The 269,482-nt window shown below is 40.9% G+C and overlaps 4 protein-coding genes across 5 annotated transcripts; all 4 read left to right on the plus strand.

The window, feature by feature from the left end:
• The first annotated feature begins 115,363 nt into the window (after positions 1-115,363).
• On the plus strand, positions 115,364-209,677 carry Rgs17 (regulator of G protein signaling 17). Its single transcript, XM_052750931.1, has 5 exons — positions 115,364-115,542; positions 179,599-179,742; positions 195,130-195,219; positions 199,922-200,156; positions 202,257-209,677. Exons 2-5 carry the CDS (start codon positions 179,624-179,626, stop codon positions 202,443-202,445), a joined length of 633 nt encoding a protein of 210 aa, XP_052606891.1. The 5' UTR covers positions 115,364-115,542; positions 179,599-179,623; the 3' UTR covers positions 202,446-209,677.
• Positions 196,614-199,912, plus strand: LOC128118372 (FMR1-interacting protein NUFIP1-like). The gene has a single exon (XM_052750930.1). It carries the CDS (start codon positions 197,192-197,194, stop codon positions 197,969-197,971), a length of 780 nt encoding a protein of 259 aa, XP_052606890.1. The 5' UTR covers positions 196,614-197,191; the 3' UTR covers positions 197,972-199,912.
• Positions 209,678-211,983: 2,306 nt separating the features above from the next.
• Mtrf1l (mitochondrial translation release factor 1 like) lies at positions 211,984-222,041 on the plus strand. Of its 2 annotated transcripts, XM_052750928.1 has the most exons (7): positions 211,984-212,348; positions 215,109-215,188; positions 216,912-217,095; positions 218,301-218,464; positions 219,790-219,907; positions 220,920-221,056; positions 221,693-222,041. In XM_052750928.1, the coding sequence occupies exons 1-7, from the start codon at positions 212,111-212,113 to the stop codon at positions 221,891-221,893; spliced, it is 1,122 nt and encodes a 373-aa protein (XP_052606888.1). In that variant the 5' UTR covers positions 211,984-212,110; the 3' UTR covers positions 221,894-222,041. The 2 variants fall into 2 exon arrangements, with proteins under 2 accessions (XP_052606888.1, XP_052606889.1); XM_052750929.1 differs by lacking the exon at positions 211,984-212,348 and having other exon boundaries at positions 215,109-215,193.
• Positions 222,042-227,065: 5,024 nt separating this feature from the next.
• On the plus strand, positions 227,066-234,548 carry Fbxo5 (F-box protein 5). Its single transcript, XM_052750927.1, has 5 exons — positions 227,066-227,376; positions 230,501-231,170; positions 231,736-231,826; positions 233,117-233,299; positions 233,754-234,548. Exons 1-5 carry the CDS (start codon positions 227,298-227,300, stop codon positions 234,009-234,011), a joined length of 1,281 nt encoding a protein of 426 aa, XP_052606887.1. The 5' UTR covers positions 227,066-227,297; the 3' UTR covers positions 234,012-234,548.
• Positions 234,549-269,482: the final 34,934 nt, after the last annotated feature.

The following is a 269,482-nucleotide window of genomic DNA, read 5'->3' on the forward strand; positions in this document are numbered from 1 at the left end:
ACCAAGGCTGTGCAAAATGTCTCGCCATAGGCACTAGGTTCCAAAAAGCCAGCTCATGCACTAGGGGCAGACCCCAGTCCCACTGCCTGGGGGCCCCCTATACAGTTCAAGCTCAACAACTGTCTCGCTTATCCAGAGGGCCTAGCCCAGTACCATGGGGGCTCCTCAGCTATTGGTCCACAGTTCATGCGTTTCCACTAGTTTGGCTAGTTGTCTCTGTCCTTTTTCCAGTCATGGTCTTGATATCCCTTGCTCATGGAATCCCTCCTCTCTCTCCTCAATTGGACTCCCGGGTACTTTTGAAAACAACAGGACAAACCAAAAAGAAGATAATAGGATTACTTTCGGCTGTACACCAATGGCTGAAAGCCACTACAGAAAGAAGCATTACACTTCACAGTAAAGAAAATAAAGCTGAAATGTACATACAATTATATTTTAATAAATACAACTGGAGATCTCTCTGTCTTGTCTCTCTGTCTGTCTCTGTTTCTCTCTCTCTCCATCTCTCTCTTTCTCTGTCTCTCTGTCTTTATCTCTCTGTCTATCTCTGTCTCTGTCTTTCTCTGTCTCGGTCTCTCTCTGTCTCTGTCTCTCTGTCTCTGTCTCTCTGCCCTCTCTCATCTTTTTTCAGGTTACTTCTGCTTTACTTCATCTAGGAAAAGGAAATGAAAGTCAGCCGCTATGCAGCCGTGATCACTTCAGTCTATTGAACAATTTCAAAGGTTTTAAAAAGAACTGTTATCATCTGTCTTCCTTCACTGCTTCAGGAAATAAATGCAAATTGCAGTGGTGTTCTTCTGTGCCCAGCACATGACAAATACTCTGTGCACATACATCAGAGAATACTTAATTCTCTGGCATTCCTGAACTGTGAAGTTAGCCATGAGTTAAATGTAGTTTATGTAAATATTTTTCAATAATCAAGTAAGCCTACTTTGATTTGTTTTTGTTTACTTTTCCAAACTTACTGATAGATCCAAATGACTTTTCTTAATTAACACAAGAAATTCTGCAACACAGATTTTGGCTTGAACTTTGTTGTGTGATTTTTTTTAAGTTGAAAAATTTATAATTTAGATACAGAATTGTATAGTGAATTTTTGTATATCTAACACAAAAGTTGAATAAGCATCAATCCCTGGATAATCATGTGTCAAACACAACACAGCTGGTACTTATTACTATTTGCAGGCAAATACAGAATGTTAAAACATTTATTCATAGACAGGACTTACTTAGAAAAATCAAATTATGTAATACTAATTAAAATACAAATAATAACTTGAATGAGATACCGTGGAACTTGCCTATAATCTAGCTCTTGGGAGATTGAGGGCAGGAGAATTGCAATTTCAAGGCCAGGTTGGAATATGAAGTGAGACTCTGTTTCAAAATAAAAACAAAGTAACAAACAAACCAAAATGAAAAAACCTGCCATGTCCCTTTTTAGACAGCAGCTGACATTGAAGGTCAAGATGTATTCATTCTTTGATTAAGTTATAATTCCATCATTTATTTTATGTGTATTATTTAAATTATTTTTTACAAAAGGTTTTTTATTTTGGTACTATTTGATTACCCCACTCTAAAGTTTCTCTTTTTAAAAAATAGTTGGTACAAGTATTGGATTGTTTACTCTATTCAGAACCCACAGTAAGAGTACTTTGAGAATTTCTCTCACTTTTTTTTTCCTTTTCTTTCTTCCATTCCTTTCTTTCTTTCTTTCTTTCTTTCTTTCTTTCTTTCTTTCTTTCTTCCTTTCTTTCTTCTATTTGATCAGCCATGGAGCTGAGAGATGTTTCAGTGGGTAACAGTATAACGTGTTCTTCCATAATGAGTTTGGTTCAGCAACCACAGCTCACAAAGGACTATACCTCCAGCTCCAGGGGATCTGACACCCTCTTCTGGTCTACACAGGTGACTGTTCTCAGACGCACATACATGAAGACATGCATATCATTAAAAATAATATAAAACTTTTCAAAAATTAGTGCAAATAATTGATCATTTCTATTCAATTGACAATGTCCAGTGTTCAATGATAATGAATTAATGGTCAGCGTGTAGTGATGACCAACTCTATTTTATCATTATGAATTCAAAGATTTAAATACATTTAATATGTTTGTACTTGTTTACACATCCCTCCTTTTAAGGTTTAAGTAGCAGAAGCATCGTTGAATTTAATCTCAAGATTGTCTCATATTAGCCAAGAAATGTTTATCTTTCTTTGTGTCTTTTATGTGATTTTTTAAAAAATTATTACTTTGGACATTAGTCATTAAACAAAAACACACAGCTCTCTTTAACATGAGAAGGAGTCAAAGTATGGGTACTACACCAGACCTTGATATTTGTCAGTTATCTTTCCTAATCATTTCAATGTGGAGAGATACTTAGTGTTTCTATTGTGTTTATAAGGTGCTATTTTATTTTTACTTACGTGTATTATGTGATGTGCACATGTGTGCGGGTGACCACAAGGCCAGAAGAGGACTTTGTGTGTCCTGGAGGTAAAGTCACAAGCAGTGATAAGCTCCCCTACATGGACGCTGTAAACAAAACTCAAGTCCTCTGCAAGAGCAGTGCACACTCTTAATGGCTAAGTCATCTCTCCAACCCAGATGTTTGTCATGTAAATACAGTACCCATGTGAAATTCTCAAAACAACTAAAAATTACATTTAAAAAAAAGAAATTTAATGCATTTCTACCCTGAGTCCTTTCTAGATCTGAGGCAAAGCAGAAGATCCTGGCAGATGGAAGGCAGCAACAGAGACTGCCAGAGGCAGAGGAAAAGCCAGCCTATGCTATCAGGCTCCCTCAGTCTACACAAGGTGCTGTCCCAACTCAGTATGAGTCTCCCTATGAGGGTAATCGTCTCTGGAAAGCTCCCATAGACACACTCACAAGTGTTCTTCTCTGCTAAGTGCCAAACCAAGCAGATGACCCAAATGAATAATCACAACCGCTAACCTACTCACTTATAACCATCAAGCATCATGTCCTGGACAGGATTATATGCCACGGATGTTTACATTATTGACACCTTGGAATTTCTTTTCCTCAACAAAATCTTTACTAAAACATCTATAACAAACAATACTATACATATACACCTCTATAATGTATAAATTAAAATATATTAAAAACTACTACTATATACATACATAAAACAGACTTGCTTGTCAATACATTTTTTATTACTAGAAATGATAATGAGTGGGGAATGGAGCTAACAAGGCAATTGCAAAAAGCATAATGTGAAAAACTTGGTACTGTCTTTGGCATTTATAAACACAATCAGCCAGAACTGACTTTTCTAACAACACCTTGAAACATTATATTTTGCTGAGTCAACTGATTGTGTATGTGCGTGTGCAGTGTCTATGTGTCTGTCTTAGTATACATGTTTGTGTTTATGTGTATGTATGTGTGTGTGTGTGTGTGTGTGAAGTATGTCTGTGTTAGTATACATGTTTGTGTTTATGTGTATGTATGTGTGTGTGTGTGAAGTATGTCTGTGTTAGTATACATGTTTGTGTTTATGTGTGTATATGGGTGTGTGTGTGTGTATGTGTGTATGAAGTGTGTCTGTCTTAGTATGTTTGTGTTTGTGTGTGTGTGTGTGTGTGTGTGTGTGTGTGTGTGTACTGAGGGTCACTGAACCATGGCCTCCCATGTATAAAGCTCTCACAGTCATTGAGCTACATCTTTTTCTAGTAAACAAAACTAACCTGTGCCTTCCCTGCTTAATCCCCAGAGGCAGGGGAGATCTAAGGAGGAGAGGGCTTGCTCCTGGCAGCACTGTTGCTGATAATCCTCCCTCTCCTGCTGTTTGCTAACAGATCACATGCCTCTTTTCCTTGCTCAGGGACAGCCTCCCCAAGATTGAACAATGACAACTAATCCTCTCTGTCATCCACTGAGATGACGGAGCAATGTGCTCACAAAACAGAAATATTTTCGCTTTAAAAAATGAAGAAACTAAAATCAAACATTACAGCACTTTTTTTCAAGGGTTCCCAAGACAGACATATTCTCTGTGAATCCCAGGGAGACTGAGCAGCAAGAGGAGTAGAGCTCTGGAAGGTGCGGGGAGTCCCATCTCAGGCGGGAGAGGAGTGGGTGTGAAGTCTCACCCCCAGACCCCTTCACTCCATGGATGGGTTCTCTGGCACTGGCACCGAGACACTCTGAATTTCCTGAGTTCATGTTTCTCAGAGGTCCAAGAGATAGGAGGGCGAAACAACATAATAAAAGTGAGAGCTCTCCCAGAGTACAAGATGGTCTTTACAGGGCAGGAGGTTATTTTATCTTTGTGCGGCAAGCAGAGTAGCCAAGCCAAACACACTGCCATAAGAATAAATGACCTTGGAGTCAGGTAGGAGGAACCACTATACTTAAGCCACATGCTTACTCTCTAACACATTTCAGGGCCCAATGTGTTTTGTTTTATCTTTGGTTTTTAAAATAGTCATGAGGCTGTCCAAGACACCCCTCTGCTAAGTGTCCACGGCAGCAAGGTAAGAAAAGCAGAGTGTGGATGAATCCAGGTGGCTGAAATTGCTACAAAGCTTTAGAAATCAAAAACGTTGGTCCCCGTCATACAGACCACAGATCACTAACAACATGCTTATGTATGGGTCTGAGAGAGACAGGAAGAAAGAAGACAATCCATCCTGGTTCTTCTTACACAGCCTGGCTTTGCAAAGGAGATGCCAAAGGGCAGAGACTCCAATAGACCTCATCACATGTTTTATAGGATATGCACCTGACCTCCCAGGTGTTTTATGGTACCCAGCTGGACAAACAACTTCACAGGCCATCTGGCTAACTTCCTGTGCAAATAAAAGAGAGGCACCTCCCTCTTTGTACCATTCCGGTTTCACAGTCTTTATAAATATGCGAACGGTCCCTGAAGGATTCGGTATGAATATTTATGTTAGGCACAAACAGATGGGTAAAGGCTTGTGAGATTTACGACATGTTGCCGTGACCATATACAGAAAATCGAAGGCCATCAGCACAGTATGACAGCATTCATGAAATAAAATCTAACTTCTAGAAATATTGAGTAGGCAACAAAAGCAAGGGTATTAAATAACAAAGTACTAATATTCTAACTAGATGTACCTATGCACCAATAGGTAGAGGCAATGGCTTGAAGTTTATTTAATGAACTATAATGACTAACTCAGCCTTCAGTGAGAAAACAAGGAATGTATCTCACTATTCTGGATGTGTATACAAATAATAGGAGTAAATGGAATAACAACTTTAAAAGAGTGGAGACGTTTGCTTAGAAAATAGTACATTCTGTGGATCTGTTGATTTAGTAGTATCAAGTGAGTACATTTCTCTAGCATGCTGCATCACATGGTTCCCAGCCAGGACAAACTCATTTGAGCCTCCCACCTGCCACCATTGCTGAGAAGGCACTGTGATAATACACGAAATAATCTGACTATAAGGTACAGTGGTTAATTTCAGCATATGGTTGTATAGTCTCAGTCCACGGTCACTTGGTGCCATTGCTATGAGATTTAGTGGCAGGAACATCGCTGTAGGAATGAGCAGCAAAGGAAACATCTTCACCTCGTGGTCACGAGGTTGGAAAATACATATAATATAAATTTAACATGTATATTATATATCATATATATATATATATATATATATATATATTCCTAAATACAACCTTCTCAGTTTGTGTAATGTTGCTTGTAGCTATACATCTTCAGAGCTGAGCATTTGTTAAAGAACTACATGCTACTAAGGGTTGCTGAGAGCAGGGTAAACAGTCTTCCCTAGGGAAGAGCACTACCATAATTTATAAACTGCCACCAGTTGTAGCAAGAGAGAACCAGGAAGCTGGCTACGAGCACTGAGCAGAAAATAGAGGTGACAGATTTGAAATAACTCCTTGAATTCACATGCCATGGGTTGTCCAAGCACATAGCTTAGGGGGATTTCTAGAGACCACCAGCCTAAGTTCAAATCCCTTCATCTCTTTTTCATTGAACTACGTCAAGTTCCTCAGACTTTCCATCGTCATAAGAGACACATAAGATCACCTTAGCACAAGGTCGTGTGTGATGATCCAATTAAGAATGTGTCTACGCCAACTGCACAGTGTCTGGACTTGGTGAGTGCTTACAGCTGGTGGCTCTTGCTTGGTGTCTGTTATCAAACACCCAACATGGCTCCCAGATGTGTTTGCTGAGAGAAATACCTGATTATCAGAAAGCTGGTACCACTGCCTGGACAAAAGTTTGAGTGTCAACACAGTACAAGTCTCCACTAACTGTCTACAGAGGGGTAGGAAATAAACTAAGCAACTACTCCTTGAGAATAAGAATATAAGATTTAAACAAATAAGAAAGACAGTTTATTATTAATTCAATCAAAACTCAGCATACAGGCCAGGGAGCTGGCTCAATGGGAAAGCATTTATAGTGTAAGTGTGAGGGGCAGAATTCAGATCTTCAGCCCCTACATAAATTCTGGGCAGGTATAAGCCTGCCTGTGATCCTAGTGTTCAGGAGACAGTCAGGATATCCCTAAAGCAAGCTGACTTGTCATACTAACTAAATTGCTGTGCTCCGTGTTCACATGAGAGACCCTGCCTCAATACGTAAGACAGAGCATGACAAAAGAAGACATTCCAAATCAACCTCTGGCTTTTACATGCACATGTATACATGTGTGCCCACACATATATATGTGGACACACACACATGCACACAACACACACATGCAAAAACAAAACATTAGCAGAGCAAACTATTATCGTCAAAGTCTCAAAAAGGAAAAAAGAATTATTTCCTTATATGTTCACAAAAAGACTGCAAATAAAACTCAAAATGTGGAAATGTTGAAGAAAGTAAGATTTACTTTCTTTTCATAGAGGAGTCTAGAAATGAGCTAGGTCATCAGTGAAAGACCTTGATTAGTAAGGTACAAAAGAGAATGAGATAATAATCTAATCTAACTATTTATCTTGAAATTTACTGCAGATAATGGTAAGAAAACTCATTATAAAGCTGTCTTCGGAGCAAAGTCTGAAGTGAAATAATTGCTCTGAATGCTGGCAAGGAGACATCTCCAAAACTTAATTCAAATAATTAGAAAGCCAGCCCATTAGTGAGAAAGTCTTAAAAAGGCAATCAGCAATGAAAATGCAGAATTAGAAAATTGGTCCTTGACTTATGCATAAGCAAGGATCCAAAAATACTTGGATCAGTGCATCCGAACCCTGTAAGTACAACAGGAGTGAGCTCAGAGGGCAAAGCTGGTCCCTTCTGATTTCAGGTCTTTGAGACTTTGCTGAGTCCTAAGGATTGTTCTCTCTCCCCTGTTAATCAGACCATTCAGCAAGAAGCCTCAGCCTTCAGCAAGCTTGCCCTTCTGACTTCTGCCTTGAGAAGATGCAACAGGACACCCTCTCCCTGGGTATGTGGTTCAGATCTGCAATGTGCCCAAATGCTTAGTTATCAGTCTAGCACACTGAGGAGACACGGAAGGTTTAGAAGGTGGGGCCTGGTAGGATAGCCTAGACTATTGGAAGTGTGCCCTTGGAGAAAACTGTGGTAGGATGGCCTAGACTAATGGAAGTGTGCCCTTGGAGAAGACTGAGGAAGCATGCTGCTTTAGCTTTGTTCCATTGCACATCTCTGCTCTGGTGCCACAAGAAACTGAAGAAAGTCAATGTTGCTGTTCATTGTGAACCGACACTTGCAAACATGTGAAAGTCATTCTCTCCCTTGGTAATTTGATGACCTCGGGTATGTTTGTTATAGTAACAGCAAGCTGACTAACTCATCAAATGAAATACCAATGCCTTCATCTTCGGCTTCCCAGCTCCTCTAAGAATAAAACATAAATTTCTTTTCCCTACAAATTATTCCACCTGTAGTATTCTGTTACCAAAATTCAAATGGAATAGTCGGAAATGCTGAGAGAACAAAGGATAGATAGATAGATAGATAGATAGATAGATAGATAGATAGATAGATAGATAGATAGATAGATAGATATAGATAGATATATCATGTATATTTCTTATAGAAAATATTGACAAATATATTTTTGCATGGAAATTGAAGATTTAACACCATTACAGATGTCTAATTTATTTAGTTTTCTAATAACGGACAAGTTACTATCCATTATTCTTTAGCTTAGGTTGCTATCTAACTTTTTACATTTTGAATTTAAAAAAACACCCTAGAGCTGGGTGTGGTGGTACACATCTTTAATGGCAGCACTTGGGAGGCAGAGGCAGGCAGATCTCTTGAGTTCAAAGCCAGCCTGGTCTACAAAGTGAGTTCCAGACAGCTAGAGATACATAGTCAGACCCCAGCTAAAAAAAAAAAGACCTCTAAAGTAGAAAAGTAAGATTAAAAATCAGGAATTAAAGACCTCTTGTTATTATTTAGCGTTTTCATAAGTTGAACTGAATGAGGCACCCGTGGGCAGCATCCCTGACATGGCTGGGCAATGGCCTTGATCTTAACTCACTAATGATGTTTGGGGGAAGTGACCTAAACTCTATTATCAATTTATGTAAACATGTGCATAGGGTTCCAAGAACTTAAAGCCCCGAGTTCCAGGTTTCACTCATCTCTTGATGAAAGAGAGATCCCAAACATTTGGGTGTGGCCAGAAGGTAGTAATCATGGGAGTTAAATTAGCCCTGAGTGGGAAATAATATTGACTTCAAAAAACAGGCTTTTGGAAAGTTGGTCCCAGCCCTCCTTACATGGCCAGTGTTTTTTCCCCAGTCTTGATCTAACTACCAGCTCCTAAAGGCACCTTCACATTAATTCCAAGAACACTGTCACTCCATCTGTACCAAGTAGACCTAATGCATGCTTCTCCCTGACCCTGATGGGAACCAGAACCACACATCAAGTCCACAGGAGGGCCATCAAAGAGATTCATAGTCCAGAAAAGCCCGCTCTCCTGTGAGTCACTAAGACATGACCGCATGCTCCATCTCCAGGGGCAATGGGAATGTGCATTTGAGCCTTCTTTAGAAATGACGCTACATTACAGCTCTAACAGGGTGCACAGTCTGAACCTGGCTCTTTATCCTGAAGCATCTAAATCTTCAAGAAATGCTCATCATGGGCATGATTCAAATTCTTAAAATCCTAGGTAGAATTGAGCCAGGGACACATCACACTTTTATTGTTAAAGCATTCTGCAGAAAGAAGTGTCAAATATGGATTAATATGATAATACCAATCTGGAAGCATAAAAGTAAAAAAAAAAATAAAAATGAGTAAAATTAAAACAAATGTTTGAAAAACATTTAATTTTTTTTCATTTGTGTTTATTTCTTTATTGTCATTTTTAGGCTCATAGGCGGTATTAAAATTAGTTGAAAAATATACAGAGGGGGGGATTATGTAGGCCTATAAATGAAATGATATAAAGAAATAAACCAAAATGGGAGCCATGTGTGGAAAATGAATCAAGAACTGAGTCTAGTAATTTTTCATTTTCCTCAGAAGGGAGACAATACAGTCATCTACAGGAGGTATAATAAATAAAGAAGTGATTGTAACAAGAACTGAGACCTTGGCACAACTGACGCCATGCTAGAGGCACCATTCTGACCTTAGACACTGGCATATAGGCCTCAACACCTGTCAAAATAGCTACAAAGGCATAATCCATCAAAGACCTAGTCCCACAGGTCCAGGAAAGCCCCTAAATGCACTAACCTTGCTTTCTGGCTTCTGTAGTTTTGTTTCTTGCTAACTGTTCAAGTGTGTCAACCAGGGTATGAGTTTTGTGCACAAAGAGCAAAGAACAGTGAAGCTCGGAGCTGCATGGTTTGGGCAAGTTCATTCTGCAGCCCCCGGCCAGCAATACGGACTTTCTATTTGGCTATGAGTGCCTGTGTGCTCTCTGGTGGAACTGCCTTGCAACATCATGTGTGTTAAATAAAGCCCTAAAGACAACCACTGGGAGACTGAAATCAATATAAGTACCTTCAAAATTACCACAGGAAAACCATTCATCTGATTAAAAATGCCACCAAATTTCTAACTCTGTATACTTAACTCCATTCCAAATTCTATTAGTCACAAGGACATAACTATCACTGAGGCATTTATTGATTTGCAGATCTCACCACCTCCACATCCATAACACATATAAGTAGAAATTGATGGTCTACACTAAATTTGTCAATCATGTTCACATACACTTAGAGTTTATTATATACCTACCTGAGCAACAAAAAAAAAAAAAAAAGGAATCAAATATTTCAAGTGATTTACCATGTTATTTTCAGTTTTCAATTTCTTTTGTCTTTTTTAATTATCCTTCTTGGGATTGGAGAGATTGTTCAGTGGTTAAAGGAGATTGTTGCTCTTAGAGGATCACAGCTTGGTTCCCAGCACCCACATCAGACAGCTCACAATAGCCTGTAACTCCAGCTCTAGGGGATACATTATCTCTTCTAGCCTCAGCAAACACTTGCGCTCATGTGCACATACTCACACACATACTCATAAATGCTGACTAACAAAAAAACGAACTCCATGGGGTTCTTGTGGAGGCAGTGGGGGGGGGGGGTTTACTTCTCCTTATTTTGTTTTAGCGTTTTTGTCTTACTGGTTTCTTGTTTGTTTTGGTTTTGTTGTTGTTGTTGTTGTTGAGAGAGAGAGAGAGAGAGAGAGAGAGAGAGAGAGAGAGAGAGAGAGAGAGAGAGAACATGAAGTTAGGTGGGTAGGGAGGTTGGAGGTGGATCTGTGAGGTGTTAGGAAAGGGAAAAACTATGTTGCTTGAAAAATTTTTGAATAAACTTGTGATTAAAAATAAATCTTTTTAAAAAGAACAAAATAAAACTACCCTTCTCTCCATCAGAAATAAAAGGGTTATATAGTCACCAAAGATGGGAGATTAAACATATTTCCTTCCTAAAGTGGCTTCTGAGAGAGGCAGGAGCTGTGAAACAGATTGTGGTTGGTTAGAATGTAGAAGATGAAAGGTATCTGAGAAACACAAAGCAGTGTTTGCTCTAGATACAGAAGTAGTGCAGCCAGGAAGAGCTGCTCAAACACTAAACTACAAAACAAAACCAAGGATGGAGAGAAGAGCACTTTGCAGAACTTTAGAGTTCAAGAGTCAATAGTGGACATGACTAGGAATGGTTCTGTGCCAAGAGAACATGCCCAATTAGAATAAAAACGTCTAGCTTAATATTTTCATTAATCAAGTATAACTATATTCATCATTCAACTAAAATCCATAAACTATTTTAATGGAGTTTAATGGTGTTTAATGGAGATCAACTTTCCCCTAAAAACTCTCACTAACAGTCCATGAAGAAAGGTAGCATTGAAGAAGTTGATGATATAAAGCCTTGCATACACTGGAAAGTTTACCAATAAAAAAAAATCATTGAATTATGAAGTCTGTGTTTAATGTGTTAGAGATATTTTTAATCACCTCAGAAGCAATGTCTCTGAGTCACAGAAAGCTTACTGTTATCTAAAATGAAGGAATGAGCTGTCCAAAACACATGCCTTCTCTCAGTCCAGAAATAGTATAAAAGTAAACATAATGAAAGCCAAAACTAATCATAGTCTTCTGATGGTCCAGGAAAGAGATAGTTTTGGCCCAGAGACAAGAGCAACCTGGCCCAGCTGGCAGGTTTTACTGTGGGAGATGATGTATTAGGCATTCTTGACCACAAAATACTAAAATTTTATGAATTCACCTCATTCATGTGGCTCCAGAATTCTCCAATTTCATTTCTATTTGTGACATTGAATCTCATCTATCTTTTCAGAGAAATAATCTATTGGTCAGAAAACATAACTGCATATTTTCCTTGGTTTTTATAGTTCCTAGGAAATCAAAATGAACTTGGTTTGTACACCACACTTTGAAATTACTCAAGTGACGGATCTGTTCCTGGTGACCTTAAAACACCAGAATTATGGTACTCTGAGATAAGAGTAGGGAGGTGTAACAACTGGGTGTCTAGGGAAAGAGAATGGTGCTGGATCAAACAAAGAAGGGTCCATGCCATGGAAGCGCCTTGGAGTCTGCAGTCCTCCAGGCCCACTGGTCTCAAGACCCCAGTCCATGTATCTCCTTCAGCATAGAAAGTCTGTACAGTTAAACTCAAGAAGCACAACAGTATGTCACAGCCCAGAATAATATCCAAGTTCTGTGTCTCAAAGCACAAGTGGTATGATAATTGAAGATAAGAATAAAACCATTTTTAATATTTATTAAGTATATATACAGTGTTCTGCCTACATACATCCCTGCAGGCCAGAAGAGGGCACCAGATCATTACAGGTGGTTGTGAGCCACCATGTGGTTGCTGGGAATTGAACTCAGGACCTCTGGTAGAACAGTCAATGCTCTTAACAACTGACCCATCTCTCCAGCCACCTTTGGTGCATGAGCAGGCTTTTTGGAGCCCAGTGCCTAAGGTGGGACACCTTGTGCAGCTTTGGTGCAGAGGGGAGTGAGTGGCTTGGGCCTGCCTCAACTGAATGTACCAGGCTCTGCTGACTCCCTGAGCGAGGCCTTGCCTTGGAGGAGGTGGGAATGGGGGGTGGGGGTGGGTTGGGAGAGAAGGCTAGGGGGTGGGAGAAGGGAAGAAAGGGGGATCTGTGGTTGGAATAGAAAATAGATAGAAAATTTCCTAACAATAAAAAAAGGAATAAAGCTATATTACAGGAGTCAGGGGGAAGGTAGTGAGACACATAACGGAAACCTGAACTCAAGGACTAGGCAATATGAGACCCTAAAGAAAGATAAATGAGGAAAAGTTGCTCCAAGTAAAGAATCTGTCTGGAAACAAACATCTCAAGGTAAAAGCAACAAATATGTGACAAAAATATAGTTTCCAGAAGGTCACTGTCTTGTGATGGAATAAAAAATACGCATCATTTTAGCTTTTAAAAATGTCTACATCAGCAGCACTGTACTCAACAACGAAGGATCAACTCATGCCATCTTTTAGTAAACGCAGTTCTTTTCATGTATCCTATGAGATGATGATCAGGTTTATAAACCTATTTCTGTACATTTGCCCTACTATATAACAATCACAAAGGATACCATAGTCACAACAATATCTAAGGAATTCCACAAGTTGGTTTATTACAAGAATATTTCCAACCTAAGGGGAAAGAGTGGTTCAGGATTTACCAAAGTTAAATTTAAAACTATGCTAAGATTTTTTTAAAGGGTTTCAGCATTCATATAATGATGAGTGCAGATGTGCCCATTCCAGGGTATGCTGGGCTTGCTGGATTTGCAAATAGTGTCCTCTGCAAACAGTCAGTCACCTTGAAGAAGCTACTATTAAGGAGACAGACATCAAGAGAAAGCATGCTCAGAGGCTGCAGATGCCTTCTCAGGGAGGTAGATACCTTCCCTCCCACCACCTGATAACAGGGAACCTTAAGTGGTGGGGACTCAACAAACTGGGAGTAACGGCTCCCTGACAGTGACTTTCCTGGGAGCCTTCCTTCACATCCTCTAGCTATGACAGGAGGCAGCAGCTGAAGTGTCTGTCCTTTCTCTTTACCCCTCTCAAGAGTCCAGCATATCATCTGGGTCAGGGAGACTGTCTTCAAGGTCACTGAAGTCATGCACTCTTTTTCCCTATGAATTTCTCCTGGTTTTACTTTGGCTAGTGCTGTCCTTAGCAGGGCATCCTGGACAACAGCAATGCCGGTAAGTCAGTAAAGGGTGTGGAGAGAAACCCCTCTGGAGCAGGTTTCACGGAACAGTCTCTGCTTTACTGCATGTGAGCAACCACTTATATAGTGGAAGCCTAGGGATGTGATTGGTTAGCACTTTACCTCAGAGTGGACAGTGCTCACATAGCTCACACCACCAGGGTCTCTATGTGGAAGAAGCTCATTAAAGGAGATGTGGAGTGTGCAGACTCATCCACAGGCCAGCTACCAGCCACTGAAGTGACTTCAGAATTTATTCTGACTTCTGGGGCATGGTGTGCTATGCTTCTTATTCAGAAGTACACTGGGCCAAGTAGGCTGGCTGCAGGGTCATGCCTGCATTTTCTGCTACAGGCTAGTCCCACTGTTAGGTATTGTAGCCCAGTAGTTTTCGGCTTTGCAGCCTTTCATTTTCTAAGGATCTTATTTTCCAGACAGTTAAGGTACTATATTTCTATTTTGTACTTACCTAAAAATACTAATTCAGCTGTTTACCATATATTCCATCTCTCATCTCCTCTATTCAAGTTTTCTTTTAAAATTCTGAACATGTTTATAATACCTATTTTTTTAAAAAAGATTTTGTTTTACTTGGTGCTCCTCTTTATATGGCTTCTGGGATACTACATGAGTTTTTTAAATATGTACTTCTTTGAGAATTTCATAAATGTGCTTTTACCATATTCGCCTCCACTCTTCCCTCTAACTTCTCCCAGATCCACCTGTCCATCCTCTCCTTCACATTCTTTTATTTTACTTTTAATAACTCACCCAGTTCAGTTTGTGTTCTCCACGGTCATGGTATGGAGCCAGCCACTGAAGCACTGTTAATCTGCTGTGTTTGCTGGTGTCTTTCCAGCTCTAACCACTCTGGTAGGGACATGGTATTGAAGCACAGCTTGAGAAGACACATTTGCAAACCTCCTGTCTTAGCTAGGGGTTCTATTGCTGCAATGAAACACCATGACCAAAAAAAGCAGGTTGCGGAGGAAAGGGTTTATTTGGCTTACACCCCCACATTGCTGTTCATCACCAAGGGAAGACAGGACAGGAACTCAAGCAGGGCAGGACCCTGGAGACAGGAGCTGATGCAGAGGCCACAGAGGAGTGCTGTTGAAACGTCTGCTTTCTTACAGAACCCAGGACCCACTAGTCCAGTATAACACTACCCACAATGGACTGAGCCCTCCTCCGTTCATCACTAATTGAGAAAATGCCTTACAGCTGGATGCCCTGGAGGCATTTCCTCAACTGAGGCTCCCTCCTCTCTGACAGTCTAGCTTGTGTCAAGTTGACACAAAACCAGCCAGTACACCTCCCAAACTGTATCCCTTCTGTAGATATATCTCCCGAAATCCAGACTCATAGACCCACTGCCTCAGTCAAGTCCTCTCATGAATGTGTAACGTTCTCTCGGTCTTGCTCAAACTCAACACTTGGTCTCTTTCAAAATGTTTGCACCAGCAATGTTCATGGCTCTCTTGATAACTTGGGATTAAATTACCATAGAGACTGGCACGGATAACTGTCTCCACTTCAGGTCTTTGTTCAGTGGCATGTTTTTGGTGAGTTTTTCCATAGCCATCTAATCTAAAATTTTCACATCCAGCACCCTCACCTACCTTACACTATTTTATTTTTCTAGAATCTTTACTATTTCCCAAAATTTGTTTAATTTTACTTGTTTATTGCATTTATTGTTTTAAACCGCACAGCCCACAAAAAAATGTAATATTAATAAGATAAAGAGTTCAAAGATTCTGTTAAGTGGTTCACCTCAAACACACCCACAATTGATATCCAACACGTGTTATTTATGTGAATTAGATATAGTAATTACTTCTACCCCATTTTTATATCAAAGTTGTCTTAATTCTTCAAGTGTAAAATTAGTACTTTGTAATTTTATTTTTTTAATTATGTGTATGTGGAGACAGGGGTGGACATATTCATGTGAGTACAGATGCCCTGAGAAGCCAGAGGCACTGGATCCCCTGGAGCTGGAGTTGTAGGCTGCTGTGAGCCACCTGACATGGCTGCTGGGAACCGAACTCAGGTCCTTTGGGAAAGCAGTGCACACTCTTCCTTACTGAGCCATCTCTCCAGCCCTTGTTCTACTTTTAGTCCTTCTACAGTCCTTTCTATTCACACAGTACAAAGTTTAAGGTAAAAGCTAATTTAAAATGCTGATTATATTTCCTCCTGAAGAGCCAGTTTCTAATATTGGCTATTTTAATAACTCAGTGAGCTAGGAAGGAAAAAAAAAAGCAAATATTCAAGACTCAGGAGGAAAATAAAATCCCATCAGTTTATTCCAAATCGCTTTAGCTTTGTGAGTTCATCGCCCTTCTCATGTCTACTGTTTCTGGTTTCCTCTTACTTCCAACCCTTAGCCTCCCATGCCCTGCCCTCGCCCTTGTGCTTCTTTGCATAAATAAATCCATTTTTTGTGTTCTTATAACCTGTGCTGTTGTTCTGGCATGATAGTTTTTATCTTATGTACATTACCCTGCTCTCACCTCTCCGACTCTATTTTCCTCACACTGTGTTTCTCAAGTCTGTTTGCTGGGCACTGTTGCATGAATCCTAATTGGTCTTATAGTTAAAAACCCAGAGCCAGATATTGGGGTCAATGCTGAGAGATCAGAGGAAACAAGCCACAGCTGCTTCTCACCTCCCCAACTCCTCAGCCAAAAGGGGGAGATTCTGTCTCCAGGAATCCTCAGACTGAATGCCTCTGAGTCCTCAGCTGAAAGGGCTGAGTTCCTGTCTCCTCCAGCCTTATATTTCTTACTCTGCCCAGCCAAGTGCTGGGATTAATAGTGTGTGACTCCCAAGTACTGGGAGCAAAGGCATGAGATCCCAAGTGCTGTGTGTGCCACCACTGCCTGGTTTTGAACTCACAGAGATCCAGAGAGATCTGTCTCCAGAGTGCTAGGATTAAAGGCGAGTGCCACCACTGCCTGGTCTCTGTTTAATTTAGTGGCTGGTTCTGTCCTCTGATATTCAGGAAAATTTTATTTGTTGGAGTACAAACAAAATATCACCACAGGGCACACACACACAGCTAGACTGTCTTGGAACCCTGTGTCTCTCCTGACTGGTTTGTTCTTCATCTGATGCAGGTGGATAATGATAATTCTCACACTTATTTTTCTGGGTGACGATGTTCCAATATGAATATGTTTGACATGCATCGTGGGGCTCTCTGCACTTACATGGCAGCAGTAGTGAGCAGACCACCTTAGCAATGGTGACAAAGGTTTAATGGGTGAGCTGCAGAAGGCAGCCTGCGGGACATCAGCTCATGCAGGAGCTTTTGAGTTTGGGTGATTAAGGAAGTTATGTGGGGCTGGCCACGTCGTGGAGGCTGACACCACCAGATGATAAACCATGTTTTTGATGTGCTTACTGAACTGTGCTCATAACAAGAACACTCTCTGCCGTCCTTAATACCCCATGTGAGCTAACAGAGTGATAATTAGCTGGTGATTGAATTATGCGGCAGACTGGCCATGCATGCTTTACCAAAAAGAAAATGAGCTGTTCATGACTCTTTTTGTGATCTCTGCCACTATTGTTCAGTCTTCTTTTGACATGGGGTGCTATGCATATATGATACATCATTTTTCTTGGAATTTTGTAGAAAATATTTGCCCTGGAGCATTGTTACTCCTTAATACCACGTGCTCCCATAGAATTTCTGTCTTTAAACAATGAGATGACTTTCATACAAAGAAGGCTGGAACACCGAGCAGGGGTATGATTTGTCTAGAAGTGGTTATGTGTACTGACATGAAGATTAGGAAACCATTCTTGCACGTACCACAGAGGCCCCAGAGACCCCACTCCTATTCTGTCACCAGAGTCTTCTCCCATAATGCTCAGGCTTTGATGCCATGGAGAAAATGTAATGATGTCTGTCTCTCCATTTTCCCTCATTACCCTGTCTTGTTTCTCTGACTCTTCATCCCTTTCTATATGATGCATATGGAGAAAAAAAATTGACATGAAAAGTCTGCCTTATTCCTTTTACTATGATGGTCTCTAGTTCCATCCGGTTTGACCAGAACCATTTGTTAAAGATGTTTTCTTTTTTCAAGTGTGTATTTCTGGTTTTGGATTTATGTCTGGGTCTTTAATTCTATTCTTTTGATCAATATGTCTGTTTTTGTGCCAATACCAATCAGTTTTTATTAACCCAACCTACAGCATAATTATTTCCTCATTCCATTTCTCCCCTTTCTGTTTTACTAGATATGTATTTACAAGATTCTATTATGCAACACATTTTTTTTTTAAAGATTTATTTATTATGTATACACTGTTCTATCTGCACATATCTCTGCAGCCCAGAAGAGGGCACCAGATCTCGTTAGAGATGGTTGTGAGCCATCATGTGGTTGCTGGGAATTGAACTCAGGACCTCTGGAAGGGAAAGCAATGCTCTTAACCTCTGAGCCATCTCTCCAGCCCTATGCAACACATTTTAATGGAATTATGCTGTATATAGGGCTGGTGGGATGGCTCACTGGGCAAGGCACTTCCACATAAGCCTAACCATTTGAGTTCGAGCCCCAGAATCCACATAAAGGTGGGACATATGCATACCATATTACCTGAGCACCATACATATGCCACAGACACACACAGTAATAACAAAATCATTAGTAACAATCTTTAAGAATTACTCTATGAACAGCTTGTGAAATGGGGGCTTTTCCCCTTTCACTGTGGAGTGTAAAGGCATCAGTGCTGACACACTGCTACAGTTTGCTTTCCTTCCTCTGTCTGCAGTATCCAGCTGTAAAATAAACCGTAATTGCATGTATTCTACTGATGAAGGAGGAAGCTTTGCTGTCTCTCCATACAATAGGAATGAGTCTCCCAGTACCTCAGACAAGAGTCTCTAGGTTGCATTCCTGGGCTTTGAATTCTAGGACAGAGGATATGTGCACCATTCACTTGACTAGAAATTGCTGGTCCATTTTTCAAATGGGATTCCAATCCCACAAGCAATGTTTGAGAACCCCTTTCAGTGAACAGCTTTGCTGGCTGTGCATGTCAGGTGCCATCAGCCCACCATCACTGTATCTTCTTCCCATAAAATCCTGGCTTCAGCTCTGATTCTCTCAGACTCCAGGGTTGATACTTCACCTTTCCATGCATTGGATCCCTGTGTTGTCTCCTAAGGTAGTTCTCCAAGAGTCATTTCTACCTACTGACCGACTTATGCTAATGTCACTAGCAAGGAACCATGTTCCAACACATAAAGCAGACAATTAAATGGCATGTAGGCATTGAGGAAATTGTATTTATTCATAATTTTAAAACTTTCAATGGGATTTTTTTCTAGGTTCAGTTGGCTGTATTGGAGACGTTTTACCAAAGTTTTAAAAATAATGAAGACCAATTTTACATAATCTTTTCCAATATGCACATGACCTGCACCAGAAAAAGACATGGAAGTAGGAGACAGACTGTCGGGAACAGGTGACCAGTAGGGATGATAGAAGAATTAGAAGGTAGCGGGGGCAAACATGAACACTATACATTCTGTGATGCAAGTGATTGTCAGAATGAATATGGAAAAGAAAGAGACAAGTCTTCCTTGAAAAATATGCATTCATATCCTATGATATTGCTGTGGTCTCAATGCAGGCCCTGGCATATAGAAAACTAACAAATGTATTTTTAGTTAATGAATCATTGTGACAAAACCACAATTCATTGCCCAGAGAAAAATCAAATAAACATTTGTTGAATTAAAAAAGAACTAGAAGAGGAGAAAATACTTAACTCTACTTATAAAACTTGGCACCAAAGCCAGGCAAAAGATATATATTAAGTGCAAGGGAGGACGGGAAGAAAGAACAAATAAAGGAAAATGTCATACTAGCCCACTATGAACACAGAGGAAAAAGGCTTTTGGGAACATTTTAAAATTAATTTCACCAAAATATTCAAAGAAGTATACACTATGATCCAGAGAAGTTTATTCCAGGCATCTGTGCTGATTTGTTGATTAACTTTGAGAATCAATGCACTCTACCACAGTGATGGATAAAGAAGAAAGAAACGTAATCACATAAGTGAGTGGAAAAGAATAGAAGACAAAATTCCACATCTTGTATAACAAAAACTCAGAAATGACAGAAAAAATGAGCATTTTCAGTTTGATAAAGAACATTGACATAAATCTGTACCCAACAGTACAAAAGAAAAACTTTACACAAAGTAAGTTTAGTGGGGTTTCTTGAGCAAGGAAGGATTCGTGAATTGGGCAATGCTCAGAATAGGGTGAGGTTCAGACAGCTCCAGCAGGAGGCTGCCAAAGCGATGCCCAACTAACCTGCCCAACTAGGCATCTGTATCATTTGAGTACAATCAGATGGGAACTTCCTGCTTAGACAGCCAATTCGCTGAGCACCCACTTCTGATTACCTCTCTCGGTTTCTTTTAGGGAAATCAATGTGTTTTACAAAAGACTCCAGCTACAGAACCAGCCTATAGGACTGCACTGTAAAGGAAGATAATGGCTTCCTCCTTGTGTCGTTGACACACCTCATTCTTTCCTAAGGCAGGAACAAGAGAGAAATGACCTGTTTACCACTTACTCACAAAATGCTGGAAGTTCTGCTGAGGGCAATGAGGTGAGAAAAGGAAATAAAAGACAAACTCATCAGAAAGAACAAAAAATGGATTTTGTTCTTATTTACTAATGATATTGTGTTTAGAAAAATCCCAAGAAGTCCAAAACCTTCTTACAGAAATAAGTGAGCTCAACCAGTTGCAAGAAACAAGATAAATATTTAATAATGAATTGTAGTTTCCTAGTCAGTAATGATACATAAAGGCCAACATTACAAATATAAAACCAATGGCTTATTAAAAATTCAAAATTGGGAGGCTAGGAAATTAGCTTAGTCTGTAATACATTCCCTTGCAAGCATGGGACATACAATCCACAGAACCCACATAAAACAACTGGGTGCAGAAGTCATGTTGTAATCCCAGTGCTGGAAAAGCGAAAACAGAGAGATCCCTGGGGCTTCCTAGCCACTTACTATAGCCAAATCAACACGCTACAGATTCAGTGAGAGACCCTTTCTCAAAATAAATAAATAAGGTGAAAAGTGAGTGAACAACAAAAATACTAATATGGGCCTCTGGCTTCTAAATTCATGAATACCATGAATACACACATATACCTCACACAAAGGTGAATACACAAATTCACACACACACACACACACACACAAAAAATTAAATTCTAGGACATAAATACTATCAAATGTCTTAGTTACTTTTCTATTACTACTTTTAAAAGAAAACATGTATTAGGCTCACAGTTCTAGAGACTTAGAGTCCAGCCAGGCAGGCACAGTTCTAGAAATCTGAGAGCTTACAACCTGATCCATAGGCACCAGGCAAAGAAAGCTAATTGGGAATAACATTGGACTTTGAAATCTCAAAACCTACCCCCCCCCCAGTGACACACCTCCTTTTACAAGGCCATACCTCCTAATCCTTCTCAAGCAGTTACAGCAACTAGGGAGCACTCATTCTAATATATGAGCCTACAGGAGCCAATCTCACTCAAACCACCACACAGAACACATGCCTGACCACATGCTCAAAACTCCAAAATGCCAATGAAGGAAATTAAGGTCTAAGTAAATAAAAAGACACACCATGTTTGTAAATTAGGAAGCACAACAAAATAAAGACATCAACTATCCCTAAATAATATGCGAGTTCCATCATAACTTATGTGAAAATCTCAACATAAATTCTTGTAAGGACAAAATTCTAAAATTTATGTATAAATGCACAGAAACTAGAACAACTAAAGTAATTCTATTTAACAGATGTTTTCAATGTCCACTGGGTACCTGCCACTACACTACGTGCCGAGAAAATAACTTCACAGCATACAGAAAATAAATGGAGGTTACACTTAAGAGAGGTAATTAATAAAACATACATATATGAAAGATGGCATTAAGTTGGAGATGGTAGTTAGGTTCCATGAAAATGAAATAGAGATGGTGACAGAGAAGGGAAGTAGCCTATATGGGATGTCCGGGGACATAGCTAAAAAGGCCATTTAATCAGTTTTAATGATTTTAAGGATCAGGTGCGTGAATATCTAGAGAAACTATGTCTGTCTTAAGGGATGCTTCTAGGCAAAGCATTTCCTAGGCATGGAAGACCAGCCAAGTGATGACTGTAGATGGAGGAATGAGGGGGAGGAGAGCAGCAGGTGCTAAGAGAGCATGCTCAGAGTCTTCACTACACTCTGCTAGAGACTGAAGACCCTGTATTCTACTATTGGTGAAATTATTAAGGCAACTCCACGTAGGTAAAAGGGAGGTTTATTTTGTGGGGTAACTTACAAGTGAAGGAATAGGTAACAGGGTCTGGGAAAGGTGTAGCACAGTCCGGCGGTGTTCTCTGGAGAACTCTGCTCAGTCTACCTCCAGCGTCCAGGGCCCAGGAACCAAGAGAGCCGGCACATCCGGATCTCGGGTCTTCAGGGTCCTCTCTCGGCCCAGCCTTGTAGGCGTGACAGTTACCGAAGCCTCAATGGGGGTTGGAACTTCCAGATCAAAGCTGGGATGGCTACCCACTACATTCTATTCTAGATAAAATGGAAACCAATTGAGGGCTTCCTGCTGAGGAGCCAGAGTGAGATTTCAAGGAACTCTTGGCAAATACAGGAAAATTCCAAAGACATAGAATAAACCCCATAATAAAGAGATTTCAAATCAACTTCAGTTTGCAAATGAATTATGTAGGGATCATGTCCAAAGACAGAACAAATCAGAAGACATTGTTGATTGACCCAGTCTCTAAGGATTAATCATTTCAAGTGTGGGGCTGGAAAAATGGCTCAGAGATTAAGAGCACTGGCTGTTCTTTCAGAAGACTCAGGTATGATTCCCAGCACTCATACAGCAACCCACAGCCATGTGTAACTTCTATTTCAGGTATCTTATGTGCTTTTTTGACCTCCATAGGGACTAGGCATACACATAGAGAGCAGACATACGTGCAGGCAAAACACTCATACAATAAAAATAAATAAGATATGAAATGTTAATAAAGAATCATTTCAAATGTTATATGGCAATCAAAGATACAGTTGGAATCTGTTTAAAGGGTTTAAGTTAAAATACAATGTGGTAAACTTTGCAAAAAGAGATACATAAATACCTATTGACAAAGTTAAGTAAAAATATAAAATACAATTTAATATCAGCATAATGTGGAACTTGTATAAATTATGGAAATCTTACTTTTTGTATGTGTTAATTTTATAATTTCAGTTGTGTAAAGACCTAGGAGAAATCTTCATGGGCTAAAATATATGCAATATCTATCCTAGATTCATGCCATTGTATGCCTTGGTGATATTTCTTTCTTTCTTTTTCTTTTTTTTGCCCTTGCTGCCCTAGAACTTGCTTTGTAGACCAGACTGGCCTCAAACACACAGAGATCCACCTGTCTCTGCCTCCCCTGAGTGCTGGGATTAAAGGTGTGCACCACCACCACCCAGTTCATGACAGGAAGATTATGAGTTCAAGGCAATACTCAGGAACATAGTGAGAATCTGTCCATAAAAAGCAAAGTGATGAGAACGTTCAAGAATATGACTTTGCTCCCCAGAACTGAAGAAGAGCTGTTTATAGATGATTGATAGATAGATAGATAGATAGATAGATAGATAGATAGGTAGATAGGTAGATAGATAGATAGAATTTAGTTCTCTAAATTCTAGACTCATTATAGACTGATCTAGCCTGGTCTATGGAGTACACTTTGGTAACTGATAATGAGGAGGAAGAAGGAGGAGGAGGAGGAGGAGGAGGAGGAGGAGGAGGAGGAGGAGGAAGAAGAAGAAGAAGAAGAAGAAGAAGAAGAAGAAGAAGAAGAAGAAGAAGAAGAAGAAGAAGAAGAAGAAGAAGAAAAATGATAGTAATGATGATGGTGATGAGGAGAAAAATGGTATGGTGATGATTATGATGGAGATGATAACAGTGATGGTGAAGATGATAGTGATGATGATGAGGAGGAGGACAAGGATGACACAAAATATCAACAACAGTGTTGAAAGTCATGGGGTATTTCAATTATGTGTCACTTTTAGTTCTAAGATTTGGACTGTGGGTAAGCTACACTAAATGTAGTTAGACTGGGCTAACAGGCAGCATCCTCATCCATCCTTCTGAGAGGCTGGAGATATGGGGACATTTGAGCTTTGTTTTTGCAAGCCTTTCATCAATGTGTGTATTTACTTCAGACCTGTTACTGAAGACTGGATCTCAGAATAAAGGACTCCCAGTCATCTGGGAGGCAAACTGCTGAGCAGTTCATCTCAAATGCTCCTTCCTCCTGAGTCACAACATTCAGTCTCTCTCAAGCACACCTCTGTATACAGTCAACCCTCATCCATGTAGCATATGTCCTTTCCTCAAATCAGAGTCCTAAGGACAGATGTGTAAGACCCCGAGACTCGCTCGCTTTCTCCTTGAACATCTTTTTCAGTTTCTCTTTTCACAAACCATATTGAAAAAGATTTTGTTTTCCATTGTCATGATTTTCTCGCAATTCACAACCTTCTTGAGGTTCTGATAATCAAATAACTCAAATATTTATCAATAACTTCCTTGTTTTAGTATCAAAAATTCAGGATAAATAAGTATAGAATCTTTATACATTTATATTCCGATAGAGGTATAAATTAACTAGATATTTCAAATCACAGAACTATTGTGTGAAACAGTAGCAAGAAATACAGTTTAACAAGTGTATCTCTGGGTATCTCTCCACGGCCCTGAAGTTCAGTCACAACTTCAGAAAGTAGCTCCATTATCTCTGCCTTCATGGATCGACTGTCTAATACAGCATAAAGGGGTAGCTGATTCAAACTATTGCAACCAAGTTCATTTAATTCATTGATTAAAGTAAATTGTTTTCAGCTTTCTGTTTTCATTTGAAAGAATAATCATAAATTGATGAGCATAAACCTGATTTAGTTACTTTGAGTTTTTCAAACTCTTTCATAAAACAAACAAACAAAAAAAACATAAAGTCCCCAAATTGCAGGCTAACAAAAAACAAAATAAGAATGTTGTTTTCTTGTTTTCAGTAAAAATTATTTTAAGTTTCATTGCTTCATTGAACATTATTGCTTAAAATCTGTCAATGAGTTATGTCTTTATAAAGTTTTCACCTTAAAGGTAACAATGTGGGAAATAGATTTGAAAATTTCTCCTTATCAAGTAGCAATGGCATCATTTTAATCTGTAACAAGCCCTACCAGCCTCACTCTCTATCCCCATCACTTTCAAAATTTAAACAAGTATGTGCATTTAGAAATTTTTTTTTATCCCCACTTAGCTCACCATATTTCCTGTCACACACTTTGTAGACACAAAGGGAGATGAACTAATTTTTGGATCATTGGTGATAAATACGAATAAATTCATAGACAGTAGATTTATTAGCAATAAGTATGAGAAACTTCTTCAAGGGTAGCCCAAACACTTCATCTCTGATATATAAATTTCTATTGAAAAATATTGACTTATATCTCTTAATGGCAAGTCACTTCAATAACTGCTTATGTTTTACGTCACAAATCCATGCCTTTGGATTGTCTCTTATTTTGTCTGATGAACAGAAAAGATAGTGACACATTTCTCTGTATGCTTAGCTTATCTTTGAGACACAGCCCTGCTAGCTAGCCCATGCTGGCTTGAAACTCACTATGTTACCCAAATTGGCCTCAAATTCAGAATCTACCTGTCTCAGCCTCCAAAATGCTGGTATTTCACACATGAACCACAGTACTTGGCCAATAATACATTATATTTTGTCAAAATTTTTGTTGTTCTTCAAAAAGATTTTCTGGGACAGAATCTTTCACACCATTTACAAGACAAATACACTTTGCTTTTGTTGTTTTCCTCAATGTGATGAAAGACAACATTTTACATCAATCAATCTGATGAAATGTGAGTAATTATGGAAATTAAGCCTATTGGTTATTTTTCCCCACTGGACATTTTCTATATTGACCACAGTAGTGGCCTGGCATTTCACGTTCTGAGAAGGGGCCTGATACCAGAATATTTACTTTTTCTAAAATAAATAAATAAATGGAAGCAAACTTTATAATTATTATGATCATGTGATCTCACACTCTTCTATTTTCAACATTTTCAAAGGAAATAAAGTTGCCTCTTCATCACACTCCTAGCTACTTCCGGTTCTTTTTTTTTTTTTTCAGGAATTGATATTAGTAATGTTTACTTTTTTTTTTCCTTTTTTTTTTTATTTTGCAATACAATTCAGTTCTACATATCAGCCACGGATTCCCTTGTTCTCCCCCCTCCCGTCCCCCTCACCTTCCCCCCAGCCCCCCCCCCCCATTCCCATCTCCTCCAGGGCAAAGCCTTCCCCACAGACTGAGATCAACCTGGTAGACTCAGTCCAGGTAGGTCCAGTCCCCTCCTCCCAGGCTGAGCCAAGCAATCCTGCATAGGCCCCAGGTTTCAAACAGCCAACTCATGCAATGAGCACAGGACCCGGTCCCACTGCCTGGATGCCTCCCAAACAGATCAAGCTAATCAACTGTCTCACCCATTCAGAGGGCCTGATCCAGTGGGGACCCCTCAGCCATTGGTTCATAGTTCATGTGTTTCCATTCATTTGGCTATTTGTCCCTGTGCTTTATCCAACCTTGGTCTCAACAATTCTCGCTCATATAAACCCTCCTCATTTTCGCTAATTGGACTCCCAGAGATCCACCCAGGGCCTAGTCATGGATCTCTGCATCCAGATCCCTCAGTAGTTGGATGAGGTTTCTAGCACGACAATTAGGGTGTTTGGCCATCCCATCACCAGAGTAGGTCAGTTCGGGCTGTCTCTCCACCATTGCCAGCAGTCTGTTGTGTGGGTGTCTTTGTGGATTTCTGTGGGCCTCTCTAGCACTTTGCTTCTTCCTATTCTCATGTGGTCTTCATTTACCATGGTCTCCTATTCCTTGTTCTCCCTCTCTGTTGTTGTGGAATACTACTCAGCAGAGAAAAACAATGACATCATGAGGTTTGCAGACAAATGGATGGATCTAGAAAAAATCATCCTGAGTGAGGTAACCCAGACTCAGAAAGACAAACATGGTATGTACTCACTCATAGCAGGATACTAGATATGGAACAAGGCTGACTTGTCTGCTACTCACATCACCAGGGAGGCTACCTGGAAAACAGGACCCCAAGAAAGACAGGGGATCGCCCAATGACAGAGAAATGGAATGAGATCTACATGAACAGCCTGGACATGAGTGGGGGTAGTGAAAGGCGAGGGTCGAGGGAAAGAGAGCTTGGGGGAGCGGGAGATCCCTGCTGGATCTACTTCCGGTTCTTAATAATTTCTCCTCCACAGCTGGAAGTCCCTCACCTTCTTAAAATATTCATGGCCAGGGACCAATCCAAGCAAATGCAAGCCGTTGTTCCCACCCCTCCCTTCCAGGCACCGGCCACTAATTCTTGCCATGAAGAACAAGAAGAAACGCATCCTTCAGCTCGCCTCATGAAGATCCCTCCCAGATACAGAAAGAAACTGAATTACGCCCTTAGTAAACGTCATCTAAAATGGACCGTGGCTGCAGTTTGCCCATCACTGCCAGGCCCTGAGTTGAAGAGCAGGTGCAGAGCAGACTGAGCTCAGAGCAGGCTGGGAACACCTGGGCTGGCAGGAGGACAACGAACTGCGGTGCACTAGCGCCTCCTGGTGCTGCTGCCTAGAAGCGCGGCCGCAAAATTCACACCCCTCCTTTGCAAAAGATTTTATGTTGCCGCAAACAAACACTCGCATAGCACAAAAGCCCGTTAATTTTTTTTCGAAAGAAGCTAAAATCTTAATAAAAGCTTTTGAAACCCTACCTCATTTTATGTCTAGTCAGTGTTCTTAGCACATCTTTGAGGAAAGGATTTTCAGCATTGTGTATAAAATGCTTTAATAATGCAGTCCGTGAATAAATGCAGAGATCATGCCCAATTTATTAGAGGATTATTTCACGTTTTGGTTTTGTTACAAACATCACCCCCCACCCCTCCACCCCCCTCACACCCCCCCCACACACGCCATGAAGAACTTGAAGTGACTATAATCACTTTGTTCCATTTTAAATCATTTGTTTGCATAGACTAACTCAAAGTTCACAGATAACAAATAACCTCAAAAAATCAGCTTTAAAAATAAAATACTGAAAATAAAAATAGCTTGGTTTGCCTTTCTAGAGAATCATTAAGTACCTGGGTTGATGCTTTATATGCCGTGGGAAAACATCAGGAGAAATGCCTTAATTTGAGGTACTGCTCGGACAAAACAGGCTGAACTCACAGAGAAGAATGTGAGGATCTGCCTCACAAAGAGGTCTTTCCAGTGAGTGCAGCCATGGCCTTATTAAAGCCCTAGAAAGCAACCATTTGTCTATCAAGCATGGTTCCTTGGGACCATTGTGCTGTCAAAATTAAAGGGAGATGCACGCAAATTGTAAGCAAGTCAATTTCTTCTGGAAGACATTTTAGAGCATTTTAAATGTTCCATAATGTAAAAATGGCCAAAGCCAGCATCTCACAGGAAAAAAAAATAAAACAAAACAAAACAAAACAAAAAACTTAAAGCCAGCTGTTCTGTCTAGAAATGGGTCATTAACAAGTTTCAGAAATATGGACTATGTTAATATCCATAGGTTTTATTCCCCATTTTACAGATGTGATGGGTTCTCATTCACATATAAGACAGATGTGATAAGATCTTATCCTCACACTGTTCTAAGGATATTTAAGGATCTTCCTTAAATATCTCTAATATGAAATTCCTAAGTGTACTGTGGGAAGGGTCCGAGAGTGAACACAGGCAGTGTTGGGGATGGGACCCAGGGCCTCCTGCATGCAAGACAAGTGAACTTAATCCAAGTCCCTTTTATGTGCAGTTTAAATTTAAAGTGAATTTTAAAATGCTTTAAATTCAATTTGAAAGCAAGCTTTTAAAGGGCTTGCATGATGGCTTGGAAAGGCAGAGACCAGAGGGTTGCTGTGGTACACTGCACGCCAGGCTGGACTGCAAAGGGAGACCCTGCTTCAAAATAACAGAGGATAGCAAACAAAGGTTTCTTGGTTTGGAGCTTAAAATTCTACACGAGTTTAGCTTTTAATCAAGTAGCAGTCAAAAAGACGATTACCATGTCCTTACTTAAAATAACATGAGTCCTAGTGGTCACAAAGAGGCAACTGTGTTCGCGTTGGTAAAATAGTTGTGCTTTAACTAATATGTGCCTTCAAGATGGCACCTGGACACACAGGCTGCAGAGAGTGCACGAGCGCGCACACGCACACACACACACACACACACACGCACGTGCACAGGCACACAGGCGCACATAGTCTTCTTTCTTTGTCATTGGTTCCATACCTGGCAATCGTTCTTGAAGGTGACAGTTCTTACAATAGTAGGCTACTAGAATCCTCTTTCTGAGTCAGGTCCCCATGACTTGGCAAGCTCCAGAGTACGCACCCAAGCCTGCCCTGAGAGAGCTGTAGCGCGCATTGCTCTCCTCCGACATCCATCCACAGCTGACTCAGCCATGGGGGTGGGGGTGGGGAAGCTCTTCTGTCTCATCTTTTGCTTTTGCCTTGCTGTAAGTCTAAGAAAACAAAGTAAGGTCCACAGGACTGTTAACACGACACAATCCAAAGTGCTTTGTAGCTATCTGGTCCTACAGCACGTCTGGAAGGATTTTAACACAGGAAGCAAACCCAGGTGTTTTTCTTGAGAACCTGACTTGGTCCACTCAAGGCCAACCCCTAATTCTTAACCAAACCACAGGGCAATGGGAAAGTCTCGGCAGGGTAGAAAGATTCTGCTCCTGTTAGCAAGATTGTATTGTTCAGTTTAGTGCAGTGGTTCTCATCCTTCCTGATGCTGCGACCCCTTAACACAGTTCCTCATGTTGTGGTGACCCCCAACCATAATATTATTTCATTGTTACTTCAGGACTGTAATTTTGCTACTGTTATGAATCGTAATGTAAATATCTGATATGAGAACCTGCCAGAGGGGTCGCGACCCACAGGTTGAGAGCCACTGGTTTAGAGACAGAACCCACACTCTTCTTATGCAAATTCCTCTTCCACCTACTTCCAGATACAACCTGAGCAAAGTTGTGATTTTACGGCCATCTTAATATTTTACTTTCCTAGTGTTCTGTGATCATCTTTGGCATTTGTCTCATTAAGCTGAAATCCATACATTTGGGTTGTTGTTTTTAGTTCATGGCGCCATTTTTGGTTTTGTATGATATAACCTGGAAATTTCAAAATAATTTGATAAATAAGTTTTTAAAAGCAAATGCCAATTGCACATGCTTAACCAGTTATGATTCGATATTTGTAAAATAATTAAAACTGTGTTATTAAAATGCCCAGCTCTAAATACCTCTTTGTGGGATAAGGAAGATATTAATTATTACTTAAAGTTTTAAAATGTTTTATTGCATAAATTTATGCCATTAGACTCAACACTGATGCAATGAAAGTAACATGTTTTGTTGCATTTTCCCACATATTTTGCTTTTGAATCAGAAAAATAAAAAAAAAGAAGCTAGTATAAAATCTGAGGTTTTATTTTTTCTTTCAATTTAAGATTATACTACAGCTGTATTTAAAGTCACATTTTTATAGCTTCTTAAAGTTTTCCTGAATATGCTATGGGTATCAATAAAATGTCATGGAAATTTCTGACATATTAAAAATCAATGCTGTGCCCTCGAAGGAGTTAGGAACATTCTCTCGATAAGGCATTCAAAAATAAAATTCAGTAGATGCCAATAAAGGATTTAAATTACTCCTATTGTGTTTATTATCTGAAAAAGGAATGCAGTCAGCTTGCATTTAAAAGAACTGTTCAATTTTTTTCCAAACTAATTTTTCCCTTAAATGGATTTGAATGCCATATACAAATAACTGTGCTTTTGATGCATTTCTATATAGAATTCACAAGCTTCTTGGTGCTTTGGATTAATATTATGTTTTGTTTAGGTGTTTCTTCTGTTAATATCATTTAACAATTACAAATTACATTCGACTGAAAAAAAAACACATTCAAGAATGGAGAGAATACATCATCAACCTCTTCAAGTGATCTTGTACTTACTTAGGAGTCTCCAAACTTCCCCCACTGATGAAACACTTAAGTAATTGAATACTGCTTAACAATCATGCTTAAGTTATCCGGCAAGCATACTTACACAATAATATCGCCTGTCTCCTTCTTGCTCACTCTGGCACCTCAGGACCAGACTGGACAGCTCCAGGCTCCCTTCTTGCTCCATGTTAATTTTCACACGGAATATGCTTTTCTTTGATCAATGCACTCGCCAGGAACCCAGTTTCACAATGATATGATGTCATCAAAAGGAGTGAAGTACTAAAATCCAAATCATGAACTATCTTGAGCAAAACTCACAGCTCCTAAAGCATGGCCAGTGTCCCTGTATCTCCCTTGGAGTGTAAAATACCTCTACTGTGCCCTGAGAGTTTGACCTGGTGCCCTGAGGCATCCAACACACACTTGGGAACCAGAGTTTAAAAGATTCTTTAATCTTGGACCTGCTCAATATCATGGGACTAAAGAAAGTTGTTAGTCTTGTAATTAAATATATTTTCTTATAAGGAGCCCTTTTATGAGTAATCTTTGCAGTTTCATCATTTAAACAATGTAATTTACATTTGTAAATATTGTTTAGATACTATTTTTGGTGTCATTTTCTTGTAAAAAGATATACTCAGAATCTCTGTGTCCCAAAGTTTGCATCTTCCACTTTCCTTCCTCAGATCTTTCTCGTGTTCTGAAGGAGGTTCCCAGGTACTCCTCCACCGCCTGCTTCCCAACCGCTGTGGTCCCAGCTCTGAGCACTGACTCAGTGTGTTTTACTCTCTAGAGCTGCCCTGACTGGGGCCTAGACAAAGGCTCATTTTCTTTCTCACAGGTCTGGAGGCTACATTTGAATGTCCAGGTGTCTACAGGCTAGTTTCCGGTGAGGCCTTTTCCTGGTTTGCAGCTGGCACTTTCGCACTGTGTCCTCACATTCCAGATGTTTATTTGCCTTCATGAAAGAGCATCAGCCTTAGGGCTTAGAGGCCATTTTTCTGTTGCTCATCATCCTCATCACGGTCCTGTTTGAGGTTAGGGACTCATATATGGACTTCTGTACCCATGCATACAGGGATATTTTGGGAGGATAGGACTGTCTCTTCTTCATTGTGCTTACATTTTTCTTTCTAACAGTTCACGTACTTCCAAGTTCCTTTTTCTGTCCTTTTATCATGTATTCCTCTGTACCTTATTGATTGCAGCCCATATTTTATTGAATCTAGTTGATATTTTTAAAAGATAACTTATAAATCATACTCCTGAAACTTTGTCTAAGAAATGTCCATCTCTTCTAAAGGACTCTCTAGGACATTCACTCGGTTCTACCTCTGCTTCATGGTAACCCATTGACTAGCTTCTGGTGGACAGAAAACAGTGAAATACCCACCTTCAAAACTGCTTACAACAAAACTATGGCTTGCCCATGGTTCCCTTCACCACAAATCTTCAGAATCCTTTTCCCTGGATGCTGGGTGCCAAACCATCACCCCTGTAGCACAGTCCTTTGCCATTTTTGCTGAGTGTGATGAGGAACTGGGAAGTATTCCAGTGGTTTCTACTACTTTCCCATTATTATTTTTCATCTGCTTCTGATCATTGATGTTCACCCTGAGAAATAGTCCATTTTCCCTGAAAGCATTATGTGTTACAGAAGAAGAATTTACCTTTTCTGTGAATTTCCCAGACCTATTTTTTCATCCACTGCTTTCACATCTGGTGTAAAGTACTATAACTACTGTCAACATTTACAACGTTGTCTCTGGCTCTTGTGTATAAAAGTGTAGTGTCTGTAGAAACAACCAGCAGCAGCTGTGGGTGATTTCGGGGACCACAGACTCTGCTGGTGGCCTCAAAGCTACAAGCATTCATGCCAATTAAATACAATTATGAAAGAAATTTTAAAAGAAAGCAAGATAAATGTGCATCTGTCTCTGTGTCAAGGTGAAATAGATGAACTCAGCCAACAGCGGTGCTGCCCAATTGTAATCCCAGCACTTGAAAGATGGAAATAGGAAGATTGGGAGTGCGGGGCTATCCTTAGCCACCTAGGAAGGCCAGCCCGGTCTACATGAGACCTTGTTCTTAAAAATTAGTTTATAAATACTTCCAATCTTCTCTTCTAATTTCAACAATGGACTCTGTTTTGTTCCATTTTGATCTCTTTGCTGCTCCGCATGCTCTTTGGAGGAGCCTTTCTCAGGAGGCCAGGAATTTTTGTGCTTTTGTGAAACAGTAAGAGAAGACACGGAGGAGACTCTGAGGTTCACCCAGGAGAAGAATGCAGAATCCCTCTGACATGGCGCATCATGAGCCTTGGTGTGAGTATAGTGGATGGAAAAGGACACAGAGGACATTGGAGACAGGGCTGGGGACTAAGTGTTCCCTTTAGTGCGTGATTGTGAAATTGCTCTTGCTTTCCAGGACATTTTCCTTTCAACAGTGGGGTTGGTTCACCTAAGTCAGTACTTTAAAATGTTGTATTTGATGCTGGTGGTGGGAGTAAAATGAGGATTTGAAGCCTAGGGGTCAAACCCAGTTGGATTTCAGGCTAAAAGCACCACCCTCCATCCGAGCAGCAGGTGAATTCAGCATGGTTTCCTAAATTCTGAGGAGAGGAACAAAGAGAAAACCTGGGCCCAGCATGAACAGGGAGGGTTTTGGAACACTAGCAGAAACTAAGAGGGATATTGTGGAGACCACACTGAGATTGGAATTTCAATTTGAGGGAAATGCACGGCTGGGTACTGGATGTTCCAGGCAGAAAACCAGATCTGTGCAATATTATGCTGGCTAACTAAACTGGGAAAATGTTTTGAATTTCCCAGTAAATATTAAACAGTAATTCAGCTTTTAAGTAGACACCACATGTTTTACAAAGATATCATACCCGCCAAGTCTACTGCAAAGACTCCACCTGAAATAGACATGCTCTTATGGAAGCTACTTTGGCTGGGAATTGCCTAATCTGAACCCCTTGACAAGAGCTAATTAGAGAAAAACAAAATAGAAGTAATCATATAAAATGGTTGCTGGAGAAAGGATGTTGGCACCAGGATAAAGCCTATCAGGGAAACAATAAATGGATGAAAAGTTATGAGTAATCATATGAGAGTCTACTAAACACATTTAAAAAGTAAGGGTTCTCCCTAAAGTTGTTGCCACAGAGAAAGCTGTTTTCTCAGCTATGGAGTCAGCCACGAAAATGTGAACAACATAATACTTTTAAATAATGTAATAGTAGACCAAGATACAATTGGATTTCTCATGTAAGAGAACACTCTAAAATTAGGCAATGTGGACTAGTGGTGGCTGTCCCTCTGTTCCAGTGAGTAGCATAGAAAGCAACAGATCTTTCATCTATCTCCCACTGGGCTAGACCTTCATCCAAAAATCCTAACTGCAAAGAAAAGAAAGAAAAGCCAGAATTGTAATCTGCTATTGGTACACTTTTATTTGGTTGCTGGAGCAAGAAAGATCACTTGAGTATAAACAGTAGGGATGCTGTCTCGGGACTGTTGGAGTGGGAGTATCTACTCTAAAGTAGCTAAGCTATCAAATCACACAAATGGTCTTTATGTGTAGAGGAGAAGAGAAGTCACTCTAGTGACTATGTGAGGGGAGAAAAGGCAAGGGTCTCTACACGCCCTTGGGCTGTAGACCCCTCAGTTGCCCAGGAATAGTAAATGCCATACCTTTCTCTGCACACACACACCCACACACACACACACACACACATAAAGAGAGAGAGAGACAGACAGACAGACAGAGACAGAGACAGAAAAAGAGAGAGAGGTCTCATTTCGCTCTGATAAGAACCATAGAGTCAACATGCTGCTTTGCTATTTACATTTCTCCTTTAGCAGTGATCATTCAACACTGTAAATGATACTCAGCCTTACACAAAGAACTACAGATAACTCAGGAATACTGAGAGTAAAAGAAATAGTCTTCTCCAGGGAAGAGCACCCAGCTGGTTATCTAATACCAAATAATGGCCCTGAAAATGGATATACAAATAGCATTATACAAACTGAACAGGTTGTATTTAGGAATATATATATATGTGTGTGTGTAAAAACAATTAATGAATGTTTATTTATATTTAGGAATGTATATATGCTTGTAACAGTTCATGAAAAAGAAGCTATGAGCTTGAAAGAGCAAGGAGGGGCACATGAGACTGTTTGGAGGGAGGGAACAGAAGAGGGAAATGATGAAACCATACTGTAATTTTGAACAAACAAAAGAAATAATACTTTAAAAGATATAGATTCAAACCTATTTTAACTATCCATAATATTTAAGGAAATGATGCCAATACCTCACTCGACTGTGGGTAAATATCTAGGATGTAATCAGGTTTTCGTTACTAGGTTTCCGTTGTCCTAAAATTACACTCTTAGGCATTATCACTGTTGTTGTTCTGTTACTTGGTGTTCTTAAGACAGTGTCACCTCATACTCACAGCAGTCCTCTTGCCTCAGCTTCCCATGTGTTGGGATCAGAGGCCTGGGGACCATGACTTGGTTGCTTTAATTTCTGTAGCACAGACTGTTAAGGATGGGGTTGTTGCAAAGAAGAGAAAAGCTGAAGAAGAAGCCAACGAAGTAGCCTGTCACAACGCTGCAAATGACAGTGCATAACAAGAGACTCATGAGTAAGAGACCATGGGTTGGGCTCTAGATATGGCTCCGTGGATAAAGTGCTCTTCTCAAAAGCGTAAGGACTGAGCTCAGATCCCCAGTACTCATGTAGACGCTGAGCGGTCATGGAGTCCTGACTAATGCCAGTATCCACAGGATCCTGTGGGCAAGCTGCCTGGCTAGACCAGCTGTAGTTCTTCAGCCTCTGGGTTCAGCAAGAGACCAGGCCTCAGCCAATAAAGGGGACAGCCACTGAAGAAAGCATCTGACATCACTTCTAACCTATACACCCATGCACCCACAGGCACACTTGTAGTCGTGTATACACACACACACACACACACACACACACACACACACACACACACACACACGCTGCATACATACATCGATGAAAAGAGGAGACAGCGTGTTCTGTGACTGACACAGCACAGCCATGCTGTCTGCATCTACCCCAGCTCCCCCTCTCGCCATGCTCACAGATAGAAAGAGCTCTGTGCACCCACAGGGAGCATGCAATAGCAGGAGCCTGCAAATATCCCTTCTGGTGGCTTCAGTGTGTGTAGGAGGCAGGGTGCCATGTTGCTCCCTGCAGCTCTCCACAAGAAAAAAAGCAAACATCCTTGGAAAGGGAGTTTGGAGCAAATGGTTCCGTTCCCTACTTTGAAAGGTACAGAAATATGAGATACAAATGGAAAATTGTCTCCACGGAAAGGCGTGTGCTTGTCTTTGAGTAGCTCTTGCCAGTGAGAACCGAGTCCTGAAATACTTGCAGAAGCAAGTTTCCCATGGCACTCTGACCTTCATGCACAGACCTGAGTTTTAATAATAAGTTAATTTTGCTTTTTTTGACTCAAGTATATTTTCATAATTTGAGGGAAATAGTTGTAATTTTTTCTGAGGAAGAGGAGGTATATGGTTAGAGTCTAGCTGAGGCTTTCTGAGGAATGGCCAGTTGCTCATACTATCTATTCCATAATCCATCATTTTGCAACGCAATCAAGATCCCAAGCTTGTCATATTTTTATCTCTTAAATACATTTGTAGTTACTATTTTATACTATATAGATGATATATATATAGCTAATTGTTAATTTGTTATGAATGTGCTATTGTTTCCATTATAATATAACACAGAGTAAGACACCCCACAGAAAAAGCTCACCAATATCACACTGATTAACAAGTGTTTTCAAAGACTTGACTGATAGCATTGGCTTAGTTCCAGGATGTAAATATGTATGCTGTATCTGGTCTAGACATAGTGTTCTCACTACAACCAGATATGTGAAATAACACGTGTTGGTCACCTTGTCTCAGCCACCCACAGTCTGTGCATGTTTTCAAACAGCATGTGTACCATACATGGCATTTCTATTTGTCACTTAAAATGATGATAACAAAGAAAATGGATGTCAGAGGCAATGTGACAGATCATTTGTCTAGTGTTGCAAGCTTTTAATCCCAGCACTCAGGAGACAGAGGCAGGTGGATCTCTGTACATTTGAGGTCAGTCTTACCTATATACCCAACTGTAGGTCAGCCAGGGCTGCATAGTAAGATCCTGTTGGGAAAAAAGAAAAAAAAAAGCCATGTCTACAGCTACTGGTGTGATATCATCTTCTCAACCTATAAATTAGCAACTGAAGATTTTTAAGCTCACCATTATCTCTTCCTTGAAAATTATCTGTAACATTGTCTCTGTCCTCTTTGTTATCATTTTAATTGACAAATAGAAATTACATAATGTATGATACTAATGCTGTTTGAAAACATGCACAACCTGTGGGATGGCTGAGTCAAGGTGACCAACACATGTCATTTATTTCACGTATCTGGTTGCAGTGAGAACAGTTATAATCTAGTTTCTCACAATTCGCCACATGTGGTACATTATTGTAAACTGTGTCTCTTGAGTTCTTCCCCGGCTCATCCAGTTGGAATCCCCCATTGTTTGACCTACATCTCTTGCTTTGCTTCCACAAAGGCCCTGGTAACCACCGTTCTACTTTCTGTCTCTGAATTTCGGTTTGCCATTGCACATAGAAGAAGAAACGGGCTGGGCGGTGGTGGCGCACGCCTTTAATCCCAGCACTCGGGAGGCAGAGCCAGGCGGATCTCTGTGAGTTTGAGGCCAGCCTGGACTACCAAGTGAGTTCCAGGAAAGGCGCAAAGCTACACAGAGAAACCCTGTCTTGAAAAACCAAAAAAAAAAAAAAAAAAAAAAAAAAGAAGAAGAAACGGAGTAGTCGTCTTCACATTTGACATATATCCCTTAACCTAGTGCCACCTGAATTCATTCACATTTTCACAAGTTACCCAAACGTCATCCTTTTAATGGTTGGACAGCATTCTATTATATATATTGGCCACATTTCTTCACCCATTGCTCATGGGTGAACACTTGAATTGGAACTGTATGCCACTGTAGGTAAAGCTGCAATGGAAACATAAGAGAATGTGTCCTTCCTGTCTCCTTGGATTATGCTACCATGTGATCTGACAGTTGCTTCACTGGGTATGTATTAAAAGGAAACCAAAGAGACACACTTCACCGTATGTGTCCAGTTGAGCAGATCATCTGTGTATGCAAAGATTTAGCCATTAATACCCTTCCTTGGTGGTACAAGGTTCTTCACGGTTCCCTTTCCTCCTGATAGATTTCCTAGTACTGTTTTTAGTAATACATGCCTTATATTCTTAACTTCTAGCCAATAAAAGTGGTATTATGTTTATATATATATTTATAGTCCTTAAAAATTCCTTGAAAATGTATTTCTGACTTTTTGTGTTATCTTGCCAAAACTGTGTCAACTTTATTTTTATTTAAAATTCTTGCTTTCTCTGATGCTTTCAGGGAAAATGTTATCTCTTGCCATATACTATCTATTTTTAATAATTTTTTCCAAAATAAGCACTTAAGTCTATACATTTTCTCTAAATTCTGTATGAGTAATACTCATGATTTTTGAGATATACATATTTTGTGTATATATACATATGTGTATCTGTGTGCCATCTGTGTGTATGTATCTATATATAACATATATATCATATAACATATATGTTATCTTGGGTAAAGTATTTTCTAAATTCTGAAATCACTTTTGGTTCATAATTAGTTTTGTCACCTGCAAAGCACATCTTGTTCAAAATAATTTGAAGGAACTAAAGAGATGCTCACTGGCTAAGACCATGGACTTCTCTTACAGATAACCCGTTTGGCTCCCAGCACCCACATAAGGTGACTCACAATCACCTGTAATGCCGGCTTCAGGGTTCCAACACTCTCTCTGGCCTCCACAGTACCTGGGCTCATGTGTGTACACATACACACACACACACACACACACACACACACACACACACACACACACTATTAAAATAATGACATTAATAACTTTTGTTAATGATTTCTGAGTGTATCTCAGCCTACAGACTTCTCCAGGGCTTCTCTGTCCTACACAGTTGCCAGATGAGAGCCATGAATATACCAGGTGTCCCCCAGGACTTGTCCCAGACCCCTGGCTTGGCTGTGCACCCCATACCATGTTAGTACCAGAGTCCTCTTTTCTCAACTAGATATCTTTTATGAAGAGTTCCTCAAAGACCGATCCTTCTCGTCACTCACTTGCTCTTTAGCTAAAGCAGCCTGCTCTCTCTGAGTGAGGAAAGAGGTCAGCATACAACAGAGTATAGAGTATCCACCCTTCAGCACGGTGTGGACGAACCAAGTCTGGAAATGCTCACACTCTGCGGGGGACGCATTTAAAGGAGACGATGCTGGCAAAGCGACAGAACTAAATGAATGCAATTATGTTGACAAGCACAAGAGGGAAAAAACTGACAGTCATTTTACCTGTAGGGCAATCAACAGTTCACAGAGAAGGTTGGAGGGGAGGAGAATGAAGTTGATTTTCCTGTCAGCTAGAAAACTAGGAACATCCTAGCAAAGCAAATCACAGGATGAGAGTCCTTTTTACATTTGTAATGTTGGCTAAGTCCTCAGTACAGGGAACAAGAGATAAGAACTCTGCATTCCAAAACGGAGTGACCCAGAAACTGCCAGACATCTCTCCAGGGATTTCCTGGAATTGGACTGGTTGTGTCTCTTGCTCATCTCTTATCAGCAGAACACAGGATTGATTGAGGATGAATCTGTGAGGGTACTTGGAGTAGCTGGTGGGCATCTCCCAGATAACTATAGGAGGAACAGTGCTGCCCCTTCCTCCCACTGATCTACAAAGGGGTGGCATGTTCTGAAGTAGACTGGCATTCCTCTTGCCACCTGAGGCTCGCCCAGCTGCCGAGACACTTTGCCTCCCAGCAGAGCACCACAACCAAATGGTAAGAGGTCATAGTTGTGGGTCCTGGAATTTGGAAACATCGACCAAGGAGAAAGCAAACTCAGAAGGACCTGAGTGATGGGAAAGTAGAGGCGAAAACCAGAGAATGGGAAGAACAAAGGCTTCCCGGAACCTCCGTGGTAAAGCCTAAGCTGGGAAGAAAGAGAAGTTTTGAACTTGACTGGAATCCTTTGCTGTCTGAAAGTGGATGAGTCTTGCAGGGATACTAAGGCCCAAGGAAGGTAGATGTGGCAATTATATATTTGTATATGTTGAGCACAACAAAGAAATGTTTGCTACTCATACCCCTTTAAGCTTACTTAGTCTATTTAATCAAAAGCAAAGCAAGCATGAAAATAGATTTGCACAACTTAACGTAATAAGAGTATGGATCACTACAAATAGATATATATTTAATAAATCTTTATATGTATCTCTGGGTTTTTTACTTTGACTATTAATAGGAATTACACAAATTGGTTTCCTAACATTGTTCTACCCATCAGATCTATAACTGATGCATTAGTGTTTGATATTTTCCTGCATATTGACATACTATTTTCTAGTATTCATCACTCTTCCATTAAGGTGTAATTATGTTGGAATATAGTTTTTTAGGTTTTGATGTTCCATCTTAGCTAAAGCTGTAAAGATAATTTAAATTTTTCATTATTTCTCTCATTTACATTAAAACCATACTATCATTGTTTTTATTGTTTCTCTAAAATGTTTCCTTCTGTAAAAATAATTTTCTTTCCACTTTACTTTCTGTGGTCCAGGTAGTTATTTGCATTACCAAAATGCAGTGCTAATTTAAAAATCCATCAACATATGAGTTTGTAACATAGTTCTTAATGATTGACAAGTCAATCAAACCTTGAAACACTACAGGTTTGCATATCCCTGTTGCCAGTGTTTTTAAATTTCCAACACTGAGCTTACACATGTTTACCAGGGACAGTTCTTGTGCGGTAAGGGAGGTTTTCCACTTATAATGTCCTGTTATCCAACAGAAAGCATTCAAGAGTAGTGTCTTTTCCCTCACTGAAGAGCAGTGCTCTCCCTCTCACTACCAGAGAGCTCTCTGTGAGCTGACAAAAACGTCCCACATAAGAACAGCTGGCAAGAGCGGCAGCCTAAATGCAGCTATCCAAACGCCAGAAACCTGCACCATTTTCCTCTAATACTCAGAGCCTTCCAAGTCTCTAAGACTGATGAAATGCAAATGGACTTGGGATGGGGAAACAGGAAGCCTACAATATACACACACCCTCTTAATAACAGTGCCTTTCCTCTCAGTGGCGATTTAAGACCACTTCCTCCGTCTTGGACCCTGGCAGTCCCACTCCCTCTATAGTCATATCTTCACTCCAGACAACAGTGTTTCATTGAGACTCTTTTAGATAACCTCGTGCTGTCTTCCACTCAGAGGACACATCTGGTCTCCAAACACTTATATCTTTGCTGTTATTTTCAGACAACCAAGTATCCCCCAATGTAGTGTGCCCCTCCTTATGACTCTCAAGCCAAGACAGGATCAGATCATGTTCTGCTTTTCTCTCAACAATCCTCAGTCTCAAACCCTTAAGCTTCATACATAGAGAGAATAAATGTCTAGTCTGCAAGAATGATCTTTTTTAATGAGCACAATCTTGGAACATGGAACGTATCTTAGAAAAATACGACAAAAGGAATAAGAGGAAGACTGACTCTAACCCTCGCATTTATACAATGACAGTATTACAGTCAGATAGCCCTAACCTTACTCCAAATCATGCATCAGGAGGATTGGGCTATCACTATCAATATCACAGAGGGTGACCAGGAGTGCCCAGGAAGACAACTGGTATATTTCCACTCTCTTCTTATCCCCTAGAGAAACATGCATGGGCTGGGCACTGCTAAACTCTATTATGAACATGCTACAGCCAGGCCTTCACTGTCCAGCAGTGGCCATTCCCTCAGCAGTAATGTGAATGTTGTCTGGCCAGAGGAGTCTCACAACCTTGCTAGAAAGCACTGAAAACCTGACAAAAGTTGAAATCACACACTAACCCTCCTTGTCATGAACAAGAGAAACCATATCACTTAAGTGGTATGCAGTCTAGTAATTCAGATGACGCAACCAGCGGAACAGGAGACAACCATCTCAGACTTACAAGCAAAGGACCCAAGCAGATGTGAGGACTCACTAAATAATAAAGGTGGAATCTCAAACAAAAGAAAGCAATCAAACTTAACAGTGAGACTAGGATCACCTAGAAAAAAAATGTCAAAACCAAACATGCTTTCACATATATGTGAAATTCCAAACACGTCAAAGATTCCACTTAAGTTGTAAAATGGTAGCAAAGTAATTGAATATATACTTGTGTATGTTATCCTATTTTTAAAATATAAATGGGAACATACTAGGTACACTGTCCTGAATCCCATGTTGTCACTCAATAATAAGAGCATGTACATAGACACACACACACATATACATGTATAATATGCATTATACATAGCCAAGTAACTAACCATATGTGTGCAGGTGTTTTTGTGTATATATACAACATGTGCACATATATATACAAACACCTATACACACATATTAAGCCACATGTATATTTTATTTATATATGCATACATGGATATATACTATAACATTGAATGCTGGGTTTAATTGAATTTTGAAGCTCAACATTATAGCAACAACTGGAAATGAACATTTTTCTTTCCTATAAACTTTCTCCTAACTCACATGGATTTTAACATCATGTTCTGGTTATTTTTTTTTTCTTCCTCATACAAATGCTGAGTGATACGTGTTAATGATCCTCCATTACTTGGAAAAACAGATCCAGGCATAATAAGACAGTCTCTTCAGGTCTTTCACAAAATTAATTGGTAATCTCCTGCTTCTCAAGGAAAAATACTTTCATTAATTATCTTCAGAATTGTTCCATGAAGTAGCAATTAACCTTCATTTTCACCTCACTTATTAATCCCAAAGTGGGAGCCAGCAGCTCACTGCTGAAGTTCTTGCACCCTGCTAAGCATCCAGGCTCCTCAACATCTCGGCACAGAGGCAAGGAAATATAGAGGATTTCAACACCGAGCGTGTACAGCGTAGGCATAGGAGGGGAGCAGATACCTGGAGTGAGCCCACAGGAAGAAAAAAAATGTGTAAGTTGGTGTTCAGAACACTTCAGTTCTTTTTTATTCCCCACCCTCAGCATTACATCCACAATGGTGATTTCACAATGAACACTCAAAATGGCCAGAGAATGGATGTGATCAGTCACTCAGTCACTTAGATTGGGGAATTCAGACTTGCCGCTAGTTAACAGCAGCATGCTTTGAGAAGTCATACTGGGACTACATAGTCCCTTTGATTCTTCTGTCCTAGGTGGGATGTCCCTGCAGAATGCTTTCCTCTTCCAGACTGGAGGGTCTCAGAAGCAGCTGCACTCTGTGTGGAACATGAGATTCATCCTGTCTTTTCCTCACTCTAAATTTGCAAAATACTAAGAATGTTTCCAAGTCATTTTGGATATGATCATTCAAGGGATGTCAGCAATGAAAGAATGAAGTGTTCTTGCTGCAACTTGGAGCTCCCTTCCCTTGGGGCAGGGAGAGGAAGCAGTGAGGCACCCAGAGTTGAGATGTTTGTGACATTGGGGTTGGTCCTTAAGCGATGAGGGGAGGGAAGCATAATCCTCTAGGAGCTGGCAGTCTTGATAGATCATCAGCTCCATGTGTGAACAATAGACCAAGAGGACCAAGACAGCAGCAGAGGGGGATAACATTCCAGAAGCACTGGCAACTTTTCGTGGCATGGGAGGGGACAGCTCATCAGCAGAGATGCAGAGATCACCCCAAGTAGCATTGACTGGTTTCCTTCTGAACTTTCAACAGATCCTGGCAGAGTCTGCAACCTCCAGCAACTAGTCCTCTCCCTCACTGTGCCCGAGAACAAGGGTAAAGGCTTTGTGTCCAGCCTGCCTGTCTCTCACCTGAGGTTATGACATGTGGGTAAAATGACAAGGACAAACTTGAGATACTGAAATGCCAAGTTTGATCCCCAGGATATATTGATTGCACATCAACAACAGATGTTTTAAATTTTTAACATGAATGAAAACATTACCTCTATTATTTTGTGATATATATATATATACATATATTTTTATTTATTTATTTAATACCTAAATAATGACCAGTAATACATACACGGCCTGAGCCCAGGTCACTTTCTGCATGCACTTTGATTGTCTTGGTTGTTACGAAGGGACCCTTTCTCCTATGTGGCCCTGAGTCGGTTAAAAAGTACCAAAAAAACTGACAATATTACAAAAATAAGAATAAAAAGGACAGCATTACTATGGCTCATCTAGAGGATCCAACAATAATGTCCACTCGCCATCTGTATCGATCTTAAATCCAGTTAAAGTCAAACAAAAGAGGAAATTCTGTTCCTTGGTCACAGCCACCACTCTTGTGGCGACTGGCAGCCAGTGGCTGTCACCCTGGGTATCTGGCTGTGTGAACAGTGCTCTCTTAACTGCACACGGCCGATCCAAAGGCAAGTGAAGGGTGCTGCAGAGTGTCACTTGGTTAGCGTTCTCCATGTAGTGTCTTGAATTTTCCCTCGATGAAAGATAAAGTTACTCGAGATTTCAGTCTGTTATTTCCTTGGTGTAATGGCACCTGTAAGCAGCACGTGATGATTGGTTTCTATAAACAGTCCCTAGTTTGTAAGATGTGGTGATATAGTGTGTATCCTAATAAACTGGCCTAAGGATCAGAGGACAGAGCCAGCCACTAGATTAGAAACACAGCCAGGCAGTAGTGGTGCACACCTCTAATCCCAGCACTTGAGATCTCATGCCTTTGTTTGGGAAGCACACACGCCTTCAATCCCAGGAAGTAATATGACAGGGCAGAGAAAGGTATATAAGGCGTGAGGAAAGAGGAACTCACTTGCTTTAGGCTGAGGATTTCGTAGAGGTAAGAACTAATGGCTGATGCCTCTGCTTCTCTGATCTTTCAGCTTTCACCCTGATATCTGGCTCTGGGTTTTTTATTAAAAGACCATCTAAGATTCAAACAATAGTAAAAACATATTTTTTTAAGGTACCAGTGAATTCTTGGGGGAAAAAAAAGAAAGAAAAGAGAAGGTCACAGTGTTGGAGGATGCTGTGGGATGTTCTGTATGTCAAATGTGTTGCTGATTAGTCAATAATTAAAACACTGATTGGCCATTGGCTAGGCAGGAAGTGTAGGCGGGACAAGGAGGAGAATAAAGCTGGGAAGTGGAAGGCTGAGTTAGAGAGACACTGCCAGCCACCACGACGAGAAACAGCATGTGAAGATGCCGGTAAGCCACGAGCCATGTGGCAAGGTATAGATTTATAAAAATGGATTAATTTAAGCTGAAAGAACAGTTAGCAAGAAGCCTGCCATGGCCATACAGTTTGAAACCAATACAAGTCTCTGTGTTTACTTGGTTGGGTCTGAGCGACTGTGGGACTGGCAGGTGATAGAGATTTGTCCTGACTGTGGGCCAGGCAGGAAAACTTAAGCTACAAATGGCGTCCAACGTGGTGGCAAGAGTTTCCACCTAAAAACTGAAAAAAAAAAAGATTCTAAAATGGAGCTAAAAACAGTTCCTAATTGTCTCTCTCAAATGAGCAGCAGCTGCTGGTTTGAGCTACTTGTGGGTTCCTGGTGTGCATGCTCGACATGCTGTATGGCAGGAATGAGGCTTCTGCAAGTGGCACATTAAGCTGCATGGTGGATTTAGACTTTGCTAATACAAAACAAAACAAAAAAAAAAAAAAAAAAAAGGTTTCTGGGCTACACGCTGCTTGGATAAAAGCATAGAGACCCACGATAGCTCCCAGAGCTGGTGGAAAATGCCATGTTGGGAAGCTAAGGTGGGTGGAGCCAGCAGCTACAGCTGCTGCAGTTTAAGGCAATAGATTCACAATAAGACAGATTCAGATGTAATAGTTTACAATGTGTGTAAAATATACGTAGGCTTAAAAGAGACAAAAAAGGTGATATATAGAGTTATAGAAACAAATACATAGTTTTAAAAAATAAAGTCTTTAAAGAGACAGTAAAGGTAGTATAAAAAATAAGCCACGTAAAAATGGATATTACACAGAGAATCTGCATTGTCTTGTCTTTGGGACTTTTAACTGCAGAAAAACATTTCATTGTAAAAGCTGTTGAGTTACGCCAAAATGTATATCTTAAAGGTATCTTGACTTCAAAATTTGAATATAAGGATATGTTACTTTGGAAAGGAGACTCTGCTTTTGTTTCCACAGAAATCCAGAGGCTATGGATTTGTTCCAGATTAAGATACATCAGGTTTGACCAGCCAAGACCCCCTGAAAAGTCTCCGATGACACCATGGCCCAGATGATCCAACATCCAGAATGGTTTGAAGGCAACTGGCTCAGACGATACACCCTCATGGACTTTTCCATAATCCTAAAATTTCCTTTGTATCCCCATAAGATACAGTGCCCCCCTCCAGCAGGAAGTAGTAAGAGAAGCTACGCCCAAATTCCCAAATTATATGTAATTTTACTTTGTTAAGGTTAAAACCTTCCTTTTTTAAAAAAAAAAAAAAAGGGGGGGAAGTGCTGTGGGATGTTCTGTATGTCAAATGTGTTGCTGATTAGTCAATAATTAAAACACTGATTGGCCATTGGCTAGGCAGGAAGTGTAGGCGGGACAAGGAGGAGAATAAAGCTGGGAAGTGGAAGGCTGAGTTAGAGAGACACTGCCAGCCACCACGACGAGAAACAGCATGTGAAGATGCCGGTAAGCCACGAGCCATGTGGCAAGGTATAGATTTATAAAAATGGATTAATTTAAGCTGAAAGAACAGTTAGCAAGAAGCCTGCCATGGCCATACAGTTTGAAACCAATACAAGTCTCTGTGTTTACTTGGTCGGGTCTGAGCGACTGTGGGACTGGCAGGTGATAGAGATTTGTCCTGACTGTGGGCCAGGCAGGAAAACTTAAGCTACAGGAGGAAGTGGAGGAAGAGGAAACCTGATGGGCACACAATCCTTCTACTACACAAATGAAGAGGACACTAGAAAGAGAATGGAGAAGATTCTCTTGGTAGAATTCTTCTTGACAATGCCCACGCTAAAACTACATTCCTCTGGAGAGCGCAAGCTTCTTGCTAAACTGGAGGTGCCCCACTCACTCCTTCGCAGGCACACTGAAGTGTCCAGAATCACATTCATTTTTGAATAGTAGTCAACAGGAGAGAAAATCAACCCATATTAGCTATTGACACTTTCGAGTGATGAAAACTAACTGACATCATTGATTCACAATTTGTCATTACAGGGAACCTGAAGGCACCAGACTTGAGAAATCACTTCATTAACTGTGTTTCTGTCTTCAGCAGCCTTTTGGGAAGGAGAAGGAGTAGTGGTCTTCTCTTTAAAAACATTCATATTACCAATCACCTTAAATCGCTTGTTTCTGTGTTGTGCTGCATGGTCGTCATTTTTCCCTTCCGTTCTAACTTGCTGGCTCTGACTTTTCTTCACCTAGAAATTAAAGTCCTTCAGGGAAGCCAAGCTCAAAGCAGAGCAGCTGTTCAGAGCTGAGGCAGGCACAGGAAGTCGTGAAGTGGTTTCCTTAGCAATGGGAATTACTTGAATGCTCTAGCTCTCAGGATCCAGTCTCTTGGCTTCTCTCTGCTTGCTACCATCCCTCACGACTTCATTCACAAATTTATTTTTCTCCTGCCCTTAAATACATCTTTGATATTTACCTTAGGAGATAGTCTAACTTGACTTACTGTTTTTGTCAAAGGTACCATATTTATGATCATGAGCATCATTTACCATCTTGTGACAGTATTTCTTGCCACCATTGGACAGACTGGCTAGATGGTGGCCCAAAAGGTTTTATTTCCTGGACTATGTAAACAGTGTTACCTTGTTTGAAAATCTGGACTTTGTAGGTGTGATTAAGTTAAAGACACTGGCCTGGAAAGCCGGCCTGGACTTAACCTATCAGCTCCCTAAATGTCATCCTACACTGCGTGTTTGTTGTTCTGTTCTGTTGGTTGGTTGATTGGTCGTTTTTTTAGATCGGTCTCAATGAAGCTCTGGCTGGCCTTGAACCCACTATGCAGCAAAGAATGAGTTGGAACTATTCATTCTCATGTCTCCACCCTGCAAGTGTGCCACCACGGTCAGTTTTATACAGTGTTGAGGATTTAACTCAAGACTCCTGGCAAGCTAGGCAGGCATTCTACCAATTAAACCACATCCCTAGTCCTATTGTACATCTCTTATAAAGCACACGCACACACACACACACACACACACACACACACACACACACACACACACACACACAATGAAAAGATGGAAGTGGATTTGAGCAAAGCAACTAGAAGTCAGGAAGTGCCAGCAGCCCACAAAATGGCAGAGACAGGCAAACATCCCTCATTTGAGCATCTAGAAGGAGCACAGCCCTATGCACACCTGGAATTCAGGCTTCTGGACTCCAAAACGATGACACTTTCACTGTCGTAAAGCCATCATATCTGTAGCTATGTTTTCTGACAGCCACAGGAAAAATGCTATATCAACAATAATTTAAAAGTATCATTAACTTTACTTTCCAAATGAGAATTAAGAAGGAATGTGGTCACACAGATATGAAGGCAAGCCCAAGAGTGGACTCTTTTAGGGGTGAGCACTTTCATGACCATAATAAAATATGGCTAATTCTCAACACTAGAAATCATCCCACACCTCTGCTCCATGACCACCCCTCCCACCTTGTTCCTGGACACTGAGCTATTCCCTCTGGACTAACTCCTGGAACTAGTAACTTTTTCCAGAGCCGAAACTGAAGAATATTGGCTCTCATCATCTCTCGATAGAATCCCTTCTTTGTCTCAGAAGGAGTGGAGTCACTCCATCCCTGGTCTTTGGTCTGTAGACCCACAGTACTATCTAGGACAAACAAACATAGACACCACCCTCTCTAGCTCTGCACCCGACAGAGGAGAAGGCTCTCTGTCCTGGGCCAGCTGGGTGGGCTGCCACACACAGAGAGAACAGCTGTGCAGGAAGAGAAGGAGGAGAGGTTTCCAGCTGCCAACTGACAACATGCAACGATGTGCAGGCATCTCATAGACTCCCTAGTCCTCAAGTGTTCACTAAGCATGTGGGATTTGGTATAAATGAGTTTGCATAAAGGGAAAGGAAAAAAAATACAGGTTATTTTTGGAGCTCTACCCCGTGCTGGTTTAGATATAGATCTGCTGTAAGTAAGACCATGACGATCTGAGGAAATGTTCAATAGAACTTCCTCCCCTGGTACAGGCTCCAAGGTTGTTCTACTCAAGCACACATGGAACGGGACTCCCGGTGCTTCCTGGAGTGTCAAGAGTCCTTCCTGCCCCACCAACTGAAGGACTGGGACAAACACCTCAGGGCCACAGACTGTGTCACTTGGGGGAAGAGATAGAACAGTCAAGGTTGGGAGCAAAGAAATGAGAAAAGGCTTAGAAATGTTTCCAATCCCCTGGAGCGGGGGATCCTGATGGCATCCCATGGGGCTCTAACTCTCACCTCTGGGGATACTCAGAAGGAGGAAAGTGACACCATGATAGGTTCCTTATTCTGTGACCAGCACTGTCCTGAGCACTCTGTGTCTGGTGTTTCATGAATACAGATAGTATAATCCTCCTTGTGATAGTCAGTCTCCCAGAAGACGAGCCTTTGTCAATGCCTTGAGTGATTATCTAGGATCAGTGAGGGGAGGAGACCCACTTTACCTATGGGTATCATTCTGCAGGGCTGAGTTCCTGAACTGAATAGAAAGGATAAAGTGAGGTGAGTGCTAGCTGAAGATGCTTTCTGCTCCTTGACCATGGATGCAATGCGACCAGGAGCCTAATGTCCCCAGGATGCAATGTGACTAGCAGCCTAATGTCCCCGTCGTCACGTCTTCCCACACATGATGGACTGCACCTTGAAACTGTAAACCAAATAAAATGCTTCCTTCCTTAAGTTGTTTTTCTTGGGTATTTTATTACATCAATGAGACAAGGGGCTAAGATACTCCTGCAACTGATAGCTCCCCATTTCTACAAACAAAAAATAAACCATGTAGGCAGAAAATGGGGAAATTAGATTTTGACCCCCTTCTGTATGACTCCAAAGTCTAGCTCCATTATGGCACCTTGCCAAGGTTCCTGCCATTAGACAAAAATCTAAAAAGCCCTTCAAATAAATGATGCTTCTATTTCTTTGTGATCAGTGAAGGAAGTAAATCAATGGTGGGCAGAACTGATGATGTAAAGAACAGGATTTTTTGTTTGTTTGTTCAGGCTTTTTTTTTTTGAGACTATGAAAGCACATTTAATGTTACAGAGTGGTCAGATTTATTTACATTTAGGACAATATAAACTAAAAATTCTCCAATCTCACCTTTCCTTGCCAGCCTTAGCCTCATCTTTACATATGTATCATTCTATCAGGACAGAAATATGTGGTTCAGGCAACTGTCCTTTTTGAAGTTCTGTCTTCACTCGTCAAGGTAGTATGCTTTTGCGATGAAAATTAGTCTGGAAAAAGTGAATATTTACATAGTAAAGCCAACATCATCACCTTTGCAGGAAAGCCATAAAGAATATGCACATATTACATATACCAGATCCAGTAGTATGTGAAATAAAATTGAACAAGGTATTACTAAAATATGTTTGCCCTTGTGAATTCTAGCAAAGAGCACTGTAACAGAAGAGCTGGGAATGAAAAGCCTGAGGTGAGCCAGCATAGGAAATAGTTCAGGAACCTAGATCTCTGCCTGGTTTGGGTTTTCTAGCAATGCATTTGGCAGGGCAGTCTTGAACCCGTATCTTCTTATACTATGCATACACACTCCTCTCTGTGCAGTGAACCCAGCAACTTCAGACCCCCATATGCTTCCGGGTACACGTACAACCCTCTCTGAACAATGGACTTGGTTCCCCAACCATGATCAAATTTTGACGACTTCTATTCAAATATAACTCAGTTTACTAGGTGTGAAGAATAGAAATCCTGATCTGGACTAAAACGGGTTGGCATGCCTACGCAGCAAACGGTTCTCAAACGTTTAGGGAGACTCAACCATTTAACATCTTATGCCTAGAGCATGTGATTAAAATGAGACGCACAATAGAAAGGGGCATATGCAGGAAGGAAATGATTCTATTATAACCTAATCTGTCAATCAAAGTAGAAGTCAGACCCCTCAGCAACCAATCTCCTACTTGTTTTGAACCACATAAAGGGAACCCCAACATATAATCCGGGCCCTTGAACACCCTCGTGCATGTGGCCCACTGTCAAACTTGACAGTGCATTCCTTCCTAATCTGTACTATCACCTCGCCCCAAATAAAGACATCTTTCTATGTTTGCATATCTGTGTGAGTCGTATTTAAAGTATTTGTATAAGGGGCCAAGAACCTGGAAATATTCTACTCCAACCAAGACCACAATTACCATGTTTGACTGCCACCCAGGTGGTGAGGAAACACACTCTTCTACCTTCAAGTTCCATTTCATTCTGATGTCAGTAGCCAGCTAAACTAGCCAGTTTGGGGAGGGGGGTGCCAGCTGCAGCCTCTCTCTTCTTCCTTTGCCTGGCTCAGGAAGGATAGATGGTGGTAGACAGGGTGCCAAGATTCATGCCCTGAAGAGAAGTGGGTGGCTGCCGCTGGACACCCCTTGCCAGCTGCTCTACCTCAGAGAGAGACATGAAAGATGGCTGATCACAGGTGTCTCTGCCTAACCAAGATTGGGATAAGATCCTCTGCAATCACCTGCCTCTCCTCAGAGTTATTGGTGCTCTCCAGAAGGGAACCTGACTCTGATCTTTTGATTTTAAAACTTTTTCTCCTTTTCCTTTTATTCCCGCTTTCTCTTTAATTTCACGTGTGTCTGTACGATAAAATGTCTGCTTTTGAAATGTAAACATGACTTATTCCGATATTGTAGCTTTACTTGGCTAGTTTGTATGAGGCAAGCAGGTGACTAGCACCGGCGGTGGGGTGGGGCAGGGAATTAAAGATCTCTACGTGCAGTGACTACATAAGACAGTTATAAACTACTACGTTTCTGGCTACACTAAACCTTTGGAAGGTGAGGGGGAAGCATCTCTGCCTCTGGCTCTATGGATAGGGAAAGCCAAGCCACTCCTCCCATGCCATGACTGCTCTCCCACCTTCCAGCCTCTCTATCGGGAGTAAGCCCATGAGCAACGATTCTTTCCCTCCAGTAGCTTTGCTCGGCTACTCCTTTCATCTTTAAATTTTCTCTTGTCTCCCATCAACCCGCCGGCTTGAGTTCGACAATTAAAAGCCATTAAGGTGTCTGCCACTAAAAGGCTCCCATGACAGAATTAATGAAATCATGGAACTGGGCAATCCAGGTCCTTCTCAGAGCAAGACAATCCACCCATATATAGGGTCCAATCTTTGCATGATAAATACGAATAGTTTTACCTTCCTTTCCGTGGTTTGACTTTATGTAGCTTTTTAAAAATATCTCATCACTAAACTCTGGGGACCTTCTGAGATTAATGCAATATTTAGACTCCAGGGTCTGACAATCCCCCTTCTGTAATGTAAATTGACATAACTTCAATCAAAGAATCTCCTTTTAACTAGACAAATGTAAAGACCATCTTATGGATTCCCCCTGTCGTTTCACAAAATGAGAAGAAATAGATACTATTAGACAACGGCTCTTCCTTGAACTCCTTGATTGGGCACAGGGCCTCCTGGAACCCCGTTCTTGTAGTGATTATAATAAGCCGTTACTCCTAACTACAAATACAATTTCTCCCCCCAACTTCCTACTCAGGTGATAAGGCATGAGTCATCTCAAAAGGCTCATTAGAAGAAAATCACATTCCCCATCCCGAGAGTAGCCAAAAGCTACTTACTGCTTGTCCCCAGAGGCACCACAGCTCTAAAGATGACAGAGGTTACAGAGGAACTCAGATCTGAAGTTAAGGAAACAAAAATGGCATTACATGGTATCCATTCACACAGAAGGTGGAGATGTTCAATATCCAAAGGAGGAATTCCACAGATGATGCCCAGAATCCACTCATTCACCCTGCTCTTTACTCTCTGAGATGTCTTTAGGGGTGGTGGGTCAGGCCAGGGTTTTTTCCATTTTCTCCCCTTCTGGTCCACTGGAATTCTCCTCGGGTCTATCTTTTAAACACTAGGGTAAGTTTGACTCAGAAAAACCTAAAGAAAAGTCGTATTATATCTTTTCAGGGTTTATCGTGTGTGTGTGTGTGTGTGTGTGTGTGTGTGTGTGTGTGTGTGTGTGTGTGTGTGCGCGCTAATTGAATCTAGAAGAGGGTGTTGGATCCCCCAGAGCTGGAGTTATAGATAGTTGTGAGCCACCCAACATAGGTGCTGAAAACCAAAATCAGGTCCCTTACAAGAGCAGCAAGTCCACTGAACCATTTGCCCATTTCTCCAGCCCCTATCATATTTTATTGTGTGGCTCAATTATGAACTGGTGAACAAGAGATAGTCCCAAAATGGCATCCTTAACTATAATACAATATAATCGATTCTATCATTTCTGTGAAAGACAAGAGAAGTGGTCTGAGATCCCATACATGCAGACATTCAAGGCCCTCTATCTACCAAGACACCTCCATCTCCCAAGGAACCAGGGAAGCCCCAGAAGATTTTAACACCCAACAACCACCAGTAACAAAACAAAAGAAGAGAAGCCTTTTAGAGATTTTTTTTTTTTATGCTTTACAACTACAACGCTTAATCTTCATTGTCAACCTGACTGGATTTAAAATCACCATGGCAACATACCTCAGGGTTTAACCAAAGAGGGAAGACTCACAATAAATGTTGTGAGTAACACCGTCCTCAGGGCTTGAGTCTCAGGCCATAAAAAGAAGACAGGAAGCTGAGCATTGAAGTCCACCATGTGACTCTCTGCCTCAAGTTCCTGCTGCCATGCTTCCCCTGCCATGATGTACTGTGTTCCCTCAAACTGTGGGCCAAAGCAAAGGCTTTCATCCAAGCACTACTACTTTAACTTTCAAGAAAAGAGAATGCAATTGACTCTCGGTTCCAGTATCTGAAAAAGGTTAATCACAGGAAGACCTGTTGATATCTGCTTCTCTAGCAGTAGAAGACTGCCATGTTGATATCATGTCACGGAAGGCAATTCAAATGAAGAATAGCAGGACAGTGCCAGGTATGGTGCAAAGTAAAGTCTAGGAAGAAATTGATGAAGGAAAATGGCAGAGGCAAGTCTCTATTTCTCTGGAGAGGTGACCACAGGCTCTTGGGTTCAGCAGCAGATAGATGGCTGATTTGGTAGGGGGAAGTAGAGAATATCTCCTCTGGTTGTCTCCGTTTTCTGTCAGCTGGCAGCTGAAAATGAAGAATTCGGTGATGTTGACCTGAAAGATTATGCCTTGTACAGATCAAAAATTAAGCTAAATCAGATATAAAGGAATTTAAATGACAGCTTGAGTTCTCCACCGTGATTACCTGAGTAATCGCTTAGAACTCTCAGAAAGGGACACAAGAATCACACAGAGAAAGTACAGAAGATCTAAGCAATACCATGGATAATACCAACTCATTAGTTACTGATCCTCCAATATTACTGCTGTGGAACAAATCACAGTGCTCTAGACCATCTGCATATTAGGCTTGTGATAGCTCAGTGCAGCCCAAATACATTATTATCAGATCCACTCCAGAAATAATAGAATAACCTAGTCCTATAAAAATTTAATTGAATAAAATCTCACTTTCAAATAAGTTGTGGGTCAAATAGAAAATATAATATAAAATGTGTATGACTGAATAATTATTATCACAAAACAGCATTTATCAAAAAATAAAGATAGGACAAGAGTGAGATGAATCACTAAACAGAAATAAGCTGACTCCTAATTTCATCATCCAGAAAAAAAATCAGTTAATACTTGCATAACCTCTTAGGCTCTGTTTACTAATAAGATGAATTTTCCTCCATTCTCAGCACCTAAATTCCCAGGAACAACATTCAGGCTTAGAGTCTAAATTACTTAAATAGAGCAGCCCCCTAGATGGGGAAAGTGGTTATTCCTGCGAAATGTGTAGAGTTGAAGATTTGTCATTTTATTATTTAATCAAATACAATAGTTGTGATTAAACTAGTAACTAAAAGATCATGCGACAACGGCAGCTTTCTACTTTCTACTTTCACTATTTCTACTCATCACAAATGCTGTATGATTTAAGATGTGCACATTTCTAATGCAGGTGGTTCATCCCTTAATTTTCAAAATTTTCAGCTAGTTATCCCTCACATATTTAGAGAACCATCTTAAAAATTTACCCTTCCTAAGTCTTCTATGGTTAAATTAATTTTTAATATATACAAAATGAAAAAAAAAAACCCAACTCCAAATGCAGTGAGCTAAAAACCCCAAACATTTATTAGGGCTCAAGAGTCTACAGGTCAGTTGAACCACTTTCAGGTCATGGGTGAGCTCAATCCTACATCATCTAATCAGCCTCAAAGTGGGATGAGCGTCTTGAACTTGGCTGACTTTTTGTGTAGGTGGGGACCTAGGAACAGGCAGCTGTAGAGCCATTTAGACTGGGCTGTGTCCACTGAGTTCATTTCCAATGGTCTCTTACATACAATTTTGTTTTGTTTTTACATAATGATGTCAAGAGAAGCCCCAAGTGAATCTAGCTCTATTGCCAGTAAGAATTTGGATTCAAGTAGTATTCCTTTTCATTACTTATGGGTATTTTCCTACAGTCTCTTATTAGTTAAGATCCTTAATATATACTTTCTCTACCTAAAATACATTTTTCTGCTCAGCACCTTTGCCCAAGCTGATACTTTCTGATCTTTCAGGGCTCAGCTTAGACACCACAGCTGCCAGCTCAGGCTTCATCTCCTGGTTTGTGTTGCAGTACTTTGATTATCCTCTGATGTTATCAGTGGCTGGTATTTTATATGTACTGAAGTGATATTCTTTTATACAGGTATTTTATCTTTGATTCTCTTTCATTGTTTTGTCATGGACACTTGGAACAGCGTTACATGCATAATAAGTATCTGTGACAGCTAAACTTTGTTGTTACATGGACTGGATTTAGAACCATCATGGAAACATACCTCTTGGAGTACCTATAAGTGACTTCTCAGAAAGGTACAACTGAATAGAAAAGACCTACCCCGAATATGAGCAGCCTCATCCAATGGACTGGAGTCCTGAACTAAAGAAAAAGAAGGAATCCAGGTGAGTGCCAACATTCCTCTGCTCCTTGACTTTAGAGAAATTGTGAGCAATGACCTCACACTCCTGCTCTCATCATTTCACACCATGATGGGTTGTATTGTTCTTCAACCATGAGCCAGAGTAAACCCTCCATCCCTAAGTGGCATTTGTCAGATATTTTACCACACCAACTAGAAAAGTAACACAGACAATAACATCTTTACCAGTGTTTTCAACTGATTTAAAAGTCTCCTAACCAGGTAAAGAGAAAATAAAGTATGTAAAGAATGCATGTAGACTTCCTTAATTTAACTATTCCTTGATTCAAAACATCATGGTGCCCATTATGAATGTACGCAAACTTTTGTTAAGTAAATAGCTGATTGATGTTCTTATTCTCTAAGCTATGAGTTCAATAAGGCAAGAGAGCCTAGGTCTTGTCACTGTTAGATTCTCAACACCACACCCAGTTCTGGCAGAGAGGGACTCAGTACACATCTGCTAAATAAAGGAACAATGAGAAATCTCAGCAGAGGGAGTTCAATTTAAGCCAAGGAAGCTGGTGAAAGGTCATGCACAGACCTCAAGTAGACACAGGGTGTGGTCAACAACACTGACTCATTGGCCTTGTGACATAGACAGGAATGCTAGGGTAAGGTAAGGGAAGAGAAGAGATGACAGTCAGCTTGACCATACTTCAAATGTATGTGCTTTCAGATGTCTCTGAAGGATGAAGGTTTGGATGCAGAGGCAGGAACCTTTCTCCCATCTCATTCCACAGGAAAGGAATAAATATTAGTGGTTGCTGGCACAGAGCACAAGATTTTCAATGTCCATGTATAAACAACACAGATATTTTGATATGACTTTTGGCTTAATATATCTAAAGAAAGGGGTACTGAGAAGAGACTTACCATTCTTGGTAATACTCTACTTAATTTTTATCTTAAGTCCATTGATTATGATTATTCAGTCAATAGAACTGAATAAAGTTCTAATCTTTAAGTTCTCCTATGTGGCAAAAATAAACCTACATTTTACTGTGATTTGCTTTTGTTAACTGAAATAAACCCAGGATTTAATAACTATAGACCAGTGAAGAACAAATCTTTACTGAGCAACACAATTGCTGCCAGCCACACTCTGATCAACTGAACTTAAGTAGTTACCCTTAATTTAATCATCCCTGGCCCAGGGGGCAGAGAGATGGATCATCAAACCAGCTATTAAGAGACACACTGGGATCTTGTGTGTAAGAGAAGCCAGTCCTCATAGGAGAGGCAAAATAGGTAAGTGTCTGGAGTGATTTCCACTGAGTTACAGCCATTCTGGACATTCGACTGCACTCCCTTGCAAAAGATCATCAAGCTGGGCCTGTTTATTTTTACACCCTCATTATAGGGGCAGAGAGGGGGATTAGATCCTCATGTGCAATCTGGCGGCTCCCAACCACCTGCTGTGCACAGCTCTGTCTTGTCTGTTTCTTGTCTGTGGTACAGTGCTAATGCAAATTTAGAGTTATTCTTGCTTGATAATTGTTTTGTTATTTGTAATTTTACTATGTTAAAGTTAAAACCTTCCTTATTAAAAAAAGAAGAAGAAGAAGAAAGAAAAGAGGAAGGCTGAGTCAGGAGATGCTGCCAGCTGCCACCACCATGAGAAGTAAGATGTAAAATACCAGTAAGCCACAAGCCACATGACAACTTATGGATTAATAAAAATGGGTTAATTAAAGATATAAGAACTAGATAGCAAGAAGCCTGCCACGGCCATACAGTTTATAAATAATGTAAGTCTCTGTGTATTTACTTGGGTCTGAGTGGCTGCGGGCCCCGGAGGGACTGGAGAAATCTCCAGCAACATCTATTGCAAAGGCCTGGGTGAGGAGGCAAGAGTATGTATCATATATCCAGCAAGGGAAGACAAGAGCATAGACCTCATCAGTAGGGCAAAGCCCTCATCCTTGCTGGGTAAAGGCTTTTCAGATCTGCTCTGTTGGGGAGAGGTGCAAACACACCCTTTAAGTAACCCTTCACCTATGCTCTGTAAGAAAGCCCAGTGAACACAATGGTTTCCCAGAGTGAACTTTGGTAAAATCCTGCTTCGGTTTGTCATTGGACCCTTGGGAGAAGGGATAGACATTTATGTCTCCCTCTAGGAAGGAATTTTAGCCACCATGATTACTTTCTAAAGGAGCTAGTCCTCCTCCTTCAGTGTGTTACTTTCTGACATCTTAAGCATCACTTCTTCTTGAGAGACCAAATTATGGCAGGAATACCCACAACAGCTTTCAGTGAACCCACCAAGATATTAGAGGGGCTTCCCCAAGAGAACTAACTACCACACTATGATGTTCTTGAAATATTTACTTGTCTGGCTTATGTCATTCTTCCTCAACTAAGTTTAGAACTAATTTTTCCTTATACTGAAACCCTGAAGATTTGGGTGAAGGGTCCTACTCTGATGTCTAAAAATCACACATGTCATCTCTCAGTAAAATCCTACTAAATACCCCAGATACAGAGATTAATGCTACAGCAGTTGGACTTCACACTTAAATTTGCAGTAGTCTTTCTTACTTTGCATCCGGACAACTCTTCCTGTAATCAGAGAACATCATGTAGAACAAAAATTCATATTAGACAGCATAGAAATACAGGATATGGATAATGAAAAGTAAATGTCTACATTGGCCATGCCTCACATGTCACTTTGGAACAATTCCACAAGTCAATTTTTTTCTAGAAATATTACAGAACAGAGATAGAAGTGCCTAGACACTCATTGTCACTTAACATCACCTACCTAGTACAATCTTGAACTACAGATACTCCTTTCCTTTCTTATGTGACCCAGTTTGGCCACACAGAAGCAGTTTTAGAACAAGCATCATCAATACACAAGTACTCACATATGTATGTTTGTATAAATGCTTGATTTTAAAAACATAAAATAATAACAAAAGCAACCCTGTCCTGATATCCCAAATACACTGAAAACCTAGGCAACTATACATCTCCATGGTTCAATCAGTTATCCCAAACATCAGAATTGCTGTACCCAAATTCACAATCAGACAGAACTTCATTTCCCTTCTGCCCTTCCCATTGACATTGATTAAAATGAATTCCAGAAAATATTGGATTACTTTCAAGTACAGTGTTTAAAAAACTAGAAAACTGGATTTTGTACAAATGTATCACTTACTAAAATAGCTTTAATTACTTTAAATCAAAAGTATTTTGTCACAAAATTAACTCAGAGCCACTGTTAAAAAAATTAAAAATACAGTTTTTTTCTTTTGCCTAGAGATAGTGACTGCTATCAGATTTGAAGATACATGCTTATATTTTCTATTTATAAAAGTTCATGTTTTATTTTTATAAAGTAAGATTATGCTCATTTTGTAACTTAATGTCTTGTTTGGGAGTACATAAGGAATATACATACACTCCATAAAGTGTTAATGGCTAATATATTAGGATACGTAAGTATCATGAGTTAAAGTACATACAAAAGGGTATATTAACGTCTTAAGCATGACTATGTCAGGATGTGATCTGACCTGTAAATCAGGATGTCACAGATGTAATTAGTTACAATAAACTCGAGCTAAGCTAGGATGTTCATTCTGAACAACTTTGTTATTGGTATATAAGAAAACTTCTCCTTTTTCTGTATTGATTTTGCATCCAGATACATTGCTGAAAGTGTTTATGAGATCTAAAGGGAGCTGAGTGGAAGTCTGTGGGACTCTTAAGTACAGACTCATATCTGCAGATGATGGCAATTTTATTTCTCCCTTTCCTCTTTGAATCATTGTGATTTCTCATGCTTTATTTCTCTAGCTAGGAATTCAAGTGCTACACAGGGTAAAATTGGAGAGAGATGAACCATGGTCTTATTCCTTATTTTATATGGAATTCATTCAACTTTTCCCCCACTTGATACAATATTGACTCTAAATTTGCCCCATGTAACCTTTATACACTGAGGTATCTTTCTTGTGTTTCTAGTACCTACAGGGCTTTTATCATGAAGGTATATTGAACTTTATCAAGGACCAAGGACCTTTTCACAGCTAATGTGAGATCATAATTTATGTTGTAACAAAGGTCTCACCCAGTGAAGATGATTGCCACTGACATGAAACAGCTTGATGAACCAGTCTGCCACCATGCCTCCTTCTGGTCCCCCACCCTCCAGGAATTAGTGCCTCTCTGGGATCCTGTAAGGAGGCTGGATAATGTGAACCAAACAAGAGCAAAATCATCCCTTTTTAAAGGATGCCCAATGTAGAGACTCCACAGACAGCATTCATCCCTGCCTGCTATCCTCATAGATCATTGAAATAAGCATGGAGGGACTTAAAGAGAAGTTTCTATCCACCTACTCATCATTTAACTCCTCCTGTCAAGCTGTCCAACCTTTGGACATCGCAACATGATGCTATCATCTACAAAGTTCATGCTTGAAAAGCACTCAACCTAATCTAATCGAACACCCCCCATTGCGAAAATAAATCTTTTTCACCCCTCATCAAAAAAAAAAATTCTCTTTGTAACACATGGAGGCAATCACAGAAAGTTTCATAATATTTCATGTTTCCAATTTTGTTTTGGACAATTTTATAGTTATCTTCACCTACATGCAACTGTATGTGGCCAATAGTTAGAAGGCTAGACATGACAGAATTTCAATGAAGATGACATTTACCAAACTCTGGAAATGCAGAATGCCCGCTTGACCTCATCTCTGCGATGCTACCCTTAGCAACACTTTCAATACATTTGTGTATATTTTTTGTCTTTTCAAACATTCCATTATTCATGTAAAGATTATTTAGTTATACACAAATAGAGAAGTAAAAATAGCTGTTTTTAAAAAGAATCACTTTATTATTGACATCCACCTTAAAATTAGATTTCTCCATTATGGAAAAACATAAAGACTGTGACATGTTCTTTGTTACATTATTAGGCATTTCCTGTGATTGTAACAGTTAAGGAAGTGAATATACACGCACATACATATTTATATATTATATATATATATATATATATATATATATATATATATATATATATAAAGAGAGTACATTTATAAATGGCTAAATAGACAGAGACTATATCTAAAGTTATTCACTATATCTAAGGACCTATTCACACATACCACTCTCTTCACTTTTACCCCTAGCTCAACTTCCTACCTAGTTTTCAAGATCTGTAATCTAACTGACTAGCTACCAGTTTTAGAACCATTTCTTTAAGCTTTGAAACACCTTTAATACATTATTGAATGAATAAATACTTTCTTCCTCTAAAATAAATTCCCAGAACTAAAATTACTGAATCAATAGGAAATGAATATTTTAGGGCATTAAAATATAAAGTACAACATGCTTCCAAAAATTTGATAGTTTTTATGGCTGTCAACAATGTTTTGAGTTTGCAAGTGGGTTCAGACTGAAAAATGCCCACTCTTTCAATATAGTCATTAAAAACCTTTTGTTGGGCATTGCTGTGGTCCTGAATTGTGGTAAACTTCATCATCACCTGCTTCTTCCATTCCCCGGTTTTGCTTGGATCTTTGATCATTTCTACACAGAGTAACCCAATTATATTCTGTATTGATTAACAATTTGGTAAATTATTAAACTCTATTAAAAATCTATGCATTTGACTGTCACAACTTTGCAAACATTTGTCACGTTTGTCATTCACCTTTGATTCTATTATTTATTTCATTCACTTAATAAATCTTGAAGTTTCAAAAGGCGAGGACCATTCAACCTCACTAAACCTTCCAAGTTTTTGTCTCCGTGATACGCGTAGGGAAGCCTGTACACTGCAAGGTCGTGTTAACAGTTGGTTACAATTTTATCTTATTACTCGGTACTCCTTGTCTCCATTTATTTTATATTTTTCTGCATCTGTATGTCCGCGTCTGTGTGAGGCTATGCCATGTGACTGCAGCGCCCACAGAGGTCAGTGAAGGGCACCAGACCTCCCGGAGCTGGAGATAGAGGCGGCTGTGAACCACCAGTATCAACACTAAGACCCAAACTGTGGTGCTCTGCAAGAGCAGCAAGCGCGCCAAACCACTGAGCCGACTTTCCAGGCCCAAGGTAGGTGTCCTTGTTCACCAGAACGACTTTCTTCTCAAATGGAAAAAGCAAATACTTTTATTTTTTTTTTTCTCAGCGAAATTTTGGCGCGTGTTTGGTCTACTCCACAATTATTTGCTTTAAATTCATGTTGCTTCTTTTGTTTTCTTCACTACATGGATTTTCAAACGTTTCCTTTTACATATGTGACCTGCAATGTTTTGGAAGACACGCAATCTTATCTTACTAGTGCTAACCTTTAAGTTTTGGGACCGGGGGTGGGGGGTGGGGGTGGGGGTGGATTTAAGTTTCTCGTATCCTTGCTGGTTTTGTTGAATAGAAGCCTGGGTTTTATATAGCAAACGCTGTCATGAGATTTCAGCATTATGTGTTCAAATGTTTTCATTTTCATTTTTTTACATCAATTATTTTGGCTGTATTCCATTCTTATAGTCTCATCCTTTCTGGCGAATCGCGATATCACAGTTCATGAGCACTTTATTTTTTGTTCTCTCAGTTAACTACTTCTGATTTCCCTTCACTTTTCCTGATTTGTGTCATTCAGCGACTTTTAAACAGGTTAGCACACAGGTGGCATTGAAGGAACTAGTTCGATAAACAAGCATGCTTTTACATCTCTTTAAAATGGAAGGACAAATTGGCTGGCTACATTTCCCAACCATCTTCCGGCTTTCCAGACATGATGCACATCTTTGTCATTTAGGATGGCATAAAATGCTTTAGTCATGGTCTCCTTTTCCCTGCAGGCAAACTGGAAGGAGTTACTCATTTGATTTCCATATTATTATCTCTTTCAGGCTCTAACCATGTCACAGTGAGAGTCTGTACCCATCGTCCTTGCACCTCTCAGTTACCACATGCAAAGAGGTTTAATTGGTTACGGCTTTGATTATTGTTGTCGGTTTTTATACTCGGCAATAAAATTTGTTCATCCACTCCCGTTTCTGTCCTTTGCTTCTGCATTCTCAAAGAACTTCAGAGCCCATGCTGCCAAATCACTCACCCATTCTCCACTTTCTGGTTCTGATGTTTGACCGATCCAGGGTGGGCTCCTGTTCTGCTATTTCACTTTTAGATGTCCTCCTATGCAAGTCATCTCAGATATCTTTCTTCACTCATCCTGTGGTTTAAACACAGTTGCCTAGTGTTCCTTTAGGGCTTTCTGATTCTTTCTCATTGCCATTATTTTTTCTTACATTCTATATGGTTTTTGCAATGGCCTCATGGTAATGTTTGCAGTTTCTCTCCTCTCTCTTTACAATAACATTCCTTTCCCTGCGCCATCAGTTTCCCACCTGAGTTTCATTTCTCTTCTTGTCCTTGAATAAAGCAGAATAGAGAGGTATGAAGCACTGCCCGAGGGAATCCATTCAGTGGCTTGCCCATGATGCTGTTAGTCTTGTGAGTGATTGTCATACGGATCATGGAGAGCATATTATTATGAAGAAACCCAGTGATGTCAGTTAGTGTTCTCAACTTGATAAAAATCCAGAATCATCTGGGGGAGGAACATCTGGGCATTCTCGTGTGGGATTACATTGCTCACATTAATTGATGGGGAAGACATACCTTAACTACGGATGGGACCGTTTCCTAGCCAGGAGGTGCGGGAGTGTATAAAGAGGAGAGGGGTGTGAGTAGCAGTTATCACTCTGGTCCTGATGGGATAGGTGCAATGTGACCAATTGCCTCAGGCTCCTGTTACCTTGGTTTTCTAGCCATCGTGAATATACCCTTGAAGTGTGAGCATGACTAATCCCTTTCTCCCTTAAGTTTCTTCCATTAGGATATTTTAACACAGCAACAGAAAAAGAAACTGACATAAGTGATAATTAGTCTGGTTGAGGGTCATGCCAGATGTTAATCTACCTATTGTTTCGTGTCCCTGAGTGGAAGAACTCTATCCCCAGAGCCCATGGTTGCCAGCATTCTTCCCTCCCCTACTGAATCTTCTTTCTAATTTATATATTACCATGTATTTTGTCCATTCTTACATAACTGAGTGCTCATATTTTTACATTATCTAGGGTGCTGAGAAATTGAAGTGTGCAGCTTAGAGCTGCTGAGTAGTGGGTAGTTAAAATTTATGTGTGAATTCCCAAACTCTCATATCTAATAAAGTTATTTGGAGTTTCTAGTACTTCGTAGCTATGTATAATACAATCTCATCATCTCCATGACAAGCGTCTGGCTGCCTGGATTGTCAGTCTCTTTGCTGGCTAGTTTTATGTCAATTTGGCACAAGCTAACGTCATCTGAGAGGAGGGGAGCCTCAGTACAGAAGATGCCTCCATAAAATCAGGCTGCAGGCAAGCCTATAGTGCATTTTCTCAATTAGTGATTGAATGGGGAGGGCTCAGACCCGGAGTGTTGGTCCTGGGTTCTATAAGGAAGCAGACTGAGCAAGCTGTGGGGACAAGCCAGTAAGCAGCTCCCCTCCATGGCCTCTGCATCAGCTCCTGACTCCATGCTTCTGCCCTGCTTGAGATCCTGCCCTGACTTCTCTCAATGACAGACTGTTACCTAAAGGTGAAAGCTGAAATAAACACCGCCCCCAACCAGGTTGCTTTTTTCATGGTGTTTCATCACAGCAGTAGAAACCCTAAGACAGACTCTCTATGAGGTTTTGTTGTCCCATAAACAATAATACCTCGATGACACACGTGGGTCTGCACTCAACTTTATTTATTTTTTTAAATTTATTTTGCAATACAATTCAGTTCTACATATCAGCCACAGATTCCCTTGTTCTCCCCCCTCCCATCCCCCTCACCTTTCCCCCAAACTCCCCCCCCCATTCCCATCTCCTCCAAGGCAAAGCCTTCCCCACAGACTGAGGTCAACCTGGTAGACTCAGTCCAGGTAGGTCTAGTCCCCTCCTCCCAGGCCGAGCCAAACAATCCTGCATAGGCCCCAGGTTTCAAACAGCCAACTCATGCAATGAGCACAAGATCTGGTCCCACTGCCTGGATGCCTCCCAAACAGATCAAGCCAATCAACTGTCTCACCCATTTGGAGGGCCTGATCCAGTGGGGACCCCTCAGCCATTGGTTCATAGTTCATGTGTTTCCATTCATTTGGCTATTTGTCCCTGTGCTTTATCCAACCTTGGTCTCAACAATTCTCGCTCATATAAACCCTCCTCATTCTCGCTAATTGGACTCCCAGAGATCCACCCGGGGCCTAGTCATGGATCTCTGCATCCAGATCCCTCAGTAGTTGGATGAGGTTTCTAGCACAACAATTAGGGTGTTTGGCCATCCCATCACCAGAGTAGGTCAGTTCGGGCTGTCTCTCGACCATTGCCTGCAGTCTGTTGTGTGGGTATCTTTGTGGATTTCTGTGGGCCTCTCTAGCACTTTGCTTCTTCCTATTCTCATGTGGTCTTCATTTACCATGATCTCCTATTCCTTGTTCTCCCTCTCTGTTGTTGATCCAGCTGGGATCTCCCGCTCCCCCAAGCTCTCTTTCCCTCAACCCTCGCCTTTCATTACCCCCACTCATGTCCAGGCTGTTCATGTAGATCTCATTCCATTTCTCTGTCATTGGGCGATCCCTGTGTCTTTCTTGGGGTCCTGTTTTCCAGGTAGCCTCCCTGGTGATGTGAGTAGCAGACAAGTCATCCTTGTTTCATGTCTAGTATCCTGCTATGAGTGAGTACATACCATGTTTGTCTTTCTGAGTCTGGGTTACCTCACTCAGGATGATTTTTTTCTAGATCCATCCATTTGTCTGCAAACCTCATGATGCCATTGTTTTTCTCTGCTGAGTAGTATTCCATTATGTATATGTACCACATTTTGTTTATCCATTCTTCAGTTGAAGGGCATCTGGGTTGTTTCCATGTTCTGGCTATTACAAACAATGCTGATATGAACATAGCTGAACAAGTGCTCTTATGGTGTGGTTGAACATTTCTTGGGTATATGCCCAAGAGTGGTATAGCTGGATCTTGGGGGAGATTGATTCCCAATTTTCTAAGAAAGCACCATATTGATTTCCAAAGTGGTTGTACAAGCTTGCATTCCCACCAGCAGTGGAGGAGAGTTCCCCTAGCTCCACATCCTCTCCAGCATAAGGTGTCTTCAGTGTTTTTGATCTTAGCCATTCTGACAGGCATAAGGTGGTATCTCAGAGTTGTTTTGATTTGCATTTCCCTGATGATTAGGGATGTTGAGCAATTCCTTAAATGTCTTTTGGCCATTTGAGTTTTCTCTGTTGAGAATTCTCTGTTTAGTTCTATAGCCCATTTCTTAATTGGACTGTTGGGCATTTTGATGTCTAATTTCTTGAATTCCTTATATATTCTGGATATCAGTCCTCTGTCAGATGTGGGGTTGGTGAAGATCTTTTCCCATTCTGTAGGCTGTCGCTTTGCCTTGTTGACCGTATCCTTTGCTCTACAAAAGCTTCTCAGTTTCAAGAGGTCCCATTGATTGATTGTTTCTCTCAGAGTCTGTGCTACTGGTGTTCTATTTAGGAAGTAGTCTCCTATGCCAATGCGTTCAAGACTACTTCCTACTTTCTCTTCTAGCAGGTTCAGAGTAGCTGGATTTATGTTGAGGTCCTTGATCCACTTGGACTTAAGTTTTGTGCACGGTGATAGATATGGATCTATTTGCAGCCTTCTACATGTTGATATCCAGTTTTGCCAGCACCATTTGTTGAAGATGCTTTCTTTTTTCCATTGTGCACTTTTGGCTTCTTTGTCAAAAATTATATGTTCATAGGTGTGCAGATTAATGTCAGGGTCTTCAATTCGATTCCATTGGTCCACATGTCGGTTTTTATGCCAGTACCAAGCTGTTTTTATTACTGTAGCTCTATAGTAGAGCTTGAAGTCAGGGATCGTGATGCCTCCAGAAGTTGTGTTATTGTACAGGATTCCTTTGGCTATCCTGGGTTTTTTGTTTTTCCATATGAAGTTGAGTATTATTCTTTCCAGGTCTGTGAAGAATTGTGTTGGTATTTTGATGGGGATTGCATTGAATCTGTAGATTGCTTTTGGTAAGATTGCCATTTTTACTATGTTAGTCCTGCCTATCCATGAGCATGGGAGATCTTTCCATTTTCTGACATCTTCTTCAATTTCTTTTTTCAGGGACTTAAAATTCTTGTCATATAGGTCCTTCACTTGCTTGGCTAGTGTTACCCCAAGGTATTTTATGTCATTTGTGGCTATAGTAAAGGATGATGGCCGGGCGGTGGTGGCGCATGCCTTTAATCCCAGCACTTGGGAGGCAGAGGCAGGCGGATCTTTGTGAGTTCGAGGCCAGCCTGGTCTAGAGAGCGAGATCCAGGAAAGGCGCAAAGCTGCACAGAGAAACCCTGTCTCGAAAAACCTAAAAAAAAAAAAAAAAAAAAAAGGATGATGTATCTCTGATTTCCTTCTCCGCTTCTTTGTCCATTGTATATAGGAGGGCTACTGATTTTTTTGAGTTGATCTTGTATCCTGCTATGTTGCTGAAGGTGTTTATAAGCTGTATCAGTTCCTTGGTGGAATCTTTGGGGTCACTCAAGTATACTATCATGTCATCTGCAAATAGGGAAAGCTTGACTTCTTCCTTTCCAATTTGTATCCCCTTAATCTCCTTATGTTGTCTTATTGCTCTGGCTAGAACTTCAAGTACTATATTGAATAAGTATGGGGAGAGTGGACAGCCTTGCCTCGTTCCTGATTTTAGTGGAATTGCTTTGAGTTTCTCTCCATTTAATTTGATGTTGGCTGTTGGCTTGCTGTAAATTGCCTTTATTATGTTTAGGTATGTTCCCTGTATTCCTGATCGCTCCAATACCTTTATCATGAAGGGGTGTTGGATTTTGTCAAATGCCTTTTCTGCATCCAGTGAGATGATCATATGGTTTTTTTCTTTGAGTTTGTTTATATGGTGTATTACATTGACGGACTTTCGTATGTTGAACCACCCTTGCATCCCTGGAATGAATCCTACTTGATCATGGTGGATAATTGTTTTGATGTGTTCTTGGAGTCTGTTTGCCAGTATTTTATTGAGTATTTTTGCATCAATGTTCATGAGGGAGATCGGTCTGTAGTTCTCTTTCTTTGTTAGGAATTAGGGTAATTGTAGCCTCGTAGAAGGAGTTTGGTAATGTTCCTTCTGTTTCTATTGTGTGGAACAATTTAGAGAGTATTGGTATTAACTCTTCTTTGAAGATCTGGTAGAATTCTGCGCTGAAACCATCTGGTCCTGGGCTTTTTTTGGTTGGGAGACTTTTAATGACTGTTTCTATTTCGTTAGGGATTATTGGACTATTTAAATAGTTTATCTGGTCTTGATTTAACTTAGGTATGTGGTACCTATGCAGAAAGTTATCCATTTCTTTTAGGTTTTCCAGTTTTGTCGAATAGAGGTTTTGAAGTATGAAATGAAAAGGGGGACATAACAACAGACATTGAGGAAATCCAGAGAATCAACTTTATTTTATTTGCATTATTTCAACCCTAAAATCTCTATGAGTGAGCTTATCTAGACCATATAAATTCTCTGCCATAGGACCACAAGACAAGACTGGAGCGTGATCCTAATTAGTCTTAACAATAAAAGACCAGAGTCAGACATAGAAGGTGAAAGCTGAAGGATCGGAGAAGCAGAGCAGAGAGTCACTAGAGACTTCTTACCTCTACGAAATCTCAGACCGAATTGGGGGAAGGGGGGATCCTGTCTCTAAGAATCCTCAGGCTGAACGGGGTAACAAGATTCTGTCTCAACCCACCTTATATTCCTGTCTCCACCTCCCTCAATGCTGGGATTAAAGGCATGTACCACCACCTCCTGGCTCCATTTCTCTTTTAGACTGGTTCAATCTCATGTAACTCAGGGTGGCCTTGAACTCCTGATCTTTCTGTTTCCTCCTTTACTCCTCCTAAATGTTGGGATCAAAGGTGTGTGCCACCACCACCTGGCCTCTATGTTTAACTAGTGGCTAGCTCCACCCCCTGATCTGCAGGCAAACTTTATTTGTCAGAACACAAACAAAATATCAGACAACACAAGATTATATGCAGGAATGATATAAATCATGCAAATTCATTTTCTCAGTGTACCTCAACCTATGACAACTTCAGTTGGTAACATTTAATTGTTCCTCTCTAAGACTTCTGTCCTGAATAAAGCAATCATGATTCCTGTCCAGAATTTTACAGGATGACCAAAAAAATTTAAGGAACTAACATCAAACACTGGCTAAGTACTGAATCCAGTGGCCCAAGACATAATAGAGCAGATTATTAGTTTTATTATCTCTAAATAAAATCTGCCAAACTTGGTCAAGTACAGATGTTGTTATGTACTAGAATATTAATTTATAGTGGTTTCTATATAATATTTTTAAAGATCTGTTTGATTAGCTTACATGATTGTGTATGTGAACATGTGCACCTTTGTGCTGGTGTCCATGGAGGCTGAAGGAGGACATCAGATTCCCCTGGAGTTAGAGTCACAGGAAGTTATAAACTGCCTGATATGGGTGCTGGGAACTGAAGTGTGTGTTCTTAACCACTGAACCACGTCTCCACCCCTCAAAGCCTGTAACTTGTCTTCAGAATTTCTGATGGGAAAAACTGTAAACATTGTGGATCCTTGGTGAGTTATCATTTCATTAGTAACACAGGAACATTCTAAAGACTTAACTCCAGAGCCTCCGTTAGAATTCTATTCTGATGCAATCTCCCCATTTACTAGAAACAAATGCACAAGTTACCATACATTTATTGAGTGTCTGATTGAGAAACAATTCAATGTGTTTTAGAGTCCCTGCTACCTTTGGCTCCTTGCCCAGATTCAATCAAAGCAACATTTTTATTACCAAGCAGTCCCTCTCTGTCCCTTTGGGTATATACCTCTAGCTTGTTAAATGCACACTGGGGCTACTTCTTTCCATCAAACTTTTTCTCAGCTTGATTCCTAAAGTAGACAGTATTTTAGAGCCTCCTCTAACCCTTCCATTTACCTTGTCAAGTCTAATTTCAAGCAGACATTCAGTTAAGGAGCAGGGCAGATAGGGAACAGCAAGTTTTGACCAAAAATTGAACACATCCCCTCTGAAGTCTAACAAGAGTGAACCAGTTTTTATATCTACTTTCCCAGGTGGAAATAACCCAGAGTATATGTGCTCATCAAACCCTTTAGTGTCATTACATTCTTCAGGAAACTGGTGGTGCTCTCTCTTTACAAAGTTTGGAAGCCCACATAATCTATACATAAGTATTGGTGAGAATATGATTCAGAGGTGGCTTTCAAAGACTACTTAAGGTTTCCCACAGTCTGATTAATGTATTTACCTCACTAACATCAGTATTTATATTTTAATCGATCTAATATTGAATTGCCCAACTACAATTGGCATCCAAAAATATATCTGTTCTGCAGATCTGCAGACTTACCTGATGTGCTCTGCCTCCAGCTGTTTATCTTAGGAAAGAATATTGTTTATTAAATTGTTGAGATATATATATTGATGTTAATCTATGAGTAGAAAAAAAAGGAAACAAATTCTGTATTTTCCCCAACAGATCCTCAGATTTCTCATAGTAAATCAAATATGCCCAACAAGTATTTGTGGAGTCAATAGATGATTAAATAACTTAATGAAAAAATGACTCGGGCTATGCTTTTGAGTCCTTTAACTCAAATATTCTTTGAGTGTGAAAACATGAAATGTGTAGTTCAATAATTCTATTGTTCTTCCTTTTCTTAGATTTTTCTTTTTAATTACGTCTCTAGGGGGTATGTAATTGCATTTGTCAGTGCAGGTACCCATGGAGACCAGAAGAGGTCATTGTCTCCCATGGACCAAGAGTTATAGGTGGGTACTGGGAACTTAGTCCTCAGCAAGAACAAAATGCACTCCACCACTGATCCACCTGTCCAGCACCCAATAATTCTGTTCTTCTGAGCAATTGACTGGGTTTGCACTGCAATCCTTTCTTACCTTTTATTTGTCAGAACTCTTTGGTCTTGTGTTTATTTGGATCTTTTTCTTACTAAGTCCTGTCTCTTTCATCCTCACCTTGTAAAATGAAATGGCAACCTTAACTTTGTTCTCAGTTTATGGACATCTGACTCCCTTGAGCATGCTGGAACTTCAAAGTCGGACGATCGCGAAATGACTCAAGGTGGGTCTAAAACTTTTCACATGGAGAATGTCTTTCACATTTTTCTCAATTGTTTATTTCTCTCATCACAGTTTAAATCTGTAACAGAAATTTAAAAAATGGCTTTGCATCATGAGAAATATCAGAATTCGTTGTAGAGTTTGCACATAGATCATACTCTGTCTTCTAGGAAATGTTTCAGGGACTCATCTGACAGAGAAACTGATGCCTCTATTATATCAGATTGGGATGTAGCTCTGTGTCCTTGATGAATAACATTAAAGATGTAAGTAGCTTCATGCATATTTCAAGGCATTATAAATTTAGCAACTTAATTTCTTTTTTTCCACCCTGTGAAGAAGGTTTACTGGATCTTTCCATAAAGATTCCAAAACGTCCTTGTTAATTTTTGGATGAAGTCTGATCAAGCCCTGAGCAGGTATCCTTGAGAATTAGGACTTAAAGTGTTTATCTACATCCCTTCCAACATTTCCCCACCAAACACACACACACACACACACACACACACACACACACACACACACACACACACACACTAGATCAGAGAGAGAGTATGGTCAAACCAAAGATAAGAGATCTTTAAACAGATTCATAAAAGATAGGTACAAGGTGAAACTCTGTCAGGGGATTGAAAGCAGCACAGAGCAGGAGGATAGCAAAGAGAGAGGGCATCTGTCCAGGAAGACTTCAGAAAGATTATAGCCTCAGAGCATCCAGTGCAAAGGCAGAGAAATGAAAGCATAAAGTATGATTCGAAACTTCCTTCAAGATCCATGCCTTCCATATAAGACTGCCTTTATGTCCCATTCCCAAGGCAACCAAGTTGTTCCCTATCAACACCTGATTAATTGATCCAATAAGACCAATAGGATTGTTTCAGACATACAGAAAAAAAGCCCTGCTCTTCCAGTCAGAGGCCCCAGCCAAATCCAGCTCATTCTTGTACCTCTTCAAGTGAAACTTAAGAGGTGCCCCAGAGCCATGGTCCTGGGCAACTCAAATTCTTAGCCTTCATGACTTTCGGAAAGGTTTTCAGTGACTTACCTCCACTCCAAATTTATCATATAAATATTGTTCTCTAGTACTGGTTGTATCTCAGTAAATTATCTATATCGTAGTTCAATTCTATCAATGAAATGACTATTGTAAGAGTGAGATTTATACTTCATCACTTCATTGTTATTGTCCAGATAACATTTCTTAAGATTCCTTCTGCATTGAATGTTGTACATACAGTAGGAAACCCTCCAGACGAACAAGGGGCCAAGACATTAAGATGGTAATAATCTCAGACAGAGCATTTGCCGAGGACAGTGCTTCAAAATAAAATCTCATTAATAGCTCTATAGTCCTGCTTTATGAGTCTCAAAATAAAACAAAACCTGGATATTCTTTTTAATAAAAAATTAACCCGTATAGCCATGTATTTAGCATATTATTGATATTGTCATAGGAGGTCTAATTACACATAGTGTTTTTAAAGTTCTTTCCAAGAACTTACTATCATAAATAGAGTGCCTGGATGTTGGTGTAAGAACATCCTGTGTTGTGGCAGGAGAGATGGCTAAGCGGTTTAGAACACTGGCTACTCTTCCAGAGGATCTGAGTTTGATTCCCAAAACCCACATCATACAGCTCATGACTATGTGTATCTCCAGTTCCAGGGGAATCTGATGCCCTCTTCTTGTCTTCAAGGGCAACTATACACACCTGGTGTGCATACATATACTTAAGCATGAAGATATAAAATAATAAACCCTTTTTCAAAAAGGCTGAGTCCGTACTGAAGTCCTTCTGGACAATTCATGGGCTTTTATCAAGGCCTTCAATAAGATGCATGATTCTTCTGAATTGCTTTTACTGAAACATCCAAATGGGGATTGCTACTTGGAGTTTCTACTCACAAACAACAGATCATCTTGAGCTAATCCAAACAGAAAAGGAATTTAATAGAAGGCTGTGAATAGCTGAGGCATCAGCTTAGATGTCATGTATATATGTATGCATATATGTATATACACACACATTCATACATACACAGGTTAGGAAACCCAGAACTGAGATGTTAAGTAATGTCGTGCCAATATTGCTGAGCATCAGGTTAGGTGCAAACCCTCTCTCTACTAAGTGGTGTGACTTCTGCAGCAATAAACACACCAACCACTCTGATCAGCATCTGCTCCATAGTCATATAAGGATGTGAGCTACTCCTCACAGCTTCAGGGATCAAGTATAATTGACTAAGAGATATTTCTAAACTATTTATATTTCAGAAATGCATTTCTGTATTATCAATGAGTAAGATGTCTCTTTTGAACAAGAAAACTCATTGGCATCTACAGATTCAAATTCCAGAGATAATCTGGAAACAACAGGAAAACAAAGGAACTTTAGATAATGCTTCCCATCCATTTTATATCATGACATTCAGAAAAAAAGCATTATTCTTACAGAAAAATAGAGAAACCTTCCAGGAAGTCCTAATTTTCCAGGAAATAAGTACCTCGAGCCAACTACAAACCATTCAAAGCAAATCAGTGTGAATGCCGAGCACTACCCGTCTCCCTTAGAGAGAATGCCTCTTTAACAAACCACCAAAAGATGGGTCAATTCTTCAGGCCTTCAATGTATTCCACATGGATGCATTTCCAGATTCTTAGAAGTGACACTTTCAAATCATGTTATATAGCAGGCCTCACCTACTACTAGGGAGAACAGCTTGCTCAGGACTGACCCATTAGGATGATGTTCAGCAAGCATGGGGCTTACTCTCCTCCTCTCTTGAGACGGCTCTACACTCCTGGAGGAGAGTGTAGGAAATGTTGATTTACAGAAATCAGGCTTTTTCCTGCCTCCCTTATCTCTGCACCCAACTATACCAACTGCCCCAAACTGTCTTCATCACTGGCTTTTGCTGTATAGCAATAGGACCTTGTTTATACACAGGAAATCGGCATTTGAGTCACAAGGGCAATGATGTCAGTTCCTCAGCAATTACATCTTTGCTTGGCTTCCTGCACTCCCAAAGCTGGGGAAGTATGGCTCCTAAAAACCTAAACTCATTGGGATTTCTCCACACAGCACCCTGATAGACAATTGGGGATCTGTGTAACAGAGAAGACTTTCCTATGACTGAATAAAATGGAAGCCAGGAAAATCAAGCCATGAGATAAAATTAATCTCAAGAGAATAAACTACTATTAGTGACACTATTATATACAAAAATTAAATTATTCTGCTAATTCATAAAGGCAAAAGGAATTTTGATGGTTTAGAAATAACTCTCTTCCATTACAGTTGAGTATTTAGATAAAATATTTAATTGACCTCTTTAAGAAGTTTCTCTTCATGTAAAAAAAACAAACAAACAGAAAAACCTGATGTAAATAACTATTTTCTAATCCTGAATGCTTTGTAACTCTAGGAAGGAGGGAGGAAAGACAGATTTATAATGAAGTCAATTTTGTCCTTTAATTTCGAATTAAAGTGCACACATAGTCCTAAGCAAAAAATACTGCTTTAATAGAACCTCAAATTCTGTTTAAATTACAATGAGATATCTCTTTCTCAAAGTGAGAAATAATTATTGATCATATATCAAGAAACAGCCCTCTGGGCAGCTCATGTTGGCAAGGCTAAGTTCCCATTACATGTCCTGCAGCATCTGAGATTGATATTTCACACATCTTTGTATCTCCCAGAGTAGCATACATTTAGCACCTCAAGAGAACATGTGCAGAGTCTCACAGCTGCTGTCATAGATGGCTCACTAGTGGAAAGTGGGCATGTGGTCATTATCATTCATTACAACACCAACACCTTTTCTTTTATCTTTAATAGTGATTTTTTTAATAAGCATCTTAGGAGGGAAATATTTACCAATAATAACAGAACCATTCTCAGGTCTTGATGTCCCATCAAAATCTCTAACTTCCACTCCAATTCAGGATCACCAATATTGATCAGAATGTCAACTACTGCAGCCACAGGCTATTTCTCTCTCTCCACCCCCAATGCTGTGGGCTGTCTTTATTTTGCATGGTCCTGTGTACCTAAACATCTTCATCCTGACGTTATGAAGACACGTGACTGCTCCTGCCAGATCCTCTATTCTGAGGTGGGTGTCCTGTCTGTCCCACAAACAGTTATACAGTTTAGCACACATAGTCCATGGGCCCAGCAGATGCTACGCAGTTCTTTTGGTATAGAAATACTACTTAAATGATTCACACTAAAGCAGTGGTTCTCAATCTGTGAGTCCCAACCATCGGAAAATGAATTTCCAACAGTCTTAGGAAGTAAGATGCCGCTCACTAGCAAAATTACAGTTATGAAGTAGCAATGAAAATCAATTTATGGTTGAGGGTTCCTATGACCATCAGAAATATGTGTTTTATGATGGTCATGACCTACAGGTTGAGAACCGCTGCACTAAAGGAACTGCGTGGTATCTCCTGGGCCCATGGAGTCCTTATACATCTGCTGAAGCAGATGTTGGAATTCAGACAATATCTGCAAATGGATATTTTTTCCAGTTCTTTTTTTTTTAATTCCCCCAAAATAGTCACCAATGTACATAAACAAGTCTATCAGAAAAAAAAAATGTGCAGGTGAGAAGTGGTGGGAAGTGGACGAAACCACTTTAGTAACAGACAGAGGCCTTGAGGCGCAATGGAACAGACCCACACACGTGGTCCATGAAAACAGCACTACAAGGCCCTCCCCTCGGAGCTGTCTGTCAAAGAAGATGACATCATCACCAGCGGAAGAAAGGACGTCTGAGCCCTCCTCCCTTAGTCTCTTCTTGCTGTCCTAAGCATACTCAGCAAGGAGGCTTTAACTGAGGAGAGACGGTGGTGAGAGGGCGGGGCGCCCTGTCCTTACAGAAGGTTTTTAAGCAGCATGGCAGAGGAGAAGGACAGGAAGAGAGAAGACACATCTGAATACAAGCATGAAATTAACACTGTCAATAGGCCCAGTTTGCCCACGCTGATTGACTGAGGAGGATACAGTACGGATCCACCTAGTTATCACTAAGGGAAAGGGAAACCTGGCCCAATGAGGTTGATTAGAAAGTCGAAAAGGAAAAAAAAAAAGGAAATGAAAATGTTCCCTTTCAAGTTAACGCTTAATAAATGTCAGCCATTGAATAAACTAGCTGTATAAACTACCATCCTTCAATTAGGCCACCACATTGAATTATTACAGTTCTTCTGACATGTGCATCCCTTTTCCACCTCAAATTAAAATTTTCCATCTTAAGACGCAATGTTTTAAACACCAAGACTAAATACTTGAACTGGAGCTCAGAAGGCTGACACTGTGCTAATGTAACCTAAGACCCTGGCATCATCATGCATGCCCAGTTTCCTTTGGAGCTGTGGACCCTGGTCTTTGTTTAGACCTCCCTACTTGTCAAGAGGCTCATCTTTCTGGACTATATCTCTCACTTTTTAAAGAATGGGTGGTACACTTTGTCATTAGAATTCAGAGATCATAGTAAATGGGCTTAATTTATTTTGTATTTCGATCTGGACAGGACTGAATTTTACAAATGTACAACAGCCAACCTGCCTAGCACTAAACAACACACAGAAAACTGTTCCAGCTTCCCCCGAATTTCTGATTAATAGAGGGATGTTGTTCTGGTTCAGCAGTATTTTCCTGTGGATATGTTCTGTATACTGTGAATGTGTTGCTCTGATTGGTTGATAAATAAAGTGCTAATTGGCCAATAGCCAGGCAGGAAGTATAGGCAGGACAAGGAGAGAGGAGAATTCTGGAAGGCTGAATCAGCATACGCTGCCAGCCACCACCATGAGAAGCAAGGTGTAAAGTACTGGTAAGCCACGAGCCACATGACAACTTATAAATTAATAGAAATGGGTTAATTTAAGATATAAGAACTAGATAGCAAGAAGCCTGAGCCATAGATCAAACAATTTAAATAATATAAGTGTCTGTGTGTTTACTTGGGTCCCAGCGGCTGCAGGACTGGAAAGTGAGAGAAATTTGTCCTGACCACCAGCAGGCTGCAACACAGGAAAACTTCAACAACAGTATTTTGTGCCTCTGAGCCTGAAGCAAGGTAGGTGCTAGATGAAGCCATTCTTCCTGTGAAACCAGATGTTCAACTCAGAATACCATCTGAAAAATTGCCTAATATTATTTTATTATTGTGATTAAGTAATTTCCAGATGGCTGCTCCAGGATGGAAACTCCTTTCTCTCTCTCTCTCTCTCTCTCTCTCTCTCTCTCTCTCTCTCTCTCTCTCTCTCTCTCTCTCTCTCTTCTTCCTTCCATCCCTCCATCCCTCCCCCTTCCTCCCTCTCTCCTTCTAGAAAGAAATTCACCATTTGCAAAATGCCAGAGTGTCATCCTCAATATATAGCATAGATCATCTACTAAAAACACTAACAGAGACTCCAAACATTATCTGTACAGCAGTGGCAAGGCCTGCACTAAATGATAACAAGCCTCAGAAAGAAAAAGAAAAAATATTAAAAAGCGTGTGCTCTTTGCCATACAAGCATTCTAGTCCCTGACCAGATATTACTTGATTTAAAGCTGTGATTTAAAGCCTGTGGCACAGAAGTAACACAGCATTGAAACCATATTTAAGCAAGAGTTTCTGAAAGACAGATTTATGCAATCTTCAATCTTACTCAATCCAAAAGGAGTGTGTTTACATATTTCATATTCTTATTGAAACATTAGCCACTATCATGGGAAAATGACTTTGATTTAACAGTGACAACATTTTTATCAATTTTATTAATAGTTTTATTAATTTTTATTGAGAACAATAAGGTTAATAATAAGGATTTAATTATTTAGTTTCTGTTTAAATAAAAATGGCTAATCGCCTTCCAGGTTGTTTATTTTTTTTTCGTCTTGGATTCTAGCATAAGCAGCCATCTAAACAGTAACTGACATATTTATTATTCATGAGTCTTACAGTTCATGACTTTATTGATATCATTTAGAAAAAAACTCATGTTTTGTGATTGTTACTACATGAAGCCATTAAGCAATGCTCACAAAAAAATTATGTTAAAATGCAGTGCTATTTTTTTATTTATTGATGATATTTGACCACTGAAGCCTGCAATTCTATCGGAATACCATGGAGAGGCTAGGATGCAAGGGTGGACACATAGTGAGACCACGACCCTTTGCCTAAGAATATGGTCCTTGTGACTCATTGTCAGGAAGCCATGATTCTTCAGCTTCAATAATGGTAATGACTTTGTCCTGAGTCATCCGCAGCTTTGCCCAGATGTGTCTATGACTAAGCATTTCATTTTCACCAAGAACATTTCAGCAAAACAAAACTTATATCATGAGATATCTAGATTAATTTATACATGTTTATGGGAACATAAATTACCAAATGATGATAGCTTCTAAACCATGCCCTTATAAACATGTGTAGATTCACTGTACAAAGTGACAAAAGCTGTCAGTGTGTTTTTAGCACTAGTGACTAAAGACTTCCTCTATCTGACTGGTAGTAGGCGTGGGAGGGACTACCAGTCATCAGAAGCTTAAAGGGACAGCTCTATTATACCAGTCACTGGGGTCATTTTACTGCTATTTCCAACTAATTCCTCACCATATAGATTTCCTTCCCTTCATTCTATAAGACAGGAAATACAAGGTTGTTTCCACCTGGCTGCATGCTTAGCAAGGCTGTAGGCTGTCACTCTTGGCTGCCTGGTGTCCTCTCCAAAGCAGCTTGTTCAGGGACTGGGTGAGGATGGTGAATATAATTCTTACAAGTCAGTAGTGCTGTAATCAGTAGGGCTTGGAGATAATGCATTCTTCTTAAATGAATTTAGAAGTTATAATTCCTGACTACATAAATGTTGTGTATTCCTCACGCTTTTGTATTGAATCATCTTTCCGGCAGGTGAGGCCGTTTGGGAAGTGATAGAAGCTTCAGAAGCATGAACTAAAACCACTGAAATTGGGAGGCAAAATAAACATTCCTCCTTGAAGTTGGTCCCTCCAGTATTTCAGTCACAGCCACACAAAGCAGTTAACACAGTAAGGCATGAATACATTCGCAAATACAAGTCTTATCATGAAAACGTTGCCTGAGAGCAAAGATCAGCTCTACGCCTTTAGTATGGTGCAGAAAGAGTATAAGCTAGAACAAATGCACTCACTTTGGAAGACTGTGGCTTAAAATTGACAAAATAGCCAGCACTGGATGTTTACTGGAATCTGGATTACTAGGCAAGGATAGGCTGCATGAATTCTTGAGGATTACTACAGTCCAAACAGGGATGTTTGTTTGCAGAATACTAATAGTGGAGAAATTTTAGCCCCAGCCGGTCCCTCTACAGAGTTTGCAATTGACTATGAGATTCACAAAAACTCCTGAAGGAAAACAATAGCCATGCAAACCCAAGGGGAACGTTACTTAAGCTTACTCATTGCTTTCATGGTGCTTTTCAAGAAAGCTGTTGGAATGCAAGTGCTGTTGTTTACTTGATGTTTATTAGCATCTCGTTTTGAGAGTTATAGGAAGGAGTCTTCATAAAGTGCAAGATTTTCTTCTTTTTGCCCCGCATTGCTTATATTTGATTGATGGAGATTATATAGGACCTAAGTCCTTAGCATGCTTCATGCTGTAGTGGTAATGGATTTGAGGCTTCACGTCTACCTTGTTATTCAACATAATACCTTAGAACTAGGAATCTTAATTTTCAAGAGAATGTAGCTCTGTCTCTGTCTAGAATGTCAAACACATCACAAGTAGGCGATTCCTATCCCTCCATTATTTATTCACTACACTAAATAGAATACATAAACATGAAGAAAACAGAGCTTTTTATTGATTTGCAATAGCATTCTAGACAGAAGGCATTGCCATGTATGCATTCTAAAAAGAGTCCTTTTGAACGGCAATAGAATAGATTCAGATCTGTAGAGCATGAGATTAACTGGACTGAAACAAATAAGAAGCTAAGCATGACCGAAGTATCCCTTTCATCTTTCCCCTACCCCACTACTACCCATCACTCTTAGTAAAAATTTCAGGGAGAGTTGAACAAACCATCCATGAAGCTTAGGAATTCACCCAAAGAGCCTGGCTAGGGTCAAAACTCATGAACAAAGTAATGTGATGGCTACAAGATAATCAACCCCAAAGAACATTCTGGAAAGTGTTAAGAGTTCTAGGTCCAAGTGCTGGAATGTAACAACATGTGCTTATATGGATTCTGACATAAGCTGTTGGTGATTGAGTCAAGGAATTAAGAAGCCACTTGGAAAGCAGTGGTACAGGCATGCAGCAGGCTGGGGGAATTGCTGCAGGTGGAGAGAAGGACTGAAAGTGTGAGGGAGTGATGGTGTTCACTGTCACGATAATCTTGTGTGTAGGAATGGGGGGTTGTTGGGGGAGGGGAGCTGAGCATCTTTTTCCAAAGATCAATTTCACTTAAAAGTCTGAATAAGGCCAGCCAACCTACCCATATTCACAGGGAAATTTCAAACTACAGCTAAAATTACCATAACAGTTTTTGATATTATTATGTTGCAGAAGTATCTGTTTAATTATCTGCTTTGGCTATGCAGATAATTTGAAGTTGCCTAAACCTCTTTCTTCTTTTTAAAATCTTTCTTTTTTTTATTCTTTAAGATTATAATATAATGACAGTGTTTCATTCTTCCCTTTTTCCTCCTCTCCCCCGAAGCTCTCCCATATAGTTTTGGCTCTCTTCAGAATTCATGGCCTCTTTGTTTTCATCTTTTATTAATTTTAAGAACTACCCCCAATGATTGCACGTTTGGGATTTCATTATTCTAACCTTTATTTTTAAAGTTATTGAAACTAGTCTCAGTGGATATCAATTATAGCAATTTCTTCCATTTTTCAGAATCCTTTGAAGTGAGTGGAAATTGTAATTGCTTTGGACACGGATTTAGAGGTGCACTCAAGTTTCATAAAAGGATTAAAATTCATATAGAAACCACAAACAATTCACAAGGGTCTGCCATATGAAGGCATTTCATTTCATGAAAGTCAGACTCACATAGACATTAAACTCCAACTGGAACAGCCCTGAACTTCATTTCTGCCCTTCCATTTGTTGCTTCATTGTGATAATATGCAGCATATTTTTCATTTGAATCATTTTAAGATATCTAACTGATAGGTAAAAGTAGAAGTTAGACATACTAGCAGCACACTATCTGACATTTCAATATACTGTATACTCTTTAACTCAGGCTAGCCAACTACTTCCTCACATGTTTATCCTGTCTATATGATGAAAACATCCAAGATCTTTTCTTCGACTTAAAATAAACAACACTTAAAAAACATATCCAACATTTTTCTTCTATTTAAAATAAATAAGAATTTTTAACCTATAATTACCCTAGTATGCAATAGCACACTGGAACTTCGTTACTCCTGTCTATCTGCACATTTCCACCTGCTCACCTTCCTGTGCTCCCTCCCCTCTGGTCTCTAGCCGCTGGTCAACAACATTCTACTCTCAGCTTCTAGGATCAACTTTAAGATCCTGCATGTGAGTGAGACAATGTTCTTGTCCTCCTGTGCCTGGTTCATTTCATATGTGTAATGAATTCTGGTGCTACCCATGTTGTTACAGGTGACAAAGTTTCATCATATACATACATACATGCACACATATACATATAAACACACACACACACATATAAAATATGGTATGTATGTATGCATTGCCCGCCATGCTGTCTGCATCTAGTGCTGGGGTCTGAACTCTCCTTGAAAACCCCACAGGCTCTGGTCTGTCAGTCTATCTACCCATGTGTTAATAACTCCTCTAATAAATCCTTATTCCACGGTCATCCATCTCAATGATGTCTTGAACCACTCTGTCGCCATCCTAAACCTAATAGGTACTATTTAACTTTGGTTTTTTCTGTTTTGATTTTTCATATGCCCATTACTAAAAGTGAGCTATCAGTGTCCCCCTCTATGTATGTATTGGGGTATATCTGCCCTATTACATTTATTAACATTTGTTTTATGTATCTGGGTATGCTGGCAATGAGTGTACATATAGTTAGAATTGGTATTTCCCCTTTCTGCATTGATCCCTTCATTCCATAATAACATTCATAGTCTCTTTTTATTGCTTTGGATTTAGACTCAATTTTGTCTGAAAACAACATGGCTACTCCTGGTTTTGTTTGGAATCCATTGCATGGAGCATCGTATTCCATCTCTTTGCTTTCTGTCTGTATATTCTCAGAGGTGAGGTGATTTTCTTATTACAGCACATACTTGGTCTTTTTTTCACTCAATATGTCACTTGTTTTATTTAGAGAACCCAATCCCTTTGTGTTCACTATCATCATCACTACGTAAGATCTTACAAAACATGGCTTCCAATTTTATTATTGTAGATGTAACCAACCATCTTTTTAAATAAGAAACACAGAACCAACGCAAAGAAGAAAGCCAAGAGGTCAGAGCTAAGAGCTAAAACCTTACCTTTCCTCCTGCAGTGGTCCTACCTCTCCGAACCAGAGCTACTTTCTGTGTTAAAGTCTTTATATATAGTTTCTGTTCTGCCTTCTCATTGGTTGTAAACCCAACCACATGACCACCTCATCACAGTCTGTCTGTAAAGGCCTCCAGATTTTCTGTGATTGGTATTGAGATTAAAGGCATGTGTATCCAATACTGGCTGTATCCCTGAACACACAGAGACTTACCTAGCTCTGCCTGCTAAGTGCTGGGATTACAAGCGTACGCCACCACTGCCCTGCTTTCCTATGGCTTACTAATAGCTCTGACCCTGGGCAACTTTATTTACTAACATACAAATAACATTTTAGTACAAATAAAATATCACCATATATTATAGTTCCTTTCTGTGGGAAAACTGATTTGCTTTAGTAAGACATTTTGAGTCCTTGCTTAGTATTCTTTGTTTATTTAGTATAGGTTTTCACTGTGTGTGAGTAACTGCATGTTCTACTCATACAAAACATGGTAGATTATAATAAGCTATTCTGAAATGATTGCAATTTAAAGCAATAATAAAAAATATGAAAATCAAGTAGCAAAAGCACAACAAAATTTTCTATATTGGCAATTAACATTACATGCACTCAATGGATTATATTTATATGCATATACAAATAGATTGTATATGTATATACAAGTAGACTGTATGTATATGTATATACAAATGCATAATATCCATACAATAACAACTGCTGAAAAAAAAGAGGCCATGAATTTGAAGGGGAGAGGGGAAGGATATATGGGAAGGGTTGGAGGGAAGAAAGGGAAGAAAGGAATATTGCAATTAAAATACAATCTCAAAAATAAGTAAAATAAACAAAATAATCTTTGGTGGTGGGGGTAGGAAGCAGCATTTGCTCCAAGCATAAATAATAACAACAAAAGTAAACTTGCCTTTATATTTCCTTTACACTTAAATTTTTAATGTCACTTTATAGCTTAATATTTTGGCTCTATCTTGGCCCACAAGTGTAGTTATTTTTAGTTTCTTTGATTATAATCCTCATACTAAATCTATTAATTGTTTGTGTGTCCATCTTACGTTATTCTGAGCTCCTGTGTATGATTTCTCTTGCTGTAAATTTATATGCTGTTGTGCTTTCTTCTCACTAACAGGTTTTTGGATTTTTTTGTTCGTTTTGTTCAGAGCTGAGGATCAAACCCAGGGCCAAACCCAAGGCCTTGTGCTTCCTAGGCAAGTGCTCTACCACTGAGCTGAATCCCCAAGCCCCTTACTAACACTTTTTAAGTGGTATTGGCTATATTTTGTTACACCATCATGGTTGGTATCACAGGAGTCTTTTGTCACCCCAGCTCTACCCTCTACCGTTCAACAGTAAGTCCTCACTGCTGGATTAAGGACCCGCCCCTTAAAGACACACTGGCTTTAAGAGACAGGGCACCATGGGAGGGAGTGATCTAGCTACACTTCTCTGAAGCCCTGGTCCCCATCCTTCTGCAGGTACAGTGACAATAGGCCGACAAATGCTTCTCCCATCTCTGCGACTAAGGCAAGTGTGGCCTGATACCCAGGCCAAACTGGTCTCTTTCTTATCTAGTGCCTCCAAGTCATGCATTCCTCACAGTAAGACTGTTTATTAGAGCACCCACTCCTCTGAGAAATCTCTAAACATGAGGAAATTCCCTTTGTTCCAGACTCTTCCTTCTCTACCCTGGGACACTTCTTTGGTAGGATCTGGAATGAAGTCCTCACTATGGTGGCAGGCATTCTTAAAAAGGACCCTGCTTACCTGAAATAAATCTCAGCACCTGCTTTACAGAACCAGCTCACAGGTGTGCCATGACCTCACACTCACGACCCTTCCCACCACCTGCCTCTCACAACCTGTAGTTTACATTACTGTGACAGAATTTCTTAAGGGGGATCATGAGATCAATATCAATTTTTACCTTGTTTTCCTTAGCATAATCTTTCTAAGGCCCGTGCATACTGTAGTGTGTATCAAAATTCCATTCCTTCTCTTAGACAAACAATATCTCTTTATATGAAATCCTTTGTTCACCCACTCACCTACTTGTTCCTTTTTTTAGCTGCAGTAAGTAACACTTCGAGGAACACTGTCAAACAAATGCCAATGTGAGTCCTTTTTTCCCTTCTCCAAGTATAATGACCACAAGTGCAATGACTGGTCCTAGTGGAACTCTGGGATTGGTTTTCTGAGGGGTCCCCAGGTGTTGTGAAGACGCATCATTTCACATCCTTCGCAGGTGTTCCAGCTTCTCTCCACCCTCACCAGCACCTGCTTTCCTCTTTCTCTTTCTTTGCTCTAGCCTTCCAGATAGCTATAAAGCGGGCATCATGATTTGATTTCCACCTCCCTGATCACAATACTAATTCCACTCTGTTTGTAAAATCCGTGTTCAGTAAGACATGTTCCTCAATGTTCACTTCTGGTATTCTGTTAAGTGGGCTTTATGTTCTTGCATCAATATTTTTAAACGTGCTTGATAGGCAAGAATAACCTCGTTGACATTTTTTTTCCAGTGTATTCTAAACCCAAGGGTCGGCAGCATCTTAACATAAATATACAGTTGTAACTTTTAATAGAAAGCAAACATGTACCTGGCATATAAAAACTGACAGTAACAAAAGACATCTAATGCCAAGGTCATGTCAGAGTTCCTCAGAAACTTTCTTATTCACCTGTTTAAAACGTATGTAACATGTTTCTAATTCTCTCAGAGGTTTTAGACAACTCTACTGAGACTTTTTTTCTTATATTCTTGTTTTTACTAAAAGACGCATCACCTTGTCTTTTAAATGTAATTTTATTTTAAAGTTGCTTAACGGTGTTATGATGGTCTGTACTGATTGTTGATTTGGCAGCTTGGTCCTCACCTAGGAGACAGGTCACTTGGCACACCTGTGAGGGCTTATCATGATGAAGTTAATTGACTTTGGAAGACCCATTGTAAAGAAGGGATCACTGTTCTATAGACTTGGGTGCTGGACTGCATAAAAAAGAAGCAGTAGGTTGAGCAGGGGCGGTCATCTCTCTCAGCTTCCTGACTGTGGATGCGATGTGACTGGCTGCCTCGCGCTTCCGTGCCATGACTTCACCTTCCTTCTTCCAGCTGCTTTTGTCAGAGGATTTTGTCACAACAGGGAGAAAGGTAACTGTCTTAGTTAGGGTTGCGGTCACTCTGAAGAGACATCATGATCACAGCAACTCTTATAAAGGAAAATATTTAATTGGGGTGGCTTACATCTTCCATTATCATCATTGTGCAACATGGTGGCATTCAGGCAGACAAGGTGCTGGAGAAGTAGCCAAGTGTCCTACAACTTGGCTTTCAGGCAACAGAAAGTGGTCTGCCTCCTTGGATGTGGTTTGAGCATATAGGAGACATCATAGCCCACCTCCACAGTGACACACTTCCTCCAACAAGGCCACACCTCCTAATAGTGCCCCTCACTTTGGGGCCATTTTCTTTCAAACCACCACAGTAGCTAATACAGATGTTATCTACCTGTGAATTTGTAAGACACAAATAAAAATATTTGTCTAGCAGCTGGCGCTATGGCTCAGTAGTTAGGAACACTGACTACTGTTGCAGAAGACTTGGATTCTGTTTCTCATAACCCACACAACAGCTCACAACCATCTGTAACTCCAGTTCCAGGGGATCTGATGACTTTTCTGACCTCTGCAGGCACCAGGAACACAGACATACATGCAGGCAAAGCACCCATACACTTGAAATCATAACTTTAAAAATATTTCTCTATTTCCAAGCTTCTCCATGTAGGTTTTTGTATTGTTATTTTATTATGCTCAAAGTATAAAAATTAGACTTTATAATGCATGACAACAGAAGAATTTATGATCGTCCTGAAACATAAGCAACATGATTCTGAAGATATGATATGCAGATCACCTATAGTTTATGCATCCAATAATTAAACACATTAAACTCTGTACTCATAACAGAGACATGTGGCTGATGTGTTTCTAGTAGTTAATATAAAGCTCACTGAAAGAATTTTTGTTTGTATAAATTACTTCCCATTAAAAGATACATTCCCTTGGTATTTCATTATTTCCTCATTTATCTGAGCATAGAGAATAAAATGAGTAGCATTGTGACAAAGTTATTTTCAGTAGTCCCATGGCTATGCAGCACTGATTTCTCATTTTGTGACCACATTCCATTAAAACTTGTCTGGCTCGGGAGCAATGGGTGCATTCCTGGTTTGAAAACCAGAGCCATTAAGGCTCAGAATTGCCAGCTTATCGTCGAGGGTTTGCCCTTATGTGTTCCTTCGCTCAGAAGCACTAACTCGGAGCTGCTAGGAACCCAGCAAGATCATTATCAGGGAGGGGAGGCAGGAATAACTACCTCACTTCCAGCTTTAGACAGATACCAATCCTACAAAATGCAGACAGAGGATGCTTGCTCAAGCATTCCTCACAGGCAGGTTTGTGTGGCAAGTGATGAGCAGTGACCAAGGAGGGAGATTCCTTAACAACCCTAAGTTTGGAAAACAGGGGGCAGGGTTTCCTTTCTTGTTAAGATGATGAGGGAAACCACAAATGCTCCTTGCTGAGTTAAAAACCTCTAGTGTGGTAACATGTAAGAACACCCTTCACTATTCTCCAAGAATTATTATCAACCTTTACTTCCATTTTTTACAAAGTGGAAATTGATAGAATGTCACCCAAAAGACAGAAGGTAGGCAGAAATAACTAGCCAAAAACTAAAATTTGGTCCATATTTTTACTCTAGTCTAAACTACTACTTCTGCTAATGAGAAAATAGATCTGGAAAGTGTGTAAGTACCATGATGCCATGGCAGCATGTGTACTCATATTCAAACAACAGCAAAACAAATAAACATGGTCAACAAAAGTTATACTTCGAGTGGCCTCTGCCTTCGCTCCTGTAAGACAGATGAGTCGTGTCTGACTATAAAGCACCTAACCCACAAAATGGGATGAACGAACTGACATGCCTTGTCATGATGCTTCCAGGACATACCATTACATGTCCTACAGACCAGTGACATCTAATTGCCCCCTGTGACCCATGGAGAAGGATGCATCATTCAGGGAGGCCCATCTGCAACTTTTTTCTCTTAGAAATAAATTGATCTTCACTTCAAGACTGGGAAAAAAAAAAAAAAGCCAAGCGATGCACACGAGAGTCCTCCACTATTTTCTTGCCTCTTAATTGCAAAGACAAGCATTTCAATGACCCGAGGGGTTCTGCTCTTAGCTAAGTGTGGAGGTTCCAGAGGAATCTGAGATCGTTCAGACACACTCGCAGATACACGCTAATAAAAGCAAATTGGGGCAAGTGGTGAGATAAGGAAACAGCTCACTATGGAATACCTAAGCAGTGCTCTGGAAAGAGCAAAGGACAGACTATTTAACCATAGCACACGGTATAAATTTCTCATTGTCGAAAAATCAAAATACAACAAAATAAATTTTAAAGATCAAAACTTGAGGGTCCTAAGCATTTGTTTCATGCACAGTCTACCATCTTGTCTTGGTAAATGGCATGGATTCTGCTAACAGAATGATACTCATGTGATTTGGCTGCTTTACAGTTTGTAGCACATATAGTAATGACTATGGTAAGGACATCTTTCACTATAGCCTACTTCACGTTTTGTTTCATATATACTGCTAGAATGAACGCTGAAAGAAAAAAAAAGTAGATAAGCCCCGTTTTAATACAGAAATAAAAACTTGGAAGTCACTTCACACATGAACAGGAAACTTGAGATTCTTACCAGGAACCTACTGCTTACTAAATTAAAGGACTACCTTGGGTGTATCTGTGTGATCAGTTTTCACACACAATGATTAATCATAGCTCCCGAGCTGTGGGACATCTTTCTGTATGCTGTGAATATATGTTGCTTTCATTGTCTAATAAGCTATTTTGGCCTATGGTAAGGCAGCTTAGAGGCAGGTGGGAAATCCAAGCAGAGAGACAGAGAGAAGGGCAGAGTCAGGCAGAAGCTACAAGCCACCACTAGGAGAAGCAAGATGTGAGAAAACAGGTAATACCATGAAGCCACATGGCAAAACATAGATTAATAGAAAGTTTGAATTAAGTTATAAGAGCTAGTTAATAATGAGCCTGAGCCATAGGCCATATAGTTTATAATTAAAATAAGTCTCTGTGAGTTTACTTTATAAGTAGCTGCAGGACCTCGGGTGGGAGAGATTCATCCTGAGAAACCTCCAGCAACATATCACAGAAATAGAAATAAATGCAATATATGGTAAAAATCATAGGCCTTTACTCCTGGGGTAACTGAGGCTTTTTTGCTGTTATGTTTTATATATATATATATATTGGTTTTTAAAGACAGGGTTTCTCTGTGTAGCTTTGTGCCTTTCCTGGATCTCGCTCTGTAGACCAGGCTGGCCTCGAACTCACAAAGATCTGCCTGCCTCTGCCTCCCGAGTGCTGGGATTAAAGGTATGCGCCACCACCGCCTGGCCTGTTTTTGGTATATAAACATCAAGGCTAGATACCATTTCTGAAAAGGTAGCTTTTAGCATTATAAAATGAATTTTAATTGCTTTTTTTCAGTATTTATTGGTGTCATTTACCTGTAGATTTTGGTTGATACTTTATGTATTAAGTATTATCATTATACATTAATTTTTTATGTATTATCTATTGCTTTGGTTATCTTGTTCACTCTTAGGTTTTAAATTTTATCCTAAATACCTTTTCATTGGTATAATAAAGAATTTAGTTTTGTGGACTTACTAATCAAGTTTCTTATTGCTGTGACAAGATATCCTACTTAAGCAACTTAATAAATAACAACTTAATAAATAAGGGCAACTTAATAAATAAGGACATGTCTTGGCTCATGGCTTAAGAAGGAATGCAGCCCATCACAGACCATTTCATCTGCAATCAGTTCAGTTTGGGGTACTACCACACTGATAATGTTACCCATACTCGGGTAACTTTTCCCTTTTATTAAACCTTCCTGGAAACAGACTTATAAATATACTTACATATATGTTTTCACAGTGATTTCAAATCCAGTCATATTAATAATGAAGACCATCACACCTCCACCCTTTTCAACCTGACACCTAAACACTCTACTTTAAACCATAACATTCCATCTTATCCCCTAAAGTCTTATTTTCACCTCATAATGTAAAATGTATTTTGCTTATCTTTAAACATCTCAAACCATAATCTTTTGCAGTTGGACATTTTTGTCAGGACTGCTGGCTCCCCAGTAATGGCACAGAGACTTATTATTTGTTATAAAAGTTCAGCCATAGCTTAGGCTTGTTACTAACTAGCTCTTAGAACTTAAATTAACCCGTAGTTTTATTAATCTATGTTCTACCACGTGGCTTTTATCTCTATCCCATTGTGTGTCTCACTCGTTCAGTGTCTGACTGGCTTCTCTGCCTTTCTTCTTCCCAGCATCTTCTCTATCCCAAAATTCCTGCCTAGCTATTGCCATTCAGCCTTTTATTAAACCAATCTGAGTGACAAATCTTTACAGTGTACGAAGAGATTGTTCCACGACAGTCTTTCACAGTCCCAACACTGTTCAAAAGACCCAAATCCTAAATCTCTTCTGAGACCCAAGGTAATCTCTTAATTGTTAGCCCCACTAAAATTAAAAAAAAAAAACCAAAACAAGAAGTACTTCTAATATAAGTGGCCTAGTAAGGAACATAAGGATGACAAGGAAAGATTGGATCAAAACTGAAACACAGTAGGGGAAACATCAGATCCTACAGCTCTATATCCAGCACCTGGGCTCCTGATGGACTCACCTGGGCTCTAGCAGCCTTGGGAAGCCCTATCCCTCTGGATCTGTCAACTACAGTCCATGTGGCTTCTCTCTTAGCTTGGTTCTTCTCTTTTTCTGCTTTCCTTTTGTTGGCAGATATTAGATGGCCCAGGCATTTCCAGAATCCCAAGGTCTCCAATTCAAATTAGGCTTTACCTTCTAAGATCTATATAATGCCCCTCAGGGCCTACTTGCCGGGAATCTGACCTGATCACACATCGCCTAGCCTTAGTGTTTCTGTGAGACCTGTGTGCAAGCTCACATGACCACGTCCCCCAACTTTTACATCTTCCATTTCTGCAAAATCAGTACCACATTGAGGATGCTGCCAGCTCTGCTGCCAGCACTAAATATAGGCTGGCTATGCTTGGACCACAGTGCCTTGGACCACTCAGTGCCACATTGAGTGCCTTCTCCTGATGGGGGGTGGAAGTGTTCATCCCCTAAAGTAGACTCTTTAGTTTAGACTCTTTCCTTTCAAACGAATTTACGTTTTCTCTATTCTTCGCAGGGACAATCAGAAAGGAGCTCTAAGAGATCCACAGTGAGTCTATATCCAGTTAGGCTGACAATAAAGCCTGACCATCATGGTGCTGTTAGTAATCTGAGTGTTTTTACCTGGATTACAGTTGAACAATGATTAGTGTTTCCAGTTTAAGCTTATCATATTATTTATAGCATATATTCTGTATTGAATATTTCCAGTGAAATTCCTTTGGTTGTGTATTTTTCATTTTGTATCTTTTCTGTTAGTATCCTTTGATGTTTAGGAAGCTTTGACATTTAGATCTAATAATGTATGCCACCTTAACAATACTTTTAGTTGCTTAGTTCTTTAGATGCTACCTGTTAGCTTCCTATCACAGATTAGTCTCTATGGTGTTTTAGTGTTAATCCTTAAATCATAAATTACTTATATTTCTATTCATTTATTAGTCTAAAATATACTCTTGAGTCTTAGACAAACTTCATGCCTTAAACTTCAACTTCTTTATTTTTTGGCTTCAAGTAATATTACTGTACTTCCTATTTATTTACATGTGAAAAGTTTATCTTGATCATTATTCACCTTGTATTTTTTCATTAATATCAATGACTGAAAAAATAAAATTTATCTATTATTTTTGTTGCTATTCCCATCTTTTAACATTTCTATTAAGTTAAACATTGGTTAAAATGTCTACAAAATTGTAAGCATGGAGCCCATTCTTTTGTAGATTTGCCAGAAAATGATCACAGGGATTATTGTCTTTGAAGACTTGCATATTTATAGCTCTCTGTGTTTTTCAGTTTGCAAAACTTTTGGTTGAATGTAACATTTCGCTTCACATTTTCCTCCTATCAACATCTTTTAAAGTAGTGCTTCATTTGGTGTCTAATCCATATGACTTTGGGTTTGATTACTGTGATAGGAGACTTAGATTAACTATTCAGGTATTATTTTTCATTTTAAAAAAGTGTATATGTGCTATGTCTGCCTGCATTTGTTTGTGTACCATATACATGCAGAGGACAGGAGAAGGCTCCTAGTCACTGAGCCATCTCTCCAGCCCCTCACAACAAACAATTTAAAGGAGGAAATATTTGCTTAGGCTCATGGTTTTGAAAGGATTACCCTGTGGTCCCTTTGCCCCAGGTGCTTGGACAGAATACTGTGGAGATGGCAATGTGTAGAGACTGCTCATTACTTCCTGGCAGATAAGAATTAAGGGGAAAGGAGTACAGGAAGTGGCTAGGGCATAAGGGAAAGGAATACAGGAAGTGGTGAGGGCAGGACAGATGTCTCTATTGGCCTACTTTCTTCAGCTGGGCCTGCCTCTAGCATCTTGAGACTGATTGCATTCCATGGCTCATGGCATTGCTCCGCAGGCTTGACCTCTGCATCTGTTGTCTTACATCCTAGGACACTTAAGTACCCCCATCGAGTACCCTTCCTGTACTCACATCTCTAAAGTCCCTGTGCTTTGCAAGGCAACATGTTCGCATGTTCTAGAGATTAGGGTGGGGGCATCATTGGGGGTCACTGCTCTGCCCACCACACAGAATTCTCCAATCCTACTTCTGCTCCGTTTTTCTTCTGTTGATTTTCTTCTTTCCTGTTCTAGTTTCCTTCCTGTGACCTCTATAGTCTCTCCTAGTTCTTTCACTGTTCTCATTTAAACTTTTAAAAATTATTGTTTCCTACATTTTGCTACCTTTTTACAGCTATCTATTGATTTGTTCTGAATTTTTTCATTTCTTTTTCATTCTCTTTTAATGAAAACTAAAACTGATGTCTAATACTTAAGGTTGTTTTGCCGTTTTCATCTGATCCATGACCTGGTTTTTCTCACAAATTCTCATTGTTTGTCTTAATGCCATTAAGGCTTCATATATGAGTTCCTTGTAATAACTTCCTAAGGTGTTAGAAAACATTTCTTCGTTCCCTTTGTTAGAATGAGGAACACAATAAAATGAGATTTCTCGGGTTATTTTGAGACTGGCAAGCCATGATGGCTTCTCTGTAACAATGCATAGTTTAATAATGTCTAGTTTTTGACGCTACCAAGAAGGATTCCAGACCTGGCCTGTCTCTCCTAGCCACATGTGCTTCTCTCAGCCCTTTTGGCTTAGAAGAGCTTTTTATCGCTATTATTTTCTGGTCAGCTTGACAGTATAACTTGAAAATAATGACGGATTTTCTGTTTTGTTTTATATTTATATCTTATCACATTCTTGTTTTTCTATAATACCAAGAGTGCAAGAATGCACATGTATTTCAGTATGTGATGTGATTATTTTTGCTTCTGTGACTGTTAAATTCTGTCATTGGGTGGTTCCTGCTGGCCAAGAGTTTTGAATTAATTATGACTACAGATTGGTTTTTTGCAGCATGACACTTTTACATCTATTGTAGCAAAATTTTTACTACATTAAAGGACTTAAGTCATAGTTCTTGTTGGCTATCTTTTTAAAATCAACCATGAGTATCAACTGATTTTTATAGGATGATAGTGTTTGCATGAGTTGGAGTGACGTGGAATTTTTAGTCAGTCAATGTGCTTTGGGATGTTGAATTCAAGTGTGAGATACTGGGGTTTATATGGAGTCAATCAGTGTACAGAGTTGCTGGTAATATATCCTTTCCCTTGTCAACAATAACCTCCTGTTTCTCTTCCAATAATTAAAGTTCCAGGTAGAGTCGCAGAGCCTCAGTGTTAGTGTTGTATGTAACATGTTCACTGTAGTACAATGAAAAAAAATATGGAACATTATAACCCTCATCCATACAGCAACTCAAGGTCATATTTAACCAATAATCATTTTGTACTCAACTGTTAATTGCATGCTTCTTTTGCTTTTAGATCATACCTTTCTTACAGGTGACTGATTTGAAATTCTTTTGGTAAGAAGTTTGCAGCTTTGATGGCCCTGCCTTATTAAATTGCTGAATTATTACTTTCATTTATACAACTGTACATGGTGTATCAGGATGGTCCAGGGACAACTCCCCAAGTAACAGATGTACTCTCCTTGTCTCTATTCATGTACCAGCAACCTTATGCAGCCCAACAGAAGTATTGACTGTAGACATCCAGGAATGAACAGGCACATCAAATTCTTCCCAATGGGAGGAATTCCTATTTCTGTTGTCCCTCAGGACCGTTCTACATGTAAAAAGCAGAGGACTGGATGTTTTGACTAACACCAGGATGTCATCAACAAGCCCACATGTTATTTTGGAGGGCTTTCTCAGAGGTCATTCTGAATGAGGCCCAAATGTTCTCTGAGGGCTGACAAGCATGTAATAGAGGCATCCTGACCATGTGAAGCTTCAGGACTTGTCTAAGTTATTAAAGTTCGCCTCTCCCACTTGGATACAGAAGCTTGATAACAAGCCTGCCCTCCAAGGTGTGTAACGAATTATGCATACTTGGTAACTTTTGACTTGAGTCTAGCAGTTGAGTCTCTGAGAGAATTTAAGAACACACCAAGAGCTCTCTCTCCAAACTATAAGGATGCCTGCTGAGGGAAGTGTAGCTTTCCCCACAGCTTGTGGTCTGATTTTGAAATGAAACTCTCTAATGGGATTGTTAGAGAGATCTAGGCAAGACACAGATAATATAAACACAGTTGGGGTCCACTGACTATCACGGCTGATCATAGCTGCATATTCTTCCTTACATTTATTGACAAGTATTATAATTGCCTCCACTTGACTCTAGGCTGGTTTATTAACTTGATTGGCTAGAAAGAGTGAACAACCAATTCTGAAGCATTATGAAAGAACGGCAGATGCCACTTTTCTTGCTTAGAGCTGGGAGCATCCCTGTGAGAAAATCAGTTACTTCAAAGTTGCCATGCTATGGAGAAGCTAGAGCTGCAGAGTAGAGCATATGCAAAAGTCAAGTTATCTCAATTGAGGCCAAGGCACAGCAGAAGAGGAGAGATGAATCTTCACTATTGAGCCCTGCAAATGTTTCAGAGTTTAGGTAAATGCATGAATGATGGGTTTTATATAGTCATAACTTGGGATGGGTGGTTACACCACAAGTTTATCCAACATTTCACAAGAGCTGCTTAGCATAAATTATACCAATGCCTGCCTGAACTGAGCCCAGCTTAGGGTCTTGCCTTGAACCTGTATGATGCAAAGCTGTCAGCTGTAATTTAACTGTGTACTGAGGAATTTGGAAAGCTTTTATGCTGACCTGAGGTGTCATTATCATAGATAGCTGGTAAATAAAGGCTTTCAAAACCTGGAGCTACTGTAGGATATCTTTCTGTAAGCTGTGAATATGTATGGCTCCCATTGGATAATAAATAAAGCTGTATTGGCCTATGGCAGGGCGGGATGGAGCCAGGTAGGAAAGTCCAAAATAGATAGGGAGAGAAGAAGGGCAAAGTCGGGAGAGACACCAGCCTGCCACCAAAGGAGCAACAAGATGCCAGCAGACTGGTAATGCCACGGCCACATAGCAACATACAGATTAATAGGAATGGGTTGATTTAAGATGAAAGAGCTAGCTAGCAAGAAGCTGAAGCCATAGGCCATACAGTTTGTAATTAATACAAGCCTCTGAATGATTATTTTATAAGTGGCTGTGGGACCACAGGCAAGGAGAGACCAAGACACGTCCAGCTACAGTGATAAACACCGTAACTAGAAGTAACTCAGGAAGAAAAAGACTTATTGTTTTTTTTCACACTTCCAGGGAACAGTCCATCATTGAGGGGCATCAGGGCAGGACTCTGGAGGCAGGAGTTGATGCAGAGGCCATGGAAGGGTGCTGCTTACTGGCTTGCTCCTCATGGCTTGCTCAGCCTGGTTTCTTATAGAAGCCAGGACCACCAGGTCAGGGATGGCACCATACACCCTACCCCCATTGGATGAACATACCCATATCAATCAGTAATCAATAAAATGACTTCAGACATGACTACAAGCCAATTTGTTGAGGGCACTTTCTCAGTTAAGGTTCCCTCTTCTCAGATACCTCTAGCTTGTGTTAAGTTGGCAAGACAAAACACAAACAAACCAGAACACAAAAAAAGGGGGTATTGTGCTAAATCAAATTTTCTCTTTCTTAAATTTGAAGTGAATAAAATCACTTTTGAAACTGGCATGTTTCTCTCAATATAATGTTTTCATATTTACAAGTGTTGTATGCATTGATATCAAGTAAATTTTATATTATAGATACTAATTAACCTATTTCAACTATTACATTTTTAATATAAAGTAAAAGGGCAGTCTTGGCTTTGTGTGCTTTTTCCCCAATATGAATATGTAGCAGTATACATTAAAAGGATTTTTTTCCCTTCATTAACTCACTTGAGTCACTCTGTTGAAATTTAAGTATAACATTATGGGTCTATTTCTAGATCGACAAGTCTGTACCATGGATGGTTGACTTCTCTTGACAAATAGAATATCTGAGATACTGTATCTTTTCTTGTAAATTTTAAATTAGATGTTATAAATCTTCCTCCAAATGTTCTTCCTTTCCCAGACTGGTCCTCCTATTCTAGGTCCTTTACATTTACAGGTGAAATTTACTACAAGTTTAACTAGTGTTATGTGTTTGAGTCTGTTATTCTCCCCATGAATTCTTGCTTACATTTGCTCCCCGGATGGCAAGAATGGGGCTGTGGGGGGAGGCAGTTGGAAAGACTGCAGAACCTTTAGAAGGCGGGTCCTGACAGAGCTGTGTAGGTCTCTGGAGATCAAGCCATTTGATGTGATTCCTGAATGCCTCCTTTCTTGCCTTTTCTCTGCACCCTCTCTGCCAAAGTGAGAGGACCCAACACCAAGGATACAGCTGTTCTGCCTGTGTGCCCCCCCCGCACCCTGACCCTGTGATGAACTGTGTCCTGTGAAACCTGAGTCAAAATAAACCTCTCTCCCTACAAGCTGTTTTTGGCCCCACCCACAAGATAAGAAACTGACACAGTTAGAAATCTGAAGCCATGTCCTTATAGCTTACTGTCATGTCCTTATATCTTGCTAAGTACATTTATTGATTGTAGTTTGGTAGAGGGTGAGTCCTCAAATTTTGCTGTTTACAATTATGTCACCTGAAATAACACATTATTCTTTCTTAGTTTCATCCCAATCTTCGTGTCTGTAATTTTTTCACCACTTAATACACTGAGTAGAGCTTTTAATGGAATGTTGAGTAGCCTTGATAGAGCTGACTTTCTTTACGTTGTTCCCCATCTTAGCAAGAAAATATTTATTATTTTGCCATTAACTCTACATTGTAAGTTTATCAAATGTCTTGATAAACTCGATGCTTTCTTCTTAGAGTTTTGTTGTTGTTTTGTTTTGTTTTTGTTGTTGTTGTTGTTGTTGTTTTTTTTTTTTTTTTTTTTTTTGGTTTTTCGAGACAGGGTTTCTCTGTGTAGCTTTGTGCCTTTCCTGGAACTCACTCTGTAGACCAGGCTGGCCTCGAACTCATAGAGATCCTCCTGCCTCTGCCCTCTTCTTAGAGTTTTTATCATGATGGATTTTTGTTGAACATATTTCCTAATTCATTTAGAAGAATGTCCTGTGATGAAGATGCATAAAGATCAGCTTCGCAATGATCACCTTGCATCCTGGGACAAACACATTTTTTTATGAAACATGACTTTGGAGTATTCATTGACTAATTAGAGAATGTCAAGAATTTTTATCTCAATTTAAATTAGCAGTATTAGCACATCATTTCTTTGTTAATAAAAGTACCTTTTGGGAGCCAGAAGTGATGTCATTGAAACTTAATGAAATGAGCTAACAAGTTTGAAATTAGGTCCTCAAATGTTTATAAATTCTGATAATTATGTTTCTTTTTGCTTTTATTTTTGTTTTTCCATTGAAGACTTAAAAGAACTTTATCAGTATTAACCATTTTTAAATGGGGTTTTGCTTTGGTGGTGTTTTTTGTACTATTTTGTCTCTCTCAGATTTCTTTCTAAACTTTGTTAGTCCTTTCCTTTTCTTCTTAAATTTGGATGGTTTTATTCTTTCTAGCTTTTTTTTTTTTTTTTTGGTTTTTCGAGACAGGGTTTCTCTGTGTAGCTTTGTGCCTTTTCCTGGAACTCACTTGGTAGCCCAGGCTGGCCTCGAACTCACAGAGATCCACCTGGCTCTGCCTCCCGAGTGCTGGGATTAAAGACGTGCGCCACCACCGCCCGGCTCTTTCTAGCTTTTTTAAAAAAAAATAAATCATCTTATTTCACTGCCTTCTGTATTATTTTTATTTTCTAAACTACTCTCCTGGGCTGGTGATTCTTCTGCATCAGGACCGCTAAGTTTACAGAGGAAAGTGAAGGGACTAACACAACATAAAGAATGCTTGCAACTGAGGACACTCGCAATGCCTCAAGCCCTGAGGACAGGGCAGAGGCCAGAGCACAGCTGGAGAGACTCTGGGATGGGACAATATGATCGAAAAATCACAATATCTGAAAATGACGCAAGAAAAAAATTATACCGGTGAACTTAGGGGTTAGGACTCAGGTCACTCCACATAAAAGTAGAATAAAGGGGTTGAAGATGCTGAACAGAAAATTTAAGAATTCTGCTTTAGTTTCACAAACATAAATTTGGATACACAAGAGAGTTGAACAGAGAAGAGAGAAGAATTGTTTGTAAAAAATGCCAGCAGAAGTCCCATAGATGTAAATTTTTTGTTTTGGTAAACAACAATGCAGAGATATAACACATTTAATGAAATTCAAGTAACATAAATTCTAAGAAACGCCTACATAACCACATGGTGATCCACTGGATATGAACAAAAACCAAAGAGAATGCAAGAAATTAGCAAGAGAAGCAAGGAAATTCTAGCTCTGCTTCACTCAAGATAATAATAAGGAAAATGTCATTCCTGACTTTATAGCATGAGCAAAGTATGTCATAAGATAATATGCTGTTAAGGATGTGTCTTAGAGTTTCTGTTGCTGTGAAGAAACACCATGACCATGGCAACTCTTATAAAGGAAATATTTGATTGGGGTAGCTCAATTACAGTTTCAGAGTTTTAATCCACTATCATCATGGTGAGGAGCACAAAGAAATGCAGGCAGACATGGTGCCAGAGAAGTAGCTGAGAGTCTTACATCTTGCAAGCAACAGGAAGTCAACTGAAACACTGGGTGGTATCCTGAGCATAGGAAACCTCAAAGCCCACCCCCACAGTGACACACTTCCTCCAACAAGGCCATACCCACTCCAACGAAGCCACACCTCCTACTAGTTCCAGTCCCTATGATATTAAGGGGGGCAATTACATTCAGACTACCACAGGCTGAGAGTTTTTATTTTTAAAACCAAATTGCTTATTGTAGGAAAGATAATCTGCAAAATATGAAGATGAAACAGAAACACTTTCACATACTTAAAAGCTGATAAAATTAGTTATTGGGATTCTACACTGCAAGAAATGAGTCTTAGTTTTAAGTTCCAGTGTTCCTTCTGTTTCTGGGGGGGCTGGTATTCAAAGACTGAATGTCTGGAACGGTAGTAAATATGCCAATGAATAGGAAAGCCAATGTCTTTTATTTTTTCTGACTTATTTAAAGGACATCTGACTATTTAAATCTAAGAGAAAGATCTGAATCATGAGGTTTATGACACATCTGATAAAAATAGCTAAAAGTGGGGTGTAGGCAAAAAGAAATCTATTCCAATCTTACTCAATTATATATGAGGTAATAGATAAGATTCATTTGGGATGAGCTGAAATCAATTAAGAGTATACATTGCCATCCCTCGAGAATGCTCTGGGGAAAAATTAAGATATCTATAAACTAAAAACCAGCAGAGAAAAAAATAACAGAATATAAGAGGGTAAATATCTGCCACTCTAAAAGCAATAAAAATGGCAAAAAAAAAAAGTTATTAGAATCAGACTTTATTTTTAAAACTCAGGGTCTGAAAGACAAAGCTGTGAGCCTTTTGGCAGTTTAATTTACCCTTAATCCTGTCCTCACTACCCAACTGTTGTAATTTAGAATGCCTCTCCCCCCATTCATGGGTAAGGTACTTAATCGCCAGTGTGATTCTGTTGGGAGAGATGCTCCAGGAGGGGCCTTTAGGTTGTGAACACTTTGTCCTCATGGATGATGGATGCTGCTGTGAAAGGGGCTGGTGGGAGAAGACTCACTGCTTGTCTGCCATGAGCACATCACGCCACAGAACATCATTCCCCTGTCTTTTGCCACACTCAAACATTGAAAGGATCCACAGATGCTGGGTGTGGTGGCCACGCTTTAATCTATGACAAAGGTTATAGCTAGTCTTCTCTGCACTTGGGGGGCAGAGGCAGGTGGATTTCTGTGAGTTAGAAGCCAGCCTAGTCTACACTGTAAGTTCCAGGTAGTGCAGTGTTTGTGTTCAAAGAACACTTACATGGCAGCCTAGCACTGCGTTAAAGTGTCTACATCTCCGCTTCACTTCTCCCTGTTCAGACATTGTGTCCTCTCCCATTCTCTAAACAAAAATGACTAAAGCCTAAGATTCTGAAAGAGAAAGAGAGAGTGTGTTTACATAACTTTTATTCTAGCAGGTTGTTGCAATTATCCAACTGCTAGCTATTATCATAAAATCTTCTTGAATAATTTAAAGAATGAATTTATCTTAAGTTATGACTTAAAAAAAAGACTCATAGTACATTTCAATTTCAGGATTCCTTGTGGTTTCAGGCATCCGCAGTGATGCAATGTGTCCCTGGTGGTCAAGGGTGGACTGCTGGATTTGTTCAAAGCTATTCTCAGAATCACACAAATGCAAAAGAACCCACCTGGGGACTGAGATGAAATGACAGGATAAAGACCAAGAGAGGGTCGCCAAAGAACCCAGAGTGAAAAAGCAGGTAAAGAAAAGAAAATGCAAAATAGGCCCACGGCTACGGAAGAGCAAAGAAGGATCCTGAAACACAAGAAACATCTTCAATTTCATGACTCAATACAACAGTAAAGAAATACCTGTTGAGGCTCTGCAGTCAAGAGAGCATGCTGCTCTTGCAGAGGACCAGAGTTCAGTTTGCAGCACCCATGTTGGGTGGCTCACAATCACCCGCATCTCCAGTTCTAGGGAGTCTGATGCCTCTTCTGGCTTCCAGAGGTAAACACAACACACACACACATACACACACACACACACACACACACACACACACACACACACACACACACACACAGAGAGAGAGAGAGAGAGAGAGAGAGAGAGAGAGAGAGAGAGAAATAAAATAACTTTTTTTCCAAGGAACTCACTCTGTAGACCAGGCTGGCCTTGAACTCAGAGATCAACCTGCCTCTTCGTCCTAAGTGCTGGGATTAAAGGGGAGCACCACCACTGCTCAGTCATCAAACAACATTTTTAAACGTGCTCATATGAATCAGAGGATGTTTACAGGATGATCTGTCCCTGCCATGTTCTGAAGAATCTTAAACGAAAAAATGAAATTTTTCTTAACAGTGGAGCAGACACATAAATAGTATTATATTCATACCATGGAGCACCAATTAAGCTATAGTTTTTGTTTCCTTAAAACAGGACCAAGTGAAAAGAGCAAGAAGATGTACTGTCCAAGTCTTTCCTCAGTGCGAACACAAAATAAATTATTCAAGATATTTTTCAGAAAAAAATAATACATGTGGTAGGCAAAATAATCCCGTCTTCTCCGATGTCTGCACATGTGTTTGAGAACCAGCCTATATGTAACTGACAGCAGACGAGATCACATCAAGGAACTGAGTTGGGGAGCAAGGCAGGTGGTCCCAGTCCAGTCACAAGGGTCCTTTACTCAGAACCTGAGGAGATGCCAGAGATACCATGTTGCTGATTTTGAATATGGAGTGCACCATAAGCCAAGGAGTGCAGGGGCCTCTGGAAAAGGAAAGGGAAGAGAATAGAGTCTCTGTTAGAGCCCTAAGAAGGAAATGCAACCCTCCCGATACTTTTAATTTCAGCCCAGAGATACCCATGCATCCCTCAAAATCTCTAGCACTGCAATATAGTACATTTGAACTGCCTTAAGCCCCGTGCCTTCTGGTAATTTATTACAGTAGAAACATTATAAGTGTGCCTAAAATATCTTTTTAATGTACATGAATGAATTAATGCACAATCTAGAATCAGAAGATGTGCTGGGAAATATTTCAATTCTCAAAAGGGAACACATACAGTTGAGTTGTTCGCTGGCATGCTTTAAACTGCGGGTGTATGATTAGAAATGATGTGTTCTTCAGAAAAGCCTTGACCATGCCGGGACTGTATGCATGGCCTTGCAAATGCCTACTGAGTTATACATACCCCAGCTTGTAAAAAGAAAAAAAAAAAAAACAACTTTTTAAAGGAGCTGGGGAGATACCTCTATTGGTGAAGTGCTTTCCACACAAGCAGGAGGACCTGAATTTGATCCCAGGAGCCCTGTAAAATACAAGGTGAGATGGTGTATATTTGTGATCACAGTGCTGGGGAGAAAGGAACAGGTCTCATAAAATCAGATAGACACCCTCTGACCTTAACACACACACACACACACACACACACACACACACACACACCTTAAAAAAACAAAAGCCCTAGACAAGGATATCTGCTGTAAGAGGAGCATGGGCTTCAGGACAGGGAATAGGCATGTGCTTGGGTTGTGGACAGACTCATTGGCCCTACGATTAAAGGGTGTCAGGACAAGAGGAGGGTATAGAGAGTGGGGGGAGAGTGGCTTCCTATATTATTTATTCTTTACAACAGCTAAGCTGTGTGATTGTCTAATGGTTGTATGTCTAGCATGGAACTTACCTATAATTGAGCTAATTTACTGGAGTCTCAACCCAAGTGACAGCCCATGTAGCGAGGAAATTCCAGCCCCAAGAGTTTATGGTGAGAGCCCCAGTGGCAATAACTATTGTAAGAGAAGCTTCTAGAAGTTTTTTTTTTAGCAGAAGCAGGGTCTCAAGTAGGAGGGACTTGTGTGGCATGCGCTGCTTTCTGAAGACCCCAAAGTTTTCCGTGGTCCACCAGTACTGCACCTCGGCTACACCCATGCAAATGCCAGCTTTTGGTGTCTGTCTCTAAGCACAAACAGCCCACAGAGAGCTGTGGCCAAGACCAGTTAAGCAAAGACATATCTGCCCTTTTCTCCACATCTCTCTTCCCTGCTTACCTCTAACCCAGTAAGAGCTGAATCACAGCTAGGAGGGGTGGAGGAGGGAATGACTGATCTGTGTCCAGTCTTTATCCCAAGTCCCTTGAGCCAGAAGCTTGCCCTGCAACTGGGAAGAATAAACATTTCGAAAAAAAAGGATGAATTAGAATTATAAACTGCACTAGCATTTAATAATGGAATGTGACATGCTAATTATGGAACCTTCCAAAGTTGTCATCAAGGAAGGGGGAAAAGTGACTTGACACAGGAAGTTTTAAAACTGTAATTGGTAAAAAGAAAACTATGACAATTTAGACTGATAAAACAGTACATGCATATTTGTGGGCATATATGGAATAGTCACATGGTTCTATTGAAGCAAGGAATGGAGTGTTCATGTTCCAAGACAGTTGAAGGCAGAGCTGTCCACACCAAACGCTCTAACTCAGACACTTTATTCTTTAACCTTAGCAACACACTACTACACTGGGGTTACTCACCTACAAAATGAAATTTTTTTAAAGCACTGGCAGTTTGTTCAGGCTTTAAAAAAATGATAATAAAGCAGGACCTTTTCATAGGGTTGACGTGAGGAACAAGACAAATAACAAATGTGAAGCCACCCTGGTCTAAGCTATGAACTTCAATGGCTAGGGCTCATGAACCTCAAAGGGAGGGACTGGGGGGATGCTCAGTCAACAAAGTGACTACCATGTAAGTGAGAGAGCCTGAGTCTGATCCCTAGAATTCATATAAAAGCTGTAATGCCAGATGCTTGTAGGAGATGGATCAATCACAGGGGTTCAGTCACCAGACAGCCTAGCCTATTCGGTGAGCTACACAACTCTAGGGCTGTAAGAGAGCCTCTCTCTCTCTCTCTCTCTCTCTCTCTCTCTCTCTCTCTCTCTCTCTCTCTCACACACACACACACACACACACACACACACACACACACCACATGCACACACACAAATTATCAAGGGGGCAGGAGCATCGCTGATGGTAGGGAAATATATATATATGTGTGTGTGTGTGTTGTATAGTGTGTATATACATATATATATATATATATATATATATATATATATATATGCACAAAGAAAGCAAGAGATGAGATGAAAGCATGGTGACATGCAGGGATGCCATGGGACAGGGAGAGGATGTGCAAAAGTATTAGCATGACTGGGACATATGTTTTTAAAGGGAAAGTAGGGACTAGACAGTGAAAACCTTCATGTCCTACTTCAAATCTGACCAGAAAAAGTCTTAAGCTGTTTAGCTCACAGCCCACACAAACCTTTTGATCCTGGCCACCTCCTCAAATCCAAACTCTCCTGTTCTACTTGGGTCCTTCACTGCTTGAGTTTTCTGGAACTCATTTTTGGATCTCAATGCAATCCTTCTTGTTGGAAGCCATCTTATTCTTCCCCTAAAATGCGGTTCAGCCAGTACCATCACCAGGAAGCCGGTCATTCATTTTTACTGTTATTATTATTATTCAACAAATATATATATTGCATATTCTGTACATAATGATATACAAGATGTTGGGCTGCAAATTTGAGAAAGATTTGAGAAAGCAGAGACCCGTCTATAGAAGCAAAATTTCAATGAGAAGGGCTTCAATTGTCAATTGTCAAGGAGATATTTTGACTGAGTTCAGAATCAGGCACCATGAGAGGTCTGGACTCCAAACCCTGATGTCAGGAGTTCCCCTCACATCCCAGATCCTCTTCTCTTTCTGTGTTCTCAGTGCCACCATTCATATTATTGGAAGGAAAAGAGAATGAAGATAAGTCAAAATGTACTTGGCTCCCAGGATGTGTCAGAATCTATAGTAACGTACTCTATCTGAGCATAACCCCATAACGCATTATTCTGGTTTGCTTCTCTGTTCTTGTGATAAACATTGACTGTCTTAGTTAGAGTTTCTACTGCTGTGATGAAACACCATGACCAAAAAGCAAGTTGGGAAGGAAAGGATTTATTTGGCTTATATACTTCGGCATTGCTGTTCATCACGTAATGCTTGAGGGGACAGTGGCAGAGGGTGATAAGCTGTCATCGTGATAGAAGTTGCACCACAGGCAACAGACAGAACTCTTTAGGGGCCAGCTGTGTCGGTGTCAACAGATTTATCAATATAAAGCAGATGGCAGCAGGCACGTAGGTAGTTGGCATCTAAGACTATGGAACAAGAAGGCAGATACAGGCATCTTAGTGCAATGAGGTCCTGAACCACAACAGGACCTCACTGCATTTAAGGACTTTGTTGACAGAGTGGCATTCCTGTCCTAGACTATATGAGTAGACATCCAGAAGTACAAAGCCCAAGATATACAGAGAGGGTCTGGAGCCAGGATGCAGGCCAGTGCAGCCCAACTTGCAAGGTTGACTCATGTCAAGGCCACAAGATAACCATGCAACACCTCTCCATATTCATTCTGCCTACAACTCTTCCAGTTCTTTACACCAAGGGACCCTGAGAGAGCTGGCAAAGGGCTGGTTGCCCTCAGCTATGAGATTCAGAGAGCACTAGTACAGGAAATAAGACACCATTATTGACACTAAATATAACACTCATAACACTAAATCCAGTGGAGTCTTCCTGGTCCCTTGGATTCTTTTACCTCACAATCTGACGGACTACCTGGAAATACACACAGCATTTGTCTACTGCTGAATGCTTTCCCTACTATGACTCTGACCCCCGCCGTCACCTCAGTAACCTTTAAATAGCTTTCCCAATTTGTCTATCCTCACTGTAGTATGCAAAGTAATCCTAGTCTCTTTACCTCATTTTCTATTTGGATTTCTCCTCATGGATACCCAGCAGGCCAATATAAAGTTATCTTCCATACACAATGCCACTATCTTCTTGCACAGACTATGGTTTGTCCTTATATCAGTCCTTTTCAAAATCTCCCAGTGCACCTTCAAGTCACCCAGAACAGAAACCCAGCACCATAAAATGTAAAGCAATACATGGTTTTCTCCTTTCTAACCTCAGTTGCCACCACTCTGCCTGCTGTACTTTGAATGTGTCCCAGAAGTTCTCATGTTGCAGACCTCCAAAGGTATACGTCAGTGATGTACATACGGTTTAGAGTGTCTGAGGCGTAGTTAGGATCTGATGAGGTCATAAGGGTGGGGCTTCCAAGAAGGTATTAGTGGCTTTTTAAGATGAGAAAGAGATAGTCAGGCAACTTGATCTGTCTCACCATGTGATGCGGTCTGCCATTTCATATTACATAAAGAAATCTTTCACTAGATGACAAGCAGATGCAGGCCCCATGCCCTTGGACTTCCCAGTTTCTAAAACTGCCAGACAGATAAACTCTGTTCTTTATTGATTGCTTAGTCTTGAATATTTAGTTATCATATGCATAACTAGATGGCCTAACACACTCTCTACCTGTTCTCTGCTGTCCTATGTCTGACCTACAGTCATGCCTCAGGGCCTCTACTCTGGTGACACTTGGAGGGAATTTTTTTACTCCAAAAGTCCTCCAACTTCATTTTGTTCTTTCTTCAGATCTTCACTCATAAATCACCTTCCAGGAAGGTTGTTCTTGCGATCACATCTAATTTGAGAACTTCTAGCCCATGAGCATGCCAACTCCCTCTCTCCTTTTCTTGAATCGGTTTTTCCCATTAGCACTTATTACTATGTGAGTTACAAAATGTTTTACTTTATTTATGCTGGTTTTCATCTGTATCATTAGAATATAACCCATATGTAGGAAGAGTTTTGTGGTATTTTTTTCCCTCATCTTATCTCTAGGGTCTAAAACAATGCCTATTACAAGCCACATGATAGGCACTCCACATATATTGAATGGATGAAAAAAGGAAAATGGAGCTTAATTACATTTGTATGCAACAAATATTACTATTCTAATTAATAAATAAAGTTGAAATTTTTGACACTACACACCTTGTGGGTGTGGCATGTACTTTGAACATGTGTGTCATATGTACATGTAGGGAATGAGAGGCCCTTTTTATATATTCATATAAAATGTATTTATAGAGGCCATTGTCAATTTTTTATCTTGGAACTTTTCAGAGTTTTCAGTATGCCGATTTATCAAATCTTGAGAAATAAATTTGTATGTCAGCTTCCATTATTCAAGTTCACTTGGCAAGAGAAAGCAAGGGTTCTAGAATGGCAATTTTAGAAAAGAAACAACAGTTTGAGAACCCTTCAGTAACTATTGCCTTGATGTATGTGGCTTTTTTCTCCGTTTCAAAATCAATTGGATATTCAGCGTTCTCCACAGGTTCGTGGGTTTGAACACATGGTCCCCAGCTGGAGTTGCTGTTTGGAAAGTGGTGGGGCCTTTGAGAGAAGGGGCACGGCTGTCACAGGGGGTCACCGTGGGTTAACCCTGTGAGGGTGAGGACCAGGCTTCATCTCTGTTTTAGTTCTGTGTCCTATAAGCCAGGCCATCAGCAGGCCCTGCTACAGTCTCCAGCCAACATGCCTTCCCCATCATCGTGGACTGTGCCCTCTGAAACTGTTAGCCCAAACCTCTTTTACATTAGTTTTCTTCTGTTAGATACTTTGTTGCAGTGAAAAGAAAAGTAACTGATACAACTCCCAACTGATTTCAAGCGCCAGATAATTCACCCACCGTGTAGCGTATATTGCTAATGATTGCAATAATCTTCTTGCAATCCCAGGAGTGACCACCTTAGAATCCCATTCAACATAATGCTACTAGCAATTTATTAGACTTTGTACAGAGATGTACAAATGTCCCATAGCTAAGTGTCAACTCCTTTCTTGTCACAATGTAGCGTATTCTACATTTACAACTATATGACTTCACTTGAATGAACACTCTAATGGAGTTATAACAATCAAGTATCCTATAATTCTTACTTAATCAATCAACTAATTATGACACCTAACAGCAACGGCCTGCTAATGCCCTTCCTTCCACACATCTCAGCCTCCATTCTTTGCCATAACCAGTGGTAGTTGCTGAGTTAATTGTGAGCTCTACAGACAGGTAGAGTTGATGTTATTTGTCACTTATTCCTTAGTCTTATCTACTAATGAAAACATCAGATCCCTATGTAATGGGTTGGTGCTGTAATGTAATTACATGGTGCTGATTCCTATGTAATGGTCTTCTCTGTGGCTGTCAACTGCAGGTATAAACACGTGACTTCTTATGTAAATGTTATATTTAAACTCTCCCCTTTCTTGGATTTCTATTGCAAACCCATAAAACCATTCAAACCAGTTCTTCTGAAGACAACATTTTCTCACTATGTTACATTCATAGGACACGTTGGCCATTGGTAATTCTGTGCTATGCAATTGAGAGTTCTGATGATTCCTTCTCTATAAGTTTCTGGCTTGAATTTGAAAAAGAAAAAATAATATTATATCATCTATTCACACTGACTTTGTTTTGCCAGCCCACATATATAATGCCTACCTCACCTGGCACTATTAGATTTACACGACTTCAAGATTATTTTCCATGATATTTTCATTCCCCACAATGCCATGCAGATGCTTCTTAAGAGTGCTCAAGAGAGTGGGAGAGTGGATGAATGAGTGGATGAAACTTGAATAGGCAATCACTCTATATCTAATAAATTCTATGAGTATTCACACATAAAGATTTAGGCAAGATGCTGTAGAGTATTTCCATATACCACTCCATCATATTTCACACTGTGAGACTAGTCCACAGAAAATCAGGAAACCAGGAAGTCTTTAACAAGACTTGTCTTGTGGCAATGAGTCTACATCCTCATTTGCAACTTAAGTGTCTTTCAAAAACCAGCCCCATTGACTCTTCTCTATGTCGAATATCCTTAGTGAGCTGATTTTTTCAAAGACTTGCTTTAGCTTTACAAACTTACTCTACCACAAACCAAAACATAATAAAGATACCAAAAAAAAAACCCTACATAAAATCAAAACATGGTTTTTCACCTATCTTTACTTCCTTCCAGCCCTGGAGGGAGATCTGATATGTGAGAAGATTGTTCCACAAACCAGCAACTCTCATGTAGGGGCGTTTACAAGTCTCCAGATAACATACCCTTCACCATTACCTTCTGGAATTTGCTCATCTTTCAAGAATCTGACTGTAATCATTGAAAGTTACATTTTCCAGATGAAGTAAACATACAGAAAAGATGTCTTCTCGCTGTGGAAGAGCAGGGGAGTACTGTCTCACACTACAATGTAGAGAACCAAACAGAATTCTATCAAGCAAACATTTTTCTGAAGCTGTTCCAGATGTCTCTGTTGGAATCAAAAGGTCTTAAGAGCAGTTTATGCTTAGGCCACACGGTGTTGATACAGATATCTGGTATTAGTCAACTAAAACATGGCTGACATTGGACACCCAGGGAGTTGTAAGTCATCATAAAATGGCTGACACTAGCTGTCCAAAAACCCCCAAGGAACCAGTGATATAATCTGCTATAGAACTATTTTTGGTGGAGTATCACTTTTGTGTGGGTTCTGCATAATTATGACCTTGAGGTCAAAGGCACTAGAGCCTGAGCCCTAACTTTTGCCAGCCTGCCTGTGTGTGTCATTCTGTAGGCCTGAGTGCCTACCTCCAAGAGGCCTGTGTGCTGGTCTGAGTGTGTGCCTGTAGCTGCCTGTGTGTGACTCAGGTATGTTGGCTTGGGTCTGGGTACCTGCTGGCATCTGCCTTGCCCATAACTGAAGAGTAAATCTAATTAATTTTATCAATAAAAACCAGGAGTCAGATGTAGCTAGAGTTTTCCTGCCTGACCCACAGTCAGGACAAATCTTTGTCACCCGCCAGTCCCACAGCCACTCAGACCCAACCAAGTAAATACAGAGACTTATATTGCTTACAAACCATATGGCCGTGGCAGGCTTCTTGCTAACTGTTCTTATATCTTAAGTTAATCCATTTCTATAAATCTATACCTTGCCACGTGGCTTGTGGCTTACCAGCATCTTCACATGCGGCTTGTCATGGCGGTGGCTGGCAGTGTCTCCCACTCAGCCTTCTACTTCCCAGAATTCTCCTCTCTCCTTGTCCCGCCTATACTTCCTGCCTGGCCACTGGCCAATCAGTGTTTTATTTATACAGAACGATATCCACAGCAGTCAGATATCAGGGTAATAACCTGAAAGATCAGAAAAGCAGAGGAGCAGCCACCAGTGACTTCTTACCTCTCCAGATCCTCTGACCGAAAGGGCCAAGATCCTGTCTCCACCCTGCCTTATCACTTCTTGTCTCTACCTCCCAAGTGCTGGGATTAAAGGCTTGAGCCACCACCGCCCAGCTTCTATGACTAACTAGTGGCTAGCTCCACACTCTGATCTCCAGGCGAGCTTTATTTGTCAGAACACAAACAAAATATCACACAACACCGACCCTTCCTTCTTTTCTGGCATGGGAGCCTAGACTTCACAGGCTCGAAACCAACTCTGCATCTTCAAGCAAAAGTAGTGAGCTGAGTGTAACCAACAGAAATCACATAAAGAGGGTTCTCTCTACTGTCACAGACCCATTTAATTTCCTTGAGATGCAAATTCTTTATTGGGAGTCTGAAGTAATAGCGTTGAGATTTTAAAGTCCAACTCAGGCAAATTGAGCAAGTCAGGAAACTTCAGTTAAAATGAATTGTAAAAAAAAAAAAATAGTGTATGTACAAAATATGAAGCTATATTCCATGTTACATATTTGGGGGGCAGGTTGCTCTTTCTTTTTATCTTTTTTTCCCCTTACCTTATCTCTTTCAAGGAAGAAGCACAACAGCTTCCACCTTCTGTTCTCCAGGAAGACCCAGATTTATAGGGTAGATTGAAAGTAGTTGAAACATTGTAAGCTCTTTGACTAACATAATAGAAAGTGTAGCCATGTTCTCAGTCATACCATACTTTCCCATGCTTCATTCTGTAGACATTTATCTGGGTATAGTAGTCACAACTTCCTGAATTCTAAAAGTCTTTCTTTTCCCTGTTCCTTGGAAGGATAAAGTGGTTGCTTTAAGATAAATATGTGGGTAAGGAGAATAAATTGGAACAACTTTTTAAGGGTATTAGACTCACTGAGGTCACTTCCACTACTTGTAATGAAGACAAATGTCTATAATTATAAGTAAATGCACTGCACATGTTTGTTTATTTTTCCAGTATCTTCTATCTGCAAATATCATGTCTGTGAGTCTCCTGTCTACTTTATTAAGAAAACATTATATCCAAACCACTACTGTACCCAGATTTTCCCTACTTGAAAAAGACATCTGTTGCAGCCAAGTTTATGGTGAGAATCTGGTTTTCATAGTTGCCACACAAATGTTTAATGTTGATGAATTCAATGGGGTCTGGGGTCTGTATGGACAGTACAGCAGGTGTCCCTGTTGTCAAGATGAACAGCAATTCATTTCTGACTCACATAAAGATAATTGTGTATCACAATGACACTATATTTTAAAGAAACTAGATGACAGTGGTGGGAAAATTGTAGACATTTATAAAGTTCGAGATGTTGACCTGGGTGTCATGATGTCAAGACAGCTGCAGATATTTGCTAACACCAAGATATATATGTAGAGACTGAAAGAATTACAAGACGAAGATAATGAAGGCTCTGATTGGACTTGCCCATCTTGCCATCTCTCTGATGGTAGTCAACATGTCTAGTTCTTAGAACATTATCATATTTTGGCTAATGTATAAAGCATAAAAAAATCACACACACAAAGATTTTATATATGACTTTAATAAATACATGGTACAGCATAGGTCTGTAATCCTATAGACCGAGGACACCAGAGTCAATTCACAGACAGCTTGGACAACTTAGTGTGACTTTGTCTCAAGATAAAAAGTTACAAAGAAGTCTGGGAATATTCAGTAGTAGAGAACTTGCCTGGCTTGCAGTCAGCTACAGGTTTAATTCTTGATACTGGAAAAAAAAAATGTGTGGTATGCTTGTTTTAAAGTGTGTGGTTGGAACCTGACCCTTGCATACAGTTTAAGTGTGTGCCATGTGAACCACCTTTCATAGGTGGCAGAGAAAATGGTGCACTTTATTTGTATGTGTTTAGAAACAACAGACACTGGTGACTAGAAATTAGAATCCAAGAAGAACCAGCAGAAAACAATCAAGACACCTTTTCAAGGTTTGTGATTTATTCAATCGTTCATTTACTCATTCAATAGCTATTCACCAAGTTGATATTATATGCTAAATCTTGTTCTGGACTGCAGAGATGCAACAGAAAAAAAAAGTGAAGTTTTGGAAGACTTTATTCTACTATGGGGTGAAAAGGTAGAGAGACTAAGCGGCTTATTTGCATATTGAAAAAATATTTCCTTAACAAAATAAAACAAGACAAGGGGATCCTTCTACATAGTTAAGAACCACTTGCCTCATTGGAACAGTTTACATGATGGTCAGGCTATTCTTAGGAGCAGATGCCTCCATGATATTAAATAGCCTGCTATGTGAGGAACTACATACATAGGATTCCAGGAAGAAAGAGCAATAGGTATCATATGCTGACAGCCCTACACAGTCAGAACAATCACAGTTACGGTCCATGGAAGCAGGATAACAGCAAATAAAGCTGGAAGGCTATTGAACAGAATCTCCCAAGGTAGGCGATGGATCATGAGCTGTACTTGAAATACAAGGAAGACTACTGGAGGATCTTAAGCAGTCACGTGATCAGATCTATATCCTTCTAGAAGATCATTAAGCTGTTGCTATTTAGAGTGTCTGGGAGGAGAAAACATAGAATCCAAAGAGAAGGCCTTGTGTTACCCAGGTGAGAGATGGTAGAGGGTTGGGTCAAGGCTATCACGGTAGAGAAGGGACAGAGTGTAGAAACCGGGCATGTAGTTTTTGAGGTAGGGAAAATATGACTTGCTAATTAACTAGATGAGGATGAAGGCAAGGAGGTAAAGCAAGGATGACTTCTACATTTTTGGATTGGATAACTGGGTTGAACAATCCAAAGAGGAACAGGTTTGGAGGGGGTGGATTTCCGCCGCTCAGCTTCTGAGATGCCTGTTAAACATGATAATAATAGTCTCTACCTTGTGGGGTTGTTGTGCAGAGAGAATAGGAAACACATGAAAAGAATTTAGGCCAGTATCCAGCAGGAACTAGTTGCTCAATAAATATTAACAACATTAGCTGTTGAAGTAAAGGTGGTTGTTCAAGAATTATTAACGGCTGTAATTCTTCAATTAAGGTGGACCAGCAACAGCTCATCAGAAATTAAGAATAAAGATACAAGTGTAAGAGGGTGTTACAAGGGAGTCACTGCTGCTCATACCATTTTCGGAATTTTTTTTTTTTTTATACTATGGACCGGGAATATAGAACACTTGTCTCCTTCAATCCCTGTGTTGAAACCCTAACTCTGGAAGTAATTGCATTCAGAGGTGTTGGCTTAGAAGGTAGTTAGATCACATGGATGAAGCATCATGCATGGATACAGTGGTCTTTATAAGTGTCTATTTACTCCTAGTGTGTGAGGGCAAAGCATCCCATATGATAGGACTTGACCTCTCATAAAACACCCAATCTGACTACATCTAACCTTGGACTCTCTGGTCCTCTCCAGTATTGTGGCAATTAGTTTCTGTTGTCTGTGAGTCATCCATTCTGTGATATGTTGCTAAAGTGGCCATACTAAGGTGAGCTTTCATAATCTCCAACAACAACAACAAATGAATTACCGTTAAAACAGAGCATGCCAGCTACAACTGTAAAGCACTCGGATGCCATGGCAATGGTAAATCGTTACAAAAATTTCTAAATTTCACTCTCGGTTTCTGTGTTTCTTTCTCATTACAGTCCAGTGTAGATCAGCTCCAAGGAGTGCATTTTCAGGGCATTGGCACACAAAGCCATGGGTGTACCTGAAGAAAAGAGACCCTGAGTTCTATTAATTGAAGGGGGTGAAGCAAGGGTACTTACTCAGTGGGCTGGAATACCAACAGTATTTGCATACAGGAGAACTCCAGCAGGGGGCCGTCATAGACATCTACAAGCAATCAGTTCTAATTAGGTGTAAGGAAAGAGCCTAATCATTCCTGCGGGGACTCATTCCTCTTCCCACAGATGTGGAATCTAACGAGAAAGACATCCGCTTTTCTCGCTCCCCCTCAGAAACACTTCAGCCTAATCACAGGAGGTACAATCTAGTGCTTGGAATGCATTAAGCATCCGAGGCTCCATCACCGAGCTGGGCTCTGCTGGGGAGCAGAAAGATTAGCAATGCCTGTCGCCGCCGTCAAGTAGTCCTAGAAGGATGCTTTAGGCCCCAGGTTTCCACACCTGGCTAAGAGTTCTTGACTCCTGCCTGGCATTAGGTTTCTCTCACTGAACCCCACCTCCAGTGGCCCAGAGGGTGCATATACCTAAGTCCAGAGAGCTCCTGGAAGAATTCTTGGGTGTTTCTGGGCAAGACATCAATAAAGTAAAAGACTCGAACTTATTTAACTTTACACTTTTGAGTCCCCCAGACAAGAAGGCTGAGGCCAACCCAAGCCTAAGGCGCCTTGCTTGCCTGAAAGACCCGCAAGCCTGCTCCCAGGGTGAACACTACTCGAGCCGTGGGTGAAAAAAGCGAATTAGGAGGGTCCTCCTCTTCCAGAGTGTGTCCTTTCCAGGAAGGCACCCCGAGCCTCCCCGTTGCTGTCGCCAGAGCTGCCTGGCACCGAATCACCGTGAGCTCGGTCCCCGGGCGGGCACGCCAGGCAGGGGACGCGACGGTGACTCACGCGGCCGCGCGCCCGCGGGAGGGGAGGACGGCTCACCTCCGGCCACGCGGGGCGAGGGGCTGCGCCGGTCGGCGAGACGCATGCGCTGCGAGCCGCTGCGCTCCCTCCCCGCCCACCCCAGCCTCCTCCCTCCCGGCTCTCTGCTGGCCTGTCTCCCTCTCTCCGTCGCCGGGTGCTGAAGTTGGGCGGATGGCAGCGAGCCGGCTCCTCTAGAGGACGCAGCAGCCCAGCCTCGCGCACCCTCGGACCGACCGCGGTGCGCTCACCCACACCCCAAGGCCACCCGGTAAGGCGCGACCTCTGAATGCCTGAGAGGATAAGAAATGACAGAAAAATGTCTGCTTTGCACTGATGGGTGGCTTTGATTTTTTTTTTTCTTTTCTCATTTTGCCTCCCCCCCCCATTCCCGCGGCGAGGGGGAGGTGCAGGAACTAGGGGGCGGAGGGGAGGGGGGGGGCGTCCGTCGCCAGTGCCCTGGCTGGGGAGACAGTGGGGTGCGCGGGTCTCGGCGGACAGCACCGCCCCGTGGCTCCGCGAAGTTGAATCCCGCGTGGCCCGCCGCAGGGCTCGGTCCACTTGCGTCCCCCGGGCTCCGCAGAGGGGCTGGACCGCTGTCCTGCCTGGGCTCGGTTTCGGGTGTCCGCGCTCCCGCTGGGAGAGAGCTCAACACCTCCGGGGACCGGGAGGAGAGAGGGCGCTGCGGTGGCTGGAGGGGGAGCGCGCAGGGCTTCGGGGTCCCCAGGCTTTTCGTGGCTGTTTGGTCTCAGCCGCGGACCACCTCGGATGGTCTCATTTCTCCCTTTATCTTTTGGTGCCTTTAGGGAAAATAACCGATTCAGGTGCGGATGATGGTTTTACAGATACCTTGAGCAGCTGCTGTGCGTGTGTGCGTGTGTGTGCGTGTGCGTGCGTGTGTGTGTGTGTGTGTGTGTGTGTGTGTGTGTGTGTGTGATGTGTGTGCGCGCAGAAGGTGAGAGTCTCTTTTGTTCCTCCCCCAGCCCTTAGTCTAGAGAAAGCGAGTTCTGGTGTGCGTGGCACCGAGTCGGTTTTAGGGCAATCTAGGGGGTGAGGACCAGGAACGCCCACCAGCCCCCAGCCGCTGCCCCGCTGGGTGCATCACAGACTTCCTTGCGGTGGGAGCTGGTTCTCCTGATTACAGATGGATCACAGCTTCTAGCTGCTTCCTCGCTAGCTAGTCTCCCTCCTCTTCCTCCTCCTCCTCCTCCTCCTCCTCCTCCTCCTCCTCCTCCTCCTACTCCTCCTCCTCCTCCTCCTCCTCCTCCTCCTCCTCTCTTTTCTCCCGCTGCCGCAGAGGCTGGGCGCAGACACTTTCCTGTTGTCTCCTCTTCTCCCTACCTCTGTGTCTCTGTGAAAAATGTCGGAGGACCTGAGGATGGCGGAAGGACAGAGCATCGGGTGGAGACCTGCTCCTGGTTAGCAGGAGGCAGCTTGCTGCGCCACTCACTCAGTCTGAGGGCTCCCAGAGACTGAGCAAGGGTCACCTGGTATAAAAGATACAGGTTCGAGACCAGCTGTGCTGCTGCTTCTTCCACTGAGAGCTGGGGATGCAGGCTCACTTGCAAGATTCTGGTTGCCCAGGAACCCTGCCCCTGGCTCCGAACATAGTGTTTCCAACACTCCCGGCTCCCTATTGATCCTTCAGTAAATTCATCCTTCTGTGTCTTGTCTGGTGAACTTTGCAAGCTTTTAGCTGTTCCTTTCCATCTCCTTAAACCGGGGTGGTGGGGGTGGGTGGGTGGGGGAGTTTAAAACGGGATTCTGTCCATCACGGGTTGGCTATCACAGATAAAGAGAAACCTTAGTTTGGTTCCCATCTAGGATAAACTGGTCCATCTGCATTTCTGGCTCTCAGGCACACTGGTTTTCAGGGTGGTGAACCTTTATGAAAACCGTTTAATTGGCAAATCGAGAAATAAATTTTTGCTCCCATAATGAAGACGATATTTTCCTCATAGGTTCTGAGCTACTAGACGCTGTATGTATTAAAGACTTCACAAACTGTGAAGTTCTTTAAATTCTTTGTATGCATTTCTGAAATCTGTTTTAGTAACAGTAGCAGTTATGCATGGGACATGCATTGCAACACTGATAACTAATCAAAGGATAATTCATACTCAAGTCACATGACTGAGAAGTTTGACCTTCTGTTAAGTTACTATTATGAAGCAGCTTCTTCTGTTAGCATGAACCAAAACTGTAGTTAGCCCACTAATGGCAGCATAGATTTATTTACTAATTTATAATCTTAAGGACTGTATTTAGGACCTGTGGATGAGGTTTATTTACAGTTTGGGGAGCAAAGAAAACAAATGTTTATTATTACAGAAAGAGAGATAATTTGTTAAATGAGATGCCTGTCCTTGGGAATAACACCTGAACCCAGATCCCCCGGTAGCCATTTTCCCTTTTGAAATTATCTCCAAAAGATAAAGAAAGCCACTCACTTTAACACAAGCAATGTATGGTGTTCGTTTTGCCCATTTCCCTTAATTTTGCCTGTGTTGCCTCAACGACTCCATGGGTTAGTCCCTACTTTGGGCTCTGTGCTCATTTTTAAGGCAAATAAAAAGCTTTCCCTCCTCAGTTTTGGAGGCTGTAGTGTCAATGGTCTAAATCCGTCATCATTCCTAAGGATTTCTTAATCTTTTTCATGAAAAATAAGTCTCACTAGCATACCCTGGTGTTAGACACTTCGAAAGCAAAAAGCCACATTCTTATTTGGCTTTATTAAACAGCTAAATAGAAATGATCTCTGTCCTAACTGATGAACATTCTGCTGACTCACAGACTGAAGGGTAAGGAAGAACTTAGGTGTGAATGTTCTGCTGGGAAGACAGGGGATCTTGCATTAGAAGTCCATTTGCTGAAATGCATGGGCTTTCCTGGAGACATAGACACTAGCAGTGAAGCATGGAGCTGAAAGGGATGGGAATCCAGACTACAGCATTTCTGCAGGGGATTTGGATACCAGGTTCTGTCTACAGAACAACGAAGATACTTCACTCTCCAGAAGAGAAAATGTGAGAATCAGTAAATTATCTTCTGATTACTAAAACAAATGCATCATTACCTCTAAGTAGACAGTGGGATGTTTGATGTGAGATTGATGGAGATATACTGTCCATCTTTCCTGTCTCCCCTCACTTCAATTTATCCTCTCTAAAGACATTTTAGTAACTTAAAAATAAATCCACTTAGATTATTATACTTGCTGCTGTGCCAGCACCTAGCACAGTAACTAAGAAGGGGAAGTATTAAATATTTCCAAAATGAGTTAACTTTGCAAAATTGCTGTGGCTCAGAAAAGTCTTCCGACCTGCCTAGCTGAAACTGTGGGCTCCAGGTTCAGTGAGAGACCTTGTTTCAAAAACCACGGTGGCATGAGGGGAGACGGCTTAAGTGATAAGAACGCTGACTTTGAAAACACGAGGACCTGAATTCAGATCCCTGTCATCCACATATAAGCAAGGCATGTTCTGAATGCCTATAACCTCAACACTGGGTTTCAGGAAGACAGACAGGAGGATCCCAGAACTTGTTATCAGTCAACCTGGCAGGAACTGCTAATGCCAGATTTAGTGAGAGACAGTCTCTCAAGGTGGAGAAAAGAAGTCTTCCTTTGTGTGTGTGCACACATGCGCATGCACACATTCATGTTCTTTACTAAGTACCCTCACTGAAATTATGCCCGTGGTCCCACATCTTGGAGGCAGCAAGCTTTAGAATTGTGAATACATTCTCCTGATATAACATTTATAGTATTGATTTGCTTCTGGTGATAAAACCACAATTGCTTATTTTAGATCTCCTGGAACACAGGAACTGATATGAAATGAGGACACATGGATATAATAAACACAAATTTTCAGTCAAGACATCTTTGGTTTATGTCCTGATTCCTCCATTTAGTGACTTTGTTATTCAACTGTTACTCAGTTTCCTCCTGTGCAGTGATCCTGGGCTAGCTTAAAGCACAGATAGAGTACACATACAGGAGATGTACTTGACCACCAATTCATCTATGCATAGGCAAGCCATCATTTGAATAATTGACTTGTGTTGAACAGCAATATTCTTGCTCTTTTAAAAAAAAAAATCCTCTTAAGCCAGGCGGTGGTGGTGCACGCTTTAAATCCCAGCACTCGGGAGGCAGAGCCAGGCGGATCTCTGTGAGTTTGAGGTCAGCCTGGGCTACCAAGCAAATTCCAGGGAAGGTGCAAAGCTACACAGAGAAACCCTGTCTCGAAAAAAAGAAAAAAGAAAAAACAAACAAACAAACAAAAATCCTCTTACCTTGTTACTGTTTCTGAATTTTAGTGTCATATAGTGACTGCAAAATAACTCACTTTAGGCATGGCTTAATTTATTGGACATTCTTTTTATTTGTGAGCTTTTATGTTCTTTCTAGTATTTTCCTATTTTAACTGATGTGTGCCTTTATTCTCTTATCTTTTATGCATACCTGTAATGTATCTGTTTCCCTTAGGTTTGATAGGTACACTATCTAATTCTTATCAGCATATGTTTCTTTTTTTTTTCAAAAACCCATTGCTAAGTTGGTAGATAAAATTAATATTTTTCAATTTTTCACATTTTACTAAGAAAGAAAATTACCTTGTGACGTGCTTGTGATCATTTTCTTTCTTCAAAGGTGACTTGCTTGTGTCACTTACCTGCTTGCATATATAACACTATTCAAACGTTGTTTTGTTCCTGGAGTGATAATAGTGATGTCTTTTAAAAAGGAAACACAAACAAGGAAAGGCCATGCTCAGTGGCAAAGAGTGTGTGTGGCAAATATTAGAGAAATCACCGTGGCTAACCCTGAAGGATTGGAGCCAGATCAGTTGGGAAGTCAGGAAAGCATAGCTCTAGGAGCTCATGCCCTGGTGTCCAGGCTTTCATTCCAGCCTGCCCAGTTCCTTTCAGAATCTGAGCACCCGGTCACTGAATTGTTTTCAACCATACACTTTAGTATGGATGGTTCAATATAAAGAGTTCCCTGGCTGTTGCAGATTATTTCTATCAGTTGCTGATGTTGTAAAGAGCACATCCCAGTTTCAATGGATTAAAAAGAAGATGGGCATGATAGAGATCTTATGAGGGGATTCAGTGAAATTTTCGTCAAAATAAAATAATTAAACTGAGTTATAAAATCATGTCAGGTTAGTATTATATCCTATCCTTAAATGTCAGCTGCATGTAAAATTTAAACATTTAAAGGCAAATGTCTAATTTATTGCACTAATGATTTTTATGTCCAGAGTGTGTATATTAATTATGGTTTTTGTTACTGTAAGCAAACACCATGACCAAAAGCAACTTAAGGAAGAGTGTATTTAGCTTATATTTCCAGGAGACTAAATGTCTGAAATGGCAGGGAAGGCGTGCCTGCCGGAGCAGGAAGCCGATATTCATCACAACCACATGCAGGAATTGAGGAACAAGCACTGACTGGGAGTGAGCTCTATACTCTCAAAGTTTGCTCCAGGGAAGGACTTCCCCCAGCAAGACTCCACCCCCTCAAGGTTCACAGCCTCCCAAACAACACTGCAAGCTGGGGAGTCAGTGCTCAATTACACAAGCCTCTGTGGGATATTTCTCATTCAAACTGCCACAGTTGTACCTCGTGAATCAGTGGGCTTTTAAAAAACTTAATTTTATGAATGTTTTTATTAATGTGTGTGTGAGAGAGAGGGGAGGAAGAGAGAGACAGAAAGACAGAGAGAGAGAGAGAGCATGCCATGACATATGTATAGAGGTCAGTTTTCTCCCTCCATCCTTACTTGATCTCCAGGATCAAGCTCAGGTCTAGAAGCTTGCACAGCCAGCACATTTACCTGCTGAGACACCTTCCCTGCACAAAGCAATGACCTTACGACCTCATAGTTTTGACTTTTAAAATTCTATGACTTAAGACAGACTTAGTTCCCAAAGTTTAATCACTGAACTTGGAAAAAATCTATGGCATTCTCTAAGAACTAAATAAACTGCTGAGCATAAAATGTTATAATCATCAGATATTTGCATTTACTTACTGTAGTCAAATGCAGTGATTCGGGAGTGAGCCTGAACTTTCTAATGATAGGTGGGAGGTCTTTATGAGCAAAGCGGCGGGAAATGAAATCCTGTTTCCAATAGAACTAAATTTGAGTTGTTACTTATGTAGATGTGCAAGGTTTTCATAAGAATTATACAAGTATCTTGTGTACTGGGAATTCTAGCAAGAGGTATTGATGTCCAAAATCCCCCTTGACTTTCTCAAACTTTGCATGTGACATTTTCTTTTAAATCCCTTTGTCAATAAATATAATTTTATTATAGACAATGAGTGTGGTTCACAAAGCAAATATTTACTTCCTTATATTGGACCAAAGGCTTTTTTATAGTACTGCTGATTGGCTATTGCAATATACAGGTTGCAATGCAAGAGCTGTGGCATCACAATAAAACAGGCACAGCCCAGAGGAAAACTATGGCATCAGTGACGGAACCAGATAAGTGTTTATTCGACTTCTTCAGATGGCGTTGGTCTTAGTTAGCCAATGGAAACTTCACTAGGCCCACACTGTATCAGCTCATTTGGTCTCAATGAAAAACATGGGGTTTTTTTTTTTTTTTTTTTTTGTATATTATAAAAAGTTTTGCCAGGCATGGTGGTACAATCCTTTGACTCCAGCATTGAGAAAACAGACAAGAAGATCTCCGTGCGTGTGAGCCAGCCTGGTCTACATAAAGAGTCCTGGGCCACCAGGGCTACACAGTGAGACCCTGTCTATCTAATTATTAAGTCAAGTTTAGTCCAAGATATCTACCCCTTATCTCTATTTCCCCCAAATTTTTGTACAATATATTCTGAGTATAGTTTCCTCTCCCCTATCTACTCTCCCATCTCCTCCCCATCTTCCCATCCATCCAACTCCATGCCTCCCTTTAGAAAACAGGCAAATAAAGAAAAAAATAGGCCAGGTGGTGGTGGCACATGCCTTTAATCCCAGCACTCGGGAGGCAGAGGCAGGTGGATCTCTGTGAGTTCGAGGCCAGCCTGGTCTACAGAGTGAGATCCAGGACAGGCACCAAAACTACACAGAAAAACTGTCTCGAAAAACAAAAATAAATAAATGAAGAAGAAGAAAAAAAGAAGAAGGAGGAGGAGAAGGAGGAGGAGAAGAAAAATCATAAGAAACAAAGAAGAAGAAGAAAAATCATAAGAAACACACACGCACAAAAACCCAAACCCATAAAAACATGAAACCAGAAACTATACTATAAAAGCAAAAGACCAGTAAGAGTAGGAAAAAATCTACAAAACCACCATTGATCTCACTTTGTGTTAGCCATCTACTGCTGAGCACGGAGTACCTACTAATTGTTTTATTTCAATTAGTCAAAATTTAAGTCTGACATTTTGACATTTCATTTAAATAACAGGTGTAATCAACATGTGGGAAATCGCCTTGACAGAGATTTTTGGTTTTTTTTGGTTTTTTTCGAGACAGGGTTTCTCTGTGTAGTTTTAGTGCCTGTCCTGGATCTCGCTCTGTAGACCAGGCTGCCCTCAAACTCACAGAGATCTGCCTGGCTCTGCCTCCCGAGTGACAGAAATTTTAAAAGCAGAGAACGTGACTTGTAGGCACATCCAAGGCTTTTATTGCAAATAACTCGTTTAGCCCTGATTCCTTTTTAGCCCGGTCCTCACCGCTATCTATAACATTGAAAATGATAATTTTCATAAAATGCTGAAGGAGTGAACTCGAGGATACATCTATGTAAAATGCCTGTTAGACTGGCAATCTCTCAGCAAGCATTACATACTCTTCTGTGGTTAAATGAACACAAGAAACACTGCATGGATGATACCCATGTGAAAGATTTCACTTTCCTAGGGGTCCTTGTCTTAGCCAAGGGGCCCCTATCCATGCAGAAGCCTGTCTCCCTGTCTGTTTCTTGTTTTCTCTTTCTCTGACTAGTTTGCCTAACCATTGAAATAAACACTTTTCAGTCATTCATATTTCCAGTAGCTACTATGTTAGGCTCCATGGTATGAATTTTAGATGCAAAGATTAACTACATGTGACCCCTGTGTCTAAGAAATTCACATGGATTTCTTCCTCAACACACTCTTTTAATTTTATCTCATAGGACTGGGGCCTTCGGGGTCCGAGTCGCCCCCGATACCACGTGAAAGCAGTCGGCAAGGAGTTCCTTAGGATTTAGGAATTTCAGTTAGTTGATCTCAACGTTTAGAAGACTCTACCCCTAAAGGGCAGGGGGGCTGCTAAGGAGAGAGTCGAAGACAAGAAGAAAAGCAGGAAGTGGTTTTACTGGTGCCTGGCCAGCGATTGAGCAACAGCCACCAAGATGTAGCAGTCTTAAGCCTCTTGGTGAGCTTACAAACCTGGAGATTCTCCAGCTTCTGCCTCTTCTGTTCTATGCCCCTCCTCTATTCAAAGTGCCTTTCGGGTGACTGTCCTGAAAGGGCTTAAGATGTCCTGAAGTGTTGGCATCAGATGTACTAGGAGCCAGCATATTGCCCATGTGCTGCTATAGGGCCTATGGATTAGAATGCTGTGCGTTGTTTCCTTCTGATACTATTCCCATTCCATCTTTGACAATGAATGTTCTTTGAGAAATAGAACAGAGGTCCCAATTGCAAGATGTTTCCCTTTTTAATTAACCAACTTTTTTGTGTGTATGTGAGACAGGGTCTTACATTGCTTAGGATGGCCTTGAACACAGTGGGTAGCCAAGGATAACCTTTACCTCCTAATGTTCCTGCCTCTGTGTTCCTGCATGCTAGAGTTACAGGTATTTGCCGTGATGCCAGAATACTCCTTTGAGAAAGAAAATTTTGATTTTGGAAACATAAAAATATCTTCAAAATTGACCTGTTGTAATCACTAGCGTGATTTCTGAATCTACTGCCCAGATTTATCCTGATCTTCAAAGGTTTGATATGATCTGTAGAACAGTAAAGATGTAATCGTCCTCAGCAATGTTACGCACACACCATTAGTTTGCTTATCTGTAGTAATAAAAGATGTCCACACTAGGAATGATGAACTTGAAGATAAGTGGAACCCCTGTCAGCCACTAGATTCAACACGCTTGTCATTAAATCTTCAACTGGGTAGTTAATAACAATGTGTGCTTATTTGAAGTTTGAACCTATTTCTTTTCTAAATCACTGCTCAGCATGATTGTGCCACATTTTGCTTGTTATGTCTCAGTTGTGTGTGGCCAAATTTGACAGGATAAATGCAAAGGAAAAAAATGCAAGAGCTTTCCTGAAGGCCCTAAGGCATAGACCTACATGGATCAATATGTAGTAGCGTGTGTCATTTATAAACTGGCATACCTTACTGTATTGATGCTCTGTGAATCAATGTCCAAGACCTTAAGTTAAAGTATTGAATACTCTACTGGGAGATGCAATATTCATACTTTCCTACCTGCGCTTTAGTGAAGTTTGACATTTGACTCCCCTGCCCCTTGTTAGTATTGTTAGTCATAGTACCAAGAAAAGTATGACTGTGTGTGCATTGCATGAGTGTGTGTGAGTTGTATGTGTGGGTGTTATCTGTGTGTGTACACATGTGTAGGTGACGCACTCACCAGTGTGGGTACATATGAAGATAAGAGAATGTCTTCCTCAGTCACCTCACCATATTTTCCAGGACATCTTTCACTGAACTTGGACCTCATAGTTTTGAGGAGGATGGTTGACCAGAGAGCCCCTAGAATTGGCTTGTTCAGCCTTCCCAGTGCTGGAATTATGGGTGTACATGGCTGCACTCAGATCTTTACTTTTTATGTGGTACTGCAGATCAGAACTCAGAACTCAGAACCTCAAATGTCTACAACAAGCACCGTACCCAGTGAGCCATCTCCCCAGCCTCTCATGCAGATTATTTCTAAATCTATAAATTGAGGAAGAAGGTATACAAACTCTTTTGTTTCTCATTTCTACCACATCTGGAAACCATTGACATATACTGTTATTTTGTGTGTTTTAAATATATGCTTGTTATTAAACTTTGTGCACAAATGTGTGCATGTGCACATGCGCACACACGCACTTTCTCAAGTTGGTTCTCTCCCGTCATCATGGATTTCAGGGCTTGAACTCAGAGCATCACACCTGTGTGGTAAGTGCCTTTACCTGCTCTGCCAACCTGCTAACCCTATTTGATGTTATTTAGAGGACTGAAAGATAAGCTCTCATCAGAAAATTTAAACCTATCAATGCATCGCTCTCTCTGAACACAAATGTCTTAGTCTATCAGGACAAATTAAAACACCAACAAATTTAAAAAGAAAAACACACATAATGACGTTTTGTTACCTATTTGGTGTCCAAGGATAAACTGCCTGGTTGGTCCCATCTGCGCAAAGTTATGAATAACTAACGCTGGCAATTTTCATTCAAGCTATAGAAGGCCATGCTTCCTCTATCTGCTCATATCAAGTAAACCCAATTTCCACTGGTGAAGAAACTGTCTAGATAAAGTGATCTTTAGTAAAGTCAGTGTCTAATGATTTACCTGTATTTATAGAAATGAGTGAGTTCATTGAAAAATATGCTTATGTAATGATCTAATACTGAAAGCCAAGAGATGGGAAATCCTTTATCGATTGGAATTACCTCCCAAGTGTAATATCTGGAGTAGATGATTCATGCCTCCGTACGTGGATGTGTGTGTGTGTATGTGTGTTTATTCATGGATGGAAAGGCAAACAACTGACGTGACGCTTATATGATCATAGCTTAGTGTTTGGGGAACAGCAAGTTACGTACATGAGAAGTAGCGAGGTGGCAGCTATGAGGTAACAGAGATTCAAGGGGAAAGAAGCAAGGCTGCGATCAGAAAATGAGACTCCCAGCTAAAACTCACTGTATTTTAAAGTATAATCCTGTTCACCGCATCATTACATAACTGCTACATTATGTAACCATGTCTAGTTTTGAGACTTCAGGCAACCCAGTCCTAAGAAGGTAATTTTCCCCATTAATTCAGTAATTTCGTTGACTAAACATCTGAGTGATGCAAGTAGGTTGTCATGAGGTAGAATTCCATTAAATAAATGTCAATTCCAGGAAGGAGAAAAAAACATGAAGCACTTCTTGCCCTGGTGTGTAGTTTACTGGAAATAGTTGACAAAATTTTATAAGTGATACCAAAATTCAGTCACATTGATAAAATATCTAGGCCACGTTTTTCTTTCTTATGTGCAACTGTTTGTGTATCTGACGTGTATAAGATCAGTTCTGGTTTTATGAGTAGACACACCCCTATGTATATGTAAATAGCATCAGTAAATTAATGTGCAAGCTAAGCTTTTCTTTATTGAATAACAGGGCAATTCAGTGACTTAACATCTAAACTATTAAGATTCCAGGGGAGTGACAAGTATGAATAGAGAAGCTTTTTCACTTATTGTCACTAAGATTATCTTGAAGAGAATGTCTGCTTGGGACTTAGTAGGCTTGCCAAAAGTGGTCACTCAGTGAAGCTGCTCATGATAGCTGAAGTCAACTTTGGTACTTAGTGCACTGACCTCTGAGCACTTAGCCCCAAAAGAATTCTAGTCTGGTTAGATTTCAGGGGGAAAAAAACGGAGACAATGTACCTGGCAGTAGAGCTCACAGAGTACAATCTAAAAAGCTAAGCTAACTGGGTGGTGGTGGCGCATGCCTTTAATCCCAGCACTTGGGAGGCAGAGAGCCAGGCAGATCTCTCTGAGTTCGAGGCCAGCCTGGTCTACAGAGCAAGATCCAGGACAGGCACCAGAAATAAATAAATAAATAAATAAATAAATAAATAAATAAATAAATAAATAAATAAATAAATAAATAAATAAAAAGTTAAGCTAGAGACAAGCAAACAGGATGGAAAGAGAGAGGACTCTGGGTTGAGTTTCCAAGTGTCCATATCTGACCTCCATGTTTTCTTCAGGTTCAGCCACTCATCAATGTCACCTCTTCTCTGTCCTTCCTTCTTATTCTTAATTAATGGATTGTGTAATTGGAGCCCTGATCTACAACCGGGAATACTAAAATTAAATAAGACCTAGCTGAGTCTCAAGGAGACTGAGGATGAATTGAAGAAAGGAGATATGTATCTTTTTATTATTAAAATAGTCTAGGAGAGAAATAAAATGCTATGTAAATTCAAGAACTGCGATCATGTTAGATAACTAAACCAGAATCTGGGGAACATTCATGGAGATTATGACTCTTTTTTTTTTTTTTTAAGTATGGAAAGATAGAATTTTGGTAAGCAAAGAGAGGCTTTCCTAGCTCAAGAGTAATAAAAACAAAGGTACTGAGTACTTATGTCTTGGAGACTTCAATACCCCATGGGCAATGGGCTGGGGCCATAATGCAGTGTCTAACATTTATAGGGCAGAGGAGTCTTGGGAAGATATGGGTTTTTGGTGGCGGATGAATCCCTATCTTGGGCAAGTTAGTCAGATACAACTGTTGAGGCAGTAGCAAGGTAATTGGCAAACCCCGGGAGTGTGGTGACTGGTTGACAGTCCATATTGCAGACAGAACGTTGCTTATAAACTTCCAACAGGAAAAGATTCAAACACACATTTTGACACTGGAGAGAAAGGTATCCTCAGAACAATAGCAACTGGTGGTTGTTGTCCTAATCCTGAAGACCTCATACTAATACCACTCTGTGTGCCGCTATTTACTGGGTTTATGATGAGACCCTAATTATTTTGGTCCTGTACCTCACTCAGGAAGACATTGCTGAACAATATAGGTGGTCTAAATAGAAGAAATACAAAATATCTTTTTTTTTTAATTTAGAAACTGTTGGGATCTCTTGTGCCTGAAGGTGTAGATGAGCATATTCTATATTTGAAAAAAAAATAGTAAAAGAATGTTTCGAAAAAAGTAGAGCTCAGCTGCCTATAAAGGCAGATTCATTGCCCTTTTCCAAGCAATGTTTACCATTCAGAGAGTCACTCCACTGCACAGTGGTCACGTGTTTACTTGAAGGTACTATTTCAATGTTATAGTCTGGCTAGCTTCTAAGCTAAAAGTTTAATCACAAGTGTACTGGGGCAAACACAGTCAGAAGTCTGACATACAGAAAAATTCAAGTCTCAAGAATGCTTTTCCAACCTCCAGCATTGAACTCTTCAGAAACACATGGTGAAGAACTCAACTCAGCTCTTGTTTGCAACAATGAAAAGAATTCTATGGCTTCATGTCACAATAGTGTTTTCAATTTTTAGAGAATCAAATCAAAATTACCACAAAAGCAACAATACAGTCCTATGGAATAATTCTGTAAACATGGTTTAAAACATACAAGCTTAAAATAATGTATGATTAGGAATGTATGTGATGCAGATTTCTGCTCTAGGTGAAAGTTTTTCTTTGTTATTCAGGTATCAAACAAGCTTTTTAAATTTAGGTCAAAAGATATCATAAACTTTTTAATCACAAAATTTTCCCTAGAGTTACACAAAGAGTGAGGAGAGGTGTTTGTGTGTGTGTGTGTGTGTGTGTGTGTGTGTGTGAGAGAGAGAGAGAGAGAGAGAGAGAGAGAGAGAGAGAGAGAGAGAGAGAGAGAGAGAGAGAGAGAGAGAGAGAGAGAGACTGGGAAAATTTAAAAATACTATGTGGCTCAATTTTCAATAGCCTAAGACATGTAGGAACTTGCAGGATGATGGAAGAAAGCAGACCTATGCTGCCTGTGGCCCTTCCAGGGTGGGAAGTTTTGTTTCCTTGATAAGCAAGCACTGTTTGTTGAAGGAGGGAGCTTGGGTGACAGGGAGGGTTTGGGAAGGGCACTCTAGCGGGCAGGTCTGTGTACTGGGGAGGAGAAGGGGTGTAACTTCCTCCAGGTGAGAGACAGTGCAGCCTGATCTCTGAAAAGAGGGCACTATGAGAAGATACTTGGAGCCTTCAGGATCCCATCAACAGAGAGACGTAGAGGATGTAATGGGAGCCTTAAAGCTAATGTGGAGGGTTCAATCCCGAATATTTGGGAAATAAGATACCACTAATGTGTGCAAAGACAAAGTGATTGAAGGCTTGAGATTGAAATAAAGTTTAGAAAACTGTTTGACATGTGTCAGGATTCTTACAGACACTATTGTTAAAAAGCCACAGGAATATCAAGAATGAACTTGGGCTGCACCAGTAGAGATGCACAGGTCAGAATAAGCAGTGACAATACTGTTCTCTTCTGCCAATCCATATCAAAGCTGGAATAGAGTAAAAATGATAAAAAAAAAAAAAACCTCATATATACACACACACACACAGAGATTTGCATGAGATGAGACTGAAGAAACTTGTGCTTTCTGAGACTGGAATAGAGTGGTTCCCCTGGAGGATGGGTGTGTTTTACCTCCTGGAGAGAAGCCATGGGAAATAATTAGACTCAATCAAAATTACCACAGTGCATAATGGAAGCAATAAAACCTCAAGGCGGAGGAGTTGAGCGGAGACAATATGTGCAATGCCCTGGCGTGCAGTGGCTGCTGGCGCATCTTAGTTCTCACTGTAACTCTCTGGAGTAACGTTGGGACCAGGGGACACACGGCATTGTGAGAGATTTAGCTTTCCTACTGGAGATAGCTTTGAAACAATCACAGCCTGCTAGGGAGGTGAGCTGCCTTGGAAGCTGTGCTAAGAGCGGAGGGGAGACAGACATTGGCAGAGATGTAATGATAGGGGAGATTTACAGAGTGGGAACCACAAATGTTCTTCTAATTCTGAGGTTCAAATGACCTCCCCATCGCCTCCCTCCGCCCCCTCCCCGCCCCCCCAGGGATTAGGAAATGGGTCTTTCCAAAAGAAAGACTGGGGCTAGAGATAAAAATGTTGAAGTCTCTAACAGATGCAGGAAGGGTAGGAAAGCTTGCAGTGGAAACCTGGGGCTTATATTGAATGGATGTGTGGGAAAAGACTGCACATGCACGCATGCGCATGCACATGCACATATATTCCACATATGTACATTCATGCATGAGGTCATCAACAACAAGAAGTGTTAAAGAAAGGATAAAGATTCTGCAGCGTGTTCAAGCCAAGGAAGTAGAGAGGGTTTTTTTTTTAACTAAATATACTCATATAGACATACAAATAAATTATATATTTGTATATGTATGTATGTATAAATCCTGTGAAAAGAGTTGAAAAAAAGAGAGTTTAAACCGAGAAGAGCAGCTAACTTATGCCGTGCAGCAGAAGTTTGAGTAACATCAAAACCAAGATGAACTGTCACGCTTTTGCCATGAGGCTGCTACTTGCCACGGTCTAGGATGCCTTTGTAATGAGGGATTTACACACTATCTGCTTTTGAAATTTTCAAGAAACTTTCATTCAGGGCAATGGAACTGAAACATAACCAAGATAAAAATGCAGCAAGAGAAGTTATCGGGGTGAGTGGGGAAGGGACCAGGACATTTAGATAAGACTGATCGGAACAAGAGCCCTGAACATTAACTAAGGCTTCTGGGTAACTACTGAGAGTATCTATAACTTATTAGTCCATGAAAGAAGTTAGTTTTCAGATGAACATTGTCTTTTCTGGCATCCAATTCTATAAGAGTATATGGCATAGATTATTAGATCAGGATGGTGTCATGGTAGATAAAGGAGACAAAATTCCAGCCTTGCCTAGAGTTCCTGTTTCTCCTTTAAGCCTTTTAAGGTCAAGTGTGCCCAAGTAAGATGAAGTCCTTCTTAGATTCCAGTAGAGCAGTGGCAATTCCCTTGGGCAAAGACTGGTTAGGCTTCCAGACACTCTTTAGTGTGAAAGGTGAAGATAGGTGAGCATTAGGGTAATTCCAGAACTACCTCTGGGGAGAGCGAGAGAAAGCTGAACCCTGCAGCCTCTCGAGCCAAACTCTCCATCCTTTGTCAATGTTCAGATTTCAGTTCAGCTCCAAACAGACCCCTTTGCTGGACTCTTCCTAAAGTGATCCTTCTCCTTCTTTGCTATCATTCTCTAACATCAGTGTTTCTATGTTTTACAGCATCTGCTGTTCTGTTCAATTATTTTTTTATGTGTTATCCATTTCCCTCCTCCCACACAGGAGAATACAAGCTAGTGCCAGAGACATAGAAGGTGCTTAGTATGCTCAGGGAAGAAAGGTTTGTGGTGTAGGGAAGAACTCAGCTCTGTGCTGATCTGAGAGGGTAGAGGTGGGACTGGAGCCAAGCCTCCCAATGTGTAGTTGAGAGGAAAATGATGACTACGGTAATGCTGCAGTTTGTTAATGGAAACACTGGGGAGAGGGCACACTTCACTGTGTCTATATTTTCCTATACATTCAAAAGACTCAGTTTATGGGCTGGGTGTGGTGGTACATGCCTATAAACTCAGCACTTGGCGGGCAGAGGCAGGTGAATCTCTGTGAGTTCCAAGCCACCCTGGTCTACAAAGCAAGTTTCAGGATATCCAAACACAGGGCTATTACACAGATAAACTCAGTCTCAAAACCAAAAAGACTTTACTAATAGGAATGGAAAGATCATGAACTGACTATGTTCATATGGGATAGGATGTAAGTGGAAAGAATATGAGCCCTCCTCATTTACATCAATGCCAATTTCTTTATTACATAAAAGTATACCATGTTACCCATTCGTGTGTGTGCATGTGCACCCATTTGCATTTCTGTGGAGGTCAGAGATCAACGTCTGGTGTTGTTTCTGAGGGAACCAGCCACCTTATTATCTTGAGATAACATCTCTCAATGGGCTTTGGAGCTCACTAGGCAGGCTAGGCCGGCTGACCAGCAAGCACCTGTAGTCTGTGTATCTATACCTTTACAGTACTGGGATTACAAAACAACAAACAAATTAACAAACAAAAAAGACAGGCACCACCACATCTGTCTTTAAAAAAAAAAAAAAAAAAGACCATACTTAGATCCTCCTGATTGCAAAGCATGCATTTTAGGGACTAAGCTCTCCAGATCGCCATAAAAATTGTGAGAACTGTCTTTCAAAACTTCCCTAAAAGGTAAGTCGAGCTGTTGGCAAACAGGATGCTGAACGTGAGTGGGAAGGAATGCGTTAGAATTAGAGATGAAGGGGATCAGGAGCTGGCAATCTAGAGAGAGAGCAGGAGGTGAGGCAGAGAACACCAGGCTTGCAGAAGCTACAAGACAGGACCAACGAGTGGAGAAACAGCAGCAGATTGCAGTGTATTGCAGAGCACAGGAAACTTTCTAACGTTTGTTAGAGAGCTGGAGTGCCCCGAGCTTGTTGGCTGTGAGGAGCAAAGTTTTCAATGGTGAGACATCAGGAAAAGTACCAAGGGGTGTCCTGGAGCCTCAGTTTTAGTCATTCTTGAGAAATGTCAGATATGTTATATCAAAATAAAAACATATACTAGGAGATAGTACATAATATTTATGGGGCTTGTTTGTGTTGCTTTTTTTTTTTTTTTTTGGCTTAGAACTAGTACTGAGAAGCAATTCCGATGATCTTGGCACCATATGGGGCCTTGGCTCCAGGCTGCAGGGTGCAAGTTTGCTAAATAGAGATGGTGGAATTTCCCCAAAGCTGGGGACAAGCAAGGGAGTTTAGAATCACAGAGCATGATGAGTTCAAAAGCCACCTTGAAATCATCTTCATCTGCAGAAATAACGGTGCTTTTTTTCCCTTTCTCTTCTTATCTCTAATGATTTAACTTGTAGCCAAAAGGAAGATGCTGTGGGACAGATATTACACACTGATGTTTCTTCAATAGCTTTACTCAAGGTATCTGAGTTTCACCCTACCTCATGGTTTTCAGCTTAGAAAAATAATAGAACATTGTGACTATACTTTTTCTTATATGCGGAGCAAGTTTTGATCCTAATGTTAACTGTATTAGTAAGTCAGTAAAACCAAGTTCGCTTGTTTGTTTGTTTTTAAAGCAAAGACCTTCCTCATTAGAATATGTTAAATTGCCCCAGATGAAGATGAGCAAGCTACTGAGCGTCATCTTCATGTACCAGCAAAAGTAAACTGCCGTTTCCGCAGGGAAACAATGTACTCTTCAAAATGGAAATGAATGTTAGCAAGAAAAAGACTTCAAAACCTCATTGGGAAAAGACTCTTGAATTAAATTTTTGAAATAAGGTAACTTTTCCTACACACTTCGTCTCTGGTATAATGAGGATCTGTCATCCCAATGATGGCAGAGAGACAGGACAGCAAAGAAACTCAGATAATAGAAACTTCAAAAAACCACATTCGAACACAGCTACACGTCTTTCAAATGTGAATCAGGAGTTAAATTCGCCTTCTTCCATGTCCTTTGCTTGTTTTTGGTGCTCTGTTGCTTTTTGCTTCTGTAAACATAGACTGAGAATGAGAGATAGGCACTTATGGTAGAAAGCAAAATAAATAAATGGGTTTCATGCATTAATTTTGTGTGCATTTTATCCTATTGACTTCCACTTGTAACAGACACTCATTAAACACTATGTGTCAGACTCTGTTCGGGAAGATTCCAACTTATTAAGGAACAAATAACAGAAGTACTTGGCTCCATTGGGCTCTGTGCTTCCATTTTGAGTGTGTTTTGAGAAGGGACTCTGGAGTCCTTCCTAAAGGAGGGATACTGAACTGACGTTGGGTGCAAATAAATAGATCACATGAAGAGGAATGAAAAGAACATAGTAGGGCCAGGCTGTGATTTAGTGATAGGGACCTAAAAACTGACATAACTAGTTACCAGTCCATTTCAACCCAGAGTATTACTGCAAGTTTTCTAAGCACAGCTTGAAAAATACTGGCATGAGCCATTAACTGAAGAAGGCAGTTTCTCTCTCCCATGCTCCCATTCAAGAAAATGCATGGCTGGTAGCATCCGACGTTCTGGGCACAAGGGGGAGAAGTGAGCTCGTTTTTTTTTCTCAGACAAGAAATCTGACTCCCCTCCAGGAATTTCCCAGGAATGAACTTCATGTTTTATCTTCATCCCTTAACTGTTCTTGCATTTGCCTGCCAAACCTGGTTCCAAGTGCTCTAGGCTTGGAGGAGCATTCCAGAAAATGTAGAGCATAATTAACTGAAGCAGAAGTCTGTAATGCATCAGAAAATGAAAATCATATTCAACAGAAGTAAAAAAAAAAAAAAACACAGAAGAATATATCCCACAAAAGGAATAGATTCTTGTAATGCATGTGTAGTCAATAGGATAGGGATTTAATTCTGTATCATCTAAACTCTTGGTGAAATTACAGATGGAGGCTGTGTAATGCACAGAGCTATGGTGGCATGGAATGAGGGAAGAGGGATTTCAATTCATCAATGGTATCCTCTTCTTTGGAGGATGGTTGCGGGTAGTTTTTAGAATCTTTTGTAACTGGCATGCATTCAAGTTTCTAGCTACTGGAAAAGCAATTTTTACCAAAAAACAAAAACAAATCAGAGCAATCTGAACTTACTTGTACCTCATTTTCCTCCTCTTCTGGTTCATCATGGCATATACAGAAAAACAGGATTGTTTTTGTTTTCAGAGATATAACACCGAAGTAAGACATGATGGATTATTGAGAGCTTCGAGGGATTTGATTGTTGTCAGGGGAGATGGGGGGAATGGATCTGAATGAATTCCAGGAAGCCGTGGAGCAATAGCTAATGCCCCAGTTGGTATTCTGTTTGTTTGGAAATGATGGGTGTGGAGAAGACTCTGCAAGCACTCCACCGTTGCCTGGCAATTACTCCAGGCTAAACATAGTGAGAACATAGTGAGTGACAGCTTTCGTACAGCCAAGACGTTTTTAAAGGCTGATTGTCCAAAATGTCACATGTTGTTTAGATAGAATTTAAATTTGATGATAATAATACCTCATATGGCAGAAAATATAATATAGACTCTAACAATGTTTTTTTATTAACTCCGATAATTTCTTATATTGCATTTTGTTCAGATTCATCCCCTCCCCATCTCCTCCCAGATTTCCCCTCATCCTACCCCCTCCCAACACTCTGTCCTCCCTTTTTCTAAACCCATTGGATCCAGTAAGTCTGCAAACATGTAGAATTTTATGTTGTGCACAGAATTATTTTTTAAAGTATAAAACACTCATTATTGAATGTACTGAGCTTAGCCTAGACAAGAAATTTAAAACAGATGGAAATCGGATAAAAGCTGTTAAACTTGCGTTCAAGTCTTCATGTATCACCACAGCACTCAGCTGGAGAACGCATGGTATGGGTGGACAAGTGCGTGGCTCCTAAAATATTTTATCCTGAGACCTAGAGAGCAGAGTTCTAGCCGTAGCTACAGTTCCAAGTGGAAGACTTAGCAGTCCCCACACAGTAAAGCATTCCATCCACTCAAGTCAGTGTGAGTTGGAGTGACTGAGATGCTGCTGTTGCTGGCTTTCACTCAGCGTCCAGGAAGAGGTGACAGACAGCAGCAGACACAGAGGGCTTTGCAAAATAGTGCATTGTCCCTCTGAGAAAGGAAACTTCCAAATGCAGAGCCCACACTGTTCTTAGATCAGCCTCCCCATCACTTTGCTTCTCACTCTGGTCTACTCTCACAAGTCCATGTGCTGACCCCAGGGGATGTTTGCTAATCCTTCTCTTCAGCGTGCTGTTGCTCACATTGCTCCTAGCCGAGAATGCTCTGCCTGCTTCACATCCCTTTGCTTTCCCAAATCTTAATCTTTTCTTTGTATGTAAAAAAAAAAAAAAAAAAAAAAAAAAAAAAAATCCCATACATGGCCTCACTCTGTACCCCACACAGTCTTCAAGTTTACTGGCCTCTTGCCTCAGTCTCTCAAGTAGATTATAGGGTGTGTGATACCTTACCTAGTGCAAATTCTGAACATCTATTTTTAAAAAGGTTTATTTTCATTTTATATGTGTATGTGAATGCCTGTTTGCATGTATGTGCACATGTGCATGCCTGGCACCTTCTGAGGTCATAAGAGTATGTCTTATACCTGGAACTGGCATTATGGATGTTTATGATCCACCATGTGGGTGCTAGGAACCAAACTTGTGTCCACTGTAAGAACAGTGAGGTTTGTAATTGCTAACCCACCCCTGCAGTCCTGTGTACAGAATGTTTTACCTATTGTTACCAACTTGGGAAACCTCTCCCTACATATTACCGCCAAAGTTCCCCTCAAATACCATGTCCAATAGCACTGTCTCTGGCCGACCTTGGTGTAATCATAACCCTGTGCATACTCCTCCACAGTGGACACTTGAAAGAGACCTACATGATTTCATGGTTAAGTTATAAGCTCACTGGGAGAGGGGACTAAATCCTTTTTGTTGAGGTGGGGGTAGACTTGTCTTACCATGTTCAGCGTTTTTATTAGGTAGCCTTCTTGCTGAGAAGGTTCCACTCACTCTCTGAAACAGACCTTTACTTCACAGTAACACAAGAACAAAAGGAATGGCATCTGTAGTCCAGATAACTTAAGATCAAATTGGACTGATGATGTGGACCTATGTGGGATCCTAGGACAGATTCGATGATGCTGTGGTTACTAAATTTTCTGAGGATGCTTAGCCTAGGATTCCAATCCTAACCTTGGTTCCCAAAGACCTTATATAGCCTATCTTCATTCGCCTTAAGTACTCGCCATTTTCAACACTCCCACCCTCTGCTCCTCCCACGCAATCTGATCCATTTTCTTCCTGTTGCCCATGGTGTTCTTCCCATAGATACCCACGTGGCTCGCTTTCTTACCTCATTGCTCAAACATCACATTTTCAGGGATGCTTTCTACTTATTTAAAATTGCTACCCCACCTCAGACATACATGTACTTTGTGTCCACACAACTTCGAAGTTCTATGTGCTTTGGGTTTTTTTTTTTCTCTTACTGACCACTGTATCCAAGGTACCAAAATAGAGTCATTCAATAAATATTTATTGAATAAATCAATGAACCCTTTAGACATGTATACCAGGCCTTCGTATATATCCAAATATCATGCTCTTTGCGTTATCTTTATGTCAATGATTCAGTATCAGATCTGATAGTTAATGTCTGACCTGAGTCAAATATGTTCTGGATGAGGAGTCATTTATCTTGGGCTTCACTCCTGGCTCTGCAATTAATTCTAATTCTAATTCTAATTACATGACCTTGGATGAGTCACCTAGTCATTCTTGGACCAGGTTTTCTCATTTGTAAAAGCAGGACAAAGACACCCACTGAATCGCTAAGAACATGACAAACATATCAACAGTCTGAAGTTCTGCAAGCATGTAAGTTGGCTATTTGTAATCTGTTATCTGGGTAAGGAACTGAGGCAACATGGCATAATGGAGTTAGATGTCAGTGTAAGACAGGTAAGGCTCTGAGGTCTGTCTCAATTTGTTTGGGGCTGTATGCATCTAAGACACTTAACGTGGGCTTTTCTATAAACCAGAAGACATTTAAATTCAGAATCGATATCAAATGAGGTGATAAGCCATGATTCAACACTTTTTTTTTTTCTTTTGAGATGGATATCTGTGTAGTGTTGACTGTCCTGGAACTTGCTCTGTAGACCAGGGTGACCTTCAACTCACAGAGATCCTCCTGCCTCTGCCTCTCAGGTGCTGAGATTAAAGGCATGTGCCACTACCACCCAGTCTTCTAAAGATGCATGTTTTTCATATACTTTAACATGTCAAAAGTATATACTTGATCATCAGTGCTGTCTTTGGCTCTACGGTGTGTGGTATTTACTTCAGAAATGTTATTTGTGAAACCAGACAGTAATTACAGTTCAGTACAGTTTTTGTGTTGTGCTGACAATTGCAAGAAATTGGTCTTTCTTCCAGTTTATCTTTACCCTTGGTCTGTCTGATGTTAAAAAGGAAAAGTTCGCAAACATCAACAACAGAATGATTCGCTGTATTCGTTTCCTCTTAATGAAAAGGCACGTTACTGTTCTGAGCCCGGCTACCTGTGTCTTTGCTTCTCATTTGTTTTTACTCTCTTGCTTTGGGGCTGGCTGGGGAAGACAAGAATAGAAGAATATCCTGGCAACCTCAGCCATTGCACTTTAGCATAATATGGTTGCTAGGAGAAGAGGACAGCACCGCACGTGAGCGAGCGGATGTGTGGCTCTGCTGTCCTGGAAGAGGCAGCGGGTTGTGCCAGAAGGCATGAGCTCAGAGCAACAGTCTCCACCCTCCCTGCCTTCTGCCAAAGCTCATGGAAATTCAGCTATCTTATCACGGTCTCGGTCAATCGGTGCTAATATTTTATGGTCTGTTTTAAACAAACTACAAAGGCAAAGGAATAAAAAAAAAATACCCGTTACTAGAGATCGTAATGATAATGTGACATTTGAGATTCATCATTCCTTAAATGATCTATTAAACAGAAGCCACTGGCCTTCTAACAAGAGGCCATTATCCAAAAGTTATTTCTGTGTCTTGTGACTGGTTGTAAAGTTCCTGGTTTTCAATGAATAAAACTGGAAAAGAATAACCAGAGTGCCAGATGGATATTTAGAGGAAATTCTAAACACATTCACCGCATTCATTGTTCCATGAAATATAGAAATTCTGAGATGGATGTATCACATTTTCATAATGATTTCTAATAACATGGTCTCATTGTATCTCATTTTATTCACTCAGCAGTTGTGGCTGCCACTCTAGGAAGTGGCAGCCCCTGTGTATCAGGGAAGGACCTAAAAATAAATATTTTCAGAAACCACAAAACAAGACACAGATACAATGAAAACAGACTGCCTGGTGTTTACATTGTGTTTTACTCTTTATCAAGAGGGCACCACAGAGCTTTGGAGTTTGCAAATATTAGCATTTAAAAGAAAGTAATAGTCCAAAAAATATATTTTAAGATCCATCCACTAGGCCAGCTGTCAGTTTATTGGAATCCTGGATATGCATAGAGGGGCTTGTGGGAGTACCAAGAGACCATGTCCGTCTGTGACATTTTGGATGTGACAGGGGCTTCAGAAACATCTATGAAGTATGTTGGGACACTTTTAATAAAGACCAGGGTTTCTTTCCTATCTGTTTTCATTATGTACTTGATACATTCTGATCATGTCCATGACTCAAGTGTGTGTCTCTTGCATCCTACATCTGTGTTGTTTATACTGGGGGAGGGAGGGTGGCATGGAGTTGCAAGTCATAGAAACGAAGGTTCAGCTCCCCTCTTTTTTCTTTTCTCTGAAAAACTGGCTGACCAGATTGGCATATGGGAAACTCTTCTGACTGAAGAAGCAAAACCGTCTATGTGTCATTCACTTTCCCTTTGATCTGAACATTAAGAAAGGAGGCCATTACTTTCCATCTGAAGGCACTTCCATCCAAACTAAAAATGGAAGTAGGTTCTAGAATGACCGGCTACCACTCCGTGTAAGACTTAAAATGTAAGTCATAAGGATAAAAGAGGGATCAGATAAAAAAAAGTCCTGAGGGTTCTGATCTTAGTCTACTCCTTTGCAGTCCAGGTCCCATCTCTAGGAGTGCAGTGGCAGGACAGCAGGCCTCTGTGGGTATTCTTGTTTGTGTACATGTGTAGTTGTTTTGACCTTCATGGAATGTTAGTTTTGTGCATTTTATTCCTATAGTAAAATGGAAGGGTTGGGGTTGGGGAAACAGAACAAAGTATGACCATCTGAGTCCTCTTACTGTGTCCCGTTAACCCCTCTCACGGTGTGGCCTGGGGCCTGGCTCTTAGGACTTATCAAGGAACCAAGTGATAAGGCTTATCACTTCCCATTGCAGAAGGCAGTAGAAGAGCAAAACGCCTTCCTGTCTAAAGAAAGACACCTCCATGGGTGGCATGAGTGCTAGATAATGAATCTGCTGCTATCTTACTACCAGGGCCGCTGCAGATTCACAGGAAGTTACCACTAGTAGCGAATACAGGAAGTGGCTTTGGGTAAGCCTGTGCCCTGTGCCATTTTAGGAAGTAAGTGTTCTTCACAATGCAAGCACGTCTGCCATTACCTTTTGACACACTCTGCATGGCCTCAGAGAATGACCTGACTGGGACCATGAGGGAATGAAGAACGTATAGACACATGTACATAAAGGCTGGGATCATATAAGCTGTGCTGTCTCTGGTGAGGGGCACCAAATGCATGAAAGTAACACAGAGACTCAGCACATTTATTTTATACATCTGAATTGAGGATAAGAGCTTATGGTATACAGTAGAACAAGCATGTTTAGCTAATCTTGGTAGAAGGTCTCTGTAGGGGAGCAGTCTCAGGCTGCTGTCCTCATCCAGTGGAGGAGGAAGTTGTGGTTGGTAGTTTCTGCATACACTGTCAACATTGAGAAGAGGAAGTCTTTCCCGTTCTTCTGAGCCTCACCAAGGAAAGCAAGCTTTGCTATTTCCTGGGTCTGAACCGCTGGGGTCCTTCACCTGGCTTTGTATGCCCATGTCCACCATACACATTCACTCAGGACTTCAGCCACTCCGTACACATTCACTTGAGGTGTCCTCTGCTCTCCACAACTGTTACGTGAGTAGCATACCATATGGTTACTGACAGAATATGTAGTAGAGTGGACTCATATTTCCAAATGCAATCTAGGAGGTTGAAAACTTCCAAATTGAGCGTGGTGGCTTACGGCTGCAGCCTCAGCACTCAGGAGGATGAGATAGGAAGACCACTGGCTCAGTGGTAGCACTGGGTATATAGCAAATTCAGGGCTAGCATGGACTATCCAGGAAAGCCTTCTAGCAACAAATAACAAAGCAAAATTTAGTTGTTTGGATTGGAACATAGGAAAGTGGCTTAAGATTGTTGAAACTTACATTTCATTACTGTAGTATAAAGAGTATTTACCTGACATAATGATAAGAAATTAGTTGAGTCCAAGTAGAATTGCAAAAACATCCAGTATATATTCATATTATACTATGATTTCCTTTCCTGTGGGTGTCTGAATCCTACTTCTGGTTCTAACATTGGAGATCAGTCAAATTTTGAAAAAATTATGTTAGGATATTAGTTTGTATGTGAGAAAAGGTTTCTAAAAGAAAGATAAACTGTAATATAGTTACTGCCCCTTACACATACACACACACACACACACACACACACACACACACACACACACACACACACACAAGGTGGGAAGAAATGTGATCAATGTAATATAGATATAAGAGCATGGCAGTATTTTCACACAAATCTAGGCATTAAAAACATATATATGTAAATTGTGGCCAGCAAGATGAGTCAGTGGGTAGAGGCTCTGGTTGTCAAGACCAACAGAGTTCAATTGCTGGGACCTGCATGGTAGATGACAACTTATAGAACACTGTGACTTTCACATATGCTATGGCATGTGTGCGTCCATACACACACACACACACACACACACACACACACACACACACACACACTAAAATTGTTAAAGTACATAACACTTTTGAAAAGTATGAATTACCTAATACTTGACATAAAACTTTGATTTCTCAGATTGCTCAGGTAACGGAGTCTCTAGCTGGTTAATAAGGCTTTTAATGATCTACCTTATTCATTAAGGCGTATCGCACCTTTCATTTCTTGGGGGTAAATCTTGTCAAGTTAGTATGCATTCATTTACATTTCTTCTCTATAAAAAGAGGATATCCTGAATATGTTTGAAAGTGTGTCCATGGTAACGAATGGACCAAACTTTAATTCTCACTAATGGTCATGTATAAGTGTGTCAGGTGCGCATTCACTGTCACTTGGCAATCCCATATCACTAGAGTGATCACATCCCTTATCAGCAAAGCCAGCTTCTGTAGCCAGAATCTCTAAAAGGTCTTATTAATAAAAACAAACCCAGGGGAGCCAGGTATTGAGGTGAATTCTGAAAGATCAGAGAAGTAGAACAAGCCACAGCCAACCTCACCTTGACAACTCCTCATCCGATCCTGTTTCCTCAGACTGCAGGCCTCTGAAGCCTCATCCAAATGGATCTCAGCTGAACTGCCTAAAAGCCTCAAAGCTTAAAAAGCTTCTAGTGCCTGGTCCTCATGCCTTATATAGCTTTCTGCTTCCTGCCATCACTTCCTGGGATTAAAGGTATGTGTCACCATGCCTGGCTGTTTCCAGTGTGGCCTTGAACTCACAGAGATCCGGATGGATCTCTGCCTCTGGAATGCTAGGATTAAAGGCATGTGCTACCACTGCCTAACCTCTATGTTTAATATAGTGGCTGTTCTGTTCTCTGACCCCCAGATAAGTTTATTGGGGTGCACAAAATATCAACCACAAGCTTCATTTTAGGAAGTGAGAGACAATATCAGAACACTTTGCATGAGGCCATGAGGTGTGTGGCTTTGAAGCATTCCAAGCAAATCCCCTGCTTCCATCCTGATGTTTTAGTCCTTTATTTTCTTTCTCTCCATCACTGCATCTCCTTAGAATTCCTCTTCAAGTATGTAGTTCTAGATAACATTCTGATTGATCGGGTCCACTCCAAGTTGAAGTTTAATCTCTGAAGATCATAGAGCGGTGGTGTTTGTAGCAGAAAGAAATTTATTGTACCTTTGGTTTCAACCTCCCTCTCTTGGCAGGTCACCTGACACTGGGACTTGTCTTTATCTGCTCTTTCTTGAAGCAGAGTTGTCAACTGGTCGTCAAGCGGGACTAGACCTCATCTACTTTGAACACGTGTTGATTTCTACCTCTTAGCTTCCTAACTCAGTGGGGGGCACCAAAGAGGATCAGGACTTGCTTAGGGACACTGATCATCACATGGGGATGTCAGACCAAAGCATCACTGTATAGAGGATTTCCATCTTCTCTGAAAGCCTAGTGCCAAGCAAAAACAGATAATGCTATAACATCCTGGAAGTGACAAATGCTTTTAATACATATTTGGAATACATATTAAAGGGAAGGTGACCCTTTCTCTTATTTTTGTTAAATTAATTAATGGCTTTTCCTTTCTTTCTTTTCTGAGACAGGATGTTTTGTATCTCAGGCTGAACTTTTTTTTTTTTTACCATGTAGTAAGAATAGCATGTTAGAGAGACGATATGGAAAAAACATTTAGTGAAATGTATAGACATAACAGATTCTGATGTTCATGTTAACCCATCACCTTGGAGAGTTTTACTTTCTTTTCACTCTAAGTTACTATAGAAAGTCTTGTCCTATTAGGACACCTCACACTTACTTCCAAAAGCCTCCTGTTTCCTAGTCTCAAGCCTTCTGACCACACCTCTCAATTCCTGGTCCACTCTTCAGCAGCAGCAGAGCTTCTATTACATTCAGCCTCTTCTTCAGCTGCTCCGTCCACCCAACTATCCCATGAAGTTAATCCTTTCCTGGCAGCTCTCATGGCTTTGTACCTCATTGCCACTGGTAGAATCATCCTTGCTCACCATTGCCCCTCCCAGAGCCATCGTCCCCTATGGTATGAGCCTATACCAATCACCATTGCCACCTTCACCTGCTTGTCCCTGGGCCACTGGCCCTCACTAACTGCCAGCTTTGCTTCTAGAGCATTTTATGTCTCCCTCTCTTCCTCCTCTTCCCAAGTTAGAAATCTCTCCTGGGGTGTCTTGAGCTCTTCTTTCTTAGTGGTCTTGTGTCCTACTCTCCACCAGACACTTACTCCCAGGCCACACCTCCTTAGGCTGAAGGATGATGACCTTCTCGGACACCTCCAGCATCTCATTACTGCCCAGTCCTTTGACACACCTAACCCATTCCCATCTTGATGTGGACTTCCAACACTCGCTGCCTAGACAAGACCTAAATTTAATTCAACATGCTTCATGTTCTTAATGTCTTCTCATTTCTGGGTGCTAAACCTTTTCATTTTTAAAAATTCATCTGGTTGATATTTTCAATAAATACCTTGTTCTAATATATAACATTCATTTTTAATACATATATACATATATATGCACATATATTCAAACAAATTATACCAATATGTGTTTTCAACAAATGCTTACTGAATTAAATAAGCCAAAATATGTGGAATGAATCCTATTGATTTTATCTTCAGAAATACTTGTTTTCTTTTTCTCTTTCTCTCCCTCTCTCCCTCTCTCTCTCTCTTTCTCTCTCTCTCCCTCTCCCCCTCCTTCCCTCTCTCCCTCTTTCCCCCCTCTCTTTCTTTTTTTCCTTCTTTCTTTCTTTCTTTCTTCCTTTCTTTTTTCTTTAACTGTGACACATACATGTTCTAAAGCCACAAATAGCAGCTGGAGAGACAGCTCAATGGTTAAGAGCTCTGATTACTCTTGCTGAGGACCTAGTATAGATTCCCAGCAGCCATGTGGAGGCCCACAACTGACTGTAACTTAGTACCAGGGCACTGGACACCCTCTTCTGACCTTGACATGCAACAGGCACACACATGATACACAGACATACAAGCAGGCAAAACACCCAAACATATAAAATAAAATTAAAAAACTAAATATGGAATATTTCTCCAGGGATTAAAGAAAAAGTCCCAAATAACAACTGGCAAGGTCACTGCTTTTCACAGGATTTAATTAACAAATTAATCCAGGTGTCTGTTAAGCCAATTACATTGCAAAAAATGCTTAAGTTGCAAGCCAATAAAACTCTGAATTAAAACAGACACATAGCAGACAGGCTGTAGATGGTCCTTCACCACTCACTCCTGTTATGTTTAGAGGAGACGGCCCTGGTATAAAGAAAGAAGGATTCTGTCATTGGCTATGTTTTTCAGTTATCTGCCTATGACATGTTTGAAATCAATTAATAAAACTTCATTTATCAATAAAACTGAAGTAAACACAAAAGGGTGTTCAGTTCTTCCTGACTCACCCGATCAGAAGAAGTGAGGGCCAGTTCTATGGCCCTTCCAAGTCACCAATCTTGGCATACTAAAATTTTGTAATCAAGATATTTCATATGGAAAATATTTGTGAATTTGAGAAATTAGTTCAGACTGCTGTTTATTAGCCAATGGTCATTCATATATTTGTGAATAATCTGTGACATAAAATGAAACCAGAAATCTCTATTTGACACATCTCCTGTTACAGAAAAGAAATAGAAAATGACCAACTCTTGTGTGTGTGTGTGTGTGTGTGTGTGTGTGTGTGTGTGTGTGTGTGTGTGTGTGATCCTAAATTAGGGGATCCTAAGTTGACCCAGTAGCCCACTAGCACCTTGTACTTTTCTTCACACAAGGCTGTTGGCTCCATGAAGACTGTTGTATTATATTCTTGTTTGTATTTCTTACACCAAAACCATTCTCAGGCAAAGAATACATCTAGCAAATATTAGCTAGGTGGCTGTGGTAGGTCCTTATTGGTGAGCAATGTTCTAGAGACCTGCCACTATTATATTCAAATGTTAAGAACTGAAGCAATTTGGATTCTAAGGGGTTTTTTTTTGAGTTATGATGTTTGTAAATAAAGATGAATATTTCTTTTGGACTCCAAATGGTAAAGTGTTTTCCCATATGAAGAGCTCTACATCTTTTCAATGACTCAGCAGATATGAGCAATATTATAGAATTAGATCATTTATTTTCCAACAATAAAATTTGGAAAATGATATTCTTACAGTCAGGTTGATATTTTTTTCTTAAATGCTTGTTTCAGAGAAATGATTGGAGTAGTTTTAGACACTGAATTCTGTCTCTGGAGTCCAGTGTGTATAATATTCAGTTATACTAAAGATTGAATTGGACTCCCAGAGATCTACGTGGTTTCATCTCCTTAGAGTCAGCATACCTGGGGTTAAATTTCAAATCATTCTTTTAATTGCAACATTTTCCAGAACACAAAGTCAAAATATCTAAAATTGTGAACATAATAATACTTCAGCAATATAATTAATAATATTATTATCACATAATACATGATAATAATTTAGTAATTTTACTCCTGCCTTTTAGCTACTGTTCATTCACTTACTGCTTCTGTGCTTCCTTTTTATAAATATCTAGCATGTGGTGGCCAAAATCTACCTCATGTACTCCTTTTAACAGCTATCTTCAACACCAGAGGATCTTCCATTATGGTTTCTCAATATCTTTCAGGGTCTCTAAATCACTTGCTGAGAACTGATGAGAACTGAATTTTATAAATGATATTCACTCATAAAGTTTAAGCCATTTAAATTTGCATTTTCTCCATATTGCTTTAAAAATATGACTAACTCAGGAATTTCTGAACATTAAATTCTTTAGTTAAATTCTTACAGATATACCTGAAATTTTACATTATTAATATTATAATATCTAAAGATAAATATTAATTTATTTTATCTGTGAAAATTATATTAACCCCCCCAAATTATATTTATCTGTGAATGTACTGGTTATAAAATGATTTAAAAATTTTTAACAAAAGTGTGATTGTTTGAATATGAATGACCTCATAGACTCATGTGTTTGAATGCTTGGCACTATTAGGAGGTGTGGCCTCATTAGAGGAAGTGTGTCACTGTAGAGGTAGGCTTTGAAGTCTCATATATGCTTAAGCTCTGCCCAGTGTAGTGGACTTTTTCTGCTTGCTGTCTGTGGCTCAAGAGGTAGAACTCTCAGCTCCTTCTCCAGCACCATGTCTGCCTGCACGCTGCCATGGCCTGTCATGATGATAATGGACTAAAACTCTGAAACTATAAGCCACCCACAATCAAATGTTTTCCTTTATAAGAGTTGCTTTGGTCATGGTTTCTCTTCACATCTATAGAAACCCTAACTAAAACAAAGAGTAAAATTATTTGTAGAGCTTTCATAGATAATAAAACCTGGTATGCTATTTGGAGAGGATACAAGCCTTGTACTTAAAATAGCTATCTATACCCAGGTAAAGAAGGGAGGGGAGAGAGTGGGGAGAAGAAAACTAGAGACCTCCTCCATTTTTTTCTCCCATAGACTGATGATGTAATTTTCAAGTCACCACCATACTGAGAGCATTCAAAACTAGAAGAAAAATCAGAAAATGAATTGAAATGACAGTGAAGATTATCTTTTAGTAACAGAGTCACCCTTCCTGAAAGCATTCGATGCTCTTAATGTATTCTGCCTTTGATTTTCAAAACCAATGAGGATGAATGTGAAAACTGGGTGTGGAGAAGCAAAAGGACAAAGTCTGCCCGTTATTAATCCAATGGAAATACCTTTCTAAGTATTAACTTCAAATGCATATCACTTACATAGTTTAACATGCTTACTGTAAATCATGGATGTAGCTGATATGTGTTGGAAGAGTGCATACAGAACCCTTTTCCTTGATGATGCCCAGTGTTACATAATTGTACTTATAGAGTGCACTTCGATACATTTCACATTATGACTTTTGGAACTCAGACCAATCCACGAGGGATTTTATCCTAGTGTTGTAGATGAAGAAATGAAGACTCGATACATTTAATTAATGTGCACAGTTGACCCTGTGGTTTACTGTTTGGGACAGGTGTCAGAGCCCACTAGGTTTCCTAGTAACTGTACCCAGCATAAGAGGTTGATTGGACCATGGGCCTGGGTACTAGATGGCTGTAACTAGCAAAGGGGAGGTCTTTTGCTCCACCCCTTGGCATTGTTATAAATAGACCTTTGGAATAAAATTCTGGGCCCATTTGGATAAGGATCCAGGCCCACCCGAAGTCTATCCTGTGTTTTCTCTCCCCTCTTTATTTCTAACTAAGTTTCTTGTTCATCATTCCTCAAAAGTTCCTGGGGTAAATAAATGTGTGGACTGGTCTTCTACAGACAGGTAAGGCTGCTGTCCAGATTTGCTGGCTCTTTAGACTAAGTATCTTTCTACTAGATCTCTTGGAGTCTTCAGAAAGCTGTAAACTAGAATCCACTACATTTTTATCGCAACTGCCAAGTCAAAAGCATGTTGAGCAGGTGCCATTCTGAGAGCCTGTATCTCCTGGTTGTCTATTTGAATTATTTATCTTAACCACTAATTACCTTTCTCACATGGGCCTCAGTATCCTCACCACACATCCCTGTGTTTCTTCTTCATCTTTAGACAGAGATGAAGAATGATCATAATTAGGAGTGGATCTCTTGCCTGTTAGTCAAGGAACTCATGGCCTATAAAGCAAACTTTACTGGTAAAAAAAGAAATATGAATCAAACTGGTATATGCTGAATTGACGTAGAAAGGGGCTCACCACCCCTGGGATCACAAAGTTGTACCTGGAGAACAATGGGTGTCAGAGATCTAGAAACAATCAGATAATTCCTAATGCAGTTCACCTGCCTGTGAGTAGCATGAACGCACCATCAAAATATTGACAGGCACATAATAATCGGACCTAGAATCAAAGAAAATATTAGGTGTGCAATGTTTTTTAATTTAAAAATGACTTCCAGCAAGTATTTAGTAATAGGATCTAAGACTAATTAATATTGACAACAATATTTCTTAAATAACATTTTCATGTTGTTTGGGCTCTTCAGGTTACTTGTAGACTTTGTCAGAGTGTCTCACACGATACAGGGAAAATAGAAATTCAGTACTCTGAGACCAGAGTCCAGGAGCTTCTCAGTTCATCCTGCATCCCCTTTTATGAGTCTTCAAATGAAAGCAGATCCTGAAGGGAGAGTGAAAGCATGACTGCATCTGCGACACATGCCTCTTGAGGTAATCTTGAGGAATGCACAGCAGAAAAACACATTTAAGATGTGAGTTATATGGGTCAACAGACACAATTACATAATTACAGGATATTCATAAACTGTATCAAACTGAAATTATTTGTGAATGGTGGTCTGACTTTAGCATTTCCAAGTCTCACTCAACTCAGTTCATATATAAAAATATATGAACTGACTGAATATATGTATTATAACTACACACACACACACACACACACACACACACACACACACACACGCACACACACACACACACACAAAATCACAATCCATTTTATTTTATTTACCTAAGACAGAGTTGTTCTGTGTAACAGCTCTGGCTGTCCTGGAACTCACTCTGTAGACCAGGCTGGCCTCAAACTCAGAGAGATCCGCCTGCCTCTGCCACCCAAGTGCTGGGATTAAAGACGTGTGCCACCACTGCTACCAGGCACATAATACAAATTTTAAAATGAGTACCCACAAACTGAAAAAGTAGATTCTACTTCCATATTTTTTCAAAAGGAAAAAATGCAAAAGTAATATTTTGAAAATTTTTATTTTTATTTCCTTTTATTGAAAAGAAAAATTTTTCTCACATAATAGATCTTGATTATGGTTTTCCTTCCCTATACTTTTCCCAGTTTCTCCCCACCTCCCCTCCCATCTGGATCTACCCCCTTTCTGTCTCTTATTAGAAAACAAACAAGCTTCTAAGGGATAATAATAATAATATAATGTCATATAAAAACTAAGACATTGAAATTGGACAAGAAGGAAAGAACCCAAGAAGGCAAAAGACACAGAGACCCATTCATTCACACACTCAGGAATCTCAAAAAACACTAAACTGGAAGCAATAATATATACACGAAGAATCTGTAGGATAAAAAGAGAGAAAGTAGATGAATAAAATAAAATTTAAAAATAATGATATAAAATTTTTAAACAAGGAAAAGATCTGACATGACATTGTAAGACAAGGAACCCCCAAAGATGCTGTGGAGTTCATTTTCTGTTGACCATCTACTTCTGAGCATAGTCTACCCTTAAGAGTATTTTGTTGCCTCAGTGAGACGCCCTTGGAGGAAACTAAATTTTTATTTGTAAGTAGTTATCAATTGGAGATTGTTTCTGGTTAGGGAGTGTGGGCATGTGTCCACTTCTCCTTTCAGCTCTAGGGCCCTCTTTAGTGCAGACCTGTGCATGCTGTATCATATGTGCTTTGATCATGGCAATTTAGAGGGCCTTGTTTCCTTGGTGTCCTCCATCTCCCTGGCTCCTACACTTTTCAAACTCCTCTTCCATAGGGTTCCCTGAGCCCTGAGGGGAGGGATTTGATGGAGACATCCAAGCAGGATGAGTGTTCCAAGGTCTCTCACTCTCTGCATGTTGTCTAGCTGTGGGTCTCTATATTTGTTCACATCTGCTGTAGGTAGACACTTCTCCGATGTTGGCTGAGCAAGGATGATGAACGGATGGATGATGGATGGATGGATGGATGGATGGATGGATGAATGATGGACGGATGGATGGGTGGAGGATGGATAGATGAATAATGGATGGATGGAGAGACAGACACTAAGACTTGTTCTTGAATGATAGGATGTTTCTTGTCATTGTGAATATTTGTGTTTTCAAAACTTTGTCCAATAAACATTTCCAGCTTTTGTAATGTGTCCACACTTTAAAACCTTTTTAAGTGAGAGAAATGCACTTAATTTAAATACCCAATGTAATGAACTACTTTATTCTATCAGATTACAAAACAGCTTAATGTGGATAGCATACTGAATATTGACTAATAAATGTTAAGGAATGTTGCCTCTAGCATCTTTCTGAGCTTGAATAATTATGAAAAGACCAAGCCATAATGAACATCAAGTCAGACTAACAGATGAAGATATCAGAGCTCCCTCCTTTGCAAGAACGTGATGAACGTACCCATTATACAGTGACGGGCACTGCTTCCTCAGTTTGTCAAGCCACAGAATAACTGAAACTGGGCCAGTTTTCATTTCAAATCTACATGTTCTGTGTTCCATTACCAAAGTTTTCCTCAGAGGATACAGTTTAGTAGCTTGAATTTCATTTTATATACATTCGTATACTTTATTATATATAACCTTTTGTAAATATTAATCTTATGCACATACACATACACACATACTTTCATGGAGCTGGGAGATGGCTTAGTGGCTAAAATGCTTATTGTGCAAGCATGAGAACAGAAGTTCTCCTCCCCAGAGCCCACATAAATGCTGGGTGAGCATGGCAGCACAACTGTAATTCCAGCCTCAGAAGGTAGAATTGGGATCCCCAAATCAAGCTGGCTAGCAAGACTATTCATATTGGCAAACTTGGGGTTTCATTGAGGAAACCCATCCTCAATGAATAAGGTGAAAGAAGGATTGGAGGTAATTCTTAACATCAACTTTGGGTCTCTACATGCTTGTGTGAGCACATGCACACCCCATATACCTACACACATTAGTGGGCCCACAGACATGCAGACATGCATACACACACATGAAAATGAAATATATATATAATATACACAAACAACATATATCTATATATTTCATAATTTATATAAATTTATATATTTTATATTTAATAACTATTGTTTATAATTTTAATAATTATGTACTTAATTATTAATAATATTTTAATCATATAATTTGATATGTTGGTTTATAATTAATAAAAGTAATATGAAATTTATAATTTTTATGATTATATGTCTATATAATTATTTACAGAACCAACATATGATACCTAACATGAGTGGAACACTGTAGTAGCTGTGGTTTCCTTCACAAGGTCATGACTACATTATACATCATGGTGATTGTGGTGTCATTTCTATGTTAAAAAATAGACTATGTATTTTTTCTTCAGTGTGACTGATGTGTAGACTGGTTTGTTGGTGGTAAATGCAATCAGTGAGCACTGATGCTCTGTGTCACCCCAGGACACAAAAGCAATTTCTCTCATGTGTAGTATTGACCTTCAGATAGTCTGTGAGCTGTGGAATATATAATTAAAGCACTGTACCCACATGAGTTCTCAAAATCAACTCTGTGTGAGTACAATGAATCACCCAATCCTGACATCCTGTATGCTTTTATATTGTCATTTTCTCCTAATTAACAAAAACAGAGCTGGATGATAATGGCTCATTTGGTGATTAAACCCATAAAATAACTCTTGAAACAATCATTTTAGTAGTAGTCAGAGGAATACCTGAAGCCTATGACTTAGTCGGGTTATAATTATCCTGTAAGAATCACTTTCTGCTAAACACACGGAGACGCATGTGCATCCTCAGATCTCTACTGAAATTTTCAACAGTGAAACAGACCAAGATAAAAGGTCAGAAGCCTCTTGAACCACCATTTTCCTAGGAGAACCCCCTAAATAAACTCTTTTAAACCACCATGATTCACATATCAATCTCAAACGTGTTACTAGAACACTTAAGCTGTATTTTCAAACACTCAATCTCTTGGGTTTTGTTAAGGAAAATTTGTAAGGATAGGGAAGGAAACTGGCTATTAAAATACAGAATAAGGGCTGAGGAAATGGGTCAGTGTCCTTATTTGGGTTACTATTGCTATGATGAAACTCCATGATCAAAAGCAAGTTGGGGAAGAAAGGGTTTATTTGGCTTATGCTTCCACATCCATTGTCTATCACAGAAGGAAGTCAGGGCCAGAACTCAAACAGGGCGGGAATCTGGAGGCAGGAGCTGATGCAGAGGCCATGTTGGAGTGCTGCTTACTGGCTTGCTCCACATCAATTATCAATTAAGAAAGCAAGCTTGTCTACAGCCCAGTCTTATGGAGGCATTTTCTTAATGGGAGTTTCCTCCTCTCAGATGACTTTAGCCTCCATCAAGTTGACACAAAAGCAGCCAGTATAGTCAGTGCATAAAACATTTGCCACATCAAGTATGAGGCCTGAGTTTAGATCACCAGGACCCATAGAAAGTCAGGAACCTCAGTGAACACGTCTATAATCCCCATGCTCCTTAGGCATGATCAGAGATCAAGACAGGAGAATGCCTGGGAGCTCCTGACCCAGCCAGCCTTGTGTATGCCGCACTGAGCATTAGACATGCTGGACCACATAAGACAGGACATGAGTCTCTGTCTTCTCTCTCTGCCTGTCTCACTCTCTCTGTCTCGCTCGCTCTCTGTCTTTCTCTGTCTCTCTGCCTTTCTTTCTCTGTCTCCCTCTCTGTCTCTCTGTCTCTGTCCCTCTATCTCTCTCTGTCTCTTTCTGTCTGTCCCTCTCTGTCTGTCTGTCTGTCTGTCTGTCTGTCTCTGTCTCTGTCTCTGTCTCTGTCTCTCTCTCTCACAAGAGGCTGGAGATGCTTAGTAAAATGCTAACCAAGTAAGCATACTGTCCTAAGGTCAATCTCCAGCACCATATAAAGAGCCGGGTACAGTGGCATGCTTCTGTAATGCCAGGACTAGCATCATCTGGCTAAGTTGAGGATACCATTTAGTCTGCGGCCTCAATTAGTCAAGTAAGTCTACTTTGTCATCTCTCACTTTGCTAGAATAAGGCTTTTGGTGTTGAGATTTAGTGCATGCTATAGCAGTTCTGGTCACCCAGCTCCAAGGTCAAGAACATAGACTAGTAATTGAGGATTCTTTGCTAGTTTGTTTCTTTCTCTTCTCCTTCATCAATATTGTCCAAAAGTTAATGGATTGTGTCCATTAAATCAGTGCTAATGGCCTCATTTCCATAAAAACAACTCACCATTCTGCCAGCTTTTCCTTTTGCATGCCTTCCTGCAGGAAATGAACCATCAGTTACAAAATAAAAGGAAACTAGAAAATATTTTAATTCCCACTGATACTGCATGAGCATTGTTCTGTTTTTAGCATCTTTAACAGAAGGAAACCTTGAAACATATTATTCAACTATAATTATTTTCATAAATAGGTTTCCTGAAGACTGATAAAGAGAACTGTCCTAACCTCATTATAGGATTTGGATGCACACTTACTTAGAGATGCAGGTTTATGCTGGTGGAGATAGAGGGTGGAGTAAGGTTCTTTGGAGTCTTCCCTGAGTATCAGGCTAACACTAAGGTGAAACTCACAGTTCAAGACAGAGAATTGTAAACCAAACATTTGCAAGGATTAACAGTGGGCAGGAAAGAGCTCAAACTCTAGATAGCCAGAACAATTAGGGAATTCACAGTAGCTGCCTACAGCACTGGATGGAGCGATGTACTCCAGACCCATACTAGTAAATCTGAAAAAATGAGCCTTAATGGATCCTGCTGATCTCTCTGTAAGTAGCTTAGTAGTCCACCAAAGCAAAACCCAACTCCCACCACAACTTGGGTTTCAACCGTCAATATCTGATGTAAAATTACTAGATAGGTAAAAAACACAATAAAGATGCCTGGTGGTGGTGGTGGTGGTGGTGCATCTTAATCCCAACACTCGAGAGGCAGAGGCAGGTGGATCTCTGAGTTCCAGGACAGCCTGGTCTACAGATCGAGTTCCAGGACAGCCAGGGCTACACAGAGAAACCCTGTCTAGAAAAACAAACAAACAACCACAGTAAAGTATGATTTGTATCCTGAAACTGAAGAACTATCAACCAATGGGACTGTCACCAGCCAGAGATGATTGAATCAGTAGAAAAGTGTTAATGCCGTCGTTACAGAATGCTGGTGAAATTGGAAGAAAATTTAAATACAACCAGAAGCTAAATCACAGATATTTAATTTAAAACAGACAAACAAAAAACAGTGCCACAGTCAAATAAAAATCACTGTATTGGCTTAACAGAAAATTAGATTACATAATTAAAAATAAATAAATTAAAAAATTGGGCAATGGTCCTATCCATCTTAAAACCCAGAAAGAAAAGAAATTGAAATAAGGGTCTCTGGTCTCTGTTAAGCCACATGATGTACACACAGCTGAAGCTCCTGGATTTGGAAGGAATGCATAAATAAATATTTGAAGGAATGATGGTAAGCACATTTTCAAACCTGATGAGTTCTGAAGCCTCATTTCCAAGTTGAACCATACTACATTTACTATAAACATTATCGTAAGAACTGATAACAAAAGGAAAGTTTAGCACAGGCAAAATACATTCATGTTCACACATGATATGTACATGAGAATAAAACAAGATAACTATAAAGTTCACAGAAATACTGTGAAAGCCATGAGAGGATGGAATAATCATTGGAGACACACAAAGAAATGACCCACAGTCATTGCCCATGGCCCTGTCTGTATGGGAAAGCTGATAAGGGTTGAGATAGAGTGTTACATGCCAGTAGGTTCCCCAAGAACTTGCTCAGCCATAAAGAAAAAGAGAGTATGCAGGAACCTGGAGCAATACCAAAAGATTTTCCAACATAGTAAAAATTTGAGTTTTCATGTTTTTTTAAAAAAATATTTATTGGTTGTTTAAAACAAATACACTAACATCATATAAAAATAAAATATATAGCAGTTGCAGCATAAAAAAGCAGGCCATATGAACTAGACTTCAGGAAGGGAGTGATGGAGAGGTGGTGGGAATCGGTAATAAGGAGAAAGATGGCAGAGTTAAGACTCTGTGTATCAGAGCTGGGCTTGTAACGCTGTAGTAGAGCGCTTGTCCACCATGTGCAAAGCCCTGGCTTCTTTCCAATTGTAACCACATCCAGGTCAATGATCATTTAAATATCGTTTTCATTCCTTTCGGAAGACAGTGATTGTCAGCTGATATATGCAAGATGTGGCTAATGTATATGTGTGAGCTAATAAAAAGTCATATTAAAAATAAGGTCCAAATAAAGATGAAATGAGTTAACAAAGGCATACAGTGGAATGAATAACTATAAGAAATTTGAAGAAACGTATCAGTATCAGTGATAAAAACATGAGAATTAACAATATGCACAGGAAAAAAACAGACATTTAGTTAAAAAGACTCAAATGATGATACATAGATCCAAAATACCCAAAATAGGACTCATACGTAGCTCAGTTAGTTGGTAGAAATCTACAGAAATTACAAGAACAGGAGCAAAAGGGAATAAAAATTGGAGTTTTAATATTTCTTTCTGAATAATAGAGTAGATGAAAAATCAGGAAAAAACTTTAAAATATCACTAAGCAATTTAATTGTAGTTCAAAAACCTGTGCTACAATGTAGTGAAATGTAAAATCTTTCTAAATCCTCTGAATATTTGTTAGGATAGAACATACAATAAGCCATAATTCTTTTTTTTTGTTTTGTTTTTGAGACAGAATTTCTTTGTGTAGCCTTGGCTATTTTGGAGCTCACTCTGTAGACCAGGCTGGCCTCAAAATCACAGAGATCCACCTGCCTCTGCCTCTTGAGTGCTGGAATTAAAGACCTGTACCACCACTGCCTGCCCATAATTCAATTTTTATTAAATAGAATGTCCAAGTGTCTAAATATGTACAATTATTCTTATTCTAAAAACAGACTTATATTGGAAATTGGTAGTAGAAAATATATGAAAAATGAACAAATATTCAGGAATCAAACATCACTCTACTGAATAAATCAATGGACCAGTGAACAGAAGAGACCACAAGGCACATTAGAAAATGTTTTGAACTGGTAATGAAAACACAACACATCATAGTTTTTTTTGTAATATAGCCAACATAGCATTCAAAACCTAGCCCAGCTCAATTAGCTAACTTCCTAGCATAGGTGATCCAAAGAATGAAGTATATTCAAAACTAGTAGAAGTGAGGAAATAACAAAGATAGCAGAAATCCCTGAAGATAGAAAACGAACACTACACTTGATGAAAACAAACACAATAAAATTGATGAACAGAGAGAGAAGAGGAGAGAGGGGAGGGAGAAGGAGGAAAGAGAAAAAGAGAGGGAAGAAGAGGGGGCCAGAAATGACCAAGACCACAAATAATGATATTAAAAAGAGAGAACATCATTCTGGTTCATAATTTAAATACTAAAGTAATAAGGGGATGCTGTGAACAATTTTATTTTGTTGATGGGCAGCTTAAATAAAATGAAAAAAAAAACCCTTAAAGTCACATGACAAAGAAACAAAAATTGAAAATGCTTCTATGTGGTGTTGAGTCTACAGTGTCCTATAAATCAAGCCTGACTACATGGTTTATACATCTTCAATTACATAAAGAAGAATGTGGTGGTTTGAGTGAGAAATGTCACCCATAGACTCACACATTTGAACACTTCATCTCCAGTTGGTGGCGCTGTTTAGGGAGGTTTAGAAGGTGTGGCCTTGTTGGAGGAAGTTGTCACTGGGGTTGGGCTTTGAAAGTTTAAAGCCTTTTTGCATGACTTACAGTTTACACTCTCTGCTTCCTACCCATGATTGAGACGTGATCCCACAACATCCCATTCCAGCCCCAAGGCCTGCTGCTTGGTACCATACCTCCCAGGCCAGGGCAGACTCTCAGCCCTTTGGAACTGTAAGCCAAATTAAACTCTGCTTTCAGTCATGGTGCTTAATCACAGCAACAGGAGAGTAACTAATAGAAGAAACAATATTAACCCTCACACAATCTTTCAGAAGACGAAAGAATGCTTCTCAACTCATTTTATGTGAATATCAAAAACACTTTTATTAAAACTAAATTAAAAAAGAGAGAAAGCTGCAGATTACTTTTCTGTCACATAACTAGATGTAAAAATCCCTTTCATACATGTTAGCTATTCAAATTCAGCAATATACAGAAAGGATAGCACCTGAGGATAAAGCAAGACTTGTGCTGGACTTAGTTGATATCTGAAAGTCAGTTCATTTAATTTACTATATTAATACAATCAAAAGAAATCACAATCACATCAATATACATGCATAACAAGAAAATCCAATGCCTTTTTGTCCAGTTGTGACTAAAAATAAATTAACAAAAGAATAGAAGAAAATTCTCTTACTATGACAAAAAAGCGTCTGTAAAATAATCAACAACTAAATTTCTGTTAGGGGCTGGAGAGACGGCTCAGTTGGTAAAATGCTTCCTGTACAGACATGAGAACCTGAGTTTAGCTCTCCTGCACCTACATAAAAGCCAGGGACAGATACACCTGTAATTTAACATTGGGAAGGTGGACAGTGGAGGATCCCTATAGCTCAATGACCAGACAACCTAGTGGAATCAGGGAGCTCCAGGTCCAGTAGAGACCCTGTCTGTCTTAGTTAGGGTTTCTGTTGCTGGGAAGAGACACTATGACCATGGCAACTCTTATAAAGGAAAGCATTTAATTGGGGTTGGCTTATACTTCAGAGATTTAGTCCATTGTTGTCATGGCGTGGTGGAAGCATGGTGGTATGCAGGCAAACATGGTGCTGGAGAGGTAGCTGAGAGTTCTGCATATGGGAGTCTGGAGAGATGGCTCAGTGGTTAAGAGCACTGACTGCTCTTCCAGAGGACCTGGGTTCAATTCCCAGCAACCACATGGCAGCTCACAGCTGTCTGTAACTCCTGTTCCAGGGGACCCACACCCATGGCAAAACACCAATGCACATAAAATAAAAATAAATAAATTAAAAAAACAAAAGTTCTACATATGGATCCCCAAGCAACAGGAAAAGAGATTGAGACAGCAGGCCTGGCTTGAGCTTCTGAAACCTCAAAGTCCAACCCCAGTGACACTTCCTCCATCAAGGCCACAGCTACTCCAACAGGGATACATCTCCAGATAGTGCCACTCCCTAAATGGCAAAGCATTCAAATATATGAGCCTATTGGGGCCATTCTTATTCAAACCACCACAGTGTCTCAAAAAGTAAGGGGGAGAACAATAGAGGAAGACACTTACCATGGACCTCTGGCCTCCATGCTCACACACACAGGTGCACACGTGCTTGCACACACAAACTTTCAACCAACAGTGCAACCTAAATCCGTCTCTTTTACTATTTAGGTTAGCAAATCAGGAACGATCATTTCTACTTCTTCTCAACAGTGTCTTACATGTTCACTGCAATAGGACAGAAAAAGAAATGCAGGTTGGCCAAAGGAAACAATATCTAGAAGATACAGTTTGTGTACAGCAGCCTAAGAATACCGCAAAAAGGAACAAAAGCAAATCTACTAACAGCTCATAAAAATTTACCATTTTCTAGCTGAGAGGTGGTTGTGCACACCTTTAACTCCAGCACTTGGGAGGCAGAGGCATGTAGATCTCTGAGTTTGAGGCTAGCTGGTCTACAGAGTGAGTTCCAGGACAGGCAGGACTACACAGAGAAACCCTCTCTTGAAAGACCGTAAGTAAATAAATAAATAAATTTTACTATTGTTTTAAGAACAGTAGCTGGATCTTTCTGTGGGATGATTAGAACCCAGGACCCTTGTGTGTTCTTTCTCCTGCAAAGTATCATTTGTTCTAAGACACTTCAGAGCAAAGATCCAGGAAAAGTATCTTAAAAATCAGAGGCCATGTGAATAATTCTAACTTGTAGTAAGTTGTAATTTCAATGAAACATTTTAGAAGAGCATTTCGATTTTTATGGACTTGTGTTTTACATTTTTCATTTCTCTTATGTTGAAAATGTTGGTTCCTGATGCTACATTTACATATTTTAGCATGCGTAATGAAGGAAATTGGTTCCATAGTAATATTACTTCTAACAAAAGCCCTACTAAGTGGTGCTTAAGATTTCCTTGAGTTATCCCACCATAGATGTATAGTGTTTAAAAATTACCTGGATGTATTCTTCTGTGTACTGATGTTAATTTGTTAGATTTGGTTTTTGTTAGGCTTTGTTAGGTTTATTTGTTTATTTGTTAGTTTTTTTATTGAGACAAGGTCTCTCTAAGTAGCCCCAGCTGTCCTGTAACTCACTACATAGACCAGGCTGGCCTCAATATCACCGAGATCCACCTTCTTCTGCCTCTAAAGTGCTGGAATTAAAAGCATTCACCAATTTACCTGACAGCACTAGGTTGATGACTCTATTTAATTTTGTAGTTTTTATTTATTTGTTTTTGAACATGAGAAACAAGGCTCAAAAATGAAATGAATGAATGTAAAGAGTTGTTTTCTGAGAATTCTGCTTCTAATGGCCCCAGTTCCTTCTGTTTCATTACAGCGATCCTTATGGTGCTGGTTTCTCTTCTCGGTGTCGTTTTTTATAAAAGTGGGCAAACATTCACGCATATGTGTTTATGTGTATGTGACACATGTGTCTCCTTTTGGTTTTCTCATTTCTAGACACTCTAAAGGGTATCTACATACACTGAAGGACACTGCTCTTCTTCCCTTGTGCGCATTAACACATGGGCTAGGAATGATTCCACACCAGCTCAGAGAGGTCTTCCTGGTTTTCCTTTTCTTTCGGCTGCATGGTTCTCCACTTTATGAATCTGCGGTGCCCCCCGCCCCCCGCACCGCCCCAGGGAACTTTCTTAGGCTCTGCTCACCATTCACTTAAAAGGCTATCTATCCATCCCCTCAGAAGCAGAGGCAGCAGGAGCCCGAAGGCAGCATCGTTGTTACCCTCAGCAGCCATCCATGCCCCAGTTAGGCTGCTGTTCACAGTGCAGGAGGCAGCTCAGGAGCTCTGTTCCTCACAGGACACATCTCAGGAGCTAGCCAATGAGGTCCACATCAGACCGGAAGGAAGGGGAGATGGGGAGGGCAGGGAGGCTCCTGGCTCCCACAGAAGTGAGAACTTCTAGTAATAATCCATACACACACACACACACATACACACACACACACACACACACACACACACACACACACACACAGGCACAAACACACACATATACAAATGCATCCATCCCTATACATACACATACACATTCATACATATACAGACACACACAGACACAACACATACATATACACACAGAAAAACACAGACACAATCACACACAGACACACACATGTATATACACACTCATACACACACCCCCATACATACACACATATATATACACACAGAGACACCCACACATACACACACACACTCTCTCTCACACACACAGACACATATACACAGACATATGTACACAGACAGACACATCCACACACACACACATAAATACATACACACATACACACACATCTGTGTAGCTTAAGTTTTCCTGCCTGACCCACAGTCAGGACAAATCTCTCTCACCCGCCAGTCCCACAGCCACTCAGACCCAACCAAGTAAACACAGAGACTTATATTGGTTACAAACTGTATGGCCGTGGCAGACTTCTTGCTAACTGTTCTTACAGCTTAAATTAATCCATTTCCATTAATCTATACCTTGCCACATGGCTTGTGGCTTACCGGTACTTTACATCTTCCTTGTCATGATGGCGGCTGGCAGTGTCTCCCTGACTCAGCCTTCCACTTCCCAGCTCTATTCTCCTCCTTGTCCCGCCTATACTTCCTGCCTGGCCACGGGCCAATCAGTGATTTATTTATTGACCAATCAGCAACACATTTGACATACAGACCATCCCACAGCACATCTGTTTTTGTTTGAGATGGTATTCACTATGTAACCCTGACTGTACTGGAACTCCCAATGCAAACCAGACTGTCCTTGAACACATAGAGATTCAATCGGCCTCTGCCTCCCTAATTCTGGGATTAAAGATGTGCACTACCACAACCGGTCATGATAGGCATGATTTTAACTGTAACTATTAGTCACATGCCCAGTTTAAAAGGTTGACGTCTTGCATGAAAGTGTATATCACTTGTTACTCCCTCCCAGTCAAGATACGCGTGGTAAGTTGGGCTTGTTTCTTTCAGAGGCAGCATTACTAGGCTATAGTAAGCATTCTAACTTTGTGGAGTTGCCAGGAGTACAGTGTGACAGTTAAACAAAATCCACACAGCAGGGAAAATGATTTGGCTAACACTACCCACAGAACATATACCATGGTTTACTCAACCAGCCCTCATACTGATGGACATCTGGGTTTCTTCCAGCCTTTCATCTCAGTGAACACTGCCTTGTGTAACTGTGAGCTGAGCCGTTTCACACTTGCAGCAATGAGTGTTCACAGTAGATTCCTGGAAGCGGAGCTGACTGTACCAAAGGGTCCATGTCCACAGCCTTATTCCCTTCGCAAGGGTGGAAAAGTTTCGCCATCTCTCCTGCAGTTGTGAAAACTCACTCTTGATACCAGCTTTTCTAACGGGGGATGTCATCCAGATCTTGACTCTGGCATCGTGTTTAGAACACGGTACTTCAGTGAGCTCTCTTGAGAACTTGCTTTACACAACAGGCTACATTTCGTTTCTTTTGCTAAACTGCATTTTATTTGCATGGGGGGCATGTGTGTGTGTGCTGAGGCATGTGTGAAGTGGTTAGAAGACGGGTCTCAGGAGTCACTTCTCTCTTTCCACTGTGTAGGACCCAGGGAAACAGCTCTGGTCATGAGGCTTGGGAGCAAAGCCCCGTTACTCACTGAACTATCTTATCAGCGTGGCTCGATGTCTTTTGCTTAATTATTTATTTATCTTTATTTATGTGTGTGAGTGTTTTGCCTGTATTTATGCACCGGCATCACATGCATGCCTGGTGGCCCACAGAAGCCAGAAGACAGTGTCAGATCCCCTGAAACTAGAATTATAGGCAATCATGAGCTACCATATGAATGCTGGAGTTCGAACGAGGGCCCACTGCAAGAGCAACCAGTACTCGGCCACTGATCCACCTCTCCAACCCATCATTATTTATGTGAAAACACAACTATACATCTGCTTTTGTGTGTATATTTTCTTTTCCATCCGTATTAGAGTTTTTTTTCTTTTCTTTCTATTTTAGACATCTCTATTATCTGAGAATTAACCTCTGCACCATAACCAACACTGCTTTTCTCACAGCCTGACATTGTTCATGGACATAGCCCTGGGTTGTGTTTTAATTCTGCCAGGTGGAGCCTTTCAACTTAATTTGTGGGGTTTGCAAGACTTGCCCTTCCCCCAGATAGTGAATGACTTCACTTGGATTTTCCTGGCCTACTGTAGAAATTAAAATTTCTAATTTCTGTCTGGAACATGTTTATGTTATACTCTGGGACCTAGTTTTGTTTTTTTTTTTTTTTAACATTTTGTTATTTCTAGGTGTATAGGTGTTTGGCCTGTGTGTATGACTACACCACGTGTGTGCAGTGCCCACAGAGGCCAGAAGAGGGCATCGGATCCTCTGGGACTAGAGTTCTAGAGGGTTGTGAGCCACCACTATGGGTTCTGGGAATTGAACCCCAGCCCTCTGGAAGAGCAGACAGTGCTCTTAACCACTGAGTCATCTTCAGCACCACCCCCACCCCCACCCCCACTCTCAAACTTTATCTCTCTGCCTTTTGTTGTTTTGAGATAAGGTCTCTCCATGTCGCCTTGGCTGGTCTGGAACTTGCTATGTAGACCAGACTGGCCTTGAAATCATACGGGTATGCCTGTGTCTGCTTCCTAGTTGCCCTGCAGCTTCCAGGGACCCTCCCATCTCGCTTTAGGAATACTGGAATTACAAACCTGCACTGCCATACCCAGCTTTATATGAGCTTTGGACACTGAAACTCAAGTCATCACATTCTTCCAGCAAACATCTTACCCACTGAGCCACCTTCTTGGCCCCACCAAACGTCTCTCCTTTGGGCTACTTTGAAAGAGACTCTCATCCCTTTCCCACCCCTGGGTCCCCATGCAGGTGGCAGCCCATCTATCCACCCATCAGCCAATTTGCCATCTTTCTTTGGTGTTAAGTGTGAATTGGTATCGATAAAAAAAAAAATACACTTCCAGGTATCATCAAGCCTATTAGTGGTGATGATAAAGATCCTTCACATAGCCAGGTGGTGGTGGTGGTGCACACCTTTAATCCCAGCATTCAGAAGGCAGAGGCAGGTGGATCTCTGTGAGTTTGAGGCCAGCCTAGTCTACAGAGTGAGTTCCAGGACAGCCAGGGTCACACAGTGAAACCCTGTCTCGAAAAATAAAACAAACAAACAAAAAAAGATCCCTTACATAATAAACTGCACCATGTTTATAGTTTCTGCACATCTGGCTTTTGTGATTGGCAATCTCCTTCCTGCCAATTAGAGAATTAAGGAAAGGTCTCTCTTTATCTACTTCACAGTCCTATCAAAATGCTAACTGGAGGGTTCCCTGTGCCTGGCATCTGTCCTGTTTAACAGGGTAACTTCTAAGGAGGAAGCTGTTGAAGATTGACAGTGTTCTTAATCATGTATTTTACGCATCTCATTATGAACAAGGGAGGCAGAGCCAAAAATATGCAGGCAATGTGTTATTAAGAGAAATAGACTGGTCTTGAATTGATTTTGCCTGCCATCAAAATTCAAAAGCTTCCCTGGGATCCACTGCACTGTGCTGACTTTTGGCTGAGCGATTACGGGTCAATGAAGAGCCAGCAGTGAACTGTTAGTCAACAAGGCACAGCTTGGGAAATGTAGGAAATTTATCTCACACATAAAAACAGCAGTTATCTCGAGGGATCCAATTCCTCCTCAGGGATTTTTAGGCTACTTCTCCTTAGGCTGAAGATGTAGCTCGGTTGGTAGAATGTTTGGGTAGCATCCACAAGTCCCTGAGTTTTCTCCCCACAGCCATATAAACCAAGCATGGTGGTACATGTGTGTAAACCCAGTGCTTGGGTAATAGAGGCAGGAGGATCAGAAGTTCAGAGTCATCCTTAGATACATAAGGAGTTTGAGACCAATCTGGGCTAGATGAGTCCTTGTCTTAAAAAATATTTTTTAAATGATGGAAAAAGTATCTCTGATTTATACTTCAAGAGGGACAGGTAGTACAACTTAGTGAACCTCAGCAAGCTCCTTAGGGTAGATCTGGGTTTATTTCCCTCTTATTTTAGGGCCATGTATTAAACATGTTGAGTGCCCTGGTTTTGTCTCTGTTGCTGGGATAAAATACTCTGACAACGTTAAAGGAGGAAGTGTTCATTTGGATTACAGCTCCAGCTTCTGGTCAATCATTGTGGGGAAGTCAAGGCATTCCACAGTCACATCCACAGTCCGAAGCAGCTGGTCACATCCACAGTCAGGAGCAGGAAGAGAATGAATGCACATGTGTCCATGGCTCAGCTCACTTTCTCTACTCATGTACAGTCCAGGGCACAGACCCAGGGAACTGCCACCTACAGGGCACTGCGTTGTCCCAGATCAATTAACTTAATCAAGATGGTCCCCACAGATAGGCTCACTGACCAACCTGATCTACACAGTTCCTCACTGAGACCTTCTTCCCAGGTGATTCTAGGTTGGGTCAAGTTGGCAGCTCAAACTGACCGTGACAGTGATGTACAGTCAGGAACATTTTGTCATGAGTCATTGAGTGCAAAAACACCCAGGAACAGAGCCACCCTCATGGTTTAATATCCAATACTTTTTCCTCCAGGATATTCTCTCTTCTGCTCTCTTCTGTCTCAGGGGCCTGGTCTGGAAGACATTCTTCAGTAGTTTAGCCAGGAGTGAGCGCTGTCAACAGACCAAAGGCATCACTGGGAGGAGTTGGGGTTCATTGTCTGAAGCACACAATCCCGGGGGTAGGCCACTGCTCCCGACCTAAAGGCAATTCTCAAGACAGAGTCTTCTCTACACCTGCCCCTCTGACCCTAGCTCCTGTCAGTCATTGTCCCTCCTGGGCCTTGTGACTCAGTAGTCAGTTGATTTCTTACCTATTACCTAGTTCCTGTGTGCTACACCATATCTTGGGGTTTCCCTGTATTTGACCACACCTGGTTTTTGTTGTTGTTGTTGTTGTTGTTTTTAAAGAAAACATATTATTAAAATTTGACTCTACCATTCACGACCTCAGTCAGTCTGGACTGCCAAAGCTTCTGGAGATTTCGGAGCACCCTGGTGGTAGGTAGCAAAGGCATGACAGTGACCTCTGGAGCTGAGGCTGAAAAAGCAGCCGATGGGCACAGGGCTGTCTCAAGTGAAGCAAGCCCATTTTCCTGCATCTCTGGCTGGATTGGTGAGGGACGGAGAGATGGGGTTCAGCAGAATAAGACGGCAGCCCAGGACTGAGTGACATTTTCCCCTGGCTGGAGACATGGCTCAGCGGGTAAGGGTGTACCACCAGGCCTGATGACCTGTGTTCAACACCTGGAGCTTGGTGGAAGGAGAGACCCAATTGCTGCCAGCTTATCTTCTGTCCACCTGTGCACTATGGCGTGTGTGCCCCACACCAAAATAAAATAAAATTAAAAATATAAAAAATAGAGAAAGAAACTTTTCCTTTGGGTAATTCTAGTGACTACATTTACACTGACTGTTCTCTGAAATACTGCAGAACCCCTGTGGGGAAATGTCTGTGGTGGAAGGGGTGCTTCTTCATTGTGAACCCATGCAGACAGCTATCAACATGAAAAACAAGATGCGATCTTCAGGTCCAAGGGAAGCTGTATGGAAGAAGTATCCATGCATCTTCACTGGTTTCCTAAATTTGCAAATCTATTTATTTTAAACTTAGATCAAATGTCTCATAACTCATATGAAATGGAAACCCAAGCACCATAAGTTTCTTTTTGAGACAGACCTTTAACAGGTATCTCAATGGGCTTCCCAAATAAGTAACTCTGGTGGTTCTTAGCCATAGTGGCAAGATACTGAAGCCTAGCCCACTGGAGAATTGATAGCATGGATGAGCACAGCCAACAAGCCTTTCAGGGCATCTGGAATATGCCCATTACCTAGAGAGACATTGGCAAGAGGGTTCCTATTTTTGGTGATGATCACGTCTCCACCACTCAAAAAGGAAGATCAGAGACCCTGGGGACAGGCGGTTTTAATTTAAACCTTGGTATTAGCAGACTATCCAGTGTCTGGATGGTCTGTCTGGTTTCCTGATGATAAAATAGCAGTGTTTACTTCATGGGTTTACACTGGAGACTGCACAAGAAAGTCCTCAGTAGTGAAAGAAGTGTCAGCTCCCCTCCTCTGTTTAGTTACACAACCCATTTCTACCAGCCCGAGTGACACTCCCATAGGCAGTTCCTAAGGGCGACCTTTGCTGAGGCCCGTCCTGACCGCACTGCATCCGCCTGTGAGTTTAAAGTTTGAGTGGCCGGGAATTACATGGAATAAGTAGTTCTCTGGCACTTTTCCAATAGTGGGTGAATGGTTTATACATTTCCTACGTTTTAGACATCTATTTCTGCGTAAGAAATCTCCAGTATTGTTATGCTCTCTCCCTGTGGCAGTTGGGCACTGCCCTAGATGCTACACAAATAATAACTTGAAATATTTTTCATCCTCCAATCACAGGTAGAGAAAGTACTAAAGCTTAAAAACAAAGAGAATTTGCATACATTGGGCTCATCATGAGCCTAGTACTATGCCAAGTCCTGTACTAGTGGTTTTCATCTCATCCTCACAAGAATTCCATGAATTATGTAATGCATTATCTTGATTTTTATAATTGCTTGACCTAGGACTCAACATGGCTTCCCAAACAGCTAGAGTACCATAGGGGGGATGTAACAATGCTCCGTAAAAGTGGTAGTTCTGGTTCGTCATCAAGTGCTAAAATGCAGTGGCTCTGTGTTATCTGTTCTCATTGGCAAAATTTTGTTATTGAGCTACAACAGTGGTTCTCAACATGTGGGTCAAGACCCCGTTGGGTCGCATATCAGATATTTACGTTACTATTTCTAACAGTAGCATAATTAAGGTTATGAAGTGGCAATGAAATAACTTCATGGTTGGGGAGCATCACCACATGAGGAACTGTATTAAGGGGCTGAACCATTAGGAAGGTTGGGAACCACCGGCCTACAACCAAATATACACAGTATAACAGTGTGAGTACACATTAGAAACTTCACAGCCATTTGGTAGAGTGGTTTTGTATCTATTAAGTGTCATTTAAAAACTAACCAGGGATTGAATTTTCGCATGGCTTTTCATTGTATTATTAGTTGTTAGGGTGATCAGTGGGAACTTTGTTACATGGCTGGTTGTAGATGGAAACGACAACAATCACCCTGACCCTTCACAAGCAATCGTGTGAAAGGGGCACTCTAACCCAGACCTTCATGAAATGACACGGTGTCTAGAGGAAGTATTGATATTGATAAGTTGAGGTGTTAGTGATAACTGAGCACTTGCTAGCTAATAGTTCTATAAGAATTGTTTGGTAGCTTCACAACAACCCTGGAACATCACAGAGTGTTTGCTGTGCATGCCTTTATCTGATTGAGTTTCAAATATTGCTGCCAAGACCCACTTTTCCCAGCATTCCCAGCATTCCCAGCTTTATGCTTTGTTGCGAGTTAGACCCATCACAGCCAATGCTCTTGCACGCATTTGCACACGCATATGCAAAGCTAGAGAGGCATCGTAGTTCCTCACCACCCAAGAAAAGGGGGGACCCTGCTGTCTTCTTATCTACAGGTCTGTATTTAGAGAGTATTTTACTGGGAGTCTGGGAATTGCTGCCTGGCCTTAGGGCAGAACCTTTCACTAGCAAGCACAACTTTTGACGGCCACTGACCTCTGCTCCTGGGATGAATGAAAATGTTTGGCAATGCGTTTGAAAAACGCTGATTAAATGGGTTCTATCACTTGGGTATTTCCTGGATGTCAGTGTGTTTATTTTACAAAATGTGATTGAACTGGTATGAACTTTATAACAAGTCAGGGCCAGGAGGTTGAAAATAGATTATTGCTAAAAGTACATTATTTTGATTAAACATATGGTAGGCCATGTACTGTAGGGAGAGATGGTATAAATTCTCTAGGGCTGATTTTGCATTGAGTGGCTTCTGAAAAAAACTACTCATTATTTGGTCAGAGCTTTATAGACCCTCTTCAGATGTCTACTAGATTAGATAGACACTATTTAGTTTTGGAAATATTTGACCACATGGCCCCTCCTATGCTGAACATATCTGAGAGTATTCCAAAGCAGAGTTACTCTTTAAAACACAAGGTGCCTTGAACTGAGAGCGAGAAACAAAGATCACTGCCTGGACATAGAAGCACAAAACAGCTGAGTTACATTCAGGTATGTTCCATTAAACTCGGGCATAAAGGGGACATGGACCATGTGCTCAGTTCTCCGTGGACAGTTCCCCACAGTGGTAATGTTTCTGCCCTCTACATGTTAAGCATGGGTGTGCATTGTCTCCATGGCAACTCCCCTGTTTGAATAACCATCATTAAGAACCACACGAAGCATTTACTGTTAAAGGGGATGGTTCTGCCACGCTTTTTCATTCGCACTGGTTTTGTTTTTCTATTTAATCTTGTCACAGCTGAAGTTTGCTTTCTCCATCTTATTTTAACCTAGCCCATCTTCTTTATGAGGATGAAAATAAAGGGCGCGTCTTCTTTGACTGTTATTCATTCGTTTCAAAATGCACATGTCATAGGGATGAGTGTTTCGTTAGTACTTCCCTAAGTAAGCACGTTATGGCTCTATATTAAACGCTGGCTTTTTCTTTTTTATAATGGGGCCATGCTAATAGATTCTGTGACCATCTAGTGTCTATGACTAAAATAGCCCTTGCTGTATTTTTCCCCACTTTCAAAACATTCACCCTAAGGTAATATGGTGCTCCAAAATAATGCAAATCCTGAACAAGACAGATAAAAATCAGAATTTGTGTGTGTGTGTGTGTGTGTGTGTGTGTGTGTGTGTGTGTGTGTGTTTACACATACATGTGCTAGTGGGTGTACAAGTATGTATGTGGAGACCAGAGGACAACCTTGAACAAAAGTAGGGAACCCTCTCCTTTGTTTATGAAGACCATGTCTTCATCTGGAACTCACTGAATAGGCTGGGCTGGCTAGCCATCTGACTCAACTGCCTGGCTCCACAGCCCCAGAACTGGGACTACAGGAGGGAACCACCATGCCTCTTTTTTTCTTTCTTTCTTTTCTTTTTTTTTTTTTTTTTTTTTTTTGTATTTGGGATAAAACACAGGACCCATCCTTGAACAACAAGCATTTAACCAACTGGGCAATTTCCCTAGCCATATAAATTGTGTTTTTAAAAAACACTATTGTAGTGGGGTGTGGTAGCACAGGTCTTCAATCCCAGCACTCTGGAGGCAGAGGCAGGTGGATCTCAGTGAGTGGTCTATATAGTGAGTTCCAGGCCAGCCGGCCAGCCAGCGCTACACAGTGAGACCTTATCTCTAAAACTAAACCAAACAAAACCCGGAAATGCTATTTTCTCTAATTGGTCTTCCAGGTGCTCCTAAATGTCTAAGCAATGGGATCATCTTTCCTTCTGCCTTATCTGTGTAAATCTGGCCTCTGTGAGGAAGCCTGGATTCCCACCTGGCTGAAAAGAGACTTCTCTTTCTCTTGCATCATTTCCCTAACATACAATACAACAACTGAGCTCACCAGTAAGCATATTCATAGAGCAAGCAACAGTGTCAAAACCGCTGATGTTAAAATGTATGTGTCTATTTACATATTTATGCAGATATAGATAGATACAGATATAGGCATCAATAACAATAAGAGAAGGCCATAAATTTGAAGGATGTGGAAACATTGAAAGAAGGGAATGGAGGAAAGTGATGTAATTATACTTTAATTTTACACAATCGATGTGAAAATCAAATACCAGATTCTACGGCCTTGAAAGATACAGATACTGGTGGCTACTTAAAAGTTGTGAAATCACTTTCAGAGACGTTTTCTCGCTGAAATCTTTTTGCCTCTGAGGAAAAACAAGCTGCAGCTGACAAACCCTGGGTGCTCCTCCGTGGGATTCTTGGTTCTTCTCTCATGGGTAACAAGAGCTCTGAGGTGGCAGACCCAGGTTCCACCCTCAGAACGCTGAGTCTTGGAGGAAGTCTCAAATGGCAAAGCTCTACATCAGTGGGTGATATCCGGCAAGGGGAAGCCATGGCGGGTGTCTTCCCAAGGCTGGGAGTGTCTGCCGGACCGGCTGGAGGAAACACCTCTTCAGGTGCTCGGGAGATTGAAAGGCGGAGTCAGAGTCCAGCCAGAGAAGGTGACCTAGGGGCAGATCATAGCCGCATGTGGCTGGCTCACCACGCTGCATGGCTGTAGAGGGAAATCTCCTGCTTCTGCCCAAATGGGAACAAAGGTCAGAGGGAAGGGATGAGAGTCAGGAGCACAGGAAGACCAGCACAGCTGTGCCCCACCTTATCTGCAGAGACTGCATCCTGAGACCCACAGTGGGTGCCTGCTCTACTTACACGCCGATTGACGATGGTGCTCTGGGGAATGTTATGAAGTAACACGAGGGGAACTACGTGATCAACTGCAGGTGGTTTCATACAGCACAGATGTGTTCACAAAGGGAGTTCACATCCTGGGATGGATGGTGCAGGATGGAGCAAGGCTAAAAATCATAAAATGCAAAATTGTGGATAATTGGAGATGACCTGTGTCATCCACCAGTCCTGTGTGATTTTCTGCCATAGGTGTGCACATGTATGCCTGTGTGTGTGTGTCCACGTATGTATGTGTGGATGCATGTGGACATCAGAAGCATACCTTGGAAGTCATTCCTCAGTCACTATCTGCCTTACTCCATGAGACAGGTTTTTTTTCCCCACTGGGACATGGGGCTCCCCAGCTTGACTAGGCTAGCTGGCTAGGAAGCCCTGGGATCTTTCTGTCTCCCATCTAATACTGGGATTACAAGTGTGTATCACCACACCAGCTGAGTGGTGCTGGGGATCGAACTCAGGCCCTTGTGCTTGTGTGGAAGTCTTTTCCTAGTGAATCTATCTCCCTAGTGCTGAGATTTGTTTTTGAAACACACTCATGAAAATATTGGTTTGGGGAGCCAGCAATTTGGCTCAGCAGGTAAAGGTACTTGCTGCCAAACCTGGCAACCTAAATTCAATCCCTAGTAACCACATGGTGGAAGGAAAGAACCAACATCCTCAAACTGTCAACTGACCTCCCTGTGTGCACTGTGACATGAGTGGGCACAGACACAGACATGTACAATAAATAGACAAATTTTTTTAATTATTGATTTTTGAAAACAACATTAAAATATATACCCTTCCAACCTAAAAACTATTTTGGGTACAATGCTAGAGAGAGAGAGAGAGAGAGAGAGATAGTGATGGACTAGGAAGTGGTGTCTAACATCTAATTTGCTCGGTTAGAAAGACATGCTGACCTAGCCGAAGCAGAGGACTGAGCAGAAAATTTGCATCAAGGGCTTCCTTTTCTCCAAGGGGAAAAAATACATCACAACTAAAAATAATCATCTTTGTGTGGTGAATTGCTTCCTTGTCTGACACACTGCTGAAGAGAGACTCATATAAGTACCTTTTGGGGGCTCAACATCGAGTCAATAAGGACAGAATTGAGTAGAACGCCTCCCCTAAACATGACAAGATGGCCACAATTATAATGATGTGCATTGTTGGATAACGAGCCAATTGTGGGTACTATGAGTCACTCGGGACTCGATTCATTTACATGCGATAAAAATTATGGCGTAGTAGTGAAATAGAAAGAGCCAATCCTCTAGTCATCTTTCTTCAGTGAGTAAGCTTTTGTGTAGATCTCTTGAGACAGGAAGATCCTAACCAATGCACATAAAAACCCATCACAGAGGAACTGAAATGATCTTAAGAAAGAAGATACTGATGAAAATCTTGGCCATCTGCAGCCTGAAAACACGGTGGCATCCCGCTTGCTGGCACATGGAGAAGAACTTGCTTCCGTATTCCCTTGACGAAGCTGACACTTACTGGGAACTTACTGTGAGTGCAGGATTTGGTCCAAGTCTTTAATGCATCAAATTCTTTTAATTCCCACAGTTATACTGATGTGTTGATGTGCTCTATTATTGTTCATTTCTGTCTGCCAGTGAGGAAACTGCCACAAAAATGAGTTAAATAACTACCTGAAGGTCTTGCTATAAATGATGGACACTAGACTTAGACCCAGGCAGTAGGACCTGGGAACTTGTTCACGCACCACACTTCAGTGTGGCGTTGAACCTGGACCTAGACTTACATCCAGTGAAACCCAGAGATCCTTCTGTTCTGAGTCCTGCCACCCCCACAGCTCTGGAGTTAAAGGCACATGCTTGCCCAGACCCAGTTTCTAATATGTGTTCTGAGAATATAAACTCAAGTCTTATGCTTGCTTAACAAGAACTCTTACCTGCTGAGCCGTCTTTCCATCCCAGGAACTAACCCTGATGTACAGAGTCAGTTCTTTCCCAAGTCTTCCTAATTTTCCAAAATGGATCCTCTTGGTATCACAGTATCCTGACCATTAAAGAAGATGTAAGGACTTTCTTTTCCCTCCAAAGTTGGAATCAAAATATCCAAGTTTTATGTAAACTTTCAGACAGGATGCAAGGGTTTTCCCCACAGCCATCTTCAATTCTCTAGACCCATAGCTGAAGGTCACCCTCGTCCTGTATGAGGGAGACTTTGCGGAAAGGGGAGGAACAGATTCAACAGGTACGTTATTTAGAGTTAGAAGACTGCATGTGAAATTTCCAAAACTCTGCCTTAGAGAAATAGATACTTTCAATCAGGGGACTGAATGGCCAGTCCCTACCATTATCAATAATCAGTATTTATTATGCATTTACTACTATAGACAGAACACTGTGTGATTCCAGGAAACACACACTGACACACCACACACACACACACACACACACACACACACACACACACACACACACACACAGGCATCACACACATACACACATACACACTCACACACACACTCAAGCATGCACATCTTGCTTTCAAGAGTTTTACAGTCTTACTAAAAAAAAAAAAAAAAACTGAACAAAAACTTGAGGAATACCACATGATGCTAATGATTGACAGTATGACCTGTGAAGTTGTGGACAGTGACACAAACAGGGGTTCTCTGCCTTCATCTCAACTGCACTTCCGACACGTGGCCTCAGAGCCGAGACAGGTTTGTGTTTCCGTCTAATCATCCCTGTGATTGTCAGACCTCCAGGCGTCAACCTCTTTCAAAAGTTGTTCGGCTTTGGCTTGAAGGCTCAAGAGGGCCTCACTTGAGACTCACCCCACCATTAAGCCAAGTCTCATATCTTCTATTTGTCCATCTATCTTCTAACACTTGGGGGTCCTTGCAAAGCAAATCCATATTCTCGTCTTCATGTCTTCGTTTCAAATTCTGGCTTAGGATTCTTTGGTCCAGAGCATGTTTGTCTTTCTTGTAAAAATAGAATTCTAAAAAAAAAAAAAAAAAAAAAAAAAACCCTCTTTGTGAGTTTCTTTCTCAACCCTCCTTTCCGTTTCTTTTATAAAGGGTGGTGACAGGAATTGAACATAATATTTAACCATCCCAGAGAAATTGTACCTCAGCTTTTCTTAAAAAATATCCTTCTGTTAATGGATTCTCAATTCCCATTAACTATTTTATTTGGAACAAAATGTAGTTGGCTGATATAATCCTGTAGATACCTAGACATTTTCATGTGCTGCTGGGAAGCTGGGTTTTTCTCATCCCAGTTTCAAGCATCTGCTTTGGGACCCAAAATCATCATTCTTTAATTTATCCCTTTAAATTTTATCTTGTTTTATATGGCCCAGGCTTCAACCTATAAAATGATTTTGATCACTGAATCTGATCCAAAGAGAACCCGAGAAAAGGGAGAAATAGAAGAGTGAAATTATGCACAGCTGGAAATGAGATCAGAATTTTAACATTCCCTGAAAGACACAGTACTACAAAACAGAGAAACAACCCTCCTCGGTCACTGTACCTAATTTGTGGAGTTTCCTGGTTAACTAATTTGTTTAGGCCTTGAGGAGGGAATGGTGATGCTGGGACCATTAATACCGATTCCATCGCAGCCTTCCCAGCATCTTATTATACAGACGGAATGAAGCATTTCTGAATGTGGCTGGTGTGAGAGAAGCATTTGGGGCTGTGAACTGGACATTTGGCTAGCTCTGCTCTGCTCCACTCTGGATGCTGCAGTGTTCTCAGACAGCTTGATGTAAAGTCCTAGTTTGGAGCAGGTATAAGCTTCTTTAAAAAGAAGGGGCCAGCTTCTTCTGTTTTCTTTTCCTCAAGAATCAAGGAGAGGGAGGAAAGGAATCGGCTCACCCATATTCAAAAGTATCTGAGAATTATGCTTCGTCTAACGTAATGCTTTCATGTTTTATCTATGACATTAAAATTTGTTTTGCTTGAAAACTGAAATTGATTGAGGTCTGGAAGATAAAAATGTGAGCCACGCAGATTTTGCTTCTGTAGATACTGATAAACCCCAGCCAGTTCCCAAACACTACTGTTTTCAGGTGTGAGCCATGAAGAACATGGGAACGTTCTGCATTTTAGGCATGGTTGCAATGGCATTTGACTCTGTTTCCCACATCTCTGAAAATTTCATTGTTGATTCACTTATCTATTTCATTGCCATTCTGCGCTATCAAAATTATCCTAATTACAGGGTCTGGAGAGATTGCTCACTAGTTAAGGCAACACTTGCCGCTCTTGTAGAAGACCAGAATGGTGGCTCACAACCATCTGTAGCTCCACTTCTGGGGGAATCTAACGCCCTCTTCTGGCCTCTGCAGGCACCGAGAATGCATGTGGTACATAGACACACAGGCAGGCAAACACTCATAATCATAAAATAAATTTTTTTTTAATTATCATAGTATTACATTGATAGGTGGGACTAGCACTCCTATATATTGTTACTTCCAGAAGTGTGTCTGATTTTTACATTGCCCTTTGTTGTTGTTTTTCAATGTCTTTTTAATCCTTTTGTTAAGTTCTGAGAGTGGTACAACTGTTTTTATTATACACACACCAAATTTATAAAATGATTTGATGACAATGAACATTTAAGAGACCTTTGATGCTATTGTCTGAGAAAATAGCCGGTCTCAGAGCAGATGGAGACTCCTTATAGTTTTTCCATCGAGCTGGTATACAGTTTTTAGACATGGTATGTTTAGAAAGTTTGCTATTTGAATTCTGCCTTTCAAAATATGTTCTGGCTGTTGGTTCTAGTGTTTTAGAAATAAGCTGGTTTTTGCAGGATGGATTCTTGGCCTGTCTGTGATGAAGTGTCCCGTCAATCCTTGGGAATTGCTTTGTAGGCAACCACGTCGCTCAGAAACCAGCAAATGCACGCTTCCCTTTCCCATTGTGCTCACTTTTTCTTTCATAATTGAATCGGCTGTCTAGGAAATTCATCACTTTGAATGTTGGGTGTAAAAGGCCTCACTGTCCCTTCCCTGTCATTAATAGGACCATGTGTAAATGTCACCAGCTTAACAGATGTCTATACCTGCCTCCTACACACCACACATTGCTACAACATTGAAAAGAAAGGCAGAAAGCGATTCCCTGTCCTCATTCACTTTACTTTCTAGGTGGTTAGAGTAAGATGTATAAAACTTGTTGGAATCCGGTGATGACACCCAGTAGAGAGAAAAGTTAATGGGAAAAGATGGTGCTTCGTATTAGAAGCAGAATGAGCTGTAACTGTACACAAAACAGTCATGGAGAATGTGGCATTTGAGTCAAGACATGGGAGAGTGGAGCCCCAAGGATGGAACAAGTCTAAAGGCTTGGACACACATGTGGGCACCAGACATGGCTGGCTGGGGAGTAGCCAAGGAAGTCAGGGATTTGATGAGAGTCCGTGATGAGGAGGGAGATGCAGCAATCACAGAAATGTTGGAGGCAACAAGTTTGGCTCCATTCTTGAGTGTGATGAGAAGCTGACAGGAGATTTTTGAGCAGGGTCCAACAGAAAACTCTTTGCCAAAATGATCGGTCTGTGTTTTAAAAGAAAAACTAGCTGCTGTGTCAGGAGTAAATGGAGGGAATGGGAAGAGCTGGGAGGTAGAGGCAGAGGGAGAACAGAGGAGACCAGTTAACAGGCCTCACACTTGCTGATCTGCTGATGTGGAGTCTGGGTAGAATAGAGGGGCCTCGGAGGCATATGGAACCTTGGCCTAAATGTTTAGAATGATGGGATGTTTCACTTAACTGAGATTAAGAAAACTGGGAGAAATAAAGTTTGGGGGAAAGACAATAGTCAGACTAAGACATGCAATATTTGAGGTGCTAAGCTGAGAAAGCCATGGGGAGATGTCAACTAGGCAGGATTGAGGGCCCCAGATTCTGAAAGGAAAAAAAATCTCGATTGGGCATCGTATTTTGAGGATTATAAAATTTCTTCAAAAAATAGATCCACTTTTTAAAGAATTGACGATTTAAGAAATAAACAAACAAATTGCAGAATTGTTCTAAGGACAGATCACTGTGTTGACTCTAATTTTGAAGGTGGAGGAGATGGAAAGAAACCCCCAGTGTTGGCCTGGAAGACACGAGTGAGATAGAACACAGGTGAGGTAATGCCCAGGAAAGCGAGCAAGGGCAGTACTTACAAGAGCCATCAGAGTCTGCCTTACTCACTGCACCTGCTTGTGGTGATATTATGCCCCCAATATATTATGCACTCCAATAAACTTATCTGGGGGTCAGAGAACAGAACAGCCACTATATTAAACATAGGTTTAGGCAGTGGTAGCACATGCCTTTAATCCTAGCATTCCGGAGGCAGAGATCCATCCGGATCTCTGTGAGTTCAAAGCCACACTGGAAACAGCCAGGCATGGTGACACACGCCTTTAATCCCAGGAAGTGATGGCAGGAAGCAGAAAGGTATATAAGGCATGAGGATCAGAAACTAGAGCCCCTTTAAGCTTTTAGGCTTTTGAGGAGCAGTACAGCTGAGATCCATTCAGATGAGGACACAGAGGCTTCCAGTTTGAGGAAACAAGATCAGCTGAGGAATGGCGAGGTGAGGTTGGCTTGTTCTGTTTCTCTGATCATTCAGTGTTCACCCCAACACCTTGTTCCTGAGTTTTTATCAATAAGACCTTTTAAGATTTGTGCTACAGCTGCTGTAACAAACTTCCATGGGCTGGTTGGTTTATCAACAAGGGAGGTGTGTTTATTGTGGTTTCATGGGCTGGGAATCAGAGTCTGGGGTACAGCATGGCCAGATTCCGATCAACTGCTGACTTCTCTTCATATCCACCCAGGGAAGAAGGCAGGAGAGTACCCTAGGGTCTGTTATATAAAGGTAGTAATTTTACTCACATGGACTCCATCCTCCTCACTTGGTTACCTCCCCTCAAAAGCCTTACCTTTTAGTACCATCACACTAGGAACCAGGACAGGAATTCAATGTATGGATTTGGGGGTGATAAGTTCAGTCCATTTTAATGCTGATCGCTACCAATAGACCTGTTGCGTCTTAATTTATTCCATCACTATAACAGAAGACCTGGAGCCCAGCAATGTATAAAGAAAAGTTTGCTTTGGGCCTTGCAGTTCCAGAGTCAGGGAACTTAGAAGAGAGGGTACCAATATCAGCTTAGTTTCTGGTGCAGGCCACATGCTAAAGTCAACACAGGGCAGAAAACAAACAGCAAGCAGACATGCATGAAAGATTGGACCCGGGCAAGCTGATATAAAATAACCCACTCGTGTGATGAGTTTAGTCTCATCGGAAGTTCATTAATGCTTTCACAAGGGTACATCCACCGTGATCCCATCGCCTGTGAGGGCTTTCACCACCCCACTGCCAGCACATTGAGGAGTTAAGCTTTAGTGTGAGTCTTACTGAGACAATCTGACATTCAACCCACCACAGTTTAGTGAACAAGGAAAAAAATGACTCTTGGATGAAAAGATATGGGGATATTTGTGATGTCTACAAGATCAGTGTCCACAGGAGGGAAGGGCCGTGTCCCCTTTTCCTAATTTATGTAGCTTTAAATGTAATTCTGATTCTTTCTAAACAGAGAAACTTGGGGGCTCTATCTTAGCCAGTCAGTAAGTCCGGTGCCATATTTTTACCAATTGCAATTGTTAACAGGGCATGGCTCCTTCCTCTGACTTTGTTTCCTTCTGACTGGAGTCTGGCAGGCTTAAGTAATAGAGTGAATCTGTCAGACACAATCCCCACCCCTGAATTTTTGTTTAGCTGAATATAAAATTGCTGAGTGTCCATTCTTTCTCAACAGATGGAAAGCGTTATTTCCCTCCCCATCACCATGCTTGTTAACAGCTTACTGTCAATCAGAATGTTATTTCTCTGTTATGAGTTCCACCTTCCCCCCTTCACTTTGTAAGTCTGCGTTTTACTGTATGTGTAAGTGTGGGTTTATTTTTACTTTACTCATCCTGCTCAGCATGTGGTGTGCTCTTTCACTGTGAGTCTTTGTTTTTTTTTTTTTCTTCTGAGAAGTTCCCAGCCAACTCCCCTTACACTACCACTCCACTGACAATCTGTTAATTCTTTCTTCAGGCTAAAAATACCGTTGAGTGTGTGCTGGGGCCTCCGTGTTTCCCCTCTGCTTATGTCCATTCTCTTAGGCTTCAACCTTTTGTTTTTGTCTTCACTGAATTCTCTATCTATTCCTTGATACTATAACTTAATTCTTCTGGAGTTTTTTAAATATTGTTTTGGATTTATTTATTTTATGTGCATGAGTATTCTGGCTGCATGTGAGTATGTGCTCCATATGTGTGCAGTGCCTGCAGGGTCCAGAAGAGGGCATCAGATCTCCTGGAACTGGAGTTACAAGCTGTTTGCAAGTCCCCTTGTGGGTACTGGGAACTGATCTGTGGGTCCTCTGCAGGAGCAACTGGTGGTCCTAACCACTGAGCTATCTCTCTGGCTCCTGGGGGTTGTTGGAAGAAGAGGGCATTCCAATGCTTTGGGTTTTCCACTTCTGATTCATTGTGTCTAATCTTGTTTCCCTTCACTTGCCTTTATGGCAGTCTTTCACACCTTGTGTTTTCTGTCTCCCTTCAGCCAGCTGGGTTCTGAAGCAGCTGAAATGAGAAAACGGCAGCAATCCCAAAATGAAGGAACACAGGCTGTGTCTCAAGCACCCGGAAACCAGAGGCCCAACAACACCTGCTGCTTCTGCTGGTGCTGCTGCTGTAGCTGCTCCTGGTAGGTCCATACTAGACCCAGTGGAAGCATATGTACCAAGGCTTTGTCTCACAGAAACCTGCCAACCTGCTCTCCTTGCCCATGGTGTATGTAGAAATCTCTGAAGACCATCACTGATGTAAGATGCACATCCCATAAGCAGAATTTGCTCCCTCAGTACTGACATTTAAAATGTTGGTAAAGTAAAGATGGGGACATTTCTTTAATGTCATGGTTTCTTCCATGTATGCTTCTTATGGATATGGATAAAAATAAGGTCATAATTGTGAGATTACCGATCCACAAGCAACAGTGTCATGATGGTTCAAGAGCCAGGAATATTAAGGGAGTGTCCAATACTATTGCACCCAGTGTTAAATGTAATGTGCTGTTTTGTTTTTTATTACACGTTTCCTCACAGGGGTTGGTTGCGTTTGGTGGTATAATCAGAGCACTGTGAGTCAGAGTGCTGGCTTTAGCCACAGCCTTCTTGCCAGCAAAGCCATGGAGTGAAGAGGGAGGGACTTAGAACCACAAATCTGAAAGATCAGACACTATGCTTGGAAGGAAAATCAAGTCAGTCAACTAAAATCTCTGAAACTAGAGCCATAGAGTATTGTTTTTGTTGCAGTTTAACCACTGGCATGCTGCAGGATATCTGTTTATTCTTTTCTTTCCCCCTCAAACCATAAAAAGAAAGACAAGCTGGTCTCCAAGGTTCCTGTCTTATGCTAGATGTCCATGATTCAGGTCTCTTACCAGGTCCAGATTCCAAAAATATGAAAATCAGTCAATTCAAAATCTGTGAGAATTATGTGGATTAGATAGCTCAAGATAAGACTAGATTTACTGGAACTTCCCATTGAACCCTAAGCTTGGGAGTTCTTTCAAGACCCAATTTTATAAGTAGAACTACCAGCGTAGCCATGGTTACTAGGTCTCCCTGGTCTGTTTCAAAACCTAACAGAAGGCCCAAGTGGTCAAGTCGTCTTCTGCACAGCCTCCATGGTTTTCCAGTGTCCATTGAGGTTGCCCTTTTGATATGGTCCAGCTTCATTGTGGCCAATGCAGAGGATGGAAGCGTGTCCTCATAATGAGTTGATGGTCTCCCTTGATGATGAAAAAGCTGCAGCTGATCATGAAAACTGCAGGCCCAGGAAGGCTCAGGTATTGTAGTCATCAGGAAGGCTCAGGGAGGCTCAGACTGGTTCTTTTTATAAGTGTAAAATTTGCTTTCTAAATGATGATTCTCTGTTAGGGAAAGTCATACATGATTAATTTGCATTCAATTTCAGATGAAGGAAAGAGAGTTCTAGATGGGGTTGCTATCTTTGTCATAGTTAAGAGTTGTTTTTTTTTTTCACCCCTACAGAGACTATTGAGCACAAGTCTTTTTTTTTTTTTTTAGCATAAGTCTTAACCCATGAAGAACCTAGTGAGACAGTATGGGAGTTCCTAAGGCAGATTGCCAGGGATCAAATTGTGTCCTTATTTGTTACCAACTGTGTAACCAATGATAAACTAGTTCATCTTTCTGGTCCTCACAAGCCTCATCTGTCAAATAACTAATGTGAACCCATACCTCATAAGGCTATAAAATTAAATGAGATGCTACGTGTGGTGCGCTAAGAGGAGCCCATGACACAGAGCGAGCATTTAATATGATTTAGCTCCCCAGGCAGTGGAAAATGGCCTACTGGAGTAATAGAATCCACTCAAAGAGTGTAGTGCAAAATTAAAAAAAACAGCATGCAGGGCCAGCAAGATGGCTCAGCAGGCAAAAGGACTTGCCATGTGAGCCTGGTGGCCCGAGTTTGATCCCTGGAACCAACATACTGAAGGCAGAGCGGCAACCCCGGAGGGTTGTCACCTGCCTCCACACACCTGCCACAGCACACTCATGCCTGCACACACACACACGAGCATGCGCACACATGTCACATATACACACAACGATAACGAAAGTTTAGAAGCAGCACAGAAACTAGCCTAGAAAATAAAACTATTTTATCCTAAATTCTGTATAAACATCGGAATCCGGTTACGGCGGCATTAAAGATGGACTTCAATTTCTCATTTGCTCTTTGCCGTGTCCCTGAGATAAGTTATTGTTTTATTTGCCTGGTAAAATTTAGTTTTCAATTTTTTATTTGTTTTTATGTGTATGGATATTTTGCCTGCGTGTACGTCTATGTGCCACGTGCCTCACTGGTGGCCAGAAAGACCAGAAAAGGGCGTCAAATCTCCAAGGACTGAAGTTACAGATGGTTCTGAGCTGCCCAGTCCCTGTGGGTGCTGGGAGTCGAACCCAGCTCACCTGGAAGAGCAGCTAGTGCTCTTCACCACCAAGTCATCTCTCCAGCCCCCAGTTCTTCATCATTTTCAGAATTAAAACACTTGTGCAATGGAGTTTAATTATAGTATTGTTTACATGATTTCAGATGAAAATATCCTTTACACATCAAGTTTTTAGAATTTCATTATTTTTGTGCTTTGAATTTAAAAAAGAAAATTGTAAGGGTTTTTTTTTGTGAGAAATACTTTTTAAAAAAAGAAAGAAATGTTCTTTAAATTTTCCAGGCTAGGTCAAAGGAGCGGAACAAACAGCACCATGAAAAAAAAAATGTAACTTAGAGCCTAAAAAGCGTTAGGAATCAAAACATGAAGCAGCTGTCCCCGTGGATGGGGGACTGCTGTTGTGTGGCTGGCTTCACTTCCTTTTAAGGAAGTAAAGAGCTGAAAAAATGAATTTCTATGTCTAGGGATGCTTCACTATAGCTTCACACTATGGGTTTTTTTAAAACGTGGCATTTCTTTCAGATTTGCATTTCTCATCCACACTTCACTGACAGCCGTCACTCACGTAATAATTTCCTCCTCCTCCTTATGAAACTATCAGCGTTTCACTGTAGAAGGGGGTGCAGAGGACATTCCCGCTGGTTATCCCTACGGTCTCCTCGGAGTCTAGAGTGTGGCGGACTTTGTGATGACTGCTAGAAACTGTGGCCTCGTGCAAGAGCCCCTTCCCTTGCTAACACGGTCTCTTTCTCTTGCTCCCTCTTGAGTCCTCCATTTCAAGAAGAAATGTGAAGAAAATGGGGTTTATATTCTTTCACTGTCTTACACATGAGCCATGAATGCCCCAAGTACAGTGAACAAAATCCACGTGCACTGAGCCTTTTCTGCAGGAAAAAAAAAAAAGGGAACTTTGACAGCGCCACTCATTCATCTGAAGGTTCAGGTCCACCCTAACTTGCCTCTTCAGCTAGTAGCCTTCTGGCTGATGCTTTTTTTTTTTTTTTTTTTTTTTGGTTTTTCGAGACAGGGTTTCTCTGTGTAGCTTTGCGCCTTTCCTGGAACTCACTTGGTAGTCCAGGCTGGCCTCGAACTCACAGAGATCCGCCTGGCTCTGCCTCCCGAGTGCTGGGATTAAAGGCGTGCGCCACCACCGCCCGGCCTGGCTGATTCTTTTTACTGAGGAATACTTTGACACACCCTGCTGTTCCTCACCACCTGCCGTCAGTACAGTATATGAAACATAGGAGCTGCTACAATACTTGTACCCAAGATAGCATATGGAGAAGTGCGCTGGAGACTAGAAACTTCTGTATTCACAAACACAAAGGGCACAGAGAAGGTCAGAGGGTAAAGCTGTCCAATGTTTTTTTGAACTTAGCGCTAAGGTCCAAATGGTCTGCATAACCTCTCATGATAGCAGAGGCTGCATTAAAATAATCCAGGCTCCTTTTCCCCAACATCACTGGGTGCTAATCGCCTCTTCAATGCCTTCCTGCTTTTAGTGGTGTTCAGCAAGCAAGAAATATTAAAAATTAGGACTCAAGAGCTATGATCTACCTACCATTCCCCCATGGTGACATGACCTCTGTTTGATAATGAGTGATGGTCAGTGTCTTAGTGAGTGTTTCTGTTACTGTGATAAAACACTATGATCAAAAGCAACTTTGGGGAGGAAACTGTATTACATCTTATACTTCTAGGTAAAAGTCCATCCCTGAGGGAAATAAGAGCAGGGACTCAAAAAAGGGAGGAACCTGGAGGCAGGAACTGAAGCAGAAACCGTGGAAGGGCGCTGCTTACTGACTTGCTCCTCGTGACTTGCTTAGCCTGATTTCTTACGGGCCCCCAAGACCACCATCCCCGAAGTGACACCTCCCACAGTGATCTGGACCCTCCCGTGTCAATTATCAATTAATTAAAAATGAACTGTAGTATGATGGAGGCATTTTCTCATTCAAGGTTTCCTCTTTCTAAATGGCTCTAGCTTGTGTCAAGTTGACATAAAACTGGCCAGCACAGTCAGGTCATGGCCCTAGGGAATAAAGGACCTGGAGGATTCCTGAATGAAGCCCTCCTGAGCTCTTGTTCTCAGCTTCGCCTAAAATCATTCTTCTCTGGCTGTTTTATGAATTAGACATAGTAGTGAGATTTGCAGATAAAATGTCCCCCACAGTGTCGTGTATTTGAACATTGGGTCACTAGCTGATGATGCTGTTTGGGGAGGCTGCATAACCTTTTTTTAAAGGTTTAACGCTTTAAACCCTTTTTTAAAGCATTACCTTTTGATAAGGATAGCTGGCAGACATGGGCTATTCGGTGTGGACCTTTGCACACATGATTCAAGTCTACCCGCGCCCCCTCTCTCCTTCCTGCCTGTACTTATGAAGGGAGCAGCTACCATAAGGTCCCATCTCCACAGAAGAAACTTCCCTGCTATGATGAATTAATGTCCCCTGAAACTATAGGCCAAAACAAGAAACAAAACTATTTTCAGTAAAACAAAAATGATGATGGCAATAAATGCTTTAATTTCGTAGGTTGGCAAGCCTACTTTCCATAAAGGTCAGATTAGATACCAGGCCTCTTAATAAGCGGTGCACTGACTAGTCCCCATTAATATGGTACTTACAAACTTTTCATTCCCAGGTTTGATATGAACCACTGATAAATACAACTTTCCCAGTCTAACTCCCAATCTTGAGTGCTACTTGGGGTATGGCTCACCAGATTTGGCTAGTGACACTAGATTCTTTACAAGAAAGATTGGTCACAGAATAAATTTAGTAAATAACCTAGTCCTTTGAAACTAAAACTGTCTCTCTTTTAGAAGCATTAGTTCCCAGAATTCCTAGACCGTGGGATAGAGCACTAAGTAAATGCTGAGACCTTCATAAACATGCTTTTGGTTGTCCCGCCCTCCATTTTTAACAAGTACCACAGTCTCTGTAATTCAAAACAGTGCAAAAAGAATGTCCTATTTTATCCTCCGATGCTGTCACCATTGAGCTCCCTGCCAATGGAAATACTAAGATGCATGCTTTCAAAGCCAAAGGATATTTTTTTGAAAAGGAAAACAAGAATCCAAGTCTGCACCATGGTGAAGAAATCACTCCCTGGAAATACCGAGACTCACAATATGCAAGCTGAATCATCTCATTAGAGGCAATGGTGAATAAGTGTCTCCTGTGTACCTGTCACCCTCAGAGAGCTGATTCATCTCGCATGGAGCATAATCTATTCCTGTAAAATGATTTCGCTCTGCACAGAGTTTCCAAAGCACTTGTAACAGGATCATCATGAACATAGCTTGCACAGAGGTCTAGGCTTGAAATGCCATCCCACAATGACATGGGGGAATTTCCTGAATAGCTCCTATCAGTTATGTGAAGAAACTAGCTACCAGAGGGTCATAGCTTTCATAGACCACAGACACCAGCCAGAGTGGGCATTTAGGACTCTGGAACATCTATAGAACATTCATTCATTAAATCACAAGGTTACAATTGCTCAAGTATCCATTGTTGGCATCTGAATTCGTCCACCATGTTCTTCCTGTCTCCATGGTGACAAAGAACAAAGTCATTAGGCAATCCAGGCACCAGTACTTGGTTTGATTACCAGGTTATCCTTTTAAAGAGTTTGGTATTATAGCTGCTTTGGGTCACATATAAAACAGATTTGACAGGCTCCGGTCTATGGTGAAGCTGTCAGAATGATAAAACTAAGCTGACCTGTGACCATCACAGGTATATTCTCCCTACCATTTTTGAAATTTCATTTACTTCAAAAAACAAAAGCAAATATTTTTCTGTGGGTGAAGAGATGGCTCAGTTATTGAGAACACTTGTTGCTCTTGCTGAGGATCCTGCTTCAGCACTCAGCACCCACATGGCAGCTTACCACCATCCCTAACTCCAGTTCCGGGGGATCTGGCACTCTCTTCTGGCGTCTGCGGGCACCAGGCATACCTTCAGTGTAGTTACAAATATGTAGACAAAATAACCACATACATAAAATAAAAATTAATGAATCTTTTTAAGGATGAATATTTTCTAAGTTTCACATTGCGCAATTTAGATTTCCAACAGAAAGGAAAGAAATAAAATAATAAAGTATCATGCAGAGCATATTCAGGAGAATAAAAGGGGCATGATGATACAGTAAGAGCGAATGAGAGGTGGTTAATTTGAGTCAGCTCGGGTAAGGGGGGAGCCACCTTGGGAGCTAAGACACCTGCTATATACTTAGCTAGTTCAGTGTAGAACAAAGAAAATGGCCTAGCAAACTCCTTGGGGACAGCAATAGTGATTTATGTGACATGAGTACCCTGAGATGGGGACAGGAAGAGAGAGGTGTGTGCAGTGGGCAGTGCCATGAGAGGAAAGGAGTGGGAGAGAGGTCAGATGGCATAGCATCAGAGGCTTCAGATGCCCTTCTCCATCACCACCTTGCCCTGAGGCATGTAAGGGAGAAGTAGCCTTTGAGAAGCTCCTTAGAGGACCAGTGCTGGGTACCAGGTAGAGCAGCATGAAGAGGAGGGCCACTGAAGGTAGGGGGAAGAGGAGAGTAGATGCGACATGGAAAGGTAGTCCCCTCTGAGGACAGCCTCAAGTGTGGCCCTCAAGTAAAGAAGCTGAGAATCCTAGACCAATAGCCTGGTGAGATGGCTTAGTGGGTAAAAGACACCTGCCACCAAGCCTGAGGCCCTGAGTTCAATCCCCAGGTGGTAGGAGAGAAGAACAAACTACGTAGATACACACTCCATCGTGGCAGCTGGCAGTGTCTCTCTGACTCAGCCTTCCACTTCCCAGCTTTATTCTCCTTGTCCCGCCTATACTTCCTGCTAGCCAATGGCCAATCAGTGTTTTATTTATTGACCAATCAGAGCAACACATTTGCCCTACAGAACATCCCACAGCGTGGATGACTAAGAACATAAACTAATCTGTGTGTGCACACATACGTTTGCATGTGTGTGAACCTGCGTGTATGCGCGTGTGCATATATATAATATATATATATATTATATATATATATATATATATATATATATATATATATATAATATATATATATATATATAGCCAGAACTTAATCTCAGTTGTCGTCCTCCAAGAACCATCTGCCTTGTTTGTTGAAATACAGCCTATCACTGCCACCTGGTGCTCAAAAATGAGGCTAGATTAGCAAGACAGTGAGCCCCAGGGATTCGCCCGCCTCTGCCTCGCCCGCGCTGGGATTACAACAGCTGTTTACCACATCTTTACATGGGTGCTGGGACTGGAACTCAGGTCCCCAAGTTTGTATCGCAGGAGTTTTACTTCCCAGCCCTAGTGTAGCTAGAAGAGGCTTTTAGCCTCCAGTCTTGGCACGAATGATTCCTAACTGAAGTTATTCTGACCTCTCCACAAGTCTCAGTGTGCAAGGGGTTTAACCGGACATAGTGAGATTTGACCATTGTGTGCCTGCCAGTGTACTCTTCAACGTGTTGCCGGGGGGATAGAACAGACACCATTTCTGCATTCTCTATGACTGTACTTTTTCTCTTGGGTTCCCTGGTTAACTGGAATCTTCTTGAAGGGTGCACCACCCAGGCAGAAGACCCTCAGAGCCTCAGAAATTCCATATACTTCACTTAATTTCCCCTGCAGCTTAACATTGTTACTGTCGATCATACGTGACCCCAAAGATTTCCCCCACGTCCATTCTACAGAAAATCATAGGCACAGTAACTGGGGAGTCCCAGTCAAGGTATGAGTGGGGAGTAAATAAGTGCCCCTGCCCACTCTCAGAATCATTTCTTACATGTGTTAGCGTTGTAACCTTTGCCCCCATGAAGCTAACAAGGACACTAACCGAATCACACGCCTGAGCTCCAGTCTACCAAATACATTTAGAGTAGGATGATTACTCACACACCGTTTCCAAGACAGTGAGTGTTCACTAAATGGGAGCTGATTTGGCCTTCTCAACCCAAGGGACTTGCGTTTCCACAAAAGCATCCACTAACTTACTTATACATTGCAAAGAAAATGACCATGGTTGAAAAAGAAGCCTACAATTGTTTTGCAACCTCTCTGAGACTAGAAGACAAGCCCAATGGCTGGCTTGTAGCTTATATTATCATCTATGTATTTGGCCCTGTAATTCTCTTCATTTTAAGGAAAAATAGAGATTTGCTCTTCATGCCAAATAAAAAACTTTGATCCTCTAACTGAATATCAGCTTACACAATAGATCTAGATTTTGAACGTGTAGTTTCTTATTGAAAGGGGTTGGAGATTCCCAAGTTAAAATGCTTGTCAATGAACCTAAAATGCCAGTTTTAGGGTTTGAAATAAAATTTTATACAGATAAAAATGATATTTTTAAAACCTATCTATAAAAGCATGTGTATATATTGGAGAGAGATCAAGAACAAAGAGAAATTGAGTCAGGCTCAAAAAAAATGTTTTTCATGTATTAAAACAAAATAAGTGTTTTTGTTTGTTTGTTTGTTATTTTTTATGTTTTTCAAGATACGATTTCACTATGTAGTTTTGACACTTCTGGGACTCACTTTGTAGATGAGCCTGGACTTGAACTCATAGAGATCCACCTGCCTCTGCTTCCCAAGTGCTGGAATTAAAAGCATGTGTCACTATGCCTGGCACAAAGCAATTCTTCATGCCCGAGCTAAGCTGAAATTAAAGTAATGTGGGAGAATCTACTCTTACAATGGCTCTTTTAAAACACTGAAAATATTTTTTAAAAAAGGTTTTAGCCACTGCCTGTTAGCTAAACCCCTCTCTAAGTATATGTGACTGTTTTCTGCTATGTGATGGTCTGTTTGTCAAGTGTGTTGCTAATTAGTCAATAAATAAAACACTGATTGGCCATTGGCTAGGCAGGAAGTGTAGGCGGGACAAGGAGGAGAATAAAGCTGGGAAGTGGAAGGCTGAGTCAGAGAGACACTGCCAGCCGTCACGATGACAAACAGCATGTGAAGATGCCGGTAAGCCACGAGCCACGTGGCAAGGTATAGATTAATGGAAATGGATTAATTTAAGCTGTAAGAACAGTTAGCAAGAAGCCGGCCACGGCCATACAGTTTGTAAGCAATATAAGTCTCTGTGTTTACTTGGTCGGGTCTGAGCGTCTGTGGGACTGGCAGGTGAGAGAGATTTGTCCTGACTGTGGGCCAGGCAGGAAAACTCAAGCTACAGTTTTCCATACCCACATACAGTGCAGAATGACTTGCTATTGGAAGGCATACTAACAACGTTAATAAGATTATGCCAGCATCGCTTGGTTCTTGTTTGTTGTTTTCAAGACAGGGTTTCTCCCTGCAGCCCTGACTGTCTTGGAACTTGCGCTGAGACCAGTTTGGACTCAAACTCAGAACTCCACCTGCCTTCTGCCTCACAACTGAGCGCTAGGAGTAAAGGCCTGCACCAGCACACCAGCAATGCCAGCATCTTTTAAGACTAAAGTATTTCCAAATAAAGAGCCTTTGGGCTAGGGAGTATTCATTCTGAAAACTGAAAGGGGGATATAACCCCATGTTCACACACAGCTCAAGGTGAAGATACACCCCACCCTCCTCTTCCATCTTGATTAATACATCCATAGAAAACGGAACTATTATCAAACTCCTTGGAATGACAGAATCATCAAGATGTCTTACATGAAAGAAAATATTTATTTTTCCAAAAAAGAGTAACTACACTCAGATTCTGCCTTTCTTCTGACTTAACTTTTGTATTTCTAAAGGTAACACAGCCATCTAGTGGAAGGAACTTTAATAGCATATTATCTTACTCTAGATATTTAAACCTGAGTTCTTATTTCGTTACATGATATATGATTGTAAAACATAAGAGTCTTTGGGTTGTGGTGGGGTGTGATTGGTTGATCCTCTTGAGACTGGGTCTACATGGTGTAGGCTGGCCTTGAACAAACTTGCTATATAGCCAATGTTAACCTTCAAACTCTGATTCTCCAGCCTCCAGCTCCCTAGTGTTGGGGCTACAGGCATGCACCACCACGCCTTGTTTTGTGTGGTGCTGGGAATTGAACACAGGCCTTCATGCATGTCAGTTAGGCAGCCGTTCCAGACTGGGCTATATCCTCAAGCCCAGCAGTTTTGTTTTCTTTAACATTTCGTTAAACACGCTAAAATTGTAATTTGTGTTCCATGACAGTTCCAGACACAAATTTCAAACTCTTTGTTCTCAACATGCTACTCAAAACCAAGTTATATTACAAAAACATAAATATGGAAATGCCTACATCCTAGATTTGAAACTAATTTATTCTCTACCTAAGTGGAAGGCATCCTTGGCTGCTGACTGACTTTGGTGTGTTCATGATTTGTTTGCTGTTGGTTCAGTGTAGTGTGTGTTCTGGGGTGGGTGTGGGGGTTGTGTGGAGACTGTAGTGTTGTTTGTGTCTGGTGTGTGTGTTCTGAGTGCCCTGTGTTGTGGAGAAGGGCACTTAGCGGTCTGATATGCCCGCCCCCCATAGCTTTTCTTTAAGACCAGCTCATTTTGTGAATAACTATAAAGGTAAATCATCCTGGACAGCTTTTATAAGAAGAGGCAGTGGTCATACCACCGAGCAAAGCTTGCCTGAGGCCAGAAGTCAGAGGGTGTCCACCCCAGCCTGATGCAGTTGGGGGGCAGTGTGGGAGTCGGCTGAGCAAGTGCGTCCTTGCACACGAAATGGTGTTGGTTAGTAATCTAACCCCTATTACCTGAGGAGAGTATCATCTTTATGTGTGCACTTTACTGATTCCTCACATGCATTTTGATTTTGCATAAATGCATGTGATCGTCTGCTATCCCAGCATCACCATGGCTACCACAAAGGTTTCGTGCTATTCGCCACTTTCTTCAAGCATTGTTTCTAAGGACTGATTGTTTTCTTACAAGAGTCAACCGCTTTCCAAAATAGGGTGTGCGCTGTTTCTGATAACAGTAAAGAAAGCCACCGCTTCAGGTGCCCCCCCACCCCCCACTATCCATACTGATGCTTACAAACAGTCCACCATCCATAGATAGAGCCCACTCTTCTTATTCTCTGAAATGTGCTAGATGTATTTCCTCCCTTCTTCAGGGCACCAGACCTGAGAGTCTCGATGAAGTCTCCATGCTTGCTTTGGTAGCTATAGCCTGGGTTGTTGATGTTTCACTTCCCTAAAGTATGTAGGCTTTGATGAATATTCCCACAGTGCTCACTATGGGTGTGTCTCACTCTCCTTGTGTCTTGGATTGGAAGATAGGAATGTTCATTTAAAATGTTACCTACCTGAAAGTGAAGAAGGAAAAAAAAAAAAAACCACATGCTTAAGGAGAGAACAGTTGATTCCGGCTTATAGTCCATCATGGCAGGGAAATCAACATATCAGGAGCTTCAAGTAGCTGGTCATGTCATATCCATAGTCAAGAAATAACAATGAATGTGTCTTAATGTTCAACCCACTTCCCCCGTCTTATATAGTCTAGAATCTTCTAGAAGATTCTAGAAGAGTCCCACTTACAATCAAGTTGGGTCTCCCTACACTAATATAATCAATATAACCCTCCATAGGCATGCCCAGGGCCCCATCTCCCACTGATTCTAGAGTCTGTCAAACTGACAACACACACATCTTTTGGGGAACTCACAACTCTTATGTTTGGGGTCTTCCTTTTTAACCTTTTCAAAGATGTAGAACACTGAGAAGTTTGAGTAAATATGAACCATATTGTTACCTTTAAAAGCAGCCCAAGCCCATGAATCTTTAGAGCACAACAAAGTGAAAATAAGAGATGTGTCAGTATCCGGACAGGCAGGCAGACCAGCAACAATTTCTTCCTCATTTTCTCCATCTCAATCTCTACATGATGCGTGTGTGTGTGTGTGTGTGTGTGTGTGTGTGTGTGTGTGTGTGTGTGTGTGTTGTGTATGTGTGTGTTTGCATGAGGAAGCACACACATGCACAGACTTATGGAAGCCCAAAATTAATGTCAGAAATCTACTTTCCAACTTATTCTTTGCGTCAGGGTCTCTCAATCAAGCCCATAACTCACCCATTTGACTAGTTTACCCAGCCAGCTGTCTCTGGGGGATTCTTGTCTATTTTCCTAGGCTACCACTGCTTATGTTCAATTTTTTTTTATTGAAGGCTAATTCTGTGCCCAGTATGAAATTAAGAATGGTACCCATGGTGAACAGTTAAGCATTTACTGAATTCCTGTCATAACTAGATTTAGTCCAAATGTGTGTCCATATTTTACCATCTGTAGAAATGAGAGATGTAAACACAATCCAATATTTTATGCTGATGGCTCTAATATGCTAGCATTTGAGATGTTTGTAAACATCACAGGAATAGACACAAGAGCCAGGATTATGCTCAGAAGCGTATGATTCATGCACATTGACTCCAGATTGGTCGCTCTACAGCAGAGGCACAGAGGAAAGAAATTTCTAAGACATGTTGCAGAAAATGAGCCGTGACCTGGGTTTTGTGTGGTACATTCTCTGGGACACTGTATGGAAATGAGTGACTTCCTATCTCAATAAGAGCTTTTATAAAAGTCACAAAAAGTGTATATTTGATACATGTGGGGAAAATTTGACAGAATAATGTCGGCAGTGTATCTCACCCAGACACCCACTCAAATTTCAGAGAAACACCTTCACTCAAAGAGTAACCCACGACTCTCATGAATGACACATGCCATACCTAAATGGATTGCAGGTATCGAAGGCTTTGCTACCGTTTGCGAGGCTACCTCGGGCATCAGGCACATCCACAGTGCCAACACTCTGAGACTAAACTGGGCACCACGGCTGTCTCTCAGTCCCGCTCCCCCGGCTGCACTGAAACCTACGCTGTTCAAGTCCTGGGAGTGTTGCCAGTATTGGGGCCTCTTGGAAGCAGCGGCTTTCTGGACTCTTTGGACTATGCCACTTTTCTCAGAGGTTTACATTCTCCTGTGCTCCGATACCAGCAAGCTTGCCACCGCCCCCAAGACAGGGAGGAGGAAAATGTCCTTTACTTCACTATTAATTTTTTTTTCTTTGAGGTTTATGGTGTTTTTAATTAAAGGATCCTCCTAGTCAGACTCAAAGGTAGCTTGGCCTCATTGGTAAGAACCTGAATTCTGTTTGTTTCTTTCTTTCTTTGTTTTCGAGACAGGCTTTCTCTGTGTATCCCTGACTGTCCTGGAACTTGCTCTGTAGATCAGGCTGGCCTCAAACTCGCAGAGATCCACCTGCCTCTGCCTCCAGAGTGCTGGGATTAAAGATGGTTGCCACCACCATCCTGTGGAACCTGAATTCTTTAGATTCTTCTCTACACTGCATTCTCTCCATCTTCCCCTCCCACAACCTGAGAGTCAAGAATGTATTCATGAGACACCATCTCTCATGTCTCAAAGTCTCTAGCCAGACTTTCTAGGCTGAGAAGAATACTCATGGATACCTCCTCAACTCCAAAGCCTCCCTTTCTACCACAGCCCTATTTAGTGGTTTATGATGGAGATGCCTAACAGAAGGCCTGGTGTATGTAGTAGTCACTCAGTAAAAATGCAGGTTATAGGGCTCAAACTCTAGCCCTACCACACAGCTAGCACTCTGTTTGTGATCAACTTACCAGACCACTCTGACCTCTACTTTCCTCACCTGTACAATGGGGATAATAATAACATTAATGCAAAGAGAATGGTGTCACCAAAAGAAAACTTCCATTGCCTCTGGTAGTACACGAATGAATGAACCGATGAAAGAGATGTTATAGGACCTTCATTTGCTTCTGATGGGGTCTCATGAAGCCCATCATCTTCTGGATAGCAATATCAGGTTATTAACTCAGGAGCTTGAGTTTCTACTGAGGAAGGACCACTGAGTCATCCTCCCACCATCTCTCTCCCGGGCAGGCGCTTTAACCAGCTAAGTCCTGGAAGCATTCTACCTTCCCTTAATATCTACTGGTCACCCCCACTATCTCTGGTTTTCCCCTTGACCCTGGTCTCTACCCCCAAGGCGCCGTTAAGCTGCAGTGTACCTTAATCTAGCAGTTCTTACTGTTCTAATACAGCACATGGGGCTTTCCTAATTCCCAGGATCTCACTCTATGTCACTTCTACCGCCTCAGCTTGATTCCTGTTGCCATGATAGAATACACAGACGAAGGCAGCGTAGGGGAAAGAGGGCTTATTTTAGCCCACAGTTCAAGGTGCGGTCCCTTATGGTGGCGAGGTCAAGTTAGCAGGAGCTTGAGCCAACTGTCTAGTCACACCCATAGTAAGGAAACAGAGGGGGTGAATGCAAATGTGTTCAGAAGGTCCAGGGCCTCTAGCTGAAGAATGGCCCCACCCGCAATTAAAATTAGTCTTCCCATATCAATGAACATAGTCAAAGTATTTCCCCCATAGGTATGGCCAGAGTCCCATCTCCCAGCTGGTTCTGGACCCTGCCAAGATGACAATGGAAAAGTAACCATCACACTCACCCAGTGGGCTCCTGCTCCACATCCTTGAAATTGTCTCCTTGTCTCTCCCAAGACCCTGGAGACTGACTGACATAGAACCCAATCCAGTTGCTCAAACTTTAGGGACTGGAGAAAGGATGGTATTGCTGACAAAATTATGGCTTGACGGGAAGGATGCTACAAAGATATCTAAGTCTGTATTGGCTTCTGGTGTGTTCTATCTTCTTAGCTACTAATAGGGAGAAAATAAATGAGAAAAACTCAACAGAACTAAGCAAAAATCAAAATGACTCTCCACTCTTAAAGGTAACACAACAATATGTCAACTATGAAAGCATGTCCAATGTTGAGGTTATAAAGGTACAATTATGTAAAAGAATTTAAGTAATTTAAGTTATGTAATAATGAAATCAGAATAGATAATGATACCCATGTGAGGATTCTGATTGATTTTATGATTTTTTTAAGTTGGTACAGACTTACCAACTCTCACTCACCACCATCCTATAAAAGTGTTATTCCTCTTCCTGCATTTTAAATCATCCCACGTGGCTGGCAGTCAAATCTCCTGTGATCTGTTTCTCCTGAGAAAGTGATACTGTCCTTTGGCTTTTTGCGATTCCCTTGACGAAGTGTGTTACGTTTTACAGCCTCACCGTCAGGAATGAGGAAAGAGGAGACGCTGCGGGGAGACCCTCACACACCACAAAAATGGAGAGCATCCAGGTCCTGGAGGAGTGGTGAGTGTGGAGGCCGGGCTGGAGTCTCTTCTGGGTGTAAGTGTGTGCACTTGTGTGCACCCCAAGCCAAGGCAGCATCTCTTGTGGTTCTATGAAGTGAGTGGCGACTCGGCCTGGAAGATCTTACGGCTGCAAATAGCTTTGACCAGGTTTTTCTATTAACTGTGTTACAAGGCCAAGCATTGTCCCAGTTTATCTTTCTCTGTTAGTTCAGCAAAGATTATTGCACGCGTTACTGACTTTTACTTCTCTTGGCTGGAAATATTTTAAAATCTGTCTTCATTGTATAAGAATCTAGACACCACATACACACACCTGTGCATGCACACAAAGACACACACACACACACACACATGCACATGAACTCACACACACACACACACACACACACACACACACACACACACACACACATGTATGCACATGCACATATACACACACACTGGATTACCAAAATCAACCAGTTAAAAACAGCCACCCAGCCAGCTCCTGGTTTTATAACCGCCAGAACAGTCTTCAGCCAAGTCTTTCCAAAATGAGAAACTGAAAGGCAATTTTAGAGGAGAAAACCTGATTATAAGTTGACGGTTCACATAATTATAAAGCATCCTTTTTTGCTTTTTATACAAGTGTTAATATGAGTTTCACTGTGATGTTAAACAGCTGTACATTTAATTTTTTTATTGATAGTGTTGTTTGTGTATGTCCATGTTATGTGGATGTGTATATGCACATGTGTGTGGGTGTGCTCTCCCATGTGTGTATGTGTGGATATTAGAGGTGAGCAGCAAGTGACTTCCTTTATCACTCTCCACCCCACCCACCCAACACCTTTTTTTAAAGCAGGGTCTCTCACTGAACCTCAAGCTCAAATTTTTGCTAAATTTACTTCCTTGTGAGCCCCTGGCATCTGGTTATCTCCACCCCTTACCCCAAGCGCTGGGGGCATGGAGCACGTCACCTTCCCTGGCTTTTACATGAGTCCTGGGAATTCAAACCCAGGTTCTCGTGCATAGAAAGCACTTTACCCATTGAACCATCTCCCCAGCCCCAAATTTAATACTGTAAATGACTGAAGAGCTTCAGATATTATGGGCCAGCTGCAAGTCGATCTAAGATACCTGGTGAAAATTAACAAAAGTAAAATAATACGCCTCCTAACCAAATATATTTTGAGTTAAAAACTAAGATTCTGCATCATCTTAAAAATTTTTAAAAAAGGATGTTTAATGTTAGCGTCACAATTGCACGCTGGGCTCTCCACTTGCTAGGTGGCATGGCAGAGCCACTTCCACGCTGGGGACTCCCAGCGAAACTGCCCCACAGCAGGACAACTGGGTGTACTGGGCCATGCTGCCCCCCCCCCCCCCCCCCCCCCCCCCCCCCGCCTCCTCTGTTGTCCCCAGCGGCGGCGGAGTCTGAGCCTTAGATGGGACAGCCCCACAGGCAGACTCAACCTCTCTCTGGAGCGCTTCCCCTGTTCGATGCTCAGATTCTCCCAGATTCTCCCCGCGGCGCAGCCTCCCTTCGATGCCCAGGCTCCTCCGCTGGATGTACAACCTCAGTTCAGCCGCCAGCCGGCCTGGAATTTCCAAGCCTCGCCGCCTTGGTACTGGGGGCTGTCTCCTAATGGTTTCCCTACGTATCCCACGTCCTACTACTACACTTCGGTTACACAGTCTTATTTTCCACGAACATACGATGCAAAACTCAATAACTTCAGTTTGCCCCAAAACAGAAAACAGAAAAAGAAGAAAAGAAAGGAACCAGTTTTCCACTTTTTCTGTGATACCTGTGATTGTGGCTTTAAAATTCAAGAAAAATATGACATACACATATCTGAACATACAAAATGCCCTGAGGTAGATTGCTCCTTTAGTGCACATGAGAAGATTGTCCAGTTCCATTGGAAGAATATGCATGCTCCTGGTATGAGGAAGATCAAGCTAGACACTCCAGAAGAGGCTGCAAGATGGAGGGAAGAAAGAAGGAAAAAACTACCCCAACTCTGGCCAACATTGAAAGAAAGAAAAAGTTACAGCTTGAAAAAGAAAAGAGAGGAGAAGTCTTGACAACAACACAGTATGGCAAAATGAAAGGCATGTCCCGACATTCCCAGATGGCAAAAATCAGAAGTCCTGGTAAACATCATAGATGGAAAAATGGTGGGGCTAGACAGAGAGCAGCCATTGGCCTGGGCAATCGTGCCAGAGGTTCTAAGCCTGCAGCTCCATCCGCCGACCCCCTCGGTACTTTGATACGCAGTGACTCTGAGTCTGACAAGGAGGAGAAACCACAAAGGACTGTAGTACCTAAGGAGGAGACACCAGCACTGTGTTCACTGATGAGCAGCTCAGGAAGTGTTTCGGGGTCAGAGAGTGAACTGGAAGAAATCCCTATCAAGACTGAAGCAGATGTTCCTACAGAAAACCATGTTCTCCATAGCAGTCCTCCTAAGAGTCCAAGACAAAATGTTAAAATAGCTGGTAGAATTGTCGCAGGAGCCAAGTGGGAGAGCCAGAGGATGGGTTTCAGGAAGATAGCCCTTAAGAGGAAAAAAGGTTACTACCACACGCTATTTGAACCAAGAACACATCACCCATACCTCCTGGAAATGCTTCTGGCTCCAGACATTCGACATGAAAGAAATGTGATTTTGCAGTGTGTTCGGTACATCATAAAAAAAAAAAAAAAAGACTTTCTTGGACTTAATACTGATTCTGTGAAAACTGAAGATGTAAGTGAAGCATGAAAGAGAGCAGCATCCTCGAAAGCAGAGAAAACCAAGACCTTTTCAAGACCGAATCAGTGTGAAACTGTAAGCCTCATGGCTGTTAGCTTGGATTTTAAGTCTGACCTTTGGCTTTATGCAAATAAATGCACCGCTGGTCTTTAAAAAATAAAATAAAATAAAAAGTAAAAAATCTCCAAGCTTTGTGCTTCTTCTTCTTTGGTGTGGGGGCAAATAGATCAGTGCCTGGTGGTTTGGGCAATAAAGTAGTGGTGTTTATTGTAAACAGTTGTCCAGAAAAATCCTTCATACTCTTCTAAAAGTCCTCTGCTTTTTAAGGAATACGTTGAGCATTTGGGGGCATTTTGTGACAAGTGTACAAAACTGTCATGGACTGGCCCATCAGGGGTACCATGACCGTAGGAGAATCACGGCTTGGGTAGTCAGGAAGGCAAGGATTCGGTGAATGACAGACAACACATTTACAAGTGGTTTGAATCTGTTGTAATTTTACTTTTGTAAATCAGTAGTTTATATATAGAAAAGAAATCTATCAAGTCATACAAGGAACAACGAGAGCTTGGCAATAATGTAATCACATCATCTTTAAAAATAAAAGCAAGCACACAGTTATTAATCAGCGCTAGACATATCCCTTCACCCATAAGAACTTTATGACCCAAAAAGCAGTCTGTGTTTTTTAAACTTAGTACAGTCCCTAGACTTGTGTAGGCTTCTTTGTGGTTGTAGCTGTGTCCTTTATCTTTAGCTCAGCCGTTTTCTAGTTTATTATGTATCTTTATTTTTTTTTTTGGTTTTTATGACCCATTTAGCCAATTTGGATGTTGTAGATCCTCCCTAAGTCTTTTTTTAGTTTTTTTATTACATATCTCTTTTAATATAAAATCTTTTTATCTGTTGGAATATGGACTCTTATACTTTTATGCCTGTAAGGGGAAGGGGTTTGGTTGTAGTCTTTAAGTTTTTCATGTTGAATTTTTTTAACAGAGGGGCCCACCATCTGTCTCCTATGAGATAACGGTTTTTTTTTGTTTTGTTTTGTTTTTTTACCATAAATCATTTTAGTTGGGATTCCTAAAGGATTCCTAGTGGGTGAGTGTTCATTCCCTAGAGGTGCCTGAACTATTATACTTTTTTTACCTAGTGGCTTGGGGTCTTAAAAAAATAGTTTATTTTGTTATATTTGATTAAGATCTATGTCCAGCTTCCCCTTTCCTTCATAGTTCGCAACCCAAGCATTCATTAATTTTGGCTGTGCTTCATAGATTAATTAGAACATTATCAGAAAAGCAGTTATACAGAACCCCAGGGAGCTCATGATCCGTGAAGCACGTCTTCTTCGAGAGGGAGGCATAACACGGGCACTCTGTCAGGGACCTTTAGGGAGCTTAGTCCCGTGGGACACGTATCTCCCGTCAGCTATTATAGACATAATTGTTTATGTCACACGGACGACACTGGAGTTGGTGTGGCACAAAACGTATTCTTATTTTAGGTTGTGTCAATAATAAGAAATGGATCCTGGAAATGAAAAATCAGCTCTTTCTTACGGTTAGACCATGCAACTGGGGTAGAGAGAAAAGTTATTCCCAGAATGTTCCCGTCCATTTACAACAAACTGCTCGGAAACATCACCCCTTGCAGGATTCCGTAGGACCGTCCGACAGCTATGGGCTTGGGGTATATAACTCCTTACGGTTCTAACCCTTCTAACCCGTGGCTCCCATCCCTGCCTCTTGCACCCCTGGGTTCCTTTGTCCAGCGAGGCTCAGGACTGATACAGTCCCTCAGATGGCTTGCCAGATCAAGCCGGGCGGAGTAGCGAGACGCGGCCATTAGAGGGCAGCACGTGACTAAGGATTTCCAACCACCGGCTCCTTTCCCTGCTAGCATTCGCAGGTGGACGTGGACGCTGCTGCTTCTAATGGCTTCTTCACCCTCTCTCTGCAGCCAAGACCCCACTGCGGAGGAAGTCTTGTCCTGGTCTCAAAATTTTGACAAAATGATGAAGGCTCCTGCGGGACGGAATCTTTTCAGAGAGTTCCTCCGAACAGAATACAGCGAAGAGAACCTCCTCTTCTGGCTAGCCTGCGAAGACTTGAAGAAAGAACAGAACAAAAAAGTGGTTGAAGAGAAGGCCAGGATGATCTATGAGGACTACATTTCTATCCTATCGCCGAAAGAGGTAAGAGAACGCTGAGGTGGGCACCTGAGGCCAGGGCGGCTCTAAAGGGCCCACTCTGAGAACATGAGTGCCTAGATCTCTCTGGCTAGGTTAATGAGCTTCTGTTCAGAGTCGCCCTAGACACGTTGAAGGCCGGGTCTCCCCAGGGTGCTTTGATCATTCATTCGTTCATCGCTGGCCTCACAGTCTGTGACAGGTACTTGCTTTCCAGAACTAACGCCATGCAGAAGCAAGCCGCTATGTTGTGAAGTGGGTGATGCTTTCCAAAGCATGATGCTCAGGCCGTGTATCTGAGAGTCCCCTGGGTCATTTGTCTAAAAAGCCAATCACTGAAGCCTACCCAGGAATGTGTGTGTTGTGTGTGTGTGTGTGTGTGTGTGTGCTCGCGCGCGCGCGCGCGCACCATTGCGCACGCGCTCTATTGCGCACACGCACCGCGCGCGCGTGCACACACACACATAAATTTTTATATATATATATATAGTTGCACATTCATTAAGAATCATCCTCAATTGCCCTTCTACGTTACCACTGAGGTGGAGTTTTTGGAGCAAACCTAGAGTCCCTCCCCCTCCCCCAGCCTGCATGCTCTGGGGATTATTCTGTCTCCTGCTTCTGAAGCTCACAAGGGGCCCCACCCACCCACAGGGGTTGGTGGCAGTGAATTCATATGGCGTGGAAAAGCCAAAAGAAGTAAAGAGCTCACTTACAAAATGTGTGTTTAAAAAGAGAATTCCCAACAAAGGAGAACGTGTAATCAGTCCAGCTAAGGGATGGATACGTTTTTCTATGCATAAATTGGGTAGTTCAGACTGCAGAAACTAATTGCTGGCTTCCATTTCCTGACAAATCTAGCAAGCTGCCCTTCGGATTATCCATCAATCTAACACACGTGTCTGCTGAGTTCAGGAACATGATGAGATCTGCGTAGCTTCATTCTGAGATCTGTGCAGACAACACACAGTCCTGTCTGTGAAGGAGAAAAGAAGCCACAATCAAGGCCCTTACAACATGCTTAGGCCAAGGTGTTTGCCTATAAACACAAAAGGCTGTGTGTGTTAAGAGACAGTCACCCATGCACCACAATACCGTGGTCACAGTAGGAAGCAATCAACACTCTGGATGATTTTTTTGTCTCCTGTACGGTTTTTCTTTTCTCCTCCTCCTTTGGCTGGGCTGGGGATCGGAGCCTCCTACATTTGTAGGTTTTATTTCTAATATGGTCTTTTAGGATAGATCATTTGATCTGTTCCCCTAACCATGGCTTTAGTGCTATTTTTCTGTTCCTACTTTCCTAACATGTCCTTTGTGTCCCAGGTAAATTGCCCAGTAATAGTGGCATGTGATGGATGACTGGATTTTTTTTTTCTGAGTTTAATTTCTGTATATTTTTAAAGCAACACTGCATTGGTAATTTTATTGAGTATTCTGACTTCCTAATACTCTTTTATTAAATATGATACTTCATTATCCTAGTTTCTGCTCTGTAGAGATCTTTTAAAGATGTTTCCCAGATGGCGCCACCTGATTAGGACTGTACAGCTACCTCTGTTTCTGCTTTTCTCTGCTCTTTCATGGTCTGTGCCCCGCCTGCCTTCACTTGGTGAGACCCTTTGGAATATGAAACTATTAAGTACCATGTATGACACGTGTGCTGATTTTGGTCAGGGAACTCTTTTCTGCCTTCAGATTTGTACCCAATTGTCAACAGAGTCACCCTAACAATCACAGGGAAGGAGGGGGTGGTGAATAACATTCTGATTATTCTCTGGCACTGGCACTCAATAATACATGGAGAAGATAAACACGAAGAAGCCAAGATCTCTGTGAGCCAAATTGGTCTTTTCTTTTCTCTCTCTTCTTCTTCCTTTTCTTCTTCTTCTTCTTCTTCTTCTTCTTCTTCTTCTTCTTCTTCTTCTTCTTCTTCTTCTTCTTCTTCGGTGTTGTTTAATTCCACATCAGAAGGAAGAAATCACAAATCATTATTTAGCCTTTGAAGGACAGTCTCTGGGGTCGTGAGTATCAGACTTCATCTATGAAATCTCTCTGAGATGTCCTTTGCAAACTACACGGACATAATCTGTTGTTGTTCCATTTTAGGTCAGCCTGGATTCTCGAGTTAGGGAGGTGATCAACAAGAACCTGCTGGACCCGAGCCCTCACATGTATGAAGATGCCCAGCTCCAGATCTATACCCTGATGCACAGGGATTCTTTCCCAAGATTCTTGAACTCGCAGATCTACAAAGCCTTTGTGGAAAGTACTGCCAACTCTTCTTCTGAATCGTAATTTTCATGGGAAAGGCCAAAAAAAAAAAATCATTTCAGAGGGCTGGGATGGGAAATATAAGTAGTTAAATGACACCAGAAATTGAGTTCCTGGAGAACTACAGGTTGGCACCCTCGGGCTGCTGGCAAGAGACAATCGTGAGGGTCTTTGTCTCCATTTTTAATCGAGGTTACCCATGATTCTGTTTGGAGAAAAGTCTATACGAGACAGTGAATTGCCAAATTAAGTTTGTTTATTCAACACTTGTTCTCCTTGCAAGCAAACTGTGTTCCTAGTCCTCTGAGCAGTCTCCTAGTGCATCTCCAGAGGCCGCATGTGCAAAGTACAACTGCTTTGTCTGCCACTTAGCTGTACTATTTCATCAGTAGCATACCTTATATCTGTATTTAAGGACTTTTGTGCAATATGGTCTCTTAGAAACAATTGCCAACAAATTGGCTGTGGTTTGCATTTTTAAGCATAATCTGATACAAAAAAAAAGGCTATTTTAAACATGTAACAGTGACATTTAACCATGCTACATACTATGTTTAGTACAGGGACTTTGAAGCCAATTTTTCTGTACATGGAAAGAAAAAGTTAGCTGATCATCTCTGCCTGTGGATGGATCTTAGTTTGAGAGCCCTCTGGTTGTTCACTGCCCAAACTCTGGCATTTTCATTACAGCAGAGTTTGCTATGTTTAAAAAAAAAGAAAAGAAAGAAAGAAAACAACAACAACAAAACCTAATAGTGATAAGAAAATTTTAAAAAGCACAAAATCGTCTGAAGATATCCTGTCTCATTGAAAAACACAAGAGTGATACTGTTTTTAGGTATTTCATACAAGAAGAAATGAGTCTATGTATATATCAAATGTCCAATACTATAACTAATTTATTAAAGAATGGCTCTCCAGTTCTAAATTAGTCGTGTAAACTTATGTATGTCAGCAAGAAAACAATAATGTGCTTGCTAATCCAGTTTGGGACTATAAAGCAAAAGATCTAGTGAGGAATGCCTACATGTAGCACTGTGAAAACATCTCGAGGAATTGCATCTGGCATGTGGCATATTTGCCTTGAACGTATAATCCAGTGAAAAGCTTAAGTTTTTCCTAAGCAACATTTTATAAAGGGTTATGAAGAAGAAAACCTCCAACGTCAGACCTTAACTGTTTTCATGTAGTATCTCAAGAAAGATTTATTTTAACATTGTTAAAAACAATTAACCCTCATGCACAATTAAAAGGCAGTACAGTGCTTAAATATTTTAGCTGCCAATATTATTTTTTGTAATTACATTAACTCTTTACATGAAATACTCACCTGACCCTGGCATGTATTTCTGACCTTCAGAACAGTGTCGTATTGTGCACAAAACCAAAATTACAATCAATGTCATATTTATATCAAGGTCTTATCTTTCAATATCAATATCCCCTGGAGACTATTTTTTTAATCTTAAACTCAATGAGTATAATGTTGAGTAATCTAAAAAAAAAAAAGGAAGATTTAAAAAGATTTATATCCACTGAGAATACTGGCCTTATATTAAGGATGATATTTAAATTATAGGTTTTATTTGTCATTTTTTAACTACCTCTCATTTTTTTAATTTATTAAACATATTTTTTTAAAAAGAAAAGTTTGGAGTTTTCTTTTTAAATTTATTTTACTTGAAAGGTTGGCATCATGTTTCTTTTTCCATAAATTTAAAACATTTCAAGAATTGTTTTTTAAGTGAGTATGATTTTCTAACTTATATAGAATTCAGGAGCTATGATTAAAAGGGCTATTACCTATTCCCTATGCAAATATTTTAACTGTTGCAGTGTTTGACGAAATGGGATTTTGAAAACAATTTGCAGAGTCGAAAACAAAGCGTTCTGTTTACACTGGCGTCGCTGACTATCTACCATGTTCAGCACTTTTAAATACATTATTTATGAACACATAGTTAAAGTGCAGATAGAAAGTATTTATAATCGTCATCTTTTAACAAATGCCTGTGTTTCTTTTTCTGAAAGTGTTAGTGTATTTAAGATGTGCTTTATTCATGTCACCTAGATATTTACTCTTTGAATAGCTTCAGTAATACGTTGAGAAAAAGATAGTTATGAAGATGTTTACAGAAAAAAAATCCTATTTTTTCCTAAAGAGTCAAGAAAACTTAAAAGGGGCATCGTTGCCTCTATTGTGAAGTCCCACCATTCTGAATCATTTAATTATTTTCTTGATTAATGTTTATTATGCTCCTGTGAGTGTACACATGTATAGTATGGCATCATACGTGTTTCTGTGTTTGAGGCACAATGAGCTGGTCACGTACCAGGAGATATGTAATATACTCTGACTCCCTGCATGCACAGTTGTTTCTGATGTAGACTTTCTATTCCTGTTGTTACTGTGGACGCTGGTGACTTACTCCCATGGGTTAGCTTTACAAGATGCCTTGGACGATGAGGTGAGTTGTCTGACTGACAGTGCAGCTAATATTTTACCAAATGTAGAAGTTAAGGGCCTCCTTAACGAGGCTTCGTCTCTAAGCTGGGCATTTGCCGTGTTTGCATTTCAAAGTTGCTGTGTCTTTTTGGAGCCCTGGTTAAGAAGTTTCCTCGAGAAGGTTCTAGAGCACATTTGCACAGTCCGTGTCATTAGCCAGGCCGTGTGAGCAGTTCTGTGCTAAATTCCTGTTTCAGGGGAGAGGGTTCCTTATTGCATTCCAGAATGTTTCAAGTTTGGAAGGTTGTGTCTGTGGACTTATAACTATGCCGGTTTTTATAGTACGGTATGATTTCTTCAGTTTAAATCACAGAGCTATCATAAACAAACAAAAGCCCTCAACTGGTGTCTCTGCCACCATTTCAAGAGCACAACATTTGCTTTATTCAATTTTGATTTCATCCCTAGTGAGTAAATAGCTCCCTGGGGGAAATACTAGCACTTTAAAATGAAGCACCTTGTGTTTTAAATTACCAAGATAACTTAGTATGTTGTTAGAATCTGCTAATACACAGAAGAGGTTAATGCACTTTCTATAGTACCTATCTATAGGCGTATCTATTATGGAAAGAAAAGTAGGTGATGTAGATGATGTATACAGAGGTGACTTGAAAACAGAGGTCTTCAGAGGTGGATCTTCCAAATAGACATGCTAACACTGGATGGATGACTCTTCTCTTTCTGGCTTATTATGATGTTATCCAAGGTTATCACAGATGCTCTGACAATATGACAAGGCACATAGGAATATGAGCAAAACAGGATTTTGATACTGAAATTGTGAAACGCAAAAGTCAAAATTATAATATGGTCTTTAAAAAATCCATACAATATTTATATATAACCAGTTTTCACAGTGAGTCGCCATGCCTGGGATGTTAAGTGCCCTCCAATGCCTCCTACTATAAAGTGTGTGCTACATTTATTTGATAGTTCAGTGTCAAAGGACTATAGAACTAGATAAAGGCTTATTTGTTGAAAATAAATACATGTCTCTCCCTATTGTGCTGGTTTAAAATAATACTTGAATCTTAATTTAAGTCTATTCTTTTTTTTTTTCTCTATAATTTTTTAACCTTCTTGGAAAAAGTCACATTGTAATTGTGGAAACTACACTCAAAACAAATAAAAAAAATCAGGTGCTTTGGTGAAGATTTTTAAATGGAAGGAACTTAAAATAAATCATAGGAAAATAACCTTTTGAAAAACCACCAATTTGTTTTTAAACAGCTAGCAGATATACTTAGAACCCGACATAACATAGATTTTGAATACTTTATGCTTTATGTATTATTTTGAAATAAGAAAGAATGTCAAAAGATTGGCTTACCTATCTATTTAGATTGCCAGTTAATGACCAATTTCCAAAGGAAATCGACTCTTTGGGTATTCTTTTCTGCTTTTAAATATACAATGTCAATATACAATGCTAACCTTAGAAAGGAGTATCCCACGTGTAATAATTTTAATAATTCTTCACTTGCCACAACTGCCAACATTTACCACTAAAACATCTGAGACCGTACTTCAGAATGTATCTGCAAGATTTTAATATCATTGCTCCCAGCAGCAAACTTTGGGTTGTGTGTATGTTTAAAAAAATATTACTCTTACAGATATAGTCCTAAACAGCCATAAGTGACATGTTTTCCCCATCAGTTTAAGTGAATATTCCAGACCATCATTTCTAGTGAGAACACTGAGGAAGTGGGTGTTGCTTTAGTTGGGCAGATGGGGCTGGGGACTCATTCGATTCTTGTGATAAAAGCTCTGCATTGGGGAAAGCAGTTATCAAAAAGTACTGATAACGATAACCAACATTTTAATGTCATGTGGACAAACTGAAGTTCAAGTCCCCCTCATGTCTTGTGCTAAATGTTTTCTGCTGCAAATTTTTCTGTTGATTTATATCCTCATTACAGCATTTCAGCTTTTTAAATAGTTAGAGATACGTGTTTTAAACTGATAATTAAATTGTCTTAGGCTTGGGCACACCTCCTTTTGAAATGACCAAACTGATTTCAAGTGGTATCCAGAGATGGTAGAAAAGTCACTGTCCTTTCTGAGTCTGTCTCTTCATCTGAACAGGAAGAATATTAATTGTGGCATGGTCATGGGAACAATGGTATTGCGTATGATAATTTATCAGAGTTCTGCAGGCCAGTAATAGTCACATTTTTTAGGAAGGTCTGTAGTCAATGTCGTTTTAATGTATTTTCCCCCAAATTTTTCCTTTAAAATTTTTTAGGTTAGCATACAAAAAAGGGTTTCATTACAACATTTTCATACAGATGTTTTTGTTATATCTTCTTGCTAACTGTTCTTACAGCTTAAATTAATCCATTTCCATAAATCTGTACCTTGCCACATGGCTTGTGGCTTACTGGCATCTTCACATGTGGCTTGTCATGGTGGCGGCTGGCAGTGACTTCTTCCGCCTTCCTGTTCTTTCTTTTCTCCTCTCTGTTAGTCCTGCCTATACTTCCTGACTAGCCACTGGCCAATCAGTGTTTTATTTATTGACCAATCAGAATAATTTGACATACAGACCATCCCACAGCAATATCTTGTTCTCATTTATTACCCAGCGACTTTCCCTGTGCTCTCTATTCTACTTTCTTTGTTTATTATTTGAAACATATTTGCAAAATCTAAATATGAACGTACACACACACACACACACACACACACACACACACACTCAAAGATGGAGACATAGGAAATAAAATCAACATTCCCAAGGATAGGAATAATATAAAAATCAAGTTAGTTACCAATATACCAAGTATGTCAGTGGATGATAGAGATAAATGTAATTTCATAAAGCACCATTACAAAACAATCTTTTTAATCGTAGTGTGATTTTGTCAATTCTATCATGAAACTGTGAGTGGAAAGACGGATAACAGTGGCTACGTGTTTCATCAAATTTTAGAGTATTTTCAGCCTTTATAGAAAGATCACAAAGACAGTCCAGAATGGCCTCATGTGCTCTACACCTGTGACAGCGTTAGTTACAATTAAAGAGTAATGTTGACTCATGGAGTCTGTACTCCACTCCAATACCAGATGCTTTACCCAATGTCTTCTCTCTGCCCCTACATCTGGTAACAACGTGACCATTTGCTGTTACCTCGCCTGTGGCTCCTTTCAGCTGTGACTTTCTAGAAGTGTTCTTGTATCTTTCAGAACCTTGACAATTTTGAGAGGAAGCAGACTTCTATTGTGCAGAGCATCGCTCTGCTGGGATTTGTCTAGGTTTTTTGTTGTTGTTGTTTTGTTTTTTGGTGTGTGTGTGTGTGTGTGTATGTTTAGATAGGAGTTTTTGTTTTCTAGAAGGAATAGTGTTATTCTTGTCTTGCTATTGTAAAGATTTATTTTGATTTTATGTGTGTGAGTGTTTTGTCCACATGTACATATGTGACCATATGCATGAAGCACCTCAGAGGCCAAAAGAGTCCCCAGGAATTGGAGCTACAGATGGTTTTGAGCTCCCCCTGCCCCCCCGCCATGTGTGTGCTGGGAACTGAATCAGGGTCCTCTGCAAGAGCGGCAAGTGCTCTTAACTGCTGAGCCACCTGTCCATCCTCGAAGAGTGCCAAGTTTATTACAGGATATCAAAGGCACATGCCAGCAGGCTAACGACTCTTGCTTTGGGCTTCTCTTTGTTGTTGTTGTTGTTTTTCACCTATCGCCTGGTTGAAGCATCCTGTTCAGAGCAGCCTCTCTGCTGTCAAGTAATACACACGCACAAGAGGGTGTCTTGGAGGAAACAGACTGTTTACACTGGGCAAGAAAAACAAACCAACAAAAGCAATTTTGGCAGACTTCTTAGCACAAAATACTAGGCTCTTTTAAAGGATTACTACCAAATACTATAAAGAACATGCGATGAGTGAGGGAGTGACATGGGTCAAATTCCAAACCAGTGTTAGCTTGAATATTCACTTAAAAGCGCAACTGATTCCCCTCTCCCTGACACACCCTGTGTACTTACCTAGAACTTACGCACATGCTGGGTTTGAAGATTTTAGTCTCATTAATTGTAGCAAGCGGTTATTTATTACTCGTGTTTAATGCTTTCCTGTGTACCATCCACTGAGCAATGTATACAACGCTGAAGTGGTGTGGAAGACTTGATGTTGCCCCTCTAGCTTTAGCCTGTTCGTCACAGTGTTTCTTGTGTCTGACTTTAAAGAGTTCGCAAAATACTAAAAAGTATTTTCATGAATTTGATTCTGTGAAATTTATCGTCTTGAACATGTACAATTTCTTACTTCCATGCTCATTCTATTTAGTAATCTATTTCCATATTTTGTATTCCACCAATATATTTATTAGTGGACCACGAAAAGTTTCTGGGTACATGAATGCAAGAGTAACCATGCTTGGCTATTTCATAATACTGAAGTAACTGTGGGTACTCTTAACTGAATAGATAATCCAGATTCTTTTCTTGATGTTTGTTTTTCTGCATTTTTATTCCATTGAATAGATTTTATCATTTACCTATGTACAATAATAGACTTCCTGGAAGTGCTACAATTTTTACCATGTAATAGATTTGAGCATGACAATAATGTAAGAAAACTCAGAAGTCTCTAAGTGTATCTGAGTTTTCAAAGTAAATCAAATAACAGGTGTTTTCATTTAACTATATTGTGGAGATTTATGGATATTATTGTAAAATGCATATGCATTACACTGATTTTCTTAAAATGTTTTGAATTAATAAAGAATTCTCCATGTATCCTTAGACAAGTTATTGTTTGCTCATTGGCCTACCACTATCTGAGTATAAAATGAGTATAATGACTTCTGGTGGATTCTTTACATCGTTATGTGACATTAGAGTACCTTTTATAAGTAATAAAATATATTCTTGAAGTAACTGATATCTTGAAGAGTGCAGTGGAGGGATTTCTCACACTAAATTCAAAATACTCTCACCATAATTTCTATGGCAGAAAAAAATAACTTCAAAATTGAGTTTAGTGTTAGAAATAAGTTTTCCTAACAGAAAACCACCTGGTACTACTTTTCTATACTCAGGTCAGAATAGCAATAAAACTGGTCTCAACCTCCATCTTACAACTCAACATTTACATAGTGTCACTTGAATACACAAGGATAAGGGAAATTTGAGGTACTGGAATTGCTTGCTGTTGTTTGAAGGGCCACTTTATTTTTTCACTTCAGTACCTGTGTATTTGATGCTAAGGACTGATTAGATATGATGCAAAATTCAGGATTTTGGGGGGAATTTTGTAATTAATAGTTTTAATTAGTTCACTTTAAGAGTACCCATTCTTTACCATTTTGTTCTGCAATGAAGATAGTTTGATCAGCAGTGAACCACCACCATAAAAACAAACAAACAAAAAACAACACCCCCCCAAAAAAAAAAACAGCTAGTAATCCTGTAGAGTTCATACACTGAGCTTCAAGCCCTGCTTTCCCAAGACTGGTTTGGCTGTATTTATTCACTCCCTGTTATCCACGTCTCTTGTGGGCTGTGGTTAAGTCTTTCGAAGCTGCAAATGCATCATTTAGCAGTTAGGAGGATGAGATGGACACCGGAGACAGGCCTTTGATACTTTTCATTGTAAGGCTGGAGACTGAGCCTTGAGCAAGCTAAGTGAGTACTCCCCCTGTGAGGAAAAATTTCAGAGCAGAAGGAAAGCAGGTTTTTGAAGGCTTCCTTGTGTTGTATTTTGTTAGTTTTAACATGGATTTGTGGGGGAGCGGAGCAAGAGCATAGTGAAAGAGCAATAGAGAATTGGACTGAAATGGACCCGAACGTGAGACAGGAAATCGTGAGAAAGCTGGGGAATGATGTGTAGGTGACGACAGGAAAACAGATACATTTTGTTAGCATCACTTGGAGGTCGTAGTAGGTTACACCTGTCTTGGGAAGGAACCTAACTCATCTGTCAGACAAATAAAAGCAGGAAAAAGAAGAGGAGAAAACACGGATGACCATCCTAAAATTCACTCTTAGAGACTGGGGACAAATGACTTCCGTGGCTGTGATCTCTGAGCCTGCAGGGCACTTGACTATCTTCATGGCTCTTCAAGTCCCCACGCAGACTTGGGAAGCAAACCCTCACTTTCAAATAGCAGAGAAGTTGCTGCAGGCCTGGCCTGGCCATCCCTAGAACTGGCCAGCCTTACAACTCAGCCCGGAGGCGGGGTCAAGGTTTCCGAGCAAGCTTGGGAGCGGGGCCGAGGCCTGAGCCTCGACTGGAGGCGGGGCCGAGGCATCTGAGTTCCGCCTGGAGGCGGAGCTGAGGCTTTGGAGCCCCTCCCCCAGGGGGCGTGGCCGAGGCGTTGGCGCTACCCCTGCCTCCCCGAAATTCAGCCTAGGCAGTGGAGCTCGCCCTCTGGAGATCGATCTAAGACGGCGGGTCTCCGCCCATGGAAACTAGGCTGAGGCGGCGGAGCTCGCCCCCAAGAGACGGGGCCGAGGCGGTGGAGGTCCCTCCCTAGAGGCGGGGCCGAGGCGGTGGAGCTCCTCCCCCAGAGGCGGGGCCGAGGCGGTGGAGCTCCTCCCCCAGAGGCGGGGCCGAGGCGGTGGAGCTCCTCCCCCAGAGGCGGGGCCGAGGCAGTGGAGCTCCTCCCCTAGAGGCGGGGCCGAGGCCTTGACGCTCCCTTCCCTCCCCTGGAGATGGAGGCCAGGCCGAGGCGTCGGAGCTTCCCCCTTGGAGGCGGGGCTAAGGTTTCGAGGTTTTCTCCCCACCCCCGGAGGTGGGGCCGAGGCCTTGGGGAGCCCCTGCGCCGGAGATGGAGGCACATTGGAGCCCCACCCCTGGGGGCCGGGCCGAGGAAGCGGAGGCCCTCGGAGGTGGTGCCGAGGCATTGGCGCTCCCCCTCTCCTCCCGGAGATTAGGCCGAGGCACCGGGGCTTTCCCCGCGTCCCCTTGGAGACGGGGCCGAGGGGGTGGAGCCCCGTCATCCGAGGCGGGGCCCAGGAGTCAGCGCTCGGGCTGGAGGCGGGGCAAACGCCTCATGATCGCCCCGCCCCTTCACCTTTTGGCTTTAGGACACCTAGCGGCTTTCCCACGCCTTGCCGGAAGTCCTCTCATCATTTCCGGCAGAACTTTTAAAGGCAGTCCTAGAGGACTTGGAGCCGAATCCTTTAGAGAGCCTTGCTTGGTTCGGCTACGGAGTGCGCTCCGCCAGGATGCGGAGCGGGTTTCTGAGCGGTGCCCGACGCCTGTGGGCCTTCCGTGGCCTCAGCCGCACTACCCCGCCGCCCGAGGAGCTCTTTGCCCGCGAAGGGCCCCTACGGGCCTTCCTGGAGCGCCGTGCAGGCTCGGAGACCGGGGGGCTGGACGCCGGAGGACCTCAGCTGGCAGCGGCAGCCCGGCTGCTCAGCGAGAAGGAGCGGGAGTTGCGGGACACGGAATCCTTGCTGCACGGTAAGCCTCTGGCTGCAGCGGGTTTGGAAGCCATCTGCATTCCCGACCTCAGGCTCTGCAGGCCTCCCTTGACACAGTGCTCTGCCCATCAGTCATCAGAAGTTATTAAGGTTCTTAGTTGCCTCCCCTTCCCTCCTGGCAGCTCAGATGCTCAGGAAAGAAGAGGTAGTCCCTGCGACTGGCTTTGCAGCCCGGTGCCTTTATGGTATTGACCTGTTGCAGTGTGAGGTGTGACGCACTGTAGAGTTAGAACCCTAGCCCTGGAAATCCGAGTTCTCACACATTTCCCTCGAGATTTCTCTGCATTTGAAGCCAAGTCGGAAGCCGAAATGTCTGATTACTGAAGTGGGAACTCTAGGCTTGATTCAGAAACCTTGTCTCATTAAATAAAGTACGGCCGGGCGGTGGTGGCGCACGCCTTTAATCCCAGCACTCGGGAGGCAGAGGCAGGCGGATCTCTGTGAGTTCGAGGCCAGCCTGGTCTACAGCGCGAGATCCAGGAAAGGCGCAAAGCTACACAGAGAAACCCTGTCTCGAAAAACCAAAAAAATAAATAAATAAATAAATAAAGTACGAAGAGGGATTGAGATTGATTCCTGACATCAACCCTGGGACTCAACATTCATGTGTACCCAAACATATGCAAACATGCATATTCATAAACACAAAAATGGGAATAAAAAAGTAAGGACTTTAAATTTCAGTATAGAGAGGTGCGGGAAAACAGGAAGTAGCATTTAAATGGATCTCTAATAAGCGGAGGTGGTTAGGTGGTATAGAAGTGAATAGAAGGCAGAAGTGATCGACATGGATATAGGTACCACGTGACAAGCACTGTATATGGTGGAAGCATAGAATAGGTACGGGAGATGGCAACGGAAGAGGAACAGAAAACCAGAAAGAAGAAGGATTAGAATTGTTTCTCTAGACCATGGGCAGTGTCTTACATTTTTAGGCAAAGAAGTGGAGTTATCTAGGGAAACTCCACTGTGAAGTTAGTGTGGGAATACATGAGTCAGGAGGAAGCTGCTTACCATTCAAAGGAGAGATGGTGGTAGGTAGGCACTGAGCTGACCTGCAAGACACTAAGAAACAAGATTTGGTGACTGTATCATAAAACTAGGGCGGAATTATAAACGGGAAGGGACAGCTTCTGTCATCAAAATGATTTCTATGTTCAATTTAAGTTAGAGATACAAAAGTTGAGTTTTGTTGAGGTAGGGGAAAGAGCTTTGCTTTGAATGCATATTTACACAATACAAATAAACCTGTTAGGATACTGGTACGGATTTCCGTGTTGGTCTAGGAGAACTACAGTGTAGGAGAAAGCTGTTGAGCCTGAATAGTCAGAGGGGTCAGGGTAGATACTAAAAAATCAAAATTGGCATAGACCATAACAAGGCAGAAATGCATAATAAAGTACACCTGAGGCAGGAGGAGAAGAAACCAGAGGAATAGGCAGACCTTTGGGACTGGGAAGGAATTCGCCAAATGATTCTGTAGAAACTAATTACTTAGAAGAAACAAGATCGTGCCAATACCTGACGTAGAAGTAGATAAGCTTACCTTTTTCAGCTTATACTGAAAAACACCTTTACATTTGGTGAGTTTGCCAAAGAGAATTTAATTAAAAGTCTGATTAATGTAATCAGGAAATCCAAAAATAAGTTCTAGTTATCAAAGTTAGTTGGTGTTTAATTTCCCAACAATTGGGTGGGGAAACTGAAGTTGACAACAGTTACTTAAAGAACTGGAGAAAACAAAACCCTCTAGCGTGGAGAAGCTGTAGAACTTAGAGCCATAACGTTGCCCCAAGGAAGGCTCTGGATGTGTACTGCCCCACCTCCCGTCGATGTAGATTCCTGATAGATAAGCACACACATGCAGGCTGTGTGCACGTTTGCTGTTTCAGAGAGAAAACAGTTTGTAATCCCCTTTCCCAGGCTGTATATGTCCATAGAATAGAAAAACAGGAATGAGAAAGTCGATCTTCAAGTCAGAAGTGAGAACTCTAAGATAAAATAACGATAAAAGCAGAGATGAAAGGAATAGTTTATGTAAACGTTGGGCAGACTCCAGCAGTGCTTTGGGTCGGATACTTACTTTACCCGTGGAAATAGTCACTAAGGCTAACTTGGGACTGAAGGCAGCTTTCAATTTTCATTTAGCTGTTAAAACCTTTGTGCCTCTCCTGGGCATTCTAACTAGTTAAATGTATCCATGTGGTGTTGTAAAGCCTAACTTGGTAACTTGTCTAGTTATTGGGGCTGCAGAGAAAGCACAACTGTAAAGAGCACTTGTTGCTCTTGCAGAGGACCCAGATTTTGTTCCCTGCACAGTGTAGCCAGTCTTCGGTGATCCAGCACCCCATTCTGGCCTCTGGGCACAGCATACACTATACTCAGCATACAAATACTCAGTCATACATACCAAATAAAACCAGTAAACATTTTTAAAATTTAACTTTTTGTGTATGAGTATTTTGCCTGCATGTGTACACGTGTACCATATGCATGCCTAGTGCCCACAAAAATAAGAAGAGGGTGTCAGATCCCCGGAACTGAATTAGAGATGCTTGTGAGCCAACATGTGGGTGCTGGGAACTAAGTCTAGGTCGTCTGCAAGAGTAGCAAGTGCTTTTAATTGCCAAGCCGTTTCTCAGTCACTTAAATTTTTTCTCTCAAAGTCTATTATCGTGGCTTCTGTGGAGGTGAATTCAACACTTATTAAGAAAAACTTAACCGCTGCTCTTTTTCCTAGATGAGAATGAAGATTTAAAGAAACTTGCAGAGAGTGAAATAGCTTTGTGTCAAAAAGAAATAACTCAGCTGAAGCATCAGGTATGGTATGTACACAAAGAATAGAGCATTCATGCCATAATTCCTTATGCATTTCGTTAAGGTTTATAAAAGAGCCCAGAAAAGTAACCTGTTGCTGTTTAGATAGAAGTTTTTGTTGCTGTTGGTTTTTCTTTATTTTTGTATGAATATTTGTCTGCAAGTGTGTTTGTACCACAAACATGCCTGATGCCATTGGAAGCCAGAAGGTGTCACATCCCTTGGAAATGGAGGTATAGAGATTGTAAGTTGCCTGGTGTGGGTCCTGAAACTGAACACAGGTCCTCTGGAAAAGTAGTCATTGTTCTTAACCACTGAGCTATGTAAACGGAAGTTTTTCTCTGTCCCGCACCATCCTGCAGTCATTTCCAAATAATCACTCAGAGGCTTATATTAATTATAAACGTTTAGCCAATGGCTCAGACTTATTACTAGTTAGCTCTTACATTTAAATTAACCCATATTTCTTAAGTATGCTTTGCTACGTGGTTCGTGGCTCGTTACCTCATTTTCTATGCATCTTGCTTCCTTGGCAGCTGGCTGTAGTCTCCTCCAATCAGCGTTTTATTTATCAACCAAATCAGAGCAACAAATTCACAGCATACAGAGCGATATCCACAGCACCACTCTACCCTTCATCTCCAGTTTGATTGTACCGCTTAACCTAATTCTGCCTGGCTATTGGCCAAAACAGCTTTATTTATCAACCAGTGAGAGCAACACATATTCACAATGTACACACAGACATCCCACAGCAGAGTCATCTCCATTTCTCCAACTCTAGACTTTTGAAGCTCTTGTCTGTCTTACTGGGGTACAAGTGACAAACTTTTGTCTCTTGCAGGCCTACAATGTGATGTTTCTCTTGTGTACACACTCCATGAAGGGCTTACCAGTGTCAAAGGGGGTTTTAAAGCAGAAAATGTTATTCTTCCTATCTTTCAAATTCTTCATGTACAAGACCTGTGTACTGTACAGCTCTCACTGATAAATTCATGTACCAGCTCTTACTGGGAAGGCAATGAATAGGAAAGATTATAGAGTGATGGCAAACTGAACTTTGAAGGGGCAAGAACATGGCTTTTGTTGATAGAGTGCCAGTCCTAAACTTCCAAAATCAAGTTTTCTCTCCCATGTTAAGGAAGCGTAACTGCCGAATGCAGTTTTCCTTCCATATTAGGCTTGTATTTCAAGAGAGGAGAATTTCTTTTGCACACTACACGTGGTAAAATATCCTGCTCCCAGCATTTAATTCCAAACTATATCTGAATAGGGAGTTGATAGAAAGTGTGTAAGATTCCCAAAGTGGGGGTTGGAGGCATAGCTTAGTTATTGGAGGGTTTATCCAGCATTGTGCGGCCCTGAGTTTAGTCCCCAGTACCACATAAAATCGGTGTGGTGGTGCATAGCTCTAGTCCCAGCACTGAGGAGGTGGAGGCAGGAGTATCAGAAACAAAAGAAAGAATTCCAAGAAGAAATAAAAACAAATCTATCAAAAGTAGATGCATTTTGTAATATTTAAAATGTAACTGAAAATTAATACCTTAGTGGAAATTATGCATTATATATTTTTAGTTAACAAGATGATCAAACTGTACTGAAGAACAATATTAAATGATTTGTTTAGAGAAATTTAGGTTACATACTAAATTCTCTAATTTTATAGCTTTGGGCACTAGTTTGACTAGTTCTTAGTCACAGGAAGGTGCTGTCTTTGTGTTCACAGATCATCTCCCTTTTGGTTCCTTCAGAAGAAACGGACGAGAGTGACTTGATCCTGGAGGTGACTGCGGGTGTGGGTGGTCAGGAAGCCATGCTTTTCACTTCCGAGATGTTTGACATGTACCAGCAGTATGCTGCGTTTAAAAGGTGGCATTTTGAAACGCTGGACTATCTCCCAAGTGAACTAGGTCAGTGTCTTAGTTAGGTTTCTGTGACTGTGATGAGCACCATGACCAAAAGCAACTTGGGGAAGAGAGGGTTTGTTTCATCCTTCAGTTACAGTACTGCAAAGGGACGTCGGGGCAGGGATTCCAGGCTGGAATGTGGAGGCAGGAAACAGGCCATGGAGAAAAACTGCTTGCTGGCTTCTTCCCTCTGGCTGGCCTCGCCTGCTTTTTCATACACCCCAAGACCATTTGCCCAGGGGCAGCACTACCCTCTACCTCAGTCACATGGTCCTCGTACGTTAGTTATCCTTCAGGAAAAGGGCTCACAGACTTCCCGACGGTCAGTGTTGTCACCATTTCTCAGGTGAAGTTGCTTCTCAGATGGCTCTAAACAGCACCGTTCGAAGTGGAGAGTGATTTGTTTTTGTAAAGCATTGATTCATCTATATTATGTCCTGGAAAAGGGTTGGCAAGATGGTGATCAGAACTTATAAGGACTAAGTAGTTTTATGCCCATTATTTACCTAAGGATTTTAAATAAAGATACAATTTTGAAATTTCTTATAAAGTATGGTGGAAAGCCATTCCATATGGTATGTATAATCACTTGTAGCTTTGAAAAGTGGTTTCAGAATATTCTGGGCTCACAACGTAATCCTAGCACCCAAGAGGCTGAGGCAGAAGAATTATACTATTCAGGACTAGTGTGGGCTACAGGAGAACCTGTCTCAAAAAGAAACCAAACCAGTGGTCTGTTAGATGTTACTGTTGTGAATTCATCGGCATTGGAATTTAGTAACTGCACAGAAGCACTGGTGATCAAAGTGCTGGAAAGCTGTAGTTAGAAGCACTTGCTGCTCTTGGGAGGACTTAAATTCAGTTCCCAGCACCCATGTGGTAGCTCACAATCCCCCATAAATCCATTTCCAGTGGATCTGATGCTGCCTTCTGACTCCACATGCACCTGGCACACGTGTTACACATATATACATGTATAGAGTTAAAGTACTCAGACATAAAATTAAATAAATCTAAATAGTTAAAGATTATGTATTGAAACACCAGACATCAAAGACTTGCTAAAGTTTTTCAGTGTGCTTGTCCTCTGTATACCTAGTTATTTTGTGGCTCTTTTAACTATATTTCATGAGAACACATGTGATGGTCAGTTTAAACAATGCATGGCAGAATGGTAAAAAGAATTCAGTTCTCCCCATGTTTTCAAGGTGGCCTTCGGCATGCGTCAGCCAGCATTGGAGGTCCAGAAGCCTATAAACACATGAAATTTGAAGGAGGGGTGCACAGAGTACAAAGAGTGCCAAAGACGGAGAAGCAAGGCCGCATCCACACCAGCACCATGACAGTGGCAATTCTGCCCCAGCCTGCTGAGGTAAAGCACAGTAATGGAGCTGGCACAGGGCCGCTCTCCTAGCAACTGTAACCTTATCATTTGGATTTTCCTTTCCTATCTTGAGTTACTCTTGAAAATTTGGTTGAAGAAATGTAATTTTACAATGGATGGTAAGAATGAAAAATGTCTGTAGATTGTCCAGATTACACTGGCTTTTTCTCCGGCAGTAAATGGGCCTTGTAAGCCTCCCTCATGGGTCAGGTGACACTGTTGAGCTGGTTGCGGGCCTCACTTGGCATGGCAGGGTGGCTTCTCCAGGTGCCGTCAGAAAAGGGCTGGTCACTCAGCACAGTTGCTGCTTCTGACCCAGCTGTATTAGAAAGGCCCTGAGTGTGCGTCGTACCTCACAAAGCAAGTTCTCAGTCTATAATTTCTCTTCTGCTAAAAGTGACAAGTTAATTCACTTAAAAAATGAAGTAGGAATGATTTGAGGGTTTCTATCTACTATTTTAAAGAAAAAGTCCTAGATGTATGATAGGAAGGATTTCCTTCCTTGCTTTTAGTATCTGTGAGAAGACTGAGGAACAGAACAGCCGAGTCAGTGTCAGGAGCCCAGATAGCTTCTGGGCCACGGGAGTGAGGGCTAGGTTCCGTCTAGCTTTTCTAGCAACTCTTAAGAGGGGTTATCTTACTGCAAGATGATTGACATGCCATCGATCAGTCTTTAGTTGTTCATGGAACAGACATTTTTAAACATGGTGCTGTAGCACCAATTGTTAGAAGGTCTTATTAATAAAAAAACAAACCCAGAGCCAGAGTATTGGGGTGAATACTGGAAGATCAGAGAAGCAGAGCAAGCCACAGCCACCTTACCTTGCCAATTCCTCAGCTGATCCTGTTTCCTCAGACTGGAAGCCTGGTTAAGCTTTTAGGCTTTCAGCAGCAGTTCAGCTGAGATCCATTTGGATGAGGACTCAGAGGCATCCAGTCTGGAGCTGAAGTTACAGAGGCGGGAGCCACCTGATGTGTTGCCTAACTTAGGTCCTCGTAAAGGCAACACATACTCTTCACCATTGAGCCACACCTGCAGCCCCAAATCTCCTATTTTTAACACTCCCCAGTTGCATCATTTGTGAGACAAAAAGCTTAACTTTTGAGGATTAGGGAGTGTTGCTTTTGTTCCCTATTCATTAAAAAAAGAAAAAAAAATAGGAAATAATATCCTAAGTACTATCTATTCTTAAACCGTTTTAAATTTTATGTAACTCTGTGTATGACATGTATTTACAATGTGTAGGTCTCACCTGAAGACAGTTGGTACATGCATTGTTTCTTAAAGTTGCCACTTTTCTTCGTATATCTAGATTAAACTGGTGATTAATCCTAAAGATTTGAGAATTGACACTAAGAGAGCGAGTGGAGCTGGAGGTCAGCATGTAAATACCACAGACAGTGCTGTTCGAATAGTTCATCTTCCTACAGGTATGTACCGAGTTTTCCAACGTGGAGCTTTGAGTCAAGATCAATTTCTGGGAGACTGACTGGTTTCCCACCAAAGCGGACCTTCAGTTGCCAAAAGAAAGTAAACCATTAAGGGCTCTTAACCAATCACTTGATTCTCTAGGTTCTGTGGCTGATGCTATGTAGGTAATTACAAAGCCAGGAAGAGGGAGGGCTAAGCATAGGAGTCGCCATGGTAGTCACTGTGAAGAGAACAGAGTCCTGCTGCCTGCCAATTGGGTTTTGAAATATATATTTACTAGAAGCTCAGTGAGATAATGACCTGAATTATTTATCAGAAAATGGTCTGAATCGCTAGTTATTAGCCTTAGGGCTAAGATCGTAACAAGGACCCTGAAAGCAATAAAAGCTTTGGATTTCCTACACAGAAACATGACACATGTGCAGTTTTAAATACATTTCAGGAGCATCTTTCCCTTGAGACTGTAAAGTCCAAGGCAACGCAGTTTGAATCTGGATAATTGGGCAGATGGACTGTACACTGCTAAGTAGAGCCATGCTTTGAAGTGTTACTAGAGCCCTGGGGTGGATTGTGAGTGACAGGGATGTCCAGTTTATACGGTTCAGGCTTACCTTAACCGGAACAAACTGTCATAGTTTCTGTTAACCAGGGGTTAGGAAGACTGGTGGGCAGATAGGATTGTGTCCTTTTAACTACAGAAAACAGTTAAATATTAAGATGATAAGTGGGGGTGTATATATAGAAATAGGGAAAAAAAAGGAAATCCTCAACTATATTCTTTTAATTCTAATACTAGGATTTGTACTTCTTTATACATTTCATTTTTATAAGTCTTTTTTAAGATAGCTAACCGACGATGTGAAAAAAGTCTGTATTAAAAGTATTTAAAGTCTTCTGTTAGATTCTTGATTTATCTCATAAAAGAAGAAAAGGGATAAGAAAGAAAAGGAATAGTCCCTGATAATAAAGATTTTTGTATTAAAATTCTGTAATTCTCATAATGTTATTCAGGTGTTGTTTCTGAATGCCAGCAAGAGAGATCTCAACTGAAGAACAGGGAGCTAGCTATGAAGAAGTTACGTGCAAGGCTCTACAGCATGCATCTAGAGGAAGAAACTACCAAAAGATACAATGCTAGAAAGATCCAGGTAAAAATGGATTTAAGAAACACAAAGATAAAATATGTATGGGTAGTGTAGTTTTTATGTTAATACTGTTCTTGTTTTTATTATAAGGGCAGTACCCATGTACAGTCTTATCCTGTTTTCTATAGTCAAGCGTATTTTTCTCAGATTTGTCAAAGTGGACCAAGTCCCTACTCAGCTTTTAATCCTTTCAACCTCTGGAAGCAAGAATAATGCAAGTGCAAACCTACTGTTTCGTATTTCATTTTATGCCATATACAATCTTTCCATGACTTCTTTAGTGTGACCACCCATCATCTTTTCACCACTTCAGGATGACACGAATTCCCAGAGATTACATAGAAAATGTACACATAAATATGCTGCTTCTACCGTTTAAATATCAACCATTTGCCAGACTCCTTCATTAAGTAATCAGTATTTTGCTGGTGGGAAATTAAAGTTTCGGTGTAAGCCATAGAGCGTTCAAGGAGCAGAGGCAGGACATAGATACTGTGTCTGATTTTAAAGTCTACCTTCTTTTCTCTGTACCATTCCACCATGTCATCTGGGGAGTCAGGGACTTACACTTGGTTCTTGCATTGCTGTAGGCCTCCTGGATCCTAATGCATCTCATGTCTGCTCCCCCTGTTTCTTTAGGTTGGAACTAAAGGAAGATCAGAGAAAATAAGAACATACAACTTTCCACAGAACAGGGTCACAGATCACAGGATAAACAAGTCACTGCATGATCTTGAGAACTTCATGCAAGGAGACTGTCTTCTGGATGACATGATACAGTCATTAAAGGACTATTCGGATTATGAATCTCTAGTAGAAATGATTTCCAGAAAAGACTAAGCTGCTTTGTAAAGCTGTTTTTTTATACAGACTAGAAAAATCTTAGAGCAAATCCACTTTGTACAAATATTTAACCGGTATTCTCTTGAGGAATGTAAGGTAACAGTTTCTTGGACTCTACTCTATAAAAATATGAGACACAAAGGAAGACAGTTGTTGTGGAATATTATTTTAAGGTGTGTTACATTTGTTTATTCTGTGGAACATTTGTGTTTAATGATGCAAAGATGTGTTGCATTCTTTTAATGTTATATTTGTTTAACTGTGAAGCTGTGCTACCTGATTGGTCTAATAAAGAGCTGAGAGGCCACTAGTGAGGCAGCAGAAAGGGTTGGCAGGGCTAGCAGGCAGAAAGAATAATAGAGGGAGAAATCTGGGAGAAGAAAGAAGGAGCAAGAGAACAAGGAGAGGAGGATGCTAGGGCCCAGCCACACAGCCAGCCACGGAGTAAGAGTGAAAGTAAGATATACAGAAATAGAAGGTAAAAGCCCAGAGGCAAAAGGTAGACAGGATAATTTAAGGAAAGCTGACAAGAAACAATCCAAGTTAAGGCTGGGCATTTATAATTAAGAATAAGCCTCCATTTGTGATTTATTTGGGAGCTGGGTGGTGGGCTTCCCAAAAGAATAAAAAAGAACAAAAATACCAACAACATTTCAGCATTCTAATGTAGACCCGTATTTCCAACAAGTTTTTGTGCAAAATAATAGGTGCTCAAAAATTTCAAATACTAAGCAGAAATATCTATGTTAATGTGATGTAAAGAGATAGATTCTGACAGTGAAACTGACTAGCAATAAAAGTCAGGTACGCTGGGACTGAGAGAGAATGGCCTACACGAAGTTCCTAATAAAAGCCCATCCTTATAAGGTGCTCCCTTCCACAGGGTAGAGTCAGGCCTGTTGTAGGGCATGGCATAGCCCACTGAGTGGTGGAGAGGTTCCTGGGTTGCCCTGCAGCTGGTAGCGTGGGCCTTGCAAACAGAGAACCTCAAGCCCATGGGGCATGGTAAGCAAAAAGCCTCCTGTTCAAGTGTGAACAAAACTGACTAGAATCCATCCTTTGGTGGGCTATATCAGTTCTCCAGAGAAACAAAACTAATAGGATGTGTCTACACAGATCACTATAAGGATGGCCCCACATAGAGTAGTACTATGTGTCCAAGATCTGCAGTGTGAATCAGCTGGGTGGAGACCAAGAAGAACTGATGTTTGTCTTGATTGAAGGAGGCTGGGTCTTCTCTAGTCAGACCTTCAGCCTGGTTGGGTATACATGGTAGCATAAAGGGCAATCTAGGTTAACTGATTTTTCATTGATTTAAATGCCAGTGCCATCCAAAACTTGAGAAGATCTAAAATATTATGTGACCAAATACATTGGTAACAGCAAGCCAAATGTATGAAATAAACCATTATGGTGTCTAAGAGTGCCCCCAGAGGCTGTGCCATGGAGGAGTAGAAATGAAATGTCCTGTCATGCTTACAGGGTTTCTCCACCACCTGCTACTGACAAGCTTCACATGCTAGCGGCAAAGAGAGGTCCAGGCTGCAGTAGTTTGAATGTGTCCCCTCCAAAGCCCAGGTGCTGCCAATGTGATACTACATGCGTCAGCTTCACGACTAAGGTTTTAAGAGTCCCTTCTGAATGGGGCTCATGTCTTAACTGTCAGACACCCAGAGTCACTGCCCATTTTCAATAATGTTTTCATACACTTGGTGTCTGAAATAAACTGCAAACCTGACAGTTCACTCTCGCACATACCAACTGGCACTTATCTTAAGCACCTATCATCACATGACAAAATTCATAAATCCCAAATACTTAGCACTAATAGTTCAGATTTCTCTACTTCTTCCCCAGATGTGTTGGAGCTGGCTTCCTCAAACTAACATCCAAATATATGTGTGTGTGTGTGTGTGTGTGTATGTGTGTGTGTGTGTATACATATATATATATATATATATATATGTGTGTGTGTGTGTGTATATATATATATATATATATATATATATATATATATATATATATAACCCAGTGGGTTTACCTTTATCAGACCCCTGATCTTGATTTTCAAGACACTGCACTGGATTTTCATCTATGAAGATCAAACTAGGTACTTTGGTATTATGTGAGTTGTGTGGACATTAGTGGACATTAATGCTTAAGACTTGGCCAGTTTAAACTACTCCATACCTTTTCCTGTGACTTAGCACTGTTGTCACATAAATTCCTATTGAAATAGGGAGCGTTTGACTGTGCCATGCCGCTGTTGCTAGGTTTTAGAGGCCTCTAACCTAAATAATAAAGGAATTATGAGGTACTTCCCCAGATTTGCTGGAATCAGCAGTAGTTTTTAGGAACACATAATGCGCTTCTCTTAAATCAGTAATTATATATATATAGCCAAACTGCCTTCAGGACTCAGCTTGTAATTTCAGTACACTTACTTTAAGAGGATTTAGTTCTCACTATTGGAAAGCGAGTAGCAGAAAACCATTACTGATAGGCAAGGGTTTTCAAGCTGCCAACAGTATTTAGCACAGAAACCAGGTAACATAAACAGATTCCCTCCCTTCTCATGAAAGGTACTTTACCTTTAAAAACACTTTTTAAGTTTGCATTTTATATGTATGGGTGTTTTCATGCATGTATGTCTGTACACCATGTGCCTGAAGTACCCATGGATGCCAACTTAGGGTATGTGATCCCATGGGATTGTAGTTACAGACAGTTGTGAGTTGCCAATGGATGCTGGAAATTGAACCCAGGTTCTCTGAAAAAGCAGCAGTGGTGTTTATTTTGGGGACAAGGTCATATTCCTTGCATGGTTGATGCAAATATCCCTTAGACGTCTGTGATAACAATACTACAACTTGCTTGCTTTTTGAAACAGGAAATTTTTGTTTGTTTTTTCAAGATGGGGGTTTCTCTTTGTAGCCTTGGCTGTCCTGGAATTAATGCTGTAGACCAGGCTGGCCTTGAATTCACAGAGATCCACATGCCTCTGTCTCCAGAGTGCTTGGATTAGTGGCATGCACCAACACTGCCTGGCCTTGGACTTCTGAAGTCTTGCCTAAAGGAACTGGGCTCTTTTTCCCTTTTTCCCTTCTTAATTCCTCAAGAATTTCTCCCCCTACCTCTGGAGGATTCAAAAGTCTCTGCATTGTCTTGACTAGCTCTGAAATTCTAGGGAAATTTGACTTAGACTTCTAAGTACAATCATTATAAAGTGAAAATAATGCTAAGATTACTAAAAATGGCAAGCTAATACCAACATTTTTCTAGTCCCTCAGCATTCTGATAGGTTTCCCCTGCCTCTAAAACCCAACTCCATTACTGTACACATAATACACCAATGGTCTGCATTCAGTGTTATTTCACACTTACCCATTAGGGAGTATATTTTACATAACCATCTCCCTTGTACTGCATTTTAAAAAATTTTTCTTTCATCTTTCATGACAGGGTTTCTCTGTGTAGCCCTAGAACTCAATTTTCTGCCTCCCAATTGCTGGGATTAAATGTGTGTGCCACCACACCTGATCAGACAGCATTTTAATATTCATTCAGCAAATTACTTTAGCTAAAACCCCTATGCAGTGTAATCAGAAGAAATTTACAACTTCACATGGAACTCTACAGGCTACCACAAGATCTAACTTCTCACTCTTCTGATCCCCATGCTTGATGGGCTGCAGGCACTTTATGCAGTGCTTTGCAAGGTCAGTACAATGTTCAAAGACTCAAACTTAGCTGACCATTCGAAATTCTCAATGCATGCCTCTCTTGACAGTTCTTTCTTTCATTTGCTGAAAATCTGAACCGCCAATTTCGTTCTCATTAGTACAAAAAGTCCCAGAAAGACTTCTGTCGTTTCAGCCATTTATACTTAGAGGCTCCGTTCTCAGAAACAAAACGGATATTGCTGCCAAGATTTTGGTAAGCAACACCATAACTATTTTTATGCAACACGTTCAAGTGTAAAAATGCCAGAAAACTAGAGATAAACTAATTTAGTTAAGAACTAGATCCACTCAGCACTTGTATGACTCAGTCTAGTCTTGGCCCCGCCTTACAACAGCTGTCATTGACCGCATGCAACATTAACTGAAAGTCAAATACTGCTGCAGAAAAGCAGGAGGGAAATGGCAAGTCGAGGGGGTGGGCGTTTCTCGGAGCGAGCATCCTGTAGGGTTAGAGCGCCATATTCTGAAACCGAGTCCCGTGCATTGTCACCATGTAGAAACAAATTCAAGGTGTGCAGTGCCCAGCATCACAAGGAGCGCACTACTTACTGCTTGTCACCAGACTGTATAATAAGGAACACATTCACTCCCGCCCTTGCTACAAAAACATCCACCTAGCCAGGGCTCCTCCAGCCCAAAGAAGTGGGGAGTTTGACTTAATGGTGGGATGGAGGGGACAGGTGTGCTGTCTTGCGCTCAGCCTACGAAGGCAAAGACACAACACAGAAAAGCGAAAATACCAATTCACACTGGTAAGAATGCTTGGTGGTTGAAAACCTCAAAGAATGCTGTGGCAAGGACTAGAGATTAGGCCGCGCCCTCAGCCACCGGGAGGTGCTGAGCAAAGCGACGCCGGGGTCCAGCTGCGCGCCGTCCCGAGGGCAAGGGCGGTTCTCTCGCAGCCATCTGTCCGGCCCCGCCCGTCCACCCCTCCCGGAGGGAACCGCCAGGACCCTAGTGCGCAAGCGCCAACCCGCCAAGTCCGCGGCGCCGCCGCCGCCGCCGCGCGGGGCGCAAGCGCGGAGGCTCCAGGCAAGGGGCGGAGCCAATTTAGGAGGGAGAGTAGAGCGCGCCTAAATCCTAGAGAGGCGGGTCCGGAGCTGGGAGGGGAAGGGCCTGGACTGCGTGGCCGGCTTGCCGCTCACCAAGCTCGCGCTTCAGCTACGATGGAGGGAGACATGGGCCCCACCTGTGCCCATCAGAGATCTCCAGGCAGAAGTCGGAGCTGTCCGCAGGACATGAGGACTCGCGGGAGGCCGGTTCGCGGGACAGCGGCGGGGATGGGGGTGGGCAGCACGGCGGGTCTGCGCAGGCGCCCCGCCTTCGCAGGCCACGCCCCCAGCGGCCTTACCCACGCCCCCTGCCTCTTTGGGGAGGCGCGGATCGGGGTGGGTGGGAGGGGCCCTAGTTCTACGGCTGGCCCCGCCCCCGCGGCCTCCTATTGGGCGAGCGAGGGCGTCCCCCTCACGCCGTCTGCCTATTGGCGCGCGCGTGCGGACGCCGCGCCCCATTGGTCTGTTCTGATTTGGGCACCAAATTCAAAGATTTTAAAAGTACCAGCTGGCGCCTTTTAAGAGCTACAGCTCGGCGCCGCGGCCGGTCGCCTCTTCCCTCCGGTCGCCGCCACTTCACCTGCGTCGGAGCCCGCATTCTCCGGCATGAGCCGGCGCGTTTGCAGCGGTCTGCCCCGGCCGTCCTCCTGCCCCTGCGGCCTCGGCGCGCGGACGGTCGCGGACGGTGAGTATGAGGCGGGCATTGAAGGGATCCCCACTCCGGTGGCCGCAGCTTCAGACCGGGTGCATGTGCAGATCACGGGGTCCCGGGCCTCAGGTGGCTTTCCAGGCCCGGGGCAGGAAAGGAGGAGACTCGGGGCGCAGAGGAGAGTCAGTCGGCTGGTGCAGAATGGGACAGTTGTGGTCTGCCTGGCACGGGGTCCCACCATCCCATCCCATCCAGGTATCCCGCTCCCAGGACGTGCAGGTGGTGGCATCTGCGCGCGGGATTCCACCCCAGCCCCTGCATGGGCGCCAAATGCCCCCTCTCCCCTCCCCCACTCCTGCCCGAGCTGTGACAGGGCTCTGGGCTTCCAGCCTTGCCAGATGCCTCTTCTCCAGCCCCTACACCCCCTTTTCACAGTTGTTTAGCTCCCTCACATCCCAACTCAGTTTCCCAAACTTTTCTACCTCAGCGTCCTGGCCGGAGAGCGCGGGAGATTGCGCTCGCGCTTATCTCCCGCCCTCCCTCGTGCACCGCGCCCTCGGGGCACCTCCCATCACCGACCCCCCAGCACTTCTGGGGGCTCCTTCCCTGCTCCCGCCAAATGTAGAGACCCCCCTCCTCTGCCCACCGTACCAAACTCAATGGAAAAAGATTTTATTTTCTCCTCTTTTTGCCTCTTTTCTCAACCTCAAGTCCTGGAGCCCCCGGGAGGGTTTTGAAAAGCGCCCCCCCCTCAAAAAAAGAAAAGAAAAAAACCCCAAAACCATGAGTTTGCCTCTAGTGTTTATTTAATGGTGAAAGTCGAGGAGTTTATTTTTTTTCCCCTCTGAATTGAGGAGTTAGTGATCACTTGCTTCAAAGCCTGAATCAGAGTTCAGCAAACTCAGTTACATATATATATTTAAAATACATCTTTGTTGGACCCTCAGTGAAAGACATCCATCTATTTTATCCTAGAAATTTTCGAAACTGGAGGAAAAAAGCATTTCTTTGATAATCTTCCTTCATCAGAACAGGAATTAAGCCTTGAGGGGTAAAAGCTGCTAGCTTAGCAGATTGTATTTGTAAAAGACCCTGAATCCTAAGTCAACCTTAAAAGTCGGAAATGTAATCGTTTTACGAGGGATTTTTTTTTTTGCTCAACTTTGCTCCTCAGGAAATACGTGCTGCCTCCGAGTCCCCTCCCCGACTTGGTTTACAGCTTTGAAGAAATTTTTAAAAAATTAATTAGTACATTTAAATGATTTTCCAAGTAGGCTTAAAGATTTTCTCATGAGAATTACACTTTTGGTCACTGAAATTTCCTCAGTCTTTAAGCGGAGAAATGAATGTGCTTAGCCTTGGCCACATGCTTGGGGACTGAGACTGAAACTTGGTTAACATATGGAAGAGCTAGAAAGACTTTAACGACAGTTTTAATTACAGCCTTTGATATGGAATGTAAGGTCGGGATTTATAAGTTGAATGAAAGGTCAGACCGGGTGCACTTTATAACTCTCAAACCTTCTCCCTCCCCCACCCCAGTGATTGGCCTGAGCAGCGGTAATGTGAGTTCGAAACATTAAAATGTTTGAGTTTTATCTATAGGTTCGTTTTAAGGGAAACCAAAAATATCCTAACGAAATAAACTGGTTGGAAAGTTCAGCAGAGAGCTTTTTCATTTGAACTTTTGCTTCCTAAATTTGTGCTTGTGTGGAATTTATCTTGATTTGCAGTGTAAGAAATGTGAGAGCTTGGCTTAATGTGAGCAGTGTGATAGAGATGCTATTGATTAGATCGTGCATTTAATAGTTTTCTTCCCATTTCGTGGATGGGAAAACTAAGGCTGTGAGAGTTATCTTTTTGTCATTTTCTCCCGACTTAGTAAATGGTACTCTTTATGTTAATTGCTGGAGTCTTTAACTGTAGGGTTTTTTTTTTATTCTACTTAACAGTACATATCCTGTGCATTAGTTAGTTGGGGTCACTTGCCAAAGTTTCTACTGCAGTTGTAAACCCTGGTCCCCTTGGGACTCTTGTAAACACCTCTAACCTTGATTCCTCATACTTCCCTGTAATCCACCATTGCCAGTGAGTGACCTGTGACCTTTTCAAATTTGGAGCCAAATTTCTTTCTGTTTGGAAAATAGAAAGGTTTGGTCACTCCTAAAGATCACACCTAATACCTAACTTGCCCCTTAATCTATCATAAGTAGGTATCAGATGAAAATGCCCCCACATATTGTTTGATTGGGGGAGGTATGGAATCAGGTAATCTGCCTTTATGTGTGATTGACTACATAAACAATATAAAGTATTTCTTACTGTTTAGGAGCACTTACTTTGACCTTTGGGAAGTTCTTGCCCAAGATGGATTTAGCTATTTTATATACCAGATTTTTGTCTTCTGATACTTTCTTTAATTTAGAAAACAAAAATAAAGAGAATCCTGTAGTCTGGAAAAGTTAAAAAAAAAAAAAAGCTTAAAAAAAGGAAATGATGCCAACATGTGAAATGCAGTCCCCAGCCAGCTGGAAAAGCTCATGAGAGCAAAACTTAGAACAGTTGGAGGCAAAAGTGAGCATCCCTGGACTAGGTTTGGTGCCAGCACTGTTGATTACAGTGTTCTTGTCCTGCAAGTCGTGCTCACATGAGCACATGCGTTAGGCAGATCTCGGGTCAGAGGCACTGGCTGAGGGAAGGGATGAAACTGCCATAGCCATAACTGGAGGTCAACGTGCTTTTCACCAGCTTGCCCCCTGTGCCCAGTCAGAGCCACATAGGGATAGAAGAAAACGGACTGCATAGAGTTGTCCTGACCACATGTGCACCATGGTACATGCATCCCGACACACTCGAATGGGGAGAGGAGAGTTAGTGCAAAGGAAGCCTGTAGAACTAATGATAGCTAGATGGAATGTGGTGTCCTGGAACAGTGGGGAAAGCTGAAGGACCGTGCAACCATGGGCTTTAGTTAATAGTTTTGGCTTAATCTCTTAATTGGGACATGCACACCATGGTAATGCAACCTGTTCATTTCTGTTAGTGGGTATGTAAGGACTGATACTTGGTGTAAAGCCCTGGGTTCAGTCCCCATCAGGGAGGAGGGGACCATGTTATTACAAAAGTGATCTTTATTCTGTTTCGTGTGTTCTTTTCATAGGTTGTAAAGAAGAAAGTCCTGTTCTTTCCGTTAAAATGAAGTGTTTTAATTGCAACCCTGATCTTTCCGAACTTGAAGTGGTAAAACCTGAGGAGAGTGGGAAACAAGTTTCCTACAATCCTGTGTGTTTGGAGCCTTCCTGCAAGGACTGCTTTAGAAACCAGGAAAGGTTATCTTTCATTGAGTCACCAATTGTGGGACCTGATAACAACAAGGAAAATCAACGTGTACAAAAACTGCTCAATAGTTCAAGTGAAATAGAGGAGCTAGAGGCCAGCAGACTGTATGAAGACAGTGGCTATTCGTCATTTACACATCAGAGTGAACAGGAGGATGGCATCCTTATCCTGGAGAATTTCAGAAACAGTAGCCAGCCCCGCCTGCTGCCGTCACAGAGCCCAGACCAGTATCCCAACAAACACCTGCTGCCTGTCCTGCATTTTGAAAGAGTGGTTTGCTCAACATTAAAAAAGAATTCCAAACGAAACCCGAAAGTGGATCGAGAAATGCTGAAGGAAGTTATCGCCAGTGGGAACTTTAGACTACAGAATATAATTGGCAAGAAAATGGGTCTGGAACACCTAGATATCCTCACCGAGCTCTCCCGGAGGGGATTTAAACACCTTTTAGCTAATATTTTGACAAAGCTCAGCGGCATGGATTTAATAAAGTGAGTGTGTTACACACTGCATGTGTTAGATAACCTGAGACCCACTTGTAAGATGAGTGTAAATCAGTGCTGGCTTGTGTTTGATTGATGGCATTTGAAATGAAAGAAAACGTAGGAAATATGCATCTAGTCTGGTTACTTTGAATTTTGTAGTCTTGGTATTAGAAGGATGTATTCTATATTGAATCATCTGACTGGCTGAAGTGAAACAGGGTGGATGTGTTGGTTTCTATTATTGGCTGGTTTCTGTAATCAGCATTGTGGAGTGCATTTAAGTTAATATAACGGGTTTTCAAAATCTATTACAAGCAGCCTAGAGGAAGGTGGAGGTGTGCACATTGTAGTAGTATGTAATTGGTTCTCCAAATAGCTACTCAAAAAGAGTGGATACAGTGGAAGCTTGATGGGAGCTTTTAAAACATTTGAAAATTTTGGCCCTTGGGTAGTCTGGTTAAACACTGATACATGGTCATCGGAACAGTTTCCATGTTTAGTCAGGTTAGCAAAGCTTGCATTGTGCTTCTGTTCTCCGCTCATCTTAGTATCTTGTGTCCTTTGCTTCCAGTTTGTCTAAAGTGAGCAGACTTTGGAAGAAGATAGTAGAAACCGATAAAGGAGCATCCCAGCTGTACAGCAAAGCCATGCAGAGAGTCCATGTAAGTGATGGTTTCTTGAAGGGCTGCTGTTCTTTTTTCTTTAGAAGTAGAGACATTATATAGCTGGGCGGTGGTGGCACACGCCTTTAATCCCAGCACTTGAGAGGCAGAGATAGGAGGATCTCTGATTTCAAGGACAGCCAGGCCTACTTGAAAAAAAAAGGAAAAGGGACAATTTTTTTTTTAAGTCCTTTAAATTCATAAAGCACATCAGCCTCCCAGGGGCTGGAGAGAATGAGTGTGAGGGGCGTAAGACAAGTTTAAAAAAATTACACTTTTAGCCGGGCGGTGGTGGCGCACGCCTTTAATCCCAGCACTCGGGAGGCAGAGCCAGGCGGATCTCTGTGAGTTCGAGGCCAGCCTGGTCTCCAAAGCGAGTTCCAGGAAAGGCGCAAAGCTACACAGAGAAACCCTGTCTCGAAAAACCAAAAAAAAAAAAAAAAAAAATTACACTTTTGGTTATACTTCCTCTAACCTGGAAAAGCTGCGCTGTGCAGACTGATTTAAAAATAAGGGCTGCACAATTGGTGGTGTGTGTCATTGTGGTCAGTTATAAGACAAACTAAATTATCAACAAACATCCTGGAGAGTCTTACTATGTAGAGCAGTGGTTCTCAACCTTCCTAACTAATTCTTCGACCCTTCAGTACATTTCCTCATGTTGTGGTGACCCCCAACCATAAAGTTATTTTCGTTGCTACTTCATAACTGTAGTTTTGCTACTGTTACGAATTGTAATGTAAATACCTGATAGGCAACCCCTGTGAAAGGGTCGTTTGACTCCCCCAAAAGGGGATGCAACCCACAGATTAAGAACTGCTGGTCTAGAGGAAGTGTTTAATTTTCTGAAGTACTTGGTAATTGTATTTCTGACAATGATTAGTATATGATTGGGAGTTTTGGCCTTAGAGTTGGACATGCTTAGCAAACAAATGCTGCCACTTAGCCAGGTGACTTAAGACAAGGGATACTTAAATTCTGTGCTCAGTTAACTGATTACTGCCACCTGCTGGTAGTTGGGAGCATGACCATTTGTTCTGTGGGCAGGACTTTGGCCTTGGTTAGTTTAAAGGTACCTTCAAATCCTTATAGGCTCATCTTAGTTTCTAATTGACACTTCCATTGAGTTTGTCTCGGAATGTTTTTGTGCATAGCTCTGTTGGGCTGTATTAAACCTGCAGATTGACGCAGGACTGGACATCCCGTTCCTTTTTGATCCTTTTACCAAGTGCAAATGTAATGAGTAGAGAAAAGAATTTTAAAATTCTCTGTTCAACCTTTTTCAATCAGGAAAACAGTAAGTTGTCGCTGCATGCTTCAACCAGAGGGTACGTTGTGAGCAGAACTGCACTAACTTCTGTTCAGAAGTCATCGACTTGGACTCCTCCCAGAAAAGATACTCAAGCCAATTTGCCCAGTCAGCGTGATCAGAAGAAAGGTCCTGCCTACAGCCGGCACGGGGAATTCCTTGAGGTAACTGTCTAATCGGGGGTATTGGAACCGGCACTCACTGCTCAAGGGAGTTAATGTGAGAAGTGGGGTTTCAGTACACTGCCGGATATCTAGTGTTTGCTACTCTATTAATCACACGCTAATGTTCCTTTGGTTTAGAGTAAGAAGCCTTAAGGCAGTTATTGAAGAGGTCACCTCTTCTGTCCCCTTTGTTCACTCGGTGACCTTGGAGTTTCTCAAACTGTTCCATACTACATTTTGTAGTTGGCTACTGTCATAAGGAGAACAGCTGGACAAACTGTATCTTTCAGAAGTGCATGGTTTCCTATTACTCTGAACTGTTGGGTGATAGACACTAAAATGTCTCCTGTAAATCGTTAGCTGTGCTGAAGGCATGGCTTCTCTTCCTGGGTTGGTTACCAGAATTCATTCAGTCCGCTAAAATACACATACATAACGGATTTTTTTCTTCTAGGTGGCCAAGACGTTAAAAAACAACGAGAGCCTCAAAGCCTGTGTTCGCTGTAATTTCCCTGCAAAATATGACCACTATTTAGAGCGTGCGACCTGCAAACGGGAAAGCTGTGGATTTGACTATTGTACAAAGTGTCTGTGTGATTATCATGTCAACACCAAAGACTGTTCGAATAGCAAGCTCCTAAAAGCCACCTGTAAAGTGATGGGCCCTTTGCCTGGAACTAAAAAAAGTAAAAAGAATTTACAGAGATTGTGACCCTTAGCACATCAACTGTAGAAGATCCTAAGGGCTACTTTTTAAGGATTGTTAGATTATAACTTAAGAAGGTAAAAATAAATGTAGGGTGCCATTTTGTCCCTTTGGGAAGAGAGGATATGCATATAGCCTCCTAAAACAATTACAGTTTAATATTAAAAAATTAAAAATTTTCATACAAACAGAAAGATTAAATTAAGAAAAAGAAACTGGGTATCTATTTGTAGTTAGATGAAAATAAAATTGATTGGATTTTATGGCAAGTGAAGGCTGTAATTTTATGGAGTCTTTAAAACAGATGTGATTCACAGTGTTAGCATCTGTGATGCTTTACCAAATTTGTATTGTGTCCATGTCAACTTGAGTCTGTCGATTTAAATGTTTGTCTTTGTCAGTATGAGCCTTTTTCAGTGTGTAAAGTATTCATTGTAAAGTCTTGTTTACTTTATTTCTGGTCTGTTTTAATGTTTTTATACTTGTAAATATTTCTGTTTTTACGTGCCAAAGAAAATAAATATTCATATAACTTTATTTTGTTTTGTTACAATAAAATTCTTATACGTTTAGTAGCATGTGCTGTTCATTTTTATGCCCACATTGGCACTGGAAACAAGTACATTGAGCTGTGAAGGGAATTGGGTGGATCATGTCTCACTGAGGGCTTGTCCTGCCTCCCTGAGTTCCCTGCCAGTAGCTTATCTGGTAAGTGTGTAGACCTGTAGATAAACATCTCCAGATGCTGCAACTCATTAGAACACTGAAGTATAGAGGGCATTTTCTGTCTCGGCAGACTTCCCATCAGGTTTACTGAGTAGTGGGCAATGGTTTGTTTTTATTTTCTAGCTTTCATTTGTTTATCCATAAGAAATGTGGATAACCTGCAGTACCAGTTTAGTGATCTTGTCCTGCATTAGCTCAGGATAATCAGGAGCAATCTCCTTCAGTTTTAAAGAGTATCTAGTGATCCTAGTCAGTGGTCACTTCATTTCAGGATTTGAAATCTATCCTTCAGTGCTTTCCTGGTTTTGCAAGTTAGGGTTTTGTTTTTTGTTGTTGGGTTTGGTTTAGTTTTTTTTTTTTTTTTTTTTTTCCCCCAAGACAGGATTTCTATGTGTAGCCCTAGGTGTCCTGGGACTTGCTCTGTAGACCAGGCTGACCTTGAACTCAGATCAATTGTTCTGATGGGGATTTACCTATGAAAAGAACTTGACGCCTGAAGCTCTTTAAGCACAGTTGAACTTGGACAGGGCTTTTTGGTTTTGTATTTGGGTAATTTTCATTTCCAAATGCCTCCTGAAGCTGGTGATCCATTTTTCCCTTAGGTTTGAGGTATTTTCAGAGTTGCGTTAAGCAGGTTTTCTATATCATTAGTCCGTGCTTCAACATCACTGGCTGTCAGGTTTGGTTTCTTAGTTCTATCACAGGCTTTGGGTGTCACATTGTTTCCCCCATCACTTAATGCTATCTGATTATTCCTGCATATGTAGTTCCTGGTACTCACTCATCTGCCTCGCCTGTTGGGGGTGTTTTAGGGTTAACTGTGCTATTGATGAAACACTGACCAAAAAACAACTTGGAGGGAAAATAGTTTATTTCATTCACATTTCAAATCAGTTCAGCAAAAGTAGGTAGGGCAGGAACCTGGGGGCAGGAGCTGATGCAGAGGCCATAGAGGAGTGCTGCCTTCTGGCTTGCTCAGCCTGCTTTCTCATGAGAGCAGCCTGGGGATGGTACCATTCACAATAGGCTGGGCCCTTCCCTATCAATCACTTAAAATGCCCTGCAGGCTTACCTATAACCCAATCTTACACAGGCATTTACTGTGTCTAAGCCAGCAGTTCTCAACCTGTGGGTCATGACCCTGTCGCATGTCAGGTATTTATGTTACAATTCATAACTAGCAAAATTCCAGGCCCGGAGTAGCAATGAAAATAATTTTTCTGGTTGTGGGGCGGGGGAGGGGGTCACCTCAACATGAGGAATTATATTTAAGGGTTGCAGAGTCAGGAAGGTTGAGAACCACTGCCCCAAACTTAGCTGTCCCAACACCTCTTCCTTGGTCTCTAATCCACTTCTTTCCTTGGGATAGTGTCTCCCTTTTGTCACTAAAACATTTTTCCCCAGTCATTTGAAGGAAGCTTCTAATTTAGTTTTTGAAGAAAATGTCAAGTTTGTCTATGTTTCCACGCTGGCTAGTTTTTTTGTTGTCTGGTTGGTTGGTTTGTTTTGTTTTTAACTGGACACAAGGTAGGGTCATCTGGAAAGAGGAAAGCCCTCCCTTGAGAAAGCGCCTCTGTAAGATCGACTTGCAGACACATCTGTGGATCGCTTTCTTGATGAATGATTGATGTGGGAAGGCCCAGCCCACTGTCGGTGGTGCCACACTTGTACGTGGGTCCGTGGGGTGTATAAAACAGCACGCTGAGCAAGCCACAGAGCAAACTAAGTCTTTGTCTGTGGCCTCTGCTTCAGTTCCTGCATCCAGCTCCTGCCTTGAGTTCCTGCCCTGACTTCCTTTCATGATACAGCTGTAAACGGTAAGTCGAAACAAACCTTTTCCTCCTCAAATTGCTTTTGGTTGTGGTGTTTTATCACAGATTGGAAAATAGCTTAGACGGTTGCTTTTCAAGGACATACCAAGATATTTTCCAAACCGGCACCCTTTTCTCGGGAAATGTGTGAGGCTTCCGTTTATGTGGCACCCATGGCAACACTTACCCCAGTCTGTAGCTTTTGCCGCTGGACTGGCTGGGCTGTGTCTGTTCCTATTGCTTTCGTTTATATCCTATGACGAACGTTTAGCATCTTTTCATGTGACTTGGCTTCATATGCTTGGTGACATGTGAGCTTAAATGACTTATCTTTGTTGTATTGCTTTCTTTCTTTTTTTTTTTATTTCCCCGGAGCTGAGGACTGAACCCAGGGCCTTGCGCTTGCTAGGCAAGCGCTCTACCACTGTGCTAAATCCCCAACCTGGTTGTATTGCTTTCTTACTGATGTTTGGGGAGTATATATTATTGATCAAGTGCTTTATCCACCTTGTCTTTTGATTTGTTATCACCTTAGAGGAAATGTTTTAATTTTTTTTTATTGTTCCAAATGATTTTCCTTCTATAGAGCATGTTTTTCATGCTGTATCTAAGAAATGTATCTAGTCTACGTACACAGTTTTCTCCTACATTCACTTTTAGAAGTTTTACATTTAAAACAGTATTACATTCGTTTGTTTGGGTGGGTGGAAGTATACTATAGAGCATACAGGTGCGCAGGTTTGAAGACAAGTTGTGGAAGCTGGTTCTCTCCTTGTATCCTGTGGGACTGAGGGCTTGAACTCAGGTCATTGGGCTTGGCAGCAAGCACCTTCACCTGCTGAGCCATTTTGCTGGCCCATTTGTACACTTTATAATATTTTGTTTAGAGTCTATGGTTAGTCTGTAGTTTTTAGAATGGTGGGAGGAGTGTCTTGAAATGGGCACCCATTTGTCCCAGCACTGTTTGTCGACACATGTCCTTTGTCTACTGAAATGCCTCTTGGATTCCACACCACCCTGGTAAGTTTCATAACCTGACAATGGCAGCTTTGTAATCTTTCTTGGACATTTTCCAAGTTATGTCACCTATTGTGTTTCTACATAAATCTTATCAGTTTATCAGTTTTAATAGGACATTGCTTTTGATTGGGATTGTGGGGACCAGATTGGTATGCCAACTACTCACATCTCAACAGCCCTGTTTCCCAGCCCCAAACATAGGGGTTTGTCTGATACACATCACTCAACAAGTCTCTTAACAACACTTTGTCTTTTCATTATATACATCCAGTATATATATATATATATATATATATATATATATATATATATATATATATATATATATAGTACTTATTCTTAAGCTTATCCCTAAGCCCCATACGTTATAATATTATGAATACATCTTATTTTCAGTTTTCTATAGTCTGTTGCTATATTGAAATGCAATGTATTTATTTATCTGGCAACCTTACTAAATATAGTTAACTATAGTTGAATGTTAGTGGATTTGTATCAAACAAATAAATATAATTTTATTCTCTTAGTCCATCTATATGACTTTAGTTTCTTGATTTTTTTTTTTTGGCATGTTTTATAGTCTAAAATCTGCAGCTCAACAGAAATGCTGGTGGTGTTTTTGTCAGGTCCCAGATATTAAGGAAAACACTAAGAACAATGTTAGCTGTCATTTTTTTTTATGAGTTGCCTCCGTTTACTTGAGGTCCCTCTGTGTTGGCCTTTGTCAGTATTTTTCACTTGCTAACGTGGTCATATTGGGTATGGAGGTGTGTGGCTACCATAAATTACCTTGATTTCCTAGTATTAAAACAACCTTCCATCCCTAGGATTAAGGCCACTTGTCCGTGATATTTATTATTTCTATTATTGGATTATGTGAGTGTGTGTGCATGTGTGTGTGTGTATGTGGGTGTGTTGAGAAGTGCTGCATTTGTGTGCATAAGAGATGTTGGCTTGTAGCTTCTTAGTGTGTTTGGGACATACTCCCCCCTTTTCAGTTTCCTGGATGTTTATGTAGAATTAGAATGCTCTCTTCCTTTGTGGTTATCTAGAAATCAAGAAAGCTACCTGGATCTGGATTTCCATTATGGGAAAGTGTTTACCTGTGTGTTTTTAAATAGCTACAAGGCTCTTCAGGTCTCCTTTTCTATTCATTTCTCTTTGAATAAGTTTATTAGTTTTTCAAGGACTTTTTCAGGAACAATTATTATGGAATTGATTAGCATGGAGTGGTCAGAATAGTCCTTTTCATACTTTGGAATTGGTAAATGTCCTCCTTTTAATGATTTTTGCAACATAGCTTGGTCTTGACTCACTTTGATGTGCTAGGAAGAGGAATAACTTAGACGATGGCGCTTTCCTGGTCACAGTGATGTGGTCCACACTGTGTATATATTTGCTTGTTTGGAGGAAGTCGGAATGCTAGCTTAAAGCTCACTGAAGCTTCCTGTAACACCCAGTTGACCTTGCTCTTTGATTTGAACCTAGATAAAATCTAGATCACAAGATATCCTAATTGGTGCCTGTTGGAGTAAGAACACACATTACATTCAGAAGCGACTGGCCTTGGCCAAGCAAGGTGCAAGCTAGGAGTTGAGCTTGGCAGTGACTTCCTTACACGGCAGCCTGTGTTCTCCAGTGTCCGTGCCCCGCCATCCTGCTAGAGTGTGAGGTGAACGTGTACTTGTCGCTTGCGATAACCTTTCGACAACAGATACAGCTTTGCTGAGGCCTCTCTCCTCATGAAGCCAATTCAGATTTGGCAGTCCTGTGTTAACTCATGTCTTGGATGCGGGGAACGAAAGATTGTTTCTATAAAACCCCAGTGTGTCCATATGCCTTGCTCTTTTGTGGTGTTCTCAACCTCGGTGCTGCCCATTTCATATAATCAAATGCTGTCTTCACAGGTTAGCCCTGAGGCCAACTTACCACATTGTTGGGAATGCTGTTGGGTACCAGGAGATGAGTGTTCCAGGACTCTGCCTAGGAAGCCTGAAATGCCTTTTCCCACAGTGCGAGGGCTGCTGTAAACTCTGACTGTATGTGTAGCTAGAGTTTTCCTGCCTGGCCCACAGTCAGGACAAATCTCTCTCACCCGCCAGTCCCATAGCCGTCAGACCCGACCAAGTAAACACAGAGACTTATATTGGTTACAAATTGTATGGCCGTGGCAGGCTTCTTGCTAACTGTTCTTACAGCTTAAATTAATCCATTTCTATAAATCTATACCTTGCCACATAGCTTGTGGCTTACCGGCATCTTCACATGCTGTTTGTCATCGCGGCGGCTGGCAGTGTCTCCCTCAGCCTTCCACTTTCTAGCTTTATTCTCCTCCTTGTCCCACCTATACTTCCTGCCTGTCCACTGGCCAATCAGTGATTTATTTATTGACCAATCAGCAACACACTTGACAGACAGAGAGTTTCAACAGTTTCTCTGCTTAGAGTCCTACCCTGATTATATGGCATTGTTCCCTTTGCTTCGAATTCCGCTTCAACAGTTTGAACACATTGCCACAAGATGGCGCTCTTTTGACACTGTCCTTTTGAGTGTTCATTCCTGTGAATGTAATGGAAAAAAAGGATGTAAGAATATTATTGTGTTTCTATTCAATTTATGTTATCAGATTAGAAAGTGAAGTACATATATATTGCTATGTTAGGATATTTATATTTTAAACAGTTTAACGTTTGGTCTTAGACACGAAGGGTACGTCTTCTGTTCAATATTTGAAAGAATTGTTCCTTACAAAGTGTAGCTCTGTGCTAACCTGTGTGGAAGCAGCATGTAGTTACAGGACATTTGAAACACAATTCATTTAAGTCCAAAGTGAGATGCATTATAAATGGAGCATGTGCACCAGATATCGGAGACTCCATACAAAGCAAAACAAAATCAGCTAGACAATTTTCATATTGACTGCTGATTGAAATAACCATATATTATTAGATTTACTGGGTAATTAAAGCACTATGAAGTTCACCCAAGTTACAGAGAAGTCTTTTCTGGCACCATAACTGATGTGTCAAGATAGAGGACCCTAACACTCAGCGCTTAAGGTTTGTTTTTTTAATTAAATGAAATCATTTTATTTAATAAATATGTAGTAAGAGTACATTTGCTAGAAAAATGAATGAAGGGATATTTTCAATCACTTTAGGCTAAATATTCCCTGTGTTTTGTTGATGTAATTCTGAGTTGCTAATATGTAAAAGGGAACTTTATCCATAACAGAATAGGAGATGTACTCAGACGTTAGGTACACCTAAGCAATTAATCTTGACTTACATGTGTACGTGTATGTGTATGAGGAAAAGAGTGACCAGAAGAGAGCATTGGATTCCCTGGACCTGGGGTTACAGGCAGTTGTGAGCCACCTGGTGTGGGTGTTGGACCTGAACTCTGGTCCTAGGCAAGAGCAGCAGGCCCTTTTAACCGCCCATCCATCTCTCCAGCCCTACAGCGAACTTGTTTTTTCCAAAGCTCCTGTGCAACACCTGATACCTCATCCCCAGATAGAGACAAAAATTTTAAATGATATTTTGTTAGAGCAAAATTATGAAACTTTGGAGTCTCAATATAACAGTAGAATAGCAAGAGAGAGAAATCTGGAACTTTTTTTTATATAGCTTAAGTTATTTTTTAAATCATTATTTAAGTCTTTTTATCCTCAGTTCTTTATAACTTATTTTTATAAATTTTCATAACTTGTATTTTAAACCAAAAAATCATTTATTTAAACTTTTATCTTAATCAACAATAATTTGAAACCAATTTTTTAAAATGATGGTAAGTATTTGTAACCCATGGAACTCAAATGACCAAAACCCATGTACATTTTTTTTTTTTGGTTTTTCGAGACAGGGTTTCTCTGTGTAGCTTTGCGCCTTTTCCTGGAACTCACTTGGTAGCCCAGGCTGGCCTCGAACTCACAGAGATCCGCCTGGCTCTGCCTCCCGAGTGCTGGGATTAAAGGCGTGCGCCACCACCGCCCGGCCATTTTTTTTTTTTTTTTTTTGTGGAAACAAAAGCATAAATTTTTTAGTATCTTGAACTGGTAATTTAACATTTTTTTAAGCAATATCAGGACAGAGAAGGGTTAACAGGAGAAGTTGTTGGCTGGTAGAAGAGACCTTGAAGTCTCTCTCTTTTTCTTCTAGGAAAATAAGGGAGGTTAGTAGACAGAAACAAATAACATTTACACAGACAATCTAAGTATCAGTATATTATTTTTTTAAGGAAAAATTTAAGGATATCAATATGTATTTATCTCTTAGAGGAACTAGTTTGTTTTATATTTATATTTTTTATTTTTTACTCTTTTTACCCAGTTTTTTTTTTATACCGGGGGGGTCTGTAATACCCTTACTGAGGTCCTAGCTGTGGCGACGATTAGGGGGTTGTCTTTTCTTATATGGACAATCCCAGGAGATGCCTCCGTCTTGGACAATCTTTGAGAAGAGCTGTCGCTCTGTCTTTGACAGCTTTTTTGGTTACCTTTTTGATATCTCTTGACGCGCCAGGTATTGTTGCCTGGAGTTCCAGCCTCCAGTAGCACAGAGCATGAAAGGAATCTACAGCGTCGGCGAGTATTAGACTTTTTATCTGAGGAGGGAAAACTTAACTCTCTGAGGCCAGCTAAAAGGGATCTTAATCTTTCTTTGACTATCTGAATCTATCACATCTGGTATGACTTTGAAAATGTTTTTATAATTGGAACTCCTTCCAATGATAAGTCCCATTGTACCTTGTGGTAATTTACCCAACACTTAGAATATTTCTAGTAAAATGTGCAATGTTACCATGTTTCCTCATTTCCTTTCCCTTTGGGGCTCTGGAGGCTTTGCCTCTGTAGCAAGAACGTGAGGGATCTGTGTTGTGTGAGGTACTTGGAAACACCCTTTATATCCTTAGATGTTGCACCTAGATTTTCCTGTCCTTTTAATAAGTATCCACACTTTGGAAGAGTGGAGAAGGTGGACGCACTTACCATTTTCCCATCCTGCTGTACCTCACGGTCTCGGTCTCTTTCCCATCCTGTCCCTCTTCGGGTTTCCGCCAGAGGGCAGAACCAGCCCACCTAATTCTCAGCTCCAGCTGTCTGCTTCAGTGTTTCAGATGAAACTTCTTGGACTTCTTCAAATGGTGGGGATGTCATTGCTCTGAGGAATTGTTGAGGGTACCCAAAGCCAAGCTCTGAGTTAGAGCGCTGCTCTGCTGTTCCTCCTTTCTGAGACTTTGAGGATTTCTCTGGGTTTTCTCTCTCTGAGGAGCAGTGTCTTCATCCTTGTAAAACAAAGGAGCAGCCCGCCTTTTGGGTGGCTGTGAGTATTACATAAGTTCAGACATGTGTCAAGCACTTGAAGCCATGCGTGGTGTGTAGGACTCTCTAGGCAAGGGAGAGTCCCGATGGAGTTTATGGAAATGAAGGTTCTGTATTCCCTAGGGGCTATCTGGAAAACAGCAAAGAGTAAAAAGACACGAAATAAGGCCACTTGTTTTGGGGGTCAGGCATATGTATGAGGGACTACTTGTATGTGTTCTTTCCACCCACCTTACCTTCTACCCAGAAGGAAAACTATTTCCCTTGTTCGTTGACTTATCTCGTGTTAGAACAATGCCCAGCACATTGTAGGTTCTCAATAAATAGCTGTTAAATAAACAGAAGATTATCAGGTCATTGCTATAGTTTAGGTATTAATGTCTCCCATGACCACACAGGTTAGCTTTGTCCCCAGCCCATAACACCATTGGGAGAAGGTGGGATGTTTGATAGGAAGGGCTTAATGGGAGGCAGTTAGGTCATTGGAGTCAGGTCTTTGAAGGGGATATTGGGATGTGTGGCATGTGCTATGGATGTTCTGTACTGTGCCCAGAGCAACAGGGTTGAGTGACCATGAAATGAAACCTCTATAACAATGAACCTGATTAAGCATGTCTTCTTTTATTTTCTCAGGTGTTTTTCATAGTGATGGAGAGCTAGCTCATGCATTCACATTTACACATAAGAACACAGAAAGTTGGCACAGCTCTCCCAGGTCACACAAATAAGTGGAGTTTATTGCATCTTAACTCAAATCCATTTCATCTGAAACCCCATCGTTTTCTTTCCACGGGGTTCTGTTACCATGAAGAAGGACTCAGAAGCTCAATGAAAATGAACATCTGATGGAGGCTTAGAACTGACCTGCCTGGCTGAGTCTTCATACTGTCTAGGAGGAAGGAGGTGGGGTATTCCTTGTAGTCATGCTTTTTAAGGTTTGTTTCCTCCGGTGTTTACATGGTACAGAGGAAAAATTTAACTTCAGGCATTAGAATGCTCACGTCTAATGACTATTCCTAACTCAGATGATCACAAAAGTATTCCCCAACTATCGTCCACAACCACATGGCATCAGAGCAGTGAAATATAAGGAAAAATAAACATGTTAAAAACTGCTTAGAAGCTGGATGTGGTGGTATACATCTGTAATCCTGGTACCCAGGAAGATGAGGCAGTAAGGTTTTAAGTCTGACGTCAGCCTGGGATACAGAGCAAGTTTAAAGCTTGCCCTATATCCAGAGAGACAACTCATAAAGAAAGAAGAGGAGGAGGGGGAGGGGAAAAATTAAAATTCACATTTTGGAAGGGTAGAATGGCTTTGAGCTCACAGCCCGGGTTCTATTTGTGCTTGTTGAATGCCTGTGAGTTAGAGAATGGAAGCTGGTAACTGGCTACAGAAACCTAGTGCTTTGGTACACAGTGCGTGGTACATCTGTCGGCCAAGAAGATCAGCATCCTCTGGGCACTTGCGAGGAATACAGTCTCATTCCAGACCTAAAGAATGGGAAAGGGACACTTCAATACCATCCCTGGGCGAGCTGATGAAGGCATGAGCAGCCCCACTTAGCCAGCAGGGCCAAACCACAGAACACAGCTGTACAAGGGCTGATCCCCTTTAACTAAGAAACGGCCTTCTTCGCATGTTTCAAAAAAAGCACTGTGTTGGGAGAAAATTTGTCCTGGTTACCATTAAATGTCAAAAAGGGAGCTGCAGGGGAGAGTGGAGCTCCCCGTGGTCGTATTAAAAAGTGAAAACTGCAAATGTATCTATTTCTTCTCATTAGAGACTTACATTCATGCCAGTGTAGACCAAGTTTCTCTAGTTTTGCGGGGAGATTTCTCATGAGGCTTGCTTGTGTGAAAGGTCTGTCATGCCATTATTTATAGGCATCTGTCAAGGCTACATTCTGCCCTATGCATGAATCATCAAGACGTGTTTCTTAAATCCAAGCTGGAGGCAAGGATCCAGGCAGAAATCCATGGAACTGTCATTCTGCAGGACAGATGTCTCGGCTTGGGTTATAAAACTCCTCTGCTTATGGAAAGTCAAAGAAACTTGAAGTGATGTTTTCATATATGGTTCAGTCCCATGGAGATACATGGGGAAAGCTTTGCTGCCTAAAGTATTTTGTATATGTATATACATTGCACATACATTTTATACAAATATCCACTTGTTAAATGTATACTATACATGTGTTCATTTACAGGGATCATTTTAATGGTATTTTACATGCCACTAAAGTGCACATAGTTTTTATAATATTTGTGTTTTATGATGCCTTTTCAAAAGTTAGTAGTGCTCACATATAATCTACATATAAGTGTGTGTATGAGTGTGTGTGTGTGTGAATGTCTGAGTATATGTGTGAGTATATATGAGTGTGTATGTGTATTAGTGTGTGCCTGTGTATGAGTATGTATGTGTGTGTGAATATGTGTGTGTGTGAGCTGTATGACTATGTAGGAGTATGAGTGTGAGTGTATGTGTGTGTCTGTCTGTCTTTGAATGCATACAGATCTTTATAAGTACTCTTTTCTTGGACTGGTTGTTTTCACAGTACTGGGGGTTGATCCAGTCTTCGCACACCCTGAACAAGCACTGTACCACCGAGCTCCATCTCAGCTTTGTTCATTATCTTGAAAACTTATGACACAGAAGGCCAACACTGGACTGTCTCAGCCACATGTGCATAGACCAGCAATACTAAAATTATTACCAGGTATTACTAGGTTAAGAACAGTAGGAGCAGCAAAGCAATTTCCTTCAAGAGTTTTAGAGATTTTCTTTCATTAACTTATCTGCACATTTTTGCTTGTCTGCAAAATTGAATTCTTCCATTTGAAAACACAAAGTAGATTACTGCATGTGGATAGTGTTTTGTACCACTCTGACTTGAAATTAACTCGGAAAAACAAGCTATTTTAATTCTCTCTGTCTCTGTCTCTCTCTGAGACAAAATCTCACTATGTAGCACTAGCTGGACTGGAACTACATACATAGACCAGGCTGACCTCAAACTCACAGAGATCTGCCTGCCTCTGCCTCTGGAGCACCGTGATTAAAGGCATGCGCCATCATGCCCTGATGGGACAGGTTCTTTTGTAACCCAAACTGGCTACCCTTGTATGCTTTATGTGGCAGATGGTAATGTTGCATATTTAAGCCTTCTGCTTTTACCACTCATGTGTTGGGATTACAGGCATGAGCCACGATGCCTGACTTTTCATTTATCTGTTAAATGATCTTTAATGTAGTTAGAAACCAAGGTGGCAGCGTTTTATTACTTTCAAATCCCTGTGAATTCACACAGAGTTGGAGACTTGACATCTGTGGTACTTTCTTCTTCCTTCAAACTGCAGCTGCGTGAGCAACAGCCCGAGCTCGCTCTCCCTGTATACTCAAGCAATTGTCTCCTTTTGGCAAAAGGAGGAGTAAGAAAACTCAACAGCGTGGCCCGTTGCTGCAGTGGCTTCAAAGAAAAAAAATACCATGCTTTATTTAACTTGGTGTTTTGTACTTACCTCAGTACAGAGCGGGTTTTGTCCTGCAGAGAAAAGGTGTGTGTGTGTGTATAAATAGCCAAATCACGTTTCTTTCTTATTGATGCCCAGAGATGTTGGCTGTGTAGAGGAGGCATTCTGTCTTGCTTGGACTTAATGATTCCTAAAGCTGCTTGGAAATGTAAACTCGTGTCAAGTAAATTGTGGCAGGTATGGATGACTCAAAGGCAGCTGCAGAGCCTGGGTGACGCCTCACAAAAGCTGCTTCCTTGGAGCTCCTTGCGTGACTGGCAGGCAGCTTGACTAGTTAGGGTCTCTTCTTCCCTAGCAATTGCTCCTCTCCGTGTCTGTCACCTTAGAGAAGAGGCTTGGGAATCCTGTTTGGGGAGTTTCCTGAGACCTGTAAATTTCGTTTACTTCTTGAGCCTTCTAAGTTGGGTAGTTTGATTTTTGTTGTTGTCGTCGCTGTTTGTTTGTTTGTTTATTTTTCAAGACAGGGTTTCTCTGTGTAGCCCTGGCTGTCCTGGAACTTACTCTGTAGATTAAGCTGCCCTTGAACTCACAGAGATCTGCCTGTCTCTGCCTCCTGAGTGCTGGGATTTAAGGCGTGCTCCACCACTGCCTGGCTGAGCCTTCTAAGTTTGCTTTCAACCCTAATGAGCCTCTCTCCTTGCTTCAGGAGGGAGTGTTTTGATTTTGGGAAAAGAGCTGTATAACAGCTGTCCTGTTTTTAAGGATGCCGCCTCCTTTGTTTTGGATCAGCACATCACTGAGATAAGGGAAGCTGAAGTAGGATTCAAGCCCCTCTACGTGGTGAGGACAATCAGGAATCTGAAACGTTGGAATCTGAAATTGGACGCTCAGTGAACCCATACTCAAGGAAATCCAGGATTTCAGGGTTCACCATAACTTCCTGGGTAATATGAATAAATTCATTTGCAGCTGAGGAGAAGATCACAAACTGTTATGTATCAAATGGATACCATAATCTCATTTAAAGAAAATTAAAAAGTTCTACATAAACTTCAGTTCTCCAAATTCAGTATTTTTCTCATGTTGTTTTTGCCGGTGATTCAGTAGAGCAGTAATTAGTAATTTCTTGGGTCTGGAATTTGAGCTGAAGGATGGAGAGAAAGACTCTTGTATTTGGACTTCCTACTTCTTAAGCATCCAGCAGTGAGGTAATTTCTGTGTGCTGTGTACTAATGGAAGTGTGTATTGAGTTAGGGGACACAGGGACCAATGAAAGACAAACTCCGGTTTGATTGGCTCCTCCCATTAATGTCTAATTTCTTGAGTTGTGTGTTAATATTCTCATTTTACTTAACTAATCTTCCTACTGAACTATTCTTTTCGTGACTTGGTACAATAGTCCCAGGGAGGAAGACCTTCCAGAGAAGCCGTGATTGTGAAGAGTCTGCATGATTATTTTCATCGTGTTTTCTAGCACCTTCTTTACATTTTCAGCTGTGAGAAGGACAGTGTCTGCTTCGTGGACGTGGTTGGCCTTCCAGTCTGCACTGTTTGGACATTTCCCACAGTTCCTTCAGGCTACTTCTTTACCTAACGGACCTGTAATATATCATGGTTTGCCTCATGTTACTACATCCCCAATCTCCCTGTGACAGACTTTCTGTCACATCAATTTCACATGCACAGGCATCAAGAGCAGACTAATTTTTCTTTCTCTCAGTATCCTGTGTATACATTGGTTGTGGGTCGATCCTCCCACACCTTAACCAAAATTATGATTTATTTAATTAAAGGCTTGATTCCTGTGGATTCACTAATGAACACATACCTTTCCCAATAAGCCACCGTGCTGGGTGTCAGAGATGTAACTTTAATTGAATTGAATTACCCTTGAGAGTAAAACATTTCGTGATCTTTTCCCAGAGAAGGAAAATGATATTCCCTTCCTCCCTAGAATAGCTTCAGGGTGGCACTGTAAAGGACTAGTGTTATTGGGTGCCTAACTTTCACAGGACCAGAGCGTCTCAGGGCAGGATGCAATCTTAAATGGATTTGAGCCTCATTAATTTCTCTTCATCCATTTGACAGACACTCAGCTATGTGCACACGAAGTGTCTGGCGTGAAGATTTTCTGCTTTGCTCTCAGAAGTTGAGCTGCTTCTGATGACTGACAATGGAATGGCCCCTACGTTTCTGCTCATAGTTAAGCACTTTACAGGGGGCAAACTCTCTGAACCCATTTAATCCCTTTGCCTCTCCCCCCTCAACCTAACCAAAAGTTTAGTTGAGTTAGGTTCTCTTATTGTACGGATGTTTATCTGAGGATCCATAGAGATTAAGTTACATAGAATCAAATCTATCTGATATGCATGAGGCCTGGATGTGCAAAATCTTCCCACCAACATCATCTGCACAGCGACTCAGACCTTTGTGGGTAGCTCACACTCATCACTGGCTTTCCAATGCAAGATCCACCTGGAATCGCATGGTATTAAGTACTGCTGTAAACTCAAGATGAAGTATCTTGCCTTTTGAAAACTTGTCTATTTGCCCCCATTACTAAGGGAAATAAGATGATGCAGCTTCGCAAAGCTACACAGAGAAACCCTGTCTCAAAAAAAAACCAAAAAAAAAAAAAAAAAAAAGATGATGCAGCTTGTCGAATAAATTTTGGACTAATGAGAAGATATTTGGGGAATAGAAACCTGTCTTGATACCTCTTAAGTTATGTCTCTAAAGTCCTGATGTCTGTCTCCTTAATCTATGACTAACACTGACCTTTGTAGACAATGTTGGTTTCTTCGCTCTCTGCCCCTGGAGCTATTGGCAGTCATCTCAAATGAGAGGGAAAAAATAAAAAGCACTGTGACTGCTATGACGTGGAAGTGAGTCACAGGAAGATGAAGAATGAATCTGTTTCTATGTGACCATTATATTTAGAATAATCTACCCTTCATCATAGAGACTGTGTGGACAGAAATACTATTACAAAATCACATTCTTTAATGTACTATCAGAATTTTGCAAGTGATAGCATTTTAACAAGATTATAAGAGAAGAATATATCAGAGATGAAATGATATTTTAAATGTGATTTAGCATCAGACAATTGGCTTTCATGTGGGGAATTCTCTGCATATTGCACATAAGTATATGTCCATTTAGGGGAAGTAATTTGTATTTCTCACTGTTCCTTGTAGAAATGGTATCTACTCATTTTGTTTCAAGTTTATCTTAAGTACTTATGATTATTCTTTAAATTCACTTGGGATGTATTTAGAAAAAAGTCTGTCCTATGACATCATTGACTTGAGAGCTTTTATAAAGCAAAGCACTACTAACTAGAGATGATTGATGATGTTGAAATATTAATCATATTATCCAAAGTGACAGGTTTATTCAGGCAGGCTGAACATTTCAAGAATGACTAAGATCTGTGTATTTATTATAAGATAATATAACTGAATAATTTGACTCTTAGTGGGCACTGCAGCTGTGGAAAACATTTCTTTAAAATTCTGGAACAGTCTTCATAGTTGGATATTTTCCTTATTTATGATATGATGCCAACATGCATTAATTAAATCATCCTATTCTCTCAGTGTGCTCATGATGTTTGCACAATTAATAAAATGATAAAGACTGAAAAATATCAAGTGGGTTAGATTGACCAAATGCTACCTTAAATCATTATGCATGACAACATCTAATTTATTTATCAAAATATTATTTTTCTCTCTTTCTGAGTTTTGAAAATTGATTCATTTTCAAAGTATCTTTAATTAGTAGAACACACTATACATTTCTATTTTAAGGATTTCTTTTCTAATCTCTAAAAAATTAACTTAGCTTTTAACTTATGGGTGTTTTGGCTGCATGTATGTCTATGCACCGTGTGTGTGGTGCTCTCAGAGGCCAGAGAAGGGCATTGAGTTCTCTGGAACTGGAATAACAGATGGTTGTGAGCCTCCATGTGGGTGCTAAGAATTGAACCCTGATCCTCTGGAAGAACAGCCAGTGCTCTCAACTTCTGGGCTATCTCTCCAGCCGCCAAGATTTCTTACAATGTTTAAAATAGTTTTAAAAACTCAGACAGCAAGAACAGGCTTTTATTTAAAGGGATTTGAGAGCACTGGATAGATGGGGTCAGGATCATCATCAACTAAATATAGACTAACCTTCTCTAGACATGTGCCTTCCGAATTGAGAGAGCCAGGGAGTGAGGCCAGAATGGAGACTAGAAACAAGCAGCTTCAGTAACAGCATGTGGTGATCATTCATTCATTCATTCATCCATTCATCCATTCATTCAAGAGTCTATTTTACATAAGGTGCTGGACTCTGTTAAGAGATCCATCCTTGAAAGCAGATGCAGGCCTTTCTCTCACAAAGTCCAGAATGGAGTGAAGCATAAATAATAAAGTACAATCAATTTTATAGAAATTTTTTTCTACATCGTGCCCAATAGTGAGTCAATGCCAGATTCATTTTACATTGTTGCAATTTTTCTTGTGGGTCTTCATGATATTCTGTGTGATTCCATTTACACCACACACACACACACACACACACACACACACACACACACTGGCTGACAGGGGCTGCAGGCAGAGTAATGGTAACTGTAGGTCGGTGAGTACAGAATATCAACTATGCTTCCTGAGAGTGTCCTGCATTTTGTTGCAGCAGTAGAAAATTGACTATTTTGGCCATTTTTTATTAGAGGACTTTGTGTAAGAAAAGGTCATGGTTAGACTAATCTTATGGTAGATCTCACTAACCGCTTTATGTAGAATGGGATGGGTTAATTTTTGTTTTTGTTTTAGTTTTCTAATGTTAAGTTACAGTTAAAGGCACAGAAAAACTGATTAAAAATTGTCTTCCGAAAAAAAAAAAAGCCTAAACCCATGTGTCTTGGATAATCAGAAATTAGCTTAAGCTTTCTGAAGGCTCATAAAATTAGGCTGCAGAAAAACAACTAGAAATTCTGAGAAAAAAGAAAATAATATTTGAATTAGCCAATATCTATTACTATCCGTTTTAGCTTCTAACAAGTACAAATATTTAACGTTTTTCTTCATATTCTGCACTGTGTTGGGCATTGAATATAGCTGGACAAAATAGATATGATACTTCCTCTCATAAAATTTCAAGTCTATACATTCTGAATCTAGAGGTGAGCTTTTGTTCTGTGTTAGGCATTGAATGTAGGGTCTGATGCACGTTGGGTAAGTATTCTATGACCAAACTTTATTGACAGCCCTGGAGAGGTGGGGTCAGGATCATCATCAAATTTTGTCATGAGGCTAGTCTGAGGAAGTTGTGACAGCTGGCTGTGAACTCATTCTGTACCACGAGTAGTTGGTGAATCTTTCTACCTCTGTCTGCTAAGTAGCTAAGATTTCAGGCCTGTCTTAAGATGGGTACACCTTCAATGAATTGGTTCTAGGCTATGTAAGCATTGTGCTTTGCAATGGCCTGCCCGTTTTTCTTTTCCAACCTTACAATCCATAGCTTCTGAAGTCACGGATCCCGCATCTCTCTGTCTGCACCGCCCCATTCCCTCAGGGGTAATGTTCCCATCTGTCCTGGGAGCAAGCCCGGCCCGGACAACCAGAACCTCCGTGCCGGCAGCTCCCAGCCCGGTTTCTCTTGCTCTGGCTTCAGGACTGTGAGTCTTGTTGACCGTGGTTTTTCCTTTATGCTTTGGTGGTGAGAACCCGAACCATCCCCCTGCCCACCCCTACACCACCGTCAGTACTTCTTTGCTCTCTGTTGGTTTGCTGTATGCCGCTTCAACACCACAGGAAGGACTGGTGGCTTTGCCAGCCAGTACAGTGCAAATTGTCACCTGTCAGATACCAGCGCTTGTCCTTGGGCCTAGCTCACACCGCTTATTTCATATCGGGCCTTTCTGCCATGAACACATTTTCATTTTGGATCTGCCCTCTATGCTTATAGGTCAGCAGGTCTGTCTGGAGTAATAATTATGAATGCAAACTGTTGACAGAGGCTGTCTGATAGCTTTTATTGCACGTGGATATATTGCAAATGTACACGTGTGTGCCTCTGTGTGGTAGCAGGATAAAGGCACTGGGAGTCTTTCTCAATTGCCCTCCATTTTATATATCGAGGCTGGGTTTTACACTTGAATCCAGAGATCACCAATTGGGCCGGTTTTGTTACCCAGCTTGCTCTAGGGTTCCCTTGTCTAGGCTTACAGGTAGGTCACCATGCCCACTTGGGATTTAAATGGATACTAAGGCTTTAAACGCCTTTTCTCATGCTTGCATGGCACACACCTTACCCAACAAGCCGTCTCCCCAGCCCCATGAAAACTTGAACTATTTTTGTAGTCAAATTTTTCTTAACTTCAAATACTTAAACAAAAATCTAAGCACTGAGCTGGAAACAAAGCTTGGTGAGTAAAGTCCTTGCTATGTAATCATAAAGACCTACATCAGCCTGCCAGCACCCATGTAAAAGTTGGTGAGGATCACACATGTGGATCTCAGAATCATGCTGGTCAGCTAGTCTAGCTGAATCAAGAGCTCTAGGATCAGTGAGCCTTTGTTCCCAAAGCTAAAGTGGAGAGTGACAGAGGAAGACTTCAACTTTGACCTCTAGTCTCCACACACCCATGTGTCCATAAGGGGGCGCACGTGCACGCGCATGCACACACACATACACACACACACACACACACACACACACACACACACACACACACACACTTCTGATGCACCTATACCTCTCCTACAAATTAGCAAACATATAACGATAATTACACACTTAAATTATTTGGTTGAGAGTGTGAAACTGTTGAGAAGTTTTTTAAGCTTTTAAAATGCTGAACAAGTGCATCGTCACATGGAAATTAAGTTAAACTTACATAAAGTCAGCAGCGACTCAGTATCAATACATACAGCTTCAATTCTGTAAAGCTGGTCGATTAATTAATTAATTAATTACGTGTGGCATAACCAGTATGTGCGAGGCACAGCACACAGTAAAGTGGAACAAGTGGCTTCTGCTCGTGAGAACATGTAAGCAGCATTTCATAGGGGAATACAGGCAAACTGTATTTACAAACATTTATTTACAGCTTTCTAAAGGCTTTCAGAGCTGATTTGCACCTATCACAAACATTCTAATGAGCAACAGTGCATATACTTGCAGATACTTTTCAAAAATTTTAAGCTTCTCTAAATCATTAGGTGGGACTTTTATATTTTGCCATATCCTGGTCCACAATACCACTTCCTTTCTGTCAATGTAATTATTTAGCCCTTCATCTCATCGTTTTACCTGGGATCAATCAATCCGTAGCTGCATTTATATACTATTAACTTTATATAGTACCAATCGGCATGGGAGATGTTTGTAAGTTTGAGAGTCTTAAGAAAGGGGAAATTTCTTTTTTTGGGAACTGGGCAGGGGGTGCCACCGAATGTGAGAAGAATAGATTAGGAGAATGAAAGTCAGGACTCCATGGGGACTCCAAGGTGGTCTGTACCTCGATGAATGGAAACAGCGACAAGCGAGGACAGGGAAGATTCTCTAGCGATAGGAAAAGGGTCGGAATGATGGGGGGTTGGGGGGGGATGATGAAATGACAAGTCTTAGCATGTGGCACACACATTAGCTGTGTGTCAGCATTCTATAGCTGTGGTGAAAAGGTTTATTTGGTTCAGGTTTTCAGAGGTTTCAGTTCCTGGTTGCTTCTGGTCTGTGGTCAGACTGAAGGGCTCCCTCACTTTTGGTACATAGGAAACAGAAAGACACACAGGCCAATGACATGATACTGTTTTCTCTAAACAGGCCCCACCTCTCAGTCTACACTCACCAAAGTATTCATACCTGGATGACTTTAGTGCCACATGATGAAATTAATCTCTTCTCAAAATTCGGACCAAGCTGTCAGCGCACAAGCCTTTTTTTTGAAGGACACATTTCCAATTGAAGACTGTAGTCTGTTGGAAAATTGAGTTGATCAGAATAAAGCCAACCTCCATGAGGACCTATAAACCATGCAAACATTTTATTTATCACACAGAGACAGTGTGAGGTTGACTTGTTGGTGGTGTGGGAAAATGAATCAATCAGTGAGAAATGGAGTTTGGGTTTAATTCTTTCTTTTTACCTGGATGAATTCAAACCCCATGTCTACCTACCTCAGCCTTCATTGTGAACAAAAATGGGAAAAAGGTGTCAAGGAATGATATCAGCAAAATTTCATTAAATTCCATTCAGGTATTAAGATCCATAAGTGATTTTCATTTTTGATATACCAGAGTTTTTTCTAAATCCTCTTTGCAAAAAGACTAGTTGCCTTCTGCATTTTGTTCCCATAATTCTTCAGTATTTGATGACAAAATTTCACATGAGAAAGAATAACAGGATGCACAATCAGCCATTCTCATAAATTCTTCAATCTTCTCAACCAACCTCTTCAATATCAGAGACCTTATTCTTGTACAGCAATACTCTTTCTGCTTGAGGAACAGATAATTTTTTAACCATATTCAAGAAGTGGAGCTGATTCTATTGGATGTTTTTGAGTCTAACATGTCACCTGCAGCTCTACAAGGTCAAATATTATTGACTTGAATTATGTTGCTCAAATGTCAGAGGGTGCTCTAAAAATTGATCATAATTTCAGTGATACATATGCCAAGGATGGAAGGAAAAGGGGAATTAATTGTCAATTAGTATTTGAAGAGCATATTTGTTTATGGTCACTCACCTTTTAAAAATGTGATTTAGTTCCATTTTTAAAATTAAAGAAAAGTAACCACCTTTATTTCCTTTAAAATAATGAAGTTAGGACTTTGAAGAATATAACATTTCTACATGTACTGAAGTAAAATTTTCGTTTGCACTCGACAACGGTGAAAGAAACTAATTTCTGCTGAGCATCACCTACCGTTTGTGATTTCACGGTGATCAGTATGTACTGACCAGTGGTCAGAACATTATCCACATCATGGCTGTTTTCCCACATTCCCAAGTGACCAAGGTCAAACATTTGTGCAAGCTTTAGAGAAGAGCCACATTTCCACATTAGAATATTAATATGTAAAACCCAAGAGAGAGGACAAGAGACACTGAAATTGACTTGGTCTGGGAAGAAAATTAAATATGTAAAATCTCTTCTGGGAACAGAACAGGAAAAAAAAAAGCAATAACTGAAAGACAGGATTTCTGAATAGATCGCAGAAGAAGAAGAAAATCTCCCCTCCAAATTAATACAACCAGGCAGCTCTAACATCGTTGTCTTTTTGGAGATATGGCAAAGTAAGTTGAGCAGCAACTGTGTGTAAGGTGGACAAGAGTTTTTCTCTTGAATATCCTAATTTGCAGTAGGGGAGAAGAAAATAAATATAATATTAAGGTTGGTCAGATGAACTCTTTTTTTTTTTTTTTTTTTTTTTTTTGGTTTTTCGAGACAGGGTTTCTCTGTGTAGCTTTGCGCCTTTCCTGGAACTCACTTGGTAGCCCAGGCTGGTCTTGAACTCACAGAGATCCGCCTGGCTCTGCCTCCCGAGTGCTGGGATTAAAGGCGTGCGCCACCACTGCCCGGCCAGATGAACTCTTAAAGGAATACTGTAGGGGAAAGATTGGTGCTGTGTCCAACTTCAGGGCTAGTTAATGGACTGGAACTCATTTCAGGGTGTTTGTTTTGGTGGTGAAAGAGATTTTTGTTAAAGGTTGAGGACTAGACCACATTCCCCATCATTCCTCTATATCATCACTCTTGAAAAATGGGTAGGAAAATTGAATAATGGGGAAAATTGTGACAAGGCACATCTTACATTCCTCACTGTTCTCCAAGCTTCATCATACTCACTATTTCCCTCCAGATAAAGCTAAAAAATAAAAGACTAAGTCAGAGAAACACTGCCAGCCGCCATGATGAAAAACAACATATAAAGATGCCGGTAAACCATGAGCCATGTGACAAGGTATAGATTAATAAAAATAGATTAATTTAAACTGTAAAAACAGTTAACAAAAAGCCTGCCATGGCCATACAGTTTATAACCAATATAAGTCTCTGTGTTTACTTGGTCGAGTTTGAGCGGTTGTGGGACTGACAGGTAAAAGCGATGTGTCCTGACTGTGGGCCAGACAGGAAAACTCCAACTACACTCCAGGTCTTCCAGTAGTGATTTATATATATTAGATGTCCAGCTTCTTTTGTTTAAAGAATGAACCTTAGTGATGACATGAAATATTCTTAATAGAATTATTTTTTATAAAAATGCATGGTCAATGATTAGTATATTTTTTAAGAGACTGATCCTGTACTGAAAATGCAATATGCTGTACGTGAGGAACAGGCTCTCAAGGCTTTGCACAGCCTTGCTCCTACAGCTCTGTAGGTTCTCATCACATGGCTGCTCTCTCATGGGAGTTTTTCACCCTGGCCTGCAGCTGTCCCCTGAGCATAATGCAAGTGGCTGACACCACTTTTAAGCTGGTAATTAACTCCTGAGTTAGTGGAGTGGAGTTGGAAATCTCTTATTCTGAAAGTCTGAATACTAATTGCTTATGAATGGTTTGAACTACTGTTGGCTCTAACACGGTTGCTATTTCCATAATATATGGACCCAGCACTACTTTCTCCATAAAACTTATTTTTCAAATTCCTTTTGCAAAATATAGAATTTATTATATGCACAACGTTTTGGTTGCTATTAAAATGAGAAACTTATTGTAAACTGGAAAGTGGGGAAGAATGTTGTGTCTTCATTGGTTTTAAATTCATTGTTCATTGTAATTTTAGACTCAGTATATTCTTTAAGTTTTATGATATGAGTTTATATAGAACACAGTCACAATAAGTGGATATGAAAGTTTCCTCTTTTATGTGCGCATTTGTGGTATGTGTGTGTTCTCATGTGCTCCTATGTGTGTGTGTGTGTGCATGTGTGCATGGGTGTGTGTGTGTGTGTGTGTGTGTGTGTGTGTGTGTGTGTGTGTGCATGAGGTTGATACTGCGTAACCAGAGCCTTTTCTCTGTCCTGCCTTACCCCTTAGCCATTTTCAAATAATCACTCAGAGGCTTGTATTAATTATAAGTATTTGACTGATGGCTCAGGCTTGTTACTAACTAGCTCTTACATTTAAGTTAACCCATTTTTATTAATCTTTTTATCACCATGTGGCCTGTGACTTACTGGTGCTCTGGCATCTTGTTCCTTTGGTGGCTGCTGGCAGCTGCCCTGACTCTGCCTTTCTTCATCTCCATCTTCAGTTTGAATGCACCGCCTAACCTTATTCTTCCTCGCCATTGGCCAAACAGCTTTATTTACCAACCAATGAGAGTAACACATATTCACAGCTTATAGAAAGCCCACCCCAAAGCAACACTAAGTGTCTTCCTAGATCACTCTCCACATTATTAGTTAAGGTAAAGTCAGTATCTGAACCCAGATTTGAGCTAGTCTAGTTTGCTGAGGATGCCCTACCTCTCTGATCCTGAGTGCTGGGGCCTTGAATTACAGGCAGCTGTCCTGCCTGCCTGGCTTTATATGTTGGTTATGAGGACTGGAACGTTGGTTCTCAGACTTGAAGAACAAGTGCTCTATCCACTGAGTTATCTCCTCAGGTCATGAAAATTTCTTTCTTAATTAATAGTTTTCAGAGACTCAAAATTTTCATTCCTTGGAAATGTTGCTCTCATGACTTATTTTTTTTTTTAAAGAAACAGTTTTGAACAGTAAGTTCTGCAATGCACCCATCATGGCCTTTGCAGCAGATAGCCCTTGAAATATCCACTATGTTTCCTCACGTTCTTTGGGAAAACTCTTTTGATATGTAAGGGATTGGGGGAAATGTTGCATAATTCATTCACTTGTTAGCAGGAGAATGCAGCCAAAGGACTGAATTTTTGAAAGACATTTTCCAGTGAACCTGAGTCAAATATGGTCTGGGTACAGGTTCAGCAGCTATCCTTTGAGCAAAGACATCCAAGTGAAAACCTTCATGAAACATAAATGGGAGCATTAATGCAAGATGAAGAAAATAATAGGTGTTAGCCTAGGATAAAAATGGAATTTTTAAAAAGGTGGAAGTAGAAAAATAGGGTTTATACACAGAAAATGCGATTTCAAATTTAAAACAATATTTTAAAGAATGCAACAAGTCTAGTGAACATATAAAATTTAATCATGTCACTAGATGGAAAGATTCTGTAATAATTCTCTGTATATAACATTTAGAATAAAATGATCCTCTCCAATGTTATTAAAGAATATTATATTTAATTATGTAACCTACTTGGAGATAAGTATGATTGCTCTGAGTGTCACTAAAGAATCTTTAAATGCAGGGAAGGCACACCATAAGGTGTAAATTTGTCAAAAATAATAGAGGTACAATATAATTACATTTCAAATACTGATGACATTTCTAAATAGATTTATGTCTTTTATCTGAATGCATAATATATGATAAAGATAGCAATGAAAATAAAATTATTTAATTTAACTGAGTTAACTCATAATTCAGCACCACTAATATATCCATTTATAATTCAGAAAGTCATAGAAATCTAGAAAGCATTAGGGCCCCAAGGCATGACCAATGCTTGTGACCAAGATGAAAAAAAGGCAATGAATAACAGAGCATAGAAAACTTCAGAGGACTCTCTGGAACAATGGATGACAATGGTAAAGTACTGTTCACGTTACCCACCCTCCAGTGTCCCCCCGGCCATCAAACTCCCAAAGTGTACCAAATGTGAAAGCGATCTCCAAACAACAACATGGCTCCCAGGAACCAGAAAGTGTGCCTTACAATGTGTATTAGTTAGATGTCTCATCTCTGTGACCAACTACTTGACTAAAATAACTTGAAGGAAGAGGAAAGAGCTGTTTGAGCTCACAGCTTCAGAGGGCTCAGCTCATGATTGCTCGGCCCCATATGTTTGGGCAGAACTCATAGTAAAGGGGTCATGTGGCAGAGTGACTCTTCATTTCATGGATAAGAAGAGAAAGGGAGTATACAGAAAAGGGCTAGGGCAAGATGCACCTCCAGGGCCATGCACCCAGATTCCTACTTCCTCAAATGAGGCTTCATCTGCTACTCATCGCCACCTTCCAATAATGCCATCGTATTATGAATCCGTCAAGGGATTTAGCCTATTGTTTAGGTCACAGTCTTCATATCAAATCACGTCTGGAAACACCGTGACAGACTGAAATGAATCATTGGTGGTGGTTTTCAACTTGGCTACATTTACACGTATCTAGAACACTTCTGCTTGTGTCTGTCACGGAGTTGCCAGATAGCATGACTGGGATGGCTGGAGGGGAAGAGAAGCTGTGACGCTTTCCCCTCCTGAGTGAATCTGTCAAGGCTGCTACCCTCTGTGACTTCAAACTCCACCTTCTTCAACCTTTAATGTGGACACAAGACCAAAAATTTCCAGAGAATGTCCAGATTTTCATGTTTGACTACAGTTGCTCAGGCATCCAGTTTCTCAGCCTAAGCAGCTACTAGGCTCTCTTTCTCTGGCATGCCAATAATGAGTTTTAGACTACCCCATGTTGTTCAAATCTTAGCTGGTCTTTTAGTAAAAAACTGGAGCCAGATATTGGGGTGAAAGCTGAAAGATCAGAGAAGCAGAGCAAGCCACAGCCAACTCTTCAGCTGATCCTGTTTCCACGAATTCTCAGACTGAAAGCCTCTGAGTCCTCACCTGAAAGGGTCTCAGCTGAACTGCTTCAGTTCCTGTTTCCTCACATCTTACATACCTTTCTCCACCCCACCATCACTTCCTGGGATTAAAGGTGTGTGCCACCACTCCCGGGCTCTGTTTCCAGTGTGGCTTTAAATTCACAGAGATCCAGATGGATCTCTATCTCCTGAGTGATAGGATTAAGATTGTGAGTCACCACTGTCTGGCCTCTATGTCTAATCTAGTGTCTGGTTCTGTCTTTTGATCCTCAGGAAAGCTTTTTTAGGGTACACAAATATATATTCTATATATATTGTTGATCTGTTCCTTTAAGGAACCTTAACCAATGCAGATATTGGTACTGAGAAGTGGTTCTACAGAAAGAGGATTGTAAGGATGAATTTCCTTAATGAGCTTGATGTCTCTTGGAGTTGGCTCTCTAATTTGACTGCACCTGAAGTTGCTAAAGATTCTCCTGGTAGTCTAGAGAGTGATGATAATCCATAAAATGAGCTGTTAAAAAATATACAAGATAAATGCAGTTGAGACTCCTCTTTCACCATCTGCGGGAGGCAACGGCTTTAATGACTGTCTGCTTGATGCTTTTGACCATTTCTGTAAAACTTATGAATATAATGATGATGGCTGGTTTCTCCTAGCGTCTCTGGACTAGGTGACACAGGAAAAGAATGAGCTACAAGATGCCATATGCCAGCTTCAGGTGCATATACACAATTAAAAGGAAAGTAAGTGTTTCCGGACAGTCTTTTCTCCTGCAGCTGTGGGACTCAAGTGGACCAAAAACAAACAAACAAACAAACAAATCACAAGTCCTCATCATGTGATTGAATGACCTGTAGACATTTACATTTCAGTATGCGTGTAGTTAAAACTGAAGGCACTTATCAGTGAAAAATGAAACCCTGTAACTTGACATGATAGAGATGTGTGGGATAGCCCTGGTGAGATGAAAGACATTAAACTCTGAGATTCTGTTGAAACTATTTTTGCCTGATAAAACATCCTCCCCATCTCTAATGGATGCTGTATTCCAACCCCCAGGACCTGACAAATCCCAGCTTCTCCTTGCTCTGTTCCTCCTCTTCCCTCCCTTAGTCTTGTTTACCTTGTTAATCTCACATACCAAGATTAACTCAGCTCAGTACCCAACATGGAGATCCTCACTCTTTTGATTATGCCTACGAGATATTTTGAGAAAATCACCATAAAAATTTATATTTCACATAATTTAATCAAAATAGGATCCATCTTTTTGTATGTGTGTATGTGTGTGGCATGTGTATGGGCAGGTGTGTAAGTGTGTGTGTAGGTCAGATGTCATCATTTCTCAGATTCCATCCACTGGTTTTTTTTTTTTTTTTTTTTTAATTTTTGAGACATCTCTTAATGGCCTGGAACTCATCAATTAGAACTAGGCTAGACTAAGATTATAAGCAGTTTGCCACCATGCTGCCTATTTGGTTTGTTTTTGGGGACTCGAACTCAGGTCCTTATGTTTATATAGAACCACTTTACCAGTTGAGCTACCTCCCCAGTCTCCTAAATGAAACTTATCTTCAGCTCAACACTTTGATCACACAGGGATGACTTTCAGGTATCATGATCGTCTATAGTCAAGTGGGGCTGTTCTCCCGCCATCTTGTCACTGGTGACAATCTTTCCCATGATCCTCAGGTTAGAGTTGGCTGTTCCGACTGCTGGATTCTAAATGTGTTGATGTCCCCCTTGCCCTCTCCCAGAAAGACTGTGGTGTTTGTGAGCAGTCAGGGCAGTCTTTCTTTTCATGTCTCTATAGTGTTGGCCAGCTTGAAAGTCTAACGTCAGACCATAATGAGTATAATCAATTGGAGGAAAGAAAAGGCATTGGAGAATGGTTATTTCTCCTCCACCTAATGTATAGGTTCAGGCGAAGTGTTCCTTCTGTTATTTTTAAGACTGCTGAAGACTGAAATAGTTTCCTCATTGAACAATCCATGGAGACTGAATAGAGCCAGGCCAGGGTCAGCTTGGCCCTCAAAGACCTCCTACTTTATTTAATTAACTGCAGCCAAAAGATAAATTATATAGCTATGTGACATTTGAAAGTCACTTTGAGCAAGCTCAGTACGTGGTGACCTAGAAATCTTTAGCCTTTGTCGGATAGGTGTAATTACAGCAATGTAAATCCTCTTTTTCTTCTTCGGTCAACACTCACTGGACCAAAATAACCATTGTGGCATCCTTTGCTACTGCCTGCTCTGACTTCTTGCATGTTAGCAAGTGCCCTTTGGCTGACTCCACTTCCACCCCTCTACCATTGCGATTTTGAGAGATACTCTTCTGGGGCTAAATGTGTGGGCATGTCGTGTAGCCCTTCCATTTGGCAGTAGAAGAAACAAAGAGCTTTAAAGGAGATGTAGCTACTTGTGGTTTCCACAGCATAAATTGTAAATATGATTTTATCAATGCAATACAATTATATTTTATAATCCTTTTTCCTTAAATATGTTAAACAATACATTGGATACTCTAAAATTAACTAGTATGTTCTAGGTACTAGTTTCCCAACAAGTAATATATTTAACAGTTTTAACCCAACACAAAGACTGTATAACCCAGCAAGGTGATGAGTGTTCTTCCTGTTTTCAGCTCTGCTTTCTTTTTGTTTACCAATAGTCCTTTACAAATCTATATCATAAATATATATGTGAATATATTTATTTCTGGTAGAAGGGGAATAGAGCAAGGTATATACCTTTTCATATTTCTGCTTTCTTTGCTTCTAGTAACAAATTGGAAATCCATACAAAGGAGTTTTTATTGTTTCAGAGGCCCTGACTATAACTCACATTGTGTTCCTGGTAAATAATTAATCCACTCACTGAGGTCAGGTCTCCACCTTCTTTCTGAATAGATTTATGTGCCGATATCGCATTAAGGAATGAAAATGATACTTCCTCTTGGAGTAGTTTGACCAAGAGCAAACCCAAATTTGAGTTCTCCATTTCCCTCCCTGTGTCTTCCATCTGTCTATAGTTTCTGGTTAGTGACTGGTCTGTCTGCTGTCTTTCTGTTGTGTGTGTCTGTCCCTGCTGTTTGTCCCTAACTGACCCAGAATAGCACTTCAAACTGCAAACAGATGTTATCAGCTTATATCTTCATGTTGCTTCTGACACAGAATATGTTTTTGTTTAAGTTTTTTTTTTCCATCAGCTGGCTGTTTTCACAATTGATCATAACCACAGGCACGTGTGCACGTGTGTGCGCGCACACACAGACACACACATACACACACACACAAACAAACACACACTCCATCCTAAGTTAGGGAGATGGGAGAATAATTAAGCAAAAATTAAAGCTATGTATTTGACTTAGGCTGTAAAACTCATTACATGGGAAATCCAAGGCATAGCATGGTTGGTTGCATCGTTTTCATAAGGGCAAACTAAACTTAGACAGATGGAGCACATAGCAGGATATCAATCAGGTTAAGTACATAGTCTTAAATGACCTCAAGACATATTATTGACTTGGCTGTAATCTTACAAAAGTTCAGTCTCCTTAGAGGCAAGAAGTAGGAGGAAGAGATGTTAGCCCAGATTCATAGTCTCTACTGATCTTCCACTAATGGGACAGACAACTCATTTAATAAAGAAATATCTGAGAGCAGACAAAATTTTATCATCCATAGTTCTGGCTATTATTTGTTCATTAATTTTGTCTTTATTACTGTTAGTGACAGGTTAAAGGGAGTGATTTGGGAAATTTTGTTGGAGAAATGGGTCCTATGGGAATATCTGAAGTAAGGTAAGAAAATTGCTTTTTTTTTTTTTGCTTTCCTATGCCTGGTCAGAATGAAAGAATAAATTGAAAATATTGAATTTTGTTTGGTATCCAAGATGAAATTTTTATAAAAAATTTTTGTGATAATAATGTAATTTATTCCATGCACCTATGGACAATGTAGAGTGCCAGGAACACAATGCTTTGCTTGACTGCTACTTGGGCATCAGATTTACACAAAAGGCTGGTGAAATGCTTTATATGATACTTAGGTTATCAGCTCATAGGAGAGTTATTAGGTAACAGTCTTATGAATATCAACCTGGTGACTATGAAATCTATCCCAAGCAAGGGTCAGCCAAGGAACAGTAAAAAGAGGGACAATACCATATGTTACATTTCACTGTAGGGAATAATTCCTTGAATTTTGTTCCAGAGCCCATGGTGGTCTATGGAACCATTTTTCACTTGTTTGTTTTTATTTATGTAACTAAAACAGGGCAGTTTGGAATTTGTGTGTTAATCAATTGCATCAAAAACTCTATGAACCAGCAGTGTATCCATTACCTTTCTCTGGATTCTGGAAAATCTGTTGGGAGACAGGTCTCGGGGACCTGAGGCTTATGAGAAGTGTCTCCACAGCTTTTTTCTTTGAGCATATGACTTTCACTAGACTTACACTATGATAAAAATGTGATGATTGAAACATACTTTCTTGGTCTGAGTGTAACTCTAAGAACGTACAAAGCCCTAGGTTTCATCCTAAGCACCTTGTCAATAAGGGATAGTGGTCCCTATCTGTAATCCTAGCAGTAGGGAGATGAAGACACAAATATTAGAAGTTCAAGGCCATCAACAGTTACATCGTGATTTGAGATCAGCCTGAACCTGGGCTAAATGAGACCCCGACTTGAAAACAAGCAGAGAGCCAGTAAGAGCACTCTCTGGTAAAGGTGCTTGTTGCCAAGTCTAATGACTTGAATTTAATACCTGAACCCACATGGTGGAAAGAGAGAACGAACTCTCAAAAACTGTCTTCCGACTTCTCATGCACAGGTGTGCACATGTGAGCATGTGTGTGCAAACACACCCACTAAATAAATTAAACAGATAAATGTTGAGAACAAAACAAAACAGTGTTACAAAGCTCTGCATATTCTATTTGACAAATGATATAATAAAGCAATTTTTCTAAATCTAAAGGCTTTTCAATATCAATGCCTTTAGTAATGGAAATCCCTTAAAAATAAGCAATTATATCCAATCCTAAGTCATCTGATATATTTTGAATTATTTTAAAATATTGAGCATGTGCTCTGTCTGAGTTCACTGATGTACCTGGAAAGTTCTGGAAAGCATTTCATTACCCACAAGGATTTTGGATCTCTGGCCTTTTCAGTATTTTGAGATACTGGCATGTATCTTAACTTCATAATCCTATAAACTTAATATAGTATGGAGCTGTTTAGGTACAGTCCTGAAGCTTGGGAGTGAGACCCAGTAAGAATGATGAAAGTTTTTTGAAATTAACTGAGCCTTCAGCAAATGTCTTAGTTATTGTTCTATTGCTCTGAAAAGATGTCATGATCAAGGCAACTTATAGAAGAAATCATTTACTTGTGAGCTTGCTTATAGCTTCAGAGGACTAGTCCATTATCATCATGGTGGGGGGCATGACAGCATGAAGACAGATATGGTGCTGGAAAAGTAGCTGAGATCCTAATCTACAGCAGGCAGAGAGTCACTGGACCTGGTGTGAGCTTTTGAAACTTCACAGCCCAGTCCCAGTGACATACTTCCTCCAACTAGGTCACACCTACTCCAATAAGGCCACACCTCCTAATGCTTTCCCAACAGTTCCACTAACCGAGGAACCAAGCATTCAAACATATGAGCCTATGGGGCCCATTCTCTTTCAAATCACCATTGCAAGGTACATTAGAGATGGACTGTGAGGGATGCATTTTACATGCAGGGAAAAATATACAAAGTTTCTGAACTGGCTGCTACATACTGCATCTTATGTTTTATACTGGTAGACATATCAATCATTTGGGAGAACTTTATTAATATTCTACTACTGATGAATAAATATTGTCCTGTTGTAAAGATAAAAATTGTACCCTAGTAATACAGGTATTTTATTTAGAAAAAGAAATCATTTCCCTAAAGTCAAACTCTAACTAAGCCTAGTATCATTCAAATTATATGTTATTTCTTATGCAAGCTCGGGAAATCACTGTCATTTCTTATAAATACACAGGTATATTTAGAAAATACATCTATAATTAGTCCTCATAATTTTGGAAGGTTAATCCTGAAGTGATCTTCTAGATGTGGGTTGTGTATATCACAAGAACCTACATTCAGAGTTACAAAGGCAGAATAGATTAATGAGGTTTGTTTTTTAATGCTGGCAACATAAAATTAGTCATGATCTTGATCTTTGTTTTTGCTGTATAGAATTTATAACAACATCAATGTTTACCATAGATAATGAATCATAGAAAATTTTCTTCGCTTGATAGATTATGTGGCTCTGCACATACTTTTACTGATTACATGTGGCCCAGGATGTAGTTAATCCTCTGAAAAACAACTGTCTAGTTGCCTCAGTCCAATTTTCCTACTGTGGTGATTCATGCAGTTTTCAAATTCCAAAGGTCACCAAAGTTTGTGTGCGTGCAAATGTGGGGAGGCTGAGGCTCACCCCGTCACCGGGGGGTACAGTTCTGACATCGTGATGGATGACCAAAGGACGCTACTCTTCAAACATAAAATCACACATTTCTGCAAAGAATTCCTTTGAGGAGCAAAAGGACAAGAGGAGTTGGAAGAGTAAAACCTCATACAATGTTGATAATTTACAAAGATAAGCAGCGATGATAGTAAAAAGGAGTGAGCTATTCATTGCAGGTTTTAAAACATTATTTTTTATTAGTGTGTGTGTGTGTGTGTGTGTGTGTGTGTGTGTGTGTGTGTGTGTGTGTGTGTACAATGGCAAATGTGAAGGTCAGAAGACAACTGGAAGAACTCTGTCTTCTCACCTTTCCATGAGTTCCAGAGACTCAACTCAGTTTGCCAGGTTTGTGCTACAGATGCCATTGTGCCAGGGTCGTCTTATGTCACACTTAGAGAATGAACACTAGGATAGCTTCTCTCTCCTTACACCTCACGTTTAGCTTAGTAACTGGTTGTCTTGCTTTAAATAGTGACTAGTAACATTCCACAAGGCCAGTGTTTGCCTTGATTCTTGTTGTTTACGTGTTTCCTTGTAACCTTTTCAATGGCTTTATCATTCCAGCCTTCTTGAGGAGTAAGACATCCATTATGGTTCATCTTGGCTCTGATGCTCAATCATGGGAACATGCTACTCTAGTAAGCACACCTGAGTCTAAGATGTCTGTGCATGCAAACAGAAATTCTGTTCAGGAACAGTTCGTTACCCTTACGCTGCATTTTAAATTCTTAAATTTTTATTCTCCTCTCTCTGTCTCTGTCTCTGTCTCTGTCTCTCTCTCTATTTTTTGCTTTCTGAACCTTTCCTAGCTTTAACTATATACTATATATACTTATATATATATATATATAAATATATATATACTTTAAGTATATACTTCAGACTAAATAGAGACTGTGAGAACTAGAAAGATCTGACAACTTCGTCTTTCAACTCAGTACAGATGTGACAGCAATTCACTTCCTGAGTATTCACTTTCGTGTTTTCTGTCTCTAATCTCCATTCTTACATGCATGTGTCACTCTGGTTTTTCTTTTTGTTTGTGTATTGCCTAATTAGCTTTTAGAATTGCTGTGTATATTTCTTCCTCGACTCTGCTATAAAGTTATTTATTGGAACACCCGTATGTCTTTTAAAGAAAAGATTTACTTACATTTTTAATTTAAAAACTAGGTTTGTTTTACGTGTATGATGGTTTTGCTTGCATGTATGTATTGCACCCAGGTGCCATGCAAGTACCCAGGAAGGGCAGAAAATGGCATTGAATCCCTTAGAAATGGAGTTACAGGAAGTTATGAGGTGCCATGTGGGTGCTGGGAATTGAACCTGGGTCCTCTGAAAGAGCAGTATATGCTTTCAACTACAGAATCATCTCTCCAGCTTCAGTTCATTCAAATCTCTTATACTCTCCCTTATTCATTATCTCTTTCTCTTTTCTTTGTCCCATCCTTGCTTCTTTTTATTTCATAATTATAACCTTCCATACCGTTAACAGTCGCTAAAATCTGAGGTTCCTAATCTATGGGTAACATGCCCAGAAGAAGCAAATTTACATACCAATACTATACCTATATTTCAGACCAACGCATTTAGGTATATTTGCAATGCTTCTGGAATCTACTCCCTGTACATGGCCTTGAAGAAAAAAGTATCTTAAGAAAACCTTTTTTAAAAATTACCCACCACAATTAGTCTTTTCATTCATTTCCCCTTGTGTATTCAACATTTTCTCTTGTTTGTCAAGCATGTAGTTTACGGTGTGGCTTGACGCTACCTTGCATTTCATACTTTCTGACATTATTTCTATGAGCCTTAAGCTTATCCATGTGCCACAAATAAATTGTTAGAATCCTCATTGCTATTTCAGCCTCATTGAATTCATCATTTCGCCTTTCTCTAGAGTTACAAAAAAAATTGTCATAGATTAACTAGGGAAAAATAAATCACAATCCAGGCTCAGCTTCCCAAGAACAAAAGTATGCAGCTAAAAAGTACCAGAAATGGTGCTGGAGAGATGGTTCAGTATTGAAGAGTGCTTGCTCTTCTCTTGGGGGACACAAGTTCAGGTCCTCATACCCATGTCAGTTGGGTCACAGCTGCCTGTAACTCCACTTTCAGGGGATTTGGTGCCTTCTTCTGGCCTACACAGACACTGCCCCACATGGCATCTATACACCCATAAGTAAAAACAAAACAAAAAATTCTTCTATTTTCTAAAGCATGAGAAGATGTAAGCCAACACATACCTCACAGGCTATACAACCCAACTTTAGATCAGCTACTCACCACCGGTGTCGGTGAGGTCAAGCTACTTAACAGATGAGACTGTGTACTTCCTTGTGTTTCTTTCCTAGTGGGAACAACTTTGCCCATCTCAGGATAACCCTGCAAATGCTCTTTCGGTCCTCAGTGCATACAAGATGCTTCAACACAACTCAACGCCCAACTTCTTGTCAATCCCAAAATCTGACAAAGTAAAAGGAAGGGAAGAAGGATGCTTCCTGTCTCTGGAAGTTCCCAGTCTTATTTTTATCCGCCTCACCCCTGAGCTCTCTTTGCTAGAAACCACAGCATTCCCACCCCAAGGGGGTGCACGAGATGCTCATGAGCAATGTTCTCCAGAGTTCTGATGGGAGAGGGCCTTGCTGTGAAGGTCCTGATGGAAGCCTGTGATTTGGAGAACATCCTTTGAATAGAACACCAAACACAGATGGCTCAGGGTTCTTTTCAGGGCCAATTTTCTGAACCATGACCATGACAGCTGGTTCATCTGAGATATTCTTTACCAGAGGAAGAAGCAATCAGGTGGCCTGGCTCCAACTCAATGGGGGTGGAACTCATGGAACTGGACACGATTAGCATACATTTACCGGGTTTTGATTCAAATTGTCTTCTTCTGCTCATCCC

Source organism: Peromyscus californicus, unplaced genomic scaffold (genome assembly GCF_007827085.1).
Source record: "Peromyscus californicus insignis strain IS unplaced genomic scaffold, ASM782708v3 Scaffold_22__1_contigs__length_63687245, whole genome shotgun sequence".
Classification (NCBI taxonomy): Eukaryota; Metazoa; Chordata; class Mammalia; order Rodentia; family Cricetidae; genus Peromyscus; species Peromyscus californicus.

Excerpts from the sequence above, each read along its gene's own strand:
- Rgs17 (XM_052750931.1), top strand. The coding sequence starts at position 179,624 with ATGAGAAAACGGCAGCAATCCCAAAATGAAGGAACACAGGCTGTGTCT. Across the intron at positions 179,743-195,129 it reads TGCTGCTGTAGCTGCTCCTG|CCTCACCGTCAGGAATGAGG; the intron begins GTAGGTCCATAC and ends TACGTTTTACAG. Across the intron at positions 195,220-199,921 it reads ATCCAGGTCCTGGAGGAGTG|CCAAGACCCCACTGCGGAGG; the intron begins GTGAGTGTGGAG and ends CTCTCTCTGCAG.
- LOC128118372 (XM_052750930.1), top strand. The coding sequence starts at position 197,192 with ATGGAGGGAAGAAAGAAGGAAAAAACTACCCCAACTCTGGCCAACATT.
- Mtrf1l (XM_052750928.1), top strand. The coding sequence starts at position 212,111 with ATGCGGAGCGGGTTTCTGAGCGGTGCCCGACGCCTGTGGGCCTTCCGT. Across the intron at positions 215,189-216,911 it reads TAACTCAGCTGAAGCATCAG|ATCATCTCCCTTTTGGTTCC; the intron begins GTATGGTATGTA and ends TTGTGTTCACAG. Across the intron at positions 218,465-219,789 it reads TTCTGCCCCAGCCTGCTGAG|ATTAAACTGGTGATTAATCC; the intron begins GTAAAGCACAGT and ends TCGTATATCTAG.
- Fbxo5 (XM_052750927.1), top strand. The coding sequence starts at position 227,298 with ATGAGCCGGCGCGTTTGCAGCGGTCTGCCCCGGCCGTCCTCCTGCCCC. Across the intron at positions 231,827-233,116 it reads AAGCCATGCAGAGAGTCCAT|GAAAACAGTAAGTTGTCGCT; the intron begins GTAAGTGATGGT and ends TTTTTCAATCAG. Across the intron at positions 233,300-233,753 it reads GGCACGGGGAATTCCTTGAG|GTGGCCAAGACGTTAAAAAA; the intron begins GTAACTGTCTAA and ends TTTTTCTTCTAG.